We start from the raw sequence: 273459 nt of genomic DNA, 5'->3' as shown, positions 1-273459 counted from the left end.
AATAAACAGATCACAATACAGAAGACTCCAGAAACAGTTCTGAGTACAATATGGACATCTTCTGTAAGAATGGGGAAATTGGAAAAAATAATCCCCAACCAATCTACTGTCAGAATGCCCTTCAGATTATAGAAAACAACTACCCTGATACAAGCAACTGGTCTGTGTCCAACCACACACATTCGAAGAATTACACAATGTTTGGCAGAGGCCACAATTATCACTCCTGCTTCAAACTGAAGATGTCCAAGGAACGAAATGTAGGGGGGAGGGACCTCAGGAGATTGCACCACCAGGTGGAAGTTGTGCTGTACAAAAATCTAAACATGGTTGGCTATACCCCAGTGTAATTTACAGTCCTAAAACTTTGGGGTTTTGACTGTGTTTATTGGCAATACTCAGGGAACACAAAGTGTTTACTGCTTCATGGAACATATGAAAGACTGTTGAGATCCAGTACTACAGGATGTAGAGATTGGTGAGTTGACAAGAAAGGAAGAGCAGCATCATAAATATCTAAAGAAGGCATAGACAGATGTGGACCACCTCCCCCCGCCCCAGCAAGTGCCAAAGACAAATCTAGAGTTTCAACAGATAGCTATTACTACAGAAATTTCTCCTCTGTCAAGAAGGGGAATGAGTATTACTATTATCTTTGGTTTTTAAGTTTCCTAGAAGCATCATTGTTGCTAACAGAATCCTGGTTGGCCATTGTTGGAAACAGAATGCTGAAAGATTCAGATCCAGAAAGGTAATTATTTTGATAATATCCCACATATATTCAGTCCAAGGGTAAAAAAAATATACATTTTTGGAACAGCTGCAAAATGGCAGAGATGGGACAGGCCATTGCATGGAGAAAAAATAAGCAGAAATAAGGTTAAGCAGCCCACCCGCCCACCAACTCCACCATCTCTCTGCTTGAAATCATATTCTTCCCTTGAACTACACTTCAGGCATCTAGAGGAAGTCAAAGTTTCAAAACCTCGAATTTTGCCAAAACACGTGCTTGTCCTAAGGTGTATCTCACTGGCCCTACACCACTTGGTAGGAGCACATGAATAGTCCTGTATGGCAATCCCATCTGGGAGAGTGGGGTTATAATGTGTGGCACCGCTTAATTCCATGAATGCCCAGTGCGATGTCAGGCTACCATCACCTAATGATGCACGATATCCAGCTGGTAGCAGTGATGGAGTTCACAGCCCCCAAAACAAAGCAGCCCCATATAAAAAGACCCTTGAAGGACTGTCACACTAAGAGCCATCTTGTATAGACCAACCTCATTTAAAAGTTTTGTCCATCCCCCAAACCAGGCACCATCGCAGAAATGGTTACCATCTTGAGCCTGATAATAAAAGCTTCTTTCCCACACTTATTTAGGTTGAAGATGAAGAATGTGACTGATCAGAATGGAACGTATCAAAAGCTTCTGACAGCGCATTGTCATTTGGTTGGTCCTCGAAAAGGCATTACACTGGCTTTTCCTTTAGGCGTCTGCATTGGACCGATGTGTCTGCAACCTCTTTCCAAACTCCCAAATGTTGTTGAGTTTCTAAATATGTTACTTAGCATTGTTAGTTAGATGGAAGGAGCTGTTGGAGACTCAATGAAGACCAACAACAGTATTCATGCCTAGTATTTGGAACATAGCTGGTTGTTAGGCTGAGTTAAAGCATGACACGCAGAAAGTTACAATCTGCTGAGCAGAGCTCTTTCTAAGTTAGAAATTGCTTTTGGTAGGGAATGAAAGAACATCACAGCTATTCACCATTATAAAACTGCAACATAGGTGGCACGGTAGATTTTATGATAAACAATTGATTTGGGGGTACTCCGTGACCTTCTGTACCCTGATTTTTTTTATTCCAATTCATCAAGGAACATAGAAAACTTCTTGAGGAAAAGTAGTCTGGAGAAATTTGGTTCAGCAGCTCGATTAAACTTCTAGCAGACGTGACAACTGCTCTTCAGCATATTATATTCTAACTCTTTGAAAGAGCAGACACAATTTTATTGGTTTCCTTTTTTTTTGCTTAAGACTTTGATGCACAAGCTTACCAGGCACCTGGGGCATGCTATCATCTGTGCTTACCATTTTAGAATACCGTACAGAAGTCAGTCATGCGTCAATCCAGCTACCTGCCGTTAAGACAGGAGCATCTCTCATGCTGGATGCAGGGAGCGGGAGAAGGACGATTTTGGGCCATTGTGTCGCATGCTGATCTTACCTGAACATCTTGTGCTGTCATCTTTGGCCCCACCCCGGTTTTGGAGGCAGTGGGATCTTGTTAGTACGGGGCCGGGGTTTTTTCCTTTGGTCGATTAAAGGGAATAATTGAAATCATTTTGGCATCTTTGATGGCGGTTTCACCCCTCCCTTTTGGATTTATTATTCTGATTCTAACGTTTTTGCTATGGCCTCAGGGCAAATGTTGGCTGATAGGATCAAGAGGGAATTTGACCCAGGACGGCAACTGGCCAAATGGTTTTTGCTTTCCTTTTAGTGAGGGGTGCTGTGACCACTTCTGGGGCTGGCAAGCCAACCAAGAGGTGGGTAATAGGCATTAAATAGCGACTTCTGCTGCTTCATACCTCATAACTGGTCCTCTTTCCCAACTTATTCTCAACAGGGAGGCTGGGGAGCTCACTGCCAGACTGTTGGCTGTCAATGACACCGGTTTCCCACCCACGCCACACCAAGACCTGAAGTATATGTAATTAAATTTGTAGCCTGATTTGCCCCCACTCTGGTGTGTCCATGTTGTCCTTGCCCTCGCGGTTATTCTCCATTCTTGATGCATATTCACCTTTATGTGAATGTAACTAGTTCTAAAAGGAGAAAGAGATTGCTTTTGAAGACAACTGACTGAACAACTCCATACCAGAAAAAAAATGGAATACCATCGTAGTGCATGAACATGCAAGTTGTTCAAATGTATTACATAGATATTCCCAAAATGTCTTTTAACCTCTGAATTCCAGACAGCACACCTCCCTTTTTTTTCCTTTCAAATATGCAAAGGATGACAAATGTCAGTACTTCATACAACTAGATTTAATAAGTTATTACAGAAAAAAAATTTAAGTCCAAACTACAAAGTTGAAGCAGTTGTAAGCAATAGCAGCATTGAGCTCCATGTTTAGTCACAGTACTGCAGTTCCATACAAAGCATTAGTTTAAGCCAAAAAAGAAAAAGAAAAAAAAAGGTAAAAGCCTTTAGGGTTACTAGCAAAACCAGTCTAAGAGAACATGTAGTAAAAGATATGGAACATTTAAAATTAGTTAGTTGAAAAAACAAGTACAGAGATCTTATAGCTGTGAACACTCTAAAAGTTATGTCCATTATCTTGACAGCAAAATTACAAATACCTAATACTTTATACCCCAACAGAACCACATCCAGAAAAAAAAAACACAGCAGAAATTATTATCCCATATTAGCACCCTGAATATCTATTTGTTGCTAAAAGTTATAATTGGGTAAATTTAAAATGTGCAGAATGACATAACATAGCTCCTGATCCGTTATTCATTTGGGGTATAGAGCAAATCAACAGCATGGATATAAAATACTCTGTGGTAAGACGGAAACACGACGACAGCAGAGATTCAGAAGAAAAGTTTTCTGGTTAAAAAAAAGGCTAAGCCAACATCATACAAACTGGTGTAAAAAGCAACTACATACAAGCCAGGTTTAACAAAAAGACGTTTTTATTTTATTTTTTTTACAAATCTGTGACTAATCTTTCAGTCATACCTTGCAAGTAGAGATGTCACAATACTGAAATATTAACATGGGGTATTTCCCCAGTAAAGCACTATTTTTTTTGTCCACTATCCTAACGAATATAATGGAATTAGCAAAGTTATTTTGCTAACTGCATATTTGTAATACATTTTTTTAGCCACTGCCTTCCCAAGAAGGCAAGTGTGGAGGCAGAAATCTAAGCACGTTACTGTACCACTTTGCAGGAATTCCAAAAGTTTCTTCTTCACTTTTACTAAGTGTTTATAATGTGTGTACATTCCAATCAGTTGTACCTAAGTGGAGTCTAAATTTTACTGTTTGGTTTTGCCTATACGTTACTTACAAAGAGGACACAATGAGCCTACACTAGACATTTCCACAAGAGGTTGATAAATTGCCTCCTGGAAGTCAGTTTAAAACTAGATCTAAACTGACAACAGATGCATCCAGAGAAGGCCATCGTATTTCTATTTTTGTAAAACCAGTTTGGTTTGTAGGATCTTAAGGGATAGATAACAGTATCTCTAGATTCAGCCCATGAATTCTGTGAGGAAACAGCAAAGAGGGCGGGGGGGGGGGGGTAGCTAGACTAAGATGATGAACTACATAAAGTGAAACAGTGTTTTGATAGCAGCAAAGGGGTGGTGCACCTGCGATGAAAACCGCTAACACAAAGAGGGGAAAATATACAAGAAGCCGGCAAAAAGTGCTCTGATACAGTAATAAGAGTTGCTACACATGCATTATTTAGCACTAACTATGCAGTAAACTACACTGTATTGTAATTGCACAGTAATATTATGCAGATACTATACAACTTCCTCCATTTGTTCTGGGTTACCACTTAAAGAAGTGCATGGAAATGCAGCATGAAGGGGTGCGTTAAATAAATAGCATCATGATACATCACGCTGAAGCTACTTGGGAGAGATTTTTAAGATATTGGTACAAGCCAGGCTTGCAAAGGACAGTTAAGCAGGGAAAGAACTGACCAATCATTAATGCTGTGTAGTCTCCTTTTATTCTTTTGGCAACTGCACCCCACTATCTAGCAGTAGTGCTGACTGTGCCTGATTGGGGTGGGAGGCGGGGGGAGGGAGCCACAAATATAATGCTGAACAGGCAGGGTCATAACCCTGCTCTTTCTATAGATTGGAGTTCATTACAACAGCAATAGTGTTTATCAGCACTGGTGTTGTATAAATCTAGACAGAGAACCGGTACTGTGACATCCCTATTATATTCCTAAATCATTTTGATAAAGGAAAAAGGCTTTTCAAAAATATCACATCATTTTCCTGCTTCATTCTGTAATTTTATTGCCCAATTATTCATTACAGTTGTTCCAATCTTTTTTACATATCCAACCATTTTCACACCATTGTAAACCACATCAGCGAGTTAATACATAAAGCTTTGCATTTCAAAAAACTAGACACTTTAGTAACAATATTACAAAGGTTTTTTTAGCTTCAAAAATAACTGAAAATGAAAAAAATAAACTTTTAAAGAATTAGCATCATAAAATTAATTTATTCCAAGTAAAAATACAAAATAATATTAATGACATTGACCAGATATGAAAGTCTCTCCCAGAAACAACTATATTAATGGTTGAGAAAGCACTCCTTAAAGAAAATCTGAAATAAAAATGAAAAATATGTCAATGTTTAAATTTCTCTTAGCAAAAAATCTTTCTAAAAATAACAATGAAAATTTGTCTCAGTACAAAGGCTACATTACTATTGAAAAAATACCAGCATGAAGAAAAGGTACATATTTGACAGTAGAAAAATGATCTTAGTGAATCACAATGTCTAAAGTTTGCAATGAAAATAAATCTGCAATAAAGATTTATGCCTTTTTTCTTTTCTTTTTTTCTTTTTTTTATACAAACAGTACAAACAGTATTGCACATAACAACAAATAGTCGAGGTTAAGTTGCCTTCAAAAAAAAATATCGACTAGTTCAAGTCTCGCATCAAGAGAAGGCCACACGAGGACCTGTTGTACCCAGGGGCTTCTTAGTCAAGTTGCAGCTCAGAACACCTTAGTTTAAAAAATAACTTCTTTTCTTGAAGGACCCTCTTATAATAATATAACATATTAACAACTTAGGGGGCACATTCATTTACAAAACAAAAAGGGACCATGTTATAATTTAATAAACTAAAAAATTATCTTTAAAAAAATACAAACAGAAGAACTCTCACAATTCTGGTCAGTCGTGCATAATTGCTTGATTATAAATATACAAATTAAGGGGAAAATATTTTTTCACCTCTCTATTCACAACTTCCAGCACCAAATGGAGATTTATTTTTACACCTTTCCTTTATGTCAACCTGGCTGTGTTAATTTTAGTCTTATTATGTATATAACTTCCAGGATGTTTCTCTCTTTTCCCCTCCTTCCTTTTCCAGGGGTTTTTTTTGTACATGAAAGAGGGACATTTCTTCAAAAATGTATTCTTGTTTCACATAATTAGGTAGACTTCTGTAGGTTAGCTATGATCTTCAATATTACAGTTATAAAGCTCTAACTTCTTCATTTTTCAAAAACGCAAATAAGCATGAAAAAAATAAAGTTACCCATCTGTTAAATCATTTTCTCGCAGAATTAAATTAATATATATTTTTTCTGAATAAACTTACTTAGAAAATATTTTCTTTCCTATATTTCAAAATTGAGGTATTGCAAAAGATCATGTCAGTCAGAAAGCATGCCTTTTCTTTTAAAAAAGAATAATCTGCCAACTATTGAAAACTGTCTAGATACAAAAAGTAGTGCATAACAAATCTTGTATAGATGAAAAAAAATAAAAATAAACCCAAACAGAAGAAAGACACCTGGGCTGGAAAAAGCAATATCACAAAAGTGCCCAGAAGAAACCATGAAAGGGATAAGAATGATTTTTTAAACCAGTAAAAAACTATTTTTTTAAACACAGAAAGTTTCTTTCAGAGCCAGTAATTGCAACTAAACAGAGTTAGACATTAACAAGGCCATCACAATACACAAAAACCAGAACATTTAAATTTACTATGCGGTGTCAATATCCAGTCCCCCAGAACGGCAAAAACGGGGGAGAACGAAAGAAAAAACCCAGAAAAATAGTGTACACATTCTCACATTCTCATAGTTAGCACACTGATGTGTGCTTAAGTGTTAGCCTTGCAGCCCCAGAGTACATGCTAAAAAAATGTCCACCGTTATATAGTAGATCTCAATTGTATTCAAGCTTCACAGGATACATCCAGGGTTTCAAGAAATTAACATCACATCCGAGAGGAGACAAGTTAACTTTTATAGGTAGACATTTCTTTAGCACCACTTTTTTCCCTTCACCTGCCATATGATGTGCCTAGTTTATCAGCCTGCTATCTACGTTGGTAGTGTACAAATGCGGTTATGAGCTCTTTGGTTTTCCGGAGAAGGGCTGCAACTACATATATGGTACAAGCATTTACGTGAGATATTGGAACAAAGAGCTCAACTTGTCCTTTTTTTAAAAAATAAGCATGGTTGCCTTTTTTGTGAACCATCAGAAGTGTGTGAATGTTAGACATAGAGGCTTAAACAGTTAAAGTCTGATCACAGTACTAGACAAAATCACTTTACTATACAAAATAAATTGCACAATATATAACAGAGCACCGCAAAGTACTTCGTCTATCATTCACGAATTCATCGTGAGGATATTCTACAACTAGGTTTTTTTAAAAAATATTTGTTGTAATATAGGTTGTACTGCAATGGGTTGATCCTAATTTCAGAAGCATTTACATTTAGTCAGACATGCCTTCCTCCAGTCAGTAATCTATGTGTGCTGTGTACGTGAGCACGTGTTTGTGTGTGTGTGTGTTTTCTTTTCCTTAATTTCTTTTGCCAAGTACTTTGTAGCCTACATAAATTCTTAATTTGTGCATTGTGGGCAGATTTTCATATCAGATATATGTATATAAAATTTTATTACATGCAGCAACCTGATTAAGTAAACATGCAGTCAAAACTATTGACCTTCCTTGGAAGCTTTCTGAAAGCAATTCTGATCTTTCTTCAGCAGTCATCACGGTTTTAAATCACACAATGATCTTTTCAGATTGATACCCTAAGCTTGAATACAGTATTGTGGTATTAGTAATACCATCTTAATAGCAGCAAAAGCTATTGCAGCATACATTTACATAACACTAAAAGACCTAACCAAATAGGAAACCCTCAGCAAAAAAAAAAAGGGGGGGGGAGAGGTTGGAAGGGGGAAAATGTGATCCAGCTTATGAGGTATCATCCTTACCAGTCAAAAGGGAGAGCAACAATAAAGACTTTTTAAAGGGTTGTTCCTACTCTAAGTGACCCAAACTAATGATTGCTGAATATCCATTTGAAGTTTTTGCTACATCTGCAACCTACTCGTGAGTGTTACCTTTGGTAAATCATCTGCTAGGGGCAAGTCTACATTTCTGAAAATAAGTGCATGCTCCAGTCTTAAAATAAAATTATAATCTTAAAAAAAAATTTCATTGCATACACATCAACCCTCTGGAGGCCAATGAGAATGGCAGTTTACTTATCGTCACACGTGACAAGTCTCGTGTAAGAAATTAAGGTACCAAGCAGATGTTTGTGTGAATCAAAGTGCAAAAATCAGTACAGTTACGCTCTGCTAGGCTTATATTATACTGGAGCCAGAGTTCAGTAATGTGACTGTAAATAATAATAATCATAATCATAATAAAAGACCCATCTCTTCATTATAGTCAAGGATGAATGCACAGATTTCCAGAACACTAGAGCCCTGAGGCAGCACTCTGTGTTCCTTAAATTTCATCGGCTCCAGTACTTGCTGCTGGATTTAGGCCTGGGCTTCAGCTCCAACGGAAAGGAACGTGGCGTGGCCGATCCCCTCCCTCCTTCACCAGTGGTTTGTGGAACTCTCGCCCAGCACGAGAGTGAATGCTCGCCCAGCAGTATTCACAGTAATACTGCAAGCAGGTAACGTTGGCACAGAAGAACGGAGCAAATTTTCCACCACAGCGAGTGCCCTGGCATTCATCACACATCTGATCATCAAGCACATATGGCTTCACTTCCACCTGCAAAAGAGGGGGGAAAAGGTACAGAATTAACACAGGAAATGACAGAAAATTCTGTGAGTGGTTTCCACTCACTCAAGAGTTTCCACTCAAGAGTTTCCACAGCTGGAGAGATCCCTATATCAAATAAGCATGCCAGAAGCTTCAAGGCAGAGATGGGCAGTCCCTCGCCATTAGCAGCTCCTGCATTGTATGGAAACGGCAGTTCTGGCTGGTACAACCTGCCATGTTACGATGCTGCAAAGATGTCCAGAAAACCATGTCTACCAAAACATGTTATGGAGCCATAAAGCTGAAAAGGGTTGGCCAGCTCAACTTTAGAGGCCTAAGTAGGCAAATGGAGGTGGTGAAGGAGAGATACGGTTATTGTAAGGTAAATATTAACATGCGGTTGTTGCCAGGCAAATGAAGGAACAGCAGGATGGACATGCAGCCTGGGTTTGTTAAGCAGGCTGTAAGCTGACCAACTCTAGGTGAGTGATCCTTCCCCTCCAGCTAATGAAGCCAAGAGAGAGAGTGCAGGAAGCAGCCAGGCGTCACTCCACTGTGCCAGTAGCCAGCTAAGCGGAGCATCAACTTCCCCAAGGAGCACCTGCATTTAATTGTAATTTAACTATAAAATTTAACTATAAATAAAATTTAACTGAAATTTATGCCAGAGAACCACTTCAGTATTTAACTTCAGCTGGAAAAACAAACAGAAAGTAAATAGGAACATTTCCTTTGTTTGGAGAGGGATATTTGGGCATAATTACACTTAAAATGGATGGAGGGAATGCTGGGAACAGTTGAAATGTCAATCAGCACACAGTCACCATGTTTTTGCACCTTTCTCACAAATGTCATTTTGTGTCATGAGAGTCACAACAAACCTTCTTTACGTGAAGAAAGATGCTATTCAGGCAGTTCCAAGATCTCATTATGTTATTCTTCAAAAAGTATGGTTAATATTTTAAGATCGCAACTATTACAATGTTTCATATTTGGGACCTCTTTTATATAAGGATCAAGTTAACTTCTCGAGATAATGCCAGTGAGGCAATTTGGAGCTGCAATTTTACTAAACTCCTTAGCAATTTAAAAGAACATTTTTAATGTGGAGTAAATTTGGCACCACTCAAACATGCCATTAGAGAACAAAAATACAAAGCACACCATTAAAAAAAGCACACCATATTTCTGGTAATGTCCCATGTTTCCTTCTCAAAAATTAGAAGTTATTTTCAAAATAAGTATACATAATCAAACAATATTTTGAACTTGGCTTTGGAGACAAAACAGCAGCCTGACTTAACAATAACTTTTCCAGGTATAGATGAATTAACGGCTTCAAAAATGAAGTGTTACTTCTCACACTTTTATGCTTTGTTTTAAAAGCTGCTAAAGAGGTAAAGAACATGATCCTAGCCATGGGTAAGAAGTGCCCCTTCCCCCAAATTTCAATAGGAAAGGTAAGCACATCTCAGTATCTTACACTGAAATCAATGGGATTTAAATGCACTGTTATAGGTTATAACTTTTAATACCATTTCTGTGAATTTTAGCTGTAGTGACATCACAAGGAGAATCTATTGCATACAAAAAGTTCTGCAATGTCCTCTAGGATGTTGGGGAAAAGCTCTATGAACATAGAGAAAAATGTTCCTGGTTATACATTATATAGTATTCAATATGTATGATAATGCTCCTGAGCTTTGGATCACAGCTCAGATTTCATGCAACCTACCCATGCGCTCATGTACTTTTTACCCACCAGGCCTATCTGGAGCCTACATAATGAGAAGAAACCTCAAAGCATTTTTCGCTTTGATATGTACCGGCATGGATAAATCAATGAATTGGAATATGTTATATTTATTTTAATATAGCACCTTGATTTCCTAATTTTAAATCCCCATTCTTTTCAGAAATTGAATGGGAAATTTGCCCAAGAAACGCTAAATGGTCATCAGACTGATATTAAAACAGCAATTTGGTATAGACTATTTTATCCAGGTTATGAATAGAGGATCCTTCCTTCTTCATATGAAAAGAAAGCATTTTGATTTGAGTAGCATGTATGAAATCAAGATTCTATGTGCTTTAACCTGCCGTGTCTACTAGCAAGTATTCTTTCTATTTATATTATTTAATTCAAAAACTTGGGGTGGCATAAGTAAAGCTTGGAGGATCTGTTCACTCCCGGGGGTGGGGTGGGTGGGGGACAGTACAGTACACGGTAATATTCAATTAGAACAGAGAGAAAAACTCTTATCATTTTTGTTTGTTCAGAGCTCAACATTCTCAATTTACTTTGGAAAATGAGTTGTTTGGCAATAAAGAGTACATACAAAAATAACAGTAATTCCTATTCAAATTAGTCTGTCTAAGCAAATATTTTGATGTGGGGTGAATTAAAACTGTAAAAAGGAAAAGGAACTATTGTTTTGACTTCATATAACTTTGAATCTTTCCTAGTCCCCTCCCCTGCATTTAACATCAGCACATGAAAACCTTTAACCAATGATCACTTTCTTGGTTAACTTTTCATTATTGCTATTCAAAAGGTATTCAATAAAATTGAAGTTCTCCAGTAAAGAGTCTCATGGAAATTTTAGTAGATCTTCGCCTTAACACACATTTTAAAAACATATTTTTACATTTCCCATAGTTAAGGTTTGAATAAATGATCTAAACTTTGGGCATTAAGCAAGTCCATAAATAAATACATTCTTTATAAGCAAATAAATGGGTGTGGGTGTGGGTGTGTGTACTGATGCACTACATATGCAGCAACCCAACTAAACAAATAATGTCCCTGCTGCCATTTCATGTTGGGAGAACAGCACTGGGAGGTGGAAAGCTGAAGCGCCTTCTCACCCGCTGCCTTTTATTTATTTTATTATATTTATACCCAGCCCTCCCTGGACAAAGCCAGGCTTAGGGCAGCCTATAAACAAGGTGAAAACATTAAGCAATTCCAGTAATACAACATAACCTTAACATTACAACTCAACATTAAAACCTAATATCCCCAGATGGTGATCTATCAGGTATCCAAGGACCCCAAGCCTACAATATAGCTTCATCCCAATATACTCCTTTTATCAAAAATTGTTGGGGGGGGGGGGGGGAAGGGGGGGCACAAATTAAAAATGTGCATGATGGAAATTGGGACTCATGGGTTGCTTCAACTGAACGCCCAGTGGAACATCTGTCTTGGAACTGATTAAGGTCCCATAGGGCCCAGGTGTCAGGCCCTGGCTCTAGTTGAGGCTAACCTAATGTCCTTGGGGCCAGGGACCACCAAGAAGTTACTACTGGAGGGCTGCAGCGCCCTCCGTGGTCAGTAGAGGGAGATGCAGCTCTAAAAATACGAGGGCCTCAGACCGCTCAAGGCCTTAAAGGTCAAAACCAAAACCTGGCTGATGGGAATTGTAGTCCATGAACATCTGGAGAGCTGCAGGTTGCAGACCCCTGGACTAGGCCAAGGTCACCCAGCAGGCTTCTTACAACTACTAAACCATACTGGCTTTCCAACAGTAGATAATGGGTAAATATCTCAGCCTTAAAACAGCTGTCAGGAAATAATGCTGGGTTAGATAACCCAACAATCTGACACGGTATACAGAATCACCATATGATCCAATACTGCCACATTTACGTAAGCAGAGACTCGTTCGTTATGAGATGTTCTACTTACCCGTTTATCAATGTCATTATGTTGGAGCTGGACAAAGCGTGCACTAATAGCAGCAATATAGCTTTGCTGATTGGAGAAAGCAACTCGACCAGCACCTTTCGGGTACTTCAGCTCAGGGTCTGTATCAATGCCAGCATAGCAGACTCCTCCATACAAACGATCCATAATCATTGCTAGTTCAACTGTAAGGTAATATTACAACACCACATATTCATTTAATCACTACAGAAGCTCTTATACACGGCTTGCAAATATAAAAAGGACAACATTATTAAAGCACACAAAAACCTCATAGAATTTAAACTTAAATAATAGACATACGCTAAAAAAATTAGAATCAATATCAACCAAGGCAAGGATAACACAAGACAAAGCCCTCACCAACTGCATTTCTAGGACTATTAACTGATAAATCTTACAAACCCATTGTTCCGCTGATTTCTAGTTCATTAATATGCATTAAAGTATGTCTACACAGGTGGCACATCAAGGATTATTTAATGAAGGTAACTCTTGAAGCTTATTGAAAATAAGGATTCAAAGAAGCTATTATCCAGCATCTTAAAAAAAAAAAACACCTGGTGTCAAACGATGAGCCGAGATACTGCTGAATGCTGATGGTTGATCAGATTAAAAATCAAAAGAAGTGCCGGAGTCAGGTAGTACACTCCCTTGTTTTGTTAAACATTCTGTAATGGATCTATGAAAATGCATTGTCTGCTAATGAATTTACCAAGCACAGGTGGCAGGCAATTTGAAAAAATGCAAAGAAATCAAATGAAAATTAATTATACATTATTCCTTCCTCTGGAGAATGTCTGAATTAGAGGTAAAGGCCTAGAAAAACTAGGTAAACTTTGTGGAGAAAATTTTTTCTCTCTGGTCTGGAAATTTTGTGGGACTCTGGAAAAAAAGATCAAATGAACTTGGAGAGGGTGAAATGCCCTTAAGTATCTAGGCTTGGATCCTTTGACAGCGTTGCCCTTCTGCTTCACTCCAGGTTTCCTCTGGAGACTTTCCTTTGCTGCTTTGCACTTAAGGGCTCTTTGAAAAACCCCGATATTGTGCAAGCTGAAGTGGTATCAGCTGACAAAGCAAGTTCCACAGCAGAGGAAAGCCGTCGCAGCAGCTGGGGAAAAGGGAGAGGGTAAAAATGTCATAGGATCCATGCCAACGTATTACTCATTCAGGTCAGTTAACAGACAGGTTGTCTGCAACAGTTTGGAGGCTATTAGGAAGCAAGTCCTACCCTCCTCGATAGCATCAGAGCCTGCACCTCCCAAATTTTCTCCTTCTTTCCTATGGTGTTTTCCAGCAAAGTTGGGGTCACACCCACATTATAATAATATATCAGCTGCTAGGAAGGAAGGGAGCAAGGAAGGTCCTCCATTAGTACAAGGGGGAAATAGCCACTGTGGGGCTTGTGGCTGGACAAATGCAGGGAAGCCTGTCAATGTGGAACCCGCACTGCCACTGGGCTGTATCGGTAGCCATGGCAGCATTTGGAATATCGTCCAAGCCAGTCACCCTGTGGAAGATACCTTAGAATGCTTAATATGAACATTTATGCAAGGGTCTCCCAGCATTTATGAAAATAATTCCTGTATATAGTATAGACATATTAACTTTATGCTGGAAACTAATTTTGTCCGTAATAATATGCTACAATGATAGGCTGACCAGACGTCCTGCTTTTGGCGGGACAGTCCCGCATTGAAACGACCTGTCCCGCGTCATGTGGGTTTTTTCCAATGTCCCAGGTTTTGGAAGGCTGCCGCACTGCCTTCTGGGGCGCAAGGCAGTGCGGCAGCCTCCCGCGAGGCCGCAGGAGCGCATGGCCTTCTGGGGCGCTGCCGTTTCCCGCCCTGTCACAGGGAGCGCCCCAAAAGGCAGTGCGCTCCTGCGGCTGCGCGCCCGCGCGTATGACCGCAACCACCCGCCCGCCTGTCCCGGTTTGCGAAGGTGACCATCTGGTCACCTTATACAATGATAACTTATTGAAGATAATATCTTACAGTTAAACTCAATGGCAAATATGGTGCTAGGCCTAGTTTCATTTGTTTAGTTTCATTTGTTTAGTAAAATGTTGGTTTCTATTTTCAAGTTCTGTTTTTGCTACCTCTTTTCAAATATCTGGTGCCTGTCTGGACTCCTCTTCAATGAATAAGCTCTATACATACCTAGGTTAGTCATGATGATGATGCTCACCTTCTGCTATGCATTTTCGCGAGTGGTTTGTTCATTTGATTGCAGTGTGGTTTAGCTAGATGCTTTGGAGCTAGATGCCTGATGGTTTATAATGGTTGTGACCATAGTGGCTGAGGAAAGCTACTAAGTTGATCAACATCCATTGATCAACATCCATAAATGCCTGTATCATAATCATGACTAACTGTGCTTCCACCTAGGTATGTATGGAGCTTTTTCATTGAAGAGGAGTCCAGACAGGCACCAGATATTTGAAATCCTTCCTATGTCAACGCTGGACTTGGAAGGAAGTGACCTCTTTTCATGCAGAGACTTGCAGTCCTAGTACTGTTTGTGGGATCCATTGTTTGCGTTTTTATGTATTATATTGTGCTTGTGTCATCCAAGCTATATATGGTGTTGATGTTTAGAAGTTTGAGTGTATTTTACAAACTTTTTAATTATTTTCATTAAAGATAGATATTTTAATGCTGTTTATTAGAAGCCAGACAGAATTTTGTTCTTTTTGTGGCCTTGATACTGCACCTGGCTCACCCTGTTTTCTTGGTAGTCTTCCCTGACCTCCAGTTTCTCCTGGGGAATTGCTAGCTGCAGCTCCTGCAGATTCTAACATTTTTTAAATTAAATTGTCTGGGTCAGATACAGATCAGGCTCACGGCTTGTGCATAGAGGTGGTTTAAGTCATTCCCCACCTCAGTGTTCCCAACCTGGAATAGGCCCTGGGAGCCTGCCCATCTGATGCTAGAGAAATGCTGTGACCAGTAGAATGTTCATCTGGTTAGGTCCTCTTTTGGGATTCAAAACAAGAGGAACAAACGGTGAAACACATTTTTTGGACTGCATTGTTGATCAGGGGGGAAAAAAGATACACGTAGAAGAGAGATACGATCAATGCAGAAAATCCCTCTAAGAAGCCATTAGAGTATTGAAATACAAGAAGGCATTAATAAAACTATCTTAAAATGTTTACCCACCAGCTCGGAGAGGTCGCGGAACTCCTCCAACAAAAATAGTTTTTCTGGGATCTAAAGGCTGAGAACCATCCATTACGAAGTCACTGTCACTTAGGTTCCATGGTCGAATTTGTACCTAAACAAACAAGCAAGCTTTATTTTAAACTTGATTTTTGAATAACAGAAAATGTTGACATTTCCATACCTTTTTTAAAAAAACTCCCAAATTACTGGTTCCTAATGCTATTACCTGTTAGGCTGCCTTCTGAACCACCAAAGCAGGATTACCACGTGTACTGTGTTAATCCTACCAGCCTTCACATGGGGCTAACTGCCTTCACATCCAGGTTGTCCTGTATGAGGCAGTCATACTGGCAATTAGTAAACCACCTCAGTGGGCCAATGCGCTGTTCATTCTGTTCCCAAGCCCAAGCCTCTATGACTTGCTAAACATGCAGGACAACCAAAACATTTGCCTAAGGCTAGAGGGGAAGTAGTTTGTCACTCCCTCAGATTATGAAGGACCTATAATGCAAAATAAATGGCTCACGTATCATTTTTGGTAATGCTGCAGAACCTCTTAAACTTGACATAGTTTGTAGACTTAGCATGTCTTAAGGTGGACCTATTGCGAGGTTTAAGGCAGAGGAAAGTATTTCTGGACACCTGCTACTGGTAACGCCAGAGCTTAAATTTGGGTTTGTCTGTATGCAAAGCACATGCTTTACCTCTGAAAGACCCCCCCCCCCTAGTTCTTTGTTTATGAGCGCTGTGATTATAGGTAGATCATACAGAGAAGTCGGTCAGGTAGATCTCATGACAGTGGAAACCAGCCTTTAGAATTTTGGGGCATCTTAAAGAGATGCCCAGTTTTATATTCCACAAGTCATAGAGGCTGAAAAAAGCGGCCTCTTCACAGTTCAGGGGAAAAACTGCCTGACGAATCCGATAGTTTATCTAACTTGTTCATAAATAGATAAACGATAGTTTATCTAACTTGTTCATAAATCTAGCTTTGCCCTTGAAAATGACTGTCAGAGCAGGCAGGATGACGAGACAGAATTAGACAGACTGATAGTTTGATTTTGTAAGAGGAGGTTTCATATGTTCATAAACTGGTTAAGCACTGATGCCTCTCTCATACATTCACCCACTCTGATTTGAAACTGGTCGCTCAGTTTTACAGAGGACAAAATGGCTATATACGGATTCTCTGCAAGCTGCAGCGATGATTTCCTTGTAGCAGAATGAGTTCTGCTCCGTCCTCTTCCCTACCTCTGTCTCTTCATCAATACATGTTCACATCCACACTGAATCTGGATTTCTCCTTTCCCCCTCCTAGCATTCTACAGTATGCTGTCTACCTTTAAAAACACCTCTTTTGTCACCAGTCGCAAGTTTACTGGCTTAAAAATGGATTCTACATCTTATCTTCTTTGAAACTAAACTATGCAACTTCATAGAAGCTGGAAAACTGCTTCAGGAGAAGAAGATGGAAGTGCAGGCGTGATGTCAGAGCAGTGTGCATCTGCTGGAAACCAGCAGAGCAGGCTTCTCAGGTTGTTATTTCCAAGTAGTTTGCATATTTGAACAAAATAGGTGTAGTCCCATAGTGGCTTGACTGCTCTACATCTGTACGCAGCTGTTTCGTAGATTTTCCCACCTACAGTCCTGAGACGCTCAGGAGAAAGGCGAGAACATAAATCAACTGCCATATGGGTTCAGAGCAAAGTGAACCAATAGGCACATGCAGTCATGGCTAGAAGTCACTTTTCACAAATAAACGCTTGGCTTGCAGAAGACAGGAAGAGTAAACAAATGCAGCAATTCAAAGAGCCAGTATCTTATTTGCTCACATAACTTCACAAACAAAAATGAAGGTTTTTCCAGTGGCGGAGCGCCAAGGGGGCGGGGGGGCGTTGTGCACCGAGCACATGCCTGGGGGGCGGAAAATGGCCTCCGGCCCTCCCCCTTTTCCCCACGCCCCCCCCCCTGGCGGCACACACACACACCGCTACTCCTTTCCACACTTACCTATGTTCCTTTTCTTTTTTTAGTACTTTTTGAGGCTGAAAAAAGCGGCCTATTTACAGTTCAGGCTAAAAACTGCCTGAGGAACTACAGTTCCCAGGAGATCTTGGTGCTCACAAGGTCTCCTGGGATGTATAGTTCGTCAGGCAGTTTTTTCAGCCTCAGAAAGTACTAGAAATAGAAAAGGAACGTAGGTAAGTGTGGGAAGGGGGCAGGGGGGAGCGCTGCGATGGAGCGGAAAAAACACACTGCACGCCTGGTGCAGTTTGGCCCAGCTACACCTCTGGGTTTTTCTTATATCATCAGTATAGGGGCTGGTGGTTCTTCTGTGCGGATAGCTGTGTTGGATTTTTATGGCTGTGATTTTACGGCTGTATGGTTTTTACTGTAAGACATCCTGAAATCATGGTAAAGGGTGGCGAATAAATGTAAATAAATAGAAAAACAGAAATAAATATATGCAATGGGCTCAGGCCTTGATCATCATGCAGTGTTCTGCAAAACCAAGGAAGTCTTCATGTTTGCAACAAAGTATCATTTAAAATGTCCCTCAAAAGGTAAAAAGGGTGTCTGCACACGTGCAAACTTGTATTTCAAGCACCATTTTGGGTTGCTACGGCAACATGCGTTTTTCTACCTTGCGCTCTAAGGCTGTACACCTAAACAAGAATAATTTTTCAAATATCCTTTTCCTACCTGTTTCCCTTGTCATGGTAATATAACATTTTATTCAGTGGTTCAAGATTTTCTCACAAATCCAGCAATAATATTTACACCCCCCCCCCCCCAATGCTCTATTTACAACATGGAACAAAGGTCAGGACCCAAAAATTGCACAATTAGCTCTCCAAGCCCAAGGGAGGGGTGTTTTTTAATAGCAGCTCCACTGTGCTACATAGCAAAGCCTGTTTTGAGACTTTCAGTTAGTAATATGTCACAATCTGAAATTCAAGTTTTAAAACTCAAAACTTGCTGTCACCTGACAACATAACGTAAGCATTCCATACATTTTCAAAACTTAAGGTGGGTGGATGTTGGCAGAGGAGGAATTAAGCCCTTTACTTAGGCTAAGAGGATTGCCTAAACAGAAAGCATTTACTCTGTCCAGCTGAAGGAACCAGATGGCTGACATTTGGGACAGAGTCTGTAGATTGTTTTCATCTAAGAAATCCACTCAAAAGTCATATATATATTATAAACCTATAAACCGTGCAAACGAAGAAAAAGCGTACACAAAATCCTAAGGTCACCATTTATCTTTGATTCGTATTTTTAAAGGCCTGCTACATGGAGTGATCTACTATTGCTGATTTGTTGGGGACACAGTGTCAAAACACTCACACATACAACGGTGATGAGGTTTGTAGAATTTTTCTTCTCTTTTAAGGAAGAAAAATACTCAAGCAAGCTCTCCTGGAAACTGTGCTCCAGCTTCAAGCTTAGGCTAAAAGTTTACTTATTTCAATTGGATGAAACCATAACATATTTTTAAATAATCAAAGAAAGGGGAAAAACTGTTCAAGTGTTCCGGTAATTGAAATGGCAGTTCACACATCTGAATGAAATTGAGCCCCAGATCTTTTACATATATACTGCTTTACACCAAGAAATTCCATTTACTTTAGACAGGCACATTTTAAAGTATTGTTGGTTTAACATCTAGTTAATTCACTATTCCCTTTATTATGTGTGGAACAATCCAGGAACTAGGGAAAGAAACCCTGAAATTACTGTAAAACTCACAAAACCGACTCATATGCCAACCCATAGAACTATTTGTGCTTGTGCACACATAATCTCTTAGACAGCAACATGCATTCATTTCAACTGAGGAAGGAAACCCATGCATGCAACGAATACATAAAGGTTAATTATATTAAAATGTACAAGACAGCTGCCTGAAGCAGACAATATGCGTGTACCTGGCACCTGGATCATTCTGTTGGATCAGAACGTTACTCTCTTATAGAATGGCAAAGAAAGAGCCAGCTTGAATATTAAAGTGTTTTGACATTTACTCTGACGGGGCTCCCCCAGTCTTTGCATGCTAAGGCAATAAGATGTCTCCCATTCAAATAAAAAAAGACAGAATGTTGGTGCATTTACCGGTTTGTCCTTTATGGTGGGACTTGATACACACAGGTAAAGTTTCCCATCTTCTTCCAGACAGGCATCGATCAGAGCTTGCACAGAGCTTTCTTCCTGGAATAGCAGAAAGGCATACCCTTGGTAGGGGAAAAAAATAAAAAACACAAAGTTAGGGAAATGCAAATTCTTGGGAGAAAATACTCAACACATTTCATATTTCATATATAGTAAAAATGCATATTATTATTGTTGTTGTTATTGTTGTTTAAACTTTTATACCGCGCACCCGGAGGGCTCTGAGCGGTGTACAACATAAACAACATAACATAACTGAACAAGTAGAGCACTCTCATAATTTCTGAAAATATAAAATGAATTTAGCAACATTAGAACATGTGTTAGTGATGCGTTGGCTCACATCATGAAAAGCACTGGGGAAACTGACAGTAAACTATGTCAGACAAAAAAACTCCAGATAAATTTTTACCACTTCCTATGGATGCTAAAATATTATTTGCATGCTTAAATAAAGAGGCACCAGGATGAATCCTTAAACACAGATTTTTAACCTGGAGCAATAACTTGAAGGATTCCTGTTATATAGCTACGAGAAGCAAAAAGAATGTAGTGCTAACAGAGCAAAAAGAACATAGTGCTAACGTGGTAAGTGTGGCAATTGGACATCAGCAGAAAACTGCTAACAAGAGCTGTGCTGGGAGTATCCAGTTTATAGCTCTGCTATGCATTTTACCATGGTACGGTTGCCAAATTCCGACTTGCCATTGGTGGGGGAGTAGGATTGCCAGCTCCAGGCTGGGAAACTCCTGAAGATTTGGGAGTGGAGCTGGGGGAGGTCAGAGACCTCAGTGGGGTACACTGTCAAAGAGTCCACCTTCCAAAGCATTCATTTTCTCCAGCGGAATTGTAGTTTGGAGGTGACCTGTAATTCTGGGTCCCACCTGGAGGCTGGCATCCCTGATACAGTACTTAGCTTTGTTTCAGCAATACAACCCTGGCCTCACCAGCGCAAAGATCAATAACAGTAGAAAAGGATCAAGATGTTGCAAACACTATACTGAAACAGGGCATTTCCAGTTCTAGCAAATCAGAAAGATCAGGCTAAAATTATATAAACACAATTCTGCCATCATCTCATGTCTCCCTGCCTTATAAATTAATCACTTTTGTATGGCCTTGGTACAAGAGTTGTAATTGTAAAGGCTATATTAACGTCATTCTTTCTCATCTTGGCACAGCAAAAGTGATATGCAACATGGCACATCTTTAATAGTTTTCCACGATTTAAAGGACTTTGCCGCTCATGCAGCAAACAAAGGCTTTACAGTGTTTTACAGATTGCAATGGGGACATGCATGCAGAACCACTCTCCTCACAGAAAGGATCACTTTGCAAGCCCACCCTCCCATTTCACACAGTGCTGAAGGTTCTGCGCTGTGTGTCTTTCTCAGCAATATCCTTAATCTCCATTGATTTTAGCATTCCCAGGCGGTTCCTGGGAACTAAGGGAAGATCGAGGGTGGGGGCATGGAAGGGTGCTGGTATTGCGTACAGCGTTGTGTCACTTCTGGAAAAAATCAGCACTGATGACATGATGCCCTAGGAATTGCCAGAAACTCTATGGTAAACTTGAGGGTTTTTCTTGAAACTGATTTCATGCTGCACGTAACATTGGTATTTTCTAACTTTTTTCACTGCAACTCAGGGCAGCGGTGGGCAACCAGGGGTGGTGCCTTGTTGATTTGTTAAAAATGGTAAACGTCCTTCTATTTCAAGATTGTGATAAAATATAATTGTCCTCCAATATACTAACAACACTTAATTTTAAAGTTCAGCAGCTGCAGTGTGTGACACTGCAGGCTGTCCGCTACATTAGTGTATTCATATTCATGCATGTGCATTTATCTCTACATAAATATTACTGACAAGATGATCTACCCACCCAGAAACATAACTTCTAGAGATTCAGGGGAGGGATCTGAAAAATGGGAATACGAGCAGCTTCCATTAACAAATACAACCAAGGCATCCCTCAAAAAGGCAAAAGCAGGTGAATTACCAGAGACGGATACCAGAAAAGAAGGGTCATCTCTGGTAATTAACATGGGAACAAATGTTATACTTTCCTAGAAACCATACCCCATCTCCTTTCCCTGAAATATTTATTTGCAACCATGTGACACTGCAGTTTTAGCTTTACTTGTGAGAAGCTTGATATATGAAGAAAATACATGGAAGCTACATGAGCTATGGGGTAATGGGGGACTATAACTGGAGGAAGTATCCTTAGAACTAGGGAACCCCACCACTACCTGCTATTTGTACCCAAGTCATTTAATGCAAACTGGCCCAAACAGATAAAGAAAAGATAAAGCAAAATAAAATTATTTTTCTACTAGAGGATTTAAATACGGAGAAGGCAAATTGAGTTTAGTAATTCAGGAAAATTTTTTAACTCTGTAAGAGCATTTCAGCAACAGAACAAGATGCTTACAGTTAGAGTATTCGATCCATGAACAGGCACCATTCAGAAACATTTCAGTTATAGTGTTTGTTGCCTTAGAACGGTTGCTATATTTGATCAGGCTGAGGGGGGGAAAAGCTGTCCAATTCTATGGCTCTAGCTCCTCAGGCTAGATATATCAAAGTGACAGGTGAGCAGAGATACTAAATCTCTTCTCAACCTTCAGTGTACTTTTGGGGTGGCTGTTTCCCCAGTTCCAATGCCAGAAGACTGATTTTTTCAGAAATGGCACGTGCATTCTCTTTTTTAAAAAAAATATTCAGAAAAGGAACATATAAAACATTATGGCAACTATTTAGATAGTTATGACTAGCACAAATGATCATTGCTCATTGCTCAGACATATTTGGAAACCTTATAATTGTGTGCTTTTTAAGCCAAATAAATTTGTTCTTCTGTTTTGCAGTTTCCTTAATACTGTTCAGCTTTTTGGGTCTGCTTCCAGGGTGGGTGTATTACGTTTTATGAAATTTGTCGGATGCCGCTGTAATTTTATTTAACTCGCTGTTTTAACTGGGATTTTAATGTTATTTCTGTTATGATTATGTTGTTCACCGCCCAGAGCCCTTCGGGGGAAGGGCGGTATATAAAATTGATTATAAATAAATAAATAAATAAATAAATAAATAAATCCAATGATGAAAAGAAAAGTCAAAGAAACTGATTTTTAAAATAAGAACCAGTAGTAGTTTAAAACAAAATCTGCAAAGTTTAATTTAAAATATTGCTGTGCTTGATTTTCCAAAAGACATCAAAGGCTTCAGTATTAAGGAAACTGCAAAACAGAAGAGACTTATCTTATTGTAGCTACTGCGGCAGAGCGATATTGCTTATTAGGCTGTGAAGTTGAATTTCTCCAGACAGGCTAATTTTAATGTGAGTGGAAATGTGCTGCAGTGCCAACTGATTCATTTAATCAAGAAAATGTGCATAAACAATTTCAGATGAAGGAAACAAATACTTTAACATCCCCGAGCTTTTTTTCCTACGCGTGCCCTTCTACCACAAAACCACAGGACAACGTTCACATAAAAGACATTTCCTCTTCATATTACTATGGGGCTTCTTTGTATTCAGGCTTTACGCTAAATACTTTCATCGCCTTCATCATAGAAGCTCAAATAATACAGAAGTGCTTCAGGTCCTAAAGAATTAAAAAGTTAATCTATAAAGGGGGAAAGGATATGAGCAGCATGCATAATTCTTGCTGGGAACAAAATAGCAAATATTCTGCCATTTAATAAGAGTATGTGCTGGGCAAATTTTGGTGTCTTATTGAACCCCTGGTATAAACACAAAAGAAAGGGTCTAGAAAAATATAGAAAAGTATTACTGGTAATGCTACTACATTTTTGTTCCGTCTGACAAGGAAAAAATGGGCGACTGGTTAAAAAGTTTTTCTAAAAGCTGGTTATTTGTGGCATATACCATTGTGTATTCAAATTCAGTTTTAATTGCTAAGTATTTAACACAAAGATGTTGACAAATAAATACAGGAACAATGCCTACTTAGTACTTAAGCAGGTATGGAGTACCTGTTCTTTAAATCAAGATTAGATGCTGTTGGACATCACTACAATGACTGCTAAAACTATGTTTGGTGGTGGTAGAAAGTGCCATCCAGTCAGAGCTGACTTGCAACCTTGTAAGGTTTCCAAATCAAGAGACCTTCAGGGGTGGTTTGCCATCGCCTGTCTCTGTGCGGGCTGAGAGAGTTCTGAAAGAACTGTGACTGGCCCAAGGTCACCCTGTAGGCATCATGCAGACGTGTGGGGAATTGAACCAATTCTCCAGATTAGAGTCTGCCACTTCACTAGAAATAACTGTGGCTTAATATTTTTTTTACTATTGTGAAATCACAGCTGCTTTATGGCAACCCAGTAGGAAGATGTTCAGAGGTAGTTTGCAATTGAATGTTGCCGTATCACACTCCTGGCACCCCTTGCAGATCTCCCATCCAAACATTTGTCAGGGTTTTGGGGTGAGAGCAGGGCCGGAGCGAGGGAGAACTGCTCCCGGGGCATGTGTGCACCCTACACACCTGCCACGCTCCCGGAACGCACCCGCCACACCCAGTACATTGCACGCACCCCTGCTCTCTTGGCACTATGCCACTGGGTGACAGTCTACAGATTGCCCAAGGTCTCCCAGCTATTTTTCATGGCAGAGTAGAAATTCAAACTTGGGTTTCCCAGATCTTAATTACATGAGAGATTGCTTGGAAGCCTTGAGAATTAAAACTCTCTTCTTAAGTCGCAACTGTATTCGACTTACGCAGTTAAGGGAAGAAATAGTGGTAGGTCATAGATGGCTTTTGCTAGGGTTGTACATGACAGCTGACTGGCATCGCAGTGACAAAGAGCTTGCACAACCGTGGCAACATTTCTCTTTTCCAAACATACAGTGTTCAGATCTATTGTCTGTTACACCACAGAGAATATAGATCACCTCGTATACCACACACTGAACAAAAGCAGAAGGTTGTTCATCTGCTGCTTAGTGTGAGTATCAGATGATTGTGCTCTCAACTTGGACAAAAGGCTAGTCTCTGCTTCCCTTTCTCCTTCCACCCAAACAGGTTTTCTGTGAATCTGCCTGCGGATCAGGCAGAAATGTGCGTCTGCTTGCAGATTTGTCTTGCTGAGTTGTGACAACAGTAAAAGTTCGGGATCCAAAGTCACTGTGAAACAATGGCGCACTGAGCTCCTGGCTCACAGCTCTATGAACACAAGCAACAAAGGCTCTGAATAAGGTTACAGATAAAACCTGAACAATATGCATTAGCTTTACATTTAAATGCTTTTAAAGACAGAGCTAGCAGTAAAACTACAAAGCAAGTGATGGCCGGAGCTTTTCCACAGTACTGGATAGTCACAAGCTATTCTCTTTATGAAGGGCGGAGGTTTTAGACATATCTGCTTGGCACAATGAGCTCTTGAATTTCAGGGAATAAGTTTGTTTCTCTGAGGTCACGGCTGCTGACCTTGAGAAGCTGAGAGAGGAGGAGGAAGGTTCCCTACTTCAAGGTGGTATCTGGAGTTCTCCCAGAATAACAGCTGCTCTCCAGATGTCAGAGACCAGCTCCCTTGGAGAAACTGGCTGCTTTAGACTTTATAGCATTATAACTGGCAGGGGTTCCTCTTTTCCCCAAATCCTGCTCTCTCCAAGCTTCACCTCCAAATCTTTAGGAAGTTTCCTACCCAGAGTTGGCAACCCATTTAATTCTCAGGATTTGTTGAGATGAACCAGCATTGATGGAAACAGCCAGGCTGGGAAAAACCCATCACTTCTGGATCGGCATGTTTTCAGACCTCCTGAGGAGAACATAATGAATTCCTCTGATGTCAGTAGGACCTGACCAACAGCCGGTGCTTTCTGATAAGAGTCAGGATTTCAGAATCCAAATTGGCCCAGGATCTTCTGCACATTTGGGGAAGGCACTGAAAACATGCTGCTACCTTTCTGAATGTGACCGTGTTAGCGTGTGACAGCTGGGAACCTTCATCTATGCATAAATGCATTTGCCTCAGCCTAATGTGGGGGAAGAAATGCCAGGCACCTGTAGTTTTCTGCGTTAGGTTAGAAATATTTCTCTGTTTTTATTATCTTTTAGAATGTGTACTACCATTTCAGTAACCTGCATAACTTCTAGAGATGCTGTTGGTAGAATAAAGCTTTTTATTGTTTCAGAGTTAAAGAGACTGCCTTGAATTCCCATGAACCACGCCATGCCCATGTTAGTAAACAGTGCTGTCTGAAGGCCTACCCAACATCAAACTGGCGAGAGCAGCAAGTTTAAGGAGGTGACAGCAGCTACCAAAGAGGACTCCCTCCACTCCCAGCAGCTACCAAAGAGGACTCGGCCACTTCTTAAACTGGTTGGAAAGCAGTGAGGGATTCCCTACTGTGAAGATTGAGCTCCTATGGATGGAACTCACATACTCACCCCAATCTCTACATGGGGTTTCATCTGCTTACTGGCTTGTTGTACAATCCAGCAGAAAAGGTAATCTGACAGACACCATAGTGCAGGGGTCTGCAACCTGTGGCTCTCCAGATTTTCATGGACTACAATTCCCATCAGCCCCTGCCAATTGGCCATGCTGGCAGGGGCTGATGGGAATTGTAGTCCATGAAAATCTGGAGAGCCACAGGTTGCAGACCCCTGCCATAGTGGGAAATGTTATAGCGAACACCTTATATTTCTGTTTGCTAAAGTATATGGTTTTCTCCTACTTGCATTATAAAATTTTCAAGCTTTATAATAAGTTAGTTTTTTAAAAAATGACCTGTTCAGACATTGCTAGATTCATAACTAGGCAACCATAGAAGTAGAACAACTTTCAAGAGAAAAATTATATTTCTGCCCTCTTGTCGTGAACTGCTGATGGCTTACAAATTGTATATTTGCACTACGGCAGGAATGGAATCAGTCTTCAAATTTAAAAGAGCGTTTTAATTTCTGCACAGCTTGTTTGAACAGTGCCTGCCCCGTTGCAGGCAATGTCAAAGCACACTTCTCTGAAAAGGTATAGATGGCTTTCCTTGCCATCATTTTATCATACACACAAACATACATGCTGCTTGAAACCAAAGCACAATACATCCAGTGCTGTTAGCTTTTTGTTTATACTGAGGGGTACTGGTTTCTTCAAAACCCAGTTTACCAATTTTCTATTTATTTTTTATCTTTAAAAAATAGATGATTTTCCTCAACCGACCCATCTGTGATTATCTAGAGACACGGCTATCAGAGTAACAGGCACTTCATGGAGTGGACAGCGTGACTAAAAGATGCCATCTTCAGCAGTTCTGAAGAGGTAGTATAGCAATTTTCAAAATAAATGAAGATTCATCGCAAGTTTGAAAGTTTCAGTTACATGTTAAGCAATTTTGGAAGGGGGGTTTCTGCAGCAACCATTTTCGTTGTGCCCATGACGATTTACCGTGTTGTGGGAATAGAAACAATCCCAGAGACACTAGTACTTAACCAAGAAATATTAAAAACACACCACACACACATTTGAAAGTCCCAGGCAAGCTATGAACTGATTCAATATGAAAGCCTGATTATACTTTTCATATTTTCTTGCAGAGGTAGCTCATTCTTGTGACCTTCAAAAATAAGGAAGCAACTAGATACTAAAACTGGGTGTGAATATTATTGGAAACCAAATGATTTAAAGCTGCCTGAAAACTGCTAAATCTCTGCTTGCATAAAGTATTTCAGTCCGCTTTGTTCCAGCCATTTCACCACAGTCTCCAGATATATGGCCAATATGTCCAGATTGGTATCTGCAGGCCACCCATCAGCAGATATAGCTAAGTGTAATCAGTGTAGTAAGGATGACCTAGCCTGAAACTTCAGACTAACTGGGCAAGAGAGGACGCATATAGGTATAAAACTGGGTAGCGGATTGGCCCCTGTGGGACTCCACACAGCAGTGAGTGATGTGGAGACATTCTCTCCCCTTGTGCTATTCTCTATTTCCCACCATGGAGACATGAGATCAACCACAGCAAGGCTATCTCACTTATACCAGTGTCAGCTAGGCAATGAGTCAAAAGACTGTAAAAACTGTGCTATCAAATCAAGTAATACTTGCAGTGCTGACCCACCCTGGTCCAGTTGCCTCCAGAGATAGTATATGAGGGCAACCAAAGCCATCTCTGCCCTGTGGCTAGGTAAGAAGTTGAACTGAAATGGATCCAGAGCCAATGTGTCCTCTAGGAATGCCTACAGCTGTTCTGCAGCAGTTCTCTCAACTACCTCGCCCGGAAACAGAAAAAGTGACACTGGGCAGTAGTTGGACTTATCAGATGGATGCCATGATATGTTCTTCAAGAGCAGCCCTAACACCGCCTCTTTCAACCCAGCTGGAATGACCCCAGAACCCAGGGAAAGATTAATAATGTCCGCCAGGGGCCGCACACATGGTCACTGCTGGCTTTCACCAGACATGATATCTAAGGGGCAAGTGGTAAGCTTCAAAGCCACCAGGATCTTGTTGACTTCAGACAGGGAACGACAGCTGAACTAGTCCAACCTAGGACTTGAAGATGTCAAGGGATCTCCAATTCACTAACTGAATCAACATTGGTGAGAAGGTTCTGGCACTGTGACAAGATCAACAAAAAAGCTTGCAAAAATCACACAATTAATTGCTGAATCTCTAATATTTGAAGGTAGCTCAGTAAGGGCAGTTAAAATCTAATCACTTTAAACAACTGTGCTGGGCAAGAGCTAGCAGATGCGATGGAGGCCATATAATATTCCTTTTTAGTAGCCTTCACATCCAACTCATAGGATCTCATAGATGTCCTATAAGATGATCTTAGAGCTTCACCACAAGTCTCCCACCAAACCTGCTCTAGTCATCTAAGTTCCCTTTTCCTCTATGCCGCTCCTAGGAATACCAAGGAGCCAGTTTGGAAGGGGGGCAAAGAGGATGTTGGGGAGTGATCTTGTCAATGGCTTCAGAGAGACTGTTGTGCCAGTCCTCTACCAGCATTTCTAATGAATTCAGATAAGAAGCAAGCCTTTACTGGCATAGAACTTCTAATGAGTTGTGGGGAGGCATCAGATTCCACAGAACAATCTGAAGAACAACTGGATCCGTAAGTCTCTGCAGGCAACCATAATTCAGCTCACCATCAATACAGGGAGGAGTTGGGATGCCCAACTGGACCTTCAGGGCAAAATCGCCCAACCATGGCACTCCACCAGTAAAGATCAGGCTCACATCCACCCCCACGCCAAAGATCAAATCCAGTGCGTGGTCTGGTTGATGTGTGGGACCTGATACAAATTGAGAGTCCTAGCGCTGCCATGGAAAACACCAGGTCCATAGCCTATGAGAAGGCAACCATATCAGCATGGATGTTGAAGTTTCCTAGAACTATCAGCCTAGGGAACTCCAAGGCCCAGCCCAATACTGCCTCCAACATAGTGGCTGGTGGGTTTGGCTGTCAGCACACCAACCAAATTGCCAAACTCTCTTCTGTGTCCCACACTAGACAAGTGAAAAACAGATCTATTATTCTTTACATCCTCCTTCCCTCCACTGCAGATGAAAGAAAGAGAAGCCAGCTTCATTTCATTGACTATACTTGTTCCCGCCTTTAAGTGGAGTGAAGTGACAAATGACCACCATGGTGGTTAGAATGGATAGGAACTCCTTAGTGATGATTTATGGGGAAAAAGCAAAATTCATACCAATCGCATAAGAGAACCTGATAAAAGAAGTCCAGACTGAGGAGAAAGGGAAAGTAGAATGGTTTCCAGATAATCTAGTACTATCCAGGTAATAGGAACTCAGAGCAAATGAATAAGATGTGGGAGGCTTGACTGATAGTAAATAGAAGCAAGTGATCTTGTTATTCTCTTTCTAAATACTGTAGTGCAGGTGGGCTAAGATTTAGCTTTGGATCCAGTTTCAATAAGCTCTGCCAAAGTAGGCTGAGAAAGAGGGCCTTGGTGGTAGGGGCTGATGGGAATTCTAGTCCACGAACATCTGGAGAGACGCAGGTGGCAGACCCCTGTCCTAGACACTTTAGAATGTGATTCTTTGCAGTGGCACAGACTTACCTGCAGAGGCAGGTTGCCACTCAGGTGGAGCTAGGAAAGGGGAGGCAGTTGCTGAGCCAGCCACACGTTGCCCTGTGGACAAAATGGTTGAGGAGCCCCATTCTGATGTGGCTACCACGTCAGCTGCAGGGGCCGGGTGTGTGACCACCATGAAAGGAGCTCATGCAGCCCTCGGCCTTTTCTGTCACTCCCTTCCCCAATAATGGGTGGACTGAGGCATAGAAGGGTAAGTTTAGCTGCTGGATGATATGTAGAAGCTCAGAGGGTGCAACTTCTTGCAAACCTCACTGTAGTCCATAGCAGAAGCTGCATCTGGGAACTGTCTTTCACAGAAGTGCCCCTGCTTTTATATAAGGACCATGACAATTATCAACTTGTTGAAAGAATGGATGAGAAGCGACTTGGAGTATACAGAACATAGGTGGAAAAATCAGCATAGCATGTTATACAGCCGAGTATCCTTTTTAAAAATGGGCATAAACTACAAGAAAAGAAGAGCTTATGTTCAACTTTGCTGTTTTCAACTAATTGGTGTAGCAGTTAAACTTCAGAAACTTAGGCAAGGTTATATTTTAAACAGGCAAGGAAGAGAGAGAAGAAAAAGGGCAGGGTATACCAATAAAAACACTATTTCCACAGGATTTCATGATGGTTTACATGTCTGTATATCCTCAAGGGAGCAAGCTGGTTTTTGTCTGTTAGCTACCTATTGCAAACTACCTCTTGCAAGGTTACTTGATCAACAAGTTTCAGGATAATCGTGCTGCAAGGTTTACACTGAAAGCCCTGACAGATAGCTCAGAAGCCAGATATAAATAATCTGGAACAGTTGCGACTGAGAGTTGTTTAGCACTTTCAGACAGACATTTAGGGCATCTGGCAGGGGCTTTGAAAGCTGTTTCCCATATTAGAACGATGATAAAAATAGGGACTGTTCCCTTGTCTTCTGCTAAAATATATCTTACTCAAGAACATGTTTACAAGCATGACTGTGCTGGTTTAGTGTCTCCAAATGTAGGACACTTCCGAGCGTAACAGTTAAGGCCTTTCATAAATCAGCAACATATAGGGATTTATTACAGGAACAGCAAAAACAAACCTGGTTAAAGCAGAAGCTAGTTTTACTCCTAGATTTCCTACACAAATAAAATAACTCTGTAAACTCATTCATGACTTCATCCACATGGAAATATGCATTTTCTTTGTGCTTCATCAACATGTTCATGCTATATATCCACTGTATCATTCTTTGATGAAAGTTAAAAATGTTATAGTGGCATTATTGGGAACAATGATCTTCACAAAAAAGCTATGTGTTGCACACTAAAATCCTTTGGAATAGATACAATCATTTTAAACACTAAATATTAAGAAATAGATTGTGTACTTGCAGTTTGTTTACTAGTTTGAAAGGCATTTGTACATTTTATTGGTTAGAGGACTCTGAGGTGGGGAATGTTACTGCAAGTGGGATCACTACACACACAGTATGCTGAGATCAAGTGGGTTGATCTTTAAGAATCAAACTATGGCCCATTATGCATGGAGCGCTCTCCTCCGGGCTCTTTGCTGCGCAGTGGGGTTGTAATGGGGGTCTCCTCATGTTTCTCTGTTTACATGCAAGGATGCATCCCACTGCCTGCTGGGCTGCCCTCACTTCCGGATCCCTCCTTGCGAGATAGCCAGCTTTGTTTTCGAAATCATCTAAATGTTATATCGATATAGCTGTTTATATTGATATTGTGTGCTTTTTCGAAAGGAGCCAGTAGATTTAGGGAGGAGGCAGTGAGGAGGCAGAGTGCTGGCGAGCTGCTTGCATCCCCACATGGGATCCATTTCTCTGCTCTGCCAGTGTTGCTCTGGATTACAGCGGCTCTGCTCAGCTCGGCCCAGCTCTTCGATCGCTGCTCCTGCCTCCCCACCTCCTCTGCCTCCCCACCTCCTCTCTCTCTCCCCCCCTCCCCTCTAAACAGTTCTCTCACAAACTGGAAAGAGCGGAAACCACAAAGCAAGGGGAAACATTGGGGTTTCCCCACTCTCACTAACCGTGGGGCTTGCCAGATCTGCGGCGCCATAACACAGAGCGTGTCAATACAGAAATCTCTGCTGTGAGGGAAATATTCACTTGCTGTGGACCAGAGCAACAGCATATAATCGGCCTACATTTACAACAAAAGAGATATTTCACAGTCACCTGCACAAAATATTCATTTCTAGCTTCCATACCTAGGACATTTTGGACTTCCAATTCAGTCCATCCACTTGCCTTTCAAGTATGTACGCACTAAAAAGTTATCAAGACCAAGTTGCAATAGAGACAGTGAAAGGCAGAGCCTCTCACACAGGCTGAATACCTTACCAGGGTAGAAAAGAAAGAATAAGTCAAATTGACAGAATTAACACCAGATAGTTTCAAAGAACATCTTTTCAATGTTCCTTAAGCTGTAGGTTTTATCTACATTCAGTAGCAACTAAAAGGAAACAGGTTTCATGCATTTTGGGTTGTGGTTCACACACACTGAAATTTCTGATCCAGAAGATGTAAGCTAATTACCTTTAGGTGGAAAGTACGATTTACTTTCAGCTTTATGAGGCCAGTCCACTACAAGAGGTCCAAACCTACGAAAGCTGGCAGTGATTTCATCTACAAAAAAAAAATACTTCAAAATTAAAATCAAAAGGAAAACATTAAAACAAGCAAGCAAACAGCCTTTCTTCAGATACTGCCAATTTTTAAAAAATATCTGCATGTCAGTCGCTTTTCTACTTTTCAGATTTAGGACATAACTTTAATCCTACTTTACAATAAGTGACCTACTTTTTCTGTAAATGTTCACATATGTTCCATATTTCATATTCCATAATGGTGAGTATAACAATCTTTACGTTAATTTACCCTGCATACAATTATAGCTCATTGAATATGAATTCCTTTCTAGTGTCAGCTAAATTACCTCACGTAATGGAAGCTATGCAACCATAGCTCTTAGTATTTTCTTTAACATTGAAAGAGAAGCCACAAGAGGCCTTTATTTTGACTGCATTCATACCAAGATCTTCTCCTGGATGGGTAGTGAAATGCCCACAGAGTAAGCTGGACAAAGCCCATACTGTTGTGTCTAAATTGTGTTTGGCCACAACCACCACCACCCACCTCCCCATGAGCCTCCTATTCTGCTGCTCACCCTGCAGGCAGGGTGGCTGCAAGTGAGCATTCATAGAAGTGATCCACTTGTAGCCAGAGGTCAGAGCTAAGCTAAGCTTTGCTTGCAAAATGGTGCAGGACAGTGTTGCTGCAGTGTGCTGTTCTTTCCAACAATCTGTTCAGTCTTTTAAAGACTGTCCCTCCTTCCCCTGTTTTTACACTCCCATGTAGGTATAGCCTTGGCTTGGATTCATGACTCCAGAGACTACAGTTTTCAATCTCTTATCTCCTCCTCCAGTTTCATTTCCTCAAGAGCTAATTTTAAGTCCGGTAGAAGCATTCCCATTTGACATACTAGTGGTAGAAAGTTGTGTACTTTCTGCACTCATTTTGCCCTATTATGACTATTAGCAGCTGTGAGGAGAAATTTATTTGTGCAAACAGCATGGGGGGGGGGAGGAGCTAAGAATTTATCCTGAGCACCACAGTCCCAATCCAAAGCAGAAGATTCTGTAGCTGCTTAAATGTCAAATGCTCTGATCGTGGGCAACCCATACATGGTCTAGTTAGGTCGTTTAATGTTTGCTACAAGGGAAATTAATTTGGGTTAAATGATCTAGAATGGTATGTTTAAGTGAACCATCAGATACCTATCGTCAGAAAGGCCTTTGTTTCCCCAGTATACAATTATGTTCAAAATGAAGAAATCTTGTGACTAAAATGTCCTCCGTATGAAAAAAAAATCCCTGCTCATTCAGTTTTCAATCTGCAAGATAACATTTTGTATGGAAGAACATCCAGCCAAGAAAACAGCCTAGAATACAAGCTTATCACCGTAAGTATGAAACCTATGAGCAATAATACCTTATTGGCTATCCACTGTCTTCCAGACATGGTTGAAGATGCTGGTTATAAACCTATAAAGCTAAAAATGTTGAGTGCAGAATACCTTTAAACACAGTACCAGTATATGAAGCTCACTTTTTTCCTGCCTCCTTCTCCCCTCCCCCAGCAGCCACCTAGGAGCTTCGAAAACGAGGCAGAAGGACAGGCGACCCACCTGCATAAAAAGCTGCCTAATGCTGGCACCTGCACAGTACAGAAAGCAAGCAAAATTGCCTCTCTTTGCCTCTTCTGCTAGTCTACTCGCTGCTTTGAGAAGATAATTCCCTCTTCCCACCAACTGTCAGCATCATCGTTTCACAGTACCTTCATCAATGTCCGGAGGCAGGCCCCCAACAAACACCTTTCTAGAATAGCGTTCCACTCTTTCACCATTCTGACAACGGGTTGGAGAGCTGAGACCTGAAGATAAAGACTGGTCACCATGACTGTCATCTAAGAAGCCATCTTCAAAAGGGAAAAGCGAAGAGCGACCTGCAACAGATTTTTGCAGCAACTTAGAAACCACAACATTTTATTGTTCTGGAATGACACTTTCAGTTCGCAACTCAAAATTGTTTCAGGGACTAGGATTCAAGTGTTCCATTCAGTATGTTTTTTAGAATCTTTGTTTTTCTTGAACCAATGTTAGTCAGTTCAATGAGTCAATCAGAGCATATTTAGCAATGCTTTCCAAAGTCTCTTTTGCAACAAATTCAAAAAGCTCTCAACATCTGATTTCCAGTCCCTGGAGGAATAATGTTCCAAACCGAAGTACTATTAATCAAACCAATTGCCTAATCACTCTAACTTGGAAGAATGTTCAATCACACTAATAGCTCATTTGTAAAGCGAAAAGTGGGAACTCGAGAAAATGTAAGTTTTTAATTTTATGGAGCTGCTTTCAGTGTTCTGGAAAAGCTAATACTGTAAATCTCTATGGTACTGTCACTTAAACTGGGTATTTTAACTCAGTTTGGACATGATGCAAAACTATGGTTTATTTTTATTTTTTATGAAACCAGGATTCACCTTACTGATTATTAGTCAAATCCCGCTTTCCCCTTGACCAGCAAGGGTTTCATTGCCTTCCTTCTGTAGCCAGAGAGGATGGTGCTAAGAAATAAGCCGAGGATACCTGCATCTACGCATTATGCAAAACCACGCTGAAGACTGGCAACTTCAAACCAAGATTTCAGATCCTAGTTTGACAGATCCTAACCAAGCATTGCGATTGGAATGGAAAGCATCCAGACAATACACTTAACACATTTAAATTAAACCACAGTTTCGCATTATGTCTGAACTGTACAATTGCACAAGTATATACTAGTTACATAAGAAAGGCATGAAAATAAGAACATAAGAAAGAGCCTGCTGGAACAGACCAGAGTCCATCTAGTCCAGCACTCGGTTATCTTTTTGTAATAAAAAATGAAATTAAAATCTATGTTATACATAAAAGCTAAATATTTTATTAAGATTTTATATTACAAATAGAAAAGAAGGAAAATAAAGGTACACAGAGAAGGAGTCAAGCATGCATAAATCTGTTTGATCCCCTCCTACACACATACAACATCTGAAATTCTCTGGTTACAGTAACTGTAAGAATTTTGTACAGATTATGAGAAAAAAATTAAAATGAAGTTGTGATCCTGAACAATAGTAAGAATGCTACGTGAGAAAATTATTGAACTACTAATCTGTAACATATACACGGCAGGTGACATTTCTCAGGCTTGGATAAACTATTCGCTCAAGAACACCGTTTGTAAAATATCAGCCATATTTTTAGATAATAATTACAGGCAGGGTCATTTTCACAAGCCTAAAGTCTGGTTACTAATGAGTCTGTTGAAGAAAGAGGCATGATTTGTGTATGCTTTTAGCACTCGTTTCGTGCTTTTGACTTGTAAATGTCCTGTAAAACTACATACCACAGAAGTGGTTAATTAGGAGGGCAAAACCTACAGCAGCACAGTCTGTTAGTTGTACATACCTACTGTAAGAGAGATGTCCCTCCTCACTACAAGTAATAATTATGTAGGTTTTAAACAAGACACATCCATAAACAACCTAAGTGCATCCTGATCCAGCAGTCACGACGGAAAAGCATTATAAGGTTGCGTCTGCGCTCAGTTCTCTGTAGGTCAGTGCCATATACACCAACATAACCATACTGCACTAGGTCTTGTCCTTTCCCCACATTGGCAGGCACAAGGCCAAAGATGCAACATCCAAATTGTTAAACTGGGCTACGTTTTGAAAAAATTAGAAGAAAGGTCAATCCTGCCATGAATACATTTCTGAAGACATGTGGGCACACCAATATATGCAATTCTTAATGTAGCCATATCTCTGGGTATGTAAATCCAGAGACTGGAGCCATGATCATACAGACAAGATAGATCTTTCTACAAACTTGAGAAAAGTCCCAGGTTTGCTGAAAATCCAGGGGGAAAAACACGGTTAAAATAACAAAACAAAATAATGGCAACAGCTCCTGAAGCTTATTAAAACAAATGCCTTCAGTGGCCATTGCTATAACAGTACAACAGCTCTGACAGTAAAAGGCAGAGGGGAGGGGGCAAGGCCCTTTCCAGGATAACTTTGGCCTTTCAGGGGGAATCAGGACCAGGTCCTGCAGGAATCACCAAACTCATACCATGCATGTTCCATGACTCACCCAGGCCTGGCTGCCCACTCCTGCCCATGAAAGCCAGTGTGATGCAGTGGTTAGAGTTTCAGACTAGAATCTGGGAAATCCAGCTTCAAATCTCCACTCTGCCATGGTATCTTGGGTCAACTGTATATATATTCTCAGCCTAACCTAACTCACAGGTTGTTGTGAAAATAAAATGGAAGAGAATGATGTAAGCAAGCTCTTTTGGGTCCACATTGTGGGAAAAGGTGATGTATAAATGAAGGAAATAAATAGTAAACACAGGCAACAGTAGTAGGGAGGGAGGGAGGGAGGGAGGAAGGGAGGGGATATGGGGGTTGCCAGATGAAGGGAAAGAGGAAACACTGGGGGGAGAGTGATACATGGAATGTGATGTACTCCTTGCCATACAACTGGGCCTGGTAGCTAGCATCATGCAACTTGACCGTAGTTGTCCTAGGCAGAGGACACTGGAGGAAGGAAAGGACTAAAAAGGGAAGACAAAGACGGGCAGATGAAGGTAGGCTGGCGGGTGGCTGGGAAAGGGAGAAAAAACAGGGAAAAGGAAGATGCTCTGGGGGCTTCTAAGAAGGGGAAAGAGAAAATAGTGGGATTGGGGAAAATAATAAGTCCCCCACTTCTCCATATCTGTTTTCCAGTAATTAATTAGTCGGTTTACATTTTTCCAAATTCTCTTTATTAGGTACTATTCCCTTGACAGCAATGATGGGGCTACAATTAGCCTGCTTTCACAGCTCTGAATAAATATGTAATATGTTAATTTTTAAACAAATGATTAGAATGAGAAAGGGACAGAGAAACAGCAGAGATATAATGGAACCCAACTGTTCCAGAAAGGACCAGAGCTGTAGCCTTGGCCCAAAATTGATCCCGTACTGCTGGATCATCACCTAAAATTGATTAGCAGCTCCCTTGGCTATCTGCCTCCTAGACAAGGATGTAGGTAAGAGTGGGTTCTTAGGTTCAAACCCCCCATTACATGTCCGAAGCTCCACCCTGTTTGTGTTTTTTGTACTTTTGGTATTTTTCAGTTTTTGGCCTGTAGGGCGCGCAGCTTTTAGGTTAGCAGCACCAAAAATTCAGGGATTTGTTGGGAGACTCTCCTGATGATACCACCCAGGTTTGGTGAGGTCTGGTTCAAGGGGTCCAAAATTATGGACTCCCAAAGGGGGTGCCCCATCTCCCATTGTTTCCAATGGGAGTTAATAGAAGATGGGGGCTACACCTTTGAGGGTCCATAACTTTGGACCCCCTGAACCAAACCTCACCTGGTTGCACCTCTGACAGCAGGCACCCCCCAAATTTCCCCAGATTCCCCAGATTCTCCTTTTAAATCCACCCCCTTCAGCATGGATTTTAAGGGAGAATCTTAGGTCCCACGTTTAAATATTGAAAGTGATGCTGTTTCAGGGTGGGGGAGAAGCCACCCCAAAACAACATCACTTTCAATGTTGTTTTAACTGGGGACCCCAGATTCTCCCTTTAAGGTGGATTTAAAAGGAGAATCTGGGCTCCCTAGTTTAAACACCATTGAAAGTGATGCTGTTTGGGGGTGGATTCCAGCATCACAGCGGCCGCCCATGGGGGCAGGGGTGCAAAACTCAGATTTTGCATGGGGCTCCATTTCCCCTAGCTACGGCTCTGCCCGGAAGGGAGGGCAAAAAGGGCTGCTGGCTGCCAACTGGGAGCCCCGTTGGTGGGGGGGGGAGGCAGGGGAGTCTGCCGTTCCCGGCCTTGGAGAGCTACTTTTATAAGCACTGAGGCTGGGAGGCAGGGCTTGGAGAGGCATGGCCATGCCCCAAGGGGTGGGTGGGGGCATGACCCCCCCAAACCCACCCCATAAAAAATCTATACCTACGTCACTGCTCCTAGAGGTTCCTTTTCAGCATGCAAGGTGGCCAATGACGGTTTCTTCCCCTAAACTGTGATTATAGGACATCCAAAAGAGAGAGAGAGAGAATGAGAAATCTACAGCCTTCAGACTTTGAGAAAAGACCAGCCAATTAGGAAAAAATTCTTATTTGGGTTGATTCACCAATTAACTCTGTCCACCGAATGTCTACTCAAATTGCACCAACCACTAATGCGCTCACTACTCTTAACAGATATTTGCTGCGCTTGCATTCCAGAAGCAGATGGTCTTGTGATTTTTTAAAGAAGAATTTAACACAATAGCCCTAGATGCAACTTTCTTCCTTGATCCCTTATTAACTTTTACACCCCCTTAATAAGGCATGGGCAACAGCTGTCAAACCTCTACATGCCTATAACATGGATTTGAACAGTCAAGTCAACTGAGCCTTGGAAACTTCAGTGTGATCTCCTTCAATCATAACCACAGCTTGAAGGCACTATTCTAAGCAGTTGATGATAACCCACTATAAAACTTTGGATAACTTCTGTCAGTGGTCTGTCCTATTTTGCTTCATTTGTATCCTACTTGACTCATTCCAGTGAGACCCAAAAACACCCAAGAGAGACCCAAAAACAGCTTGCAACATTCTCTTATTCTACATTTTATCCTCACAATAATCCTGAGGGGAACATAAGGCTGAGAATATATGACTAGAGTAGGTCAACCAGGAAGCCTCCATAGCAAGTGAAGATTCAAACCTGGGTCTTTCGGATCCAATTTCAACCTCTTAACCACTGGCTCTCAGTGGACAAATTATATGGCTTTTTATGTAGAAGTTCTACAACACTGGCAACCACAGTACACACAACACAGTCCACACTCCACACAACAGCTCCCTTGCCATAGATTGTGAAACCCAAACAACCATTTTCTGCATATGACAACATAGGCAACTATTTAAACGCCATGCCTCCAATATCAAAGCAATATTCCATCTGTCTCAAAAGAACTATATGATGAACCATATCAGAACTAGCTGATACACCTAAGAAGAGAGCAGTGTCATAGGGTATTTGAAGACAAAGATAATCCTCCAGATAAACCAAAGCCATTTCTAAACCATAACCAGGATTTAAACCAGATTAAAAAAGGTCAAAGACAGATGTGTTATCCAGAAAACTCCAGATAAACAGGAAAGGAATCCATATTTGTTAGTTTCAGATAATTTACGGTATACCCTTTTCAACAAAAATAATGTAGAACTTTATCTGTTGCCTGCTGGACTGTCTTTGTTTTAGAACGCTCTGCTTGGGTCCTACAGTAGGCACTAGGTCCCAAATGGAACATTTTTTAAAAACAAAGACAATCCGGCACATTGTGGATGAAGTTACAATTATACTTAGTCCTTTTTATTGAAAAAGGTATAGTATTAGTTATAATTATGGCTGACATGAAAGACCTGGAGCTAGAGAGGGGAAGTGTTCACATAATCTTATGATCCATCACTGCTCTTCCAATTATATTAAAGGAACAACCATTACAGACATAGGGCTAGACTTTATTATGCAGTGGTTCTGAAGAGAGTGGGGTAGCGGTCAAGAGTGGCAGATTCCAATCTTGTGAACCAGGTTCGAGTCCCTGCTCCTCCACATGAAGCCTGCTAGATGATTCTGGACTAGTAACAGTTCTCTCAGAATTCTCTCAGTCCCATTTATCTCACAAAATGCTTGTTGTGGCAGAAGAAGGGAATGTGATTGTAAGATGATTTGAGACCCCTTAAAAGTAGAAAAAAGTGGGGTATAAAAAACAACTATTCTGTAAATTCTAGGTGTGTACGTAGGCTGGTTGAAGGCAGAGGAGTTGGATGCCAAAGTATTCTTTATAAGAGATTTGGAGATGGAGCCACTGCTTTTGCTTCCTGAAATACTTCTACACTAGTACCATGTACAAAACATAGGCATAACATTAATGGAACATCTAGGCCTTTCTGGGGACCAATTAACATAACTAACTAATATGGCCGTGGGCTGCAGGACTGTACAGTCACTCCCTAATCCCTCCTTTCTGGAGCACAGAAAAGGTTGTGGAACTAATTCTGCTTGTATCACAACATGCAGACTTTCCTGCTTAATCCAGAATATGAAGACACTGGTTTCAAACACACAGAACTTGTCGCCATATCACAAAAACGACATTACAGAGCAGCCTCAAGGTAGCAATGCCAAAACAGCACCCACAAAACTAACTCCCAGACATTATATTGATCATAGCCTTTCTCTCAAAAAGGATGCCACATTCTGTATCTTCCTGTAATTTAAAAAGAAGAGGGTTTTTTTAATGGTTAAGGTCATACTTTGTTTTGAAGCCCCAACATAGTATTAGCCTAGAACTACTAATGTAACACCGAAATGAAAACATTACATCATTGCAAAACATACAGGAATTGACTGAGTGTTGAATTCTACTGATTGAAGATAGTCACTTATGTTTGGGTAGAATCTTATTTTTAAAGTAGCAAATTACTATCATTTGAGGTCTTTGCAGTAAATCTACCACAGAAGTATGAAAACTATATTGCATCAATATTTTAAAAAATCAGTGAAGTTAATGCAGAGTACAAGCGACAGTCTTTTAAAAGCTTGAAGGTGGCCCATATACATTATTGAGCCTCACTATAGACTAATCAAAATGGAACGTTGGAGAGGTAACATAAAGATTTACACTTCCCCTGGCATGGCCGGGAAAATTTGGAAGGCATTCAATTTTTCAAATGCAGCCTCTCTTTTTAAAGATACATGATATGCTATGTTTATTAACATGAATACTCACGTAATGCTTTAAACAGAATACAGCGAGATCACCCAATTAATTCCACGTCATATTGCTATGCTATTTCAAGGAATATTTGCTTTTTAAAGTAAAAATTATTTTTTCCTTGGATTGTATATGCCCGTGGTGGCGAACCTTTGGCACTCCAGATGTTATGGACTACAATTCCCATCAGCCCCTGCCAGCATGGCCAATTGGCCATGCTGGCAGGGACTGATGGGAATTGTAGTCCATAACATCTGGAGTGCCAAAGGTTCGCCACCACTGGTAAGCTATCTCTTTCCATCACTATTTTGTTTCTGTAAGACAAACAAACTACTCTCATTCCCATTTCCACTGTGTTGATATGATCATTAAGCTATTAAAGATTAGGGTTAGTACCACGGTAGTAATAACAGGGGAAATCATTCTGTTGAAGTCACAGAAATAATCAAGCTGTATGCAGACTCCCTCTGCTGTCCCCATGATCATAATTGATAGATATTTAAAAGACATTTTACCTCTTCTTCGCCCATAGCTCCTGGCTGCATGTAAATACAGAAAAATAAAGTGGATATTGGCACAATAGTAACTGGTATATTTACAGATTGACAGTTCAGACAATTCAAACAGTTCTAGAAAAATAGCCAAATACAAAAAAAACCCCTATTTGAACACCCACTGAGTAAAAAAAAATTACTGATACCGGTGGTGAAGAATGTACAATAGGAATCTAGAAGTAAGCAGGGCAGCTAAGACCAGATTGTGAATTTCCTGCAAATTAGGAGTGGAACCTTAGTGGGCTATAATGCCATACAGTCCACTTTCCAATGCAGCTATTTTCCCACGGGAGCTAATCACTGCAGTTTGTAACTCTGGGAGATCTCCAAGCATGATGTGGAAGATGGAAACCCCAGGTGGTAGCGAGCCATCTACATAAAAAGACTACCATAAGTAATACCTAGAATGAAAGCATTGTAGTTCCTCTAGGAATGTTAAGAAAGCAGAGTTAAATATATATTCAATACACGCTAACATCAACAGATTTAATATAATGTCAAGATTTACTAATATGGTTGGATGTTATTCCTGTTTCTTCTAAGATCAGCAATGTCCAGCTATTATAATAAGCCCAGTCATCTGGAACCAGTCCAAAAGTTTCATCCTTTTCATCTCATTGATTTACACTGTGTAAAGCACCTTGACGCTCTGTGATAAAGATGGACTATAAACGAATTATAATAAATAGATAGTCAATATGCCTGTAAAAATAAAGGGGGGGGGGGGACTGGCAAGGATTTGTGGAACTCCCGTTCTCTTCCTTCATTCTTCCTGCCTCTCTGCTTTGCCTTCCCCCCATTCTCATCCAACAATCCACCACCACCCTCATTCCTCATCCAACAATCCATCCTTTCTATTTGCATTGCTTGCTGGGTGCCATTTTGGGTTGTTTTGGCTCCCAAAAACGCCATCCAATGTTATTTTTTGCGATGTCTGTGGATGTGCAGCTGTTACCACAATTACTGAGGGAGGGGTACCACCTCAGTTTCTTTCTTTTCTTTCTTTTTTTGTGGCAAACTTGGAACTAGTGTTTGCAGAGACATATGCCTAGTCTTGGGCTGCCCTGTTGTAAGGATTTTTTGATTGACAAGAGAGGACTATTAAATGATTGTATGGCCAATTGGCCATGCTGGTAGGGGCTGATGGGAATTGTAGTTCCTGAACATCTGGAGAGCCGCAGGTTCCCTACCCCTGGTATAGACCTATTTCAGGCACACCCCACCAAACTGACTTAGTCAAAAGACTTGCTGACATGAAATAAAACAATGTTCTGCCAAACATGTTGTATCTTTGTTAACACAAGTTGAAGAAACTGATGCAAAGAAATACAACATTCATAATATGTGAATTATCTAATTAAATCACACAGAGAATTCAATAAAATTATGCAGATGTGTAAATCTGATCACAGGCCAGTGGTCTACTAAAATGCTTCCTATGGGTAAGGAATTTATAATAAAAGTAGCAAAGTAGCATAATGAAAATTAATGGAAATCAATGTTAATTGGCTAGAATTTCAAACTATCTCTCCTGTTCCATCAGAAAGGAAGCGACACACACTAGAACTGCTTAAAACACGCATAAATTTTACTATACTTTTATTGCAAAAGGAATAATGTTTGGCATGTGATCTTTAGACACAACATAATGCTATTTATTTATGGCTCATTAGGCTACAGTCAAGAACTTTATGTCCACTGAAACCAGTAGCTTAAATAGGTTTATTAAAAACCCTAAATTATGAAGTGCTCATTTAGTCATCACAATAGCCATGCTTTTATTAAGTAAGAATGAATCAAAGCATAATAATCAAATGCAACTTTTTCAATCCTGAAAATGCATCGCAGTCTAAAGGTTCAGATGCCTAATGTTTCAAATGTATATTTCATGGTGGACAATTGATATAAAATATTCCCTTTCAAAGCTGAATTTCTCATAGCCATAACTTAATACCTTCAGTGAGACGAATCTTTACAAACATTAAAATCCTAATGTACACAACCAAATAACAGTTTTTGCAATGGGTTACTAAAATAAATGTGAATGAGGTAACCAACTTTAACAGGACAGTTCCCGAGTTAGCTTTCTGTGAGTACATTCAGGAGTCCAATGTCAACACACTGCAACCTACTCATGGAGCAGTCTATAGCTCTCCCAGAATTCTGACTGATCTCCAGACTACAAAGATGTGTTTCCCTGGAGAAAATGCTATTTTGGAGGGTGGATGTGATGGCATAGAGATCCCTCTCTTTCCCTAACCCAACTCAATTCACAACACAGCCCCAACTACAGATACTTAAACCTGTGGATCAGGGTCATGTAGAGAGAGATGGAAGATATTTTCTAAAAACCTGGGGGGGAGGGAGACACCCAGGTTTGAAGAAAAACTCAGAGGTAGAAAAGAAGGGGCTTGGGGGGGGGGGGGAGATGAAAAATAGAATTGAATCCGGCGGTGAATCCCTTTGACAATACAGAAAAATAGAATAGTTGCAAGTACACACAACTATTGTTCAGAGGCAGGAGGAGTGCAAGCACAAAAAGGGCAGTAGGGACATCAATGCTCTGTGTCCCTCCCATCTGTTAAGGTGACAAAATTGGAGAGGATAGGGAGGAGGCCTGCCCAGCTGTTGAGGTAGGTATGCTGTCCCCCCCCCCCCCATTGCAGCCCCAAAAGTGGAGGTGGGCAGCGGAAGAAGTATGGGACCCAGCAGTCCTACCCTCCCAGCCAAGGTGACAACACATGGGATGGGCAGGAGAGGAGACACAGGATTCCTCACCCATCACTGTTGCTGAGCCAATGACTGTCCTTCCCCATGTGCCAAGGCAGCCACAGTGGAAGTGGGCAGGGGGAAAAACACTGGAGTCATCCCTCCCACCCAACCACCTGTGCTGAGGCAACAGCCCAGGAGGTAAACAGGGCAGGGGCATGAGAGTCATTTGTCTTCCCCAAGACTGTAATGCTGGAAGTGGGTGGGGGAGAAGCCTGAGTCATGGGAACAGCCCAGTAAACAGGGCTAGGGAGAGAAAGATGGGAAGAATGTCAGAGAAGAAGGGAGAGAGGAAAGGATGACACAGAAGGGGAAGCAGGGGACAGGGCATGAATGACAGGTAAATGGTGGGGATGAAAGAAGCAGAAAAGAAAGGAGTGGCAGAGAATGGGTGGGGGAGAAGGCGCAAAAGCAGAGGGGAGGTATGCCTCTCCCTCCCGACAAATTCTTGTGGGTCCCCTCATATTTTCAACAAATCAAGACGCTTTGTTTAGCCAAGCATCTGAAGACTTTATTCTACCCATACAACTCACAGAAACATATTTCAGCATTAGAGGTGCCATACAATAATCTGATCAGCAGCCTCTAGTACCTAAAAATGTATGCGACAGTAATTCTATTGATTTCTAAGATGTCACATACCTCTATGGTTTTCAAAGGTTAGGAAGAAAGTAGCAAAGGTAGCCACGACAAGTAGTGTTAGGTAATGTGTTAGGTATTTCTTTAAAATGTTTTTTCTCCTCGAAATCTAACACTGAATTACAGCAGATACGAAAAACTCAGCATCTGTTTATCACATATTTTGGATGCAAACTGATTAGTTTCATTGTCTCCCAACATGCCTCCTGAGTTAATTCCAAATTGGCAGCCAGCCTGTGTAAACAAGATGCCATGTACACATCTACCTCTTTCCCTAATCCTTATAATTAATTTTCCACTAGAATTAGAATATTTAAGCAATTTTTCATTAAGGACAATGGCTGCATTCTAAAGAATCTCATGTGTGCTCCAAGTTCTTTCACTCATTCTGAAAGGGTGGCCAATTTTTTTCTTTGAACATCAGTCTTCTTAATCTCACGGAATGCTATGAACCTTTGTCTTGACCAACAACCTCCATCAAGGGAGACACAGAAGTCTGATTTTCAATACCACTGATTACAGTACCTTTTGGCGTAAACTGATTATACCCAATTATTTCACTTTTTCTCTAACTTAAGTGATACAGTCAAAGTCTTAAACAAAATATATGAGAGAAATAATTGGCTAGATGATGACTAATACTTTGAAACTCAGGCCAAAGATAACTTGGGTACTGTTAGCAACTGAAGGATTACGAAGTCAGTCTGTTTAGCAGAGGCGTAGCTCCAAGGGGACGGGGGGATGCACCGGGTGCACGCCCCTGTGTGGGTGTGGCGAGGGCATTTCGGGGGCGTTCCAGGTTGGGATGGGGGTGTTCCGGGGCGGGACTGAGGCGGAGGACGCACCAGTGTACCAGGCGCTTTCCCCCCTTGCTACACCTCTGCTGTTTAGTACAGGTCTGCTTTCCCCTAGAAGTGTTGTTTGAGAATGCTTTCAGATTTTGGATCCCAGATATCGTCTCAAGTCTTCCTTTGACTTTCAGTACATTTGTGAGCCTGTAGCAACCTTCTTCAACAAAGCTCGACCCCAGTTAACTATATGTTTATCAGCTCCAGACAGCACTCGCTGCAATAAGTTTTAGATAGCGCTACGCTTGAAGACTGTTCACAATCTTTAAGATTTAAGGAGCAAACATCACTGCCTTCCATTTACATTTATTGAAGAGATTCAAGATTGTGCAGAAATGTAGCTAGAACAGCGCTTTTATTTTCTTTAGTTGTGAACAGAATGCGTGCTATGTTTACTATAATCACTGAACAGAAGAATGCCTTCGAATGGAAGTCATTTACAGATATATTTATCGGGATGTTAAATGACAGAAGGAAGAATGCTAATTTTCTTAGCTGGGTTTCTTAAATTATGTGCCCCTTGGAAAACCTGTAATACTGCAATTTGTAAAAGCTTTTTCAAACACGAGACAGTGTGAATCTGTAATATCACATTGCTCAAGCATATATTACAGCACTTCCCATATGAAAACAGGAACACATGGGCAGCAGTTTATAAGTACACCTGTCCTCTCCATTATAAAATGCTGAAGTTGCCACCTGACATACAGTAGATATTAATTTATTCTGCAATACCTTGGCCTCTGACAAGGTATGATTAGCAATCTAAAACAGCTTCCTTTAAAACATCACACAGATTTAATTTGCAATGGCCCCAATCCTTCCTGGAAGATAAAATCCAGAATGTGGTGCTAAGAAACTGCTGTGCTTCCAAGACTTTTGGTCCGTAAGGATCCATCTTTAACGTTCACTTGAAACCTCTAGATCAGGATGTTTGAGATGCAGAGTTACAACTATGATGCACACCTCTACCTTTTCCCATCAGATTCTAAATGTGGCTTATAAGCCATTGTTTGATCAAACCTGAGTTAATTATGATACATAAAGGTTTTATCCTGACTTGACCCTGTTGGAAAAATCCCAGATATCTTCTACAACCCCTTAAAAATAGGACACAAGAAACAGGGATCAAACCTGGTTCTAATAAGTTGACTGGTGGGACTCATGTAATGTTTGCCCAAGATCTGTATACCATATGCATTAATCATGAATACACTTTATAGAGTTGCCTGGTCCAGGTGGGCACCCAAAGATGTCCTGGAATTACTACTGATCACCAAGCTACACAGATCAGTTGCCCTGCAGAAAAAGGACTCTATGCTCTATGCCCATTATACTCTGCTGAGTAGTTAGGTAACCCTAACCCTCTCCCAAAACCTCGCTGTCCCCAAGCTATACCCCAAAAATTTCCAGAAATTTCCCAGTCTAGAGTTGGCAACCATAGTTATGCTGACTTTATACCTCCCCCCCCCCCCAAAAAAAAGGCATTATGAGCTTGGAAACTCCCAAAGTCCTCCTTTATGCTGTCCACTGGACACAGGTGGGGCCCATTCCAGCATTATGGAATATCCTTGCTTAGGAAGTGGGGATGGCCCCTACACTCTCCTCCTTCCATCAACAATGCAAGGCCATTCTTTTCAGTGTTCAGTTAGTATTATTTTAATTGTATGTTACGCTACCTTTGAATCACCATGGGCAGTAGGAAAGGCAGCATAAATAAGTAATGAGTAATTTGATGACAATGTCACATACTTGGGGAACAACAGTGGATTAAATGTTACTTTTATTTATCTAAAACATTTATATCCCACTTTATCTCTTTCCGTTCAAAGCACCAGTTAAGAAACCACTAGAGTGGAACCATGTTCCAGAAAACCCCTTTCTATGTTCACATTGAGGCCTCCTCCCTGGCATGGCTCTGCTTCAAAACTTCTTCAACACTAACTTTGCCAGATAACCCTTTGTTTTGTGATGAGACTAATATACACCTGTTTTACGAGCTGTGTGTGCAACACATTATGGTATGTAAAAATCTTACATTTTAAAGCTTTCAGGAGGGATTATGCAGCAGTGACATTTATTCTTGGTTTCATTAAAAAAATAAAAAAGATGTTTTCAAAATAGCAGCTTGTCACTTTAAAAATAATGTTATAAACTACTCCGATATGTTAACATACACTTGCTTCAAATGAATTAAGGGCTGTTAAAGAATGTAGACAAGAAAACTGGTTGTTTTGCAGCCATATTTTGAATTAACAAGGCAGATGCCAAATTCCCTCATGGCAGTTTAAAAATTATACGGCAAACCATTTTTCATTTGAAATGCTACATGTTTAAGAAATATAGAGAAGTTACAAGGTAGTTAGAACTGAAACTGAGGTGATTTACCTGGAGAGACAGTTATCTAATATCACAGAATATATGAAACAGACAGTACATCTTGGATCTGAATGTATTAAAAAGCTTTGGGTTGCAGAAAGTTCACACTGATTGCCATAAAGAGGCACAGATAAGTGCCTACTTATCTCAGTACCAAGATGAGTATTGGCAAAAATTCATTTTCCAACAAGAACTTGGATGGGAAGGGCATTTGGGTTGTAGAGAATGGATGTTAAGGAAATAATTTATGCTGTCTTTATTCATGATATTATATTATGGCTGACTCATTAAATCAAAGGCCAAATTATCCAAAAAGTGTTGCTAATTCTCCCATGGTAGTTTAAAGTTACTGCAACAGCATGGGTATTAGTGTTACCTTGTTTTGTTTCCTTGTCAAACTCATTTATTGAATTTGAATTAAAATTATCATGCAATATCCCTCAAGACATACATGGCCACTGCAATAATCTGAAATAATGATGCCAAAGGAAGCATATTCAACATTGTAGCCATTTACATTTTGTTACCAGTTCAGCCTTCCTCCAACTATTGCTTAGAAAAAGAAATTACGTAGCAATATCTAAATAACTAAGCCACCACACAAGGGACCGAAGTTTACTGAAAAAATAGTGAAAGTTAATACTTCTGTTGTCTTCCACCAGAACCTGGTGCTTTCTTCAACTAGGTTCATGGTCTGTTTTAAGAGTATGCTTCCTGCTCGCTCTGTGTGTGTGTGTGTGTACACATTTATTTTACTTTTTATAGATGACATTGATATATTGATGTAATGTTTTGAACTTAAGTAATAAAATAAAAATTATTTTTAAAAAAGAGAGTAAGCTTCCTGCTCTAGCTCTGAAAGAAGGCATCTGTTTTAACTCCACCAGTTCAAGGCATACAGATATTCAGTAGCTAAATCTTTCATGGCTAAAATTGCCCAGGCAATCCAAGAAAGCCATCAAGAGAATTTTGCCATGGATCCAAAGCAGAGCAGGCACAGGGCTATTCCTTGGATCTCCTACATGAAAATTAAAAAAAAGAATAGCTGTTCTGACAGATCCAACTAAGCTAATGAGAGAGGATTATGTAGATTCAGGAGTAGAACAGTGTTTAACATACAAACTAATTGGCTCCTTGCTTTGGTTTCTGTTAAATTATTTACATTTCATATAATTTGTACAAAGTAATCAACAATTTGGCATGCACTGTTAGCTGGGTGAATTTTACTTCTCACATAATTTGGTTACAGTGTACTTCACATGTACATGCTTATTACAAACAGACGTTTACACTTATGAAGCAAAATGAATTAGTAGCCATTTGTGATGCTTTTTCAAACTGTTTAACCCAGACCCTTTCCCCAAGGTCAGTTTTGAGGCTCATAAATGCAATATGTGTATTAAGACAGGGCAATAGCTGAATTCTCTCAGCTTTCTCTTTTCTGAGGGAAAAAGAACCCAATGAGCACTGGCTGCCATTTTGTTTTGAGTCAGCCACCTGAAAAGCAAGGACCAAGGCAGCTTCTTCATCCTCTCACACAGGAAGTGGGTTTGTTTTCTAAAGATACACCTTCCGAGAACAGAGAACTTCTTTACTGGGTTCTGCCCAAGGGACCCACCCAAAACAGCGAGTGTTTGCTACCAGACCTGTTCATAACAAGTTATTGCAGCTCCAAGGTCGCACCTAGATTTTTATTTTAATTTCAAGAGCTGGCAACCCTATATTCCGTCGTGGTAACAGTCATTTTTACATTCAAAGCACTTTCCACCTATTCCTGTTCGTGAAGTTTTAGTATGACCTCAATAAAGAAAGTAGTATGCCTGTGCAGGACTTTTCAGAACAGTATTCTGACCTCACAATCTAGACTGGGTGTGGTGGCTTGCTACACAAGACACAGTGACACTCTGTAATTGTGGGGTGAGGTTACTTTCAAGAATTTAAAAAGTACAGTAGCGTATGTTTCAGGTCCAGATTAGTGTTCTCTTGGGTGCAAGGATTTCCACTCAAGTTTCCTGGGTGCAAGGATTTCCACTCAAGCCCACCTATGCTTTCCCACTGCAGCCCAAAATGCTTCCTAACCTTTTGTCTCAGGAAGACAGTGGATATAGGAACAGGATATGGGAGGCATTGCAGGAGGCTGTGGATTTGGGGAGGAAAAGAAATACCCCACAGGAGAAACTGCTACTCTGGATCCAAGCATGTTGCTGGTGCTGGAGAGGAGGAAGCACAGACTAAGATTTTTTTTTTGCTTAAGAATTAAAGAAAGCTTAGAAAATAGTGTAACAAATTCTATGGAGAAAGATATAGTATACTCCAAGGAGGAGGTTACAGTTCAGCACCTGCTGTATACGGAAGTACTCTGCTAAAAACAAGATTTTAAAATGGCAAAGGCTCAGGCTTCATGTGCCCGTTTCACACACGTAACGCAAAAATCACAAACTTATATAGGGGGACTTGTTCTGTCCTCTCACTGATCACTGGATGAGAACCACACTTTCCCAGCACAACATACTAATCTAGAAAATGTTTCTATTGAACTAACAGGGAAACAGTACATTCCTATGACTATAATCCATATTAATGTAAACACACACCAGACTATGGGGCTTAAAAATAAATGGTTCTGTCATTCATTTGCAAATAAAATGCTGCAGTGGGTTTAATTAACAGTGTGATTTTCCACTTTACTACATATTATGTACATTCTATTAAATGAAAATTCAAAACTGGAAGAACAACAACTTTATAAGCCTTTGAGCAGCTAGTCCTAAGAATCATATTTAGCCTTAAGCATGTACTACAATCAACTGTACCAAAATATGTTATTCACTTGTAACATTTGCATTCCAAATGAAATCTCAATAGTCATTGGAACCCATTTAATCCTTCTAGTGGACAAGTTTCATTATGCAAATAGAATTCCATTTTCACAGAAAAACATATTCATGGAACGGTCCCATCCATTGAAGTCAATGGGGAGAACGCACACTGTTAATTAGCATGACAAAACTCGCATCTCTCTGAAGCCCATGGTACATTTCTACTTATTTTTCACCTAACACTCTTATCCATTCAATTTAAAAATCAGAATATTTCAGCAACTGCTTTCAGAAAAAACACTAATCTATATTTTGCTTTTGGATAGAAAGCACAATGAGTTTTTGTGCGGAGGGGAAAGGAAAGGCGCTTGTAAGCCACCTTGAATCTCCTTATAGGAGAGGAAGAGTCAAAATAAACTAAAAGGAAACTTAACAAATGTTGGGAGGAAAAATTATTGGTCTACATACGTCGACCATCCTGCCACTCTTGCTGTGCATACATATGTAACAACATATATTCCAAAATATCACAAGTCCTTTGGACCATCCTATTACCAAGCAAACTGCACCTGGTAAAAGTTGCCATAAGCTTCTTACTGTTCAGGGAAAAGGGTATGAGGAACCATAACAACAGATCCCTAAACTAAAACAGTAGAGTTCTTATAAGTGCACTAAAAACTAAAACCACATTTCTCTCAGAAAAGTGAGACTGCTGTCATACTTTCAAATTCTGTTAAATGCCATGATTGTACTATACACATTCATTGTTTAATGTCACGAAATAATTAACCAAAATCTGTAGTTGCCTAACGAGGACAACTACAGACAAACAATGAATTTACATCATTAAGGGAAAAATCACCCAAAACAAGTTTCCTCCAATGTACAAAATATATTATGAGCATCTGAACTAAGCCATTTAATTGCTATAACAAAGTTTACATAGTTTATGGTAACAGGATAACATGGAGATTGATCAGTTGATTAAATGCAGAAAGACAAGTTTTCTGTATTAGCACTTATTTTTCTTATTGCCCCAAATACAGGAAGTATTGGATACATACCACTTATATAAAATATATATTAATGAAAGATAACTGTGAACTTACTATTAAGAGCCATAATGTTATCTGTTCCCGGATGGTGAAAATTTATACCCATACGACCTGAACAGAAACATAAAGAGAGAGAATATTTTACTGCTGTGTTTTAGATATATTCGGTTATTTGTCAATATCAGATTTTGTAATTAAGGTAAAATGATTATAGCAACAATGAAACTAATTGGGAAAATTCACACTATTAAAATTTAACTTTTTTAGATAAAAGTATTTAGCACAATATGAGAAGACTGTTCAAGATACAAGTCACCACAAAACAGAAAAAATGGTACAATGTTGCAAGTACTTTGCCAATCTCATATTTTTCAAAATAGTATTTAATATCATTCTACAAATTGGTATTTTAGATCAATGCAGATGACAGATAATTCTCCCAGATCCCTATAGGAAACTAATCCCTGTAGCAAAAATAAGATTCTGAAAGAAAAGTATGGTATTGCCTCCTTTGCTAGTTCTGCAGTGAGAACTGGGGGGCGGGGTGGGGGCGGAATCTCTTCCAACTAAATTCTCAAACCGAGTTTTCACTTTCTTGTCTAAGTCCATCTGTATTCTTCTGGTACTATAATCTTTTCCACCAAAAGATCTAAATACAATTGTAAATTAACCCGCCACTGCTTCCTAGACCTTATTTTTAGTAGAATTATCTGTGGGGTTCTAGTACATACCTTGTTCTGTCCCCCCTCCTGCCCCATTAAAATTAAAAATTAAAAAATTGTCCTTACCACTTTGTAGGAGATTGAGGATTAGGCCAGGGCAAACTTAAGTTTCATTTTTTTTTCATTTCTTCCCCTCCCTCACCTCACCTTAGCATTCCTATTTTAAAAACTTTCCTTTTTGTTGCACCCGCCATTTTGTGTCAACTTCAGGAACCTCCATGCTGCTACGCCTGCCATTTACAGAATGTTTCCAGGAGTTTCCTCTGCTTGCAGCTCATCCAATGGCCATTTCCATGTATAAAGTAGATTAACAAAGTTTGTTTCTCCTGGAAATTTTGCACACATGTTGTTTTGAGGGAGGCATCTTTGTAGCTAAGAAGAGGCCAAGTCTACCCATTGCTTCTTAATGGAGGAAGACATGCCCTCTACCATTGTTAGATGTTAGAAATGGCCATCAGATGAACGGCAAATGGAGGAAACTTCCTGGAAGATTTGAAAAGCCCGCTCCTGCTCCATTGACCATTATTTCAACAGAAGGGAATGTCTCCGTTTGAAAAAGGCATAATTTGATATAAGAAAAATATAATACATTATAATACTGGCAATGTTGTTTATTTTTTTAAGTTCCTGAAGCCCCTCCCCCCAATTCTTCCCAGATAAGCTGCTAAAAAAGAAGCTTGTTCAAGGTGTGCAGCAGGGAACCCGGCTTCTGCAAAGTATTGTGCCCTCTTCACACCACAGAATGGCAAAAAGGCTACATTCCACAGAGGTCAGAAGGCAAATGGCAATTTTTGGATTAAATCAATAACAAATCTCCAAATGTTTAAAGATAGCCATTTATTTTACATGCAGTTTAAAATTGAACCCAATATGACCCATTGTTATGCTATAATGGTACAGAACTGACCATGAGGCAACTGCTTATTTCACAGTGTGCTGAAATACCTTTTCGTTCTTATCTCTTAAGGAAAATCATGTCACACTAATGAACGTTTTCAAATTAGGGTGGCTAACTTCTTCAGCTGGGAGGTGAAAATCTCAAGTCTCCCAGGGACAAACTTCTCTGGTAATGATATTTCACCAACCATATTTAGCAGGCTAGGAGTGAGGAGTTCAGTCCCCAGGTCTAAGAAAGCTGCACTGTATTCCTTCATCTAAGGCTGTTTTTCCACTTTCGAAAACCTCCATGATATATCCAGGAGAGCAGCTGCCGCGGCGCTCTTTATCTTGCTGTTGACTTCACATTGCTACCCGGCTCTCCTCCACTTGTACCAGGAGATCTTTGGCAATGTCTTCCCCCTCCCCTGCTCCCCCCACACATTTCCACCAATTTAGTTGACTTGGCACTGAACAGGCGCTGCACTCCTCGCCCCCTGTCTAAAATCCCTGCATGTACTCCAACCCCCCCCCCCCGTCTGAACTTCTTGCGTTTGCAAGGGAATCGCCACCCTCCCATTCGCAGCACCTTCACACGCTGCTCCTCTGCAAAGTTTCTCATGTTTTTGCAAGGTTTCTCTCTTCATGTTTTTAATTCCACTGCAAAGGGGGGTTGGCACCCATTCATTGGAGGGGCGGGCCAGAGTGGGGAGAAAGGAAAAATGGTGTTGTTCTGCTACTGAGGAGGTGTCTCAGCAGTGGAAGCCACCAGAGCAATGGAGGGGCATTCCAAAAGGTCCCCAACCTTTGCGGTTCTGGAAAGTCCCGTAGCAAAGCCACTGCTGCAGGGCAGCACTGGGGCAACAGCATGCCAGACACGCTGCAGTGCCAGGTACTGTAGCATTCCCCGTGCCAACAACGGGGCTTTTTAAACCTGCAAAATCAGCCTAGCAGACCTCCCTCCGAGGAGCAAATGTTAAGACTGTCTCACCAGCTCCTATATCACCACACAGGCCACAGGGAAAAAATATTTTATTCTCAATGGGAAGAGCGGCCACTGGCTGAATGAGATACATTTAGGTGAATCCTTAATTTTAGACATAGCCACATAAGAATCGTATACGGCACACAACGGCCTGCCAAAATACTTATCAGCACAAACGCTGCAATAAGATGTTACCTAGACCAGCTGACTTGTTTTACAGTTCCATACGAGTGAATAAACAGGCTTGCTACAAGCTGCAGCTCTGATGCATATTTAATCTTTTTCCTACTTTCCTTTGCCTAAGTTGGAATTGTGCTATTTAATCAGACACAAAAATAGAATCGAGTATGTGACATCTGGTGAGGTTTTGTGTGTGCGCGTGTGTGTGCTCGTTCAGTAACTGTGCCAGGTGCTGCCTGCGTGACATTTTGTCACCTGCCCTTGGTCTTCTATTTTTGTTGCTCTTGACAGCTACCTTCCCAGAAAAGGAAAAATGTCAAATTACATGTGTAGAAACAGATTTTTTTAAATAAAATTAAGTCCTACATGGCAAGAAGTTTCTATACTAACCTCATTCAGTGAGGTAACTAAAATGGAAATGATAATGCTTGATAGTAATTTTTTGATTTAGGAAGCTGTGTTTACCAGCAGAGTTACTAGTCATTGCCACAGTTGCAAAATATATTTAAAATGTGTAAGATCAGATTGAGTTCTGCACTTTATTTTAGAGGTGCCCAAAATCTTAGTACATAATGAATACATTGTAATTAGTAATAAGACAGCAATTGACTGAAGCTAATACTAGGGTGTTTTTTAAGATGGTATTTTTTGCTTCAAGTTTAGTCAAAGTTTAGTCATTTTGTTTCAAGATTCTGAAAACAGCCTCAAATATACAGGTTTAATTTTTATCAGCATTTTCCCCACAGCCAAAACATCAGCGTTTTCCCCACGGCCAAAACATCCCAGGGGGGAAAACTGAGATCATACATACCAGGATGTTTCCATCTCGGTTCCTCCCTCCGCACGGCAGCCCGTCAGCGCGTTCAGGCCGGGAGGAACAACTCCAGGTGATTATTCATGGCCCCCAGTTTACTTTCATTTTCCTCACCGGCGATGCCGTGCATGTGCAAACTGTCCCGTTTTTCCGGTGTTCTGATTGGCTGCAGCCGGTGAGGCGGGAAAAATAAACTGGCCTGTCTCCCTCAGTGCTTGCATGGGAGCGGGAGCGGCACAGTTTTTTTTTAAAACAACCGCCAATTTTATTGTTTTTTTTAAAGGAACGGGATAAGGGGAAACTAGCGGGGCAAGGCCGAGTTAGACCCGGAAGCCATGCGGAAGTCATGGCCAAACTGGGATGGTTCACTTCCTTATCCCAGGATATATTGGACATGGGGAAAATGCCATAACCTGCTTGAAAGTTTGAGAGTCATCACTTCTGACCCTGATGCTCAATTTCTGCTTCCTTCCCAAGCACCATCATTCCTATTGTAGATGGTTTTCGAAACTATAGTTTGAGGTTCAGAAATAAATTTTATTAAAAATTTTATATACCCATCCTCAAATGATGGGTCAAGGCAGTTAAAAAAAATGTAGCTGTCAGCTATACTGCCCGAGCATATACATGTTGTAAATACTGTACATCTTAAAACATTATAAGCATAAGAACTATAGAGAGACAGAAAGAAGCACTCTCCTACATATGCTGAACTACATAAATATCAATTATTCAACTGCCCTCAAAAACTTTACAATGCCTCCAAAACCATGCTATGGTGGGGATTCTACTGATCTTCCTTGGAAAGTGGCTCCAAAGGAGCAGCAGTGCACTCTAATCTGGAGGAACTGGGTTTGATTTCCCACTCAGCCGCTTGAGCTGTGGAGGCTTATCTGGGGAATTCAGATTAGCCTGTGCATTCCAACACATGGCAGCTAGGTGACCTTGGGCTAGTCACAGTTCTTCTGAGCTCTCTCAGCCCCACCTACCTCACAGGGTGTTTGTTGGGGAAGGGGAAGGGGAAGGGAAAGGAGTTTGTAAGCCCCTTTGAATATCCTTACAGGAGAGAAAGAGGGAATATAAATCCAACTCTTCTTCTTCAAAGGGAGGTGCTATGGCTGAGTAGATTTATGATTGATCTTATAGATCTCAGAGATGACAGACTCTAAAGAAACCCTTGAGAAGATCTAAGCTGCAAATTCTTACATTCTATATTTCAATCTCTTCCCCAAAACTTGGCCAACTACTTATTTACAATATTTTTGCCCCACATTCTTGAACAAAAGCGCCCAAGGCACCTCGCAAAAACATCAAAAGGAGTCAATGGCCATGGAAAAGTGTCACCTGCTTAAGCTATGATTGGATTTTAACTTTCTACCTCCTCAAAGGCAGTAAGCCGGTTAACGATAACCCATGTTTGGAGATTTTGAAATGCAACCGGATTCATAAATGCTCCACAGGGAATAAAAACAGCAGCTCTTGATCTCTGCAGCCTGGAATAAAGAGCTGTTGGGGGCAACAGAGACCTGGACCTTCGTCTTTGGGGGTTATCGGCTTGCTAGTATATACAGAGCTGATGATAGGAAAAGGGAACCTGTTGGCAATTACAATAAAACTGATAAGAACAGACTGACTCACATAGAGAATGCTTTCTAAGTCAAAATACTACAGCTGAATAAGATCCAGCATGCCATCATACAATCTATTTCAAGATCTTCGATGTAATGAAATTGTAGCAAAGTAATCTAGTAGATGCTCTTCAAAGCAGTTTTGTCTTTGCAATCTAAATCCTACCCCCAGGAAGAGGAAATGCTAATGGGGCACTACAACATGTATGCCCAGTTCTCATTAGGTGGCATCATGAGGTGGCATGAGGTGGTTGTCTCTGCTCCAACTTATGGGAACTTAGACACAGATTCCTTACCATCACAGGTGATTAAACACTGTCAGAAGTCCAGTGAACCTTTGGCCAATACTCAACATCTCTTTGCTAGAAGGTAATTTCTTTCAGACACTTAAGAAGGCAATGGCTTTATTCACTATTGAAGGGGAAAACTTTCCTTGGATAAAAACTTAACTAGTTGCTGACCTATTAAACTTCCTTTCTTTTTGAGCAACATGACTAGGTGGTAACAGAACAACTTCTGGTATATCTGAATTATCTATATTTGGTTTGTTTCGACTTAACTTTAGGTCTGGTTGTGGGATGGCTTTGGCCACATCTACAGTTGTATGCTCACAGATAAATATGAATAATTCTTCCCTATTAATTATATTGAAATCTTTAACGGACTTTGATATGGTTGACCGTGATTGATATCTTTTTAGATCATTTGGAGCAAGTGGCTGACATCCCAGGGAGAGTCTTCTCTGATCATTTCAGCTTTTCCTCCTCAATGGGACAGAAAGGGTCATAACTGATAAAACCCAGTCATCCTCCCCAGGCTGAAGCATGTGGGCTTTGAAATAAACTGATGACATCCATCCTTGTATTTCAATAACTGATCAAATAGAAGTGGCCATATATCCTAAATTACTACCTGAATGCAGTGGTTGGGCATGAGGGAGAGTAAATTAAAACTGAGTGAAGACAAAAACAAAGGTGATGCTGGCAGGAAACACTGACCTTCTAGAAAAGGCCAACCTGCCTATAACAACGATAGTTCATGCAACCCTTTCTGAAGCATTGCTGGAATGAGATTTGGTGTTTTTTAGAAAAGGTATATTGCTGAGTTCTCCTTCCCTCCACGCACAAGTCCAGGTGACACATTTTATGTAGGGACGCCCTCAAAGAGGATCCAGACATTTAATCAGAAGAAAAACTACCTTCTAGGCTTTTGGCTGGTGTTGGGTGGCACACACAAACACATGCAACCTATTTTTAGATGGTTCCATTAGATCCAATTTGTTTCCAGACTTATTTTAAGGAGACAGTTTTTACTCATGAAGCTTTTCATGACCTACATACTTGAAGGACTGCCTCTCCCCATATGAGCCCACATGCCAACAAAGGTCTGCTCAGCAGGCCACACTGACAACGTCCTCTGTCAGGTTTGTGCAGCAATAAGCAGAATGTATGTGATGGCTCTCATTCTCGGAACAGACTGCCACAGGACATACACATGGAAGCCCTCGTTCTCATTTATGAGAATTGGGAAAGCTTGCCCATTTTGCATGGTTTTTTGTTGCTCAGAACTGCAGATTTATACTAGACTTTCTGTACTATATTTGTTCAGCAGTCTTATGATAAACTGCCTGAAGTTTTATTGATGTTTTGACTGGTTGTAAGCCAACCTGACCTGTGAAAAGGTGGGACACATTTTTAATAGTTAAAAGCTAAGGGAAAACCAGGAAAACTTCAGGTTAAAAAATTACCACAATAAATTATTGTTAGTTGTTTCTCTTTAACCTACAGTAGTGGCGAACCTATGGCACTCCAGATGTTCATGGACTACAATTCCAGTTGGCCATGCTGGTAGGGGCTGATGGGAATTGTAGTTCATGAACATCTGGAGTGCCATAGGTTTGCCACCACGGACCTAGAATAAGAAACCCACTTGAAACCATAGTTTCAGAGTTTGACTTAGAAGGGAAACCATAACCATAAATGACTGATCGGGGTATCACTGCAAACTATGAATCTCCTTAAAGGAAAATGAAAGGAAGGCTGTGAAGGAGAGATTGTGAGCAGATGTTAGAAAGTCTTGATATCTGAACTGACCCACTGTAACATGTTTAGGAAATATACCTGTCCAACTGAAAAGAATTTGATTTAACAGTCAATACTTATAATAAAGTATTGCTTCTAAGTACATTCTAAATACCTGGAGTGCTTAATATTACACCTTTAAAAATCATGTACAAATCAAGAATTCAACACAAATATTAAAGCAAAATCTATCTGGTTACCTATATGAACCCTACTTATTATGCCTAGTAAATTCAGTGGCCTCAGCTAGATCATCAGGCTTATTTGAAAAACACCTAAAGCACAAAACTTAGCAGATATCCAATTTCACTTGGACTGAGGTATTCAAATGAGCAAGAATTCTTATGGTGAAAAAAAGCTACTCAGCATAATAATGAACATTTACATTACAAAATAGCACAGTATTAATATTATATCCCACAGAATATAATATTGTACATTTGTTGAGACATTAAAGGTATATTTCATGTATGTCAAGATACTTACTATTTTAATGTTAAAGAGAAAAATTTTCTCAGATTTGAAAAATTTACTCTCTTTTCAACCTTATTTGAAAATGTAAAGTTCCTCAGAGTCTAACGGGAAAAAAGTAATTTCCACTGATTTATTTATTTCACAAAATAATTATTCTAGAAGAATGGTGGTGGGGGTCCTATATTTGACGAATCATCCACATAATGGCTCAAGAAATCTTCATTGCTGAGAGCTGTTCTAGATGTGACAGAGACTTCATGGCCGCCGTGAGGATGTCATCACCATTTTAAACTGAGCAGGACGGGCTGAGGTGCTCTTGCTCTCTCTCCCGCACTGTATAAAGTGCCAATGTGACCACATGTACATAAACACTTGTGGCTGTTTTGGCATGTGAAAAGTCATGGTGCGGGGAACTAAGATGCCACACAGAACACCCCTCAGCATTTTACAATCACTTCAGAAGAAGGGTAGGTTTTTATACTCTTCTTTCGTCTACCTTAAAGAGTCTCAAAGTGGCTTACAATCACATTCCCTTTCTCTCCACATAACCTTGTGAGGTAGATGGGGTAGAGAGAATTCTGAGAGAACTGTGACTGGCCCAAGGTCAGCCAGCAGACTTCACATGGAGGAATGGAGAAACAAATCTCCATTTTAGACTCTTAATCACTACATGCACTAGTTCTTCTGGTGGCCTAAACACACTACCTAGGGGAGCAATCACTTGCCAATTAACCAGGATGCCTGCAACTAGTTGACAAGCAGAAACCAGCCAGCTAAAGGGGAAAATAATCTGCAAACACAGTGCAATGATATTGCTTCTGGGGTATCACAACAGGGCATCACAATAGGGACACCTCCCACCAAAAATTCTAGGGTTTCCACAGAGTTTTTGAAGGACAGTGCTTGAGTGTCCCAGTACAATGCTGGCACTTCCAAGGTAAATCCAGAAGTGATGACATCATGCTGCACATGAGGACTGCTGATGCCTCCAGCACCTCCTCCATGAAGTTCTTGCTGATGTCCGGGGAGGGGAGGGAACCTAGCTGACCAACAGCATCACATCTAGTTTGGCCCTGAGAATTACCACATGAGATGTGTACAGCTACAAAGGAGCTCATAGTGGACTATAGAAGGAATAGCTCAGAAATTCAGCCCTTGACTATAAATGGAGATCAAGTGGAGCGGGTGGCTAGTTTTAAATTTCTGGGCGTTATGATTAAAGAGGATTTGACCTGGGGAGTACAGACTGCCGCGGTGGTTAAGAAAGCCCAGCAAAGACTGTACTATCTGAGACTTTTAAGGAAGCAGCAACTGGATGGAAAACTCCTGGTGTCCTTTTACCGCTGTGCTATAGAGAGTGTCCTAACCTACTGCATCTGTGTATGGTTCTCCAGTTGCACAGTGGCGAATAGGAAGGCGCTCCAAAGGGTGATCACCACTGCACAAAGGATTATCGGCTGCCCTCTCCCCTCCTTGGAAGAAATCTATAATGCCCGAAGCCTAAATAAAGCCCAAAATATTCTGAGGGACCCGTCTCATCCAGCACACTCTCTTTTTAAACTGCTACCATCTGGCAGACGATACAGGGCCCTCAGAACTAGGACAAAGAGGTTTAGAGACAGCTTCTACTCTAGAGCTGTGGCTATGCTAAACTCCGCTGCTTCATATTGATGTATTTGGGGCTGTGTAGGGATGGGTGGAGGATGATGATGTATGAGTCTGAAATTGTGTGCATCGAGGAATGCTGCTGTAAATTTCGTTGTGCGTGCACAATGACAATAAAATGCTTATGCTTATGCTTATGCTTACAGCCTACCTAGCAGTTACAATTTATAGGATTGCCAGCTGTCTGGTTTTGAACTGGACAGTCTAGAATCTGAGCTTTCTGTCTAAATTTGGAAAAGTACCAGACAGAACCCCAAGCCTGAGAGATTTCATTCAGCAACAGTGAGAGATGAAGGCTGCTGCCCAGGCTGATGTTGGCTCAGCTATTCCTACCATCCCCCCCTCTTGGCAGCTGCTGCGGGCTATGCCTCTGATGCTGGCAACAGCAAGGGGTGGAGATGGCTGGTTCTCAGATTGTGAGAGGGAGTTGGCTTACAGTTGTTCTGCCTGCCTTTGTTCCACACCTGCACAGCCAGCCAGAAGCCATCCATCTCTTGTACACAAGGCAGACTGCACCCAGGGAAGATAAACATGCTCCTCTTTCTCATCACTTCTCCATTTGGTGGTAGCCGCTCTCCCATCAGCGCTTATTGCCTTCGTAGGCTCTCCTCTTTCTAGGCCCGTGGGGGCGAACCTTTGGCACTCCAGATGTTATGGACTACAATTCCCAGCAGCCCCTGCCAGCATGGCCAATTGGCAGGGGCTGCTGGGAATTGTAGTCCATAACATCTGGAGTGCCAAAGGTTCACCACCACTGTCCTAGGCTGTAGCACAAGATTTGGATCCCCCCCCCCCCAGTCTGCAATTACTTTTGGACTGTCTTGCACTCAACTTCCCTTTTCTCTACGCCAGGGGTCTGCAACCTGCAGCGCTCCAGATGTTCATGGACTACAATTCCCATCAGCACATGCTGGCAGGGGCTGATGGGATTTCTAGTCCATGAACATCTGGAGAGCCGCAGGTTGCAGACCCCTGCTCTACGCCCACATGCCTTCACTATTTTGAAAGGTTCAATAGATATGATTCACAGATGGTTAGAACGAATGTTGCTCAGGCTTTGGATCCTGAAATCTGAGAAAGCAGAGCTCTGTAGAGCAGCTTCTGCAAGCTTGCTTCACTGCGACAGCTTGCACACACGTGTAGCAATTGCTACCCAGAAGATCCTGCTGCTGTATTAATGTGCCAGCAGCAGTAGCAACAATTTTTTTACAGGCTATAGAGGTGGCCTATATTTATCCATAAAGTTCTGAAGATTTAGTTTAGGAGGAGGGGGTGGTGATTTCTGTCAGTCTCCCCTCCCGCTGCAGTCATGAGCCCTGACAAAATTGAAAAGTTGAAATGGTTGGTTGTGATCTATGATTGATTAATAATGAAAAAAATAATAATGTTGAAGTAAACATCCCACAGGACTCATGTAAATTGTGTATGTACATGGTGTATGTTGCGTAATTCTCTAGCAACCCTAGTTAAGAAACCTTCGAAGTGGAAGCTGAAGCGTCAGCGTTTTTTTGAAATTCATTTAACAGAACATTTATGGAAACAGTTTATATCATTTAAAAGATGGATCTCAAAATTCCAACAAATAGAAAGCACTTCAAAAACAAAATGTGTCCTTACAAAACTTTTTTAAAAAATCAAGTAAAGTTTTCATAAGAGATCACATAGAAAAAGGTACAAGCAAAGAGGCTTCAAAACACAGTGAACATTATGCTTATGTGCACAATTATCAAGTTTTGCCTTTCCAGCCACAGCTCCGGTGACACTGAGCCAAAAAGGGTTAGCAACCAACTGTATTATTCTAGACACGTGATCTCAGCTGACCGGATTTGGGTTAAGAGACTTTGTACATTCCAACAGGGCCTGAAGTTTTAACTCTTATCACAGTGTATTTCAATTGTTGAATAATAAAGGTTTGCTGGAATTTTCCATAGTTCCCATTCTAAAAATTATTTCCTACAACATTTAATAATAATAATAATAATAATAATAATAATAATAATAATAATAATAATAATAATAATAATAATAATAATAATAATAATAGAAGGCAGCTCTGCTGGGATCTGCACGAATACTATGCCGATACATTACAACTTCCTAGGTTTCTGGGTGAGGCTTGAATTTTAATGAAGGCCAACAACCAGCTAAAGATCTGGCAGCTGTGAAATCTACAATAATAATAATAATAATAATAATAATAATAATAATAATAATAATAATAATAATAATAATAATAATAATAATAATAATAATAATAATAATAATATCATCATCATCATCATCCTCCAGTATGGACAATCAAATGAGGAAAGATAATGGCTGCCAGCATTGAAAATTGTGCCCAAAAAAGACCTGGCAACCATAACGAGGGATGTAAACATGGCATTGATGACAACTGAAACAACATCCATCAAACAAACTAATCAGCTCACTAGTGGTCACAAGAGAACTGGGCATTGAAATACCTAAACCCAGGATAAATCAACCATCAAAGCCAAAGTGGAAGATTAGACTGGAACAGAAGATCAGAAAACTAAGATCAGATGGCAGTAACCTGAAAAATATGAAAGAACAAAGATTAAAGAATGGCAAGATCGTGAAAGAATTAATTAGAAGGTACTGGCTAGACACTAGAACAATTGAAGAAGCACTGGAGATCACCAAACAACAAACAACAGCCACAGCGAGAAAAATTGAAAGATATGAAGCAAGAAACATCCAGTACAGACAAAATCAGCAATTTCGTTCAGACCAAAGGCATTTCTACCAAAGCCTCAACACAAAGATCAACGTTGAAAGCAAAAAACCAGAGAAAAATGCAACACTTCAGTTTTGGAAAGATCTGTGGGAAAACGAGAAAGATTACAACAGTAAGGCGCAGTGGATAAAAGATTTTCAGAAAGATGTTGGCCAAAAACAAATGCAGGAGCTGGAAATAACAACTGATATAACAAATCGAAGCAAGAAAGTGAAAAATTCGGACAGCACCAGGACATGGTCAATTGCATGGCTTCTGGCTCAAATACCTAACCAGTTTGCAACCGGCAATGGCCAAGCAGTTCAATGAAGCTATGCAAAATGGTGAAATCGATCAATGGATAACAACCAGGAAGACATACTTGATTCAGAAAGATCCAGCCAAAGGAGCAACACCTGGAAACTACAGGCCAATAACATGTTTACCCACGTTGCTCAAACTGCTCACTGGCATAATAGCAGATTACATCATGGACTACTTGGAAGCAAATAGCATCCTGCCAGTGGAGCAAAAAGGGAACAAAAGGAGGAGCAGGGGTACAAAAGATCAACTCCTGATAGATAAAATGATAATGGAGAACTGCAAGAATCGAAGAACAAATTTGCATATGCATACAAGAAGGCATTTGACTCACTGCCCCATAGTTGGATCATGAAATGCTTGGAAACAATTGGCATCAGCAAAAACATTCGAATATTCACTGAAAAAGCGATGAGACAGTGGAAAACTGAGCTGACAGTCGGAAATGAAAACTTTGGAACAGTCAACATTAAGCAAGGAATTTTCCAAGGTGATTCACTATCACCTTTACTGTTTATCATTGCCATGATCCCACTAACAGTAATTTTAAAGAAAACAAAGTTGGGCTATCAAATGGCCAAAGACTCAGAAAAATTCTCACATTTGCTGTACATGGATGATTTGAAGCTGTATGGGAAATCAGACACAGAAATCCAGTCACTAGTAAACACAGTCCGAATATTCAGCACAGACATTTCGATGGAGTTTGGCCTGGAAAAGTGCGCTACTGTGGCAATAAAGAGGGGCAAGATCACCGAGAGTGATGGGATTGAAATGCCTGATGGCCAACTCATCAAGTGCAACCAAAAGGCCGCTTATAAATACCTGGGCATTTTGCAGCTGGATAACATCAAGCATGGGCAAGTGAAGACTGTTGTCAGCAGAGAGTACACCCAGAGGGTCAGGAAAATTTTGAAATCTAAATTAAACGGTGGGAATACCATCAAGGCCATCAACACCTGGGCCATACCCATCATCAGGTACACTGCGGGAATCATCAACTGGACACAGGCTGAGTTGGAAGCATTGGATAGAAAAACTCGGAAGCTTATGACAATGCACCATGCCTTACACCCACGCAGTGATACTGATAGATTATACCTTCCCCGGAGATCTGGAGGCAGGGGCTTACTGCAAGTACAGCAAACAGTGGAAGAGGAGAAGCATGCACTGGCCGATTATGTGAAGGAAAGTCAAGAACAGGCATTGATTGAAGTGAAGAACAGACATTTGCTGCAAACCCAGAAAACCAAACAAGAATACAGAAAAAATGTGATTAAAATGAGGACTGAAAGCTGGCACAACAAAGCACTGCATGGCCAATTTCTGGAGAAAATCAAAGACAAGGTGGGTAACGAAAAGACCTGGCTGTAGTTAACAACTGGAACTCTGAGAAAGGAAATTGAATCCCTGATTTTAGCAACCCAAGAGCAAGCCATTAGAACAAATTCAATCAAGGCCAAAATCGAAAAATCCTCAGATGATGCAAAATGCAGATTGTGCAAAGAAGCTGATGAAACTGTAGATCAGATCCTCAGCTGGAGCAAAAAGATTGCCCAGACTGAGTACAAACAGAGACACAACTCAGTGGCCAAGATGATCCACTGGAATTCATGCAAGAATTACAACATAAGAACAGCTAAGAACTGGTGAGAACACTGTCCAGAGAAAGTAATGGAAAATGAAACGGTCAAGATCCTGTGGGACTTTCGAATCCACACGGACAAAGTGTTGAAACACACTACACCAGACATCACCGTGATCGAGGACAAGAAAGTGACCATCATCGACATAGCAGTCCCCTGTGACAGCAGGGTCACTGAAAAAGAACAGGGTCACTAGATACCGCGATTTGAAAATCAAGCTTCAGCGTCTATGGCACAAACCAGCTGAGGTCGTCCCAGTGGTAATCGGCACTCTGGGCGCCATCCCAAAAACACTAGGGCAGCACTTGAAACATCTTCGAATTGACAAAATTAACATCTGTCAAATTCAGAAGGCAGCCCTGCTGGGATCTGCACGAATACTACGCCGATACATTACAACTTCCTAGGCCTCTGGGTGAGGCTCGAATTGTAATGAAGGCCAACAACCAGCTAAAGATCTGGCAGCTGTGAAATCTACAACAACAACAACAATAACAACAACAACAATATAGTGCATACAATAAGGTCCTATCTCACCATTCTCCCTTCTACAAACACCTGTGAAGTGGAAGACCCTTTTGGCTACTCCGCTGATTAGAACCGATCTGGGAGCTTTACTACCTCTAGAATTTATGTTTCTCTCAAACTAAAAATGTCTAAGCTAATGAACAGCCCTAATGTAGAAATTTCTGAAGCAGTTGCTACATTTTTAATCCATGTTCTACATGATATATAACAATGATCCTGTTTTTGTATTTGGAATGTATGGTACTTCTGGTTTATGCCTAATAAAGGTTTTTGGATTAGATTGGCTACTCTTCTGTATCTTTTGAGAATGCCAGATATAGTATAGTGGTTAAGAGCAGGTGGACTCTAATCTGGAGAACTGGGTTTGATTCCCCACTCCTCCACATGAGCAGCAGAGTCTTATCTGGTGAACCAGATTTATTCCCCCATTCCTACACATTCCTGCTGGGTGACCTTGGGCTAGTCACAGTTCTCTCTGAACTCTCAATCTCACCTACCTCACAAGGTGTCTGTTGTGGGGAAAGGAGTTTGTAAGCCCCTATGAGTCTTCTTTCAGGAGAGAAAGGGGGATATAAATTCAAACTCTTCATCTTCTTCAATAGAATTGTAATCACTGATGGTGATTACCAGGGACAGCCAAAGTTTGTGGACATTTTTGTAGTGCATTACAGAATGATGTAACTGAGGCACTTTGTTTTGGAAGTATGAATGAACAGGGTCAGCTAACATACTCAATTTAAGCAGCAACACTACAATTCAGAAGATAGACAAGTACAGCACACAGCACAGAGACAATGTTCTCCACTTATACATGTATCTGTTGCCCTTTCAAAAAGGAACAAACAAGAAGGCACTCCTGAATTCTGTTATCAGCAGAATCTCTACTCAGATATTTATACTGCCCATACAGCTTTTGTTTTGTAAAAACAAAAAAATCACCATGTCTGATCTTCTTGTCCACCTAACCTAGATTTCCTGTTTCTTGTCTGTACATTCTGGATGTATTTGGCATTAAGAAACTAACAGCAGGACAATGTATGGCCTGCAAAAACCTCCTCTTCCTCTGCCTCTCTGTTAACATCCAGTGAAATAAACATGTGAAATCATGCTATGAAGCACAAATAGGAAATGAGAAATCCAAGACAGATCTTACCCAAGTGGTCGGCTGAATGTTGCCTATGACGGCATACGTGATATTAAAAATTCAAGAAAAAGAAGAATTTGGAGAGGACATAATACTCAGTTCACAACACAGTTAACAATTTATATTTTGAACTGGTTAATTACAAAGGCCTAGATGTTCACTAATGGTAAGAGGGTTGCAATGTTTCTAATTTCCCCTCTCCCAGCAGAGCCCCAGTTCACCCCTTGTGCTGTTCCTGAAGGCCCAAAGATAAGAACCTAATTCTTCCCATTTCGAGATACATACAATAATAGCAATTGGCCCATGGGAGAAACTTGGTTAGGGTAGTACATGGACCTCTGACTTTTGCAGGGTTCAGGGAAACAGTTCTTACTCTGCCTTACTAAGTCCTTTTCTGCATGAGTAGTTTACAACTAATCTTGCCGCCAAATACTATTTTTTCTTTGAATTTTCTCCAATGTTTTCCCGACCACTTTAACTGCAATGTTTCCTTTTCTGATCCATTTTCCTGTCAGTTTCCTTTGATCATGTTGAAATAGACTTTATTTCTCCACTCCACCAAACACCCGGTCCTTATCCACACCAGTGTGGTTGCTCAACCTCCCATGCAGTCATTTTCTTTTCCCCCTCTCCCTCCATTTTCAAAGGGAAATTTAAAAAATTCTGTCATATTGGACTATTGATGTAACGTTGAGGCAGACTAGCCCAGCTGATTGGTTCAGCTTTGTCAATTTCACATAGAGCTTGTAATATTAACATTCAGGCAGAAATACAAAGAAGAAAGGGGACATATTGAATCAGCTTCTATTGGATCAGCTTTGTCATTTTCATACTGACTTACTGATGTAAGAGAATTTTGAAGCTGGGGGTGAGTGCATCAGCAATAGAACACTGAGATGCTGGGGAGATTAATATGAGCACTAGGAGTAATCGCTTCATGTAATCGAGGGCTGCTGCACTAACAATTGTGTGTTACTGGAGATCAAATATGACCAAAAATGTGCTTCTTTGTGGACAGGGAAGCTATATGTTGTTTTGGTTTCCATTTTGGGTTGGTAGTTCTCAATGGTAGAAATTGAGACTGAGACATTTTTGAATTGCCACTTCAAAATGTAATTGCACAGCAAGGCTAGAGTCCTGTGCAAAAGGAAGAAAAGGGGGAAGGTTGTTCTTCCGCATCACAGATAATGAAGAAGAACAGTTTGGATTGGTACCCCACTTTTTCTCCTAAAAGGTGTTTCAAAGCAGCTTACAAACTCCTTCTCTTCCTCTTCCCACAAAAGACACCTTGTGAGGTAGACGAGGCTGAGAGAATTCTGAGATAACTGTGACTAGCCCAAGGTCACCCAACAGGCTTCATGTGTAGAAATGGTGGAAAAATCCAGTTCACCAGATAAGAGTCATGAGGAAGAGTGGGGAGTCAAACCCAGTTCTCTAGATTAGAGTCCACCACTCTTAAACACTACACCGCAATGACATCTCACTGCCATCAGGAATAATATGTAGCTTGTGGAATAAATGCAATGGAAGAGACAAAGGGGGGGTATCCCAAAACAACCTGGGGGCGGGGGCGGGGAGAGAGAGATGGAGGTGTGCAGAATGATTTCACAGAAAATGCTTCCAAGATACGAGGTTTGGCCATTATAAATATCTGTGGTAAGCCGAGCATGCAGAAAAAGCCTAACTGATAATGCTGTAATGAAATAAAGCTAGCTGCCCCTACATGGAAGCATCATTGGCTTTAAGGAATATTTGACTTTTTTAAAAAAGGATTCTTTGCTGTAGACAATCAACAACATTTTATCAGGCAATTTACTAGTGCAAGCCCTAGTTGAAGACTTGTGATCCAAGCATAGGTCTCAATTGTAAAATAGCATCTGTTTCAAAAAATTACATTAATAGAAGTCATGACACGATCACATGGATCATGAACAAACAACTGGTTTTAACGTGACAAGACTGTGGTTCTTGGGAAGAAAGAACTAATACTAATGTGCTAGTTTAGAAAATTAAGCAAGCCAGCTGAAGTCACAGTCAGGAGCACCCCATCATCACTTCTTTTAATAAAAGTTTCAAATCATTTTTCCTAATGAAAAAGTAGGACCAATAGGGTTTTCTATTGCTTTGGCAGGAAGGACAGTTGTAGCATCTGCCCCAGTAAACAGAGCTCTCTCTAAAGACTCAAACTGGAGTCCATTTATTCTAATACAGCATGGGGTAGTGGTTAGATAAGAGTGGAAGACTCTTATCTGGAGAACTGGGTTTGTTTCCCCTCTCCTACACATGAAGCCTCCTAGATAACCTTGGACCAAGCACAGTTTTCTCTGAACTCTTTCAGTCCCACCTACCTCACAAGGGGTCTATTGCGAGGAAAGGAAAGTAAGGAATTTGTTATTCACTACAAGACTCCTTACGGTCGAGAACAGTGGGATATAAATCCAAACTCTTTTTCTTAAGACATATTGTGATTAGTGAATTATTATTGGCTAAACTACCACTTTTGTCCTAACCTGTAAAACCTGGAGAAAATTTTAATTACTCATGTTTAGGCTTTTGAGATTAGAAAAATACACAAGATTCTTGAAGTGTGCTATGCCAAGCTGCTGGAGATGAATGAACAACTTCACAAAGATCAGAGACAATAAAAGCTAAGACATTAAAATATTTTGACATTCAGAGTTGCTTCTGTGACCTCCTTAAATCTTTATTTAGAGCAGGTTAAGAGACTAGAACTATTCATTTAACACAAGCTTCAGGGGAGATTCTGGCTATGCCCGAATTAGATTGGAGTGGGCTGAATGTTCTCCTGTACATTCATCCTTAGGCACAATTGCACAGAGAAACAGAACTAGCAAAAATCGGCCAGCGGCCACTTCAAGAAAGAACAGGTGCTTTGAACTTTTCACACTGTCCCCTGACAAAAAGACATTTGATCTAAGCAATCCTATTCGTTCTTCAGGAGAAACCTTCCAAGATTGTATAATTGGCAGAATTAAGTCTTATGATGGCTGATTCTTGTGCTTGCTATTCAAATGCCCTGCTTTTCAAGTTTCATTCTTCTACCAAAAAACCCCAAAAAAACTAATAAGCCTAAAATACCTGCATCCTAGCAAAAATCAGATAACTTAAATTACCAAGACAGCGCTGCTGATGAAAATTGATAATCACAGGAAAACAATACAAAACTTTTCCAAATACCCTCACATTTCAACAGGGCTAGGTGTTCTCACTACAGAATGACTACAGAATCCCTAATACAGCTTAAGCTTCATTTAGCAGGTTAACAGTCTTGCCATTACTTGGCCCTCCAAAATATCATAGCAAGTCTGAACTCTAAAAAGTTAATTTCTAAAAAAGCCAGAGACCAGGAAAATACCATGCAACCAAGTAATACAGGAAGGCCTCGTGTGTATGCTTGCAATAAGAGCATTAATTGATTGTGTTGTAATCCTTCGCGTGCAGAATCAAACATGCACTTCAAATGGGTATTCCTGTGCTAGTGAGGAACACTACAAATACAAACACTGCTGCCTTTGATCCTGTAACTGTGCATTAAAAGTTGCTATTAATGCTCCTAAGATTACATGTAAATGTATGCCCATCTGTTCGTTTTAGACTGATGGCTCATCTGGCCCTTGGAAACGTTTAAAGGAACAGATCATAATTTTATATTTAGGATAATATTGTAGTGCAACTCAAGCCAGATTTATCAGGAATAGTTCTGTTATTACTTCTCTCTATTCCTATCTTTAAGAGGATATCTAGACAGGAGGGAATTCTACAGCTCAGCAATTTCTAGACCATGTTAAAACCATATGTGGGTTAGGGTTGCCAAATTCCAAGAGGTAGTTGGAGAACTCCTGCTATTACAACATTTCTCTAGGTGACAGAGATCAGTTCACCTGGAGAAAGTGGGTGTTTTTGAAGGTGACTCTTATTGCATTATACCCCATTGACATCTCTCCCCTCTCCAAACCCCACCCCCAAAATCTCCAGTTATTTTTCCAAACTGGAGCTGGTAACCCTAACATGACTAAATGCCTTGTCAAGAAGCAGCTTCTAAAGTCCAGACCGTGCTGAGTCAAGAGATGTGCCAATTCAGACTGCAGGTGGGGGCTCACATAGCTGAATGCTTCTCTCTCCAAAAACATTATTGGTATATGGAAAACAAATACTGGTTTCTAGCCTAGCCTTCTCCTGCACATTCTAGTTTTCTATTCTGGTCGTTTTGGTTTTTTTGCCTAAAAGAACTTAACACCATGTGAGTCTGGACTGCAGACTGAAGGCATACTCAAGGTTACAGATTCACCTCAGTGAAAACAAGGCCTAAATTGCCATTCAATGCATTAATATTTACTTCTGCAATCAAGTTCCATTAAGTTCCAAAGTCTTCAAAAGAAGATAGCTAGACAATTGTTTTCTAAAACGTGAAGAAAACACATGAATCACTATCTAAATGTCAACCTATCCAAAAGGTTTAGATAAAGTTGCTGAGTGGTAAGAAAGCAGAGCAAAAGTTGCAGACAGGCCTTTCTAGCTTGTTAATAGCACAACCTGACTTCTCAAACCTGATTTGCCAGTTGCTTTTGTTAGATTTGCTAGCCTATGATCTTTTCACCAGGCAAAGACAAGAATTTAAATTAAGTTCCTCTAAATGTCACAAAAGCTTGCTGTTCCATATCCCCACAAGCTAATTTTTAATTTCTTTAACTAGTCAGCAATGAGGTAGTCAAAGCAGCTTGACAGTCAGCATTCTTATCCCAAGCCATCTTCTTGTGTCCCCATTAGCCAAAGAAAGTTACAATGACATACAACCCCCTGCAAGGTCACACCACATTTCTGAATGGCCTCATAGCTTGTGGCCACAGCTTGGAGCAGCAGCAGATTCTACAGGTGTGAAAAGAGATGGCTACATGATGTATGTGAACATGCAAGGCTTTGTATGAGAGGACAGCAGCCATCTTAGACTGTTTAAGACCGTACAGAGCTAACACATGCCCATAATAGAATCAAGTTAGAAGCTAGCAAATGCCTCCATGTCTTATTTACATTATTTAAAGTTCAAAGCTAGACAGACTTAGCCAGTCCTCCACCTGCATTTGCAGGAGCACCTTTAATGCTGCTTGTACAACTTTAAGTCTTTTGAAAAACAGCATACAACTGACATTTCCCAAAAGAATTACTATATTTCACAGCCACAGCATTTCAGACTGTGGCGTTTTCATTGTGATAAACAACTTAAATCAAGGTATGGGGTTTGTTTTGGGGGTTTTTTTTAGCAAAAAACTGTAGTTTAGATCAAGGACTGGATTACCCCCTCTAAACCAGTCACTCCAAAGTAATGAGCTATTTCAAATGGTGTTTTTATTCAGGTGATGCGCCAAGTGCTAATTCTTCAGGACTACAGGGAGATAACAAACAGATCAATGCCACTGTTCTTAGCTCCGGGTCCCACTCATCCTTTGCCCAGTGCTCAATCTCCTACAAACCATCTCTTTGATTTGACTACAACAGATTTTATTTAATTCTGAGTCAGAGATGGTGATGGATTAGATCTCTCTGTGGGGCTCTAGGTAATCAGATCCCAAATATTCCTACACCAAAGACCTCTGACCCCCTGCCAAACTGTAACCAGACTTGATTCCCAAATTTGATAAGCAACTATGATGATTGTCTCCATGTTTATAGAATATTTGTGGTAATATTTGTTGAAACAATTTTACCGTTCTCTGTCCTCAACGTTAAATGATTCCTAGAGACTACATAGCAATACTCAAGTTTAACTAAAGATTTAAGAGACTTATGTGATAATAGACATTAGTTTGAATTACTAAACTAACAGCTGCCCAAAGCACTCATTCATAAGGTTTATGAGTACTTGAAGTAGTTTAATTTATCACTGAAGCTGAAAGAACAGCCTGGACTACTCAGCTGAAGAAATCATCAATATTTCATTACATCTATCAAGCAGATCATTTTGTTAAAAATGCAAACCTTTTCTATTCCTGTTCTCAATCATTCCAGATCTTTATCTGACACTCATATAGGAAGCATTATAATTACAGGCATTTAAAACAAGAATATGAAAATATACTAAAAATAATCACCCATTCCACATAACAATTAAATCTTCAATTTTGTATGCTTTTAAAATACAACTTAAAACTGAAGGCCTGATATGTTGTAAGAGCAAAACCAACTCTACAGAAACCATGATTACTTAACATTTTGCTGTATCATTAACCACACTGCATACTTACTTTTCTCCTTGGATAACCGAGGTTATGAAATCAAAGAGTAGCATTAAACATTTAGCAAGTGGTTTACTAACAAAAAGTATAATGTTAACAGTATATCAGCAAAAAAGCTGCTTTTCTTTAAAGTGAGTATGAACGTATGAATATTCCTAACCTGTAAAATGATTCCTCCACATAATATCAGCGAAACTCATTGGTGGGCCACTGGGAGGGTAGTGTTTACCTTTAAGAGGCTCATGATCAGTCCTTATCATATCCATTAATGAGTTTTCCAAAGAGTGCAAGTTAAAAGTATCATAGGGCCGATTCCGGTCCTAGGAAAAAACAACGAAAAAGGACTGTTACAAAGTCATCAATAAATAACGCAAGCACACTTCTTCACCACAAGTTAGTGTTTAAATGAGAAATGTAATAGCATCAGAACACAGACAGAGAACCATCCAGATTTACATCCTTTTCGCTAAACAATTTATTTTGGTACAATCCGACTGTTACAATAGATAATGGACACGATCTTAGCATGGCTGTTTCTCTGAGCAGAACATTCCCATATATACACAGAAAACTAGCATCAGATTGGAATAAAACACTTAGAAATGTTCCTTCCTATCATACAGTTACACATCTGGAAAGGATCAGAATATCACCAAAACAAAATCCATACCTAAGGAATTCCTGTCCCCCTCAGATATTAACTGAGAAACTGAAACATTCTGTGAGCAAAAGAGAAGATGCGCTACAATGAAATACACAAACTGGAACCCACATTACTGTGTCGTACCTGTCTTCCATACCACTAAACTAGAATGGGCAAAGCAGACTATTAAGGCACATGAATAAATCCAAAATAAGAGCCCTTTTGTTTTCCTTTAATCCCTCTACTGATCTCACATTAAGATTACTGAAAATACAGTACAGAAACCTACCTTCAGTAAAGGTGAATTTATATCGCTAAATGTCTTTGTAAAATAAACAGGTGTAAAGTAATAGGGGGGGAAAGGTTCTCCCACAAACAATGTTCCCTCAAAACTACTGTTTGTATCTTTGGGATGCATATGAACTGCATACCTGCAAAATAGGCAAGAACTCGCACACAGTGAGACTGCACAAACAACTCTGGATAAAAGGAGAAGTGCAGCAAAAGAATAGGCTGCATGCAGCAACTCCTTGAAAATCGTCACCAGATTCATCCAGTTTATTTCAGTACTAGTGTGTGCTGCATATAAAATCAATTATTAATCCTCAAGAGCCTATAAAACTGTTTAGCAGATATTCTAAATTTAACATTCTAAATAATTTTATTGAAATTCTAAACCATTTACATATTGATTCAAGTTACTGCTTTGCCAAGAGTTAAATAAGGGCAGACCTTGTTTATCTATACAGAGCTGAAGGAAAAACATGACGATCAGCTTGACTGGTATCATACTCATGAACCCATCTGTGAGATAATCTTATTGATCAACAGGAATGTGATCCCACTTCAGTGAATAACACAGTAACCTGACAGTTGGATTAAATGGTACTCCACTTTCAGGGTTAGGTGCCATCTCTCTTGCATGGGCAAAGTGGCACATTTATATGCCATCAGTGAACACAGGAGATTTTGTTCTGCACACAGGGCCTAGAAGATGCTCTGTGAAATTCTTGCATTCTAGAGAGAGTGCACCAGCACTATACAAGGACTAATCAGAAGGGCAGTAAGGAAAGGGTTACAGAAGCAGCACAATTGTAAAAGAGTTCCGTGCAAAGCAGCCTAGGGAATTTTCAGCCCAAGTACTTGCTGAATCCCTCCTTCCCCAAGCACATGAGTCTGGACCGACATTAATCATCATTATGATCTTTCACTAAGGAGCTCAGGGGAGCACTCATTTGAGTCCTCAACCCTTCGGTGAGGCAGGTTAGTAAATAACTTGCTCAATGACGAACTGCTCCCTGGTTCAAGGGGGATTTGATTCCAGGTCTCTCCAGCCTAAGTCCCTAAGACATTAAAAGGGTGAGGACAAAAACCATACCCAAACTACTATCCTCTCTCCTCTAACGTAGTTAACACACAATATACATCTTCTGAAGTTTGTCAGTTAAAATGGTAATAGCTTATGCATATTGCATATAGCTCATGCATATTGCATATTTTCAAATGACCAACCCTAACTCTGACACTAACGGCCTACCAAAACCTGGCTTTGAATCTGGGCAAGACCACTGCTGACTTCATATCTTCATCAGGTGACACTAAATTATAAAGTCTATGCCGGGAGCAAGTGACAGTTCCCCTTCCTTTGGGTATATCCAGATGCAAAGAAAGGATTTTAAGCACCCTAGTTCAAAGTCAGTTGAAAACATTTGAACCTGAAACTATTAACCAACTGGATACCTGGTATTCTAGCAGATCTATAATATATATGTGCTGCACACATGCAATAGTCCATTAATCAATATTAATGTTTAACTCGGCTAGCAATTTAAAAGAGAAAGAAGGGAAAGGGGTAACATTTCCATCATGCCATAAACTGACAACATCTAAGGTTCTCTCAGCTATGGGCTTCCTCTCCTGCAGAGTTTAATATGGAAGAAGGAAGATCTTGTCAGTTGCCACGATATCCAACTAGAGATCAGGAAAAGGAGGCTGAGACCTACATATAATTATTTTGTTTGTTTGTTTGTTTGACATTGTTTTGTCTGGGGCCATGGTGCTAAAACCAACTGTAACTGATGTCCAGCAGACTTCATTTTTGTTGTAAAATTTTCCAAATATTCAGTGTTTCCCCTAATGTTCCTTTTACATAGTTTTGTAATATGCTTGCTGACCTACTTTGAAAACTCTTCCTATTTCCCAGTTGCACTGTACATCACTCCCAAAACATGCAGCTGAAAAAATATACCGTAGTTCACCTGACCCAGCACTTCAGAGTTGAAGAGCCCTTATTTCTGCCACAGACATTAGAACACAAATATTGCAAACTGCTTTTCTTTAGTGTCTGACGAAAAATTTAAAGCCATCATTTTTTCTTTATGACTTCACTTTGCAAGTTATCTGCAGACATTTTTGTAACTGACTGAGCACTTAGCAGCGGCATTTAGGTTTATGGTTGCCCGGCGCTAAACAAAATGCTTTAGATAAAATCTACTCAAGTTCTCTTGGAATTACAGCTGCTCTCCAAGCTACAGAGACTGGTCCCACTAGCGGAAATGGCAACTTCAGAAGGCAGGCTGTATGGCAGCGTTTCTCAACATGGGGGTCGCAACCCCTTTGGGGGTCGAACGACCCTTTCACAGGGGTCGCCTAACACTCTCTGCATCAGTGTTCTCCATCTGTAAAATGGGTTGGGGGTCACCACAACATGAGAACTGTTTTAAAGGGTCGTGGCATTAGGAAGGTTGAGAACCACTGCTGTATGGCATCACATCCCCGCTGGGCTCCCTCCCCAAATTCTGCCCTCTATGGGTACCACTCCCAAATTGCCAGGAATTTCCCAGTTAGGTGTTGGCAGCCCTTTATACAAGGCAGAAGCAAAAAGCACATCATCTGCATGTGTCCCCCTGATTCTAAACAGGGGAAAACAGGACAACAAGCAAGCGGGCCCCATGAGCCAAAGTTTTGAAGCATCATGCCCAACACAAAAGGGGGGCTCCCATTTAAAAAGCAAAAGGGGTGTGTAGATAAAGACTGCAGAATCGTACTCCTATGAGCTGCTGACCTTGTATAGCCCCTTTCTGTCAAGCACTTTTCTTTCAACTAGTCACCTGCAATATCTGGGTTCACCCGAGGGAAAACAGACATTGGAGGACAAACTAGATGAAAGTAAACCAGTTGTGGAATCCTCACACATTAAAAGTGAATATGCACACACATTCCACGTCATTATCCCAAGCGAACGAACCCACCAGCACGCCTAATTTATCCAAGCAAACAAACCCACCAGGAGGCCTAACTGATGTGGTGAGCTAATCCGATCACATGCTTTCTGATATGGCTCTAGCACTTCAGACTGTGGCCCATTCTCTTAGTGCTCCAAGATCTTTCAGCACTGTGTCAAACACTGAGCTGCAGACAGCTGAGCAAAATAAAAACCGGAAAGTTGACAAGTTTCTTCTTTTTCTGCCTATCACAGAGAGACAGCACCTATCTCTGCTAGCACTCCTGAAACTGCACTAAAGCAAAACCATCACTTAATAACTGTTTAAGGCAAAGTCACCAAAGAAAAACTGTCATATTTGTTCAGTTCTGTGATCTAAGAAATGACTTTTTTCTCTTTAGCTCAGCTACACAAAATCCTTGGGAATCACTGGGTGAAGGACATCATGGAAGTTACCACCTCCAATACGACAGGACAACTAGTACTGTGTAAAAATCAGTTTGACACTTCTAAAATTTGACACTTCTAAAATTTGACACTTCTAAAATTAACTAACAGGTTAGCAGCTTACCACTTCTGTTTCAGCTGTATTCGTCTAAAAGCACTCCCAAGTAAGCCAATTTTAGATCACTCAGGAGTAATTCAAACCATCCTCCTTTAGAAGAAGTCCTCATAAGAATACAGCCATTTCTTGAGAGCCTTTATTTAAATAGACTATGCTAATTAAGAATTTTTTTCTCAACCTCAGATATAAAAATATACACTGTCCTGGCATCTGTGCATATGCTTTGATGTTTTACTATCAGAAGGCAATTTATTCTGCTCATGTTTTAATTACAACAATAAGCTACAGAAAAAAATATTCTGGAAGAAAAATCCTTGAATGAAGCTTAGTTAAAAAATTGCGCCAAGCACTTGTCTTGCTGTAATGAGCTGAACATATATTCACGCTGTTAACATGAGTATAGGTGAGTGAACACAATTATATAACACTTTCTTCTTTGGCTGATTCCAGTGGTGGGATTCAAATAATTAACAACCAGTTCCGGTGGAGGGATTCAAATAATTTAACAACTGGTTGTTTACAAGCACCATTTTAACAACTGGTTCTGCCGAAGTGGTGCGAACCTGCTGAATCCCACCACTGGCTGATACCCTAATTTATCTCACCTTCTCAAGATTTCTCTCAAGATCGTTAAATTATGGAATTCATTACTGCAAGATGTGAAGATCACCACCAGTTTAGATAGTTTTTTGAAAAAGAACACAAACGAAAGAAGATCTAATTAGTTAATTCAGGACAATCAATGAACTGATATTAGTTATAGCAGCTAATTGAGCTTTCCTTTAAACAGACATCATTCCTGCTTGTGAATGAGTACCCAGAGGCAGCTGCTGCTGAAAGCAGAACGCTATACATAGATGGATTTTGGTCTGACCAAGCAAGGCAATTCTTATATTCTTCATGGCTAGATGGAAAAAGAAATCCAAAGTGTTTGACAAGACACAACACAATAAAACATTTCTAGTTGTGTTAACTGCTGTCTGTCAAATTTCTAAAGCTACAACAGCTAATTTAATGGTGACTTAAAAAATTAAAATGGCATATGGTTGAGAAGAATATTACTGCAGGAAAGAATGCAATGGAAAGAACAAAGGTGAGTGATGTGCAAATAATTCTAATGAAGCAGGATGACAACAATGACTTTATCAGAGCAGATTTTCCCTATGAAAGCCTTATTCATAAAACTCTGTTCAGCAGGGTGCAACAACCTTTTTAATTTTAAGTTAAGTTGGAGGTTAACCAATTTTATAGTATCTCATAATATGTTATCATTCAACGTTCATGAATCACATTAATTCGTTAGTGTTTTATAAAATGTGAAGTACATGAAGAACCAGAAATGGATTTTCTTCAACAGATCTACACTGGTGACAACAGCCCTTCCCTATTTCCTATATCATGGGCTTAACCTTACTCGTGGTTGCTTGCCAGAGTTTATTTCGCTGCAGTAGAATTTTACATTAATTCCAAGAAGGAATTAACTCTTAACTCTATTTCCCAAAGATTTAAGGATATCATGGACTGCCAAAAAGACAAACCAGTGGGTTCGACATCAAATCAAGTCTAAACTTTCCCTAGAAGCTAAAATGTCTAAACTGAGGCTGTTGTACTTTGGTCACATTATGATAAGACAAGAGTCTTCTGGAAAAGACAATAATGCTAGGAAAGGGTGAGGGCAGCAGGAAAACACAACATGAGATGGATCGACTGTAAAGGAAGTCACGGCCCTCAGTCTGAAAGACCTGAGCAAGGCTAACAACAGGACATTTGGGAGGACATTCATTCATAGGGTCACTGAAGGCAGAACTAAAATGACAGCCCTTAACGTACACACACTTCCCAATCACACACAACTGAGCTCCTATCCAGGGAGTATTAAGCAGGTTTACTTGGAAGTAAAGCCCATTTTATTTAGTGCAGCTTCCTCCCAGGAACGACATGTCTTTAGGATTGCTCTTGTGGTTTCTGCCTTAACAACTGTAAAAGTATGTTGCATTTTGTTTTTAAAATATAAGACAGTTATTATCAGCGGAATAACTTCAAAAGTCACATAGCGACCTACATTGTATGGTCTCCAATTATTTGCTCTTGGCTTCAACACTAATGTACAAGTCACATTTCTATCCTTCAACATCTCAAGAGAGCTTCTCTCTTTTCCTCAGAACACAGTTCAATGGAAGCAGTATCATTACTGTAAATGTAAAAATCCCATATTTCAACTTAAACCAAATGTGACAGCTTAGAACTAAAAAGGTGATTCACGTGCTACAATTACAGTACATTTTCAGACACCAGACATTTATTCAACTAAAGCTTATTTTCCAGTGGAAGAATCACTCCAAAGAGCTAAATAGTTTTCCAGATCTATATTTATAAATGGTCAACAACGGGCATGTAGTCAGAAAAAATGGTATTCACTGCTTATTTTTAAAACATTAAGTATAAGGCAAAGAACCAAGGAAGCCTTTTTATACTTTGATTAATTTGTAAGAATTTAAGATCAAGTTTAAATACAAGGGTTTTCAACATCCAATTATAGTAACCTATTATTTTAAAAGTGCTTATAAAACAGCAGAGTAATATACACCATTTAATTATAGACAACTATTTTAAATATATTAAATGACCTGGTATAATTATTCTCTTGATTTAGCAGTGTTTACAACTTGCATGTCAGCAGCTGAACAGAAGAGGGTGCGGGTGAAACACAACCCTAAATATTGTGGAACTGTCATGGAAAAGCACACAAAGGTTGTTATAGCTGACTATCATTGTCGACTGGTGTTCTAGTGGGAAAAAGTTGTATGATCCACATCTGCTCCAATGGATTCATATTAACACTATCCAAAACACTTCCCCCCCCCCACAAAGGTCGTGACTGAATCCTCTATCGTTTTGAATTAAAGTTAGATGATTTAATCATCAATTTTAACTATTTTAAATAGTTACTGAATCCATTGATTAATATACTACTTTGAACAACAACAAATGAACTGTAGCAAATTTGCAGGGAATTAATTTTATGTTGGAGTTTAAGCGACATGAAAAATTATTCAGCCAGCATTCTTAGTGCAACCTATTCATCAGTTTTCTGGTATGCTGACCTGTTTTAGCAGCATCTGGTACTTCATTACTAAGCCGAAACACAGCTATTGTACCATGTCATAGGAGTTAAAGTCATAATTCTTAACATTTGACTTGTGCTCTTGTTTTCCAACTACAGTATTTTAATTAGCAATAATCAACCACAGCTTGAAAGCAGCTAGAACAGTACTTTGTATCCATAGAATGAATGGATAAAATATCAATAAAGCTGTTACTTCTGAAAGCCAAGCTTTTACAATATTTAAAATATAGCTGTTGAATACTGGACCATCTTACCGGTAGCCCTTTTAAACGCTAGTCAACAACGCACAGGAAGAAATGTTCTTGGAGCCAAGACAGAGAGTCTGATGGCTTGCTCTTATTTCTGCTTGGGTAGCATAATTATTCTTTTAGAGCAGCATATGGCAGAACACTTGCATCTACCAGTATGGGATTAAAGAACATCATACCTTAAGAACTTAACATATTTTAAAATATATACTGTACATTAAAGGTCAGTCATTATTCAGATCTAAGCTTTTGCTCACAACTGATGTTATGTCCCTAATTTGCAGTAACATTTTCGAATTGCTCCCTTGTGGCATTCATCCAAAGGGCACAATGAGCACATAAACCAGAAAAGAATTTACAGCTTACTGTACTACATGAAAAGCTGACATATGGAAAAGTCTTCAGCAACACACAGAGTAAATAAGAAACAAACACTTCTCCCAACAGCAACACTAATCTAAAAGTCCACACATCCAAGTAACAACTGAGAGCAGGATTCTTCCAGAAGTAATTAGAACAATAGATTGAACATTGTCCTATAAGACAACCTTTACACCAAATGAAATGCTTGACGATGTGAATGCTGTAATATTTAACTAGGAAACATAAACACGGTTTTTAAAAAGGAATAATTATGAACAAGAGCTTAACATTCATTCAGAAAGAAGGAGTTGTGTCACACTGATTAAATAGAAAAGAGAGGTTTCTTCTTAAGTCTGACAAGTGTAACTATCAATGTTCTGTACACATTCAGACTGTAATTTTATCTTTATTTCCTTCATTTAAACCCTGACTTTCTCCCCAGTGGGAACCCAAGGCAGCTTACATAGTTCACCTCTCCTCCATATGACTGGCCCAAGGTCACTCAACAAAAATTTATGGCAGAGGGCTCAAACCTGGCTTCTCAGATCCAAGTCTGACACTCTTGACACTCTTACACCAAATTCATATAAATGTCCATACAAAAATGATTCAAGACCTTTTCCCTGTCAGTACTACTTGGCTTGCTTATGTAAAACAAGGCCATTGGATACTGAATCCAAACCAGAGACTGGGCCACATCCATTTCTGTGGTATGCTGATCAAATGACGTGACAGAAGTGCAAAGCCTCTTAGTATTTTACCATTCACCCACGCATCCTTCTTATAGTCATATGCAAGGATGGCAGTGATTATTAAAGAGTAATCATTTCTTGAATATCACCACTCAGGCCTAAATATTGAAAACAAGTCATTTTTCCCCACAGTTCATACACAAAGAAGCAAACAACATTCAGCACTAAATGGCCTAACATGTTTATTTCATGAGCATATCAAGCAGCAATGTAAAAACAAGGACTGAGCTATGGGTTGTTCCTAACACTAGAACTAATTAATCCGGTCAAGCAGCTCACTGTTAAAACTTCTATAATTTTTTTCTGCGTTATGAATGTCCATTAATTTTATTCATATAGGTCATCAGGGCTTACCTTCAGTGAACCCTAGAATTAGAATTTGATAAGCATGCCAATAATTTTGTAAGGGATCCCTAACCCTCACCTTCAGAATTACACAGTTTCTTGGACCTTTACAGTTTTTAACCTGACATCTATCTACGCTACAATCTACCACTCTGGCAGTCCATATATTGCCAGAGGCGAATGCAATAATACAGCAAAATCAGCAGAGCTGTAATGGCTCAAGAGAAGTCTGTCTCTGATATCCACCCATCCCCCTTGGCTTTTAGGCTGCAGAGACTGACTGACAGATGAGTAAACCCTGCTCCTCCTACTGCCCAGAAGAACCAATAGGAAATTAGCAACTCTCCCTTTAAACAGAATGAAGCAGCAAAATTAGGTTTGAAGGTACAGCCTAACCCTCTTGATTGAACAGCATTCTGAATACCTGAGAAAGGTTTACACTACACTACAAAAGCATAATTTATAATAAAAACATGATCTATATTATTGATTGCACATATTTAATACGATGCGACAGCTTCTACTTTGGACTGTGTTTCCTTAAAATCAGAAAATACAGGTAATTTCATTGCACTTTGAAAAGTATTCTCATTTATATATTTGGAAGCAGTGATCATTACAGCATCCAAACCAAAAAATGATGTTTTTCACAGATCCCAATGATATAGAATACAAGGTAAAGTGCACCCAACAATTTATTCAACCAAGTAGGCATTTCGCACCAAGACATGTTCCACTCTACATTAAAATTTCAGAGACTCTATTTTCCCTGTTTCGGTCATTGCAACTGATCTGCCCTGACATCTTAGATAACAAAACCAGCGAAGGACACTGCAGCTTTAAATATTTCAGGGCTTATGTAGTTAGTAAATAGGTTCCATTGCAATATGGCTGTGAAGGTCGTGTCCTGTTGTATCCTCCCTCTAATGTACAAAACAGAAGTGGGTATTTTTTTCTCCACAAAATACCTTCTCTGCATTCCTTAATCTTGTTGCTGTCATAAATTTCCTTATTGAAAGAGACTGATACTAAAGGCTTTCAACACACACACACCCAAAACTCCTGAATGTATTCACACCCACACCCTAAACAGAGACTGTATCATGATTACACTTTGGCATTTTATTTGCATTCATGTGCCTGATTTTGCAAACACAATCCTGTTCAACAATCCTGTTGAACTTCATTTCTTGGCATTAATAAGAAGGGCTCTTTAAAGAAAAAAGGTTTAGCCCTTTAATGCGGAAAAGGTAATTAACTGGATTCCTCAAGTGTCCATGGCTTTAGTCAGTCATTTAGTTCAAGATTTTCAGCCATCTATTTTAATGGATCTATAACGCTGCCATATTATCAAATATTCTAGGAATTCTGTATCAATCAAAATGCATCATACATAAAGCATACAAGCAGGGGAGAGGAATGATAAGAGAGCAGGGCGTCACCCAGCAGCAATTCTTCCTTCAACACCAGATTTAAAGGGGAACAAGAATTAAGTCTGCAAATACCATTGGACATAACGTATGTGACTTAGACGTTTGCCAAGACCAATATGAATGATTTCAGGTAAGATGGGTAACTGACACAGGTATTAACTGGAGTGGCAAGGTGGTATTTGGGTTCAGCCAGAACTGAAGGACAAACAGACACTGAAATATGTGCCCATCCCTCCCCCTCAACCTTTTGCATTCAATAAAAAGACTTTACCTGAAAGGGCAACAGATTGTTGCCATTATCTGTCCTAAATGCGCTGTCTTCCACCCAGGATTTGGGAGTTAGGGGAGCAGCCCTTGGGAACTTCGGTGGAGCAATGACATTGCTGGAGAAGGGCTTTTTCAGAGGTGAAATGGGATTGAGTGGGGACGGCACCCCAACCCCGACCCCGACCCCAACTCCCACACCGACTGCCCTTCGAGGGTCCCTGCCAGCTTGTAGCCCACCCCAAGGATTTGAAGGTGTACTCCAGGCTGCATTTTGGTGGTTATTCCAACTGGAAGGGGAAGAGGTGGAGGCTGAGGAGGAGGAAGGTTTGCTGGTCATGATGGGTTGATGGCTATAGGCTGCGTTTCGCTGAGCAAATGGTGCCTGGTTAGGGCTAACCGGGGATCTCCTTTGCTGCTGCTGGGCTTGCTGCTGTTGCTGCTGTTGGTGGTGCTGAGTCTGAGCTAGGCCGATCTGGGGGGAGAAAGTGCCTCCAAAAACAGGATTGACATGATGAGGGAAATTCTGGAAAAGCATTGTCCCATTAACTGGGGTAATCCCTTGGAAAAAGCTATCATCCACTGCATTTGTGGTTCCAGTGGACCAGGTGCTTCCGAAGGAGGGAGACAAGGAGGTGCCCGCTGTAGGTTCCTGCTGAGGCTGGTGGAAACTTAAGCCTGGCAAGATGGGGGACTCCATCTGCATCTTTTCCTTGCTATTTTGGGCAGGACCTGATGAGCCGATGCTAGTCACTGGGTTGCTGTCCTCTGGTTTGGGTGTCTCCGAAGCGATGGGCGTAGAAGGGGCTTCTGCTGCGGTTGGATCTTGCTGCTGCTGCTGCCGCTGCTGCTGGGGCTGGGCTTTGCTTTTGTCCATCAGTAAATCATCCTGCATGGTTTGCGCAGCTGAAACGAGAGGGAAGGGGGGAAATCCCACAAAGACAGACTGTTAGCATTCATACAGCTGCTTTCGCCTTCTGCCGCTCGCCACTGCTAGAATAAGGCTGCCGCAAGTTGCAAGGCAAGGCAAATACGTAATCCCACCCCCCCTCCCGAGTAAGCCGTTTCAATCAGCGTGATCGCTCCACGCCGCCTCTAAAAATACATTCGGAGACGCTTCACCCTTTTGGATGCCTCGGTCCCCTTCAGTGCAAAAGAAAGATGCGCTTGTAGGGCAGAGATATGCAGCAATTTCGCCACGTCTCTTTCTTTTACACCGGAACTCAGAGCTCTCGCCCTTCAATGAGAAACTGATTCTGGTTCCTGTTTTTCCGGGCACCCTCCTCCTCCTCCTCCTCGCCGCCTCCTCCTCCCCTGTTATTTGCATACGTCAATAAATACTGCTGCGTCCTTCAGCAAGGTTAAAAAGACAGCAGCCTTTAACTCTTCCCCACCCCCTTGCCTATGAATAGGCTTTTAAAGGAGCCGGCCGCCTGTTTTGCTTAATCAACAAACCGGTTCGGTCGGACAGCTGAAAACAGCTCCGAAGGACGCTCCCAAAACCTCGGTCACACGCGCTTGCTCCGAAGCGACTCCGGGGAGGAGGAGGGGGGGGGGAGCCTGCCCTTTCCAAACCACAATGGGCAGTTTTGCTCGACTAACCAGCCTCAAGCTTTCCCCTTCTTGCCATTCTTTCGGCCAAAGCAGCTGTTTCACGCAAACCTTTTCCCCTTGTTTATTCCAGAGTAATATACATGCAATGTAATCATTCAGGGAAGGGGAGGGAAAGGAAGGGGGGATGCACCGGCATCCTGAGCCCCGCATAACACTGGCACTGGTACGTATTCAGAGACGAACGATTCCCTCTAGGCAGCCCAAGGCAGCTTTTTCCACGCGTAGCCATAGGCGACCAATTAACATGGAACTGGCAAGATCATCACGAGGCAGCAGACAAAAATAGGGCGAGATGAAAATATGAGGATCCACCCGCTCCCGACCAGCACGGAAGCTATCGGAGGAAGGAGACCGACCACATACACACTTCAATAGGCCAAACAAAAGGCAGTCCGTCCCGATGAGACGCCAAGCAGAGGCACAAGGGATCCAGGTTTATTTCAACAAAAGGTTTTCCCCCGATATTTGGAACCCTACATCAAATATCCCTTACACACACACACGCGCGCGCGCGTACGTACGTAGTCCTTCAATGCACTTTTCCTTGCTTTGCTAGGCGATTGCATCCACTAAAGAACCAAGATATTAAAACAGCAGCTGCTTTAACAGTATTGAGGATTTTGAAGGGGGCAAATTTCCTTTCTCCCGTGTACTAAATTTAGAAGATTCCTGAATTCAAAACCTTTCTCAATAATAAAAATGATAATAAAACGGGTTGGTGTATGCCCACCACGGCGTTGATTGATAGCGACAATATATCCAGGCAAGGAAGTTTGCTAGGTATTTTCTCTGTGCACACGATCTCAAAAGGGATGGACTTTGGACAGTGCATAGACAGACAGCATAACGCTAAATTCCTAATCCCAAAAAGGAGTAAACTAGCGCATCTGTGGCACGCAGCTCTGCTGGTGAGTGAGGGAGGGAGGGAGGGAGGGAGGGGAGCCCTCTGAAAGCTGTTTAAAGCAGCACTGCAGTAAACCACGATAGTACAGGGCTTTGTGTAGTTTTCCATTAGATGCACTCCCAGCCACAGTGGGGGAAGACTTCACAAATACAAGAGATACACTATAAGGAACAACCAGGCAAATCGTTGTCTCTTTTAACAACCCCGTTTAGGTTTAGACACGCCAATGCGAACATTGAAACTGCTCCTCAGATGTCTTCGGTAATCACGAATTGATCGGGCAATCGAGGTCAGTTTCGATACGTTTGGGAACTTCATTGTGAGACAGTATCTGGATTCATATTATTATAATTCTTATTTTACATTGCTACTTGATACGTAAGATTTCACTACGAATGCCACCCTTTCTGTCAAGGTCAAACTCTACGGAACAAAACTGAGCTTTTATTTGACAATCTAGACAGCCATGTATTTACTACCGGGCTGGTATGCGATGCCTCTTGATTCCCTCCCCCCCTCCGGTGTATGTATTTGTTCCAGTCTAAAGTAATATCCCGGTACCGACAATACTTCATTTGCATGCAGTAACCCACGCAACCAAGGCAGAATTGCTAAGAACAGTTACCTTTTGAGTATTCTGTGTTTAAAGATCAACAAAAGGAAGGGACAGTGTGTCTATTTCCTTCTTTCGGGTTTGGTAATATGACAAATAGAGATTGCTCTGACAAGAGCACTTTGACAACTGTAAGCTCAAGGCGCATGTGCATTCACGGAATTGTGGGCATTGTAGTCTTTTCTTGAGCAAAGGCAGGCTGGGAAACCAGTGCTTACAGCGCAAATACAAGCTAACAAGACTGCAGCTAAGAGATACATGCAGATAAAAGTCGCTGGCTAGCTCTTCAGGAAAGGAAACTAATCTAGCAGGTAGCTTTGGAAGCAAGAGTTATGTGAGTGAGTCTGTTTGATCTTACTTTACCAATAAGTTCTTGACTTTTTTTAGCGATTTTACTCGTGTTTAAGATTAAATAGTCAGGCAAAATATGTAATTGTGTAATGCCAGCCCTGAAATGATGATTTTTTTTTCATTTAAAAGAGTGGGCATACATACTTGATTGCCTGGGAGAATTAATCTAACACCAACCTGTGTCACCAACACTGGCCAACAATATGCCCCCAGGGAATTTTACAAGCTGTGTATCTATTTCCAACCTTCTAATATCAACAAAGATATTTTGTCTTTGCGTGTAAGCTTTTAAAAATTGTCTTGGCTTACAGTAATTTTTTAGACCTGTTTTCCATCTAAGCAGACTTGTGAAGTCACAAAAATTGAGGCAATTCAGATAGAAAACAGCAGCACAACACTGGAGTCTCTACATGTCGGGTGGTATGCCGAATCATATGGCTTCATAAAGTCACCAAAAGAAAAAAGAAGCAAACCTCAAAACATAGCTTTATTGAGGCCTCAATATGCTCCTGAACACTGAGGGAAACTGAGTGCCAGTTGAAGGGGAAGGGAGAGTAATGAAAATTAGCTTCTTCATGCCCCAATACAGGAGGGAGAAATTTTGGAAAGACGAGTAGGATTTTCAAATTGTTTCCCCTTCCTGTGATTCCTCTTGGGGACCCAGCTTGTTTGAGTCTTGTTTTCACACAAGTGAGAACATGTTCTACATGTATTTGATCAGAGTATGTTACAGTAAAAATGATAAAGCCATCCATTTATTAAAAAATTTACAGCATCTATCAAAATGCCTTAGATAGCAACCTGGCAAAGATGAATTTGGGTAATACAATGTAATAAAACCTTTTAAGTACAAAATAAGCATTGCTTCTCAAAATGCCACAAGAAAGTCAAAGTTCATTTTCTGCCTCATAAGAACTCCCCTTCTAACACCCACAGACCAAACATTATAAACTTAGTCTGAGTAACCAATGCACATCTTTACTAGAAATCACTTTCATTAGCTATCTTCCTGTGTTATGATCAGTAATGGAACTGAATGACTTTAATAAGCCAAGTTACATGAACCTCTATATATTTTCCCAAATTAAATTTAGTTATGTAAAGAAGGGGGGGGGGGACTAATGGCTTTTAAAAAAATATTGAAGGAACCAATAAGTATTGTGCTTCTGAGAATCTTTGGGGATAACAAGGCTTTGAGAGTTTTATGCTTAAGTAACACAAAGTGTACAATTCTGTTAATAATATGCAAGGAGTTATTATGTAAACAAGTAAGTTAGGGTTTCGCTACAGCCTAACCCACATGTGTTTATGCAGATACAAGTCCTTTGAGTTCAGTAGGAGTTTCTTTCAAGTAAACATACACAGGATTGTATCCTGTTTTGCCAGAGGATGCAAGGCCAAAGATTAAGCTATAAAAAAAGAAATGGTAGTTAATGCATACATTAGTAGCAATTAACATAAAGTCATCCAAAAGGAAACAGGTTTAACTTATATAATTATGTTAAACAAGATTTCTTAGCAATACAAAAAGAGGTCACAAGCATTGGGGTCAGTATATAGTAAGTATGAGGAAGTAATCACAGGTAAGTTAGACATGTCCCAAATACCAAATGAATAGCTTGCATGTGTTTCTAATAATGGGGAAGGCCTGATATAAAAGGGAAATATGTGTAGTATTTACCATACACATTATTTAAAATGTGTAGTATTTACCATACACGTTATGAACTGGCTGATTAGAGCAACAGAATGTGATGGTTTTTGTAGTTAAGAGTATAGTTGTATATTTGGGATCTAAAAGATTCTTTTTGAAATAGTGGAGTTTATAATTTCTAAAAATGTTAGTATTTGTGAAAAAGGAGAAGAACCAGCCAACAGCCGCTCTTACTCATTTCTTCCCTCATCTTTTCATTCATCCTCCTCCCCATTCTGCCACAGCAACAAAACTGCTGCAGATAGATAGATATGGCTGGGTTAGGCAACAACTAGCAAAGGGCTAATTACCTCAACATTCTCACTTTACACAGAGCACCCAAGGAAGTACGAGGAAATGTGAAGAAATTCTCAGTTTTCATGCCCCACTTCTGTCAGCTTAAAAAAACTGATTATATCTTGGATGAACACACCCCTAAAGCCTGGAGCCAGCACTGCAGGAAGAGAACAACAAAATAAATAAATAAAAAGGGTGGGAGGAACAAGGTGGATTAGCCATGGCTACCTTGTGTTTTACTCAGTTGACCTTGGTATTAAAGGTCTACACGAGATCTCTCTGTCGTAGCGTAACACCCATAAATATGAATACACATAAAATATGATTACCGGTAATGAGAAAACAGATCAGCAAGCTTGAAAACTGAAAATCACCTCTTATATATTAGAATATTATTCTAATACAGCATGTTTTTACCAGTTAGAATAATATTAGAATATTATTCTAATACAGCATGTTTTTACCAGTTATGTGATTCCCAGAGCTATTCCAGTCTACAACAAGGAATTTTTTTCCACAAGAGTTCTAATACTTGTCGGTTCACTAAAAGCGCTATACAAATTATAAATGCTACTGCTTTTGCTGTTACATAGTACTGTTTCCCAATATTTTAATAGCAATGGAAACTCTATTATAAATTATTTTTTTAAATGGGTGAAGGAACTATTGCTTATCAATGAGAACTAGAAGGTTAGATCACTATCATAATGCTGTAAGCCCTTTTTTAGATATGGAAGATAGATGACCTAGTTCTTTTGCTGAGTTCTCTAAAAGATGCTTACTTGAATTAGCACTGTCAATCACCATGAAGCAATGGGAAAACCTCTCTAGCTTGATTAGGGGTTAAAGTGAAATAGCCAACTGATAAAATATTTATTTAGCAAGCTATACCCTGCCTTTGTCCACAGTGAGGACTAAAAGCTGCTAACAACAATGTTCTCCCCTCCTACACTTCATCCTCATAACAATCCTGTGAGGCAGATTAGCAAGATGTGAATAAATAAATATAAATCTCTCTATATAAGTATCTTCCACTGCTAGTATGCTCTCCTCACAGGAGAAAAGTAACCCTTCAAAAGGCTGCCCTCCTGGAATTTCCCATCGCTTGGGAAACGGGAGGTATAAAACTCGGCCACAGTCAAATGCCAGCTTCAACACAGCCACAGTTCCTTAGATGAGACAGGGGTGAGGGAGAAAAAGGACAGAGCCACAAGTCCACTTGAGCCAAAACACTTTAACTCCCCGTCGGTACCTAAAGTGCCTGTGCCAGATGTGACGTAATTGTAACTTGGTCTGCCAGACCATGTTGTTACCATATCGCCCTGGCATAGTGGGGGGGGGGGGAGTGCTTATTCGCAGGTGCCAGCCTAAAGGTTAATGCTAGTGTTGCCGAGATGGGGAGCCCATTCTCTGACAATGGCTAGGTCTACCTACAGGAAACTTACAGGAATTGTTTTCTGGTTCTCATGCTCTCAGCTCATTTGCCATATCAGCACATTTTCAACTCCACAGCCAAGGAAGAATGTGCCTTCAACATGATACAGTAGCCCTGCTGAATGGATACTTATTTCCAGCCACAAGAAGACTCCTCATGTCTCCCCTGATTGTCTTTACTCCCCTCTGTAACTAACTTCTTCTGACCCCCTTACAATATTCTATTGTTTCTCAAACAGTCCATCCAGACACCTCCCAGAGGTTGTCCTAACATTCCCCCAAAGGTTGTCCTGACACCCCAGAGGTAGTCCTTCACCCTATAAATATCCTACTCCCCACAGAGCTAATTGCTCAGTGCTACTGACACCTTGTCACTGAGTCCAACACGTTGACCTCTGGAACCGAACTCTGGTCGTTTAGCTCTGCCCCCTGGATCTTCACGTCACAATCAGGTTGTATTACCCATATATCCCATACCCCTTTCTATTCCAAATCTATTTGCCAACCTATCTATATCTTAGGAACTCAGTGTGCACACGTTTGCTGAATTGAATCAAATGCTTGTAAACTCCTTATCCCTACAATAAAAGATTGTCAAATTTGCATCATATCCTTCTCTGTGGATTTTCTTCTGAGAGCTGATCTTCGTATATACTGGTATTAAGAATTCCTTACCCAGCCTCTTGCAACATTAATAAGCAGTCTATTCTACGCTAATATTCCCCATATATTGAGAGACTGTTTCTCTACCTTGGGTAACAATGTGTACCATAAAATGTAATGCCAAGTACTGGAGATACAAACTTTGCCACTTTTTAAAATTAAAGACAGGTAGAAGTCCATTATATTGCATGGGGCTGAAATACTCTTTAAGTTAACAGCAATCTTTAGAAAGATATCCATAATAGCCACAAGGATATTTTCCCTTAGACGAGGAAGATGGAAAGGGGACTCTCTTGCAAAGGGGGGGGGGGCACAAAATGAAAAGGTAAGAGGGAACGGGGGTCGTCTTGATGAACAGCTTTCCCCACTAGAAACAGGGGGGGGGGGGAGAACATGGAAGTGCGGCACTAATAGCATCACACACCAATACAGGACATTGTCCTTCCCCACCAATAAAAAGGGGAAGAATAACGAGGAAAATGGGGGTGACAACGCCCCCCCACCCACAGACGTCGCCAGGGGCAAGGTGCTGACCTTTCCCGCAGCGGACGCAGCCATCTCAGCCGAAGACCAAACCCCACCCGGCCCGCGCGTAGACACCGCCGCGGGTAAGGCAACCACTGTAAGAAGAAGGAAGGGACGGGAAGGGGATTGGGTGGTGGGGGGGGGGGCACTTTAAATCCCCTCAGAATCGGGAAAGGGAGGAACTACATCTCCCATGGTGCCTCGGGTGATTTCGGCAGTCTCGGTTTGGAGAGGTTGAGGAGGGAATCCTGGCGCAGTAGCGGGTTCTTCTGTGAGGTAAGAGCGCCGCGCGTGCGCAGAGGGTCGCTCCTCCCCTCTCGGTGGCTGCGGCCTGGTTCTCTCCCCTCCCCCTCCCTTTCTTCGGCTCCGCGGGCAGGCCTGGCCTGAGACGCCCCGTGTCGCTGCGCGTCGCCTTGGACGAGGGGACTCCCTGCCGCCGTCTCCTTCGGGCAGGCTGTGGGCCTGGCTTACCAGGCCGTCTCCTGGCGCCCGTGGTAGCTGAGCCCCCGGGCTCCCCGCACCCGGAGAGGATGTCTGAACAGACGGGCTTGGTGATGCCGCAGAGCCTGGACAGGTACGGAGAAAGGGCAGGCGGAAGCGGGTTGGGTGCAGGTGGTGTCCAGGCGGCTCGTTTGGGGTGAGTAAAAGCGGTGAGGTCTGAAGAAGCGTCTGACGCATTGCTTGCAGGAGGGCCTTTAACGCGCAGCTGGCAGGACCACAGGTGGTGTAAAAGTAACTGTCCGGACAGGTGAGCCTCCAGAGGAGGAAGGAAGGAAGGAATGAGCAGAAAAGCTGATCGGGAGGAATCAAAAGGTTTCGGGATTAAGGAGCTTGTTGTGTGGTTTGTATTGAAAGCGAAGGCGGTGTTGGGCCCACACTGGCCCACAGTCTCCCCTCCCTCGAAATCACTTTCATGTTCTCCTCATAAGATTATTAGGGGATATTCCAAGGTTGTGTTTAATATGCTGTGTAAAGGGACCCAAACTCATTTGTTGCTATGTGACATAAATGACACTTGGTTGGCCAGGCCATGTGTACCATAAAATATAGTGCCAGGCACTGGAGATGCAAACTTTATAGAAGGCACAGGCAAAGCCAGTTGATGATATTATTTTTACTTAAAATGCAAACACACTTAAAACAATAACACTCTTGCAGTATTTTGTTTAACAGTCTTGGATGATTGATAGCTCTTGCTCTCAAGTGCTGCATCAGTGTATGGGAAGGGGAGCTGTACTGTGTGTGCCTGCATAATTATTTTTCCTTTGCAACTGGTCTTCATCAGTGACTACTGAACAGGCTCCAGGCCCTTTTTCCCAAAAAAAGATCTTTTAGTTCAGAATAGCAAGAGTTTTGGTGTTCTGGTTTGCTGCTTAAGTCACATAGGAAGAGATGCAGAAGAAAGTGTGAACTTTTGGTTAGTAGTGTTGAAACTGAAGTGGTGATAAGGTTAACGGAAAAGGGAGAGAGAAAGCTGCTTCTGGAGTATTTGGTTGCTGGACAATCTCAGAGAGGATTACTGTTGGCTTAGGATATGATCCTGGGCATTGCTCTGCTTAGGAAAAAAGTCACTGCAGAGGTTAAAGTGTCGCACTGAGACAAGGAGACGTGAGTTCAAATTCCTCTCTTGTGCATTGAATCCTGTATAAATAGCTCAACACTCCAACCTGCTACACAACATTATTTTAAGACAGGGAAAGGATAACCACATTCTCTATCTTTCCTTTATCAGACAAAGGTTAGGGCAGTGATTGAACACAATTAAAAACATGGAAACTGTTGTTGTGCAAACCGTATGTTCGAAAGTATGGCTATCATCATGCAAGTAATTAAAGCAACTGCTCTCTCTCCATTCCAGAAATTCCAATCCAGTAATCAACCAAGTCTTCAAAATCAATACTGTTACCTCCGTTGGTTTCCCTCTCACTTTTGGTCAGATTGCTTGAAGTATTATAGCTAACAACTCAAGAGAAAAGTACATGTAGTGCACTTCAGTAGAACAGGAGCTCTGTGTCAGAGTTCTTAATTTTAAAAGGCTTAGCAACATGTTGATTTGTCTGTAACTTTACAAGTCATTAAAAGTGTAGTGTAGAACCAGTGAAGTTTGAAATACCTTTTTAAAAAAAATTAAAGGTGTATCCTGCCTTAACAACTAAAGTTGACATCTAAGGCTGCTTATAATATTATAAAATCACACAACTTGAAAACTACTGACACAAAAACCAAATGTAAAACAGTAAAGAAGTGGTTCATCATAAGTATACAGCCTGCTGAAATTTGAGATTACTTGGTGAAGAAGATCATTTCACTCAGTATCTGAAATATGTTAGTGAAGGTCTCCTTGGTAATGCTGTCCACAAACAGAAAGACAAAACAGATGTCTCTGCAAGACACCCACCTCAACTCAGCAGAGGAAGGTAACTGGAGCAGAGCTCCTGAAAATGGTCTTGGCAAACTGGTAGTTTCCTGCAGGAGGAAATGGTACTTCACATTCTTGATCTCAGGCAATTTAGGGCTTCCTGGCTCAAAACCAGTGCTTTGAATTGCACCGAGAATTGAGATTGGAGAAGATCTTTTAACATCAATAAAAATGATCAGCCCAAATATGATCAGCAATTGAACAACCATGTTCTGTATCAGTTGCAGTTTCCATATACTTTTCATAGGGCAGTACTCTAATGCGCTAACGTAGAATAGGTTTTAACTATGGAATTAATGGATACATGAGATTTTGGAAGTAAAATAAATACTATTCACTGATTACACTTCGAAAGAAGAGACTAAATGCAATCATGTGCTTTTATCCTGTATGAGACCTTAGAAAACAATTAGTTTAGGCTGGAGCAACTGCATGGAATTATGTTTAATGTTAGCATTCAAGATGTCTTTTCTGTTCTAATAATTTGAGCTCATGGTTTTATTACTTGTAGCTATTGCATAGTACTTTGTACATAATACTTTGTACATGTTAAACTACTTCAGATATATTGTTCTTATGTTAAGTTAGTATTTCTAGCAGAAGACTAATTTCTTAGATGTTGTATTTCTTCTTTAGTAATTATTTGCCTCCATTTCTCCTTTTAGATTTCAAATCTTTCTCTATCTGAAACTAGCATACCTTTCTGGTATGCTAATTTGAACCTCCTATGTAATCGAAGACGTATGCAACATGAGTTACCCTAATAAACATGTTAATTTCAAGTTTCCTCCTTAACTGCTCACTCTTGCTGTTTTAATTAAGCTTATGTGGGTTGTACTAGACTCAGAATTATTGCTGGAGAAGCAAGTTAATTCATCTGTAAAAAAAAGATTTGTTCTGTTTTCACTCACCCCTAAGGATGACTGACTCTCTACCTTGACACAATAACTCGGTTAGACTGTAATACACACCCTATGTGGGTCTTCCCTTGAAGACAACTCAGAAACTCCATCTGCTGTACAGTTTGTTTCCGATTAGGATCAAGGCAGAGTATATATATTACAACTATTCCATATTCAGTCCATTAGTTACAGATTAGTTTCTGGGTTCGATTCAAGATGCTGGTTATTACCTATGAAGAAACCATTTATATACAGGACCACTTCTCTCAATATGCTGTGCTGTGACAGCTTCATTCATCTGAGGAAAGCTGTCTGAAGTTGCCACCTAGCAAAAAGGTAATAGCAACAGCTGATGGTACCTGAGCATTTTCTGTTGTGACCCCCACCTGGTGGAAGGATTTGTCTCACAGCGTCAAAAGTCTACCACATACCTGTCATTTCACAGAATTTGTAAAATAGAAATGTACAGGAAAGCATTTTCATAAAGGGTGCAGGAATCTGAAAAAATGAAATTGTGTGAGATGGCACATTCTAGAAAGTAATTATGACATGCTTGAAAATGCTTGGAAGCTCTTCTTCTTCCAGCTATACGTTGCTGGTTTATTGGTCATATTACAGTATTTTTATAGTACAGTACAGTATATTACAGTATTACAGTATTTTTTTCTAATTGTTCTCTAATTTTGAAATTTAGCTAATTGAGTCTTATAACTTATGAAATCCAGGCTATTGTATATATCAACCTGTCTTGAGTCTTAGTAAGAAATGAATAAAGGCAGTGAATAAATGAATCACATACATTATAGCAAATTAAGTATGAACAAAATTAGTCACATTTCTGCAACAAACATCTTTAAGAATTGTGTGTATAGATATATAGTATACATAGGAATTATAATTAACTAATGCTGTCAGTTATCTTAGAAATCTTCATATTATGCATTTTGAGGAACACCTTTTCTTCCATAGCATTTTTAGTTGTTCCAAAAGAGATAAAATGTGATAGGAATTTTTTGAGAATTCTGCAAATTTTCAGTTTTCCATTGAAAAAACTGAAGAAAAGTCTCTTGAAGAACTTTTTTTCAGCTCCTCCCCAGCAGTAATATCTCTAGTAACACACACAAAAATAGACATAATGATAGAACCATTATAACCAAGATAATCTCTTTCCAAGATGGCGCCGATGAGGGCTGCCTCGGTGGAATGCTCTCAAATGGCTTCTACATTTTCTACTATTTCCTGCAATTTACAACGAATTTCATACTCCAGAGACCTTCTGCTAAGAATTAGGGAACGTTTCCTTAAGGAGTGGCTCTCTGCAACTTTACCCCTATCTGTCTTTACAACCACGGAGGAAATTTCAGCACAGGAGGCAGCCATTTCCCGGCAACAACAGATCAGCAAAAACAAGCACAGGCGGCAGAGACGAAGAGGTAAAAGGGCGGGAATTTTAAATAGACTAAGGAATAAGGGAATTAAAAAAACCCCGCTCCCTTCAATCTTTCTTACCAATTTATGCTCACTTGCCAACAAGATAGATGAAATACTTCTTTTAAACAGATGCAATTCTGATTTTTACAACGCATCTGCCCTATGCTTTACTGAAACCTGGCTAAATGAGAGCATTGATGATAATAGCATGTGCATACCGGGGTTTCAGATATTTCGTTCAGACAGGATTGCAGAATTATCAGGGAAGAAAAAAGGAGTAGGATTATGTATATACATCAACAAAAGCTGGTGTCAGGACATAACAATAATTCAAAAATTCTGTGATGAAAACTTGGAGTCCTTACTTATTAATTGCAAACCCTTTTATTCCCCTCGAGAGATAAATTCAGTACTGTTCTTTTTGGTTTATGTTCATCCACAAGCGTCTGTAAAAAAGGCATTAAGAACTCTAACCGATCAGATTATGGAGGCTGAAGCCAAATACCCTGATTCACTGGTTATTATTTTGGGAGATTTAAACAAAGCAAACTTAAGGGAAGACCTACCAAAATACTTTCAGCATGTCAACTGTCCCACCAGAGGCAAGAATATCTTAGACCACTGCTATACAACACTGAAAGATGCTTATCGGTCTTTACCACGAGCAGCTGTAGGCCATTCTGATCATTGCATGATTCACCTTGTACCTGCTTACAAACAAAGATTTAAAGCCACAAAACCAATAACTAAATCAGTGAGAACTTGGACTGAAGAGGCAAAGTTAAAGCTGCAGGCTTGCCTTGACTGTACAGACTGGAATATTTTTAAAGACACCTCTGCAGATTTGGATGAACTCACAGATACTGTAACATCATATGTCAGCTTCTGTGAAGATCTTTGTATACCAACCAGGAACTTCATGTATATATAGTAACAACAAACCTTGGTTCACAGCTAAACTTAAGCAGTTACGTCGTTCCAAAGAAGAGGCCTACAGAAAGGGTGATAGAATGCTGTATAATCAGGCCAGAAATGTATTAACAAAGGAGATCAGAGCAGCAAAAAGAAACTACTCTGAAAAGCTAAAAATCAGTTTTCACCAAACGAAACAGCAAACATGTGGAAAACTCTTAAAAATATCACCGGTTACAGCAAACCACCTTCCCAAGCTGAAGGAAATCAGCAATTGGCAGACGACCTGAATGTGTTCTACTGTAGGTTTGAAAACAATCTACAGTCACCTTTCTCCACAACCTCTATCTCAGATGCACCAACAATAGCCAAACTTCCTACAATTGAACCCATTTCATTGGGTTTACAACCCCTGGTGATCTCAGAAAAGGAAGTGCAAGATCTATTTCACAGACAGAAGCCTGGAAAAGCACCAGGCCCAGACAAGATAACACCTTCTTGCTTAAAAGTCTGTGCTGTCCAATTGGCCCCCATTTTCACCCAAATCTTCAACAAATCACTAGAGATGTGCTATGTTCCTTCCTGCTTCAAACACTCCACTATCGTCCCAGTGCCGAAGAAGCCTTCCATCAAGGAACTGAACGACTACAGACCAGTTGCTCTAACATCTGTAGTTATGAAAACTTTTGAAAGGCTAGTGATGTACCATTTGAAAACCATCACGGATCCACTGTTGGACCCCTTGCAATTTGCATACCGAGCAAATAGATCGACAGATGATGCTGTTAATATGGCTTTGCACTATATCCTACAGCATCTTGAATCACCAAAGACCTATGCAAGGGTCCTCTTTGTTGACTTTAGTTCAGCATTCAATACTATCAGACCGGACATTCTTCTAACCAAACTAAATCAGCTAGCAGTACCTGAGCATATTTGTAAGTGGATCACAAGCTTCCTAACAGATAGGAAACAGCAGGTGAAGCTAGGAAAAATTACATCAGACACCTGTAAAATGAGCACAGGGGCCCCCCAAGGCTGTGTACTTTCACCACTTCTCTTCTCTCTGTATACCAACGACTGCATCTCAAACGATCCATCTGTTAAAATACTGAAATTTGCAGATGATACAACAGTGATTGGTCTCATTCGAGACAACGATGAAACTGCATACAGACAGGAGGTTGAACAACTAGCCTCGTGGTGCCACTGGAACAGTCTAGAACTGAACACACTTAAAACCGTAGAAATGGTGGTAGATTTCAGGAGAAACCCTCCCATCCTACCTCCTCTCACAATACTAGACAACACAGTATCAACAGTAGAGACCTTTAAATTTCTAGGCTCCATCATATCTCATGACCTAAAATGGTCACCTAATATCAAAAATGTCATCAAAAAAGCACAACAAAGAATGTTCTTTCTGCGCCAACTCAGGAAGCTCAAACTGCCCAAGGAGCTGCTGATACAGTTCTACAGAGGAATCATTGAGTCTGTCATCTGCACCTCTATAACTGTGTGGTTTGGTTCTGCAACCCAACAAGATCGACACAGACTTCAGAGAATAATCAGAACTGCAGAAAAAACAATTGCTGCTAACCTGCCTTCCATTGAGGACCTGTATACTGCACGGGTCAAAAAAAGGGCTGTGAAAATATTTACTGACCCCTCGCATCCTGGACATAAACTGTTCCAACTCTTACCCTCTAAACGTCGCTACAGAGCACTGCACACCAAGACAACTAGACATAAGAACAGTTTTTCCCGAATGCCATCACTCTGTTAAACAAATAATTCCCTCGATAATGTCAAACTATTTATTATATAATTACTGCACTACTTTTTTCATCATTCCTATTACCCATCTCCTCCCACTTATGACTGTATGACTATAGCCTGTGCTGACTTTTTATTTTATTTTAAGATTTTACATTTTATGTTTTCATTACTATTGATTGTTTCCTGATTGCTTACTAGACCTATATGACAATCATTAAGTGCTGTACCTTATGATTCTTGACAAATGTATTTTTCTTTTATGTACACTGAGAGCATATGCACCGGAGACAAATTCCTTGTGTGTCCAATCACACTTGGCCAATAAAGATTCTATTCTATTCTATTCTATTCTATTCTATTCTATTCTATTCTATTCTATTCTATTCAATTGAAGGAAATATTTCCACTGGGGAAATAAAACTCTGTACTTCAAATTCTAGATTACTTTCCTTCCTGTGATCTTCAGGGGGAGTGTTGGACTACAAACACTTTTTATTGATTGGTCTGTAATGAACCAGTAAGCCATTCATACTCAATGAATGACCATGATAATGTTAGATATGCAACATTTAAATAGTGATGCTTTCTTTTTTAAAAGGCAGATTAGTCTAAATATGTTGTTTAGGAATAATACTGGGGAAATGACAGCTATAGCTGTTTCAGGATCAATGTTATTTCATGCTAAGGGTTTTTTGATATAGTAGTATGAATATCAGCATGGTGTAGTGATTAAGAGCATCAAACACTGATCTAGAGTCTGGATTTGATTCCCCATGATTTATGTTTGAAGGGTGAATAAGGAACTATGGTGGGGGTGACTAGGTTTGAGAGGCAGAAAATGGATATAGAAAAGGTGTGTATGGCTGGAAAAGGTGTGCATGGCTGGAATGGTACAGTACTGCAGTCAATGTTCTGTTTATGCCTGGAGTTTGATCTCGACAGAAGTCAGTTTCAGGTTGCCGCCTCAAGGCTGACTCAGCCTTTCACCCTTCTGAGGTTGGTAAAACTAGTACCCAGTTTATTGGGGGTAAAGTCTAGATGACTGGGGAAGGAAATGGCAAACCACCCTATAAACTCAAGTCTGCCTAGTAAACATGATCTGACATCACCCACAAGTCAGCAATGAGTCAGTAATTTACATGGCTGGGAGTTATGTCAACACTGAGTAGAGTGTGAATACCTGTGACATGCTAGGTTGTGTCCCTACAGTATCAGATGTGTGAATTCAAGATACTAGTTATCCCCTACAAAGCCCTTCATAGCCTGGTACCCTCTGCAGGACTACCTCTTTTATTCTCTGTCATGATAGCTTTTCTAATTGTATTAAGGTGTTCTGAAGGTATCATTTTGCAAATGGGTAAGATCAATAGCTCCCTGTACACGTGCTTTCAGAGTCCCACTTTGTGGAATGACCTAACTGGGAAGAGCACGAAGGCCCTCATACTTCTGTTACAATGCAAAATGTTAAAACAGAATTCTTCAGGAGGGCATTTCTATAAAGACATTAAGGCTGTAGTATAATGGAACAGAAGGTACTTTTATAAAGAAAAAAGGTTTGTTGTATATATTATTTTGCTGTTACTACTCGTATTATCTACTTTCATAATTCCATGTTGAACTGTTTATGACATACAATGTCTGATTCTTTTCTAACGACAGCCTAGTGCTAGTGCGTTCTTTGTTGGATGTTTCATACCAATTGAATTGCACTGTGTAATCTGCCTTGAGTCAGCGAGAAAGATGCACAATAAAAGTAAACGAATAAATAAAACATCAGTCATTACTGTTTGCTATTTTAAGTTGCTCAAATTGATGCAACTTCATTTTTTCCCCTTCATGCCAAAGGTTTTTCCTGCCTCTCCTGACTCATGTAAATATGGAATTTCTTTCAGTCTGACATTCCCAGTTGCAATTTAGGATTCTTTTAGTGTTACTCATTATTTCTTGTTGGTGGTGGTCTTGGGGGCATTTATGATTTTAGGCAGCCTCTTTTCCCAACAGCAAGCAAAGGAGAATTGTATTATGCTGCTTATCTTACATGCAGGGTAAAATCCCAGATCTTCTATAAGCCCCTTACAAAGTGATATAGCAAACAAAAATTCTGTGCAAGGATGTAATTAAATATACTTGCCAAAGGTGTCCTGTCTAGAGGGCTTCTTATTTTTCTTGTCATGAACCTGATGAGTCTGTCTGATTGAGCCTTTGGTCACAGCGTGGCCCTGGTCTCTTGGTGGCAGCTCCAGAATTATGAAACCCTCTCCCCAAGGAGGTATAAAGGACCTCTAGTCTGCTTGCCTTCTGTCAGAGATGTATGTTCATTCTTTTTGTAGGTATTGACTTTTCATAAAGAGGGTATTATTTTGATGCAAGTTATGCAGCTATGTTGATTATTTTTTTGTTGTCTTCTCATCAAATTTTTTGTAAGCCACCTGATGTGGCTGTGGTTGGGAGAGAAGACAAATATTTAAATAAATAAACTGGGTGGATTTGGTATTTTTAAAAATTTATTATTATTTTTTGTGAAAACAAAAAAAGAACAATGTATTGTCGAAGGCTTTCACGGTCGGATTCAACTGGTTCTGGTGGGTTTTCCGGGCTGTGTGGCCGTGGTCTGGTGGATCTTGTTCCTAAAAAAAGAGCAAGCACCCCAAAAAAGAAAAAAGAGAAATAACATGCTATAAGTAATCTTAAAAGTAATATTCGTTACACATATAAGTCTATATTTAGTCATTATCCAGAGTACCAGTCTATGGAGAAGAGAGAGAAAAATGTAAAAGTATAGAAGATAATACAATAGAGAAAAAGCAAGCGAGAACAAAGGAAGACTATGTGAAAGAAAAAAGAAAAGCAGAAGAAAGAGAAAAAAGGATTCGGTGTTGTTTACAGGTTAAAGGCCTAAAAAACACTTTACGTGGTTTAAGTGATGTGTTAAATGAGTAAGTGTACAACCTAATCCACTGTGTGTGGGGAAGTAGTTTCACTGCGGCTGGGCACAGGGCAGCCCCGCCACCTCCAGAGGTTCCCCACAGCACACACTGAAAGGAAATGGAAAATCCTTCAATCAGGCTGCAAGCCCCCTATTCATCTTAATGGGCTGTTCCTCACTTTTAGCTGGCATAAGTTGCCAGAAGTAAAAATGAGTGGCCCCAGGCTAAAAGCCCTCAGGAAACTGACTAAAATTGGCTCCATCCTTGGAACCACCCCCATCAGCACCAGCTCAGTGGCAGCATATGTGCCTGTGTGCCACGGAGCTTCATGGCACCCTGGCACCAGTATGAGTGTCCCTCTCACCAGCACAGGTGGTGCTCATGCTGTCTAGCCTGGCAATGATGCTGACTCTATAGCCCTTTTCCTCCTCCCCCTCCACTCGCTGAATAGCACTGAAAGTGTGCTAGCAGAAAACTTAGTTTGTTGCAGCAATGTTAGGTTAGGTTGTTGCAACAATGTAGGATTTACAGCTGTTGGCTTTGAGCCAAATAATTTCCTGAGGACTTCCCCAGGTCCACCATGCTGTCATGATGCCATTGTTGGGAGGGGGGAATTACTGGGGATTGCTTTAGTTTTGCAGATGCAGCTTTATCTACTTGTTCTGGCCTTTGAAGGTCTGCGGCTGGGTTGGGCCTCCAGGTTGGACTCTTCTGACTGTCTTGTTTCACATGTGGGGGTGGGGATCTGCTACAACATATTATCAACTGCTTGGCACCTTTTTTGCCAGAACTGTCTTCCTATGTTCCTTTCATGTCTTCAATAAAATCCTTGAAACCAGCAAGTGATTTATTGCCTGATACGGGAGACTGACACATGGGGACTTTTGAGCAGACGTGAGTTGTATGTTCCATGCTCAGAACTCAGTTCTCAGGTTGTGTGGAGTTCTGTTTAGATTGGGATTGGGCGCACAGTTAGTAGGGGCTTAAAGATTTCTGTTTTCTGCCTTCTTAAATGCAGTGTGTATCTTCCGGGGGGTGGTTTCTTTTGCAAATGGTATTTGTACCACCTGGAGGTACATTTGTACCTCTAGAGTTTCTCACTGTGCCTACCTGTGTGGAGTCCACAAAAACATAACTTGATACCTGCCAGGTGCACTCTGTAACCACTGAAGCTAGCAAAGCATAATGGCAAATATCATGGCCTAAAAGGTCTCCCACACCTTGGCCACTTTTGTGTTAAGCTGACGAGTTCTGCAGAATTCAAAACTTTATTTGCTGTATTATGTTATTTTGGTTAGTCTGAAAAAAAACAGTATTACATTCCAGATGTATCAGTTATACTTTGAGTTTGGATCCTTGTTTGGGTCATGAGAGAGGCAAGCTGGAAATGTAGGAATTTGAACCAGAACACACTTATCTAACACCTATTAAAAGCTCTGTTTAAAAACAATGTAAAAGAATGTCTTAAGCTCCCAGTAGACTAATTAGAGCTTGTATTCTGTCAGGGGGGTTGTATCTAGTTGATTGAGATGCATTCCTAGCTCAATGTAATTGCTTCAAGATATAGGTAACCAGCCTGCTATATGTTATCACTGCCGTCCTGGGACATTCTTTCCTTGATCTTTGCTTTATGGCTTCACACACCGAGTAGATAACTAGGTTTTCCCCTGACATTTTGGTCTCATGGGAAATGGGATTGTTTCTGTTGTTGTGTGGGGGCAGGATGCCCCGGTAGATTTAACTTTATCTATCGCCGGCCTTGGGGTGCCTTAGCTCCAAACTGACTCTTTCTCACATTCCTTGGGAAAATGGGAAGGAGGGTTAATGTCGGAATAAAGGCGGTAGCAAAAACCACGTTCGCTAGAACTGGGTTTGACAAGCTGGGTGATTTGATTCCTATCAATAAACACTGCTGATCAACAATACAGAGTCCGTTTACTGGTTCAAGGTTCGTGCCTAGGCTTTGTGCCTAGCATAAGAGGGGAAGTGTAGCCCACTATCTGGTACCTCCAGTTACCAATGTGACCACATAGAGCATAATTGTTAGATTATCAGTTTTTCAATTAGAAAAATTGTTGTCACTTAGAGAAGAACAAAATAAATGCCTTGAGCTTTTTTACATAACCAGTAGAAGCTAAATCTTACAAGTAGCATTTGGAGTCTTTGTCAACATACAGTCTGACAGCTGTTAGCCAGAGGCAGAATTTATTTTAAAATGTTTTTAAAATGTCATTCTGCCCCCCCCTCCCAACTTTCTGCTTTTCTTTGAAGATTTTCGATCTAATGAGCAAGCAGTATGATGTATCCAGACGAAGAGCAGTGGCTGATTCGTGAGATTGTGATAGCAGTAGAGGATGAGGATGACTAGGCACAAAGTCCTGGTCTGGTGGTGCAATATGATAAGGAACTTTTGTACAGTCTTGGAATAGAACCAAGATGAAGCATTTAAACTACTGCTTTAAGGCACTTTTGCATACATAAGGTTGTCAGCAATAACATTAAGGGTGTACTACAATATATCTAATTCTAAACATGGCAAAATTTGTAGATACTTAAATTCAGTGATTAGAGCTAAGAACAGACAGGAGTAATCTTTATAGAAACCTGATACAAGTCCCAGGTTTGTCAGAAATCTACAAAAAACAAAAACAAGCCCCCACACAGGGTTAAAACCCTGAAAATAATAGAAGCAGCACCTTTAGCTTTTACAAAACAAATGCCCGCAGTGGTCTTTACTAGACAGCAGCAACAGTATTGCCAGCCTTCCAGCCTTGGTTTCTGTCATTAAAAGGCAGGGGGAGGGACAGGTCCCTTTCTGTGGTTTTGGCCTTTGGTAAATGCAGGGGTTATGACCAGCAGCGGCAACCAGGTGACTTGTAGACTCCTGCAGATGCAGTTCAACAGCAGTCACCCCACAAATATCAGGGTAGTGTAATGGTTAGAGTTCTCCCTCTGAACGGAGGACATCTTGTGGATGTTTCATTCCATCCACTTTGGAAGGCATGAAATTATCTTTTTCTCCTGGTGAGACCACCCATCTTTCCTCAGTTCTTTTCCTATCTAACCAGGAGAGTGCAGCTCATGGAAGGCAAGGATAAGATCAAGGCCCTGCCACTTAATCTGAAACTCCAGGACAGATGTCCAAGTATGAATGCTTTCTTTCATTCCTACCATACCTTACAGAGTTTCTGAGCAGGACTACCACAAAGGCAACTGGAACAACAAAAGCCAGTTTGGGCGAGGATAATATGGAAGGAAGTTCACCCCAAGAAGTGACAGATATGAACAGGGCCACAAACCTAAACAGGCATGACTACCTTCTTTTTGATTCTGAGGAGATGACGGTCCCAGTGACAGGGCGGCTAAGTCACTTCAAGGAGGCCTGGATACAATCACGAGCATCATAGAAGTTGTCTTCATAGTGTACACCATCTAATTCTTTTGATGCTTCTGGAGTGTCTGATAATCACATCCCTATCTCAAAACCGGGAAAAAAGATCCAGGACCATGACGGCAACTCACCACCTATTTAGTCATCCAGGCGATCGAGCTGGTACCAGACTCCCAAAAAGACATAGGGGTCTACCTTATATTCTTCACTGTGCCCAAGAAAAATGGGGACAAGAGGGCCATCCTCAATTTGGAATTCCTTGATCAGTTTGTGAGGTTATGGCATTTTCATGTGGAGACCTTAAGATCCATTGCAGGGTCTCTTCAGACTAATGAGCACCAGAATTCGATAGATTCAACAGAGGTCTGTCTCCATATTCTCATCTTCCAGGGCACAGGAAGTTTCTATGCTTTTGCATGAACCAAGCTCATTACCAATTCAGGACCCTGCCTTTCACATTTCTCTCAATCCCAAGGGGTTTTTTCCCCCTCCAAACTACTGGTCAGCCTTGTAGTGAAACTCCAGGAAGAGAACATCCATCTGCATCTATATCTGGATGATCTTCTTTTGTGATTGCAATCTGTTCACCAAGCCCATGACACACACCCAGAGGGTTCTGTATTGCCTTTGGGAGCACAGATTCTTGGTGAACCTCAAGAAGAGCTCCCTGAACCCAGCTTGGGGGTCATCATAGAAACCAGGGTAAAAAAAAATTCATCACCAAACAAAAGGCCAAGAAGATCATAGAACCTTGGTGGCGAACCTATGGCGCTCCAGATGTTCATGTACTATAATTCCCATCAGCCCCTGCCAGCCTGGCCAGTTGGCCATTCTGGCAGGGGCTGATGGGAATTGTAGTCCATGAACATCTGGAGCACCATAGGTTCGTCACCACTGAACAATCGATGCTGGTCATTCAGTCAAAGTTCTCCCTGCTCATGAATCTATAGATGTCATCCTTCCCCTCCCATGTCATTGTTGATTATCGAAGGCAATCTTTTATCTGCTATATTCTATTATTATCTCCTTCGATTGTTGTTGTCAGTTCTCAAGTTAAGCATAGTTTACGGTTAGTTGATTAAGACTGCTATGTGGAGTAGCCAAACTGAGGAAAGATGGGCAGTCTCACCATAATCAGGAAGGAGAAAAAGATCATTTCCTGCCTCCCTGATTGGGTGGTGTGAAACACCCACAACATGTCCTCCTTGGCTCAGAGAAGAGGTATAATTCACAGTGAGTTTCCAGTGGCAATTTTAGACTGAGGTTTGGGAGACTTAGGTTCGAAACTCCTTTCTCCCATTGAGGTTCACTGGGCAACTTCAGGCCAATTACACTTCTCAGTCTAATCTGCTTCACAAGGTGGTTATGGGAATAAAATGGAGGAGAGGAAAATGATGTTAGCTGTTTTCAGTCCTCATTGTGGAGAAATGTGTGGTATAAATGAAATAAATAAGTAATAAACACAGCTGGGGTCGTAAAAGGGGGGGGGGAGAGAAGAGGAAGCAGGGAATGAAAAGGATATGGCAGTTGCCAGGAGGAGGAAAAAAATATCGTGGGGGGATTGGAATACCAAGGAAAGGGAGGTGCCTCCTGAAAGTCCTAGCAGGCTCCCCCTCAGAACAGTGTGGGATGTAGCTTAGGGGGTGGGGGAGCAGAAATCCGATCACTTTTTCACACTTCAGGAGCTCAGGCAAGTGTGGTGAGTGTGTAATTTCTGCTGAGTTGCCCCTTCTTGCTGCAGCCCTCTGTGCTGCACCTCACTCTGATTCAGCAGGCTTTTCAATCCTCGGGAGCTGCTTTGGGGTTGCAGGGGAAAGAGATCTGTGGACTGTTTATAGTTGATAGGATTCAACTTTATATCTCCACATAAAACTGCTTCAATAGAAATATAATTAGCAGTTTGTTAGTAATGTAATCTCACAGAAAGTACCCAAATGGAGAGTTTAAAACAATCTTGCATCCAAATGTTGAGCCTTGCTCAGACTTTGGGTTGCATAAGAATTGCTCCCTAGAAAAGAGCAAACCCAAATCACGCCTCTAGTGGAGTGCAGAGCTATGCATTTGAATCAGCTTTGAATTGAGAAAGAAGATTGTGATGCTTCTGACAGACTGCATTTGAAGACTGTGGCTCATACAACCTAATGGAGCCGTGCAGGAGAACTCCCTTCACACATTGTAACAGTCCTTGGATTTAAAGGAGAGCTTTCTAAAACAAGAAAGCCACGAACATATTTTAGTCCTGAGAATGTCCCTTTCATTTACTATCAACGCACCTATTTTGCTGGAAAATGTTTTATGACACACTCTTGATTTGCATCTCGGATTAAAAATGGGATCTTCTTTCCAAGCCTAAAGCCGCCTTTAAAGGCAAGAACGACCTGGAAAAACATAGGACTGCTCCTTGATCTGCTTTTGTGGAGGTTGCAAGTGATGAGACAAGGCTTGAGTTTTCGGCCACTGTGCTTTGTTTCACTGAGCCAGCTGTTTCTATTTTAAGTGGCTGTTTGTGTAGTGACCTGATTCTGTTCTAGAATCAAGGTAATGTTTTATTCAATACAAGAAAATGGAAAATCTGGCAAGAACCAAGATCCTTGTGTCAGTGGCTTTATTTAGCTTTTTCTGCTATAGCCACTGTCAATACCAAGATAAAGATGATGACAGAAAACAAGGGATTTGTTATTCATTATTCATAACTTGCTAAAGGCTTAAGAATATAAAGTATCTCATGGGATTCTTTTCATAGGTCATTCATTGTTGGTCTCTTTTAAAAAGGGGGGGGGTGGTTCGTTGCCATGTGAAGGGAATGCAAAAATCATTAAGAGCAGCATCCATTATTTCAAGTAACCCACATATTTAAAACTTCGGAATTAATCTTTAATGACTAATTCAAGAGTGGTATTTTGCAAGGTTACATTGTCACTTTATTCTTTTGTCATCTGAATGAACTTCAGACCTTTTCTGGGTGTCAGATTCCCGCAAGGCATTTCACAACTTCATATCACTGGTCCAGTTCTCCAGTTTTTCCTCATTAGCAGTTGTGAGGTGCCCATCAAACTTATTGGAACTCAGACAAGCTATGGAAGATGCCGTGAATGCATTGTTTGCTTTCTTGTAAAAACAGTTCAGCATCTCCACCTTGCTTTTAATGTCTATAAGTTTAAGGGTATTTTTGACTTCGATTGGGACACAGACACAGATATAGATGGTCAAATTATGGTCTTTTGGTTACGAATAAACCAAGCTGCTGTGTTCATGGATTTCAGAAGGCCCATGAAGCTATTGAGCATGTAACCTAAATAAGAAGACTATGACCTAACCTGCACTAACTTGTAGGTAGGTTACATTTAAATCATTTAAATTAATGTGCCTGAGAAGCTAGCCCCTCTCTGGTTTCTAAGTGCTAGCTATTCAGGCAGTGTATTGAAGGAATACATTCTACTTATTAATGCTCATGATAAGGAGATGATCAAAATTAGTATTTTCTCTTGAGCATAATAGAGAGGTATCTTGCTCAAGTTTTCATGCCAAAAACTACCCTTTTTACCTGAAAGGAAAACTAGGGGATTTTTTCCTATGTGTGTTACCAAGCAAAAGAGGTAACTGTCATAAATTTGGATACAAGTTCTAGTTACATTCAGTAATAACTTTAAAATAAGTTATGTATAATGATTTCAATGGGAATTATCTTTGATTCAGGGTTGGCTTCCTTTCACGTGAATATATGTGTTTGTCTTCTAACCAAACAATTTTGGTCAAATCTCTAGCTTTATCCTTCGTATCACAGTGAGCTTAGATGTACAAAATCAAAACTTTTTTTTTTTTACTGCCTTTTAAGGTGCAATATAGTTTTTTGATTTTCTGTCTTGGAATAAAATGGGCAATTTTTTTTCTCCTAAAGCTGTCGTTAAATTTTCAAAAGAATGCTTTTAAAAAGAGTAATAAAATCCAAGGTAGAATTTTATCTGGCATTTGATATTTGAATCCACAAAATAATAGTTTTGGAAAGCTCTTCCTTTGCGACCGTTCATTGTTTTTGTGAAAAGCCAAGTCACAGTTTTGGGCCCTGATTATGGGATAGTCGTTTATTGACATATTTTTGCAACCCTTTATGATTTAGAATTTGACAAAGCTGCCACTTGGAGTGAAGGATTTCAAGATAAAGATTGCAAATGAAACTGGTTGCACCTGTAGGTTTCAAGCATCTCCAAGAGAGATGCAAATATGACTCACAGTACTTGACTGCGATAGTACCATTTTACCAGCTGGTTCTGAAATCTTACTGCGACTGTGTATGATTTACAATTTCATCTAAGCTAGCAGTTGACAAATCCTAGAAAGTCGTTTCCCTTTCTTTTGCAACTTCATTGAAGATAGCTGTTGACAGGTCCTCCTACCTTTCCTTTTTAGAAGGGTTGGAAAGTGGCAGTTCTTTAGTTTAAGGTTGATCACATTCTGTTGTCTAGAGCAAGAATGTCTGATTTGTACAAGGACCGAATATGATGTAAATGTGACTTGGTTGGGCTGGGCCCTGAGTGGGGGCTACCTAGACTGGTGAGCCCCTAGCAGGCTCACTAGCCCAGATCAGCCCTGAAGGGGGGTGGGGGTGCCTCAGCTGACAAGCTTGCAGGATCCTTGCCAACCCAGATCAACACTGGGGGAGGAGATCGGCACTGGGGAAAGGGGTTTCTGCCACAGCTGGGAAGCCTGTAGCAGGTTCACCAGCCCAGATCAACACTGGAAGAGGTGGTCAGCACTGGGTGAGGTTGCTGCTTCAGCTGGTGAGTCCACAGCAGGCTCACCAGCCCAGATCATCACTGGGGAGGGGGAGTGACTGCCTCAACTGGTGTGCGCACAATGAGTTCAGCAGCTCAGATTGGCCCCGGGGGCGGGGGAGGAGATTGGACTGCCAGGACAGATTGGGAGTGGGGAGGACTGGATGCCTGAACTGGTAAGCCTGCTGTGGGCTCGCCATGCCAGATCTGGAGTGACAGGGGGCTTGCCTCAGCTGGCTCGCAGGCCTGATAGGCCCTCTCAAGGGGCCAGATGTGACCCCCTGGCTCCACCACAGACAGCACTATTTTCAGGGTGATTTGAACCCAATATAATGGTTTAAGGTTTCCAGATTTTTCCACAATCCCGGGGTGAGGTGGGGTGCCCTAAATTTGCACATGTATCTGATTTGTGTCAATGTAGCCCCAATCCAGGGATTTGGACTATTAGAAGAGTTTGGATTTATACCCCACCTTTGTCTCCTGTAAGGAGACTCAAGGTGGCTTACAATCTCCTTTCCCTTCCTCTCCCCACAACAGACACCTTGTGAGGTAGGTGGGGCTGAGAGAGTTCCGAAGAACTGTGACTACCCCAAGGTCACCCAGCAGGAATGTAGGAGTGCGGAAACACATCTGGTTCACCAGATAAGCCTCCGCCATTGAGGTGGAGGAGTGAGGAATCAAACCCAGTCCTCCAGATTAGAATCCACCTGCTCTTAACCACTGCACCACGCTGGCTCACTACGCTTATATTACATATAACACCTGAGTCAAAATTTGACTCTTTTCTGCTTCACTGGATATGAAGATAATTTGTTTAGTACTTGTAGAGGAGGAAGTGCAGGTTGGAGGGCTTGGCTAGAGGTAAAGTGCAATAGTTAGGACTTCAACACACATTTCCTGCCTTGCATCCATATAGTAGAGGCAACCAGTATTCACTGGTGCTGTTCTCAAATGTTCAAGCAAAAAAAAAATTAAACTCTTGAGTACAGGTAAAGGATGTAATGTATGAAATGGTTCTGCGCATCTGTTTTTCATTGAGGTGGGAGGACTGGTGGTTTTAGAGCAGGCTTGTGGCTGCTGCATTTATGTAACTGGGTGGAGGTCATCTTTCTTGTGCCACCACACAACTTTTATTTTTCCCGGCATAGAGAAGAATTATTTAAACTTTTCCCAATAATTGCTAGCTTTGTTGTGGAAATCTCTGAGTAAGTATGATTAGGCTGTGAAATTCATTTTGCCCAGGTGGGCTTACTTCAAAATAAATGGGTATGGGAGTGTAGACTCAGCTATTAAACTGGAATCTAGCATATCTGCAGAGTGAACTACACAAAAACTGACATGTTTCCATACTTTAAGGATGACATGAACAGCATGACTTAGTTTTAGATAATGTTCCTAAATTGTGTAATGACCCAGTTTAATGGCAAAATGTGCTTTAATTGTTCCGGCAACCAGTTGGTGTGTACTCTTTGAGACGGAACCCACCCTGAACACCCTGTGTCCTTTAGTTAAGACTAATCACCGCCTTTGGAAGAAAATCATACCTCTGTCGTCCTGAATTGGACTTCCTCTGAGGATCTGACGCTCAGAGAAAGATAGGTGTGGAGGCCTGCCCCACACCCCCAGAAGGGGTGAAACTGTAATTGGTGTTTGTCTTTTGTCCCTCCTTTCTATACTCAGGTAACCTTGATGGAACATCCAGATTTAGCCAAAGATGTACCTGAAACCAGTGGTGAAATTCAGCCGGTTCGCACCACTTCGGCAGAACCAGTTGTCAAAATGGTGCTTGTAAACAACCAGTTGTTAAATTATTTGAATCTCCCCACCGGAGCCAGTTGTTAAATTATTTGAATCCCACCACTGCCTGAAAGCCTCAATTTCCAGCAACCAAAGAAAATTGGGGAGGGGTAATACAGATCCAAAAAGAGTATAGTTTCCACCCACCAGATCTCCATATATGCATCTCTTGTAAGGTGAATGACTTTTCCACATGTTTTGATGCATAAAGGTTGACCAAACCACCCCCCCTTCTTTCTAGCTATTATTTTAGTGTTTTAGCAAGAGAAAGATGTGCTGAAAGTGGGATTTGGTATGCAGATGTCACCTCCAAGAATACCCTGCCATTGATCCTGGGCTGCCAAAATCAGATGAGTTTTTGCTCTCTACACTTTTGTAAAACATTTAAAAGTATTTTGAATATATTACATAAAAATATATTACATAGAAATATGAACACAGTAACACAACCAACATGAAATTTCATATAACTACAGAAAGAAACAGAAACAGTATTAGAATAACTCATAAAATGCATAAAGATGCACTTATTACTCTGAAACATTATAAATTATGCCCATCTATAAATAAATTAATCTGAATATTTAAAATTATTTATCTGGACCCTTGATAATACGTTAATTTTGTTTATACAGAAATATTCGGCACATGGGGGAAGCATCTGCTCTCAGACAAGTTGTAGCTTATTCCATCTTTTCTTTTCCCAGTTTAGTGACAGAAAGTAGGTTCTTTCTAGAGATACCTGTGAAGAGCATCTGACCACACTCCTGGGTGTTAAATTATGGAGCACTTATTTGGCAGAATCAACTCAGTGAAATGGAGTTTTGTTTGCTGAGAATTACTGTTCTTTACATTTAAAGCAGAGTAAAGGGGTACTTTCTAGTGACATACTTGTTCTGAGAACTTATTTGAAAATGGGGTACCTGAAAGAAATTCATTTACTTTCAATTAAAAATTCAGTTTTCATATCTTCCTAGTGATCATTTATGGTAGTTTTGGTCCCATGTCTAGTTATTTATGCCCGTATCTCTTTTTATTACCTCATTGGACATTCCATGCAGATGATAAATGTGCTGAAAATATAGAATGAGTTAAAACTGTCGTGTAGAAATATTGAAAATAATTTATGCTTTGTTACACAAATGTATTCAATTGGTTTGGGTACAGTCCTCCCAGAACCTCTTGCTGGGAACATGTTATTGAAATTAGCAAAGTGAATTGAGAAAAATTGAATTGTGTCAGCTGTGAATTCTTAGGAGGTTTACTCATTGTTCTGAACTCTGAGTCACTCCGATTGTTCTTGATTCTAATAAGTAAAATTGGTTGGCTTTGGAGCAAGAGGTCGTAAAACTGCAGAATTCTCAGCTGAAAAATGAATAGATAGAATCTGCTTAGCTGCAGCATAATAACTGCATGAAGTGACCATGATTAGAATACCAGATTTATTTTTCCCTTCTAATTGATATGAATTGTGACCACAGGCAGCATAGCAGTCCCAAATGACTATATCATAATCATCTAATAAAATGTAGTAATTAAAAGTAACATAGTATAAGAAGAGTTGAAGAGTTTTTCATTAACAAATTTGCAATTCGTAGATATGTTTAATATTTGAGTTTATAGCTATTGTGATCTAAGGCAAAATTGAAACTACCGTATATACTCGTGTATAAGTCGACCGGCATATAAGTTGAGGCACCTAATTTTACCACAAAAAACTAGGAAAACTTATTGACTCGCGTATAAGTCGAGGGTGGGAAATGCAGCAGCTACTGGTAAATTTCAAAAATAAAAATAGATACCAATAAAATTACATTAATTGAGGCATCAGTAGGTTAAATGTTTTTGAATATTTTTTTCAAAGAAAAACAGTAAACTGGCTCTGTAAGTGGAAAAGAGGGTCAACAAAAACAATATAGTCTCAACAATAACTTTAAAAGTACAAAAACCTTACCTCAACTAGCAACCAAGCTAAAACACAAGAGTTAAAATCCTTCAAAACTGGATTTTTGGTCAGGGGAGGAATGTTTATGTTAGCAGTACCAACATTTCAGAGTATCTTTAGGAGACCCTCCTGATGACACCACCCAGGTTTGGTGAAGTTTGGTTCAAGGGGTCCAAAGTTATTGGCTCTCAAAATGTAGCCCCATCTACTATTAGCTCCCATTGGAAACAATGGGGGATGGGGGCACCTCCTTTGTGGGTCCATAACTTTGGACCCCCTGAACCAAACTTTACCAAACTTGGGTGGTATCATCAGGAGAGTCTTGAAAAATCCCTGAAATTTTGGTGCCGCTAGCCTAAAAACTGCGCCCCCTGGCAGCTGACAAAGTAAAAACCCAAAAATATTTTTTAAAATACACCTGACTCACGTAGAAGTCAAGGGGGGCTTTTTCAGCACAAAAAATGTGCTGAAAAATTCGACTTATATGCGAGCATATACGGTAATAATCAGAATCTTACTGTGGGTCTAGAGCAGGGGTAGGGAACCTGCGGCTCTCCAGATGTTCAGGAACTACAATTCCCATCAGCCTCTGTCAGCATGGCCATTGGCCATGCTGGTAGGGGCTGATGGGAATTGTAGTTCCTGAACATCTGGAGAGCCGCAGGTTCCCTACCCCTGGTCTAGAGAGTAACTTCTTACTTGGCAAAATGTAGAAAATGCAGAATAAGTGAGAATTCTTTAATTTTCACATAAGTGCTGTATTTAAACATGATTATCCTTGTGAGGAATAGCTTACCTTAAAATAAATTTATCGGATAATGTTAGAATTACTTATATATAAGAAACTGTTTTTATATACGATACTGCATTTTGTCCGCTTGTCTTACTGAACAATAGGCATATAGTCTTTTTTTGTCTACTTTCTCACTGTTTTCTATGACATTTAGTATATAAGAGATTGATATTTCGTCTCTTAATGTATCAATATTAAAAGTGAATTAAAAATTATATTTCCTATTGCTACCCTCTGTTGGGATATGTACAGAGTTGGGGCTAGAGAACTATGATTAATTCACATTTCTTTTTGTCTTTACTCAGTCTGTTATGTTTACATATGCTGTGTTTACTTTTTCTTTTCTTATTTAAGCTTTTCATTTTTGACAAGAGAACAAGAAGAACATTTTATCTGGTTTCTGTGCTCAAAACAGTCGATTAAAAATTATTACAAAGGCATCATCATCAATAAAACTAATTAAGAAAAGTTTGATTCTAGGGTGTTGTATGGTTTCCGGGCTGTATGGTTGTGTCCTAGTAGCATTTTCTCCTGACGTTTCGCCTGCATCTGTGGCTGGCAACTTCAGACGATCTTCTGAAGATGCCAGCCACAGATGCAGGTGAAATGTCAGGAGAAAATGCTACTAGAACATGGTCATACAGCCTGGAAACCACACAACCCCCCCCCCCCCCCCCCCCCCCCAGTGATTCCGGCCATGCAAGTCTTCGACAATACAAAGTTTGGTTCAATTAAAAAAAAAGTATATAGCTTTGCTGGCCCAAAGAAGCAAAGATCAGCAAAGCTAACTATATCTTTGTATTATTTTATTTAAAAAACCCACTTCATAAGATGTGTGTGTGTTTGTTTGTGTGTGTGTGTGTGTGTGTGTGTGTAAAAAACTTCAGGATGCACAAGTTAACTTAAGCAATAGTTCTTTAAGCATAATTGCCCTTTCTGAATAGACAAACTGATAATAAATGTGGGTGGGAATGTTTTGCTTTTCCTGTATTGGCAGATACTGTATTTTACTGTATTGGCAGATACGTCTTTCTGATATGAGACTTCCACTTAATTTGCAGGAGTTGCTGGGTGTGTTTTGCCACAGATGAAGATGACAGAACAGCGGAGTGGGTGAGGCCATGCAGGTGCAGAGGCTCTACAAAATGGGTTCACCAGACTTGTCTGCAGCGATGGGTGGATGAGAAACAGAGAGGGAACAGTACGGCTCGAGTAGCTTGTCCTCAGTGCAATGCCGAATACTTAATAGTCTTTCCAAAGCTAGGTAAGGAAAGAACCTTCTTTTGATACTTTAGACTTGGCTGGTCACCTTTTGTGAGGATTTCGTAGATATGTCTTTGGCTCTGAATAAAACATGCAAGAAGGATTAGAAAAACATTCTTTGTTAAGCATTAACAGAACACAGCATAACTGGGCAAAGGAAGCCATAATGGGCTATATTTTAAAGCTCCGTGGGTGTGTTCATATCATCTCCCTCCGCTGTTTTGAGGAAAAGGATTGCATAAATCAGCCCTTCACACATCTGGCTGTGTATAAAATGTATAGAGCATCCACGTTACATCTTCCTTTGCGTGGTTGGAGTGCTCCTGCTTTCTGACACGTACATATCAGTCTCTGCTTTAGTGAATGTGAATTGAGTTATATTCACTGGAAAAATGAAAAATGGTTGAAGAACCAAAGTGTTGCAACAATAGAGTGTTGACACAAAGCTTGCATGATGGAACTTCTCTCCCTCTCCATTCCATCTGCAACCTACTGAACCCTCTGGAAAATCTGCTTGGCTGGGTCAGGGAACCTTTATAAAATTAGGGGAGAAGTATGGGTCTGTAATGGGAGGGAAGAATTGGCAGTGTTCCCCACCACTAATGGAAGGCTGTCCACTGATACAAGTGCTGTTATGCTGATGAAAGAGTACCTTTGGAACCAGCCCAGTATGTAATTATGTGTGTTCCTGTGCACATGTGTGCATACAGCATAGCTAATCCCTAACTCTTTTGGTGACGGCTGTGTAAAATTCACATTAATTTTATGCTGCTGCCAAAGCCAGGATTGGAAGTGATTTGAACATGTGCCACACAGCTGCGCAGGTGGGAAAGTGATAGCAAGTGCAAACTGAAATAGAAAAACTGAACCATAGGAAGTCTCACACTGGTTTTAATTTTCCAACTCAGGACCCCAAGACAGTTACGTTGTGACTTGCTGTTTTTATTCAGTTTCTTCATATTTAGAAGTCACTTCAAATTCTAAAGCTTAGCTGTATGCCGGCCATAAATTATGAGGGACATTTTTTCTTTAGGCAAGCAGTTAGTCAATTGAAGTACATCAATCAATCAATCAATCTTTATTACGGTCATAGACCAAAAGTTGTCAAGTATAAAATATAGGATCCACATTATACATTTCCATACTAAAATTGCAAAATAAAATGGAGGTAACAAAATTTCCAGTAGCCTGTTATTTAAAACCCTAATGTAAGCTCAAATTGAAAGCTGGAATAATATTTACAGTTGGAGTACATACCTGAGTTGCCTTCCAGGAAGGCACTCATTACAGTGACTTCGTGGACATTTTAACATTGTCCCTTCATAATGATCACTGCGATTTAACCGTGAAATTCGGGTGCACAATTTGAACCTGCTAAACACTCAGTGACAGTTGCCTTGTTCAGTTTTTGTTTTCCAGTTTTAAACTTGGAACTGCTGAAGCATTACTGCTATACAAGCTTTCAATCCACATCCGCATTTCCAAATTGTGTTTCCTCTTTATATTACAGGTCCGGTCGTTTATGTCCTGGACCTAGCAGATCGCCTTATCTCAAAAGCCTGTCCGTTTGCTGCAGCTGGAATAATGGTGGGCTCTATCTACTGGACTGCTGTCACTTACGGAGCTGTAACAGTGATGCAGGTTCAGATAAAATTTCTAAATGTTAAATTATTATAATCAACATGGAAACTGCTAGAGCTTTGCTGAAGAAGCCCTTTTTTGGTAAGGAGGAGGGCTCAGAGAGAGGACTGGAAAACAGTTTGCTGGGTCTGGCTGCAAGCAATATTTTTTCTTCTTTCAGTCCCTTGCTTTTTTTTACACACGTACTTACATAGATTATAATGAATCCTAACCAAAAAAGATATTTGTCTTGAATTTGTTTTTTTTTCACGAACAGTGGGAAACCAAATGTTTAGCATCTGTGCACATTTCTATCCATTTGCATTCCACTGCATCTGAGGAGAACTGTGCAGAAAGTTGTTCATGGAAGAAAGTGTTGCCACGTAGAAGAGGGGCAGATTCTTCTTCCCCTTGAATTCTTCTCATGTTGCTTTTGAATAAGATCCCAGGTTTCTCTTCTGCTTTCTTCTACTCTTACCATGCATCTCTTATAGCTGTTGTCAGTTTCTCCTACTTTGGTTCCATCTCTGCATTGGAGCCGTCGCTACATGCACATTAGGAGAAGGTTCAAGTGGTCAAATCAGTGATCTTAGTGTATCAATACTGGTACTCTTTGCAGCTGCAGAACTGAACTTATCTGGTTTACCTTTCCCCCAATCTTATAAATCTGGACAGTGGTCTATTAGGGATATTCTGGTTCTAGGCATGTGTATTCACACTGCAGTACTACAGATGTGCATATCTGCGTGGGTTCAAACAAGATTTTGATGACACTGGCAGAGAACAAAAACTTCCAGTATTCTTTTGTAGAGATCCAGCTGTCCTTGGCTTTAGAAAACATGCCTGTGTGTTGTTGTCTAAGTGACTGACTGATAGTGCTTGAAGTAAATTTGTCTATTTCAGGGGTCTGCAACCTGCGGCTCTCCAGTTGTTCATAGACTACAATTCCCATCAGCCCCTGCCAGCATGGGAATTGTAGTCCATGAACATCTGGAGAGCCGCAGGTTGCAGACTCCTGGTCTACTATGATAGGAAGGATCTTTTTTATTGTTATTAGTCTGACATAACAGGCCACAAGTCAGCATAGTCCAGCACTTCATGTCTAACTAGAGAAAGCCATATGCTGTGGCTAATTCACAGGCAAATGTGATGCCATAGTATATCCACTTTGGCCTCCTACACCCATTTTCTTGAAATCCTTACTTTGGAGTCTTTGATGGCAGACATGTTCCTGACTGTCTTATGATCGTGCAAGTATCTTGCATACAAAAGTCCCTTTATGTTAAGAATGGTTAGTTGTGTGTTGTTAACTCTGGCCGTTTCTGCACGGGCCAAAACAGCTGGTAAAAGGGCGGTCAAAACAGCATTATAGGCGGAGACTTTGCACGGCCACTGCTGCAGAAACGACACTGCAGCAATGCAGCTGCAACACTCCAGTGGGCCCACAACGATTTATTTGAAAATCGCTCACCATGTCTTTTCAAAACGGCGCTCCGCAGTCAGTGTTGTGTGAAGGAATCAGTGCCACAGAGCCCGCCCCTCACAATGGTGGCCCACACTGGCCAATCCTGGCGCCGAACGCCTGTGAAGTCTATCTTGAGGAAAAAAGAACACCATTTGCAAAGCGCAGCTGTGCGAAGCACCAGGGGTCAGCCGATGCATTACCTGTCTACGGAGCGCCCGCCCATGCGAATGCTCTGTTGCTGCAGCATTTCCAATAACACTGATTGGCACTACACTGTAATTGACTGTGCAGAAACAGCCTCTGATAAAACTCTGTCTAGCTGTATTGTTATAGCCCTAGTTAAGTTAACTCCTTGGATATAATGCAAATCAGCGTTTTCATTTAAAGAACAGCTATAAACAGTCTACATACTTAATAGTTTTGTTATGTAGCACTTCTGAATGTTGAAAGTGCTTCATGTGTAATCCTTTTAACAAGTTGCGAACATTTTCAAAGGCAGTCAGCATTATTATTTGCATAATAACCACTGAGGGGAAACAGTGGCTTGCTTGAGGTTACCTGTTGAATTTACCACATAAATTTTAGCTAGGGACTTCCCAGTTTATAAATCATGATTGTTCTTCTGCAGCAGCTCCTTCAATGCCTGTGTTTCCTATTCAGTTCCTGTATCAGACATTTACTGTTCTAATGAATGTTACAGTACTGTATCATACGTCTGGTTCCACTTTCTCTTCAGACTGAGGTACATGGTGATGTTATGCAGTTGTATCCTCACAGCACCACTGTGAGATAGGTGAAGCTGTGAGACCGTGATTTACCCAAGGTTACCCAGTAGTAGCACAGCTGATATAGGGGGCGGGGGAAGGGAAAGGAGATTGTAAGCCCCTTTGAGTCTCCTACAGGAGAGAAAGGGGGGATATAACTCCAAACTCTTCTTCCTTTTCTTCTTCCTCCTCCTCCTCCTCCTCCTCCTCCTCTTCTACTACTACTACTACTACTACTACTACTAGTAGTAGTAGTAGTAGTAGGCCTTAGAAACTTAACCAAAGACTCATTATCTGTTACGCAACTTCCTCATGGAGTAATCATGCTAATAAACAGGGATGCTCCAAAGAGGGGTGACAGGGTACAAACATAGTAAAGGAAACACTAAGTAAGAGCTGAGGGAAGAGCTCAAAGCAAGCCCTCGCTCCAACAGTGGACTTCTGATAGACCTCAGTCTAGCTCGCCTTCCTCTTCTTGACTAGCCCAGGAGGAGCGGCATGAGGGAGGAGGGGACCTGCCAAGCGATACTTGAAACATAAATACATCTCCAATTTTGATCTCCTTCCCTGTTCCATCTGCTTACTTTGTGTGCAGTCTGTCATAAAGTCTTGTCTCAGCTGCACCAGTGCACTGTTAATGTCATTGCAGTTTTCAGTTATTTAACGGTGGTGATTATTCATCAGTGCAAACACAAACTATGGATATCTGTGTTAGAAAAAGGGGTTCTCTTTGTTTCCCAGTACATGTCATATTTCTTAAGAAATGATATATTGTATTGTAAACCTCTACACTGAACATCATTTCAAGGTGCTTAGTAGAGCAGAACTAAACTGATACTGTAAATGACCTTTTCAGACTTTATTTCTTACTGTTTACAGCTCCAGTCAATTTCAGATTGGTCTGTATTTTGTAATCGTGAAGATGATTTGCCTAGGTCCGATTGCAAGATTTTTTTCTTTGCTTTAAATGAGCTAGTTAAGTGCAGGGATTACTTCAAGTAGGGAACAGAGACGATTATTTGGTGACATGGCTGTCTATTGCATATATTTTATTTTTTACTACATTTTTATCCCACGCTTCCTCCAAAGAACTCATAGCTAAAGATGCATAAACAATGGTTTAATCCTATAAATTGCTGCACAAAGTCAGAAAGTTAGCTCAGAAAGGCTTGTATTGGGTTGGTGCAAGAAAGACTGGCAGTGCCACTACAATTCTCAGTACAGCAGCACTTGGGAACTGAAGGAAGGTAGGGCAGGATCCTGTCTAGTCTTCTTCTGCAGTATCCTAAGCTGCTTGTGTCTGTTGAAGCTTTTGTTACATCGTAAAGCAGGGGTCCCCAACCTTGCTGCGCCTTTGGGTAGTTTTGGAATGTTAAGAAAGGTTATGGGTGCCCCCAGAAATAGCTGTGGGATCACAGAATGGCTACAGGGGGCAAGACCAGTCACAAAATGGCCACAATTGGGACAGTTACAAAAAGATGGGAGGCCTCAATTCAAGAACCCTCCTATGGTAGGGGCAACTATTTCAAAGGGCATTCCTTGCAGACTTGCCTTCTGGGTTCTTCTGAAGCACCACCTGCTCCACTGAGTTGGAGAAAAGTCAGGATTGGCTCCATGCTCGGGGGGGTGGGGAGGGTGGCTCATGAAATACATAGATCGGTATCAATCATGATGTCCACAAGCACCATGTTGGTGATCACTAATGAAGAGCAGATGATTGCTGGAACTGGACTGGACTTTAGCTGTAACACCTAAAGCCGATCTATAGGTTTGGGTTTCCTGGTGCTACCAGTGACGTTTCCTTTTTAGTGTTTGACTATAATTGTTTGTTCAAGAAAACAGTTATTAAGCCAAACCAAAGTACTTGAAAGCAAAACGTCGCCTACCTGACAAATTGGCAACTCTGCACTAATTATTTTTGCACCAGTAGAGAGTTATCAGCACTGGTTTTAATGTGTTTGGACTAACGCAGTTCTAATTGCAAGTGCTTTTAAAGGTCAGCTAGATCTGCATGTATAGCTATTTTGTTTTATTTACAACACGTGCCACATCAATAATGTTTGTGAGTAGAATATCTCACTAATGTAAGGAAACACCCCCAAACTGTTGTACTTTTTGCAGTTGATTCATCTGTTAAATAGTCACATCTTGTTACACCTCTAGATGTCTTGCTCAGTGCAGTAATGTGTCTTTCCTGCTTGCCAGGTTGTGGGTCACAAAGAAGGCCTTGACGTAATGGAAAGAGCCGATCCCTTATTCCTTTTAATTGGACTTCCGACCATCCCAGTCATGCTGATATTGGGAAAGATGATTCGCTGGGAAGACTATGTGCTTAGACTGTGGCGCAAATATTCTAACAAGCTGCAGATACTGAACAGCATATTTCCAGGTGATGTCATAAAGAATCAGAACGGCAGGCTTTGATATCTGAAATGTGGGCATTTCCCTTTGGTGTCTTTCAGCTGAAGCGAAAAGGTGCTGTCCAACAAAAAGGGGACCGTGTATGTTAGAAAATGCTCCAGCTCCCGAATGAGGCCTGCCAGAAATATTGCCGTGTAAAAAAAAATCATAATAATAAAGTGGTATTAATCCAAACAGTGTTGTCCAGTGTGTGAAACTAGATGTAAATGGCCATAAATAGTTTTCATGGTATTTGTTGCAGAAGGGTTTTATGAATACAATCAAACTGTTAAACTGAAAAAGCTAATTGGAACTGAAAGGTTAAATTTGTATTACCAGCGCAAGTTAGTGTGCTCTAATTTCTCAGTTAGTGACGGTATTTTTCTTTAGGGATTGGATGTCCTGTTCCTCGTATTCCAGCTGAGGCCAACCCTCTGGCAGATCACGTCTCTGCCACTCGCATTCTGTGTGGAGCTCTTGTCTTTCCCACTATTGCTACGATAGTTGGCAAGTTGATGTTCAGCAGTGTTAACTCGAATCTTCAAAGGACAATTTTGGTAAGGCGGCATAACGTTTCTGTACAGCAGTGAAGCTTCAGAGATTTTGTTTCAGGTTAGGGTCTGAGAGCAGCCATGCTGGTCTGCAGTACCACAGCTAGATTCAAGACCAGTAGACCTTAGAGACAAACACAATTTTCTGGCTTTTGAGATTTACAGCTCCCTTTGTCAGAGACTGTCTCGCTGTTTTATTTCAGGAGAAAATGTAAAAGTAACTGTGTTTATATAGAAGTTTATATATGTAGTTAGAAAGCTGGTATCCTTACAACATCTTTGTCAAGTGTTCTCCCCTTGTTAGGGTCAGGGGGTAAGAAGGTCAGTGAAAGGCGATTGCCTTCAGGCTGTGGCTCAGTCAACCAGACTTTTCTGTATGCAAAACTGCTGTAGTTCTAGTGAAATTTGGAGATGCCGTTTTCATATAATTTTAGATTTGGTGCCAGTCTAGGAACTCAACCATTGTTAAGTGACCACAACCACCTGAACCTTGTACTCCTGGAAAAACCTGATTGGGAATGATTTTTCCCCCCAAGTAGGTTTCAGAGCCTGTTTTAGTAAAAGTCCTAGTCCTAAGCACAATCTTAATTGTGTGCTTGGTTGAGTACCCCTGTAAAACATGTCAAGCTCGTGGTGTGCAAAATTGCCTTCTGTGCTTGCGACCGACTTCATACATAATTAGTTTCTCGCAAGCACCCTTTTAGAGGCTAGACAGAAAACAAGTTTGGCTACTGTGAACAAGGTGGTCATGTGAATTGACTCATCATGCAGATATGGCAGCGAATGAGAATTTTCATAGTGCTGCTGCGAGACAGGAATAAGAGACAGGTTTAGATGGTGAGTTCATTGAGATGGGTGATGAGGACAAACAGTGTGGAGTTTCTCAGATACTGACTGAGATTATGAGAGCCTGTAAAGGTCACATCCCCATTGGGCTATCCCATCCTTCCACATCTCCGGCATAGAGCAACCAACAACCAGGAATTGCAGTAAGGTCACTTTCATTTCTTTCTCACTTATAACAGTCAGGCTGCAGCCAGGAGGCCAATTCTGTAATATCACTTCTACCTGCTTCATCCCAGGCTCCAGTCCAGGTTCAGCCATGGTTCTTTCCATTGGTCCTTTGGTCACAGCTTCAGATTGCTGCACCATTCGTGGAATGTTGGTTGAGCCTATCAGTGTCCCAGCAGGTGCTACTTGCTGTAATCCTGGGCAGCCATTGTGCCTCCCAGGTCTCAGTGGGGTGTGATTTCTCCAAAAGTCAGTAACTGCAGGCCTTACCAGCTATTCTGCTTTTCAGCTTCCTGCCTGTGCCGGTCAGCTGCTTCCTCTTGCTGGGGTCTTTTATCCCCCTTGTCCTGGCCAGTCACAGTTCCTACCTCCTTGATTTAACCCAGTGGTTCTCAACCTTCCTAATGCCACAACCCTTTAATACAGTTCCTCATGTTGTGGTGACCCCCAACCCTAACATTTATCCATTTTACAGATGGAAAACACTGATGCAGAGAGTCTTAGGTGACCCCTAAGGGTGAAAGGGTTGTTCGACCCCCAAAGGGGTCCCAATCCCCAGATTGAGAACCACTGACCCTAAGGAAGCCCTGTGTCCCAAGGAGACCTCTACACCAGAGGAGGCCATCAGTCCACAGAGAGCTAGCGCTGGCTTCAGCCGTTCTGTCCAATCCTTAGCTACCGCTTCATACTTGCCTTGCTCTGCCTTCTGTCCTGCATTTGTGGCACTGCCTCCCTCCCTTCAGACTGCTCTCTTCTTTGGGGTCACGACACTCGTGGTGGGTCAGACCAAGGTGGGGATGCTGACTTTTCACCATTTACTCATGCCAGCATTGTGCCATGGGGACCTTCTCTTTTCTCCCCACTTCTAATTCCTCTCTATATCGGTACACAGTTTTAATACACTGAAATCATCACATACAGCCTTAAAGTCATGTAGTCTCCGGCATTTCTCAGTTTGTATCTTAGATTTCTAGGTCATCTTGAGACATTCAGGTAGAGCAAGCATTAGTGATGCTAGGACTAAAATTGGCATTCTTGCTCCTCAAGACATAAATCCCAATTACTGTGTTGGCTTTCAAATTAATTTTCATTACTTTGTGTCTTTAAACTGGATCTGTCTTCAAGGCACCCTACTGGGTTAAGGCAAATACAACCATTAACATAAATTAGAAATCCAGAAACAAGAATGCCAATAATGCAGTAACATGCATTAAAAAACATTTTTAAGTATGTCGTATCTACCTCAAAAATATTTTGAAAAAAACACATTTTTACAGTTTTTTAAATGTGAAAAGTAGGGTCATAACTTCAAAAAGAATGTATAAACCAAGCATGGAATATTTTTTGTAATATTTTTATGTAAGAGTAACATTCACGTATTGCACTGTGACAAGGAACTATGTGCTTCAGAGGTTTATACAGAATTTCTCTAATTAGCTTAACTTCAAGGAAATGATGCGTGACAAGTTGTGTGTGCAGGCATAGTTCAGTGGGGTTTTTTAGGATGTTGAGCTTGTATTGTACGTTCTGAACAATTGTTTCACTTTTATTTCAGGGTGGAATTGCATTTGTTGCTATAAAAGGAGCTTTCAAGGTTTATTTCAAACAGCAGCAATATTTGCGACAAGCGCACCGGAAAATTTTGAACTATCCCGAGCAGGAAGGAGCATAAAAGTCTGTCAGTGTGTGATTCTCACAGTCTCATCTGCTGTGTCTGGCAGCATTAGACCAACTCTGTTGTTTGCCTGCAGAAGTGGAGTTTGGACAATATGCTGCTGATATGTGTTCTCTCTTTGTGTCTGTTTTTTCCACATAGAATAATAAAGGACGTGGCCAGGTAAAAACCTCCTTAGTTGTTGAGCCTGAAGAATGTGATCTGTGTTTTCCTTGGTGCGTTTTCTTTGAGGCAGAAGACATCTAAAACATTTCTCATGGACAAACGTTGCCTTCTTTCCAGACAGAAGGCGAAACAGTTGTAAAGTTAATAAGTTATGTGGAGAATATATTGCATTTTTGTATGCTTATTACAGTTAGATGTACAGTACTTTGCTATGTGGCCCAATATTGTAGGATTTTAAAAATATGCATTTGATGGTTTATTGCCAAGTGGAACTGTGAAATGTCAGTTAATAGGAGTCCCTTATTCATAGAAGTAGTTAAACAATGAAGTGGAAGTTAAGTCAAATTAATGATAACGGGCACATGTCCATTTCTAGCTAGTTCATGTAGCCCATCAGAACAACCCAGCCTGCTAAAAAGGTTTAAATTAACAAACTATGTTTTGCTAAGCACTAGGGATTCCCACAAATTCCTTCTTTTTCTGTTAAAAAACTTTCTTTTGGCTTTTTGGTTGTAATGCAAGTAGTTCTATATACAACTGACTCAGTTTGCCACTTGTGAAATTGAAAAACTGAATTACAGCCCCCTTTTAAAGAGTTGCAATATTAATGCTATGCTGTGGAATCTCAGCCAAATAGCGGAATTGTTACCTCAAGCTAAATTTAGAAGCAAAACCAGTATCGGCAGTAGACAGCCATATCTAAAAGAATGTATAAATGTTTGGATATAAACATTGAAAACACTGATTTCCCAGGTACAGATGTTAAAGATTGGACCAAGCAGTAATTTCTGTAGATGGGTTTTCTGTCAGTGGAATGGGACATTCTTCCCCCCCCCTCCCCCGCCACTGTAGCCCCACAATATTCCCTGAAATGTTCCCCGTTGGTGGAAATGAAACACTACATAGCATAGTTTCTGAGCTGTAAAATGTTTGTTATTCAATTTGCACAGATTTTCAATTTGTCTCTTTTGAAAGTGTGTCCCATTGATTTTGTGTGAGCTCTAGATAAGGCAGCTTAGGGTAAGGGTTTTTTTGCGGGGGGGGGGGGGAACAGGCGCTTACACGGTCCCTTACAACCAGGGAGAGACTCAAATTCATGTCTGAGTTGAGGTGCATAAATGATACACTGAGATTGCACTTTTTTTTTTCTTGACCACAGAAATGTAAGTACATAACGTGAAATGTCAAGTTTGTTAGAGTGGTTCAGACTGTAGCCACACAATAAGCAGCAATCATCTTGGCTTTAAGGTGGTATTTATTTTGGTGAATTCATTAAAGAACCATTAGGTGTCTTTCAGGCTCTCAAAATTATGTTCAAACAGTATATCTGATGCATGGAGAAAAGTAATAAGCTCTCCTTCATGAGTAAATAAGAGTTTTTCACCAGAATGAAGCAAAGGAGGAAAGAGGCTTCATGTTTGATTGCAATAATGTATGCAAAAGAACTATTATGGTGATTTTTCCATAGTAAGCATTACTTTTAATACTGAAATGTAATTAGAGTGTATAAAAAAACGTGTATATAATGACCAACTAGTATTCCAACACTGGGTTATGTGAAAAATATAAAGCACAAGACGACAATTTAGTTTCTTCTTGTAATTATGGAACAAAATTGCTATTAAGTGTAAGTTGCAATTGGACTTTTGAGATGTATTTATATGCAGCAAGATCATACAAGATGCTGGCTTTCTATAAAATAGATTTTCAGTGCTGTGAAACATTTTTTGCAGAAATCTTCATGGCTAGGAGGACCCTTCTGAGCAGTCTTCACTGTATCTACACCAGCCCTTTGTATCTGCTGGTTTTTAAAATTCTCTTACAGAATCTAACAGTGAAAATTAATGGGTTTGAAATTTGTTCTAATGTCATCTTTGAAAATTGCTGAAAATATTGTACATCTTATGATTACTATACTGTGAAGAGTATGGAATTTTAATTTCAGTATCAAAACACATTACGTTGGTTATTGTGCAGTTAAAATGTTTTAATGGTGAAATTTATGATTGCATACTAGAATAGATTGAATAAATTTTTTTACATTCTTTAAGCGTGTGCTGTCCATTCAACAATTGTCGAACAGTATGTTTTAATTCCATAATCTAATGGGACAATACATTACTGTAAAGCTATACCATATGGGGCCTCAGTTATTATCCAAAACAATAGCTACAGTTATATTTAGTAGGAGAATGAACTTCAGCCCTTATCGAATGATTTTGCAATTTATCAGCTCAGGTTTTGCACCTCAGCTTTCGGCTGACATTCTTAACTGTTCTGTACTGATTCTAAATCTAGCCATTTGTATCTTCAGTAGTCTACTTCAGATCCTTGGAGCAGTAACTGTTTTCTGTGCTTTGTTGTGAAAAATGGCAGAGCCATCCATTTTTCTCTTACTCTCACTATGTTTATTTGTTTTATTTCCCCCTGCAATATCATTTATTTGTTATTTGTTACAATATTTCCAAGCCCATCTTTCTTGCAAAGGCTCAAGACAGGTTACAGAAGATAAAATACAACAATAAAAGCTAGTAATAAGTTCACTGTCGTGTCTTCAGTGGAGTCCTGCATGGGGACTGCATAGGCGCAGGCTGCAAAGAACTGACTAGAAGGCTTCTAGAAGCTTTTGAGCCATTGGAGCATTTTTTCACCCTTCACTCTGAAGCTAATAGGCTGGTTTCCTGCCCAAACAATCATGTGAAAGGAGGCAGGAAGAGCATTCCTCCCTTAGTTCTCCCTTCACCACCATGGAGGGAGGACATGCTTCAGCTGAGCGCTTTAATTTTACCACAGCATCTTTTTCTTCTCACTGATGATGGCATTATTCAAAAATGGTTCCAAATGTAGAACTAAGATGGCTCAGAATAATGAGCAGGGTAAATGTCTCTTCTGTCTTGGCAAGACTCATGTCTCTCGAATTTGCCCATCTTGCCACCTTGTCACAACAAAGACCAGACATGAATGGGCTTCAAGGCTTAAGGGCACTTTGTGGGGAACGTTACTCTTACTTCAGTGGATACTCCCTCTAGTAAGTTTCCAAAGAAGACTTGCATGCCTTCAGCCTCCTTAGTCCCTCTGATGCTGCCTGGGCTGTCTTCTAACTTGGCTTTGGCGGCGACACAGGCTCCTTCTGAACCTCCTGTTAATAAGGCCATAAAGAAGGTTAAAAATGCTACTCAGGCCAAACCACTCAGGCCAATCCCCTATCCTGGAGCTTATTGCCAACACATCCACACTCGCATTCCCCAGATCGTTCACCAGAGGTCTCAGCATCAATCACCACTGCCTCCTCAACACTAAGACTTATAGCTGATGCATCAGTCTGACATTGTCAGCTCTCAGTGTCCATCTCCATCATTATGTCAATGCCAGGATCCTCCAGTTCCATGTTCTTCACCCCATCAACTTAGTCTGTCACAATCTCCTTGTTATAGTCTCCGTCTTAGTTGTGGTCAGTGTCTGGGAGTCCCTGATCAAGGCTTCTGCTCGCTTCACTGCCATTGCTTTCACATCCTGCATGTGAGCTCCCAAAGGCACCTGGTGGCCACTGCAAGTAGCAGAGAGCTGGACTAGATGGACTCTGGTCTGATCCAGCTGGCTTGTCCTTATGTTAATTATCATTGCTCACTGTCAAAAACTCTGCTATCCCTGCTAGTCCACAGCTCCTCCATTGTTCAAGGACACCTTCTCCTATGTTTAGCAGATGGTCATCTCCCTCACTGGGAGATGTTTCTAAAGTCCCTTTGCCTCTCTTAGAAACATATTGGGAAACTCATAGATACTAAAATTGACTTTTTAGCCTGTTAAATGTGTAATGTCTGAGCAATCTGATTTCAATGGCCTGCAGCTTCGTGCTTTCAAATGTATAGTATAAAATGACCTATTAAGGCCCATCTTGACTCCTTAAGGGTTACAATCTAGACTTGTGTTGGAGCTGACCAGCAGAGCAGATACTAGTTCATTGATAGTCTCCCAACTCCTGTAAATTCCCTGGTGAAAGGGATGCATCATTAACCCTGGAACATTTCTCATGTGTGTTACCAGACTTTGCCTGCTGCTGTATTTGAGCCTATACTTGTTTCAATTCAGCTCCTCTAGCAATAATGGAGAGCAGTTAAACAATATTCACCCTGGCCATATTTAGAGAAGGTACTGCCTAAAGGCCAAGAAAGCAGCTTCACTGCTGAGTACTAATAATCATTCAGGCAGCACAGTCCCATGAAACCATGCTATGGGAAGCCTCCTCGTTGCTGCATCGAAACCTTTGTCTGAAGCTAAATGTACAGCAATCCCATAAAAGGCTGCCTGGAAAGTAGTGGCTTCTCTGTGGATTGTTTTGCTATCGCTTTTTCAGAATTCTCTGCTTCCACCCCCACAACCAAGTCTGAACTGCCTACTAGCTACCAAGCCATGAGAAGGTGACGGAGGAAGGAGAATCCCCACTGGTTTCCTCCCCACCTTTCCGCCTCCCCTTCCTTCTCACTGGTGTCACTGCTAATGCTCTGCCAGCCCAATCACATCCCCTTCCCTACTGCTTCCTACTTTTTGCTCCTTCAGCCACTCAGTTCAACAGCCACCACCCACCATCTCCTACCCCCTCCACTGCTTGTTGAACCAACAGGGGTCTGCAACCTGCGGCTCTCCAGATGTTCATGGACTACAATTTCCATCAGCCCCTGCCAGCATGGCCAACTGGCCCTGAACTAGGCTCACTGAACTAGGCTCACTGGCCGGCCTGTCTGGCTGCCCACACGGCCATCACGACATCCATGGTTTATGCAGTCCAGGACCCTGGGGACTGTGGTACAAATCCAGTGTGCCCCCACAGTTTAGGCTTGTTTTTCTCATAAGGTCAACTACTTATCACATGGTAAATTCCTTTTGAAGCAGTGACTTGTGATATTGCAAGTGGAAAGCCTAGGGCCTAGGCTTTGTTCTGAAGCCCTGTTCTGGATCTGTTTGGGCCAGGCAGCACTGCGTTTTCTTCTTTGTGTCAGGTAGGGATGATACTTTAGTGGTGCCAACGTATTTTCTTTTTGTAATTTGATTTGGAGATGGGCCCTTAATTGTTACATAGCCCTACGTTACAACTGGGATCTCAAAGTTGCTTTGCTTTCTGTTGCAGTTCCCACTGCTCAGAGGAACAGTATTCCATGAGGGACATATTGCTACCCGTAGTAGAAAGACATAGCCAGAATAACCCACAAACCATATGTACAAAGCTACACTTTGCAGAGATCACAAATGCAGGCTTATATGGGTCTTGGTCTCTATAATTACAACATTTAGTTTTCAATTTACTGCACTTAGTGTTCAATGATTTTCTCAAAAGTCCAAACCATTTGAACATTACTTGTAGCTAGAATTATAACTAGTTAAAGTGATAGTAAAAGGCAGTCAGCACCTAAAGTAAAATTATTCACCAAATAATAGTCTGCATTTCTAGAGTCTGCTATTGTGTTCCCTGCAGTGTTGTTGGCCTTTAGTTCTTTCCTTTCGTGTTCTTACATTTGAGTTTTTTCTTGGAACTTTGGTAGAAATTACATAGTATGTTCATAACAGCTAATTGTTTTCCCTCCTCTTGCCCTCCATTGTAGGGATTGTTTACAGCAGGAGCAATCCAAAGTCCATCTAGGCCAGCGTTGTCTTTTTGGCAGTGATGGACTGGTAGAGGCCTTTGAGAAGCTTACAAGCCAAGCTCAATGGGAACTGCTCTGCCCTGCTGGCACATCCACATTTCTTGGCACTTCGGGCTTTATTATACTGGCCCTGTCCACACAATGTTTAAAAAACATGTTGAGGCAGGAAACAAAACGTTTCCTCGATGGAGTTCTGTGTTGTTTTTCTCCCTTATGTCCCAAAAACGTTTTATTTCCAACCTCAAAACGTTTTAAATGAATCCCCTTTTAAAACGATTCTTTAGTCTGAAATGCTTTCAACACATCTTCACTTGCTGTGCAATCTATTTACTACATTGTCCATGCCACGAATTTCCTCCTCAGAGCCATTTTATCTTGTCGCTGACCTCACTTTGTTCCCCCTTGCCTGTTTATGGCTATAATGTATTTTGGGGGGGAGCAAACTTTTTGAAGCATTCAGTATATGAGCTACAGAGAACTGCAGCAAGAAGCATTGGAGCATCAGTTCAACAAATAGCCAAAAAAGAGGGGAAAATTTATGGAGGCCATGAATCCTTTCGAGGGGGTGAATGCAGACAGATATTGTGGTAAGGGGAGGGGGACTGAAAATGTTTCACATTTAGGTAATTTGTGTGGAAAGGACCAGTGTCTCCTTGCCACAGTTCTGCCTTGATGGGATGCTGCTGCTTCTCTTGTCATTGGTCCTTCTTTTAACGACAATTGCAAGATATCCAGGAAGGAGGTGGATAATACTGTTGCTGTGGGGAAATAACTGTGGCACTGCTTATGTTCCTTAAACCCAATCTCCTTCAAGATACATTTGTGATCAGAAGCTTGGACACAGAGTACAGAGTTTTCTGTTTGTTGGGGGGTTGGGGGGGTTGGGGGGGTTGGGATCCTCCTTTGTATTAAAGACTAAATTAAATCACATAATTACAGCAAACAGGTAACGTGTACATGAGCACCTGAATACACATGTGAACAACCCTATGAGTAGGGTTACCAACCTCCAGATGTTGTCTGGAGACCTCCTGCTATTACAACTGATCTCTAAGCAACAGAGATCAGTTTCCCTGGAGAAAATGGCTGCTTTGGAGGGTGGCCTCCATGGCATTATGCTCCCCTGAGATCTCTCCCCAAACCCTTTCTCAGGCTCCACCCCCACAGTGGCGTAGGGCCCATGACTCCCATATCTCCATGTCAAAGGTTCATCCCCGGCCTTTGGAGTAGCCAACGTGGGCTCCGAACCAGAAATTCCCAAGATATAAAGGTTAAAGATCTATTGAAATAAACTTGTTAAAATAGAAATAAAATCTCAGTGGAACACATGAAAGCTGCAGGCAACATACACGAGAAATATACACGAGAAAACAACAAAGGCCAGCTTCTACACACCATATATTACAAGCAGAGGGTACTAGATGTTTCGAGTACATGGGAAAAGTCCCAGTATTGTTGCGTATCAAGTGGAGGGGACGGAGAAAAAATGGATAAGGAAGGGGTTCTAGCTAACACTGTAGGTATTAATTTATGAGTTTTGCTGACCATAACCGGTGATCATTGAAGGATCACTGAGGGCACACTTTAAACAGAACTTTCTAGTCTGGTTTAGCTATGAGCAAACTCCCCGCCCCCCATCCCCATACAAAACGAAAATTTCTCCAGCATTCTCAGCAACTAGTTTCAGCTGGATCCCAATTAGCAAAGATGACACCATCAGGGTCAAAGAATACACAGTAACCGTGAATAGAAAAGGACTCACGTAACAAACTAACACCTGCTTTTTTGACCTCAAGAAACCACCTGAGAGGAGACTTGAGGTTTTTTTTAAGGCTTTCAGTTTTCAAAATGAACTCTCTCTTGATAGTCCAGGAATTTCCCATCCCGGAACTGGCAACTCAAAGTCTGTAAATTGATAAAATAAAATAAAATAAAAAAGCAAATTGAGGACTGAGCAGTTCATAGGAGTCATGGAACATGAACAGTGACATTTCACTTAAAGACAGAAGGGACAGGGAAACTGACCTGCCTAAACTCCCTAAAGTCTTATAGCATTCTAGAGTGAGGAATGGGGGCAGAGGGAGAGATTCCATGCAATCCCCCTCTATGGCTCCTTTAAAAAGTCCTTTCTAACAGCCCCAAAGGTTCATATGTTTGGATGCAATGGTCTTGGCAGCGTAGTGAAAGGACTAATTTGTTTGTGCTGGCAAAAGGAGCTCTACCGTGTAATAGTCACAGCTGCAGCAGCAAATGTTATTGCACCAGTGTTGCCCCTGTGACCTGGAGACAGACCACCAACCACACAAGAGGCTTGTGATACTCAGGGGGCAAGATGGGTGTAGGCTGGCCCAAGTCTTGAATTCACAACCTGAGCACCTCAGCACGCAGCTTTAATTCAAATATGCATTGGGAATGTCATGGCAAGTGGGACCAGCCCTCCATTGTTCTAACCAGCACACTCTAAAGCAGGTGTTTCGGACTGGCAATCCATGACCTGGACTTAGCCAAGACAAAGGAAGCAGACAGGGCCTAATAGAAAGGGGGGAGAGGCAGGAGAAGTGGTCATCTGTGATCATGATATGTGTAAATGCTAACACAGGTACTGACCTGACCTGGACAGCTCCTGGATCACCTGATCTTGTCAGATCTCAGAAGCTAATCACGGCTCTAGTTAGAATTTGGGTAGGAGACCTCCAAGGAATACCAGCACTGCGATGTGGAGGCTGGTAAAAGCAAACCAACTCTGAATGTCTCTTGCTTTGAAAACCTTACAGGGTCACTCTAAGTCAGGGGTTGGCAACCTTTACCACCCAAAGAGCCATTTGGACCTGTTTTTCACGGCCCTGAAGATCTACCGAACCGGAGGGGCGGCTCCACACAGAGTCGCCTCCGGTTCGGCCCCTCCACTCACCTTTCCTTCCAGCGCTGGGAGGCAGCAGCGCCAGGCAGGGAAACCCCCTCTGCCCGACAGAGCAGGCAGCTGCCTGCTCCGTGGGGCAGAGGGGGGATGGTGCCTGCAGCCTGCCCGGTGCAGCTGTCTCTCGTGCTGCGGGAGGCAGTGGTGCCGGGCAGGGAAATCCCCCCTGTCCAATGGAGCAGGCAGCCGCTTGCTTCATGGGCAGAGGGGTGGTGGTGGCTGCTCTGGAGGGACATGCCCACGCTACTCTCTGACCCCCAGGGGTTGGAGGGCAGCGTGGGCGTGTCCCTCCAGCTCTCCAGGGCAGCGCTGGAAGGAGAGGTGAGTGGAGGGGATGCCTCCAGTTCGACCCCTTCACTCACCTTTCCTTCCAGCGCTGCTCTGGAGAACTGGAGGGACACGCCCACACTACCCTCCAACCTCCAGGCCACGTGGAGCCGCAGCATAAGGCTGAAAGAGCTGCATGTGGCTCTGGAGCCGCAGGTTGCAGACCCCTGCTCTAAGTCAACTGTGACTTGATGGCACGCACGCACGCACGCACGCACGCACGCACGCAAACACACACACACACACACACCATAGATACCTGGATCTGGCAGTCAAACTGCAGTTATGAACTTAAAGCATTAGGAAACGGCTCTTAGCGTCTTGGCCTGATGGACTCTTGCGGCTACAACTCCATCTTTTACCTACAGTTAGTATAAAAGATCTGTTGGCTGGGGAGGACAGAAAGCAGGTGTTTATCACCTTGGTTTGCAGATCAGTTCCACCTGCAGAGCTATAGCTGTTGCAGTGACACCCACACCTTAGGGGCTGCGGAGAAATATTTCCCGGTATCTGAAGTTCCAGTTGCTCCAACTCCACTTTCTGTCTAGAGATATATAAGGGACTGGAAAAGGAGAGGCTATTTACCATCTTGGTCTGCAGATAGACTGCTGCTCTAACTCCACCTTCAGAGCTCTGATGGGACAGTATAAAAGACCTGCTGGTGGGACTGGAAGCAGAGGGGCTGCTAAGTTCCAACTGTTTTAATGGCATCTGTAGAACTGCAATTGTTCCACCAGAGGTGGGAGTATTCCCTGCAAAACCTGATACCTGTACTGGATATTTTTCCCTGCAGCAGTGTCATTCAATGATGTCCTAGAATTGAAAGTCAGGAGTACCAGTTACTTGGAATAATCTTTCTCAGTTCTTTGAATTGCTGTTACCTCCCAAAACTGCTTCTTAGCTTGGCCTGAGGAGCTCCTTCCCCATCCCATATTACATTGCTGGACTTTGGCTTTGTAGGTACTGGTGGAGGGAGGTGTAGAGTATTTTCCCCAAAACTGATTGCTGGCCTTACATTTTTTGGGGTGGGGTGTGGTGGGGTGTAATTATTCAAGTGAGACTGTCGGAGATGAATGATAGCTATATTCTTCTCCTCCAAAATATCTAAGTGTAACTTCATTCACCACATGTTGGACTGTCTTTGTTTTGGATGGTCCAAAGATGGTTCAGCATGTGATGGATGAAGTTACAATTCTACCTACGGGTAGATCTTTTGGTGGAAAAGAGTATAGAAAGGAATCTCTCAGTGTTTATGATGAGTTATCTGACATGTTGACATATAGTTGGATTTTGGTTGTTATTTTAAGTCTGTTTTGGGTCCCATAATGCAAAACAAAAATGGCAGGTTAATATTTTAAATAAATGTCTGAGACTGTTATGTATGCCATCCACAGCTCTTCCACACCTTCTTTGCTCACAACCATATCTTTCCTCCCCCTCTCAAAATGTTGCTTTAAAAAGGCTGAATGATAAATGAGGGAAAGGGAGGGCTTTAAAACTTTCCCCTGTCCAGATTTCTCTTTTTTTCTCCTTTGGGATTGCAAACAAGTATTTTATGTTTACAGAGGACTTAGCTGTTTGTAACAGGAACAATAAAGTACATCTTGAAGTCTTTTAAAGACAGGTACGAGCTACTGTGGAGCAGACCCCATTTCCTCAGTTGCATGAAGTTACAACTATATTGCAAGGAGTCAAAAGGCTCCTCTTCGTTCACTCTGATGAGTTTTTAACATGAGTTTTACTTCACATGGATTTTTTAAAAATACACACATTGAGATTGCAAAGATGTTGCTACGGTAGTCATGAGTCAATCTTAAAGCCACTCAGTATTTTCGACAAAGTGCAATGGGGAAGAAACTGAATGCATGCATGCTCAGTTTTAACTGACAAATAGATTATGCAAAGGCTCAAAAACGTTTTCTTATGTATTGTCGAAGGCTTTCACGGCTGGAATCAGTGAGGTGCTGTGTGGTTTCCGGGCTGTATGGCCGTGTTCGAGCTGTATGGTCGTGTTCTTCAGAGGATCAGAGGCCAGCCACAGATGCAGGCAAAACGTCAGGAGAGAATGCTGCTAGAACACGGCCATACAGCCCAGAAACCACACAGCACCTCAGTTTTCTTATGTGTTTGGGAGGGCCGTTCTGGGATCAACAGAAGAAAATCGTACGAATGGCTTGATCAGAAACACTTGTGCTGGCTGTAAGATGGTACATTGAGACGGTCTACTTTGTTAGCCTTCTTGGTTCAGGTGTGGTACCCCAAAGCAGGAGTCCCCAACATTTTTGAGCCTGCGGAATTCTGACACAGTGTGGTGGCACAACCCCAAAATGGCTGCTGAAGGTGCAGCCGGCCAGAAAATGGCTTCTGCAGTCTATCTTGACTCACACAGTAAATATCCTTGTGTTGTGGTGGCAGTTGCTGCCAAAGCAATGTGTTTTTTAAAAAATTGCACAGCCAATCAAAACTCCAGTGACCAATTATAAGTCTGGTCAAAAGCCCTATCTAGCCTCGTCCACTTCCTAAGAACGCTTAGTGGGCATAGGGAAAGTTTCCAGTAGGCTCCATGTTGGCACACCCTGTCCTAAAGCTTAGCATTTGCTAGTCCTAACTTCCCCTCCAACACACATTCCCAACAAATAAGGGAAGATAATGTCTTTCATTGGCCAAGCACTACAGAGTGATATGCTAGAACAACTCAATTCCAAGGGCTTAGAAGTACTTCAAAATGTCCAAGGCAAACAAGCACAAAGGCAGTTGGCAGTTTTTCCCCCCACAGGCCCATAATTAAATGCTGGCTAGCTAAGGCAAAGCGAAGCAATCTGCCACTGCAGTTAAGGAGCCTTTGAACATAAAGCACCCAAAAGTCACTTTTTTAAACAAATCAGGCCTTTAGCGGTCTTACAATTTCTGACTACAGCGACACACAGCATTTCCATGGAATTGGCGCAGTCCTCTAAAGAAAAGTACCTCTTTTCCTCTCTTACGCTTCTCGCATGGCAGAGCAGCTATGCTGTAGTTAGAAGGGCTGCATTCAAAAACCTTTCTTTTTTTGAACCTCAGGAAGCAGAAATGGCAAAGCTTTTCGTGCTCTTGCAAAGCAGGAAGGTAGAGCTAGAAAGGTCAGGCCAGGCACTTTGAATCAATTTGCACAACCATTTAAACTTAATTTGTCGTTTTCGACAAAAAAAGGCTTTCGTTTAGAGAAAAGACATAATAGAGGTTTATAAAATTATGTATACGGTGGAGAAATGCCTCCCCCTCCCCATTTTTGGATTGTTGCTCCATTTAGGAGCAGTGGAAGAGAAAGGAGTACAAGCAAGAGGTTCCTCATTAGCAGTGGATAAGTGGAAATCGTAAGTGGCAATTCAATGTATTTGGGTTGGGCTGGCTGTGAGGTAATATTCACTTCGCAGTTGTCCAATAGATGTTAAACTGCAGCTCAAAGGCATATTCTAGAAACTATCAAGAGCAAGCATCTTATCTTGCAAAATACTTTCACCTGCTGAGTTTGTTGATTGAGCAGCATGGGTCTTGACAACAAATAATAGAATTTGGTATTTACTTAAAATCTGGGCCTTGTTTATTACCTGACTGCCATGGATGGTGATCTTTGAGATACTAATGAATGAGTTAGATCAGCGGTCTCCAGTCCTTTTGAGCCTGTGGGCACCTTTGAAATGTTGAAGCTGGGTCACAAGGGCCACTACAAATGGCTATCCTAGGAGGCAGAGGAAATGACAAATAAACACATCAGAAAAAGTGGGATAGGGAATATGGACAGACAGAGAAAGAGAAAGAAGCGAAGGGGAGATATTATGCACATAGCATTTCTCACAGTAGACAAAGAATGGTGCTGGGCCACAGAAAAAATTCTACAGTTGTTCATATAACCCCCGAGAACTAACTGGTTTTGCCTAGATAGAAGTAATCGAGTTACTGCTTGGAGGTTGGCCCTGAATAAGATTTTTTGAGCTCTTATCATTTAATTGAAAACTATGGATGTGAAAAGTTAATTTGTTAGAAGGATGGATTAAATTTAATGTAACTGGTTTCATTGCTGTGCTTACTTTGGTATTGTTCATAGTGTAGGTTGCATCCTGGAAAATGCGTTGTCTTATTTGTTGGAACTGAATTCCTCTTAAAAGAGGAGTCAATTAGTAGAATTCAACACCTTGAGAGACATTGGACTTAAGTGACAACAAAGGTTTTGCCATCAAGAAAATGTTATTCAGTTGAACAAATTATTTATTGGGAGGGTTTTAATTGGGGTTTATCGCTGACGCCATCTTTGTTAATTACTGCTGTGTTTTAATCTAATTTAATCTATTTTAATGGGGTTTTGTTGTATATGCTGTATGAGGAAATTATGTTGTGCACCGCCCAGAGCCCTCCGGGGGTAGGGCGGTATACAAAACCCATAAATAAAATAAGTAAATAAAAAGTTTTTGTTTGCTGCTATTCTTGTGTGTTTTTGCACAAACCTTTGTTCTGTATAGTGGGGAGTTTTGAATTCCCAATGTTCTATTTTAAATTATTTTGCATTCCAAATTCTGTTCCGGATTCATCTCCATAGCATTCATCCTGGCAGAGGTTATACTTGCACTTCTTCATTGTTTTGTTCTGTGTGTGGGAACGGATCAGAATGTGTATAAAAATGGTATTTAATCAAGAAACATGAAAGTCATAGAACCAAAGAATTGCAAAGAATCAAAATGGGAGCTTCTGTGTAAGTGACCAAAAGCCTGCATGTTTTGCAACAGGTCAAAGGAATGTTACCAGCAGCTTGCTAGTGACTATGCAAGCAAGCAAGATAACATCTTTGACATCTTGGCACTGAGGCCTACGTGACAGCAGACAGATGCATTTTATAACTTTGGTTTTTGGGTTAGAAATGAATGTGATTAGTTAAATCAACAAAGTGTTTTTCTGTATAGTTAAATGAGCACAGAGAAATGATAATGAGAGTAATTCACATGTATTAGTATTTTACTATAATTCTATTGTTTTAGAATCATTGTACCGTATAATTGTTAGAATCAGTGTATGCGTAACTCTTGTAAACCATGTTTTAACATTTCAAACTGGGGAATTGTTAGAAACATTTCATGCTGGTAAAGGGAAGTTTTATTATCTAAAAGTATGTAGAGTCAGAACTGCATTGCCTAAGGACATCTCTCTCTGGGAGCCAAACTAGCAAAACGGGTTTTTCTTGAAGACAACAAGCTACCTTTATTACTGTCCTTTGCATATGCGTAGAGGGCATAAGCTAACAGCATGTAGCGTTTGAATTACAGAAAGAATGTGAAAATACGTAGAGTAAGGGGCTGTCTTCATGTGACCAGATCGATCCAATTAGATTTTAGGGTATATGAATCATAATACGTGAGTAAGGGGATGGACTATGTGACGTTTTTGCATCTACAAAAACTAAGGCTCTTCCTCTACTGGCCGTGACTCTTTTGAGAGCCACCCAGGAGAGGTCAACCTCCTGTAACGATCTAAATTCTGTGTTTATCACTCGAGGGCACCGGGGCGTGTCTCTCCCTCGGGAGAGTTCACATTCTGTAATCTTATCTAAATTCTGCTAAGTAAAAACTGTTTGTTTGTTTTCTAATGTCAGATGTCTTTTGCTCTTATTTCTAACTTAGTTTTTCTTAAAACTAACTCAGCTGTGTAGGACCAGAGAGCGGCCCTGGCCCCACATGTGATATTTTGATTGGTTCAAATAAATAGATATTACAGTATCACGTTGTTCCATGACTTGAGATCTTGATTGCAGGCATGCTTCGTATTTGCATACGTCCTCTATCACTACTAGACTTGTTTCCAGTGGAGAAGACCAGCAGTTTCTATTGGTGACAAGTTCTTTTATAGCAAGGGTTTACTTCCTGGTGCAACAACATTTTCAGCATGCTGTAATGAAACTGGGTGGTTTTTTCCTCCACTTCCTTATAGTAGAAGGATGCAACAGCAAATGATGGGTCCTGGGAAGCAATTGATGTAGGGCAACTGCTGAAACTAGCAAACTCTGAAATGCTCATTACCATGTACTCAGAATGCAAAAAAGACTTTTTAAAAAATTCTGAACTGAGTACAGAAACTCAGAATTGCTGACAGCGCTGCGATGCTGGCAGAATCATGGCATAAAGTTAGGCTTACGTAGGACATACACAAAGCCAAAAGATCAACAGTTCCTCTTCCATAGTTTGTAAACTCCGTTCAAATTAGACTACTGTGAGTTAAACTGCATGGTCACATTATTCAAATCACCACAACTCAGCAGTGTTAAACACGCATAACCCCATTGAACATACTCCATTGAACATACAAAGTGAAGAAATCCAATGAATTAAATTCCTTATTTGTTTGAATTATTTTTATAGTGCCTCATAGCCATAAGGCCCTCAAAGCAATATATGGAAATAAAATACATAAACCACCAGTAATTGTTAAAAACTAATCAATCAACGTAGGTAAAAAAACTATTTAAAAAAACAATAGTAAAAGAGTTGTTTGAAATACCTAAAGGAGCAGCAGTGGCGTAGGAGGTTAAGAGCTCATGTATCTAATCTGGAGGAACCGGGTTTGATTCCCAGCTCTGCCGCCTGAGCTGTGGAGGCTTATCTGGGGAATTTAGATTAGCCTGTACACTCCCACACACGCCAGCTGGGTGATCTTGGGCTAGTCACAGCTTCTTGGAGCTCTCTCAGCCCCACCTACCTCACAGGGTGTTTGTTGTGAGGGGGGAAGGGCAAGGAGATTGTCAGCCCCTTTGAGTCTCCTGCAGGAGAGAAAGGGGGGATATAAATCCAAACTCTTCTTCTTCTTCTAAACTATCCTACTTCAACAAGCTCATGGCAAATTGAATCTTCAATCTCATTTTCAACCTAATGCTATGAAGTAGGCCAGACAGAATTGAGGTGACTGACCCACAGTCACCGAGGGGGCTTTATGAGAGCTTTGTATCCCTGGGTAAAATTTCTTGAAAGCAATTAAGCTGTTCTTTAAGTTCAGAAAAAGAATGTGTGGTGCAGACCTCCACAACATTGTATCACTTCAGAGGTAGGATGGGGGTAGAGGTACATATTTGAATAATTAAGAAAAAAAGCCTGCATGCTTTTCCCTGATGCCACTAACCAACTTTAATTGCCTCCCAGCCTTAGAAATTTCAATTCTCTACCAACGAAGTACAGCGCTCTCCAGCCTGACCAATGACAGGCCAGCCAAGTATTGATCAATCTTCTTTCCTCCAATCTTGGTAAAAGCAAAAGCTTTCTCTCTATTCTGTGACAGCTTAACTAAATGTCGTGTGGACAAATACTTAATTAGCAGAGTTAATGCAATAATGAGGCAGAGACCAGTATTTGTCCGCACGACAAAGGTTATAAACCTAACAAAGGATCTACCCTTCTGTGGCTTAAGAATATAGTGAATCACTTTGAGACCCTGTCTACTGCAACACTGCAACACTGAAGGTGGGATCTGGGCAACTCAGTTTCAGATTTTCAGCTGCACACTGGTGAACACTGGGAGGTTTGGGGAGAGGTGGCTGGGAATGATGGAGTTTCAGGAGTTATGACAAAACGATGCATAGTGCTCTAGAAATGTCCTAGTCTCTATGGTAAAAACCAAAGAAAGTGTAGGGATTTCTAAAGCATCATCCATAAGTAACAACACATTCTCCAAGCCTTCATAGAGACTGTAGGGATTCCTAGAATGTCACCTGGTAGTGTCATCACTTCCAGGTGACACCCTAGAAATTGCTACAGTCGCTATGGTCTTTAACACAGCGATCAGAGGAAATCACTACAGTGTTACTATCTATGCCATTTACCTTCACCCATGTTTCTTTTGCTTCTCAAATAATCCAGGGTGAGGGATTTGTGCAAAGAGCAGACGTTTGCCTGTTGTGAGTGGGAAAATGGCACACCTAGTTCAAATCCTCACCCTCCCATGAAGTTTGTTGAGGAACCTTGGTCTCTGTCAGCTTGACCCAACTCACAGGGCTATTGTGAGATTAAAAAAACACACATGTATTTACTTAATTCATTTACAAAAAACAGAAGATAATATACCTCACCTTGAGCTCCTCAGAGGCAAAGCAGGAAAAATGTACTAAATAAATACAGTATCAATAGTCAATATAAATGGTAGGTATTAATGATCATTATTGTAATATAGGAATTCCTTTATAAGCAATGGATGTGCCAGAAATAATGAACACTCAGAAGGAAAGCAGTCACCATTAAATTAACATGGTGTTAAAATCAATGGCAGCTGTCAAACCGCTGAATGGGATTGCAGACTTCTTACAGTGACTCAAGTCATTACTTGCTCAAGAAAGGAAGAAACGAGCCCAGTATTTGCTCCATTAACCCAAATGTGCGCAGTCTTTTCCATATGCCACATACTGTTTTCCACAGCGAACAGCTGCTGGGTTAGTAATGCATGACATGATGGCAAACATCAAACTGGTGTAAGACTCTGCAGTGGAAAATTTAGCTTAAGAAGATCATAAGAACATAAGAAACATAATGACAACCTCCTAGATTTCGGGCCAGCTGAACGGCTTGTAGGAATGAGAAAGATGCAAAACTAATGAAGTGACTAACTGAGATACATTAAGGAGTGATGTACCATTTTTGTTTTGCTCTGTTTCCCTAGACTGTGCCACTTCAGAATACAGATATGGGATCACATGAATCTTACAGTTCCTACCTGTTTAACCTATCAATGATAGGCAGGCCAGCCAGCCAGTCTCTGAATCAATAGGGCAAAAGAAATATAACACCTCAAGGAATGTATTACAAGTTATTTTATAAGTAATAGAATTATTCATGTTGGGTTTGCTCCTGTGGATCTATTCCATTTATAGCAATGTTTCCACCTTGCCTCTAAGCACTGGTATTCAGAAGCTTACAAGGGATCAAAGAACTGTGACTCAGCATCATTTTCAACAGCCCATTTTCAACAACCTAATTTTTCAGAAAGGGAGGGAGAACATTCACAATTTCAGATGAATCCTTGGTCAAAGGTTTGAATTAACACAGGACACCATTTGGCATGCACAGGGTTGAGTGCAAATGAGAAAGTTCCACAACAGAGAATCTCTTACCTTCTCTATGGGCCTTTCCCCACTTACCTTAAGCCCCGCGCTACTCTCCTCAAGTAGCGCGGGGTCCCCCGGCACTCCCCATGACAGGGGCGGTGACAGCGCAGCCGCCCCGACGCTGCTGCTGTCGCGTCCCCTCAGCGTGCGGCATCCCTGGCGCTCTTGTAAACGGCGCCTTTTGATGACCCCACGCAGAGCGCGGCGTCATGGGGACGTCCAGGCTCGCGGCATAGGGGGGATCGTGGTGAGTGGGGAAACACCCTATGTCTTTCGTGAAAGACCTAAAAAACATATTTTGCCTGTCTTCTTGAACAGATACATTTTAACAGTAGAACACTTTAAATCCTACTTTGGAAAAGAACATAAAATAAACTATCAGATGAATCTTTGAAACACAGATGAGATTACGATAGTAAACGCACCAGGGCTGGTGCAAGGTATTTTATAGTCATGAGCAATGTACACCCATTGCCGCATTCTGCAAAGACCCTGACTGGATCTGAGTCAAGCAGCAGAGGCTCATCTTGAGTCCAACAGGCAGTGTGACACAGGTCAAGAAAGTTATGCCCATGGCCAAAAGGGAGCCGTTTACGCTCTCTTCATTTTGCGATTCAAGCTATTGCCAGAGAACAGCCCCATACACTGTGCATCTGTAAATATATCCTCTGACCCACCATTTAGGGGATGGATTCATTCCCATCACCTCTCCAAACAGGTGACATAGAAATGCCAGCCATTTGTCAGGCTTGTGATCACCTTGCAAACTATCTAGCCTAGTTGAAGGAGATAAGATACTCAGCCATAAGAATTGACACCCAACCATTCCGCTTCTACGAGGTGTCCCACTTGCTGGATCAGGGAAAGTAACACTAACCAGGAGGCATCTAGAAGAAAGCAATGTAACAAAACCACATACTGGATCATCAGTCTCCCAACATTGTTAATTTATAGTAAATATCATTCGAACTGTTTCTGGTGGGTTTTCTCAGCTGTGTGGCCATGGTCTGGTGGATCTTGTTCCTAATGTTCCACCTGCATCTGTGGCTGGCATCTTCAGAGGTGTATCACAGAGGGAAGTCTGTACCGGTACACTGTACCTCCCTCTGTGATACACCTCTGAAGATGCCTCTGAAGATGCCAGCTACAGATGCAGGTGAAACATTGGGAACAAGATCCACACAGCCCGGAAAACCCACCAGAACCAGTTGTATCCGGCTGTGAAAGCCTTCGACAATACATCATTCAAACTGTTTCAAAACTCAGAGAGCAATTCTGCCCTTGAAAGCTCTAGAATAGTTCAAATTTGCCTCCATACATATGACAGTTTCTTCCAGCCAAGGAAGTACACATAAGGTTGTTTCTCTACTTCAGGATAAGATCAAAACATTTTTAGTACAGTGGAGTTATTTTGCGAAAGGTCATTACTGTACTGAACACAGAAACGGCCCTTCCTCTGTTAGGCTGTTTTATGGGAAACTGGCTCTATGTGTTTGCAGCAAGCTATGTTGTAAAGGGCACTGACAGTTTAGTAGTCATTACCAACCTATTATGTGCCCATCAATCCCACGGACAATTCTACAGTTGCTTAAATAAAAGTTTTAGGTTGGTTCTGCCACACAGTCTGAGTTCATTCTACAATTCTGATAAGCAAAAAAAAAAAGGTCAACACGTTATGTAACACATTATGTAGCTCTGGGTGCACACGTGTGCCCCTGCGTATATGTAAAATTTACATATAAACATTAGATTTGCTGAGTAAGAGCTATGCAGACATATACTTCATTTTGTTAAATGAACAAAAAGTCTCCCAAGATGCCACAAGATTCACACTGGAAAGATAACCGGTCATTTTAAAATGAACATTGATGACCATGGGTTTCACAACCTTTGGGAAACAATGCAAAAGAATGTTAAAAGTTGTGGAAACATATAGAAAAGACAAAAAAAAATTAAAATGCAGGTTATGTTTTATGCTTCTATTTTTATTTTATTTGTCATTACATAGGTATGGCATTAAGGGGGGAAAACCCATGGTCCATAAGAAAACATATTACTTGAATATAAGAAACATGAATTTTGTAAAGCAATAATTTAGTACAAAAAATACAGATGGAATACAGATGAAAGAGTTTAAAAATTCACCTGGCAAATCCAAATGAAAAATTCACACTCTTGAAAGCCATTTTGACGATTAATGGCATATGAAACGTAATCTATTTATTAAACTTTTAAAACTTAAACATCCATTTACACAATTGTCTCAGTATACAAACATAGTCATAAACCAGAATTTCCCCCTCCAAAATACAGGTCATGCACAAAACATCAGACACTGGCAAACATCACACTTTTTATATGGAAGTACAGCACACTTTTGTTTTTTGTCATAGTACTAAGAAACATAATCATTCTTAACTATGGAAGAGGAAAAACTGTCTCACTTTTCAGATTGCTGATTTTTAAAAATCTTTTCCCCATCAAGTATTATTATTTCTAATACAGTAAATGGTTTTAAAAGGCTAAGATGTTTGACGTGGCATGCAAAAAACAAAAGCCTTAAATAGTTTTTGCATAGCATAATTTAATCACTACAAGTTCTAAGTCAATCACTCCAATCTAGAACCCTATGCTCTCCAGTGTGTGTGCACAGGGCCAGGAGAACACTCTTATCTGGAAGGGGCGGGGGGGCACAGAACTCTGAAGAAGAAAAGGGTTTGGATTTAAACCTGGCTTTTCTCTACTGCAAGGAGACTCAGAGTGGCTAACAATCACCTCTCCTTCCTCTCCCCACAACTGGCACCTTGTGAGATAGGTAGGCCTGAGAGAGTTCTGAAAGAACTGTGACTGGCCCAAGGTCACCCAGCAGGCTTCACGCATAGAGGCAGGGAAACCAGTTCACCAGGTAAGAGTTCGCCACTGATGTCAAGGAGAGCAGAATCAAACCTGGTTCTTCAGGTTAGACACCACCTGCTCTTCACTATACCACACTGGCTTCTCTGCATCTCCGTTGCTTTGCATGTGGGGAACTGCCATTACCAAATACAGTACTCTTCATTATGAAAGTCAGTTAGTCAATCTTTATTACCACCATAGACCAGTATAAGGTAAATGAAATACAACCTATTAAAAATACATTAAAACAATAAATAAATAAATATCTAAGAGAATCTGCTGGTCAAAAAAAGGAGAACACAAGAAAGGTATAAGAATAAGAACATAAAGGAAAGGGATTAGAACATAAATATTAAAAGGAAACAAAAAGGTTAAAAAGAAGGGTAGGCATAAGGGAGCAATGAAACTAGACTCTGTGAAAGACAGCTTTCCCATATCAGTGCCTGAAGTATGGAACAGGACCAGCAACCTATCTGCTCATTAACATCTGGGACAAGCCATCAGGAATGTATTTGTCTTTACATACAACAAGAACTTATATGGGCCGCAGTTCATCTATATTCATCGTCATGGTTTCACTCTCAATGGACACACCTACTTCAAACAGCAATCTTCAGGGTTGTGTACCTATCAATCGAACAGCAAGACGGGAGTGGCTCCACAAGAGGGGTTGGATAGGGCAAGACTGCCTTCTCAGGCGTAGAAGAATGCCAGTTTGCAAATTTGAAAAGAACCCTCACCCAATAGCCTGATAAAGACAGAGTACTGGGGGCAGCTGAGGATCAGTTGCAGTAAGGAAATAAAGAAATTCGCTTGCTCAAATCCCTCAGACAGTGATCCCCTTTTATACAATGCCCCTTTTATATGTTTCCTAGTGCCAACCTGCTTCTTCCCCAGAGCACATCTGGCCAATTATTAAGAACCAGTCTTGGCTTTCTCCCACCTTGTTAGAGCAGAAGGTGCTTCATAGAAGTGATCTCAGTTGGCTCTTCAGGGAGCACTTGTTTAGAAACAGATGCCCTCCTCATATGAGGATGTTCAGCACCTCCAGACGTTTTTGGATTGCCCTTCCACGGCAGCCATTTTGCAGTGGCACTCGTTACCATTTCTAAAACTTCTGAGAGTGCCCACATGCTGGACTTATAGTAGTATCCTATTTGGGTAATGGAGATTTGGGTAATGGGAAATATCCCAGATTATTCCCCTGGGTTCCTTCATGGGACTCATCTTATTAGTCTGCTCTTTTATGGAATCTGAAATATGGCATAGCAAAGTGTTCTTTGTAGACGAGACAACAGGTCCTAGTCTTTGATTTTCAGGAAGGGTGAGCTTTCCCAGTTCATGCTATTTAGAGCACACTGGGCTAACTAATGCAGCTGCTTGCATGAGTCTGGGTTAGTATAATATTGCTCAAGCATCATGGCAACAGAATCAGCCCTAAGCAGGGCTGCTTAAGGTCAGTCACATGCTGCAGACACTTTGCAAACTGTCATCAAGGTGACATGGGTGATGCGTGCTCTCAGTTTCGTGAGGGTGACACAGACTGCACATCTCATTATTTCCATCTGGCTATAACATTTACTGAATACGATCAACATAAATCTGTCTGGAATGACTTGCTTGGAATGACTTAAAGTCATTGTAGCCTAGACCCTGATCTTGCAAAGTGCCTTTCAGTCCATGCCATGTTGCATATTTATCTATCAAAAAGCTCCTCCCCTGATGTGCTGCAAAGATAGGGAGTTCTTTAAACACCTGGCAGTTTGGAGTTGGCAGGAATTTCAAAGACCTATTTTAACATATCCAGAAATTTCATGTGCAGACAAATCTTGGCTAAAATATGCATCTTCTGTGACACTATTTTTAGTTGACTCACAGCATGCGACAAATCACCTTTTAAGCTGGTAGCAACGGGGTTTCCGCCAAAAGAATACAAACTGTCTTTAGGTAGCTGAAAAACAGTACAAGTTACTTTTTTTACTGGATGAGAGCAACCCTGAAAGTAGGACAGATGGTATTGTTTGGCTAGACAATGAACATTTTCTTGTTTCAAGAAGCCACGTGTGGCCTCAAGTGAATATAATACAAAGTAATTCAACTTATGTAGTGACATTGTGACAGAGCAAGGTTTTTGGGGACATATGATTCTAAGACTATTAACAGTAGCTTTTTAACATAATGTAGATAAAACAGTTGAATTTGCTCTAGTCAATTGTATAGTTATTATCCCTGAACAGTATTGAGTTACGGCCTTATATTTACTGACAGTGGCAAGGTTGCCTACTAACAAACTGTGGGGCCAGGATCGCTTTTCTGGTCCTACACAGCTGAGTTAGTTTTAAGAAAAACTTAAAGTTAGAAATAAAGCAAAAGACATCCGACATTAGAAACAAACAGACAGTTTTTACTTAGCAGAATATAGACAAGTTACAGAATGTGACCTCTCCCGAGGGAGAGACACGCCCCAGTGCTCTCAATTGAGAGGCACGGCATTTAGAAGATTACAGGAGGTTGACCTCTCCTGGGTGGCTCTCGAAAGAGGCACAGAATTTAGAATTCTACAGGAGGTTGCCCCTCCCGGGTGGCTCTCTAAAGAGGCACAGCCAGTAGAGGAAGAGCCTTAATTTTTGTAGATGCAAAGACATCACACAATCCATCCCCTTACTCACGTATTATCATCCATACCCCTTTCACGTGCTACAAGCATGTATGGTCAAATCCCATTGGTCAGATCTGTCTCCTGGTCACATGAAGGCAACCTCTTATTCTACTACGTCAAATGCTACATGCTGTTAGTGCGTGGCCTCTATGCATATACAAAGGACAGCCATAAAACTAGCTTGCTGTCTTCAAGAAAAACCCGTTTTGCTAAGTTTCTCCCAGAGAGAGAGAGCTATACCTCCAGGGCATGCAGGATTCCTTTGGATCATAAAACTTTTCTGTTCCCCAGCATGAAATGTTTCTAACAATTCCCCAGTTTGAAATGTTAAAACATGATTTACAAATATTGATTCTAAAACAATAGAATTATAGTGAAATACTAATACATGTGAATTTCTCATTATCATTTATGTGTTCATTTAACTATATAGAAAAACACTTGTTGATTTAACTAATCACATTCATTTCTAACCCAAAAACCAAAGTTATAAAATGCATTTGTCTTCTGTCACGTAGTAACCTGTAGTTACAAGATGCTAAAGATGTTATCTTGCTTGTTTGCATAGTCACTGACAAGCTGGTAACATGCCTTTTTGACCTATTGCAAAAATGCAGGCTTTTGGTCACTTACACAGAAGCTCCCATTTTGATTCTTAGCTTCTTTGGTTCATTTGGATTTTCCATATTTCTTGATTAAATACAATTTATACACATTCTGGCCTGCCCCACAAAACGGAAAAAGCAATTCATCTCTGCAAAAGTACGGAAGCTGAAACTTAGACCATCAAAAACACAGTGGTTAAACAAAGTAAAATAAAAATTTTAATTATTGATGTTCACTTTATTATAAAAAATACCAAAATATTGAGGGGGCAACAGGATTGTGGAACAGCATGATTCTAAGAATTAGAAAAACTGTTACAGAAAGTTGCAAGAAATAGTAGGATGAATATTTAGTTAAATGGGCAGCCCCACCCCAGAGGCTGTGAGCCCAGCAGTAGTGGGCCATCCCCTCCAGAGGCTTCCTGATGGCACTGGGAGGCTGGAAAAGCCTCCCTGCCACTGAGAAGCCCCCACTGGCCATGGTAGACTTATGCCATCATAAGTGCCATAAGTCTGAGGCCTCACCGCCGGCATAATGTGATGAATGGCTGGGGGGAAGTGACTAATGTTGACTCCTCCCCCGGCTATGCCCCTGCTATGCAGGCAACACCATGGGGTGCTGAGATGCTGATGCCAGTTTCTGGCACTGTTTCCCAGTGTTGGGGAGGGCTATGGAGGCTGCACACCATCATCCTTTCGCCGGAATAAGTGTCCTGGGGAGGGCAGATCCACTGGCGCAGCAGTGCACTGCTCCAACAGGCAGATGCAGACCCTCCCTTGGGTGGGGTTCTTTGTTTGTTAAATATGCATTTGATAGCTAGTAAAAAAATTATATTTTTGCATTTGTTCATTTGCTTGGGTTTGTCGTTTGTTATTGTCTACCAACAAAAGGAAAAAGCAATTCATCTTAAATAGGACCACAACAGGTTTAGGGGATCTGAAACTCCATATTTATTTATAACCTGCCATTCTCCCCAATGGGGGCTTAACAACATCATTTCTCCCTCCTCCATTGTATCCTCAAGGCACCCTCATGTGGTAGGTTAGGCTGGCAGCATTTGAATGTCCCAAGGTCACCAGTGAGCATCAAAGCAGAGTGGGGATCTGAAATGGGTGCAGTTCTGAACCCAAATTATAACATTCTGACTACTGAAACATGTTGGCTGGTATATGAACATGTGCTTTGAGGGAAATGACACTAATTAACTGGGCCTTTTTTCAAAGCAAATTTATGCAAGAGGTCCACCTGTGAGGGAGTCAGTTCTAACCCTTCCTTACACCAGTTTTATTGTCTTGTTCTGGAAATCCAATATGTAAATTAATTATATTTATATCCCATCTTTCTCATGTCCTGGAACCTAAGGAAACACAGATAGGATTCCAATTCTAGTTTGCGACCAGACCCAAACCATTTCCAAGGTTCCTATATCACATGCCTTCCAACCATACCCTGGGACATTATTGTCAGCGCAATATCTTATACATGAAAAGCATTAAAACATGCTTTTCAACCCATGTGAACTTACAGTTTATTCTTGGAAGTAAATCAATATTTTAGGCCAGCCAAAAATTTCCGGGTGCAACCCTCTTGCAATGAATGACAGCTGGGGAACTTCCATAGCCGCTGTACCCTTAATCATTGCTTCTTGGCCACAAGTAATTATGAGTGGCTCTACTCAGCCACAGTAAAAACAGAACTGAAGATTTGCAACCAAAGGATATGATGATTACTATTTTCCTCTCAAACCCTTTTCTTATTATAGTCCTGCACATTTGCGACTATTTCATGTAACTATTCCCCCCCCCCCCCTCACCCCATGCATTCTAAGGACTAACTGGTTCTATACAATTTCCATATTTTGGAACAATCCATCTGGTCACATTTACAGTGCATTCCTAAAGAGAGTTACTTCACTCTAAGCCTATTCACTGGACTAACTCCAGGTTGAACTAATAGGGACTAATAGGGTTGTGCTATTATGGAAATTTTATGAACAAGGCGATAATAATTTCTATATAATGACCAACAGATATAAGCAATTATTTCTTCCAGCGATGAAGAATGTAATTGACAAACCAGTTAAACTGGATTACTTGGATTAAACAGATTTGTACTCCACCAAGGCATCCATAAACCAGTAGGTATGGTGAGACTTGCAGTTTAACTGCTTCATGTTAAATGTACTTAAGTCTGACTTATTTGGTCTGACTGATAGTGCAGTCCTAAAAGAAGTTACACCCTTAATAAATCCATTGAAGTCAATGTACTTAAAGGGTGTAACTCAGTTTAGAAGCGCACTGCAAGTCTCAGTGAACTGAGCTAGGACGTAAATCATGGTGAAATATCCAGAATGTTGTCTTACTGGGAAACATGTTTCATTTCTGTTGGTCTATTTTGCTTCTTCAACCTGCAACTTTGCATCTTCAGATTTGTTTTGGGTTCAGAGGGCAATGAAAAGGCCAGCAACGGGTCATGATGCAGGATGGAATTGAACACACAACTACAGAAAACAAACCGTGTTGCGATGAATCGGGCACATAACTGTGTGTATTCAAAAACAGTTTACCATGTGTGTGTTTTTTAAATCTAAAGCAGACCAGAATCCATTCTGGATTGCCAAAATAAAAATTCCAATATCTCTTTGGTATAAATTAAGACAAGAAAAATATTGCATTTTTCTAGATTTTAAATGATGTATCCGATTTTATATCGAAATAAACTAAACTGAACACAGCCAAACAAATCTTTTCTAACAGAAAATTACATTTAAATAAAATTCCAAAAGCAAATGTTTTAGATTCAATTAAAAATTCAATCAAAAACTATTTTGACAGATACACCTGCTACTAATTCCTGATGGTGTAAACTAGTCAGTTGGCTTAGTATCTTTAATTGTTTTTTTAAAGGTTGTTTAGACATCCCAAGGTAAAAAGATAAATGTTTTAGTACTATTAAAACCTGTATTCCTAAAAGTGGTACCTTGGAGATGAGTGAAATCTGCCACTGACAAACAAATTAATGTGTTTTTGTGACACGTTAAAAAACAAAATCATTTAGGAAGTCCAGAGGTCATATTGAGATTCTTTATTGTCAGGAGTATGACAAAGCACTCTGCCATACTATGTCAACATGCACCCAATTCCACATCAACTGCTCAGAACAGCACTTGCAAAAATTACAGTCATCTAGTCATAATTTATGGTTTGTTACATAAATGGTTGTTAACGAGCACTAAAACTGAATTACAGTGTAGTCTAGGTAGTTGGTTATTGCTTGTCGACACTGCAGCTTTGGATCTGCTAGGGAAAATCCACCAATATGCCTGAGTTCTCAAACGGCATTGTACTCTCAAACTATAAAATGCTGGAGAACACTTAAAAAGAAATGTAATAATTGCTTGCTTGTGGATGAATTGAGTTTATGGCAAGGAAACAGACTAAGTCTGTATGTTCAAATAAGCGTAGATAGACAAGGGTTGGAGGGAAGATGCATGGAAACTGCACACACAGAGAATCTTTTCAGCCTTCCTCATTTAGTAGCAGCTCAGTGGAGGATTTCGACCCTGCAGCCCAAAATGCCCCTTGAAATGCTATTCCTGGGCAGCAGAATTTTGCGAGCATTTTGGGCTGTGGTACGAGCAAGGAGGCATAAACATTGCACTGTGGGCCGAAATCCTTTTCGCCTATGGAAAAAGTTCCTTTGAAGCAAAAGGATGGAGATCTGTTACACGTGAATAAACTTGTGCACGTGGAGAAGTTCTTCTGGAGTCCAATTCAAAATCTTTAATCTATTCAGATGCTTGTTGCACATGCAACACCAATGACCTATTTACAGAACGTTACCATCCTGTCCATAACCCTGGCACAATTTTTAAATGCCAAAGAGAAGAAGGCAGGGATTTCAGTAGTTCTACAATAGCGGAGATGGCTGAACTGATTTCGATGAAGCCAGCCAATCTCCCAGTTGGGTCATAATATATAATGTGGAACAATGGGAAGGATTTAAATTATTAAATAAATTACAATATAAATCCCATTAAAAAAATCTTGTTTACAATAGGAATTATTTATTTTAAAATTCTTTTTCTACACAAAACTCGGTGACATTTATTCACCAATATGCAAACTTAAACACAAACACCCCCTTTATAGTGTAATTTTCTCTTTTAAAAAAAGTATACAAATAGTCTAATTAAAAGGAAAAAAAGTTGAATACAAAAATTGAGTGTTGGCAAAGAAAAATTTAAACCTATTAGACATTTATGGGGAAATGTAGTAAGAATAACCAAAGTAATTTGGGAATGAAGAGATGCTAACTATTATTGTTGACAGTTCTATCATTGCACAGTAGCACATTTTTCACCTTTCACCTCCCGTCAATCCTTTCACCTTCAGTATGCCTTTTTGATGCATTTTTCTGTTCAATGGAAGGCAGGTCAAAAGAGTGACTATGATCTCTATTGTGCAGTAATTATTTCAGGATATAGCCCACATTTTCTTATGCCAAAGCTACTACAACTTAAGAACCCCAACCCCTCTCAACAGCTTCCTTCATCTACCTCCAGAGAAAGACTCACCATCACAGAGAATGAAGAGAAACTGGGATGACCTTTGGAAATAAAAGCATTCGTAAGGATTAGGGAGAAAGTATATTGCCACCACAGGGATGTCAAGTGTGCCTGTACCACACTGAGGAGAGAGCTATTTGTACGGCCAGTTCTTTTAATAATAAAATAATTTATTGGCCAAACAACCCACCCGAATTTTACAAAGCTCCTGAGTTTCGTCTTCTTAACACAACAGCTGTCCTGGTGTCATTGGGTCAACAGCTATCCTGGTGTCATCCCACAATGGATCTCATCCTCAACACTAATCCTTTAAATCACAGGTGTCAAACTCGCGGTCCTCCAGATGTTATGGACTACAGTTCCTATCATTCCCTGCCAGCATCATGATGGGAACTGTAGTCCATAACATCTGGAGGGCCGCGAGTTTGACAACTATGCTTTAATCCTTGTACTCTCAACAATACCTGCATTATCAAACTCTACTAAAGCTGCTGCCATAACTCCGGTCTTGTTAACGAAGCTCCATCAAGGTATATTGCTGTGACCACAGATTTGAACATACATGGTCAAGTTTAACATGTTACAATACACTGGGTGGTAAGTCATCAGATTGCTCATACATACAACCAGGTCAATTTTCACTATGGGAGGAGATGAATAAAAAAAAGCTACTGTCTTCACTATATGATCGGGGTGGGGGGGAGACTTATTGTATAACAAAACAGACTCATTTAGCTTTAGTGCACAGTGAACTTGGGAGGCACTAAGGATTGACCTTCAGAATGCCAACACAACCTGGGAGATTTCAATTTTAGCTCTCTCTGTAAACTCGCTGCTCTGCCTACAAGAGGTGGGACGGTTTTTGTCAATCTTACCTCAGCAGTGATGCAACAAAACACCTGAACAAGATACAGAAGAGAGGTTCACTCAGTGGCCCAAGGTTAACAGTTTATTTACTAGTTTATTAATGTAAACAACATATTATTATATTCTTTGTTTCCAGGTAGATGTGACATATGTAATTTCACTCTGGCAGTCAACCAGACAATCAACGTCAGATGGCATCAGTCGTAAGAAACAACATGGAGGATGGAATGACCAAAGCACCCAGATGGCAAACCTGGGCCACCAATGCTCTGAATAAGAGAGTAGCATATAGTGGCTCAGGTTGCTCAGTTAAAAGGCACCATTTCTCTTTGACAGTAAAATAAAATAATAATTATTTTTTGCATTTTCACGTATCTAGCATTGGGTTCTTTTACAGAAGAAACCAAAGAAGTCGCATTCTTTTAAGTCCATCGCAGTCAATGTGCTTGGAATGATGTAATTTTGCTTAGGATTTTAATCGTAGTGTCTGAACTCTCCACTTTAAATATTCAGCACTTTCCATCTGTCCCCATAGGAAAACAAAAATAATTGAAAGGCATGCCTATTTAATATACATAACTATATGAGTGCCTTTCACTTCAAGACATCCAATAAAATACACTTTCGTGTTTGTCTTCAAACACCCGGTTCCTCTCTCTATGTGCTTTTAGTGGCAGAAGCCCATTAAAATCAATACGCTGAAGACGAAATGGATTAATCCAATGTATAAGTATTCTACATTTTCTGCCTTTTTATTATGCATATAGTTGCCTCTCTTTTGTGCTGTCTTTCCTAGAAATCAGTAGGTGTAAGTTAGTTGCATTTCATCCTGAATGGGTAATTCATTGTGCTATTGCAGCGTGTCAAATACCTGAAAATGTGGAATACAATGTTACAGGATAGATATGTAAAGGACAAGCATTTAGTCAGTGTTCGAAATGCTGCATGCAAACGTTGCAAGCATACAGAATTCTGCCCTGGCCACACCTGATCTGATGTTTAAATGCAAAACGGTTGAGTAAACCTTACATTTGACTGAACCATGATGCTAGGAAGACAAAAGCCTTCTCCTGTGGAACTCCCGGGTATCGTGTAGTTTTGTGTGGGTAATAGCCCATTTTAAATGAGATGAAGCGCAAGTGCAAAGATGCTCAAGAGTGTGCTTCTGTCTCACAGCATCCCATTTTAATCCAGTCTCAGTTTTAAAGTGCAGCATCAAGTGTCATTTCCCCCCCCCTTCCCACTTTAAAATCTAAACCTTGAGGAAGAACTCTGAAATTCGGCATTGAGCAATTTAAACACTAGTAAGGGCTGGTTAACACAGCTGCTGAGACTGATGATGTTGGCTACACCATCCAGTCTTGGACCTTCAAATGGTGTGTTAAATAGATAAAACCCAACATGCAGTTGTGTTAAAAGAGATGAAATCCAAAACATACTTGCTTGAATGTCTCACTTGAACTCAGAAACACTTAGTTTTCAGCAAATATATGCAGGGAACTGGGCTGTCCAATTCAAGTTTCATTTGACTATACTTGGGACGTCTTTTAGTAGTCACCAATAGTCTTTTGTAAAGTCACAACAGAAACAAATTTGATGGACCATCTAAAACAGTACATGAACAACTGGAGGAAATGGAAAAGTGTCAAAACTATTTAATTTATGCAGATGAAAGGAAACATTTTCAGAGCAACCCTGAGAAAATGAAAGGTTTATAAATCGTCAAACTAACACTCTTGATGAGAAAAAGATGACTGCTCAAGTGTTTCCAGCATTTTGCTAGTCTGAATGTAAAATGTCTTCAAATGTGTACAAAGATTAAAACCATCCCAATATACCTAACAAACTCTTCTTCTCTCAAGCACATTTGTTGCCAAATTCTTTTGTTTCCACTGATCTACCCAAAACCCAGATGGCTGGTTTCACTGACAATCAATTTTTTGACGGTATCATTCAATAGTCTTCCTGCAAAAAGGTCCACATGTTCCTTTTAATAATGTTTCGTTCATCCACATCAAATAAAACATCTACCCAAGGGCTTAATCTTAATTACCTTTCATAAGAAAAACATTTTAAGTAGCGCCAGTTTGTTCAGAAAGCTTCTTCATATTCCATTATGCAAAACAAAACCTTTAAAAAGGACACACTATTGTAAAATATACCATACCTACAAGGACCTTTGAATATACCACTTTGATTCTGATTTCCAAGAGTGGCTCTATAATAAAAATGATGCATGTCTACAGCCTATTTGCCTAATTGCTGTATCCCTATCATACCATTAATGTTGAATGAACCTAGAAGGAATCAGGGACCCTCATAATGGATGTGTCTGTCTGTCCTTGTAAGATGTTCGTTCATTTCAAAACCCAATGAAGTCACACAAGTACTGATCCACTTCTAGTTCTTCACCCAAGAGTCTTCACAGTTTTGCAGCCATGAAATTGATATGTGGCTTCACCAGAGGAAAGAGCGGCAGGCTGCGCTTGAACTCAGTCATATTTTGAATCACGTCTGGCTGCAAATAAGCATTGTAGAAAAAGAGACACTGAGAATCTTGCACATATGCAAATATTTACACGCTGTGGTAAAGTCACGGTTAAATTACAAATTGAAGGAGGACAGATTCCTCCGTCTAGGTTACAAAACAGATCCCAGATCCTGACCTTAGAGCTCTGATACAAATTTTCTTGGAAGATGGAGGTAATGCGGATTGAAAAGGCTGATATACTAAAAGAGACTGATCTTCTGACCTTGATGGGGGTGAGTTTATCTTTACCAGATGATGTAAAGAGTTTGGGAATATTTTTGGACATGGCCCTTAATCAGGCCAGTGCCATTGCTAAGAGCACCTTCTGTGATTTGCTTCCTCTGACTTGCATGGACCTGCTTTTCAAGACTCATCAGACACCTCACTTTTTACAGAATGCCAGTGTTTTTTATCTGCTTTTATCAGCTTTACTCTGCTTCTAAATGGTCTGTGTGCCATAATAAAGACTAAATGACTGTAGTTCTTTGGAATGGCCATTTCGGGCAGAATACAAATGGTATGCCCTAATAAAGACTAAATCACTGAATGAAATGACAGCTTCCTGAAGACTGTTTCTTCCAAAGCTATGTCTCAAATAGATGGGGACAATGATTAGAAAGCCATTTTCTGCTATAGGAATTTACATTAATGAATCCACAGAAGGCATTGGGGGGGGGGGGGGGCATCGTCGTCAAGCTGATTTATAGTAACCCTGTAGGCTTTTCCAGGCAAGATATGTTCACAGGTGGTTTGCCACTGCCTGCCGTGGCATAGCAACCCTGGACTTCCTTGGTGATCCCCCATCCAAATACCGACCAGGGCTGACCCTGCTTAGCTTCAGAGATCTGACAAGATCTGGCTAGCCTGGCCCATCTAGGTTACAGCAGGAACACATAGTACTAAATCATCCCCAAATATCACACTGGAAGCCACGATTAGAGTCTGAGAACATGGCTTTTATCTGAGCACGCTGCAGCCTCAGAGCTGCTTTCCAATGTCCAGCAGTTGCTCTAAAGCATATTAAAGAAGACTATGTTTAAATATATGCAGATTTCCCCCCTTGCCACTGACCAACAGCTGCCACACTCTACATACCTACACACAAGTAGAACTTCCAAGCTGACTTTACATCATAGCACACCTTGAATGAGAAAATATTAACTAAAATATGTGGGTTGGCTGCTGGGATGACAATTTGAGGGGAACACAGACAAACTCAAAAACTGATGCCAGGGTAGAGGGTGGAATCTCTGAGTGGTAACTAAATGGTGATATTCAGGCTGGGGCTTGAATATAAAAACCAATAACCTCACAGTGAGTCAGACCATTTTTGTTCTATCCAGCTCAGAACTGCCAACACTGAGTGGCGGCAGCTTGCCAGTTAGGAAAAAGTCTTTCTGAATACCCCTGCTACCTAAGATCATTCAACAGGTGTTGCCAGCGATTATACCTGGGACCTTGCGTATGCATGCTCGGGACAATGCAGCCGAACTAAGAAGGCTAGTTCAGATATTGTAATACTGGCCAAAACACAACTGAGAAGCCCCAGGCCCATTTGTTTTCTAGCAGTGATCTGTAGGGGTATGGTGGCTGGAAAAGGTACTAATGCATACACATTGCTATAATGAAGCAGTACCATCCATGGGATGGTAGCCCATAGCAGATGCAGGCCTGATTTATGCAGAGCAATTCCTTCAGCATCTGAAACAGTCTGTAAAATTTCAATTATCTGTACATAATTCAAAAGACCAACGAAGCAATATCAAAATATTCTGAAAGGGGCAGTTAAAATGCAACCTGCAGACCCTGTTCCTAGCTTTAGACTTGTCTCTCACAGGCAACTGTGACCCAATGTGGTAATGATGTTGGATGGTGTCACAGGCACTCTCTGTTCTTTCATAAGTGGCTATGAAAAGTAAGTGTTTTGTTTGTTCTTTACCTGTGGCAGTGGTGGTGCTGGGGCCAGATTGACATCATTTTGGCATGGAAATTCTCCCACAGCTGGGCCTGTTAAATTTGAAACAAACAAACATTTGTTAAAAAATCCCGTTACGTACATAAAGCTCCAAAGAGATCGTTCCAAGCCAAGAACTAAGATTCACAATTAAAATGCCAGGTTGTTTTTCGTACTACCTAGAAACCTACCAGTTCCCTACCTTTTCACACTTTATTTTCTGAATACAAATACTCCCACCCATCCACCAGAGATCATAATAATCTTTTCAGAACTGAGATTTGCAGGACAAGTATCTACAATGCAAACTGTTTCACTGTGCTCACTTGGATTTTTTTGGGGAGAAATAAATACACTTAATACTTACATGAGTCCATTTCCCTTGCTAGTACATGTACTGATACTTTATGTCTTCTTTGGGCTTCTACAGCCAACATTCTCTACAGAAGAAAAATTCAAAGCCAGTTATTCAGGCAGAGACCAATGGAATGTTTTACTGTGGACTTCAAGGTATGAAGAAATCAGCAATCCTCAATTGACGAGAACAAGCCATATCATCTACCAAGTACAGTATCATCTACCAAGTACAGATCTACCACTAGGAATACGTAGCCTATGTCCTATATATTATGCAGGTATTGCTAACTCTCCAGTATCACAAAAACCCTTCCAAATGAACTGCCTCTCAAATATAGCAAGGCTGTATTCTCATATACAGGAAAGCTGCTGGTCAGGTCCTCCCTAACCCTTGGTTATTTAATGTGTTATTTTAATGGAAACTGATTCTATTCGCCATCTGGGTTTTAACTTGTTAACTATGGTTTTATGGTTTGATTGCATTCTGATATGTTGGAAGCCGCCCTGAACCTGCAAAGGGAAGGGTGACATATAAACAAGCAAACAAGTAAATAAATGCTTCACTGCACCATTGGACCCATTGCCCCTACTTCAAGCCAGCTGTTATATAATGGGTGTGGCCAGGCAGAGAAAACTGCAGATTCTCCCCAAAGCCCCTTATAAAGTATCATGAGAAATGGAACTGCAATGCAGGGAGTTAAAAGTATGTAATGTGATAAACTGAAATGATCAGAACGAAAATTCAACTTAAAATGTTAATACAAAAACATGAGCAATATTTAAGACCATACTAACTATATTAAATCAGTAAATACATTAACGTAAATCTAGAATTAGCAGCCTGCATTTCAATTACAGGTTTCATTAACTGAATCATCTGGGTAGGGAACAAATCAGAGCCTTCTGCCACTGGAACAGACAGTTTAACCACCACACATTTATATCAGTAATTGACATTTTCTGGATCTGCTGTAATGAGAGGTCTACTAAAACAAATGCAATACGTTATCAAATTCTGTTAGCGCTGCCATGAAAGCAATGAGTTTTCCTAAACAATCTTAGAGCAGTTGTTGCAAAATTGCCTCCAAAGGTACCAAGAAAGTTAATTACAAGTACCTACTGCAGCTATTTTTATATGCATTCCAGTACTGAATTATCTTTATTTTGCTTTAGATACTACAACAAGGCAATTGCCTTTCTAACAGTGCACATTTAAACAATTATTCAATGGAGCCAATTAGTTACAGGTGATCCATGAAAGGAAGACAATTAACGTTTGATTCTCAGAATCAGGCTATAAATGAACCATTATTAAAGTGTAACACAAAACAATATTTGTTTACAGCTATAATTCTGCATTTTCAGAGGGGAAGTGCTATAGAAAGATGGATAAACCAAAGAACAACTGCTTTTGTTATGATTATTTTAATCATATGATGTTACTAAGTAAAATAATTTTCTGCGTGTCTAAGATTTAAACCATGTGTCACTGAAAATAGGTGAGGATCTCTCTGTGAAACTCTGCTAGTAGAAGAACATCAAGTCCAGCATTGGTCCATCAAGGCCATTGCTTTCACATCCTGCATGTGAGATCCCAAAGGCACCTGGTGGGCCACTGCAAGTAGCAGAGAGCTGGACTAAATGGACTGGTCCAGCTGGCTTGTTCTTATGTTCTTAACACAGACTAGATCTGGAAAGTCTGCTTTAAATAATTGGGGGTGGTGGTGGTGGCTCCGACTCAGTGGGAGGGCATCTATTTGGCATGCAGAAAGTCCCCAGCAAAATATCCAGAATCTCCAATATCCAGAATCTCCAAAATATCCAGAATCTCCACCTAGGCCAGTTACTAGGTGATGTGAAAGACTAGTCTGAGATCCTGGTGAGCTGCGGCCAACCAGAGTAGATAAGTAGATAGATAATAGATAATACAAAGTAGATAATACCGCCTGGGGAGGGCGGTATACGAGTTTAATAATAAATAAATAATAATGGACCAATTCAGCACAGGTCAACTTCATGAATATGAGTAATTTGCCCGAAATTCCTTTTCCTAGTGTTGAATTCATCATTTTAAAATGCTGTTTGCTAGTTAGGCAACTGTGTGTTCCCTGCAGATTATGAGCTTAATTTTTCGAGGAAGTTAGTTTTTATTTCTGTGAGCAATGGCCGTTTCTGATTCCAAGCAGCACGGGCCATCTGCCTGAATACAGCCTGATGCAACGTCAATATTTGCCAAATATCTTTATTATGTGAAATGCAAGAGCCACTCACTGTTCAGTATAGAATTCACAAAAGCCTACTACAGTGGTGCCCTAGCAAATGTAAGCAGAAAATGCATGAAAGGACTCAGAAGGCCTCTGGCATGTTTCTATTCAGCAGAGTTTAGTGTATATATAATATAGAAACTGACTCTAAATTAACGGGTTTCAAGAATCTGAGTTCACTTCAGTGGTCAGCAAGGCAATGGTAGAAAACAAAATTCTATTCAAAGTATCTATAAGCAATAATTTATGGCCAACCCTGGGGGATAAAGAGGAGGGTGTAAACACAGATTGGTTTTATTGGTATCTAGAACGTTTGTAATACTTAAATCGGAGAAATCAAGTTTTAAGCTAATAGTCATTCTGCAAAATTCATGAAGATGGATCCCATGTGTCTGTTTCACTGATGGTGACACCTTCTCATGGTGCAAACTGCCTTCCCATGAGAAGGGACTCCACAACTTGTTGAGTCTAAGGGCATACTTGGAATTTTGAGAATGGGAAGTTGGCATACCACAAAATGACTGTAGTAGGGAACTCGGACAACCACAAAATGGCTGCCATAAGGTGCTGGGCTTATCGCAAAGAGTTAGGAGGTCGCAAGTCAAGCACCCTCCTGTGAAGGATGCAGCTGTTTCTGAATAGGTGCTGACCCTATATTGCCTCCTGGATTGTTCTGAAACATCTGCTCCAATTAGGTGGAGGTAAGGCTGGACTGGTTATTTTGTTTTGGGGAAAAAGCAAATGGGCACCAGTTACTATGTTGGGGATCAATGCCCTACGAGAGTGGTTCCCAGCTTGGGGTACACATACCCCCAGGGGTATGCGCCAGAGCATTTGGAAGTACTTCATCCTCAGCATGAGGCCAGCACCCCAGGAAACCTTGCAGCTATCTATTGCTCTGCCAGTGGCAGTTTTAAGGGAAGAGTCACCTTTCAAACACAAGCCTTACCAGGCAACAGCCTTGCCTACATTCTTGAAATGTGAACTAGGTGCCATATTGGGGAACAGCGCTTGGAAGAGCCGCAGTTGACATACTCAAGATCCACATGTGGCTCCTGAGTCACTGACTATCTCTGCTCAAGAATTTATGTGAAATAATCAGGGAACAGTACTTTTATCCTGGCTCCCCCTCCAAAAATATATATCAAAGTTAAAAAAGGGAGGGAATGACTGAGAATACCTGCGGGAATGCTGTCAGTCAGGGAATTATGAAAATAAGTGTTTACAATTGGTCTATCAGAGCTCTAACTTTACAACCTTTTCAAATATAAATAATCACACTGTCTACCCCAAAACATTAGCTAAAGAATAAATATTACGATCAACTTACCTTGTAAAAGCACATGATATCATCCTTAGTGAGAGTTTTAAGATACGCCACTTCAATGTTATCTGGATAGCAATGTATATAATTAAAGTCAGGAAATAATACTTATTTTAAACTTTAACATCAATATGTTAGCTTCTGAAGTTACTGATAGTCGAAGAAATTAGAGCATTTCTCTGACTCTGTGCATACAAACCAAACCAAATCCTTAAGTAAGATGAAGGTTAAGAAACTGGAAATCAACCTTCCTTTTTTTCTTAGCCAGATAGAAAGGAAGAGGTAAGGAATTTATTCCAACACAGAGGTTTCCAGAATGCACACCTCTTCTTTGACAGACACAAAATGTTGAGTTATAGCATCCAATTACTAAGTAACAGATTATAAAAATCCATTGCAGGCATTTTTCAGCCACAGAGAAAATCCCAAACTAGTGCAAAAAAAACAAAACAAAAAAACTGAAACAATTATGCTTGATATTCCAGAGCTGAGATTGGTATCAAATAATCGGATGGGTATGTTATAGAATTAAATATGCTGGCACTTTAGGTGGTTTGAATTGTATTTTTCAGACTGTCAACCACTAGTGTTTCTATTTTTAGTTTTGGAAAGGTTTCAGCTTTTCTTACCTCTGTCAAAGTTGTATTGTTGAGAAATTATTTCTCCCCAGTATTTTTCACACTCAGCAGATAGCTTCTTTGGTTTGTCAAGGCGTCGAATGGCTAGTGCCTGGATGTGCTTCTGGAAGGCTTCCTCTGACATTTCTTCTACAGATTTTTCCATACTTTTCAAGAAAGCTTCAACCCTGCTCTCCAAGTAGTGTGGAGGTTTTTCTGACTGGATGATAAATCGCAGTCCTTGAATACCATTTGCCCTGCGTGGACCACTGAACACAATGTAGCCTTGAAAAAAAGAAAGAAAAACCAAATTTAACCAACCAGAGACTGCAATTTCATAACTACATCCCTCCTCTTCTAAAGGACAAAGGTCTGTATTACTTTTGTTAAATTCTAGCTTTCCATATTAATAACATGACCACTAGTCCCTTAGTGGTGTCACATCAATTGAATAGAGATCACAACTGTTATAACTTTCAGGCTACTGGAGGGATTTTACATTATGCACTTTGACTATGGAAGAAAAGATTACAGTTTTTAAAAACCTATATAATTTCATCCACATTTCTTTGAAACAGTTGCTACTAAAACGATTTGATTCCCCACTATTTGTGAAGGAATACAAAAAGTGAATCATAGCCACCATGATTACATTTACGAGGCTTATCCAAACCATAATGTCAGTAGCTTCTACTACCCAATGGCTGAAAAATACAAGAAGCAATGGGAAAAGACTGTATAAATTGCCCAATTCATACAGTCTTTTCCCATTGCTTCTGGTATTTTTTATCACATTATCACTGTAGTACACACTTGTGTAATTGTTCTTCTAAAACTTTATTACACAGAGACATCACCAGTGCTGAGGAATACAAATCAGGAGCGGGCATTCGGTAAATCCAATCAGAAAACCAAAAAATACCTTGTCAGTATCTTGGGGTTTTTTTTTCTCCCCCCAAAAAGGCAGCAATATAAGCTGAACCAAAAAGGCCCATTGCCTTTAAAGAAAAATATTTCCCACTTTCCTGCTACTGACAGTTGAATGGTAGACCTGGCCAGGCCAAGCCTAGTATTCAACTGAGCTCAGCTGGATCCAGCATTTAACTGCAGAGGCAGAGTAAGGGGGAACTGAACCCGGGGCACGTGCGTGCCCTGCCGTGACTCCATCTGCCCCCCCTGGAACGCCCTGCCCCCTCTGCTGCTCCGCCTCGGGGCATCACACCCCACCTGGCCCTGTTGACACTACGCCACTATTTAATTGTGTGCCCCATCCCCAAACTCCATGTGGCTATTGAGGCAGGGCATACAATTAAAAGCTGGGCAGTTGAATGCTGGGCTCAGCCTGGTTGGGCCCAGGGTTCAATTCTGTGCTGCCGCCTCCGAGCTACATGTGGGTCTGGGAGGCAGCAGGCAATTCAGGTTCAGCAGCATACCAGCTGCTGTCTCCCAGACCCACGTGGAGTTCAGAGGCAGGTGGAGCTTTGGGTTCAGTTTTAATAACCAGAAAATTTTCCAAAAAAAATCCAAAAAGGCTAATAAGAAATAACAGCTTTTTTCAATTTTTTTTTAAAAAATCCAGGTTTATTAAACCTGAACCCAAAAATTAACAATTTTTTTAGCCCAAACCTACTGATTTTAGGTGCACAGAGTGACTTGGAGCTCTTCATCTGCTGAGCAACTTTGAAAGTATGTCCAACAATGCAAACCCTAAACAGAGTCACATTTTCCCAAGTCCATTTAAGTCAGTGGAGTCAGAAGGGTACATCTTACTTAAAACTGAATTACAAAATACCGATTAATAATTTGAGCAAGCTGCCTTAAGTTCCTATAAGGTAGAAAGGCAGCTATTGAGTGACAGCCAACAGACAAGCAATCATAATGCAGCTTATCATTTGTCACACGTCTATGAACCATATAAATGGGATTCTTTGTAAAAATCAGGAATGAGAAGCCCACTTATTCCAATGACCTGAGGTTACATATTGTTCTGTAGAAGTGTGGGGAGGGGGGAGTCAACAGACAGCTCACCTAGCTGTTCCTTAGTGCGCAGGGTGTTGAAGCACGGCTCTGAGATAATTTGACAGAAGAGCTCCAGAAACATGTTCTCTGAGGTGCTTTGCATATCCGTTTGATAATATATTTCTATGCCGCAATTATTATGAACTTCATTCCTCCGTTGATAGACAAACCAACCCCCTGCAAATCAAGGACAAGCAAATGGCGATTTTGAAAGGCAGCAAACGAGCAGTCTTCTATCACAAACACAAGTTGTATTGAAAGAGGAACCCACATAGTCTGACCAAAGCAGAAAGCTAAGCAGCCAACTCCATTTTTTGTGTACATAGAGAACCAAGTGAAAAGCCGGTGGGGGTGGTGCAGCCAGGGTGTTGCAACAGGAATGGGCAGATCTAGGGCTAGATCCCCACTCAGTCATGAAGCTCCCTAGGTAATCTTGGGCCAATCACAAACACTCAGCCTAACCGACTTCATGGGAATTTGGTGAGGATGATAGAAAAGCGCTACCCTAAACTTTTTGGGGTACAAATAGGATGAAAAAAATGAAACGCTACGAATCCCATGGACAAGGATGATGTGAGGAGCAGGGTTTTACAAATTAAAAAACGGTCGCCAGTGCTATGTTACTTCTAAAGCTGCATATTTATGTATTACTACCAATGTTACTGTTTGGCACTGCAGAACCTTTAGTGTTTCAAATGAATCCTGGACATGCATTTTAAAGGAAAATACTGGAAATTACAAGGTTTCACTTATGTAGCTACTCTGTACTGTATTAAATGAGGCAAAGTACTGCACACACAGAACCTCATCACAGATTTACATAAAAGATTCCTCTTGCAAGAAAAATCACTTATCCATTTTATTTTGCAAGACCTGTGATATGAAATGGAAACCAAATCAGTGTCAGTAAAAACAACTTACCGAGAATAGAACAAATGACAAATTTTAAACTGAATTTACACTAAATGTCAGATCAAATCATGGATTTTAAATGAGTGGCTTTTATGTATTTCATTGTGGTTTGTTGTGTTTACATTGTAAACTGCCTTGAGTTCCCATAAAGTAGAAAGGTCACTAATAAATGTTTAAAATAAGGAGATAAATAATAAGGCCAAGGCCACTGGTGCAAAATAAGGTAAAATGTATTTTATTACTCAGTTATAATTCCCTATAATTTCCCTATAAAATTCCCTATAAAATTCCCTATTAGTTAAAATTCCCTAAAATTTCACCCAAGGGGCTTCTTTGGGGAAATCTGTTAGCCTTTGAATTGGTTTTCCAAAGAAGAGTATAAGATCAGTGGCCTTATTATTTATCTCCTATGATTGGTGAGCCCTTAAATAAAACAAACAAAACCCCTTTCTGAGTCCAACTCTTGTACACTATGAATCTCAGCTTTCAATGAGCAGTTTTACAGCTTCCACCACGCAGAAGGATAACTTACTGTCAGGCAGCTGTACTTCTCTGTATCTCACTAGCTGGCTGGGAAGCAGAGGCTTTGTATGAGCATGCTCAATGAGAGTGTCTTCCACCATCTGCATAATTCCTAATGCAGCCTGGGAGAGAAGAAATCCATTACAGATGCCACAACAATTCTCCACTTGGTAGTACACAGACAGATAACAGGTATTAAGGGAATGGCAAATAAGAAATGAACGGGAGATGATTGATTGAAACAGATTAACTGTGGGTGTGAACAACAAAGAAGCTGAGATATATTTCATGCAACCACTATGTAGAGTAACAAAACTGAAGACAGAATTCCCTGATTGTCCCTCAGCATAGCCTGTGTAACAGGGTTGTTGCAAGATAAAAAGAAGGGGGGGATTTCATATACCACCCTAGACTCCTTGGAGGATTGGCAGGATAAACAGACACAAAATGTAAATAAACAAATATTTTGCATCTGCCAGGCATGGGGAGGCCCCAACAGTTTCACCAGTCCTTAAGCACTCAGAAGCCTCCCTTTATGGTTGCCCTTTAGTTAAACTACTTAGGTCACTGAAGACACTGAGAACTGTAAGTATTGTTGGAGGCTCAGAAGAAACAAGTTGCGTTTTTTAAATTCACTGCTGTGAATTAAAAGTTGCACCATGCAGAAATGCAGGCACAGATATGCCTAACGCTCACAAGACCTGGAGATTTTTCTATGCTCATTGCATTTGAGTTCTTACACTTCCATCTGGAGTGCCTCCGCTCCCCAAGTGTGCTCAGCAAAGATTTCAGCAAATAGAGCTAACCTAATTTCACAGGTTGGATAAGGAAGCAAACCAGTTCTGTCATGGCATCAATATTACAGTTATCTTCACTGCATTAAAATAGCATGGCCAAGTTAATATTCAAATCTCACACAAAGCTGCCTCATGACTACTACCACCAAATCTTCTTATGCTATAAAAAGAAAGTCAAGTCTATTATTCCCAGCTCATACACTGCCATTTTAATTTTGGACACATACTTCACTGCCAACTATTCTTGGTTCTTGTTCTCTGCTCAAGTCATATACTTGTGAACTTAAGTGAATGCCCTGGCACACAGTTATTTTTACGGACTTGTTTTGCAATTGCAACAGTGCACATAAAATATTATACAGCATAAAATGGCCTCCAAGGGAATTAACACAGCCAAATAATTCTAAGGTGTGAAAAGAATATGTAAAATGGAACACAGAAATGGCTGAGGGTCCATTTTTGCCCAAATGCACACACATGTATATAAGGAATCAGAGACCCTGAAATACACTTCTGCTGATTTTACTTCAAATTAAATATGATTTTCAATACATGCACCTGACATTATGTATTATATATATATATCCAGGTAGAGATATTCATACACAAATACCAAAAAACATTGACAATAAAGCTGATGAAAAATTACCTGGATTTTAAAAACATAAAATCCTTATTGCTAAAACCTTTGGTTTCAAATACAGTTATCAATATAAATCTGCCTCAGATGGAAAACATATCAAACCAACCTGTTTTGTTATATTGCCATGGAGAAGCGCTTCAATGTGCAACCGTGATAACAGCTGAGATATAAAGGCTTTGAGGCGGGGAAGAGTGACATCTGCAAGAGATATTCAGACGTTTAAAATCAACAGCATGCTTTTTTTTCTTTTAGGAAAAAACAGCAATTACAGTAAGAGCACAGTGCATTTCTTTGAAGAAAATTACGACTATCAACAAAAGGCACCGAGGTTCTTTTTTGCTTCAGAAATATTCGTTTGGGAAAGTTTGGATGTCTAAATTGCTGTGCTCACTGCACAGTTTGCCTTGCTTAGAATTCACATGCCGTTTGACCCAGATTCCAATATGGGCGGCGGTGGGGGGGCTCTACTCTGCGCTGCAATCAAACTGAATACACATCCACCCTCAAAAACAGTGACAGTCATTCAGGTGCTGCTTGAAGATCAAGCTAAAGCTTTTAAGCACACAAAGAACATATGCTTTATAGTTCATCTAAATCTACCTTAATGATGTTAACTGCATTTTTTCTGAATAGCAGTTAAAAAAAGATGGTAATTCTGATCTCCATTCACTTCTAAAGTAAACACGTGCATTGTTGATTGCCACCAACAGTGTGGGTGCATTGATTTCCGTGACATATTAATTCAAGTGCAATACAGGAATGAGGATTTGTATTCTAGTCACATGCAAATATCTTTCTAAATACATCGAAAGTGAACCAGGGCCACCAAAGATAGACATGGGGTTGGATCCCAAGTACCATCAGTGGAACTGTGACTTAAACTAAGCTTTTCTCCTTCCTGCAGCCCCCTAAGCACCTTGAAATGCTGCTCCTGGCGGAATCCTGAGAAATGGCGTAAGAGATTAATTAGGGACGCTGTGGGAGAAGGAACTCAATAAAAGTCTTGCTTCCTCCGTTCTGTTTGACTGAAGGGCCCTCTGCTAGTGGAAAATGACCTCAGCCCACGACCCAAGTTTATGCATCTGACTCCATACTTGGGGTGGGGAGGATGCAGAGAATAGGAGATCACAGGAGCAAATGCAAGAAAGGAAAACACACAAACACTTGAAAGGAAAGGGACTGGCTAATGCAGCAAATTACTATTGCCCTTTTGCCTGTCAACCATGCTGATCAATAGCAGGAGCGCTCTCTTGAAAGGGGAGCATTTTGATGCAATGATGGTCTCTTGTCTAGACATTCATAAAAACATAGTTAAAAGAAACCGAGAAATTCACAGAGCAGGGACCCCCAGCGTGGCACCCTTGAACCCTTGGTACCCACTAATACTTTTCTTGGTACCTGCCAGCTGCTTTTAGACAATGGGTGGGGCCAGATGGAGTTTCTGCCTAGCGATGCTTCTGATTGGTTGTACTGATACTTGTAAATTTGTTAATATTAGCAATAATTGCCATCACAGCACAAGGATTTTCACAGTGTGACTGCAGGTAAGCTATGGTAGCCATTTTATGACAGGCTGAACTTCATGCAGCAGCCATTTTGTGGCTGCACTTACTACGCTGTGCCAGAACTCCAAAGGTTGGAAAAGGCTGGGGAGGCCTGACACAGAGGATAGGTCTATGAACAGTTATCAGCCATGATAACCAAACTGAACCTCAATATTCAAAGACCACATACTTCTGAATAGAAGAAGGATCAGATAGAGCAGGACTGCTGCTCCCTTCATGCCTTGCCTGTAACCTTTCCAGATGCAACTGATTGGCTACAGTGCCCAAATCCATACAATCATATGGCTCAGGATGTCAGGAGATGCTTTTTCTCACTTCACTGTGATCTCAGTTGGCGGGGGACCTACGTACACTATCACAGAGCTTATGTGATTCTGCTCTGGTTGAGAGACTCAGAAAGAGCAGAGCTGAGTGGGGAAAAATAAACCATATACCCCTCCTGTTCTGGTATCGCTTAATAAGTGTAGACATAATAAGAACTAGGTGTAAAGACATAATAAGAAGAGCATGCCTAGTCTTACAGAAGGAGCCATGACATGCTAGAACAAGGACCCCCAATGTGGTGTCCATGGGCACCGAGGCACCAGTCAATATCTTTCCTGATGCCAAGGGTTTTTACAAAGCGGGTGGGGACAGAAGTCCAGCAGGGCTTCTGCTTATCTGTACAGATTTCGATAAGTGTTGCTTCGGCAACAGCTACCCTCACAGCATAGAGATGTTCACTGAGGCAGCCATTTTGTGGGCAGCTCCATCTCCTGTGGCAAATGCTTAGTGGCTGAACCCACCACGCTGTGTTAGAATGCCAAAGAAGCCCTCAGGCTCCAAATGCTTGGGGTCCACTGCGTTAGGTCAAGATAAGATATCAAATTGGATGGAGGAAAGGGTCAACTGGTGAACACTTACCATCTAAAGCTTCTTTTAATTCATCTTTGGTCCAGGCAACTTCTGTCATTAATAGTCGGAGGTAATACATGGCGTGCTGGTGGGGCTGTTCAGCCCGAAAGTTGTTCAGTGATCGCATGTACTATTAAAATTAAAACAAATTGGTGGTGTAATAGTTACGTGAAGTCTTTGCTGCGCAATTAATTTTTTTCCATTTCAGTATTCAACTCAATAACACTAATAATTTTTAAAATATCTTCAAGATTGGAACTACTTTTTTGTGACCTTGGCCAACTGTATCTCTCAACAATGAATTATTTGATCAAAATATATTCTCCAGGTTATGTGTATGACCAGTATTGCTTATATCTAAAAGTTAAGTAATTAAGTAATTAAATTAAATTAAGTCTGAGGAAGCTTACAATGAACGCAAAATGAAAACCATCATGAAATCAATATTGGTATAAACCAGGATTCTCCATCGTAGTGTCCTGTTGCCTGACACGATTCTCAGAAAGTGGCAGAAACATTGTATGGGCAGGACTTGTTACTGACTGTCTTCATTCAAATGTAAGGGCTTTTCAAATCTGCCGTAGCAACCACAGACACTGGATGATCGGAAGACTGGTAAGCACCTACACTTTCCTTAGTAAGTGATGGTTCCATGCCCCCTCCAGCCTCTCTTTCATTTTATTACCCTTTCTCGTTCTTCCCTGTGTTTCTTTTTATTCTCCATTCTGTTTTTCCCTTCCCACTCAGGCTTGTGTTCATTTCTTTTTATTCTGTAGTTCTTTTGCAAAGTGATGAGGGGAGGTATTGTGTTTGGCTCAGCCTTTTGCGACAGACATTTCAGGGTTGCGCTAACGGTCTCTTCCCAAACTTTCAAAGTGCCCCACAGGTTCCACAGGTTGGTGACTTCTGATATAAACAGAAGTTAAGGCCAAACACAATGTAATGTATTTATCTACTGTTTCTGTCAACAGACTTGTGAGGGCCAAACACAAAACAGCCCTATAAATCACAAAGCACTTTACTACATGTCTTGCACAGTCTGCAAAACGATTTCAGGCTGCACAGAGATGGCTTTTGTGGAGCCAGTGGACCAACAATGCTAATTTTCTAATAATGGTTAAGTAATCAGGAGAGGCCCCCAGGACTGGAATCCCCCTCCCCACATGAAAATTTCTACATGCCTAGGCAATGACTAATACATTGCCACCAACAGCCATCATTTTCTTCTTCAAACAGGATGTGAAATTAGGAGCTGGTGAGAAAATTCTGGTTAAAAGGGAACCCAGGTTGGCATTAATTACAATTAAAATTGGTGCTGATTCAACTATTGTGATTATAGAGAAATGTATTGCTGAGGAAGGAACAGCATGATACTGCACACCTGCTTCTAATCTCTGGTGAAGGATTAGGAAACAGTACACAAAGCTTACTGTGCTGGAGAGATATCAGATTGAAGTTTCCCCCCTCCTATTTGATGCTAATTAAAAAAAACACCTCAACTGCTTTTAAAATATTATATATTTTAACATATTTCTCACATAGACCAATGGTTTACACTAAACCTTTTAGACCCCAGTGTTGGAAAAAATGTATCAATTATCTGTGAAGTTGTTTATATGTGTAGGGAAAAGACAGTAGTTGCACTTGGCAAGACAAATTCCATACAGTGTGTATGTGTGTATGAGATACTGACACTGTTTTGAGCACAGGAATACAGGACTGAAAGAAGACTGCTTTAAAAATGACAGCACAAAAGAGTAGTAGTTTTGCTTTCTATGACACACTTAGGAATGTGACTGCAATGTATATTTATATATTTGTTTTGTTTGTTTATTTCATGTGCCGCCCTTCCCCTGGTGGGCTCACAGCAGCTTCCCACAATACTGATTTCAGTAAAATTTCAGAGTTAAAAACAATTAACTACCCTAACTCTAAATCCAGATGGCAGCTAAAATTTCATACTAAACAACAGAAGGTTATTATCCTCTATAACACAGCAAGGGAAGAAGGGTGGGAGAGAGGAAGGCCATTTGGTGGTAAACCATTGCTGAGTCAACCCACAGCTCCATCTTACAGGCGCTATGGAACTGCATCAGGGCCTGGGTCTCATCTGACAGAGTGTTGAGGTTGGCTGGACACCTTTCGGGCCACAGATCACCAGTAGCTCATTATTCCCTGAATGAAGTGCTCTTTGAATATAAATTTGTGCTACCAAGTTTATGATCCCAAAAGACACTCTATGAGCAGGGCCAGAGGGAGAACAAAGGCACTGATGGGAGTGTTTATCCTTTTCAGTCTCAGAACGACCAGGCTCCTAATTCTAACGTTAAGCAATCGCTACTCTACAAGAGAAGGCTCTTCTTCTACCTTTCACCCATGACGTGAGCCCATCCCAACTCAACCACACACGTGCTTTTGGGGTGAAGCAAAGGATCTCCATTGCTGTGCATTAATAGTAGGGTGGTAGTTGAGTTTCTGAGCTTCTACTGTGCTGAGCTTCTACCATGTCGCTATTGCCTACCCAGATTTAACCCTTTTGTATCTAACTCCATCTTAAGAAATAAATAGCCGCAATCAACTTCAATATAAAGTTGGAGCTACTCATCACACCTACAGACCTGAATACATTTTCAGCACCTTTTTCATTTACATGTTTGAAATCATTTCCACAGAATGGTCTTTCTCATCTTGAAAATGTTTATAGGTCTGATTTACAAAGATCTGGGTCACATCCATTCCCAATGCCTTACCGCTTCCTTGATAATTTCAAATCTTTTCTCATCAATCTCAAAGGTGGCCATTTTCTCAATAATCTTCTTTAGCAAGATATGCTGCTTGTCATTGTAACCTTTTACAGAAAGCTACATGGAAATGATAGATAAGGTGTTTTAAAAATGCGCGTACACAATTGTTTTAAACTTATAACATCCTTCACAAAATCTAAAAACACACTAGCATGCTTCATACCGATCTTAAATCCAATTCACCCATTAGTTTAAGAGGTTTCAGATATAAAAAAGAAACAGCAACACCCTATAATGTGATTTGGTACAACTGCTTAAAGACTGCTAGATTCTAACACTGTGGAGCTTAAAACACTTCTTCAGTTAAATTCAAGATTTCCCAGCTGGGCAGTCAAGAGCAATTTTGAAACACAGGAGAAACAGTCTCCTCTTTTCAATAGAACTCCTGATACAGCAGCAAAAAGAGAGGGCCGTGTAGGATTTAAATATTTACTAAGAAGTAAGACAGAACTGGGGGACATAAGGCACAATGTAATATTTTTCCATATAGCCACACAAGAGAGGAAAGGTTGGCTACAAATGTAGACGGTGAAAAAAAGCCTGCAGAACCTCATTATGGTTTTCTGGGTTTCCCATAGAAATATAGTGTAATCATCTGGGGAGGTGAGGTGGTAGTTTTGTTTCTAAAAAACCCCCCAGAAGTATTCTGGAAAACCAAAACAATTAGAGCCAATCTGGCAGACATGGCTCCTTCTTTGCAAAATATAAAAGATTACCGTATTCTTGTTTTAAAAAGTAGGAAAATCAAACTGGATCCAGTCAGGTTCATAAAACTATTCCAAAACTGGCTGATCATACATTATCATAAGCACTTATATTATCCAAGTGCTTTAGCTATACTTTTCCTATACTATCCTGATCTGCATCATTATTCACTACACTCACTGCCCGTATGTTGGTTATCCAATGATATTCTATGTAACAGCATGAAGCTGGAATCCCTGGAAAACTAACACAACAGGTTTTCACAGTAACTAACTGTTAATAAAGGTAACCAAAATAGAAATGTTCATGTTTCATAATCAGAAAGATTAGAAAAGACTTTGACCTAGGTGTTTAAAAAAGGAAACAAGATTTCAATATTAAAATTGTGCTTGTATTTCCAGACAATTTTGGCCCGTCATCCTGTACCACAAATACCATCAAACATTCATCTAGGCACTACAATTTCATAAATGAAGGCATGCTTTACTAAAAGACTATTAGGGCCTTAATCAGAAAGCTATCAAATAATTTCTATCTACAACAGAATGTCTAAGATAGAAGAGCCACATAGCAGAGGATAAGACCCACATATGCATATTTAAGTACAGAAAGAGCAATTCATAAACATTATCTCTTCTTCACATGCCATATTTTCATAGTCAATCATGAAAAGTTAGAAGTGTGCAGTTAATTTTTCATCTGATGGTGCAGGGCTACAAAAATTCACACCTCAACAAAACGTTAGCTTAAGATGCTAGTGGATAATGCTGGTTTTAGTACACTAAAGGAATTTAAATGACTAATAAAATGTTTTAAAATGAACTTGGGTCTCTCAAGATTACCTGACAGATGAGTGAGAAATGCAGATTAGAAATGCAGCATAACACACAACATAGTCACAAAAACATACCCATCATAGCCAAACCATCTACTCGTGGTTATAAAGCCGCATGGTTTTCCCCCATTATTATATGGATGCAAGGAAATGAAAAGATAGTAACTATTTTGCTTAGAATGGAAAAAGCCACAATTTTTCAAGCTGCAGTAAACTCTCAAGCCAACTCAATTCTTTCTGTATTTTCCCATCTTACTTACAAGAATTGCATTCATTCCTGATGCAATGGCATAGACCAAACCTGAGAGGCGTGCTGCATATGTATACTCTTTTAAATCATCCTTCAATAACCTGATTAATAGGTATGTCATGTTGCAATGGAGAGGGTCAGCATAAAGGTAGCGACTAACAAAAAGAAAAAAAAGGATGCTTTTGATACTTCAAGCAGCGACATGGTAACTGATGAAGAAACATGACTGAAGAGTATGTATATGCAGCCTCATAGTATTGGGAATGAAACACTGAATGCATTTTTTTCTGCATTAGAAAGTGAGAGAATAGAGGAAAATCTTTATTCCAACCAAGATTTATTTATTTGGAAGAAAGATAATCCTGCAACTAATTTCATGAATGATGTAAAAATGAAGAGTAAAATTTGCAGAATGTGAGTGGAAATGCTGACGGCTGGGATAACAGATTTAACTTAAATTTCAAATTATAAGGAAGTATAGTTAGAAATCAAGATTTTTAAAAGGAACAAAAATAAATTAGACCCTCAGTGGGAAAAGCCGTTCAAAAATGCTTCCAACCAATCAAAAACATTTTTTTGATTAGTGGAAGAAAATTCAAGGCTTTTGAGATTCTCCTTGATTTGGGTACTTACATACATCCCATAGATGGTATTTTGGAGATCATAGTTCAAGCCAGCTAGTTCTGCTGCATATGCATACTCGTTGAGGGAGTCTTTGAGTAGCTCAAGGTACAAATAGGCCATGTTACAATGCAAGGGATCCACGTAAGCAAATGGGCTGGAAGAAAATGTTGAAAGTAAAAACGCTGATATAATTTTTTCCAATTTTGTTAGGTCCGCCAAGGTTGGCTCTCAAGAACGCACTTAAATATACCGATTTGATGATTCCTGCTACAAGTATATTAAGAAAGTGAACAACACGAGTGCACGCACACATACATACACAAAGATGAAGGAAAAGTTAAATTAAGTTATTCCAGACAATGACAAATATTATGCTTAGGCCTAAAGTTAAGATTTTTTAAATCTATATTCTGGGTTTGGTGATTATAATGTTTAAAAATTATTAAAAAAACAGGTCCGAAGAGTCAAGGCAGCCAGGGTTGTAGGAGGACATCTTTGCAGCTTGGAGTGGTGTTGGAGTCTGAACTACAGATGGAAATGCATCTCTCTTTTGGGATGTACAGCCCCTTAAAGCAGTTTGGGCTTATCCACCGGTTGTAGCCCTTCCTTGCATGATTTGGTCAGATTTATTCATGCACAGATCACAACACCCAGGTTAGACTACTGTAATGTTTTGCATGAGGGGCTGCCTATCTAATTTGGAAGCTTCAGTCGGCATAAAACACAGCAGAAGCAGTGCTATACACTGGTACAGGTAACAAGATCAGTTTTTGCCAGTTTTAAGAGAGCTGCACTGGCTGCAGATCCACCTTCAGCCATCATATCTGGTAAAAAACACACATTTATTTCTACCAGAATTACTCTTGATTGGCACCCAGCTGCAATAGCTTTGTTAGGTTTTCTTGCCGTTTTACTTCACTGGTGTTATTGACCCTCATTAGGATTCCAGACTGCCTGTTGTTGAATTATACTAGTTGCTTTTAATTCCATTGATCTGGCTGCTATTTTTCTGTGCTCTTAAGTGGTCTTACATTGCTCATTGCTTAAGGTGATTAAAATTATTTACTCTATGGTGCTACTTTGATAAATGGCAATGCTTTAAAACAGAAATACATCATTAAGAAGAAAACTGTGGCACAGAAATCAGCCCTTGGTCACATTACTGGTGGAATGCATACAGAGGTAGCATAACAACTTGATTTACTAATATGCAGGTGACTGTGTCCTAAATAGACTATATTCCCCAAATACTGGCACTTACAATTTTCCTTTTGTAAACAGCAAGACATCTGGGGCATGAGAAAACTCTTCAATAAAACTAATTTTGACTTATAGTTGAAGATTAGTGCAAACAATTGCCTTCACTGGAGAATGTTTACCTCAGTATATATATGATTGGGGAAGATAGCTAATCTCCCTCCAAAATACTTGAAGTGCTAGTGATTTAGAATAAAATATGTCTGAAATAGTCACTGGGTGTTGTGAAATATGCTGACCTGTACCACCAATAACCCAGGGTTGGAGCTGACTAACATTTCCACATGTGCACAGGAGAAGCAATGTACAGAATTCTTCCCCTTCACAGACTGCTGAAACCCCCCCCCCCCAAAAAAAACAAAACAAAAAAAACCCCCAACAACACCCAAACACCTATTCTGGGAGATCCCTCAACCTACGCAGCAGCATTTCAGGAGCATTTTGGGTTGTAACAATAGCGTGGAGACTGAGAAGTTGTGCTTCTGAAGACAGAAATCCTTCCATTGGCGGAAACTGTAGGTGACATCCAAGCCATGTTGTTTGGGTGTCATTTTACTTTCTCAAAACACACTGGAATTTGACTAGGATTAATAATTGCACCATTTTTCACATTCACTGGCAATTGTACTGCTAAGTTGCTAGCCGTCATGTGGATTTTCAGATCGAAAAGCGCAGCTCAAAATATTTTAAATAAATAAATTCCATTCAATATGAAATGTGTATTAAAACATAAAAATATTAAAATGAGTTAAAATAACTACATTCTAGGATTAGAGCAAGCTGCTAAGGCAAGATGATCTCCAAACAAGATGATCTCTCACTTAATCTCTCTCCCATCAAGATGAAACTTCATTAAATACAGCTGCTGGTTTCACAGGGTCAGAAAACAGTGCAGCTGTTGGTTTTATTTTGTTATTTCCTAAACTCAAGAGCCCAAAAATATCAAGTCAAGTTTCATACTTCATATGATGTTAGCTGTTGCACATTACACAATAACCCACAGAAATACAGATTTTTAAAAACATAGACAACTCAAAGACTCAAGCCATGTTTCAACAATACTGCTTAATACTAGTACAATCAAGAAAGACAAACCAGGTAAAAATTTAAAACAACGTATGTACAGCATTGGTCCAGCATCTGTTAAAAGAATATGAGATTATTGCAAACGCAGCTGATGGAAATATTTGTTTTTCCTCCAGTAGTCCCCTGTCACCAGTAAATAAAAGGTACATTTATCACATTCAAGCAGGGGAAAAAACATTATACTGAGTACATATTGGACAGCACAAATGTTATAAATGTGTTTTTATAACCTCTGTGGAAAGAGATGTGTTTTAAGTTCTAGAAAAAATCAGAGCAGTGAGAAAAACAAGGCAGGACAACCAGCAGCGGCTATTCACACTATGATATCCGATTTAGCAAATTTTTTACTACCCAACAGACGACGTTGCGATGTCATTTCATTTAGCTCTTTACTGTTTTCATGAGTTTAAACCTACAGTGAGAGATAAATTTCACCTATGCATCTCCTGGAGTCATCCTGTAGAAACGGATCCATTTGTTTTACAAGGTTGATTGTTTTATGTACGTATGGATTGTCAATTTGTTTTTAATAATTATTTTAAATAACAAAAGAAATTAATCCAGTTTGATATTAGTTCCTTGGCAGCTAGAATCATGTACGCTGACTATTTACATGTGATAACAAAGTATCCTCCCTGCCTAAGCTCTTCCCTGACCTTGTAGCTCTGTGAAGCTGTGCTGCATGGTGGCTCATTCACTGGCCGTGTGTACGTGTGTTCCAAGGGAAAAGAGTCCATCACAGCCTTGCACAAGTGACTGATTCTAAATTGCCAAAATATACCAACCATGATATGCCTCTTACTGAAATCAAGCCTCTTCTCCACTTTCAGGTCCCACACACAGAGAACAAGATATGGAAGTACCAGCAAGGGGCACTACAAAAATGGGTAAATCTGTATCCAGCCCCTGTGGCAGTATGTGCATGGAGCTTCCCACCTATGCCACAGTTACCTTATATCTATTTATCTACTTATCTATGTGGCAGGCCTCCATATATCCCCGTATATCATATATCAACTGGAATACCCTGTAATGTCTACAGCTTTCTCTATTTTAGCCACTATTGTTTTGCAAGCACAAGTGGAGAACAAATGGAAGCTGAAAGCAATAAGCAGAGACCCAGAATAGGAAGAGATGCTGTTTCTAGAATATTGTCTGTTTCAAAATATGCCAAACCAGTGAGCCATGAAATTACCTGCATTTTTCTTAATACAGGATTGATCATTAGCGAACTTTCAGCTATTAATTTTTTCCCCTATGCGTTTCTTCAAAATGAACACAATAAAATAAGGAAAAAAAACAAAAGCAAATGTTCCTTGTTTATGTACATACCTTTTTATAGTAAACATGTACACCAATATAAAGTATTCTGTCTACGAGGGGATATTGGTATTAAAGGCACATACCTAAGTCAGCTATTTTCTGCTGATGTTCACCTTTAAAGCTGTACATTTAAGAAATAGAAGCACACGTAACATGCATTTTGTCTATAGGGCAGTCTACTTCTGTGAAACTAAGGTAGTGATTACTACCTTCTTTGCTACAGTGGCACTAGCATTAATTCTGCTTCAGCGGCCTGATAATCATATGAATGTAATAAAGCTGGGGTGTGTGTGTGTGTGTGTATATTCTAGGGGGAAAACAACATTCTGTAAAGAGGAGGAAAAAAAACTTATCTTTTCTGTAAAAAACCCACACAAAATGAAGCATGTTTGTTCTTGTGTTGGAAGTAGGGACTGAATGGTCCAAAGAAAAATAGGTTAAGAAAAAGAAATGGTTCTACAATGGCAAATGGGGAAAACAGGTAACCAGGTACTTAAAAAATAGAATTAGGAGAAGGTGGACCAATGTTTCCTAAACTTCCAGAAACTGAGGCATATTCTGTTCTGAGTTAAAATCGGACGCATGCTTGTTATTCCAATAACTGCGCGTCCTTATGCATTTCCACCTGAGCCACTGTTTCAAAATGGGCCTTCTAACTCATGCAAAGATGTAGCATCCTGGGAGAGGGGGCATAATTCTGCTGGATCTCTGCATCAGGAGTGACTGATGATCTAACTGTGCTCAATGTGGACACACAATAGAAATCACCCACTGCTAGCAGAGCAGAAAGCTGATGCAGTGGGAAGCTGGCTTGGTGGGTGGGTGCTTTTGAATTCATGAAAATACATCATTTAAAATATTTAAATTTCTCTGGGAACATGACAGACCCTAAAACACTTTAGGATTTCAAAATCTGTCACGACACAAAAAAGGCCATGTGTGCAGCTCACAATGCTGGATCTCCAATACTCCCACAGCCTTCTGAAAATCTATTTATGCAATCAGAAAGGAAGAAGCTGGTTTTTGACCTGATAATTATAATTGCAAGTGCATTCCCCCCGGCCCCTCCCCAAATGGAAAAGTCCTCAATTCTACCAACTGGTGAGCCTTCACTGAAAAATCCTTATAAAGAGATGCATTCAACCCATAAATAATGTCAGCATTTAAAAGAGGATAATGACCCCACTGCACATGCCAAGCTCTATTGCACCAATGACGTGCTATGTTAAGTTTCAGCTATGAGGACTACACCTGAATCCAAGCAGATCCGTCTAAAGTCAAGGCGGGCGTTCATTGAGATCACATAGTCTGACTGAAGAGTCTAAAAGCTTTGAGGATGGAAAACCCCCAGGATAAAAACCTCAGGGGTTGCGTCAACCAGAGATGCAAAAGCTGCCCATGAATAAGTAATACCCACATGAACACACACGAAGCTGCCTTATACTGAATTAGAGCCATTAACGTCCATCAAGTTGCATAATGTCTAATGGCAGTGGCTCTCCAGGCTCTCAGCATGAGGTCTTTCCCTTCACCTACTACCACACTGTTTAACTGGAGATGCCAGGGATTGAACATTCTGCATGCCACACAAAGGCTCTGTCATGAAGCCAAGCTCCTGCCCTTGGGTCGAATGATGGCCAAGCGTGTACAGAAGGCAGCCTATGCAGTCATATTCTTCCAGCTGAATAGTCCTGGTGCTAAAAGTGAAAGGAGTGCACAATTCAGCCCCCTTCTATGCATGCTTTGTTTCTTTTTGCTGTCAAGTCACAGGTTCCTTGTGGAGATCTTGTAGGAGTTTCAAGGTCGGAGATATTCAGAGGTGCTTTGCTATTGCCTGCCTCCATTTCATGCCCCTGGTATTCCCTGGAGGTCTCTCATCCAAATACTTGCCAGGGTCAGGGCTGAGAGTGTGTGACCGGCCCAAGATCCCCCAGCAAGTTTCCACGGCAGAGTGGGAATCACACTTGGGTTTCCCAGATCCTAGTCCAACATCTTAACATCTTAACCACTACACAACACTGCCTCTTTTTATACAATCTTGATATATATTACGCATACACACGGATATTGATAAAACGTTTCCTTAACTTAAAAACAAAAACTTGCCATATTCAGTACGATACATTTTGGAGGCAAAAATAGTTGCATACCTGAAAAATTCAAAGTTGAGACAAGCTTTAGGAAGGAAAAATTTGTCGTCTTGCTTGAACCACAGCTTGCTCATGGCAGTGTCCTGCGTTTAAGAAAACACATCTTCTATTACATTAGAGTACTGACTATTATCATGTTGTCAATTTTCCGTGAAGCTGTTGTGCTTGATCCAGTTGAACTGGACAGTTCCTACACTGGCGGAGGACTCATTGCAAATCTGTCTTCCCACGTGTTCCACTGTAAGCACATGGTTGCATGTGTGGGGAGTACTAGACAACAATGAAGGAAATAAGCCACTTATGAACAACTCCTGTATCCCAATTCAGCTCCCCATATCCTGGAGAAGAGAGGGGGGATGAGATGGGCATGCACACGGACCTCCCATTCCCTGCATTTCCCTTGATGCTTTCCCTACAAGCTTTCTTAGGCAATGACTCTTATGGCGTGTGTTTAAACCTACAGAGAGCCCTGAGGGGTGTGTCGCTGTGCACAAACACTGCCCTGTGCTCAACTGGATCATGCCTCAAATACTGTATACTAAGACAATATTTATGTCACATACAATAAATATTAATGAATTATAACAATCTTTCTGCAAATGAAAAACACATCAGTGAGTATTTAAGTATTACAATTAAAGGTTTATGTAATTTGAATACAGGTAAAAATCAGGAGTTAATCATTTTTAAAAAAATGCTACTTAGATGCATAATTTAATTCATTTTTATTACCTAAAAATGCTGCTCCAGCAGTGTGATAAACCAAAGTTAGTAAAAAGCTTTATCTTTCAAAAAGAACTTCAGGAAATAATGGGAACAGATTCTGGAAATTCCACCCACTATTATTGAACAGAGATGACATTTACTTACCTTAATAAGAGTAGGGTACTGTGGTGAATCCTTTTCTAGAGGTACAATCTCAAAGTTCGTAGGAATAAATTCATTCTTCATTGGGAGCTTGAATTTCCCATTAAGGTCAGCATTTTGCCATTTCTACATGAACAGTGTAAACAAGAGGGATGCCTGTGTTATTATCTGGAGCATGGACTTTCAAAGAAACACTGCAATGCCTTGCTAAGGACATCTATCTCAACTGAGCAAAAAGCAAAGCCGTATTTCTCCAAAATTCATGTCAAAACTGCCAGGGGCATTTCAAACCTGGAAGGAGATTCCCATGTGTGTAATTCTGGCTAGATGGAAAACTTCTTGTGCAACCAGATGTTTGTGCCTGGCTTATCTAACTCATCAGAATGAGCTGCACATGTAGAGTCTTTCATTGAAAAACTAAAATCACTGATAACTTCTGCTTGGGTCAGGAACTGGGCACAGAACTGAGTTGCTCCTGCTCCCTTTTCCTGGTCAAACAGTCAATATGCGGGTTTTTAAAAATAATAATTGATTTTCAAAAGCCCAAACAAATATTCTAAATCAAGGCTCAAATCACAGAGAGAACAGCCATGCAAATTTTATCTTGGTATAATTTTGACAGCCAGTGTTTTGCACAGGATTTTGTCAGATCCAGAGAGATGTTTCTATCTTACTTCACAATTTAAAATACTCTCGTGTGTTTGGCAGACCAGTTTTACAGACTTCAGTAGCTTGGATCCAGGACACAATCTGGATAATTGATCACTGCTGATTCCCTCTGGCCCTGCAGCCTCCTACACCTTATGAGATGTATAGGAAGAAGTGGGTGGAGTGTACCATGAAGGGAGAGTTGGCAGAAATGGCCTGTCCTCTCGCATTAGCTGTCACATAAACACGAGCAAGGGGGTTAAACAAGGAGGACACGAAAATCTGAAAATGCCACCTTTCCAGTGCAGCCTCTTCCCCATTCATGAAGGTTTCTTGGAAACAAGAGTGGCTGTGGGGGGGGCGGAGGGCGGCGGCGCACACAGTGGGAATTGTCAAACATCTAATATATGGGTCATTCGACTCAAGTAACTATTTTTGAAGGACATGAGACCTCCTCAACTTTTAAGCAGAATAAACTTGAACAGCTATTTAAAAGAGCAGTTCAAACATGTATAAATACTGGGTTTCCCTGAAAATAAGACAGGGTCTTATATTAATTTTTGCTCCAAAAGATGCGTTAGGGCTTATTTTCAGGGGATGTCTTATTTTTTCCCCCCACGTGACCAGATCAGCTGCGTTGGGGAATCTGTAACGAGGGCTTATTTTTGGACTAGGGCTTATATTTCAAGCATCCTCCAGAAATCCTGAAAGATCATGCTAGGGCTTATTTTTGGGGTAGGTCTTATTTTTGGGGAAACAGGGTATGGTGAGCCCACTGCAATAAAGCAATCCACAATAGCACTGGTGCAGAGGATCCTACTTTATACCACCAGCTAACTTTCACTGATGCAAAGTAATTGTACGAGCTACATTCAGTGGAAGTTAATGGGGCAAAAAAATCTTCCTTTGCAGCAGCGTGAAAATAAAGGCCACGTATTTGGGATTGCTTTCAAGATCAAGACTTTCCAATTAGCACACCTTAACGACTTCGTCAGAAAGTGCTTCTTGCTTGTACTGGGTTCCGTACCATTGTTCTGTCTTATCGGTTTTTCCTTCAAAAGTTTTAGAAACTACTGCAACCCTAAAAATAAAAACAAAAATAATAAGCAACCATGTTTTTCCTCACGCTGTATAAATCATTTTATTTGGTCACATTGATAGGGTACATTGTCATTAGTGTTATAACTGTTCAGTGTCCTAATATATTCAGATACTCCTTTTAGTGCTCTCGACTGAAACAGCAACCCAACCGACATTTGGCTATGCTAAAAGCCTCCCGTAAAAGGGCATGACTGTGATAGAGATTGTACTGCAATGAAAAAATTAAATGGAATGTTCTGGCAACAACAGTAAGGTAGTATCTTACAATATAGTTCATTAGCCTCTTGTTCTTGCAAGTATGGTATTCTCGCTTTCAGCAAAATACACAATTTCTAGCTCTCATACTAAGGCGCTTGAACGTCTATCCTGTACTCAGAAAACCTTAGAAACAGAAAACCGGTGATTCTGTTTACAAAGAAAAAGGGGGGCAGGTGAGAATATTTGCCTCAGTTCAAGATACGCTTCTCTTGCTTCATATTAGCTTCTTGGCAACCGACAAGAAACCTGAGCAGTTCAATGTGGTCGGGATGCTTTGTCTGGAATACTAAGAAGCAACAATAGCAGCAAGGCCTTCTCAGCTGCTTGAGAGTGTCCTTGTCACACTTCTCAACTAGCTGGCAGATGTCCACTGAATGTGAAATGCCGCACAGAGAACTGCCTGCCTGCTTTGTCTCATATCATTTCCTTCGGAAACCTCAAACCAAAATTCTGCTTCAAACATTGCGCAACCTTCATTTCCAACAACGCTCAACACAAAGGATTAAGAACGTGGCAGGAGAGAAGGTTCAAAAATTCTGCATAACTATCCCCTGCATCAATTGTTATTACCTGATTTTAGCAAAATTTTGCTAGTTGGCGATATTTTTAAAAACAAGAGAACTAATACAGCTAGACAGCACAGAGATCGAGAACTGCTGTTACTTCTTATCTATTCAGTTCATCTTGTCGATTTGCCCTTCGGGTCCTAAATAATTAACAGTGCAATTCTGAGAGAGGGGCGAAACTGCCGAGGAGGCAGTGGGGCCCCAGTGCTGATATAAGTGCCACTTACGCCAGCATAAGGGGCATTTACGTTGGTGCTGAGGAACTGCACGGCAGCCTAAGGCCTGGGTTTCAGCACAGCCATGGAGAAGCTGTTCGGCTTGCTGGCATCAGTCAGCAAGTCTCTTAGGAGACAGAATGGCTGTGCTGTGGCTGAGCAGCCTCCAGTCGTGGCACAGGCATTCTCACCCGCTGCCCAGGACTGAACTGCCCAAGTTCTCCACTCCTGCCTTTGCTTCTGGAACAAATGCAGCAAATTCATTTCATGTAATGCCTGCTGTCTGAAGAATGCTTTGCAGTACTGTTGCTTCTGAGTATGTGCAGGCTCTCAGCCTTTCTTTCCTCCAGCAGAGAGACACACATGCCAGTGGCATGCTTGCATGCATGGCGCAACCATAGAAGTTTGCTTCATTTCCCTCTCTCAGAGAAAAATGCTAAGAAGGGCTATTGTTCCACCACATATATGTGGTAAAAGAGAGAACACTCAGTGACTTCAGAGGTGAACGGAGACCAAAAGAGGGAAGGACAGCCAATCCCCTTCCTCGTTAAAACATGCAAGAATCATTTCCTTTATCTACTAGTTTAAGGGAATAGAGTAAGCCCTGGGGGAGTAAGAGCTAGCACATACTGATGGGAAAAGGCTAAATATTGTTTGACAATTCATTTATTTTCATAGTTCTGAATCGCCTTCTCAGCACTTATGCAATATATTTAAGCCGTTCCTGAATCCACTTTCCAGCATTTCTGAAGATATTCAAAAAGACACGTCAAGCCAGATAATTTTTCTTCTGCAACCAAAAATACAACGTGATTTGCTGTCCATGCTATCTGCTGTGTTCTCGTGCTAGGGTTCCAATTAACATTCAGAGTTTCAAAGACAGCAATTTTAAATTAAATCCCTTTAATAAAGGGTGGCTTATTTTTTTGGTAGGGTGGTGGGGAGAAAGAGATACTGTAAAATAGAAGGAGTAATTAAGAGCCTCCACAACCAATTACAGGCGAGAGAAAATATTTACTATCAACACTGCTCTGCATCTCGGAGCCAACTGGTAGTTAATTAGAAGAATATAGGACAGTTAGATCCATGGAACATTTAATCAATTTCAATATTTAGTACCAACAAATCCTTAAAAACAGTGAATAGAGCTGAACCAGAGACATAAATAAGTAGCAATTTTTCATTTTAACCTTGGCTGCCAAGAAATACCACAAGATGGAAGATTCTGTGCTATAAATGAAGCACCCCACATAGCCTTCGTTCGCATTATGTATGAATACAAGCACAATACAGTGGTCTGGGAGAAGCTTATTTCCCTTTGAAATTAGTTGCTATGGCAACTGTTCTGTCATCGGCATTGAGAGAACACTGCTTATCTAAGTGTTTCTAGTATACATGCCAGTAAAACCCTGGTTTCAGCAAAAAAATAAAATAAAAAACCCTGTTTTATGTACATACAAGCTTGAAGTCTATCATTACAGTATTAACTGGGGTGAGGGAGGCTAAAATGACTATAATATCTACCCTAATGGGAAGGGGTTAAGATAATATGAAGCTTGATTTTGTAAAAATAATTCAATTACCACTAATTAAAAATGAAGACCTCTCTGCTGCCACTGAACAATTGGATTTTTCTCTGCACCAAGCAGGTAATACAAATCCCAGAACAGATACAGAATATGCCATTACATCAGTAATGACAGCTTGAATGAGCATCCTCATACAAGTCTTGGTTATTATGCATTGGCTGGGTGCAAAGTGGGAGGTGAAATTATAAGCCAGGCTGGAAATCATCACCAATGATAGGGAGTAACTGTAAAGAAGAGCAAGACAGGCAAGAACAAATTCATAGCACTCAAACTTTCTGCTCCTCCAGAATTGCTAGGTTAAATTCAGATGGTTTTCCAAACCACTGTCTTGGAGGTCATGAAGGAGTTGTAAACTCTACATCCCCTTATTTGCTTTCATGATACTCGAATCAGAAATAGTTCTCGAAACAATCACATCAAATTCCTAGTGTGGCTCCACCGTGCAAATTAAAAAAATGCACAATGGGGTCACCCATCACTAGGTTCAATATTTATGCAAACTAGGAAACCCTCAGGTTTGCAATAAATAAATAAAATTACAGGCAGGGGAATAAAACACAGAAGTTTTAAAAGTGCTGAGTTTCACAAGACTATCTTTGGAGGGTGTCTATACAACCTAAAATGGCTCCTGAGATCTCAGTTGTTTCATTTTGACACTTAAGGAAGTGTATGAGGTTGAATAAGTTTCATTTTGAAACTTAAGCTGGTATATGTTGGGGCGGGAGGGGGGGGAGACTGATCAGACAGGAAGATGGAGATAGAGGGAAGCAGAGCTGGACTGAAGGGAGGGAAAATGTAGCAAAAAGGGAAAGAAATGCCACTCCTCTGCAAGTCCCCCATTTGTAATTCAAACCAGGATTACACAAGACAAGAGCTAACTACAGCTTGACCAATTCAAATGTCAAGGCTAAGTATAGTTAACATTAAAGAAAAAGAGAAGGACCATGTGTTGGGGGAGCAGGGGAGAAGAATACAAGAATGTGTGCAGATTTGTGGTTCATCTCTAGATGGGAGCTGGAGGTTCTTCTAAGTAAGTCCAAGGGAAAAGTACAGAAAATAATCTGTTGCTCCTTGTCAGCATTGATTATTCCTTGAGTGAAAAATCTGTATTCTCAATTTTTATAAAGCCTTCTAATGTGAACTCCTATGAAATTACTAGCCAGTGAAGTTAAATCTAAAACCTGTTCTGTTCTTCATCCCTTTCCTCAAACCCACTTTATGCTAAGTATTTTTCTCCTGATAAACTAAGGAAAAATTAAATGCCTTCTGCAAATGTGTGCAGTTCTGTGTTATTTTTAAAGCATTTAGTTCAATATTGGTATTAGATCCCACAGAATATTTCTGTGGATAAAGGAGGGGGAACTTTTCACTGATTACTTCCTCCTACCCATAGCTGATCTCCAATCTCCACTTCCTGCTTTTTCTGGGAAAGTCCCCTGCAGTAAGAGGAGGAGGTAAGGAAATCATGCTCGATATTTTCAGCAGGATGTATCTATTAATATTATTAAGCATTAATTAATACAGAATATCAGAATCTGGCAATATAACTTACCGGACATTTTCAGATCTCAGTTTATCCAGCACCATTTCAATTAAATCAGGCCTAAACTCTTCTAGTAAATATTCAGCAGCAAGAACTTCTTCTATAGGATAGTACTAAAATAAATTACAGTGTTGTGGGGGGGGGGGGGGAAGGGGGAGAAGAAATCAATACCGAATAATATTAAAGAAACAAATAGCAGTCACTAAAAATTGTATAAAAGAAACCCCAGACATTCAGTCCTCTGGCAGTATAGCATAACATTTGAGAACAAAAGGCCATCCATTCCAAAAATACTCTATATTAACGGAAAGAATTTAAAAAATAGTAAATGCTGACCCCTGGAGGATATTTCTGCAGTATATATAGTAAGCACTTAGTAAATGTGCTCATAAAATCTCTTCTTAAAAAACAAAAACAGTTACAGGGATACACAAGAATTTAGACCAAACCAGCGTTATGAAGGAGCAGGATGGATTTCTTAGAGGTTCCCTAACCTGCAAGCCACGGTTTGCAGCAATCTTTATCTGTACAATGTATTGTCAAAGGCTTTCACAGCCGGATTCAACTGGTTCTGGTGGGTTTTCTGGGCTGTGTGGCTTGCTCCTAACGTTTTGCCTGCAGCTTCAGAACAAGATCCACCAGACCACGGCCACACAGCCCAGAAAACCCACCAGAACCAGTTTATCTGTACAGACCATAGCAGCCAAGGCTGCTATAAAATACTGAAACTTCAGACATGAGTTGCAAAGTCCCCCACAGATGGATAATGTTCCTTTTAGTAAGACTACAGCAGAATAATAGCAACCTCTTCATTGGGTCAGGTCCCAAGTAAGTACTGTAAAGGACAACTTATTAAAAATAAGCATAAAACATATGTTTTAAGTTATATTTATATTTTAATTATTGTTGGACGTTGTTCTGAGCTGGCAGGAAATAATGAGGTACAAATTGAACAAGATCAATCAATCCATAAATCTCAGCACACTGATTATATGTTTATCTGAACTGACTGATCAGAAATGCTAGGAAATAGGAAACTGTGTAAATTCTTCAGGCACACCCAGCATTAATCAGGGTTCCAGCCTTGACTTGACAACTGCCCACCTTGTTTCACTGTCTGTACATGGAGTCATTAGTTTGAAAACACGGATACCATGACTTTTTCACAGCAGTAACTACATGGTAAATTAGTATTCCACTAGTCCTCTTCTAGATCACTCTGCCCATTCAATGAAAGTTGTCAAATGAAGGCAAAGAAATATGATCTCACTGCTAGTCTCCCCACCCAAACGCTTAATTAATGCCAACTTTTCTGCGTACGGCATCCGTCATCCTACTCAGTCTTGCATACTACATATCCCAATGTTGTCACTCACGTGCAGCATCCCTGCAAGTTTTGATGTGTAATCTCGGGGTCTTTCCTTATCTTTAAATCGGAAGGCTACAGCATTTAGATCCTAAAAAGAAAGAACAGACAAAACAGCAATGCATGTTTCCGTGCTATAGATAATTGTCAAGACTATTTTGTTCATCTAATAAGGGAAATAGAGCTTGGAGATTAACTTCATTCACTTTCTGAAAATGACAATCAATTGAATATGCTGCAGTATAATTAATACTGCCAAACACAAAGAAATAGGGTGGGATGACTCCAACTGTCCGCCCCTCCCACACTGCAGTCCCATGTGATTTCTGGGGGTCCTCTCATATCCAGTAGCTATTTTTTTAGAGGGGCAGGAGGTCATAATAATAAGGAAGAAGCAGCAAGCTCCACCAATGCTTTCTGGCTGCAGCTGAGTCCCCTGCAGTTGTACAGATCCAAGCATATAGATATAATAACATAGCTGGAAGATACTACTGTCTAGGGAAACAAGTAAGAAAAGTGTGCAATTAACTAACTTAATTATAATGATGAGCAACAGCAAGCTACAAGCTCCAGATCTCACAAAACAGCAATGTAAATGAGGACACAATCTTCCAACTGAACCTGGAGAAGCTATTGACTGAGGAAGAAATTTAAAAATTTCAACCCAAATGTAGGAGATATTGATAAGCTTGCTGAATTTATAAATTACTATATTCGAAATTAGTCATTTCAGATATTTACATGTTTGTTGTTTGAACTTTTTTTTAATTCAAGAAGGAATACTTTTATCAGAGAAAATCTTGTTTTTAGTCATAGAGTTCATAAGGCAAGAAAACCCAGAGTGGGCAATTTATAAAAATGCCTGAAAATGAAAATGAACATCATACCTTACATTCCTGAAAGACCCACTCTTGGGGTCCTTCTGTTCTCAACTTCTGAATATACTGGAACATGTGCAGAATAATATCATCCACATGTACTGAAAAAAAAAGATCACATGCATATGCAATTTTTTCCCCAAACAAATTTCACAGTTTTTTGAGTTTCTTATACTCCTATCACTTCAGGATTCTGAAACAGAATAAACTAATGCAAAGACGATTTGATGTTACTGAAAGTATCAATTACTTTGTTTTAATAGACATTCAGTATTTTAAAAGGAACTTTACATATAAAAGAACGCTTTACGTATACATTTATATTTACGTATAAAAGAACAAATAGATACAAAGTCTGTACTTTAAAAGATACAGAAGAATTTCTGACAATAAAAACTAATTGGACACTTATGGGATTGGTTCCTACTATGATCCATAAGGAAAGCTTCCTATCTCCCTCCACAATCTGTAGGTCCAAGGGATACACCAAGTTTAAAAGATACCCCAAAATTCATTATCAGTGTTTTTCAAGAATATTCAGGATTTCCCAAATACACCTGGGATTTATTTGGGGAAAGTCTTGGAAAATCCCTGAAATATTTGGGATTTTCTGGAACGTATTTACAGACTACTGGGGATCCCCCCCCCCTTCTTTCCTTCACTTTTGTGTGTTGGGCATGCTTTATGGGCTTGCCAGGCTGCTTCTGTCTGTCTCCGATTTCCTTGTCAGCTGCTTTGTTTTCCCTTCCCAGTTTTTACAAAGTTACTCACTGCTGAGTGCTTGGATTTGACTTTCCCAGTTTGACAATAGTCCTGTTGAGCTTGCACTGCCATGGTGCCACCAGGTCCTGCTGGGCATTGTGTACAACACCATTTGTTCTGTCGGGCTTGCAAAATCCACCCCCCACCCCGAACTTATTCCGCTATCTGTGATTCTCTTCATGCACATTAGTCCTGTTGATCCTGCACTGTTAACAATGGCATTCAGGGTTTCTGGGCATTTTGCACAACACCATTTGTCCTGCTGGGCTTGTAACACCCCCAACAAAACCCTTGATTGGATCTGCTCTACTGCGACCCTCTGGTTTGACATTAGTCCCACTGAGCCTCCGCTGCCAGAGTGCCCCCAGGTTCTGTGCAGGCATTCTGTACACTGCCATTTGTTCTTCTGGGTCTGCAGTGCCACAGTTGCCCTGGATTCTGCTGGGTGTCAGTACACTGTCATTAGTTTTTCTGGGCTTTCAGAAGTGCCTTCTGCATCTGGGAGTTTCCACTGCAGAGATTCTCTGGTTTGATTTTGGTTTCATGGCATATTGGCTTATGGTTCTGCTGGGATTCTTAAGGCAAGGTTCTGGAATGGTTCTGTTGGACTCAATGTGTTGGTTCTTCCATGGTAGGCATAATTTGGCCAACACCTGCAGGCAGGGTGTTTGTCCGGAAGCAGCTTAGAGGGTTGTTGTTTCCCCCTCCCCTTCATAGGAAATAATGGTGGATGGCTGAGGGCACCCTGTTCATGGGCCCAAGAACTGGACCTCTTGGTCCACTCTGCTTCAAATCTGAGCGTTATTTAAAGGACAGGCACTAGTAGCTCTGTTGAAATGTTGGTATATGTATTCTCAAAAACATCCTCCTGTCATCCATAAAAGTTTCCCCACAGGGAACAATAACCTGAAAAAAATTGGATTCCTGGGGGGAAAAAACTCAAATCCAATTACCCTGTCAAGTACTGGAATTGGGAAAAACTGATATTTTTCAAGGCCAATACCAATTTTTTGCACACCTCAGAGGCTCCCCCATACCCCCAAAATGTTGGCACAAATAACAATTCAACTGCCAACACGTTTTGTTTTCAAAATGATTAATTTTGAAAAAATTAGCCTGATGCCGGTTATGTCCATCCCAGCAAATTTCATATGGCTGTTCCAGGAAAGATACATTATTCTTTCCCAGATAGACAGAACAAGCCTGGATAGAACAGGGCCTTCGGGGAGGGCGGTATACAAATATAATAAATAAATAAATAAATAAATAAATAAACAGCCCATGATGTGAAGGTGACCTAAATGCACAAGCATCTGAAGAAAAGGAACAGGTTCACTCACAAAGTCCTTCTTCAGTGAGGTCAACATTGATGATGAAAAACATGAAGCCTCGGGCACCTTCTTTTTGTCCTCCAACCAGTGTGTTCACCCAGCCTATGAAATAAAGAAATTATACATAAATATTTTTTCTGGGTTACAATTTTTTTTGCTCGGACACGGCCCACTATTAGAATATATGTCTGCGTTCTGCTACCACCTAATGCTATCAAGGCAGAACAGATGTAGTGACAAAATCAGATTACATGTACAACCCCCCCCCCAAAAAAAAGTGCAATAGCAGGAAGCATTATGTCCTTAGATCAGGGGTGTCCAACTATGGTGCCCCAGAAGTTCATGAACTATGATTCCCATCAGTCCCTGCTAGCATGGCCAATGCTGGCAGGGACTGATGGGAATCATAGTCCATGAACATCTGGGGCACCAGAGCTGGACTACCCTGCCTTAGATAAAGGACTCTGAACCTACATCCTGCAGTCCAACCCCAGATGTTCTGTTTGCTGCCTTTCCCCACTAGGAAAGGAGTAGGGTAATATGTTCTGACACAAGATAAACACTAGATAATTGTGGGGTTTAATTCACACAACTCTCTGAGCATCAGAGGACTGTGAATATGTCTCCCCACGTCTTCCCCCTCACTCATGACTGTTCAAAAATTAATAATGGCTTCAACTGAGCTTCTGATTCTGGTTGGGAGGTAAAGTGTTAACTGAAGGCTTGGATCCCACCTGAAGTTTCTGGATGGAAGTATTTCTATCCATCCATGGAAGTGTGACTTCCCTACTCTTGCAACAGCCTAAAAATGTCCCCTGGAAATGGCTGCTCTTGGAAAACTTTCAGAAACACATGAAGGGTGGGGGGAGTTGGGAGGGCTGGCACAAGAGAGGGACAATCAGTAAAAGCATCACACACACACTAGCTTGCACATGCAGAAGGATCAGGCAGGGTTCCATTCATAATGTGCTGAGGCACATGACACAGCAAACTATGTTTAGGTGACAGGATAGGTGTCAAACTCATGGCCCTCCAGAGCCCTTCAGGGGTGGGCGGTTTAGAAATTTGATATATAAATAAATAAATAAAATACAGTTCCCGTCATCCCCTGCCAGCATGATGTCCATAACATCTGGAGGGCCGCGAGTTTGACACGTGTGAGGAAGCACATGAATCTGCTCCAAATGGTTTGGAAAGTTGCTTGAAGTGAACCTCAGTCTGATCCAATGTTCCCTGAGCACTCTAGCTAGCCTTCCTACCCTCGTGCCCCCTCCCCCTCTTTCCCTCTCTCATTGTTCTCTCCATTAGTATTAGTTTTATAGGGGCACTGTTTTAAGTTTTAATGTCTGGTAAAAAAAAAAGTAAATTGGGTGTTGGTCTAACTTTATATTTTACTGCTTGTTAGCTACTCTGAACATGACTGTGGTTGGGAAAGGGCCTTGTACAAATCAAACAGATGAACAAATAAACCCTGGCACACACACACAGCTCTTGCCCAAGCGGCCTCACCTACTTCCTGGCTATACTGATGACAAATCAATTTGCATAATAATGGGAACATTGGCACAAAACTATCCCTCCTGTTAAAGTTGATGAGAAAGTTCACGGATGCAGATAAAGTTCTTCTCCATGCAAGCTGACCCTGAATCATGCTGGATGAGTGTCTGTCTTGTTTGGGCATGATTCTACTGTCATCCCTGCCTGACAGCAGCATTTAATTTGGCACCTACTTACTTTAAATGTATCTGTCAAAGCAAGAACCTGACTCACCAGCCACGTCGAGGGTTGGTAATTTGAAAAGGCAAGGTAACAGCTCGGATAATTTGTAGAAAATAAATGACAGAAAGGAAGCAAATCCTTGATGTAATTTTTGGGGAAAACATTTCACCATCCTCGGCACAGTAGAATGCCCGTAAAAACACCATTCCAGGGGTGCTGTTTGCACGGCTGCCGCCTCTGCATCAAGTCAGCGCAGTGCTTCCCCCCCCAACTGGGGCAGAAATGCTGTTTTCCTGCCTCACTCAATTAGCAACGCTTTTGGGGGGTTGGAGGGCATTGTGGGCATGCCTCCCTGTCCCTGTGGAGCTCCACAGGGAGAGAAGAGAAGGTAAGTGTGGGGAAAGAAAACGGAGGAACCTCCGTGGGCGGCGGCCGCTTTTGGGGTCGCTCGGACCTCAGAGTGCATCATATATGGGGAGCCGGTGTAGTGGCCCGTGCAGAATCCACCGATACAAATAGAAAATCTAGGCTGTTGTTTTGCTCACACGCATGGCTGGCATCTTTTGAAGAAGACAGTTACAGATGTGGGCTAAACGTTAGGAGGAAGACCGACCAGACCACGGCCACGTAGTCCAGAAAACCCACAACAGCCAACTATTCCAGCCATGAAAGCCGTCAGGAAATCTAGGATTGTGTGTTTAGATATAATGCAAATAAACATGATGCCAACAAGCGGGGAGTAGAGAACTGAAGGAATTTTTAAAATAGGGCGAACCAAACAGGTTCTAACTGGATGGGGGAATAGGTGGCACAGGATAAAGGGATGATCTTACTGATGTGTGGTAGCTTATGCGGAGCAGAAGATTTTGGAGGAAATGATACACAGCATCAGCATCATCCAAATGGAACCCATTTTCTAATCTGCATGATGCCAACCTATATGTCAGTTGCTCACCACAGTTAGCCTGAGATGTGAATGGCTCTTCTTTAGGATTTAGTTTAATAATCATGAACTAGTTTAAGCAACATGTCACATTAAAAACTGGGGTGCTAGGGCTTTTTCTAGTGGACTTCACTTATGACACAACACTGTGCACTCTTAACGTCATTTCTGCACAGCATAATAATAACGGGTTACATCCATTATTTTTGAATCCAGGTCTATTTTATTTCGTTTTTCTCCTTCACATCTGTTTTCTTTTCGCCCCTTCACATGAACCCACTTTTTTTTACAATGCAAACACGCAGGTGCAAACATTCCATTTTCCTGCGTTCTGATTGGCTGTCCCATCACCACAGTTGCCCTTCTGCCTGCTCCCACCCTCTGCTAAGGGAACGCTTCCGACTGGTGGAGAATCTACAGCAACCCCGGGAACCCAAGAAGGACCTCCCCCTCCCATTTCTCCAGCATGGGAAAAAAGCTTAGGGCTTTGAAACCACGACACATGTAAATGCAACCCACCCACCCACAATATTGTGATATACAAAATAATAAAAACTTTCCAAAAAGGGAGCAAAGCAATACATTCCGTCCACATCCCAAGCTGTGCATGTGCCTAGCTACGTGCTCTGAGCACCCAAAAAATAAAAAGGAAAGGAAATGGGGCCATTGCTCACAACGGCCCCGTTTGTTGTGAATCCACTGCCATTCACACTTGGGTGAAATGACACTTGGTCACTGCCATGGTCAGAAAATGTGCTTGGGGAACATTTCGAAAAGGGCAGGTTGCCACACCGGTCAACTACTCAGCAGAAACGAAACTGACATGACGTAAGGTGGGGAGAACAGGTGACAGGGCAGGAAAAATAAAGTGGTTGAGCACCTGTGCCATTCCCACAGATGCGGGTTCAACATGAGATTTTTGAAGGATATATATCACAGGAAAAATCATGGGATAATCCTGCTTTAGGGACAGGACCCATGCAAAGTTCATGCTTAAATGGGGATATTTCCCTTTGTCAACCCATTATATTTGTACTATGTGGAATCGGACTAAATAAACGTATTTTCCAGTAGCTAATTCAATTAAAGGTAATATTATCCACTTGTAATACAAAGCTGTTCATACAAGATCCTAGCATTCTTCCATGCTCCTCCCTGACAATTCTAGGAATGGTACTGTCGGTTTCAGTGGAATATTACCCAATAATTAGTCTATGTAAGAATGTATAAGTAGAGTAAGCATGAGTGGGTACATAAATTTGTCACCTTGTCATATTTCTCTGACATTTATGTCAATTCATTCATAACCTACTTACATGTTCACAGTAATCACCAAGAACACCCAAAATTCAAAAAGCGTCAGAACAAAACAGGCTTCAATTCACATGAGAATTTTGCCCTGAGTTGCCACCAAGTTGCTTACATCTATGTTCTGAGAACAGAACTGAAGTACAATGTGTGGTTAAGGCTCACACAGAAATAACACCAAACCACAGTTTGGCAAACATGAGCACTCTCCTAGGTTCATGTCCCCCTATTCCCAATTCTTTCACATAGAAGGTTCCTCCTTAACTTCCTGTTTGTTACTAACTACATATTGCATTAATGTATAAACTAGAATACGATGCTTCACACCTAGCCTCCAAAGCCACCATTTGTGGACCAATTCCAAGCAATGGTTTCAAGTAATGTGTTACAGGCAAGGTGCTAAACACATCTGGGCATCACTTTGGCTAGGAAACCAGGAAGTGGATGTGGAAACCTATAAGTCTGCAGGACTGTTCTCGGTTGCCAAAAGATTGTTAGATATTACATCTGAATTAAGCCAATAAGTAGCAGGTTGTGTAAGTTTCATAATTAGTAACTTACAACATATAAGTCATTGTTATGAAAGCACTTGTAGAAAAGACAAACAATATTCATGATTTTCTAATCAAAGTAAGGAACAGTATGCTGATCATAAGAGCAAAGATAAAAAGGCCTCAGACAGAATACCTTACACTTTTTCAGATATGCAGAACACTGAAATCTTGATTTAAGAATAAACTAGTTGCGCATTACAACAATAAGGGAACTCAAACAGAATGCACAACAACTGAAACTTAGGATTTTTAAAAACTCCACTTACCAATATAATGAAGCATTCAATGGCTTCATAGTATGTTTACAGTCTATACATATTTCAATAGGTTGAGACTGAAGTAACTTTGTATAAAAGTGTGCCATTAATACCTTAATGACATTTCATTGCTAAACTTACCTTTAGCTTTGAGTTCCGATAAAAGACTTCCTGGACCTTCATGCCCAATAAGGTGACCGAGATAATGACCGGGGTTTGACTTATAGTACTTCTGAAGGTCTGGTATGGGAAACGTGACATAAAGGTTCCTGATGTCTTTAATAGGCACCACTTTGTAAAGTTGCTGTGAATTAAAAAAAAATTAAAATAGCATTTTGCCTTTATGCTTTATGTTTACAACATACCTGCACATGCACCAGATGTTATTACTTCATGCATATTTATTTCATAGACAGAATATAATGCTGCATAAATATTGCTCAACTGCATTTTCCATCAGAACAATTATTAATATTTCACAAAGTTACTAGTTATACCTGCACTGCCTCCACCCAAATGAATAAGAAACACACCATGCTTCCTGAGCATGCCACTAGTTCTAATCTCCTACCATCACACTGCCCAAATTCTCTCTAATCCTGATCACACTTAAAACCCTACCCATATTTAATCGAGGAATGAATATAAAACTAAAATATATTTCCAATTTAAGTCTGCAGTTCTACAATGAAAATGTGACATTAAGATTGCAAAACCTACCCGAAGATGTTCTTCCTGAAAGGGATGTTCAGGGAATTCTGGTAATGGAACGTTTTTGTTTTCTACTTCAGAGAACAGCTTTACTATTAAGTTGGTCAACTCATCTAGTGATTCTACATAGAAACAGTTTAAGACACAACATGGTAACTTGTGTTAGAGAGTTTTTCTTGGGGGTGTCCCTTCTAATGCAAAAAGATTGTTTAAGATTTGTGAAGGCATCATTTGATCACATACTCTTTTCCTTGCACTTGTAAATTCATCCTCCATTTCTATGGTTTGGTGTACTGGAATTTGAATGCCTTTTACAATACTTTTTTCAACAAAAAGATGACAATAAATTTGTATGTTGATCTGCCATTTCCTGAACCTTCTTTGTAGATGAATGCTTTGTAGGGGTCCTAGTGCCTGCCTAGTTCTTCTAGGTAGCCATTATGACCTCCAGGGAGCATTCTACTATGAAGAAGGTCCAGGAAATGGCAGATCCATATACAAATTTACTGTCATCTTTTTGTTGAAAAAGAGTATAGAATTTGCAGTAGTCAACCTAGAACTGAACCACAGTACAGGAAAATAGTGTGTAAGAAAGGACGGACCCATTATACTATGGTCCCATTACATACTAAGGACCCATTATACTATGGACTTGCATTATATGTCTGCATTGCTATTTGGATTCTCCCCCATACACTTCTACCTCAGTGAAATGAGCAAACAAGTACATTCATTAGCACACAACCCCTTTCCACAGTTAGAGATAATAACTGCAATAAAATTCACATTAAACAAACAAGACCTTAATTATACCCAAAAAGTAAAATTGTTGAAAATGTTTACTGTCGAAAATTATGTATTAGCTTAGTACACTACCGCATTTACTCCTGCAGAGTTGCAAAAATAAAACAATAAAAGACTTGCATAGTCACTAAATAGACTTTAACCCCCCCCCCCCCCCATAATATGGTTTAAGGATAAGAGAAATTCCAGAGCAGCTGTCAGAAAAGAGTTCATTCATCACCTGGAATACACTGGATTGTTTCTACGTGTGCATAGGTAAGGCAGTTGCCATTTTTTTTCTTTCAAGGCAAGGTGCTCATGCCTTGTGTGGTATCATGGGGCAGAGAATCCCCTGGAGCAGGGGTAGGGAACCTGCGGCTCTCCAGATGTTCAGGAACTACAATTCCCATCAGCCTCTGTCAGCATGGCCAATTGGCCATGCTGGTAGGGGCTGATGGGAATTGTAGTTCCTGAACATCTGGAGAGCCGAAGGTTCCCTACCCCTGCCCTGGAGGAAGAAGCTTTGTGAGGCATGCATGACGGCTACTGGAAGGGAAAGACCTGAAAAGCACCTGCGAAGAACAATACTTGCAGATCTCAGTTTTTCCATTTTAATATGTTCTTAAACCAGGTGAAAGTACTCATGAAAGCATGTTTGCTCAGTTATCCTTCTCATGACTTACAAATTTGTGGTTGAATCTTTGAGAATCCTGAACTAATAACTTCCTTTATTCAAGTCACCGCAAAATATGTTCCAATAGATTTTTATTCATAAAGCTACCTCACATAAACACTTTGGCGTTCTTACCTCGTCCTAGAACACACACAGACATTAAATTTGACGAATAGTACGTAGAGTGAAACTTCAATAGCTCTTGTCTGACATCTATTCCTTCTTGGTTTGGTCTTGTTTCCAAAGTAAATTTGTTTCCTAGAAAGTAAGGCAGCCAGTCAAGTCTAAGGCTTTAAGTCACATGATCATAATAAAAGAGAGAGAAGGCAGAACTAGCCTTTCCTAAAGGGCATTAATCCCTGCAATCACAACAGTGGCCTGGATCCAATTTGTGGTCTTGCAACAGGGTTTAGGCAAGGGAATCCCCTGGATTCAGCTGCAACTTGCCATATCTCCCCCCAAGTCCTGCCTTCTTAAGGGTGAACAAACCCCTGTAAACAGCATGGGGGAACAGTGAGAGTGGGGAACCTGTGCAAATTGGCCCCTCCATCCCACCCCATGGTTTCAATTAGTGGAAAACATAGACTGAATCCAAGCTAGAGGCTAGTCTTTGGTCAGATCACAGAATGAAGACTAGCAATATTGCCAGGTAGATTGCAACGTACATGCTGTTCTTATTAGTGTTCCTCTCAAATGAAGCTGTGCTTCTGTCATTGACATATTTATTCAAGTGGCCCTATTATAACTTTGGCAAGACTAGCTGTGGCTCAGCTGAGGTACTTGGAGACTGCTGATATCTGGAAGTGTGCAAAACACTGGTTCTCAAAGGACTGCCTGCACAAGCAAGCCTATTTTGAGCCTTCCGGAGAATGCCCATATTATGAACAGCAGGAGTTAGACAAGCTGTAGGCAGGAGTTCCCACTGACAAAACAAACACACTGCAGCAGATCTGGAAGGTGTGGAAAAGGACTGTGCAGAAACAGATGGTGGGGAGGGAATAGAGGGGGAACAGGAGATTACCCTGTTGCACTATCAGACTGGGGCCAAGGGAAAGGAAGCTCCCACAATTCATAAGATCTAACATTTTTATATGAATACACTGACAGCAATTTCTAGGATTTTTACTCTTCAAGGCTTAAAACATGCCATAAGATACTAAAGCAATTCACACTGCAATCCTAAAACTTACTTCTAAGGTGCAGCAGGACTTACTGCTGAGAAAACATTACAGGATGGCATGGCACATGAGCAAGCTGATCAGAGTTCGAGTCTTGTCATGATTACTAGTGGTGACAATACTTTGTGATCTTCTAGCAATGAAAAAGCAAATCAAGGCTAGAATTTCTAGTTTCACAATGCTGACTGGAAACACCAGTGCCATGCAAAAAGTTCCAAGCCAACAGAACGATCACTGAGTTGGCTTCAGGCAAGAAACCATAATATGTGTGAGGGGATGGGCGGATGATGACCCGAAAGGATGAGAACAGAAGTGGCACAGAATGATCAACTCACTTCACAAACAGTAGCAATAAGAACTGGTAAGCACAAAACAACAATGATTAAGAACATATCAGCTTCTCTTTGATTTTCTGCCTCTACTCTAATTCTCATAGCTATGCTGCTTCCATTTGGAAAACATAATTGGGCGGTTCGACAGGGTGTGGGTTGCTGTAGTGAAGAGAGGCAGAAGAAAGTATATCAAGGGCATGCAAACAACTGCTACTACATACCTGAGGGACACACTGAAATGCAAACTTTTCTGTTGTCCTGCTCCCTGTTATTCAGGGCTAAAACCACCAACATCAATGGCTCTGACTACATGTTGCCACTGCCCACTCTAAAGTGATGCCCAGCCATTTTCCATTAGGAACCATCCTAAGCAGTTCTACACAGAAGTCAGTCTAATATTATTCAATAGGGTTTACTCCCACCGAAGTGGCTATAGGACTGCAGCGACGAAAGAGCGACAAATCTAAACACTGGCTATGAAAACTGAAAGGCAATTTCTGCTGAATTAATTCTACCAAAATCTTGGAGAACTTGAAATGGTTTTAAATGAAGAGCAGTTTAGACAGTTATTAAGCAAATAAAAAAAATAGGCTTCTAATATCCAGTGTTAACTATCCAATGTTATATCCCTGTATTTTGGCTTAATTACGGCTTTTACTTGCCTTAATTGATTTAAACAGCTTAGCTTGCATTCCTAACAAATGGTAAACTAACGTTTCTTCTAAATTGAATAAAATGAATGTCATCTCCTTTAAATTTATGCAACACACTCCATTACTTTCAAAGGGGAATCATGTGCAGTAATTATCATAGCAGTAAAGGCTGTACCAAATAAATGCCACACTCCCCACTACAGTTCATTCCTTATTTTGACAAGTTCCCTTTTTTGTTTATTTGATATAAACAGTGTGCTGAAGCATCACAATTCAAAGGTTTGGAGGCAAAATAAATATGTTCAGTTTCTTCCCTCCTCTTTCAAGACGGAGCATGAGGAGATAGGTAGAAAACTATGTTCTCTCTCACACACCTGTTCCAAATTTGCTGAAGGGGTGATTGGGGTTACCAGTAGCCTTCTCCAATTGAAAGAGTCTCCATGAATCATTCATTAAGTTCTTCTCATGCTCAGAATCCACAGCATTTACTTCTCGGTCTTTGCAGCTTTCATCAAACAGAGGGCACAGGAAAAACTGGGCAAACCTACATGAAAGGTAATGTATTTTCTGTTATTAGCACACTGAACCCATAATTACAGTTTTTAGAATTTAACAGTGCGGAAGAGTGCATCTCTTTTTGTTACTCAGTTGGGCTGAACCTTTAGGAATTGGGCGGGATATAAATCCAATGAAATAAATAAATGCATGAATGCTCTGGGAGGATAGCCAATTTTATATTAGGCTCCTGCTTGCCCTGAGCCCCAGGACTATGTGGTACAGCAGCTGGTCCAGTCCAGTGGATGCACTGGGCTTTCAACAAGGCAGCTATATGCAACCACACACTGAGTGGGTGTTTTACTAGTAGATTCTTGTTACCCCAGCTCTTCTTCTTTCCTGTTCCTATGCAGATATCCCTTAGGAATCATGGTTTGTGAAATATCAACTTCTGGGAGACCTCCTACAGATATGACTTTGGAACTCTCCCAGAAGCTAATTTTAATCTGTTAAGGGATCCTTGTACTTTCACTGGACTTGGCCCTGGTTCAACAAGTCCAGTCCTGAGCCTTGATCTTAAAAGGCCTTTTTATTGAACTTCCCATTGACTCTTAGGTTTTTACCTTCTCTTTTGATTTTTAAATGGCTAGATCAGTCTTATAAACTGGCTGCACTCTTAACCAAGGCCAAGAGATTGTTCAGTAAATCACTTGTAGCCAATACAGTTACTCAGAAGTTCAGTAGGACTTATTTAATGTTAAATAGCTTTAGCATGAATATGCCCCTCTGTCACCAAAATACAATGTAAAGAAGAGCCTTTTCAGAGCCAGCTGATAAATATGAAGTACATAAAAACATAAGCAGAATATATTTATGCAACAAGTTCTTATGTATAACATTTTTACAGATTGGTAAGCAAACAGTAGAATATTTAATAAAACATGAAAAATATGAACACTATACGATGGAAAAACAAAAATATGAACACTGAAAATATATTTCTTATGATGAGGCTAATCTCATAAAAATCTTTCATTTTACTAGTTTCATAAATAAGATGTTAAGGCTTATTTCAGGCATAGTCTCCACTACTTGATTAATTTCAATATTATGAGCAAAATATACTATGAAACAGTGCTGATGTGTTTTGTACAACTTGATGTCATTGGTGAGTGCCAAAAGCCAACAAGAGTATTTCCTGGAATAATTTTTAGATATGCCTACCTGTCCAGAGCACCTTCCAGATGTTCATGCGAAACATCAAAATAATAGTTGGTATGTTCTCCACTGGTAAAAGCGTTTGAGCTCCCGGCATGTTCGCTAAGAAACTGGCTGTACTCATTTTCTTTGGGATATTTTTTTGTTCCCAAGAATAACATGTGTTCACAAAAGTGACTTAATCCCGCAATATTAGGTGGATCTGAAAGTGACCCTTATGGAGGAAAAAATAGAACAGGTCATCATTATACAACGTTAAATTTTTAGACAATTCGGTTTCTGCACATTTAGTGAAACCAGGTTACATGCACTGAATGTAAGAGCGGATAGCAAAATTCAGCAGTATAATGCAGTCGAACCAATTTTGGATATTTAAAATCTGCCAGTATTTAGGAAAGCTCTCTCTTCCTTTGCAGTTGGGCTATGCTGGTATTGTTTGTATGCCACTGTTTCTACATAAATTTAATAGTTTTAAGTTATTTTTATGCAGTTTTACATTTGATGTTTTAGTATACTATTGTGCACAGCCCAGAGCCCTTCAGGGGAGGGCGGTATAGTAAATGAAACAAATAAATAAATCTGTACTAGTAGGTCATAAATAAAGATCATAAATAGAGGTGGGTGGTTTGTTGCTTTTGGAGGCAGAGTTAATCCAAAGGAAACACGTCTAATTCAGCAGGATCCACATATTGAGCATAGCTTTAGAAAGGAATTCCATACATAATTTTACTATGCAAATGAGCGAACTTCAGACTTGCTCTTGGTCTACCACAAAATTAGACGTTTGCCCCTCCTAATTTTCATGTGGTATTGCAAATTCCATCAATAGTTCTTCTTGCATTATACTGTTTTCTTGCATATCAATATTAAAAAAGAACAGTGAAACACCAAGGCTGCAATCCTGCATTCAGGATTAAATCATTCCCCAAACTTTTGGAGCCTGCAAGCATCTTTGGCATTCTGACATAGGGGAGTGAGCACAACAGCCAAATGGCCACCACTGGCGGCAGAGCCAACCACAAAATGTCAGGGAGCATGTCTATACATAAATCCAACAGTAACTCATCAACATTTCAGGCAGAAGTGATGTTTAACAGGTTGCCCTTTAATCTGCACTGCCAATCAGATCTTCAGCAGCCAGTCATAAACTCTGCTGAACAGAAGCCCCACCTAGCTCTAAAAACACTTGGCAAACATCAGGAAAGGTGTTGGCAGCACCTCATGGGGGGACCCTTTACTTAAGGTATATACTTAATATGACTTAAGTAATCACCACAGAGCATCAGGTTGTAGATCAATCATCCATTCCTAACCAGATCCTGCTCTTTCCTTAAAAGTAAATTCCACTGTGAGGCCTTAGTATAGCCTATGTCCAATATAGAGAAAGATGGTAACCTTTTGAAAATGATTTCTGAATGTTAGTACATTTTGTGCTATATGATTTCTCCAGTTTAATGAGCTTGAGTACTGGGATTTCTACAAAAAAAAGGCATTAAGGTTTGTCTCCTTCCTTTATTGAACTTCGCTGCAGCAATAACTTGAAATGCACAATGAAGATAATTGTCCACAGTTTGTGGAAAGGAATTCAACAATCAAGGCCAGCTGGAAAAGATATACTAAACATCTGTTTTCCCACCCTCACCTATTTAAAAATCTCAGAGGCAGAGATGAGCCACAGGGCTCTTGATCTGACTCTTGGCCTGGTTTAAGCTGTGTCATTGTATCAGAAGGAATCTGGACTCTGTCAATGAGACTCCTGACTACTTTGGCTACAGCATTAACAAAGGAGCAAAGTATGGTTGTGTGGGCACACCTGAAGTAAACCACCACCATCAGAAAGCTGAGTTATGAGTCACTTCCAAGAGCACACCAAAATTTAAGGTGGAGGGTGGCAGTGAGTAGTTTATTCTTCTCCACCCTTTTCATTGTGTTTCCTAACAACTGCAGTGTTGGTTTTATGGTTGTGTTATTGTTTTGAGTTATATTGGTATGGTTTCCACTCCCACATGGGTGTGGGAGAAAGACAGAATACAAATACTTAAAACAAACGCAAAATGTTTGATCAAATACCTATGTGCACATCAAGTGCAGCTGAAGACTTGTCTGTTGTGGGATCACTGATAAGTATTGCCTTGATGCCATTTGCAAGTTCTAGCCCACGATACTCTCGTTTATCCTCAGGTGATTTGATAATATCAACTGCTATTCTTTTGAGAGCTGGATCATTCATTTTGTTTTGCATCTGTTGCTGAAATCTAGAAGAAAAAGAAGTCAACATTAAAACCCAGACAGGGCTATTTATCTGCTATACACCTAGTTAGACCCAGAGCCCTCCGGGGGTAGGGCGGTATATAAATCTCAACAAACAATAAATAAATATTACAATAAAGTGTTCAGTTACTGTTAGATCCTAGTCCTGACTGTTCACATTAATATAGACCACAGGAACAAAATATCCTGCACAGGACAAATTCTAAATGTGGCCTTGCCCAAAATCTCTTCCTCCTCAGTTACTTTTATGTAAAAACTTGATTTTCTCTTACATACACTTCCTCTGGAATCACAGTATGCCTTATCCAAATGACCAATTAAAAATGCTCCAATGGACTTCCCTTCTGTTTTCCTAGACTATTCTAGCCTCTTTCTTCCAAATTTCTTGTATTTTGTTGTAAACTAAAGTGCTGGATGACTTGCTTCCAGTGCCCATTTACTTCCTGGCAGTAGAAAAGACTACAACAAAATCAAGGGGAACAGAACAGCATTACATTGTATGACTGGTCCATGTATTTCAAAATAAAATACGCCACCAAAGTTCTAGTAACACCTAGTAATGATAATGATATAGTAAAGCAACAATAGAAGGTCAGGAATATCAAGATACAACAGCGAGTCATTCTGTGATATCTACTCAAAAAGAACAGGGAACAGAAAAGACAAGCAAAACAAGGATGTAGAAGAAGCAATAAGTATCAGGAAACTGGGTGTGTTCCTGGCTTGTTAGGTTTCTGGGCTAAAATCAGGAGCATTATCAAATTAGAACCATACATTTAACATTATATTCCACCTCTGCAAATCCACACCCCACATCGCTAATAATTGTTTGTTTGCAACAAGTGAAAAATACTTTTTGACCTGTACCTCCTATATAGTGCCCCAATCTAAACTTATAAATGTCACAACAACAGTCAATTGACGCACAGGATCAGCCCTCTGTGGAACTGAGTCCTGCGCAGTGATCTTGCTGCCCTGCTGGCCATGCCACCACCCTCCCCATTCTCCCACCCTCCCCAGTCCCCTGCTTGCCCTCCCCCCTCCTCCCAAGAATGAGCCAGGCCTGGCAGGGCATGTTTAACAAGCTGCCCTGCAGCTGACCTGGCAGGACCTCCCGAGACCGTTTCTCCCCCATCAACAAACCTTGCTCCAGAGGGGCCTCCGCAGCCAGAGGCAAACCGTGGCCTGAAGGAGAATGCCACCAGGCCACCCCCACCACCCCCAGCTACCAAAAAGGTTTGTTAATTTTTATGTGTGTGTGTGGGGGGGGGGGGGCAGCAATGAGAAGGTCAGTGGTCAAGCAAGTGGGCCAGTGGGGGTAGGTAGAGCCCCATCTAGGGGGACAGAGTTGCTCACCCCACCCCTCTTTTCTAGAGCCCATACAAAATTCATGAAACCATGATCAAGAGAAAACAATTCAAAATTCAGCACAAAGCACTTAAACCATAGACATCTCTGTCTGAATTCTGAAGATGTGCCGAGTGTTTTAAACCAGTCTGAAAGGCTGAAAAAACTTTAAACTTTCAGATTAAAAATAAGGAAATTACAACCGGAGTTATTGGGGGGGGGGGGGAGGAAAAAAACCCTGTCACTGGTCCCAGACAATCTAGCCCCAATTGTGGTAGTTCAACTATGAAATCACCCTATATGGACCTCAGAATAGTTGACATGGATGGAGGTGGTCCTTTAGATATCCTGGACCCAAACCGTTCAGGACTTTTAAAGGCTAACACCAGCATCTTAAAGTGAGCTCAGAAACCAATGAAGCTTCATTCATATTGATTTCCCTTATCCACTCTTCCACCACGTTCAGGCACCAGCTTTTTACTTCTACCATCTCCCTAGACGTTTCTGGAAAGGAGAGTGTATGGTTAGCATATTGGTGACAGTGTACCCCAAATTCCTGGATTAAAAGCATGGAGAACGTGTTCAAACCCTGGATTATCCTATAAGCCAACTGCCACTGGGTCCAATCACCACCTTCTGGAACTTGAGCATCAAGTTCAAATACGGAGCAGCTGGATGCCATTTATATTTATTATTGTATTTTTATTGTATTATATTTATTATTGTATTTTTATTGTATTTTATTGTATTGTATTTATAAGATTTAGCTTTTACTGTTTTATCACAGCTTTTAAAGATTTTGCCATTTTATTATGTTTATTGTTGTACACCGCCCGGAGCCCCTTGGGGACAGGGCAGTATAAAAATCTAATTAAAAAAAAAAAAGGCAGAAGTGAAACACAAACAAGCCTGCTTTGCCCAAGTTGTCCAAATGTATACTGTGGTTGTTGACATCAAAGCAACAGAAGGATACAGGAAGAAAGAAGAGGGACACTCTCCTCCTTTCAGCTGATTGGCAAAGAAAATCTGATAGGTTGACCAAAGAAGGTTCTGTTCCCTGACTACACCTGAATCTACATGGAAAAGGATGCAGATACTCCACATCATTGAACAATGCCTGCCTCTGTATTATTTAAAACTTTTGAGGAAAATGGCACTAGTTAAATTAATTTGCACGTCCAATTTTTTCCCCAGGAAATATTCAACTATAACATCCTTCAGGACTGCTGGAATTACCACTTCTCTGGGAATATCAGATGCAACAGACACTTTGAGTCTCCTTTAGTCTAAAATCTACATGTTTATCAGACCACTGCATTAATCTCCTTCCACTTTTAGATCAAATTACAGCCCTGCGCAGTTCTTCAATAACAAAATACCAAATCAAGGGAATGGTCAGTTACACTTGTGGGATCAGATGTTGAGACAATAATGAGAAACAGTTGTTGCAATAGCCGTTTCTGAGTTGCTTCCAATAATGGGGCTTCAGCGTGGATGTTCAAAGTTCTCCAGCTCCATTAGTTTTGGGATTTCTAAAACCAGCTAACTCAGGTTGGAAGTCCAAGATGGGAATTCTTTTGGTGAACTAATCTTTCCGGAAAATTCTGGGATTGTTGAACAGGATGCTTGGTAGGAAAGATGGTAATACAACAGATGAAGGTCAGTTTGCCCCCCACTCCTGGTCACTATTTCCAGTCTGTGGTTTCATGGAGAAACCTGGCACGCAAAGTTGCTAACTCCTATTCCCCTATCAAGCCAGTTTTCAGCAATGTAGGCTGCTCTTTCAGGATCAATCTGCAGATTATAATTGTTCTGTGGGTTACCAATCTGGCATTCAACAGGTGCATGCCTTTGTTTTGTGAACTAGGGATCAAATGGGAATCTTGTAGGTGTGTCAACTGCCCAGCAAGTTTTCTGGCTAAATTGATGCAGATGATCTTGCAATGTTTGTTGCAAACTCCCAAATTCATAGTGGAGAAAGACGTCACTTAGGCAAGCATACTCAAAACTTCATGGTCTGATTTTTTTGGGAACACAAGTAAAGGGTCATACATGAGAGTTCCTCTGCACAGGCCAGAGTATTCATGATCTGATCACTGGAGACATTGAAATGAGACTGTTGACATAATCTGATCAATGTACATAAATATGGCTGACCAGGTCTGCAGTTGTCAAGATGGGTAAGTACAACAGCCAGCTCATGAAATCTGAATGCCTTCGAGGATTTATTCAGTGAATTCAGAGATGGTTCTGTTGATATCCTGCCTGGAACTGGCAGCTCTTAAGCAACAGCATTCTATAGCGCCATCTTCCCCTGGTCTTGGAGAATTCCAGTTGGGTAAATGAAGTAGGTCTGGAGATAAGTTATGTGGCAGAAAACTCATGTGATGGTGGCAACAAAGAAATCTTTTTACTGTGCAAGCACTTCATCCAGTGTAGTTATTCCTGCATGTGACCTAAAATAGAGGCATTGGAGATTAATTCCTCAATAACTCATAATTCTTCACTGTAGAAAATGCTTGGTTTCAATCCAGCTTGGACAGCACAGCTAACATAGCTACTATGCCAGAATTGTTGGAGTCAGCCATTTGCCACAGATGGATCGATTCAGATTTTATTTGAGGATGTTAGTAAAATAATTGAAACTAGTGCATGGATACGGTGCCTGTGCTTATCATGGCTGGTTATATCCAGCAGACTGAGATTTGCTGGATTTTGGTTGGGGCCGGGGGGGGGGGGGGGCAATACTTCACCGGATGTGCAAAGCATTCTGATGGTGATGACAAGAAGGTGGTGTTCTGGTTCTCTAAAACAATACCACCAATAACAAACCACATTCCAAAAATGAACTGGCCAATTATAGACCAGGGACATTAAGTAAACATGCAGTACCAAAGGAACTTATGCTTCTTGAATGACACAAACAACCTTGGCTACATGGCTGACCATCTTATAGGTTCCTGGTGTTTAATAGTTTAATACGACCAAAGGCCAGTAAAAAAAAGGGAAAAAAGGAAAAAGGTAGATTATCAATATTTCTGTTGGAAAACTTAGCAATCAGGCATTATAGATTTTAGGCAAGCATCAGGTTGTGGCATCTGGGAAAGTTCTCCAACAGTTTAAATGTTTTCTATCTGAATGAATTCAGAATGTTATAATTGGGAAGACTAGCTCAGTGCCACAGAACTGACGAGATCTCCCACAAGGTTCTGTGCTACCACAAATTCTGTTTAACATTTATGTGAAGCCAGTAAGAGAAAACATCAAGAACTTGGCATTAACCTTCCCTATCTCTCTTTCTCTCCTCTCCCCTTTTCTTCTCTGTATAGAGATAATACATTTTTGTAATGCAATAACAGAATGTTGATGAATTTATTTATCTCATATTTCTTTTCTGTATCCCCTTCTTAAAATTTTTAAAAATAAAGTATATTTTAAAAAAAGAACTTCGAGTTAGCTACCATCGGTGTGATGACATCATTCAGTTCTATGTATAATTAAGTCTCCAGTAATACTGTCATAGACCTGAACCAGTATCTGGAAGCTATGGGTGAGTAGATGAAGTTAAAAAAAAATGGATGGATCGGACATAATAAAGGGGTAATTCATATCAATAAGGCTCCTAAGGGAGTTGTTATATTTGTTTTTACTCCGTTGAACGAGTAGGCTCCATGATCTTAACTCACTCCAGATGATTATCTATAAAGCTTTCCTTGGCTTGCAACCAACTTATCTTACAAACCACCTCTCTCTGTCTGAGTGGTGTGGTTATCAGTTCCAAATATCCTCAATAAAAAAAGTGGAATCATTATGCATAAATTTGGGAGTTATGTGTCCCTGATGGTATTCTAGAACAGGGGTAGGGAACCTGCGGCTCTCCAGATGTTCAGGAACTACAATTCCCATCAGCCCCTACCAGCATGGCCAATTGGCCATGCTGACAGAGGCTGATGGGAATTGTAGTTCCTGAACATCTGGAGAGCCGCAGGTTCCCTACCCCTGTTCTAGAAGAACTCCACATCTTAGTTTATGTGGCCTTTGGCAGCTAAGATGAATACAAAGAACTTAAGCTGTAGCTTTTATTGGCAAACTGAAGGGTTTTTTTTACAATTTTAGTTGAATTGAATTATTATTTAAGTCATTTAAATAGTGAGTGCTGTTGAGTAAGTTCCTTTGAGCTCAGAAAAAGTGATCCAAAAATGTGATACACACTAGCATAGAAACTGAACTGGAAGACAAAAAAGGTAGGGAAGGATCCAAGTAGGGAAAAAAATAGCAGCATGATGTAGTGATTAAGAGCAATGCACTCGAATCTGGAGAACCAAGTTTGATTCTCTACTCCACATGTGTAGCCAACTCTATCAGGTGAACTGGATTTGTTTCCCCACTCTTACACATGAAACCTGCTGAATGACCTTGAGTTAGTCACAGATCTTCAGAACTCTCTCAGCCCCACCTATTCCACAACGTGTCTGTTATGGAGAAAGAAAGGGAAGGCGTTTGTAAGCGACTCTGAGACTCCTTACAGGATAGAAAAGTAGGGTATAAATCCAAACTCTTCTTCCTTTCAATCAGCAGAGGATAGTATTTCCCTAGTAGCTTGAGATCATCTAAAAATAAAACTGTGGGCTTTCTCCAATCATGCTGCAGCTAAAAGTCTGTGTAACAAATACTGCATTGGCCGAATGACCTCTGAATGCTGACATTAAAAAGGCTGCACTGAACCTGTTGCTATTTGCCTCTCAACCTATATTAAATATAAATCCTAAACACAAAGTATCACATACTAATGAAATGCAGTAAATACCATATTGTTCTGATGATTGAAGAAGTCAAACTGATTGTCAGATTTCTGTACTTAATGAAATCCTTTGTTTCCAGTGGGAAACCACCAATTCTGTGCTTCCCATCAAGACAGCAGTCAGAACTTTGAAGAATTTATGAAAAGCTGGTAAAAGTGTGAGATCAGGCCCAATTCTATTCCCTAACACATGGGTTCATATCAATGGGAACTGTAGTCCATAACATCTGGAGGGCTGCAAGTTTGACACCGGTGCTTTTGTTCTATCCTTTCCTGTTCACTTTCTCTTTCCCTTTCCCTTTCTCCTATGCTTATGGACAAAGTGAAGAAGAGGGTTGAGAATGTGACATCTTGCATAAACAGCAGCAACAGCAGCTGTCAGCCAATAAGAGTTAGTTTCCTTTCACTATTGAGATTGATCTATAAAGTATATTCTTATTTGTACATCTGTTAAAGCAACACAAATATATTCAATCACATTTCATTCATTTGTTCATTCCATTTCTGCCCTCCAAGGAGCTCAAGGTGATGTACTTCAATGATGTTATCCCAACACAACAACACTATGAAACAGTTTTGGCCAAGAGAATGTGTGTGACTGGCCCAAATGAGCTTAGAGCCCAGGTGGGGGTTACAAACGCAGGGATAAGCCCAACACTCTAGTCCAGTGGTGGCGAACCTTTGGCACTCCAGATGTTATGGACTACAATTCCCATCAGCCCCTGCCAATTGGCCATGCTGGCAGGGGCTGATAGGAATTGTAGTCCATAACATCTGGAGTGCCAAAGGTTCGCCACCACTGCTCTAGTCACTACAACCACACTGGCTCTCATTTAAATATTATTAACAAAGATATGACACAGAGGTTCTCTGTACTCAAAAACATTTCACTCACAAAGTCAGACTTTGCCAGAGGCTGCAACATCACTCATGTCTTCTAACATTTAAGACTCTCTGTAATTTGGGAATTAGGTTTGTCCAGTGTATTAAACTGAGTGCTTGAAAGTCATACAATACACCTAGTAATCAATATCATCTCATAGACTGAAATGAACAGTCTTACTATAAATTACGAACTGGAACTGCTGGAAACCTTTCACTTTTGCTAGCTTTCTTTAAGTATACAAAATAAAGAATCAACAAACTAAACTGTAAAAATCACCTGTATAATTCATGAACCCCAGTCAGAAATATAAAACAACTGGAATTACCCATTAGAACTGTCTTCCAAAACTTCCAAATGAGGACTATATTATTTTTATTTTAGTAATAAAGCTTTTTATGTTAAACCCATATTCTTAGCAGTAATTCACATATTACAAAGTGAGGAAAACCTCACTGGAGGTAAATCTGTGTCTGCTTTTGAACGCTGCAGAAAAAGCACGACTTACCTACACTTCTGTCTTCCCTGCTTGTACATAACTTATGAACAGACTTTCAGAGTGATATGGTTTTCCTGGCAGAGGCTTTGTCTTTTATAATTTGGGTGACAGGCGGAAATTAAACAAGTGCATACTTTCTCATTGAGTGATAATTTGAAAGGGGTAGTCTGGTCACAGAAAAAACAAACAGATTTCTTGTGGCACCTTCAAGACTACTGTAGGGTGTGCTTAGAGTGTCAGATTAGGATTTGCAAGAACAGGTTCAAACACTCACTCTGCCATGGAACCTTGCTGGGTGGCCCTGTGTTAGTCACTCTCCCACAGCCATTACCGGGACATTGTGAGGAGAAGATGAGAACAGTGTGAACCACATTCGGTCCCCATTGATGAGAAAGGTGAGGTATAAAGGAAGTAAATATCTGTTTATTCTATTACAAGCTTTCATGATCTAGAACCCATTTCACTAGATGCACACAGTGAGCCTTCATTTATGTATGAATATGAAGAAACACTGTAGACAGTGCGATCAGGGGACCATGAAATTCAAGGAGTACGGTTATGTCATAATTATGTAAAATTCAAATATAGTTAAGGAAAGGACAGAGTAACTGGTGATAACCAGCTTAACAAAACAAAGAAAATTACACTGACTGTTGCAACGACTACTGAATCCCAGGCTCTCATTAAGTCCTTAGAAGACGGTATCAAGGTGTCCAATGAATTCTCATTCAGCAATTTCATACTAGAGTCTTCATTTTAAGCTCTTTTGCTGCAGAATGAAAGATCAGCAAGTGTGTAAAATGGGAAAGAAAAATGTCTTCCCAGTGGTTTCCAAATATTGCAAATAATGTCAGATTTGTGTGCATATGTTGTTTTGTGTAGGAGCTTACCTAGCTGTCCAATGAAGGTAGCAGAACAGTATTGCTGAGACATGATGACAAACATCACACTGAAAGATGAACACGCTGAGCCCAAGATTATATGGATAATGTTATTAGATCCTGGCTGAAATGCCAATCTTGCTGCCATAGCTAGATAACTATATAACTACTGTGAACAAGCACAGTCTTGTTTAAACCAATATAGATTTGCTGTTGCATAAAAGCCAATTGAGGTTCAGTGAAGACTCAGCCCATGTAACACAAAGGTTGGATGAGTAGAACAAAACAACTTTTCTGGATTGAGATCTTGGTTTCTCAAACTAGAGCTATATTTGGATCTGATTTTCAAATAACTATTATCTGGACATGTTCAACCTGATCCCAGAAACCAAGCTAGGTTTTCATGTTTAATCTGAACGGAGCCCATAAGCCCATCAGTGCATGTCCCAAATGAAATCTAAGTCAATTCAAATAAAGTACACACCTAAGTATCTCAGTATAAACACACACCTTGTTTAGGGTGGCATATAATTCATCTGAAAACATACAGAATACTGCATGCAAAACTCTGAGTGATCTTATATTTATAAATATTTAAACACTCACTGGCAATGATCATCATAATAAGGTCAGCCAATTTACTGTACAGAGAAAACAAGCACCTTCTAGTGCACTAATCATTTGGAATTGTGATTTTTTTCTGCAATCCATGTCTCTAACCACTTATATAGTGAGAAGGGCTACTTACATTCCAGATATTCATAATAACATGCATCACAAATATCACAGAGAAGAAATTATTTTCAAAATTAATTCCCATGCCTTTTTTTCTTGCATCTGCTCAGTTTCTTTCTGTTCCTGTCACAGTGCCCCTTACACGTTTCCTCTTTCAATCATGCTAATCCATGACTTTACCACTTGTTTTGGAGAGAATTAGCATTTAATTTTATCTTGAGTTGCTTTATGATCTGCTGCTAGCCAGAGGACTGTTTCATGGATTTTTTTAGGTTGTTCAGTCATGATCTTATTCTGTCGTTTTATGCCTCAGGCTCGCTTTTAATATTGATAATTTTATGTTGTTTATGCATTTATAGTATTGTTTTTACTTGTTAGCTGCCTCAAGCATTTCTCTGGACATCTGGAATATAAATTCTATAAATAAATAATAGTACTGTTATTGATAGGCTTCAGGAAGTATCAACACCTCTCTTCAGGTTGCATCTTGCTGTGCTGCCCTACCAGAAAGGGTGCTCTTCATTAACGGGACCTAGTTTCTTCCAGGCAAACTTTGGGAGTAATTGGCAAAAGCCAATTTCTTACTATGTACAAGTATGTTGATGTAACAATGGAGAGGATTTACACTGCCCCAAATCACTTCTGGGAGCAGGACTGAAAGCTTCCCTTTACTGCCGCATATACACAGTGCTTATTTGCACCATGAAGATTCAGAGATCACTCTCACATTAACACAAACAGAAACTAGATTTAGTTATATCTTTTTCTATGAAAAGATAACAGCGCGGTTGTGTGTTGTGTGGTGGAAGTGAAAGGATCCTGTTTCCGCCAGGGAAAATAGTGCAGATTCCCTTTTAGAGTTAGAGAGACTTATTTAAGAGCCGCTTTCATCAAAACCATTATTCCCTGCACTGTTCAACATCAAACTTTGAAAAAAGATCATTTATACTGCCCCAGACAGTGATTAGCAAGGCTTGCCTTTTTGTAAAGTTACGCTCACCATTTTGTTTCCCATTCCTGTCATGGAACCCACCCTCACCCTCGGGTGGGTGAGCCACGACCGGATCATGGGCCCTTCCGCCCAGAGTAGGTGGGCCATGACCAAATGACGGGCCCCTTCCCCCCAGGGTGGGTGGCCATAATCAGATGGCGGGCCACCTCCCTCTTTCTAATCCCCAAAGAGAATCAGAAGGGGGGAAGCAGGCAATAGGACTCCAGGTTCGGGAAGATGGGACTGTTTAATTCACAAATCTCCTGTCATCTTTCCATGGAAAAATCTCATGGGACTGTTTAATTCACAAATCTCCTGTCATCTTTCCATGGAAAAATCTCATGGGACTGTTTAATTCACAAATCTCCTGTCATCTTTCCTTTACGGACAGTGTTCTTACATTTCTCTTTGGCATTGTGAATCAGACACAAAAACAACTACAAAATAGACACTGCATCCTTTTGGGATGAATAAACAGTGGGATGAATTTCTGATCTTGCTAGAGGCCACTGATTATTTTTTAAATCACTTTAAGATTTATCCCAAAAATATAATTGAAACAGAGCCTGCAGATTCACAGATTGCTATCTTAGGATACCAAGACACAAATTAAAACTCCATCTTGGTTTACAATACTAGTTTCCCCCAACAACAACATGTTCCTTCTTGCAGCTACTAAAACTATTTTCTTCTTAAGAACAGGCATATGGAGAGAAGACAGAATCACGTAGCTCGATCTCTTCAGATCTCAGTAGCTAAGCATGGTACTTAAAGGAAAACCTCCAAGTAAGGCTCTGCAGAGGAAGGCAATGGCAAACCACTTTGGCTTAATCAATCACCTTGAAATCCCCTTGCTGGGGTTGCCATAAATTGGTTCTGACTTGACAACACTTCACACACACAAGCATAGGTGCAGCTTTTACTTTCTTCTACACGTCTTAATATTTCCCTATATATTTCTCCCCAATCTCTGTTCATCCTATCTTAGACGTCTTTAGGTTCTGCCACTGAATTTATCTCCCATTTGTTTCCCACAGTCTCTCTATCTAACCTAACATCCCAGTGACACAAGGTGGCAACAGATGGCCACTAACCATTGAGTCACCAATAAAGAAGTGTCCACATGACAGAACTGTGTGAAGAAATGGTCATCTGTAGGTGATAAACAGAACATTTTAAAAAAGATATGTGATGTTGTTTTCTGGATGGAAACAACATGTTTCAAAAGATGATAAAACTACACAAAAATATGAGTTACAGATGTCTACTTTTCACCCAACTTGATACAACGTTTATTTTTAGGTATTTCAGCTGTTCCTTGTTTTCTTAGAACAACTTCAACAGATATCTTATAAATGTGAAAGAAAATTATACGTCTTTTCCTTTCTGTTTTCTTATAAGAAAAAAGGTTTTAGTTAGTACTCTGGAGTTTTCTAGCAAAAATTAATTATTTCAATACCGTTTACAACTGAAACATACAGTTCAGGTCCAACCATATATCACATGTTATTATATTATGAAAAAGACAATTCAAGCACAATTAATAACAGCAACAGCATATTGGGAAGGGGCACTGATTTCATCTGTGCTCTTCATAGACTTTAGGACCAAATCACCAACGGGGTAGGGCACCATGACAAACCAGAAGCATCCTCTCAATCAGCTGCACTGAAAACTTAAAACTACAGTAATCTAAGGGGCCACACAGCTGAGGCTCTATTATTATTTCTATTACTTTCCTTATGGACACAAACTTGGTGCATTTCTAGTTCTGTACCTACGTACAATGGTCAGGAAAGGGCAGGATGAAATCTAAGAAAATAAAAATAACATGTTCCTAAAAGGTAACACATTATTCTACTACACTACTACTTTAAAAACATTTAAACGTCTCTAGCTACTGCCGCCTCATGCAGAAAAAAAGCCCCTTGCAATATGAAAGCAAAATTATGAATAATCATAGACTAGAAGCTCTGAAAAATCTAAACTGTTCCATTGATTATAAGAATATTAACTTCCAAATCCACAGAGAACCATTTTAACTATTAGTGAATATTAGCTATTAATTTCCTTTTAAACCCAGTTTCTATGACTGATATGTCATTTGAATGCATAATAAATGGGTTACACCAAACAAAAAATAATTCATTTTGTAAAGCCACATTAGGAGTCAAGCAAAGTGAAGAGACCTAGACCGAGGAACCCTTAAAATTATACTATTTAATGAGACCCAGAAACAGAGGGGATAAGAGAGTGAGGGAACATTATACATACAGTATCTTTGACATGTCAATGGAGATACACTGTCAACATACTCTGGTAATTCACAGCTTTAATTATTTGGGTGGGTTGGGAAGAAAAAGAAAGGAGTCAACCTCTTTCTTGGCAGTAACAGCACTTCCTATGAATAAGAAAAAAGGGAGTGAAGGGATCAAAGACATACCATCACAGGGTGGGAGGTGGATGGATGACCTTTTTCTTTTTTATTGTATTAGGACTGGCTATACCTGGACATCCATGCTGAAGTGGAAACCTGCCTTGTAATATACATTGATTGAGAAAAGAATAACAAATGCTGAAAATACATTCAAAGTGTTACTAGTACTTTTTTGGGGAGGGGTATTTTTAATTTCCTTTTTGTGGACAGAACTTTCAAAAGCCCAATCATATGCTGAACATTCAAATCATGCAAGCCATGGCATACCACAGAGAAGAATTGCTGCTCTTCCTACTTCCTACCTAATCTTGCTCCAAATTTAACATGATCTTCAAGTTCTTCACTCCAGCTAAAAGAGTGTAAATACTGCCATTCCTTTGGCCTTCTGACTCACCCCCACCCTTGCATTTCTATTTACGCACTGCCAAGTTTTTTGCATTCAGCTGTGCAGATGCTAGTCATTATCGTTGGGGCCCAAGCCATCAGGAAAGATTCTGGTGCGGCTGACAAAGAACAAAAATTAAAAGCACTTGAGTTCCTTCTCTTGCAGCCCTAGTAGTGCCATCCTAGGAATGCTCTTCCTCGGGTTAAGCCCCACTGAATAAACCAGAGCAGATGAGTTGGAAATGATTTGACAATGTTTACACACACTATGCAAAAATCAGCAGACACACCTAACTTAAAGGATGCAGGTGTTAATTTACCTGTAGTGAATCCTATTACATATTCCAAATAATATCCTGGCCATCACACCTGAATTTTTTTTACCACTCACTAGTGATATATGAATGTTTAAAACTCTACTACTACACCATGTGAGAGTGCTCTTTTGTTAAGTTATGTTATGTTGTACACTTCTCAGAGCCCTTTGGGGGTGAGTGGTATAAAAGTCTAAATAATAATAGTAATAGTAATAGTAATAGTAATAGTAATAGTAATAGTAATAGTAATAGTAATAGTAATAGTAATAATAATAATAATAATAATAATAATAATAATAATAATAATAATAATAATAATAATAATAAACTTGACAGGGAGTTCCATGTCCTGTTGTACTAGGATCTGACAGGTCTGAGTTCAAATCCCTACTCTGACATGAAAGCCTGCTGGGTGACCCTGGGTCAGTTGCATATCCTCAACCTAACCTATTTCGCAGGTTCGCTGTGAGGATAAAATATAAGACAGGAGAAAGTTGTAAGCTGCTTTGGAACCCTAGATGGGAGAAAGTCAGACCATAAAAGCAGTAAACAAACAACTCGTTATGTGTGCAGCCTATTCTTGCATGTACTTACCTGGAAGTAAACCCAACTCAGTGGGGCATGCTTTCCAATAAGCACACAAAGGATTGTATCCTTAAGTCCCTCCCTAACCTTTGGCTACATTAAGCTAAGCTTCCTCATTTTCTGAGCACAGGCCAATCTTATTACATTTAACTGTAGTGTACATCCAGATTCTACATATACAATTATTACATCACACCACAACTTTAAAAACATCATGAGGGTACTGAAGTGTCATTCATTGTTCCGAAGAGAAGCAGAAAGCACCTCTCTTAATTTCCTTGGAAAGTTTTCTAACACAATATTTCCTAACACACAATATTAGTGTAGCTGCTGTCCCATTTTTTCTTCTTGTTAAAGTTGTCTGAACTGGGCATTTAAGCCTACAAGATAGACACATGAGCACCAGAAGCTAATTTCCTATGACATCCAGTGTCTGATAAGCTTATTATGCAGTACGAGGAAGCAGTTTCATGAACCCTGCCAATGAAGCAACTACTATTGCCAACTCATACAAAGTCATCATACTCCAGTTTGAGCAAGTTAACCCAAATAATGGGTCGATAACCCAGATAAAAAGTTAACCCAAATAAAGTACGCACACACTACACCAACATGCAACTATTATATGGAAAGCTGTATAAAACCTTTTATCTTATGATCCACTTTGGAGGAGGGGAGAGGGAAACGCTGCTTGCTTGTTTAGCAGTTGTGCGAAAATCTTGCTAGGACCAAGGTGATGTTAACTCCCCCACTCAAATATGCCACACGACAGAATACTTATTAACAGCGCAATCCTAAAGAGAGTTACTCCAGTCTCAGCTCATTCGTTTTAGTGGGTTTAGACCGGAATAACTCTGCACAGAACTGCACTACTAGTGAACAGAGTTACGCCAGCTGTTTATTTCTCGCTTACTTCTATCTGCACGCTTGTAACTTATTCGGCCATGGTGTAACTACAGGAAATGTTCACGCTTAATGTGCAGCTCCCCCACCCCCGTCTACATTTCATGGGTGGAGGAAAAGACCCCAAACTCCCTTTGAAAACACCTCGGTGCCAGCAGCAAGCACTGGCCTTCCCTTCCCCCACCGTGATAAACACTCATTAACGCTGATTCACCAGTTCCCAACAAGGCTCAAATCTCTCAAACACATTTGCCGCCTGCAACATAAGCAGGGAGACTGGAAGGGGAGAGGAGCAGAGAAGAAAACCCTACAACCTCCCTTAACCTCGTTACACAACAAAAAGAGGGGGTGCGTTCTCACGCTCTCTCTCTCTCACACACACACGCCAATCGCCACACGCAGCCACCACCGCCGCCCCCATTTTGGGCATCGCCGCCGGGCCGCATGGCGATGGGCACCGCGAAACTATACCGGGGAAGGAAGAGCCGCCACGGCCGTCCCCGCAGACTCGTCGGAGGAGGAGGCCAGAAAACACACTCAAGCGGCACAGTCCTGCTGAGAGGAATAAGCCGGGGCAGCAGCTGCCGCATATCCCGGCCCTGCCTGCTGCCGCCGGTGCCAGAGCCCGGCCTACCTCTCGCCGCCCCTCCCTCGCTCCTTCCTTCCCTCAGCGGCGGTTGCCCAGCACCCCTTTGGCCGGCGGAGGCGCCATTTTCTCTGCCCTCGCTATCGGGGCCCTTCCTCCGTGGGCGCCGCGCTCCGTACCTTGAGAAGAGCCCGACGCGGTTGCTGCAGGGAGGAACCCGCTTGAGGCGGAGGCAGGCAGGCAGGCGCGCGCTGCAGCAAAACAGGGAAGCGCCTGTTGCTGCAGCGGCGGGAGAGGAGCAAAGGGCGGCTCGGCTGCACTCGGTGCCGCCGCTCCCCTCCGCTGCGAGTGTGAGTCAGGTCGATAACAACCTGTAGTAGTAACGCCGCGGTCCTGTACTTGGCAGCAAAGCCCACGGGCCCAGTGGAGCTGACTTTCCAGTAAATGCACTGGCCAGGAACTGGGCTTAAAGAAGACACTCGCGTACACAAGCGGTATGACCGCCACTCGACTTGATGTCTCCTAAACACCCTTACCTGGAAGAAAGTCTCATAAACAGCTAACGGCCCTAGCTCCGGTTTAGGCGGTTGGGGAACGGGGATGCCCGTCATGTCCCTCAAGTCCCGCATTCTTGAAGCATAGACTAGTCTGCCCGACAGTGTCGGCTTTTGACTTTGAAAGCATCTGTCACAAAATAACAGGCCGTCTGGCAACAACGATTGTCTGCCATATTGATTAACTGGGACACTCTTAGGCAGAAATGGGTCCCCGCTTGGTTCCGTGGTGCCTACACCCAGATAAGTACATATAGAATTACAGCCCTACACCTTTAGCGTAGGATTCTATGCAAACTTTAGCCTATTGAGTTCAATGAGCTTAGGCAGGTCCGGTGATCTCAAACAGAAAAATCATCAGCAACAACAACCTTAAATTGACTGAATCAAAGGCCTGTTTTTCAACATCAGGATTGGATAGAGAATCTCTCACCTTGAGAATTATTATTAGTAAATATCTAACCTTTAAGTGTACCAAACATTAATCAAAAAGGAGGGGGGACCCTGAAGATGTGCATCTGATGAGGTTTCAATAGAGGAACAGGATATTTTTTCTAGGGGACAAAGCATGGGGTGCCTCTTCCCTTGCCTATTAGAGACAGACTAAATTATGCAACATCTAATAATTTAAATTTATGTATTACTCACATTAAATAGAGCTCTCCTGGCTCAGACAAGAAGGCCATTTAGGGCAGCACTCTGGGGCCATTCAAAAGTTTCTGAAAAACTTATAACCAGAGTATGTAGGCAAAACCCTCCTGTGCTATTGGCCTCAATAACTAATAGCAGAATTCACATGACAGAATCCAGGTTTTTGAACAAAATTTAAGAGTTAAAGATTTGCTTAATACAGATTAAACACACTCAGTGTGCAAGCAACATGTTTATGGAAAACTATGGGTATCTGCAAGGCCAGAAGAATTAGAGTTCTATAAAAGTAATTTAAAAGCTCCCATTAATTTTAATTACAGCTGACACACTATTCGGTGACCTGTTGTGCTTTTCAACTAGACGTTATTAAGGATTTCCAAAAGAATGTAATTAGGGATGCTTATGCCCTACATTACAGTCAAAATAAATCAGTACTGAAGGTGACTATCAAATTCTTTGTAATAAAAGCATAATACCAATAATGAACAATATAACTGCTTACTATTACACTGTGAAACTCATAATTAGCAATTACCGAAAAAGTTGGTAAGCCGCATCAGCATCACAAAATCAGAACAACAGTTGAGAACTGTAACCATTCATTATCAGATGGTACCACAAGATCAGCTATCAACAGAAAAAATTAATTAACCTCAATGTTTTATAAAATAAAAACATCCTGCAGTGCAATCATATGTTTATTCAGAAGTAAATTGTATTTTGCTCAGTGGGACATTCTCTAGCAAGTGTTTTTAGGATTGCAGTCTTCATGAGACACGCAGAGTTGAGACCAGAGGTGCCAAATGAACATCATGTGGGGTGCACAGTCTCAGTGCAAGGACAGGGGATGCCTTACTTCCATCTGTGAAAGCACGGAAAGCAGCACTTAAACAGAAGGTCTAAGAGCACAGATAGGGGTTTATGAGAGAAGACTGTCATTCATAAGCCCTTTTCCTAAGCCGTATGTTGGAGGAGCCCTGTAGCCTAGAGTGGTAATCTGCAGTATTGCAGTCAAAGCCTTGCTCACAACCTGAGTTCAATCCCAATGAAAGTTGGTTTCAGGTACTTGGCTCAAGGCTGAATCAGCCTTCCATCCTTCCAAGGTCAGTAAAACCTTTACCCAGTTTACTGGGGGTAAAGTGTAGATGACCGGGAAAGGCAATGGCAAACTACCCCCCATAAACAGTCTGCCTAATGAGCATGTCACCCCATGGGTCAGTAATGATCGAGTGCTTTCACAGGGGGACTACCTTTACCTTTAAGCCATATGTTATAGTGCAGTGGTGGCGAACCTTTGGCACTCCAGATGTTATGGGCTACAATTCCCATCAGCCCCTGCCAGCATGGCCAATTGGCCATGCTGGAAGGGGCTGATGGGAAGTGTAGTCTATAACATCTGGAGTGCCAAAGGTTTGCCACCACGGTTATAGTGCAATACACCTTCCAGCGAGTAGATCCATTTAGTAGACTTCACTGGCATTCTTAGTTGAACTGCTTAGGACAGTGGTGGCGAACCTTTGGCACTCCAGATGTTGTGGACTACAATTCCCATCAGCCACTGCCAATTGGCCATGCTTGCAGGGGCTGATGGTAATTGTAGTCCATAACATCTGGAGTGCCAAAGGTTTGCCACCACAGGCTTAGGATTACACTGTCAGTGCTTTAAAGGTCATCTAGAAGTTGATAGCCAGTGGAGCTCATGCAATATTGTCATTTTATGTTTCTTCTGGTGAATCTCCATTTTGAATCTTTTTACTAGGGTAAAATACTATCAAGTCCCCAACCCCATTTTTGATTGAGCAAAATGTTTTGAGACAAGATTTTACTCATGCAAACGCTTTGAATATTGTCATGTAACACAGTCTACAGCAGTGGAGAATAATTCCTGGGTGTACTGTAGACACATACAACACTCAAATCTAATTTAGGATTTTGTACCAATGAAGATGCTGCCACCTTTATGAGAGCAGAAGACAGGGACTTAATTGTGTACTGCTGCTTGCCCGCCTTTGATGATTTTGACCTAAGTGGTGACAGTAGAAGTCTGCACCCTGAATCTTCTCTTCTCTTGGCATGGCCTACTGTGGCCATCCGTTGTACTCTCTCCTTGAAGGAGCACGAACAGAGGCCATCTATACTTGTATTGTCCTGAAGGACATCCACAGGTTTGCTTACATCCATAGGTTCCCTACCCCTGCTCTAGAGCCATCATAAAACAGTATTCTCTGTTTTTGCCCTGGCTCAGTGATCTGGCTCAGTGATCTGTCAATAGTACTGAAAACTACAATGATGACAAAATGTAAACTTTCTTTGGCACAAAGATCACATGAGTTCATATAATGCTGCCAAGGTTAGTTTTATTTACTATGACTGGCAGCAGTCTCAGGAAGAGATATGTTATATCAGCTACTACTGCTTTTTTATTCCCCAGAGACTAAACATGCTTACTTGTCAAAAAAGGTGCTTAGGGACTACTTGTGTCTATAGATCCTATCTTTCCACAGGGTGACTGGAGTTTCTAAAGGACCCTCAATCACACCAGTTGTAAATCCCTCAAAGCTGTGAGGAAATTATGTGGATCCAGTGTTCTCCCAGAGTAGACCTTCTTAATATGTTACCTAGCCTGGTCAATGGTCCATTAATCTAAACCTGGGGTGGCCAACCTATGGTGCTCCAGATGTTCATGGACTACAATTCTCATCAGCCCCTGAACATCTGGAGCACCATAGATTGGCCACCCCTGATCTAAACTCTATTATGTAATGATCTATCCATGACAACCGAGTAATTAAAAACTCACCCACTAATAATTTTCCTCTCATCCAGAATAGAAACTCAAATAGAGAACATGGCCTGTAATGAATGTCAAGCCAGATGTCAATTAAGACAGTGCTATGGTTGTCTTGGCAGCCATGAAAATTTTTCCTGGTCTCCTCTTTCACTCTGATGTATGCATTTTTGAAACAGGAGTACCTGTTTTATCTTGTAAAACTGTATTTGGATTACTTAGCTCTGCTATGTTTTAATGCCTAATAAAGGTCTTTGAACTTGAACTTGAACTTGAAAATTGAACTGATCTGCATAGGGAAATGTTAGATTCCTCCACAGTCCAGGGACCTTCAGTGTAAATGCCATGACCTACCCTGTCAGCTTAGATTTTTTCAAACCAGGATTTAGTGATACTTGCCAGATTGGTAGGCTCGCCCAGGATTAAATCTTGAGTAGCATCACTAAACTATGAAAATAATCACATATATCTTTCCACCCTTATATAATTTCGGTCCTTCCCTCCTGTTTACCAAGCCAGTTTCACTGTCTAGTTACTGAGTAAAGTTGTGGCCTGTTTTCTTCACAGCTCCGTGTATTCGCTGTTGCAACTGAAAATAGACTCAATTATTTTAAAAATAACTTTCTTTTTACGAAATACTGTAGAATAAAACCATTTTTAAAAAAAATTAAATAGTATATAAAGTACTACATTTCAGCAGGAAAGTACCTTGTATATAAAATACCTAGTATACAAATACTACCTAGCATATAAAGTACTACATTTCAGCCACCAGATAGTCAACCTATATATTATAAATAGTGCTATGATTTAAGTAGTTCATAGGTACTTTGAGGTAGATTGAGTAAGTCTGTTTAGACCTTTTCTTGAGCCAAGGACAGAACTCTTCATCAGGCCAGAGGTTACAGAATTTTTTTTAAAAAACAATTTTTTCAGGTCATGGTGTTAAGTTCACCATGCTGTTGTTATTCATTTACCTGTTCAAAATTCCTTCCCTCCCAGCCACTTCATGCAAGTACTACTTTGTGTAAGAGAACATAGAAAACCAATTACAGAACTATATATAAAGTGTTGCTTTATCCAATATCTCAGAGATATCTGTCCTCTTTGGACAAGGAGGATCAGAACTATTTATGGGAAAGTCCTAAAAAGGGCAAGTGTAGTTTGGATTCCTCTATAAAAGTCAGTAGACACAGAGGATCACATGGTAGTGATTCAAACATACAGGACCCATGCTTAGAGCTTTAAAGATGGCAAACAGCACTTATATCTGTAACCCAAAACAGATTACTAGCACATTTGTACATGCTCGTCTTTACAAAAGTACGGTATCCTCGTTATAGCAAACAATAGGATGAAGAGTTAGAGTGGCTGGATTTTTAGCCTTAATGGGGTGATACATTGGGGCCCTTGGAAAACCATCAGGATCTTACAGCAAATTCTGTCAGCATAACATATTTTGTTTTCCCTTATCCCTTTTACATATGTAATTTACTACAATATAAAATAAAAATCTACTAAAACTTGTACCTGTTAATGTTTTTGTTTCCATGCTGTTTTTCTCTTGTGTTGAAATATGCTCCTAGTAACACTAAAATTAATTTCAGCATGGAAGTGTAGGTATAAATGCGAGCTGAACTTTAAAAGATAAAATGCAATCAGCGTGGCTCCTGGTTCTTATGTTTTAACTGTTTATATTACATTGTATAGAGCACAGAGAGGAAACTGAAGCAGTACAGGGCTCCCAGGGGTAAATAGGGGGCAAGAAGAGGGAACGTATGCTACCAGTAGCCTACTCTGAGGTAAAGGGCTGCTCAGGAATAAAGTAAAAGCCAGGAAGAGCTGAAAAATCAGAAGTTGGAAGAAGAAACAGCAAAGGTAAGGTAGTAAGACATAAGTCCTCGCAGAGGTATGGCAGGGTGTATTCTTTGCCAGGGAAAAGGGAGAACTATAGGCTAATACAGAAGGGATATCGGTGGTATAGCTTCCTGAATCTGTAGTAAGTGTAAAATAATAAGATAAAGCACTTTAGACAGACTTGAAGCAAAGGTCTGAGACAAGTAAGAAGGAAGATGTATGCCAAGTGGGGCTCTTTGTTTTACGGTGGCATTTTAGCCCTGGAGTACGTGTGTGTTGAAGTGACTGATGCAATCAGAGGAAGGATCTTGTATTTGATCATTATTGGTGAGGCTGGAGGAAGATGAGATACTCCTTAGAGAAGGCCCTGACTTTTTGGGAGGGAGGGTATTACATATTGATGTAGCCACTTCCTGTTGTTTTACCTAATTAAATTATTAGTATGTCTTTCAGATGGAATATATTTTAAAGACACCAGCCTGTCTGACAGACAGAAACTTTTCAACGGTTCTGGTATGGTTGCTCGCCTCCTACATGGAAATTATCTGAAATACAAAAGGAGTCTGTAAAGAAAGTGGTGACTAGCCACTTCACAAAACGTGGGTCAGGATTTGGGGTGCACACAAAAACTCAGAAGCAAAAAGGTTGAATAAAATATTTTTTAAGGTTTAGTGATTACAACTTTTACTCAATAAACAAGATAACAGGAAAAATAGCTAAATGTTAAAATGACAACATAAAACAACGTAGCATAGCTTTCTAAAGCAAACAGCAAGCAAAGAGCAAAGCGAAAAGTATTGCTGACCTAACTGGCCAGCAGAGTTTAACAGCTTCAAAATAGCTCAGATCAGGCAGGAGGAGAAAGATATGCTCAGACTAATACAGAATAACAGAAAAGATAGATAGTTGTGAGAGTGTTGAAGGGCAGTTATATGAAAATTACTGGTCAAATGGCATAAACAGACCAATCATACTCTCACACTAATTAGCTAAGTCAGCATAGTGTAAATACATTGTTGCTACAGGTGTAAATGTTTGAAAGGGATTGTTAAAGTCCTAATTGGAAAGAAAATAATCTACAGCTGGGGTCTGACCTCTAGCTCAAGCAGCTACTAACAAGTTGGGAGAAAATTAAAGCCAAAAGTTACAATTTCTCCACAGAGTCAATAGAAAGAACATTGCTAGTCACAAACCAAATGACTTTCCTGTCTCAGAAGTCTAAATCATCTTGGCAGTGACCCATCTTGCAAATAATGAGATTGCTTTTAGTTGATATGAAGCTCCTGAACTTCCAAGATTTCTATTCTGCATTTTTAGAACACATTTGAAATTATAAAGCTGAAGTTAGTTCCCATTGTTTCAGTTTGTAAATCCCGGTTCCTCCTTCTCCAATCCAACCAGAAATATCAACTGTATTTTAGCAGTTGTGCATCCTAAAACAAGCCTTTGACTACCCCAGCCTTTATTCTACTGGAAAAGGGAAACTGTGCCAGATAGTAATGCCTGGCCTAAGGTTTCTTTTCTTTTCTAAAGTGTTCCAAATTAGCGTGCCCTCAGGAATCCCTTGGAATATGATGGAAGGGTTTTTTGCAGTTCAGTGATACTACCTGGTAACACCTCTTTGGGTACCATCTATGCTAAAAAGATCTTTTCTCATACCTTCTGCCATTCTTGCTGTGTTTATTTCTTTCCTCTTTTTTCTCACATAAAAACAGCCCGACTGTTTTCAGACCATCTAGTCCAGTAGTCCAACCAGTTCCTCTGGGGATTCAACAATAGGGCCTAGAGACCAAGGCCTTCCCCTGATGTTGCCTTCTGGCACTGGGATTCAAGGGTAACTGTCTCTGAATGTGGAGGTTCCCTTTAGTCATCATGACTAGCAGCCACTGAGTGAATGGAGCCATCCTCCATTAATGTGTCTAATTTTATTTTAAAATTGCCTGCATCTGTGGTCATCACTACATCCTCTGGCAGTGAATTCCACATCATAATTACTCATTGTATAAAGATTTTTTTTTGCTCACCCTGAAGCTACTTTTCATCAGCTTCGTTGGATGGCCTTCAGTTCCAACCCATGAATTATTTAATTTAATAATTTAATCTGGAGGAACCAGGTTTGATTCCCTGCTCTGCCACTTGAACTGTGGAGGCTTATCAGGGGATTTCAGATTAGCCTGTGCACTCCAACACACGCCAGCCCCACCCACCTCAGAGGGTGTTTGTTGTGAGGGGGGAAGGGCAAGGAGATTGTAAGCCCCTTTAGAGTCTCCTACAGGAGAGAAAGGGGGGATATAAATCCAAACTCTTCTTCTTCTCTAATATGGTCACATACACCATTTAGTTGTCTCTTTTCTAAACCAAAAAAAATCTCCAATCCCTCAAATTTAACTAATAGGGAAGGTTATCTAACCACCTCTGCTTGATGCCTGGGGATATGCAAAGATAGGGTAGATATTTTCATTAAATGTGACTTATAGTTGTGTCTATAAATGTGTCTATAATTGTTTATTCATTTATATCCCACTTTTTTCTTCAATGGGGACCAAAGTGGCTTACACTATTCTCCTGTTTTCCATTTTATCCTCACAGTTACCTTGAGGTAGCTAAGTTGATATTATATGACTGGCCCAATGTCACCCAGCAAGAATTTATAGCAGAGTGGGAATCTGACCCTTGATCTACCAGATCCTAGTCTGACACTCTTAACTACTGCATTATGTTGGCTTGCACTATGTTATAATACAGTACACCAGTGGCGAAGGGAGGAGGAACTGCGCCTGGGGCATGAGCAGCCCGCGCGCCCCCTCCCACCCCTGCTCCGCCCCACCCCCGAAATGTCCCTCGACACATGAAAGCAATGGCGACGCCCGGGACAAGCTGTCCCGCATGTCCCCATTGTCGCTACGCGTCTGCAGTACACACTCCTGAATTGTTTTCAGTGATATGAAGTTTACATCAACATCAAAATATGTATGATACTGTAAACAATAGTTACCGGTACTTTCATTTACAACAAAATTATGTATTTTTGATTTTTAGCTTTTATTTTTTCCTGGGTTCTCAGATGACGAAGACTACAATTCATGTACTTAGGTAGCATAGGATGTGTAAGTGTACAACCCTCTTTTTATTTTATCAATTTTGCTTATAGACAAGGCATTTACACTTTCAAAGTTGATAAACACACAAAATATAAGCTGAGTTAATACAAATTAAACTCTGATTCAACGAAGGTACATAACTTCCATTTTTGTAAGAGTACAGTCTTGTAAGAAGGTTCCATATTAATAAGTAGATGTTTTCCACCCAGCAATTTCTTATAGATGGTTAAATACCTTGCAACATGGTCAGTGAGTATTTGGGTGCAGTAGGGTTCAATTTGGTTTACTAACTAGCCAAAATAAGCAGTTACACAACCTGCACCTGTATGTGTGTACACTTAAAAGTAAATCTCACTGACATCAGTAGAACTTGCTCCCAAGCAATAGCGCAGCATCAGTATCTAAATTGCAACATCAGTATCTAAATCATCAGCCATGGGTGGATTCAACCTGTAGGCTTTCCAGGTGGTGTTTTGGAGTTGAAATACTGAGATCCAGTGAAGCCTCTGGTTTTCCAGATAAATCAAGTAGCTGTACCAGCTTTATGTTTCTCCAACCCTGCCTTCTGTGATTGATTACTGGATTTTCTTGCCCATATACACATCTCTTTCTTATTAGACTTGATGCAACAGAGGTAATATATTTCAGTTGTCCTCATAATATACCAACTTTTGAACTCACTGTACTACTTGGGATCTACTTGCAAAACAAGTCTGTGCTATTTTTCTCATCATGAAATATAGAAATCTCTACCAAGTCAGTTCTGAAATTTATAATTAGGTACTGGCTTAGTTGACTAACTAGTCTTTCCCTAACTCCTTGTACCACCAAACAATCCTACCTGATTTCTCTTCTCACCTCTTTGGCTGCTTTCTAATTTCAGTTGCCCCTTTGATATCTGATTATGCCTTGCCTTGTAAAGCATCTTGTTCTGCTAATCTTATTGAAAAAAGTCTGGCCCAACCTTTCAGAGACTGAGATCCTTCTTCTCTTCTACAGAGTGCCCTGATCATGCATTGGTGAACAGGAATCATTTGAGTGTCTGATTCATGCATACACGAGAATGAGGTGATAGTGAGGTAATACAATGGACTGAACCATTTCAGATTGGAGTCAGGAGATAATATTATAAAATGTTTCCTCACATTGAAACAGAAAGGAAATGCAGCAGGCAAAAATATGTGTCAGAATACCCCACCCACCTAAGCAAACTGGTAAAAGTTTTCTAAGCTGGCATCGACCATCTGCATTCTGAAGAGCATTCACTAGTTTATCCATTCTAAACTTTCATTCTCCTGCATTTGCAATAGGGACTTTAACTGTTCACCCTGTCAAAATGTATGTTTATTTAATTTTGCAAATACAAGGTTTGTGCTGGGCTGTATAGGTGGTATACAGATATTCTGTCCTGTTTTTCATCATTTGTTCAGATATATGGATGACTCAGTTTCTCATGTTACATGATCAGGTGAAAGTTAAGCAGTAAAAATGTGAATCATGTATTAGCTCATGCCATTTAAATACACACACCCTTATTTCATTAAACCCTACACTGATATCCTAGGAAAATACCTATCTGACATCAGTGATTTTTGCAACAGGCTGTGGATTAACTTGGAAATCTTTCAGTAATTTATATGATAGGTGCCTTGTCCTCAAACTTGTGTAGCAACTCAGACACTGACTCCAAGGAGCCAGGATCAGTAAATTGCACTATCATCAAAGGGAAATGTTAGCTCTATCTGCAGAGAAAACCTGCTTCATGGCCTAAATGCAGTAATGTAGCTTATCTGAATGAGCAGCTGACACCTTCTGAGGAGTCCACTTACTATTTGTGTTGTTACATCCTGTAAATCATTGCCGGAGGCACCAAGAGACTCAGCCAGAAACTTGCCACCAAATCCAATAATAGTGCATGTTTGAGCAAAGTCACATTAGAGTCTGATACACTCCACAGAATTTGGAACTGCCACCAGGGTCTATGCTTAAGAATTCCAGCTGGAAACAGATTTCTCCCACCCCAGATAGTTTAAGAAGGTTCAACAGATCACACATTCATTGTTAACAAATGTTTTGCAGGCCTTGTGCTTGTTTTACAAGCCTTTTGAGCCGGTGTGACCAGAGATGGTAGAGGGACCAAACAAATGTTGACATGCGCCAGGTGAACCTTGGTGCAAGTGAGAGGAAGTGGTGTGTAGTGGTTAAGAGCAGATGGACTCTAATCTAGAGATCCAAATTTGATTCCCTGTCCCTCCCCCTTAGTGGCAACTGGATTTGTTTCCCCCCTTCTACACATGAAGCCTGCTGGGTGACCTTGGGCTAGTCACAGTTCTTAGGAACTCTTTCAGCCCCACCTACCTCACAGAATGTCTGTTGTGGGGAGATGAAGGGAAAGGAGTTTGTAAGTCCCTTGGACTCCTTACAGGAGAAAAAGGCGGGATATAAATCCGAATAAAAATCCGAGTCCATCTTTCATTTCAATCAATGCATGTAATCCTACGTTGCATCCTTTTTCATTTGCTCCCCGAGGTTGCTTTTTAAAGCTCCTCCAATGGACAAAATGATTGTTTGAAGCATTTTGACCGATCTTTTTAAAAAACATAGAATAGTTTTTTCCTGGTCCATAGTTAAGTGGCCAGGTAAAGGGCGTCAGGGAGCGTTCTCATGACAACAGCGTACGTAACTGGTGACGTCATGTATGAAGAAAGCCACTTATAACAACAACAGATACTAAAATTAAAAAATCCTACACGCATATACACGCAAAAGTTACCTTCGGAGCTCCAGCACAGCTGTAGCATGTCACAATTCGGACGATCTTTTCGCTCTCTGACCGACCTCCTGACACGTTCAAAGAAGAGGCCAGGAAACAACTACAATTCCCAGCATGCCGTTCAGTATTGTGACGTACAGCTAGTCCTACGCCAGCGTCGCTGAATTTTAACGTCATCCCTTGGTTTGAACGAATAAAAAAGACGAATCCCATGTTGCCTTGCTTGTGCTTTTGCCCACCGCTGATTGGCTGAGATGCGGCAGAGCGCGCCGTTCAAAGTATCGACAACCAAGGCGGGCAGTTGAAAATCCGGCGCGTTTTTGTCGTTATCATTATTGTTTAGAAAGAAGGGGCGTTAGTGGGGGGTGAGCTCCAGTGAGGGGTTCTTGCTTCGTCTCGAGATCAACCGCGAGACGGGGCTGCGGGGGGCAAGTCGGAGGTCCCTGGTGGTGGTGCGCGGAGTAGCCGTTGGGCGGACGCAGAGCGCTGCTGTCCTTCCGAGCTGCTCTCGTTTCTTTCGGGACTTGACTCTAGTGGCCGGACCATGAGTTCGATGTGCGGCAATAATGTTAAGAAGGAGGAGAAGGGCAAGAACATCCAAGTGGTGGTGAGGAGCAGGTAAGCCGTCGCGGGGTTGGAGTGGGGGCAGAGTCGTACGGGGCCAAATGGCGCCCAGAGGGAAAAAACCCTCCGGGGGCTTCCCCCCGCTGCGGAGCCCTGCTTACTCGCGAGCTGGGCTCCAGCCCCTCTTCGCTGCCTAGAACCCGGGGCGCGAGTTTCCCTTATCCCCGGCTTCTAGGCAGGGAGGAGGAGCCGGCAGCAGCCCCTCTTGGCTGCCTGGGAGTTCCTTTGGTGGCTCCGTTTGGTACCCCATGTCCCTAAGGCCGTACTCCACCGTGGGGGGTTTGCAAGAGAGACTCGCCCTTTTGCAGGGGGCGCGCAGAGATCGCAGTCTTTTACATCACTGCCAACCGAGTGCATTGTGTTGTAGGTTAGGCTTTCTGGATTTTTGTTTGTTTCTTTAATGCATTTTGATCTTGGGTGGTGTTCATCGTTCTGCCCCTTAACGATTGCACCCTACTGGCATCCCATGCTGACAATACTTGTGAAGATCAAGTAATGGTTGTCTAAATGAAAAATCCCTTATGACTTACACAAGAGACTTTGCGGTTATGGCTGACCTCTGGTTGACTTCCAGTGGACCATCCTGCTTATTTCTGGGGTTCTTGCAAACGGTTATTGATGTAGTATTCTAATAAAAAGTTATATTTAAGTGTCTTATTTTTGCATAAGAAGTTAGATCTTCGCTAACAGGATGAGATGTTATCTTGTTCCAAAGCACAAAGTGCATTTTCAGAATCACTTATTATTAATTTGTTTTTCTTTACGTGGGGATCCTAAGTATGAACTTAGCTTTTAGTATGTGCTGGTGAACTGCAGAAATGTCAGTTCATGTCATTATATCTCACTTTATCAATCCTATTCCTTTAAGAAAAATATTTGCATTGATGTTTCCTGGATCTTCTAATGTATGTTTTTCTGAAACTCTGCATCTTTTGCTGTCTTTTTAAAGGCCGTTTAGTATTGCTGAGCGCAAAGCTAATTCCTATTCTGTAGTGGAGTGTGAAAATGCAAGGAAAGAAGTTGTTGTTCGCGCTGGAGGGATTACAGATAAGACGGCAAGAAAGACTTACACGTTTGACATGGTAATAGTAGTCATGTGGAACACCATAAAGAACAAAAAGTACAAAACATTAGCATTTCCTTTCTTCCCCCAAGTTACTAGCCTTTTGAGGAAGAGGAAGAGTTTGGTTTGAATCTTATCAGCCATGTCTATTTAAATGATAACTTTATAGAGAATGGCAGATCTCCAGAAAATGGGTTTTTATTTTATAAATGGGAGGGAAGCTCCCTAGCATTTTCTTAGAAGAATCAAATTCTCTTCAGAAAAATGTAATCTGGCATTTCCGGAGGGGTATCTGTGTCAGTCTTTAATCAGGGCAAATTTCTTTTGAAAGCAATGGGATCTACCATCAGTGCTGTTCTTGGGCAGTACTTAAAATAATTATTCCCTTCAAAAACAATATAATAGCAAGCCTTTATTGGCATAGACCCTTCAAAAACAATAGAGTTTCTCAGTACTGGAAGGAGCATAAGGGTGTTGTGTGGACTAACACAGACAAAAGAATTTGAATTTGAATACTAACAGTAGGACTGTTTAGAAGATTATTAGTAGCAATTCATCCTAGCCCAGAGGCAATGCTATTGCAAATAGTTGGGGCTTCTGCTTCATTCACACTGAGGTGTTTTTTCCCTGTTGTAACAGGTTTTTGGAGCTCAAACTAAACAAATTGATGTGTACCGGAGTGTTATGTGCCCCATTTTGGATGAAGTACTTATGGGCTATAACTGTACGGTTTTTGCGTAAGTGTAATATTAAATTTTCTTCCATCTTTAAAACGTGTTCTTGGTGCTAACAACTTATATGTATTTGTATAGATATGGCCAAACTGGTACAGGAAAGACCTTCACTATGGAAGGGGAAAGATCACCTAATGAAGAATATACTTGGGAAGAGGTAAAATATATTCTGTGTTCCTAGGAAAAAGTTATGGAATCATTAATCATTGGGGTTTCTTTAGAATTCTAACAGTAAAACAATATTGTGAATTTGTTGAAAAATACATAGCTTAAACCTGTGTACTTATCATACATAGATGTTGCAAGTAATGACATCATCATGTAAACTTACCTTGTCCAAAATATCTAGCATTCTATATTTTAGATGGACCTGTCTTTGGATTTCTTCAAAAGCCAATGACTGCTAATCATGTATGCTTGTTCATTATGCTATGGACCATGACCCAAAATGTATTTTAAAAGCAGCTAAACTAGGCTGCATATACTGCTTTGCCCCTGCACCACTGGCAGGATTTCCTCTTCTTATAACAGCCAACAATTGTTGTTGTTCTTGTTGGGATGTGCAGCTCTGCAGCTAAGAAACCCTTGCACAATTTCATTTCAAGTTCCTTGTTTCAGAGTTGCAATTCTATACAAGCCTATATATTCAGTTCTCCTTAGGGTACTGAGAATAAAATTGACCAAGATTTTCTTAGCTGTGGATGAACCATCTATCTGTGAGAGAAACAGAACACCAACAAAAAAGTTCCTGACTAAAGAGCTTATCCCTCATGGGGAAAACTGTCTAAACTGATTTCTCTCCTGTTGCCTGGCAGGAAATGGTTTTCTTTGCTTTGGTATTTTTGGTAGCTTGTCATGAATGGAGTAGGAGTATCGGCACATGTAGTAAACTACTGTCAGCACTCAACTACTAAACTTTTTTGGACTGTTGGCTGATTGTTTTATTTACTTCATTTGTAGTCTTCCTTTCCTGCTGAGACTCAAGGTGTATTATAGATTTTTTAAAAATACAATAAAATAGTATTTTAATACTATCATACCAATTCAGTTACAAAATCAGAGAAGATAAAAATAACTGTATATACCAAACAATGCAAAAGATTACAAAACTGGAGAACATTGTAATGAAAAATTGTCATATAGAATCACAATACGCTTTAGTACTTGTATATGTAGGGCTAGCCTTAAATTCCTACACTTAAACAAAAATCCTAGCATAATGTGCTTCTTCGCTATTACAGGATCCACTAGCTGGCATAATTCCCCGTACACTGCACCAAATATTTGAAAAGCTTGGAGAAAGTGGAACAGAATTTTCTCTGAAAGTGTCTTTGTTGGAAATTTACAATGAGGAGCTCTTTGATCTGTTGAATCCATCTCCAGATGTTGGTGAAAAGCTACAAATGTTTGATGATCCACGTAACAAGGTAAAAATCTGAAGTGGTTTGTCCATAAGATGGTTTAATTCTGGATGCCGTAGCTCACCTAGTATTGTATTTTGACAGAGAGGTGTAATAATCAAGGGTTTGGAAGAAATAACTGTGCACAACAAAGATGAGGTCTATCAGATCTTAGAAAGGGGAGCAGCTAAAAGAACCACAGCAGCTACTAATATGAATCAGTATTCTAGGTAAGAAATATGACTACTTCTTCATAAGATCAATTGTGTACTTTGATGTTACTGGTAAATAACTTGAATAAACTACAGCGTACAATATTTCCCTGAGTCCATAAGAGGCTGGTTGAGTTTATAAAGTTAGGGAAGTGAAGCTGCATTATGACTGGAAAAGGTGTAAAATATGGCAACTGGAGTGCTAAGGTCAAGTCTTGGCTGTTGTTCTTGGAAGCAGTCCGTGTTTGCAAATCCCAGCTGCATTCTTCAAGATGTATCTTGTTTCGAATTTGGTGAGCTAGGAACTCCATTAACATTTTTTGGTGAAATTGGACCAATTGTTACATATCTTGATCACAGTTCTTACCTAATTAGCTCTTTATGCAATACAATACAAAACCAAGATTTCAAGAATCTGCCACTAAAATGAAGAAAAATATTTCTGTAAAGCAGATGATCTGAGTTGATTCCTGCTGTGTTCGTATAAATGAGCACTAATTGGGTTTTTCAAGGTCAATCAGAATACTTATCTTGAAACTGTTTGCCTCCTTTTATAGCCGGTCCCATTCAGTATTTTCAGTCACCTTGCATATGAAAGAAACAACAATAGATGGAGAAGAGCTTGTTAAAATTGGGAAGCTAAATTTGGTGAGTAAGAATATCCACAAATGGTATTATATAGGTAGAGATTATACATAGGAATAATTAGGGTAGTTAAGGGGGGAGAAGACATGGTGTCCTTGTGGCACCATCAGAATGATTATTGAGTTGTTAAAACTGAAGTAGTGTCTTATTTCACATTTGATGTATGCAACAATAGCAGCCTTAGTTCTGTGGTGTACATCTCTGCTGGTTTATTGGAAAGATTTTATTTCTGAATAGCTAGAACAACTTATTGACTAGGCAAGTCTTTGCTTATAGGTTGACCTGGCAGGTAGTGAAAACATAGGCCGTTCTGGAGCAGTTGACAAAAGAGCTCGTGAAGCTGGAAATATCAACCAGTCCTTGTTGACCCTGGGGAGAGTAATAACTGCTCTTGTTGAAAGAACCCCACATATTCCATACAGGGAGTCAAAGCTCACTAGAATCCTGCAGGACTCCCTTGGAGGACGCACAAAAACTTGCATAATTGCTACAGTTTCTCCAGCTTCAGCAAATCTTGAGGTATGTTTTTTGTCTTAAGGGTTCTTGCATTAATTATTGTACAGCAAATTCTTAAAGGCCTGCATTGTACACCTGGTGGGGGTGTACAGGGGGTGGTCGTTGGTGATAGTCTGCTTAACTGAAATTCGCAGAATGTCCTACAGGACTGAGGCCTCCATTTCCTTTTTTTAAAAAAAGGGAGAAGGGAATGCACAAGAGAACTAAAAAAAAGTAAAGTACTGAAATAGAAAACATTTACTTGATCCTGTGTCTGTTTCTTGTACAATAGGAAACACTGAGTACTCTTGAATATGCTCATAGAGCAAAGAATATCATGAATAAGCCTGAAGTGAACCAGAAGCTCACAAAACGGGCACTTATTAAGGTTTGTGTGCTTTTATTAAACATTAATGGCTTTCTGGCTGCTCTTGGGGAGTTTCCTGTAGGGGTTGGTGCTCCTGTCAGTGCCCTGACTGACCTCTGGAATGAGGAAATGACTCCCAGGCATCCTCTCTTAGCTCCTTCATTTACTATGGGGCTGTACTCCATTGTAGTGATATCAGCAAAGAAGCAATACGAGAGGGGGTGGTCACTCCAGCCTTGATAAAGACTGTGGTTGTCAATTTCTAAGGAAGCCTACCCCAGACCCAGGAGATCTTGCTGACTATCAGCCAGTCTCAAATATTCCATTCTTGAGCAAGTTGATTGAACAGGAGGTAGCTAGGCAACTCCTGCATTCTGCATGAACCAAGGCCTGGTTGTGGTACTGAAGCAGCCTTGGTTTCTCTGGTGGATGACTTGTGCCAGGACATGGACAGGAATGTGACTATTGATTCCCTTGGATCTCTCAGTGCCATCAATCATGGTATCTTTCTGGATGAGCTTTCTGGATTGGAAGGCACTGTTTTGTAGTTGTTCCATTCTGACCTGGGGTGTTGGTTTCAGAAGATTGTGCTCAAGGACTTCTGCACAACCCTTTGGTCAGTGTGTCCCACAAGGCTCCATCTTACCCCCTATGCTCTTCACCTGGGTGAGATCAGTAGGAGATTTGGACTGGGTTGGCACCAATAGGCTCTTCTGGCTGATCTCTTGGCTCTTCTGGCTGATCTCATAGAGGCTGTAGAAACCTTCAAATGGTGTGTGAAGGCAGGTTTTGAATGAGTGCGGAAAGCGTGACCTGGGACTTAAGGTTGCTATCCAAGAGATAGTATTTTCAGTCTTGGCACCAAAATTCTTATCCTCTGTCTCCAAAGAGACTTACCTGTCCTGTTGCAATCTTCTACCAGCTGGTGAAGACTTTTGTTTCATCTGATGTGCTCCTAATTATCCCCCCTCCTGCTGCCCTTAATCATTGTTTTAATGATGTGTTCCTTTGGTTTTAATGGTTTTTCAAGACCTGTTTTATTATTACGTTTTTCTGTGTTAGCTGTTTTGATGGTCCTGTGAGGTCAGAGAGGCTGGATACACACTTTGTATATCAATAAATGAATTAGTTAAAAACTTTTGCTTGTTGTGCTGTAGCTCATTTCAGTTGGTTGCAACATGAAGGCAGTCACTTATTAGATTATGAGTTTTGCAGAGAGTGCATTCCAACCCTTCATACTGATGTTTTAACAGGAGTACACAGAAGAGATTGAGCGCTTAAAACGAGACCTTGCCGCTGCACGAGAGAAAAATGGAGTCTACATTTCTCTGGAAAACTACGAGTGAGTATCTATTTACTATACAATTCTGGTAGCTTGGCATCAGTCTTTCATCTTTCTTTAATGTTTTTACCAGGAATCAATGCTATGTGCACAAAGAAAGTAGTATGGTGGTCACTGTCTTTCAACCTAACCAACCTCAGCGGGTTTTGGTTGTTCTGTGCTCTTCCATTTTATCTTCAAAATGTTGTAAGCTTCTTTGGGCCCCTATTGAGGGAACTTGTTTCTTTTGGAATCTCTAGGTAATTTGTAGACAATTTATGCTTAATACCATTGTCTTTCCTCAAAAGGGTGCATCTGTATAGATAAACAGTAAATCACATGACTAATAATATGAAAAATCTCTTAATTTCAAAATGAAGTTAAGTCTGCAGCGATGAAAAAGGCAAGCTCTGTGTTGGAGATTATTAGAAAAGAGATTGAAACTAAAATGGCCAATATTATCGTGCCCCCATATAGATATGATGCAGGCATACTGTGTGCAGTCCTGGTCACTGTAGCTCAAGAAGAATGTTACATAGCTGAAAAAAGTGCAGAAGCAGGGAACCAAGGTAATTAAGCGGTTGGAGCAGCTTCCCTATAAGGAAAGGCTGGAGGATCTTGTGTTTTTCAGTTTAGAAAAGAGACAATTAAGAGGGGAGGTTTATAAAATTATGCACAAGGTGGAGAGAGTTGTCAAAGACCTCTTTCTTCCTCTCCCAAACTAGTCAAACTCGAGCGCATTCAATGAAGTGGCAAGTAGATTCAGGCTGAATAAAAGGAAATATTTATTTACACAAGTGATTGAAATGAAGTGGAATTCAGTGGCACAGGATGTAGTGATGGCCACAGCCATAGTCAGTTTTAAAAGAAGATTGAATAGATTCATGAAGGAAAGGTCTACCAGTGGCTACTAGCCATGGTGATTAAAAGAAATCTCCAAATTCAGAGACAGTAAACCTCTGAACACTACTTCCAGGAAGGCCTCAGCCCCTATGCCGTATTCATGGTCCTCCAGAGGAACTTGTTGACCATTGCGTGAGACAAGATGCTAGACTAGATGGACCCCTGGTCTGATCTGGCAGGCCTCTTACGTTCAAAGTATGAAAGCTTTTTGCTAGCTATGAGTAAGAATGCTAATCTTTGTCTTGTCCATATTCATTTGCAAAGAAAACACTAATTTGTTCAATGGTGATCCTATTGTAGCGCTCTTCATGGGAAGCTGACTGTCCAAGAAGAACAAATTGCAGAGTATATTGTGAAAATTGCAGCCGTAGAAGAAGAACTGAAAAAAGTAAGTTAACTTGTTTTTGGGCCTGCTTTTGCAAAAAACGTGGATGCCCTAAGGTCTGTCATTTTTAGAAGCATCAGTTTTCTTGATTGCAAACGGAACTTTTTAAAAGCGACTCTTCCCTATCTAATTGCTTCATTCAGCCTCTGCCAACCTCGGCAGTAACTGGATAAAATGTATTTTATTCTGTCAATGGGAGCTCTCGTTCAAAAACATTTGTATGCCACCTACCGTTGCATGGGTTTTCAGGAGGCTCGCAACTCCATAATGATGAATTGCTAACTGCAATAACCCATAAAATAGCCCAAGTCAACAGACTTGCAGCTGCATCTGAACTAATAGTTTCTTCTGTGAAGTCTTCAAGAACAGCTCCACCTGAAAGAGATTACGGTTATTCATCTTGAATGTGACTAAAGTGTTACTAGTCAGGACATGCTTTTACAGGGAAGGCTTAGCTGGCAAATAAAACAAAGTTGATCAACAGTGCTTTTTGCAAGGGGTGCCACAAGGAGGTCCATCTACAGCAGTGATGGCGAACCTATGGCACGGGTGCCAGAGCTGGCACTCGGAGCCCTCTCTGTTGGCACACGCCCACAGAGTTCATCATGTGGGGGGCGGAAAATCACACACACACACACACATCTAGACTGACCTGGGTCACTGAGTACAATGTGCGCGCACTGCAGTGAGCAGGGAGGACACAGCTGGTGGGCCTGGTGCCTGTGCTTCAGGTGGCTTCTGCCCGAGGGGGAAGGCGCAGAGGAGGCAGAGATGCTAGAGAGGCACAGAGCGGTGCGTGCGGGACTTGCTGGAGGCTAGAGCAGGCTGGCCCCTGCTCGAGCGGGTGGGGCAGAAAAAGAAGGAGCCAACCGGTTTTTTCTAAACTAAAACCTCAGCATTCAGGTTAAATTGCCGGGTTGGCACTTTGGGATAAATAAGTGGGGTTTGGGTTGCAATTTGGGCACTCAGTCTTGAAAAGGTTCGCCATCACTGATCTACAGGGCTCAATTGAACAGTGTCTTCAGATTGTGAACCTGATCCTAGATGGAGCTGCAGTTCCCTAAAGAACAGGCACAATCCTCCGTCTTAATATTATTAGCCTCTTTGTATTTCTCTCCCAACTCTGGTATCAATTTGAAACATCCAGAGCCTTGCACAGATCCAGGAATCAGAGTCCTGGTTGTTAGTAACGTGCTGACATGTCAAGTCTCCGAATTACACCCTCCAGTGGACTGTGGAAGGCTTTGCTGGAATCAACTGACTGTTGTGGGTTTTCCAGGCAGCGTGGCATGGTCTGGTAGCTTTCACTGCTAACGTTTCGCCCACATCTATTGCTGACACTCCGCTCTGCCATGGAGAAAAGCACATCTCACGGTGACATTGCCTCTGAAGATGCCAGCCATAGATGCAGGCAAAACAATAGGAGCAAAAACTACCACAGCCGCACAGCTTGGAAAACCCACAACAGCCAATCCTCCAATGGCTTCACATACACGCTAAGCAGTATGGGTGACAAGATGAAGTCCTATGGGCCCCGTAATATAAATGTGATAGAACAGAGTAGCATCATCTGGCATCATTTTTGGTGTTAAGACTGGAACTATCAGAACATGGAGCCCTTCATTCCAATTTTAGATGACAAGTAGAGACCAGTAATCTGGTTAATGCTGGTCTAAGCTGCTCCTCAGGAGGTTGCAGTGGGCTGATTCTGGAGACTTTGTGGGTATGGTTCAGAGACCTCTTTAGTACCTTGGTCAGAGACAGCCAATGCCCCACTGTAGAAAAGCTGAGGTGGGGGAGGCCCTCCCAGTCCCAGTCTCCCTTTGAGTTCCCTGCAAAGTGGAACTCAATGTGTATAAAAAGTTCTGCTTTTGTAGCTTGTGTAGACTCCAAACAATGGAACAGGCTCAACTGCTTGTTGTAGATTGTCTTCACACACAATCCTGCCAAGACACACTCATCCACACTTTTATGCCTTTAGCCTGGCATTCCAGAAAATAAAGACGAGCTAAGAAAAACGAACATTGCACGTTGGTTAAAAGAAAGCTTAACTGAGTATGGATAATATCACAAAGGCCATTCGGTAAGCCATCAGTTTGAAACTCCTAGTTCCTCGCAGATATGAATATCGTGTAGAGCAGTGGTTCTCAACCTGGGGGGTGGAACCCCTTTGGGGGTCAAACAACCCTTTCACAGGGGTCACCTAAGACTCTGCATCAATGTTCTCCATCTGTAAAATGGATAAATGTTAGAGTTGGGGGTCACCACAACATGAGGAACTGTATTAAAGGGTCGTGGCATTAGGAAGGTTGAGAACCACTAGTGTAGAGACTAATTTAACTTCTGATGCCTTAATAAAATGAAGCATTCTGGCTGTTTACTCAGGTTCTAATAGAAGACTCATACAAATAAAGGAAACTGTTCGTATGGCTGTCTGGGTGGGAGACTTTTCCCCTGGTTTACCAGCCAGCCTTTATTTTTGGTCTTTGCTGACCCTCCGACTAGCTTTTCAAGCCAGCGCTGTGTAAAACAAAAAGACCTGGCTTGCCTCTCTTCCAGCTCTTCCTCTTTTAGCCTCCCTTTTTACAGAACTCTTCAGTAAGCCGTGCTTATATTGCCATCTAGTGGTGGCACTGGGAAAGAGGTAAGCTATGCTAGTGTCCTTTTTTCCTTCTGTACAGTCCTGGCCCAATGCTTTATTCTGCCAAGAGAATGCAATCCATCTCTCACCTGCACTCTTTAGAATCCCTGTGGAGCTCTGAGAGAGGCATTCACCATTGGAAGTCTTACTAAAGGGATTTCTGGAACTCCACGTGCAGGCTTTTGGGAATGTACATTCTCTGGCTTTGCAGCATGCGCCTTGAATGCAGGAGAACTTTGCGCAGTTAAGAAACCAGTTCAGAGGGGAAAAATCACTCCAGTGCCGCCCTCGCTTTATTTGCATCTTTGAATGAAAGTTCAAAGGTTAATGTGTGTGATATGGGTTGATTAACCCAAAGTAGGTAATTGTATGAACTTTGCCTTATTTGGTTTCTAGTGTTCAAGTTACTCCACTAGTGTAAGGCGTTTTCCCCACGGCCAAAATATCCCAGCCAAAATATTGCTGAAACAATTGACTCCATTTCTTGAAATATAATAATCTCTGCATTTGAGGGTAAAGATCTTTAGAATGAATGATATGCTTATGTTGGTCACTTCTGATTTATGCCTTTTCACTTTTAATCAAGATGGATTTCTTGATATTCCTTGCGACTTTAATATAGCTTTTAAAAATGTTTCTTCCAATACAGGTCACTGATTTATTCATAGTTCACAAACATGAGCTTGAGCAGTACAAAACAGAGCTACAAGTCAAGGAACAAGAACTTGAAGACACTCAGAAGCACCTGGAGGTGACCAAGACTCTTCTTACTGAAGAAGAGTATGTGACATCAGTTCTGGAAGTCACAGAAGAAAAGCTTCACGGAACAGCCAATAAGGTGGCACAGTTCATCATTCCAGATTTTTGCAGAATTGTTCATAGTTGATTCACTATGGACATGGTCCTGTTTGAAGGGTCACAGTTGCTCTCTTAGAGGGAAGGAAGCATCCATTATAGAAAGGAGGCTTGTAAAAGCCCTGTATCCTCCAGATGGTTATCATCTCCTTAGTCTTGCCTAGAGAACTAGTAGGATGTCTCAGGTCTATGGATAACCTCTATGCATAAGGTCTCTTTACTGAAAAATTTCCCCTTCCATCACTGGTATAGCTTGGTCAAGGTGCTGAAGGGCCTTTTGGAATTGTGTCCCTGTTTTTCCTTTATGAGCAGGCAAGGACTCAATGAAACTCCCTACCTCATGGGGCTGCTGGCTGGGAAGGCTGTTGAGGCCGTTTCTAAAGAGAAACACCCCCCCTTTTTTTTAATGTTGCTATATTGATAAAAATACAATCTGTCAAAGGTTTTAAAAGGAGGAAATCCTCCCTGGTCACTACATGGAGCTTGATTATGAAAACAGATAAGTCTCTACCATAACCCCCATGAAGGAACCTGCTATCCTATAAAGGCATTCATTTTAGAAAATAATCTTGGATACGATTCAGTTTTGTGTGACCAGTTGTTTCATTCTGATGCATAGTGAAAGTGATGGCAATGCAAAACATGACAAAATCCTTTGGGGGAGGGTGGGTTATAAATACAAATAAATAAATATCTTTCTTATTTTAGCTGCTTAGGACAGTGCAAGAAACTACCAAAGATGTGTCAGGTCTTCATGCAAAATTAGATCGTAAAAAAGCTGTTGATCAACATAATACCGAGGTACAAACTGAATTTACAGACCACATGAGTGCTCTCTTCAACAAAATGCAGAACTCAGTTAGTGAGAACTACTGGAAACAGCAGCAGATGCTGGACTATTATAGTATCTCAGTTGGTAAGTCTTATTTTTCTTATGTCCACCAAACCTTTGAAATGGAGCTATTCTTTCAATTAGCATTCATTTGGTGATGAAGTGGCTCGGACCAAAGTGATTACCTACATCTTCCTTGTTTGTTAAAATCTTCTTTTGAATAGGTGACTTTCTCTCTACCAATTCGTCAGCCTTTGGAGTTACTGCTGCAGCTATTGTTGAAGCGTTCAGTTCCGTGAAAGAGAGAGTTGCTGCAGAAGTGTCTCTGGTTTCTGAAAAGATCCTGAAGCAGGCCTCTCTGACATGTGAAATGAAAAATGATCTGCAGAAACTGATAGTAAGTATGGTTGTAGACAGTTACTGCACTATTAAAGATTGCCGGACCATCTTTTTGAGAGAAAAAACTCTTGTGTTTTTTTTTTCTAGAAAAGTAAGCATGTGCAATATGCCTGATAATTTTCAGAGGGGGAGCAGTGTTGGTCTGTGGCAACGGCAAGAACAGAACCGTGTGTCAATAAGATCAACCCTGAAATGCTGTTTCTTAAAAGTGGGGCCTGAGGGAGGGGCTGTCTGCAGTGTGATGGGCAAGTTGCTGAAAATTGCTCTTTCCCTTTCTGTGGTGGTAAATAGCCTTTGGATTCAACCTTTGGGAAAATAAGACTCTGATTCTTTCATTGGTGGGAACTCTTACACTTGCCACAATCGTCAGTTTCCTGGCCAAACCTGTAGTGCTATCTTACATCTCTCCTTGCTTTCAGGAAGAGCTGACATCTGGAATATACAGAGAGTTAAGTAGTCTTGATCCTGTTGTAAAACTTGTGCTGAATATTAATTTTCAACTGCAAAATAACTTGAAGGAATATTCATCATTGGCTGAAAAGGTGATTATTTTAATAGCCCTTATATCAATTATTGTACTCAGTCCTTTTTTTCTCCAGACTTCTGCAAAAGGCAGAGAATGTCACTCATGGCTGGTTTCACCACTTAGTGGCATACAATTGTGCAGTTAATTTAGAAAAAGCCACTAAAATGTATTGTGTTTGACTCTTCGTGTGTTATCTTTTTTTGATGTGGAGGTGAAAAGCTTTAAAGAGGAAACTACTATCTTCTTTGAAAACCATACTCGTGATTTAAGTAAACTGCAGGATGACAGCTGTCAGATGTTGGCTGAACTTTATCATAATTCTGAAAAGTTGGAGAAGGAGATGGAACTGGCAAGGCAGGCCCATGAAGAGGTATTTTCTCTTCTTTTTTTCAATATCCCAAGAAGTAAAAAAATGTTAGGCCAATATCTGCAGCATAACATGTGCAGCCATTCTGGGAAGCTGATGCTTTGAGGTAGACCAGTGACTTATTAGTCCTATCTAGTGCTTTAATCTTTGTGTGTATATGTGTACATATCCTATAGAGAAGATGAATGCCATTGTATATCTGACAGAAGAATTGTGAAGGATATCTGGTTGATTTGCACAGAGTGTCTCAGACCACATGACTCGGATGTACCACCCAAAATTGCCCCCCATCCCGCGCAGACAAGCTGGGTCAGCGTGGAGGACACACCCAAAGATAGGGCTGTGGTCCCCGTCTGAGTTGCCTCCTTCCCTCCCCAGGCCCTTGGAGCACGGGGGCAGCTTGGATGGGCACTGCAGCAGCAGACCGGCTCCTGGGCTGCCCGCCGTGGTGCCCTGCAGGCCGGCTTCTACCCTTCCCTGAGCCTGGCAAGGGCAAGAAGTGGCCTGCAGGCAGGTGGTTTGGACGGCCCAGGAGCCGGCCTGCTGCTGCGGTGCCCATTCGACCAGCCCCCTAGTGCGGGGGAAGGGTGCACCCCAAGGAGGTGTTGTTCCCAGGTGCCATTTCCCCTCTGATATGGCTAAATTTGATTGGGAATAAGACTAGATGCAGTTTCATTGACTTATCCCTTGAGGTTAAGGGATGTTGCAAAAGTGGAGAGAAGTCAGTTTCTGTGATGATATCTCATACTCCCCATGGAACTTGTACAGAAAGTCACTGTTACTGTGTACGCAGGGGCTGGGGGTTCTGTTTGGCTTACTTGTAAAACTGGCAAGTACTCCGGTTTCCTACACTGCTCCTGCTACTGCCAGTATCTGACCTCCCTGCAAGTGATTTGCCCCCAACAATAACTTGTTTCAAGCATGTTTGAGTGGTGGTGCATTTATACAGAGAGTGACTCCACTGAGAGTGGGCATGTGCATGTATTATTTATAGTGTGTAGATGTTGGTTTGTTGTTGCACATATGGATCATTACTCATATAAATAAATTTGGTATTTTCCCCAAAGGTTGGAAATTAAGTATAGTGATTCCAATTCATAAAAAAGGTGACAAAACCGATCCCAATAACTACCGACCAGTAAGTTTATTAAATACAGCCTCAAAAATCTACAGTAAATTTCTATATCAGAAACTTGAAGACTGGTTTATAGACAACCATATATCCACATCAAGCAGGCTTGAGGACAATCTACCACTGATCATTGTGGAAGCCTTTACAATCTGGCATTTTCGGGTATAGAAGGGCCTACCAGAGCCTTATACGTGGCTTTTATAGATCCAGCCACGGCTTTTGATTCAATTAATAGAAACAGACTCTGGTAAAATTAGCAAAGCTAAAAATTGACCAGCGATTGTTATTCCTTTTTTGGGAATTACATACGGACATATGGATCTCCCCAGTGAATGACACACATGATATAACTGGTAACTGACTATTTTCCATTGGTTCTGGTTGTGAATTTCTGGGGTTCTTCTAAAAGGTAGATTATACAAATCTACAGTCCTTCTGCCTTGCACTAGATTGCTGAAAGCCCGGCTCTGTTGCCACCCATGTTGGATATCTAATCTATCCCACTAAAAGATATCAACAAAGTTGTACAAAAACCTTGCAAAGTAATGCAAAAATATACTTGGAAGTAAATTTGAATTAATTTCGGTAACTAGCTGTGCTTTTAAGACCAGAGGTTCTAAAACTTAAAAAATAATTTTACGTTTTCTTAATACTTCTGTGGTTTTTTTTTTACATTTTATACTAGGGTATAGCCCAGCTTGTGGCTTCTCTGCAACAGACCCAGGAGAATATCCAAGGGCTGCAAGAGAAAGGAAGTCATTTGAAGCGAAATATTTCTGCTGTGCAGGAAAACCTAACTGTGTAAGAATCTCTTGCTGCTGATCTCTGAAATATCGTTTTCAAAGCTTATGCAAACATCTTGCAGTTTTTGTCAGATCACTGACAGGCTTTCCACCTTGACAAGAAAAAACAATTGGAACAGTCTAAACCAGTGGTGGCGAACCTATGGCACAGGTGCCAGAGGTGGCACTCAGAGCCCTCTCTGTGGGCACGTGCAGAGTCCCCCCCACCCCCACATCTAGGCTGGCCTGGGTCGCTGGGCTCGATTATTAGCATTAAACCTAACACCTAGTTTTGGGGAAGCAGTGTAGGTAACCCTGTTAAGCGCTGTTAGACCCCACTGATTTTCATGCGAAGAACTAAAGCGTGATCCTTCACCTGGAAGTAAGCTCGGTTGCTGGCAATGGGGCTTGCTTCTGAGTAAACCCTCTTAGGGTCGTGGTTCACCCGTTGGAAGAGTTGCATGGTTGTTTCAAAGCAAAGCCACCAACTACCACCAAGCTTACTCCTGAGTAACACACGCCTCGGAGCCAACCGTTTTTTCTAAACTAAAACCTCAGTATTCAGGTTAAATTGCCGGGTTGGCACTTTGCGATAAATAAGTGGGTTTTGGGTTACAATTTGGGCACTCGGTCTCGAAAAGGTTCGCCATCACTGGTCTAAACGTAAAAATCTAATTTTTGAAGTGGGAGAGTGTAGTATCTAATGCTAATTTATGATGTTTTCATACTAATTTTTGGGACTTCATCCTTTAGTTGTATTTTCTACAATAACAAACAACTATGGGGGACTATATATATTGGAAGTTGAGATGTTTTTAAAACTGATATTTAAAGGCATACTATAAAGGGATTCTTTCTGGCCCAGTGGCCAGAAATTAGTCATCTTTGTAATAGAATAAAGAATAGACAATAAATTATGGTAGCAGTTGTGAATAGTAAATAGCATTGTAACTATGAGCTATAAATGATGATTATCATAATAACCTTAGCATAAATCATAGGACACCCTATACAGTATTTGATAGTGATGTCCACGCCTCCTGGCATGGACACCCTTCTGTTTTAAATTTGGTCACAGTTATTGTGTATATATCATGTATCTAAACAATTATTCCAATTTTTTTGAATATTTATTGGCAAAATGCCTAATAGCATACTCTTGGCTTCCATTTGACACCTATGTACTAAACAATATTCGGGGCAGATCACCACAATTGATGGAGTAGTGTGAGTTGTGATAGAATTGCCACATGCACGAAACAGTTAAAAAATGCTAAGTAGTAATCTTACTCCTGTATTAACATTCTTAACTTGTGCAGAACAGTCCCATGATAGCTAACCAAATTCATTCCTGCCTTATTGCTAATTTTTCAATACTGCTACCTCAGTTTTAGTCATTTGCTGCTAAATCTATTTTTACAGGCAAACTGCAGGACTTGCCAACACCGTTGCTTCCCAGCAGAACAAGCTAACTCGGCCTCTGAGCAGCTTTCCGCAGGAGATTGAACAACTGAATGAAAAAAACATAAAAATATTGTTAAATTCAGTTGGTCACTGTGAATGTCTGAGCAGCAGCCTAAAAAGTGTGTGCCAGGAAGCCAGCAACCAGGGTGAAAACACAGCAACAAAGATAGGCTTCATTATCGATCAACAGACCGACTTCCTCAAAAGCAGGAAGGAACACCTGCAAAGGTTCTGCAAGGTAAGACAGCCTTGTCTTATTTTGCAATTCACAAACTACCTTAAAGTAACTTTTTTAAGTGGATAAGACGACGATGACAAGCATATGTAACGCTTCCTACGCTGTCATACTGAGTGGTGAAAATTACTTGGCTGACAACAGCATTTTGTTCTGTAGGCTAAAATCCTAGGATGTGTTAATGTGGAAATAAGCTCCACTAAGGACCTTGGAGCTTCCTTTTGTGATTAAAAATGACCTTAATATTCCAAGCAACCTATTAAGGTCCAGAATAAATTATCTGTTGGTGCCATATGTTCTTTATACACAAAACACCACTTGTTGGAAAAGTTGGACCAGAAGCCAGCTGATGCCAGTAAAAGCTTGATCTTCAAGTCCTATAGCAGTGGTGGCGAACCTATGGCACGTGTGCCAGAGTTGGCACTCAGAGCCCTCTCTGTGGGCATGCACGCAGAGTTCATCATGTGGGGGGCAGAAAATGCCACACACACCCCCACACACATCCAGGCTTGTCTGGGCCGCTGAGCACGACATGCGCGCACTGCGGCGAGCAGGGAGTACTCGACTGGTGGGCCTGGTGCCTGTGCTCTGGGTGGCTGCTGCCCGAAGTGGGGGCAGAGGAGACGGAGATGCTAGAGAGGTGCAGAGCGGAGCCAACCGTTTTTTCTAAACTGAAACCTCAGTATTCAGGTTAAATTGCCGTGTTGGCACTTCGCGATAAAGAAGTGGGTTTTGGGTTGCAGTTGGGGCACTCGGTCTCAAGAAGGTTTGCTATCACTGTCCTATAGTATGGTTTCCATTTCCAGTACCTGCTTAATCAATTGGGTTCCTTAATCTTTTTTCTTGTGGTTTGTTTATTTGTCTGGCTGAGAGAGTTGGTGAGTCCTAAAGTGATATGTGTAGCCTTCTAACAGTAGTTGGCGGAAAAGAGTCAGGGGTCATGGAAAGACTACAACCGTTCTCCCTGTTCTGAAAATGGCTCCCGGCTTCTCCATGGATCCCAAGCTGCACTTGTCTCTACCAAGTGCCTTCCAGTATCCCAGAGAACACACATTCTTTACAACTTCACAAGGAAATTAAAGGAGATTCTCATTGAGCTATTGTCTTCAGTGATCCCTGGCTTTCTAATGGGCGATTGTAAAAGCAAAATGAAACACAATAAAGGAGGCAATTGGAATGAAGACCTGTTTTGCTATCTATAAAATCATTGGTTCTTTGAACGTGGAATCTCATGTTCTTAATCTGCACTGGGGACTCTAGCAATACACTGAAAATTTTTGCTTTCTCCCTAGACTCTTGATGACAGCTGTGATGTATCAGTTGCTAAAATCACACACTGCCTTGATAGACAGAAGGGTGCTTCAGACATAGCCCTGCAGAGGCTTCTTGACCAGTTGCGGAAAGATTATGACGTGCTTTTGAAACAAAAAGAGGCACTCCTGGAGGAAGCAGAAGATGGGTGGACACGGGTTCATAGCTTCATGAGCACGGAACTCCAAGTGGACGTCCCAACAGGTATTTAGAGAAGAGGGAGGGACACAGGCTTTTCTTAGACAGCTTCCTACAAAGAAAAGAAAAGAAAAGGCTTATGCGATACTTACACCTGGTTTATTTTTGAAGGGGCCACCCCACAAAGAAAAGATTACCATTACCCTGTAGCAATTAGGAAAGCAGAACCCCGTGACCTGTTGCTTCAGACATTAAGGAAACGGCAGCTGGAGCTTGCCACTGTTCAGGAGGCTGCGGAGTCCATGACTGAAGAGGCCTTGGATAAGGTATGCATGGAAACTCTTATGGGGTGAGGGAATGGACCTACCACAAACGGCTTCCCTGAAGATATAATGCTTTATTTCTTGTCACAACTGGTGACAAGCTGTGCGGCCTGCTTGTTGTGTGTGAAGTGTACTCCTGTCATACTCCGGTCAAAATGACCCATCTCTGTGTCTTTACTAATAGCACAGGTAACTCTTGTGTGTCCCCAGGAGACTTTGGAGGATGAAGAGCAAACCAGAGACACCAATGACAGCCTGTCGAGTGAAAAATCCTTTTTGGAGACCAATTTGCTCATTCATACCAATAGCGGTGTGCCATTCTTCCAGGTAGCTGATGCATTTTCTGTCCCTTCTGTAGATTTCAGGAAAAGGCAAAGCTAAGTGTCAATTGCTTCGGCACAATTAAATTGTTGGCTCCAAGTACCAGGCATGCTGCAAATGTGTCAAAAGCTAAAAGTACCAGCTTTTTAATACAGTTGGATCTATTCTTGGCTCCGGCTTTGGTAAAGCAATGAAAAGTGTTTGCGTGCAAATGTAAAAAAATAGAAAACGATCCCAATCCATTCCTATCTTCAAAATATATTTCCAAAAACAAGGGCTACATTCTGGCAGGATTCCAAAAATAATCTGTGGGCTAACACAAATGAGTAAACACATTTAGAATGGACTGGGTAGTGTGCCCACACGTGCAAACTGGGGAGAAGACGACCTATGCTGAGAGATCTTGGCTTTCATTTTAAAAAACAAGTCGTAAGTATGTATGGCTGCAAAGAAAGGCTTGAAAATCCACTATAGTCTCAGAAGTGATACTCTATTTCCTTGGCTGTCCCCAGCATGTGTTCTCTTGTTTCTCGTATAGAATACAGTCAAGGGTTTTAGGATAGAGTATGCTCAACTGTGTGATGTTAATTTTTTTAATGGTTGTTAGTTTATTCCTTTCAGTTTTTCTAATGTGTTGACTGAAACTTTAACCCCATGCAAAATAATATTCACGTGGTGTTTTAATCTCCAGCAATGCTAAACACAGCAGAAGGGCTTCTGTGGTCTCTTCCCATATTTGCAATCCAAGGGCTTTTTATTTATTTATTTTATACTTCGATTAACAGCCTGCCCACCCACCCCCACCCCCTGTGCATCAGTGCTCAAGGCTGGTAATTTAAAATACACTGAATAAATACATAGATTAAAAACTAAATTAAAAAGTACAATATAGGTGGTGCTAAAAAACAGTACTGTGCAAACTCTAGTAGCACTCCTGGCCTAAATACAGCTACCAACCCAGACATCAGGAGATATCTGGTCATTGACTGTAAATAAAGTCTTCTTCTTCTTCAGACATCAGGAGCAAGTGCACTAACCAGGCTGCTATGGAGTTGGTAAAGAAGACTGTATAATCAAATTACACATAATAGCATAATACCCCCCCCCCCCCCCGTATCTGCACTCATAAAACATCTTCCAAAAAAAAGGTTTTGCCTGTGTTCTAGTTAGTATCTCTTCTATGTTTATTATAAATTTAGGGTGATTGTATCTGGTTTTTTTTTAGGATTCTGCCTTCCTGTAAAAATTGGGCATTAAATACTATATTCAAAATCCAAATTTTAGAAGGCAGAATGGAAACAGATCCCGTTTCTTATAGTATATTAATCACTCTTTTCAGAATTACTAGGTCATATCATTTCTGCCTGAACTGTGACTGGGTGCGAATTCAAAAGATTAGCTGGAATGTGCTACCAGGGACCTTATGGATGGAATGTTTAGCTGAAAGTTGGGTGTGAGGGGCTAGAGAAGAGAGTTAAGCATGCCCGGGAAATGTCTGCATTTAACACTGTATGAAGTGGAATGAATGATCAGCTGATCTTTTTAACTTTGCAGCATAAGAAGAGCGTTAAAAAGGAGAAAGAGAACAGGTTGGCAGGCTTATGCGACAAGGATGCAGACCAGTTTCAGAAGAGGTCAAAATGTCCATTAAAGGATCAGAATTAAGGATATGCAACATCCCCGCTTTTTTGTCACCTGTTGTATCACTTCTCAGCTTGTACATAGTGCCCTGGGGTCACAGATTATCAGGCATGTCAGTTGTATATATGCTGCCACTTAGGGTTTTATATGCAATTTAAAACTTTTTCATATGGTTAAAATATTGTAAGAAATTTAAAACTTCTTTTTATAAAGTTAAAATGCTAATGTGAATAACTATCTCCCCTATAAGGGAAACAAACACAAATGACTGGAGTAGAGCATATGCTTAGCCTGAATTGTCAGAAGTTGTTCCTCAGTTTATTAATTGTATGTATTTTGTACAGAACCAGTGTCTTAATCTGGAGAGGAATTCCCTTCGTGTTAGAAAAAAAATCCTTACCTGCCAGAGATAGAATTGAACTTCTCAAGATATTAAACATCTGAAGAACAATTGTAAACTAGTGAAGCTAAATTATTATTGACTGTATTGGGGGTATGGGAACTTATTTTGAGGTCTCATGTAGGGTATCTTTAACCCACTGAATGGAAATTGGCTTAGACACTAGCACTTAAGAAGCGGAAATCCATTCTGGAAAAATTTAAATGATCCCTCTTATTTCCCTCTTGTGACAAAACACTCCACATATATTGGTCAGGGGTGCAAGTTTAGGCAAGACTGTTCAGAACAGAAATTAAGTTGTGCTGTCGAAGACTTTCACAGCCAGAATCACTAGGGTGTTGTGGGTTTTCCGGATTGTATGGCTGTGTTCCACTAGCATTTTCTCCTGGCTTTTCACCTGCATCTGGCTGGCATCTACAGAGGATCCTCGGAAGATGCCAGCCACAGATGCAGGCGAAACGTCAGGAGAAAATGCTACTGGAACATGGCCATACAACCTGGAAAACCCACAACACCCTCGAAATTAAGTTTCCACCAAGGACTACTAATGTTTTGAAACGTCTGTAATTTATCTGCGTACAGTGTTTATTCACAGTCTTGTAATGAAAATGTGCTTCTTAGCTTAGCTTAAGGTGCTATCAAATTTAGATGTAGTTCTATTAACTATCAAGCAAAGTCCCATGACTAGTCAGTGGAAGATCCTCTTCTAGTCCTTTTGGGTAGATAAATTTAGTATTTTCAAAACAAACTGCACATGAGTCCATTATTAGGATAATACTAATAAAAATGTTGCAGTTCACTGACACAATAATTAATAAGTTTTAATTAGGGTGGTTTTTAAAACATATTCATTTATTTTTGCTGCCAAGTGACAGCTGACTTGTGGCAACCCCATAGGGTTTTCAAAGGATTTAGTTTGCCATTGCCTGCTGGCAGTGTCATGGCTTTGGAGTTCCTTGAAGGTCTGACATCCAAATGCTAGCCGGCGATTGGAATGCCAAAATAGGTGGTCATGAAGGTTCTTTCCAGTCTTTGTTTGGTTTACAGATGGGCACTTTGCCTTGGCATTTTGCACTCGCTAGGCGTTCAAGGGAACTTCAGTTAACACCACTGGTGCCTTCCTTGCAAAATTATGTTTACAGTCTAATCTAATAAATTTAAATGGGCTAACTAGATTTGCACATGCCAGTGATTATACCTTTCTGTCTCCTACAGGCGATAATGCTCCTGATCACCTGTTGGTTTCTCATTCGCCGTTTGACTCAGTTAAAAAACTTTCAAATAGGTTTCCAGATTTGGTGACCATATGTCCCTTGAGTTGCATATTAACACAGACAAAATTGTCTTGATCAATAAACTCCAGGTTATTCTGGAAGTGGTCATTAGCTATTTCAGATCTTACTGACCTCAAGGATCTTTGTTTATCTTCAACCACTCCATCTGGATTTTTTTTCCCACAGTTACGAGAATTTAATTGATACAATTATTGGTTTTGCCGTTAAACAACTTTCAACTTGCCCTGTACGAGTGAAAACTGCAGTTAACTCTGCATTTGACCCTAAGTGTAGAATAATCAACGCTTGTCTCAGGAAAATGTATTCTGTTTACCTTAGTAACAGCACATTTAAGCTCCCTAGCACATATTTTACTTTAAGGAACTCTCTGTTCTGCCAAATCCGAAATATTCAACAGAGATCGATTCAACCAGACTGGGAGTCTCTTATAATGGCAGCCAGGGAACAACATTCTAGGGAATTTTGGTCTATTATCGCGAAGGGAGTTCATGCATCAGCTCCAATTTGCATCAATCCCCAGTTGTGGTATGGTCACTTTTGTAAACTTTTTCAAGGTCCAGTGGACAGTTCTAAATCTGTTGAGTTGCTTTACACTCCTCCTTCACTTCCAGTTTTGGAGTCTGAAGTCAGATTGCTTATTGAGCAATTAAAAACTAACAAGTCTCCTGGTCCTGATCAGGCTCCACCTGAGCTGTATAAAGTATTTGCAGATTGGTGGTCTCCAGTTTTGGCCAAGCGTAGTTCTTGGACCAATGCAATTATTACTCCAGTCTTCAAGAAAGGAGACCCCCTACTCGCCATCTAATTGCAGGCCTATCAGTTTGTTGTCAATTTCTGGAAAGCTTTACTCAAAATATTTGCTAAACAGGTTCCTCGGGTGGTTAGAAACCAACAAGATTCTGGGTCCCGAGCAAATAGGATTTAGGAAAGGCTATTCGACTCTTGAACATTGTATGCTCATAAACCTCTTACTTTCAACATATAAAACAAGAGGGCACACCGAATTGTACTTTGCTTTTCTTGATTTAAAAGAGGCATTCGATTCTATCAACCAAGATAGGTTATGGTTCAAACTTGATTCCTAGGGACTGGACAAAAGACTCCTCTTTCTTATAAAGAGGTTAAATCATGAAACAACTTGCCAAATAAAATGCCCAATGTTCAGCACGCTTACTCCCAAAATTTCCATCACTGAAAGAGTAAAACAGGGCTGTGTCTTAGCACTAACCCTATTTAATCTATTCTTGAACGACTTGGCCCCAACTCTCAAGGATATCAACTCACATTCTCCAGTTGTTGGCAAATTACCTGTGCTGATTCTGCTTTATGCAGACGATGTGGTACTTTTGTGTTGAACCAGAACTGGACTCAACCGTTTGCTTGCTAAATGTTGGGAATACTGTTTAGACAATGCACTAATTTTAAACCCCCCAAAACCAAAAATTATGGTGCATCTGATGCCTTTAGACCCTTTAGGTGGGCACTGCTGGGTACTCCCATTGAACAAGTTAAAATGTTTAAATATTTGGGAATCTATTTTCACTCTAATGCCCAATGGACAGCACATAGAAATGCTGCAGTGAAGGGTTGTCACTCACTCTGGCGGTAGTTGTCCAGTATTTCTATTCTAAAGGGCATGTCTTTATTCCCACGGCGTTAAAGGTGTACAAAGCAAAGATGGTCCAACAACTATTATACGGAGTCCCACTCTGGATTAATGCCTGGAACAACTCTGTTGAGAGGGTTCAATCAACTTTATAGGATCTTAGGGGTCCCACATTCAATCCCTTATGCAGTTTTGTGTTTAGAATCTGGTCTGTATCGTCTTGAAACTACAGCGTGGCTAGTCACCTTTACATGTTGGATATGACTCTGCTTCAACTCTGTCCCTGATAGTCTAGCCAATATTATGCTCTCTGAACTTTCAGTAACAGAGTGGTGGGGGCTGGTAATTGCAAAGTTAGTCTGTTTTGGTCTTTCTTTGGAGGCTGTTGTGATGCTCACCCCCAAAGAAATCATGAGGGAAATTAAATCATGAGGGAAATTAAAACCAGGAACAACAATATCTTCTAAGCTGTGCTATGTCATCATGTTCCCCACTTCATGTTGGTATTATTCCAAAACCAGGACAGATTGCTAAATAATTGTGCCATCTAACCTAGCCCAGACAAATGTGGATTCTGACAAGGGCCAGATGTAATGTTTTCCCATTAGCTCTGAAAGCGGGACGTTTTTGTAATATACCCAGTCGGACAGAGTCTGTAGAAACTGTTTGACTTCTGTTGAAACTCTTGAACATATTCTGTTTGTTTGCCCGAAATATTCTCTGCTTAAAGATGGCTGTTCTCCCTTATCCAAGACTAACAATAGTTTAAGCCGAACTATCATGCGGTTTCTGAACAGTGATGACTCTTTCACCCTGGAGAAGATTGCTCAGGTTTTTTTTTACAAGTCCTGGCCCTATGAGACATACTTTAAGTGTTTATTGTATGATCACTCTATGCTAATAAAGGTGTTGTTTGTTGTTATATCTACAAAGTTTTAATGTTATTTCCTATTTTCCCAAGATATTTTCACATTTCTAGCCAGCATCAGACTGTGACTTGCCCAGTCATCCATCAAGCTTCCATGGTGTGAATTAAGATTTGAACCAGGTCCTTGAGTGGTACCTCAATCACTACACCATGCTGGTTCTCACTTACCCAATGTATACTTATTCAGCTAAATGTGGCTGGGGCATCATTTGATGACCCAAATTTGGACTGTAGAACTTTCAGTAAGGTACACCCAGTTCCTTTATAGTTGAGACTGATGAGTAATTACTTAACTGAGAGTTACTTTTAGATATTGTTAGATAATCTCATAGTTGCTAGCAGATAATCTCTGTACGTTATCTGTCTTCCTGCATAACTTGCCACAGCATTTCATACACTTTGACAAGCATCTTCAGTCCCATTTTGTGACAGCCACAGGCTACCGTACTGAAGAGGCTTTTCACTATAACATTATACTACAGGATCAGGGTTTCTTGTTACTAACAGTCTGTCAGCTTCACTGGCTTGGTTGCAGACATGGTTGAACTTGGAAGATAAGCCTCAAAGCTATGGCTACCAATCTTGATCCTCCTTGATCTGAGATTGCAAATGCCTTAGCAGACCAGGTGCACAGGAGCAGCAGCAGCAGCAGCAGAAGGCCATTGCTTTCACATCCTGCATGTGAGCTCCCAAAGGCATCTGGTGGGCCACTGTGAGTAGCAGAGTGCTGGACTAGATGGACTGTGGTCTGATCCAGCAGGCTTGTTCTTATGTTCTTAAAGCTGCAGCCAACCATTATTTTCTAAAAGTGCCTCATAAATTCCAGCATGGCCATATGCTATCACTTGTAAAAAGATCCTTTTTAGCTGAACTTGGCCTTGTATTCTAAATACAATTTTAGAAACTTGATTGCGGCAAACAGGAGTTTGGACTCACTGCATACAGTTGGAAGCATCGGGACAAACTACGAAAACAATTATAGTCTGCTCAGCGTCTCAGATGTGTATTTCTATAGTAAAACAAATACAAGATTATCACTTTATGTGAAAACAAGAAAATTACAAATATAAATGTATAGTATTTGTCCTTGTTATAAAAAGCATGCACTTGTTGTTAAAAGTGCTAGTATACAGCTTAGTAAAAACAAAAAAATCATGTCCAGCTTAGTTTCATTTTAAAATTTTATCGGGGTGAATGGTGTTTTCCAAGCCATGGGAGTTCTGGCATAAAAGTTTGTAGACCAGAGTCCATTTTTTCAGATAGGTTTTCCAGGTAAGAAGATGAAACATAATAGTGGAGCATGTGCTTTGGAAGAAGGAGACCCAGACACTGGCATCTCCCGTTGAAATAAACTCAAGGAATAGGACTGGGAATCCTTTTTGATTAATGCTCACTTGCAGCGTAGTCTGTGCTGAGCTTGGTGTTCGAATGATCTGACTCCCTATAATGCTGTTCTGTGTCCTAGTAAGTTCCTTGGGAGCTGAGTGGGGTTTTTTATTTCTGTGTTAACATGCATAGAGTTGTGACATTGGGGAGGGGAGCTGTAGACAGATGGAGCCTCAATGAGGAGGAGGAGGATTATACACCATGAGGTGTGTTACCCTTTCTCTGCTAACCACTTTTTTTCTGCTGATCCAAGATGAATTTTAGCTTGTTTTCTGTCTTGTGCAAACTGGCTTTCAGGATGCTTTTTTATCTCAATGGCTGTCATACAACTTAATGAGAAATGTCTGATTTTTAAAAAAGAGTTCTTCCTACTGCAGTAAAGCAGAAGCCAGTGGTGCTGGTAGGGAATTTTACACTCTCCCCCTTTTGATATAGATGTTGATAGGGTTCCACTGTGAGCTCAGGACCTGAACTTTTGCCTTAAAGTCCAGCACTAACGCTCCCACCGGTCCAGATAGCACACCCACCCACAGTTCTTTGGAGCTTGGGCAGCTTCCGCACAGCCACGCTGGGGGGTGCATCGGTGTATAGACACCGACACACACACAACCCCAGGACCGTTTGCACGAACGGTCCCGGTAAAGGTAGGGGAAACGGAGCAGCGCTGCGCCGTCGCCTGATCGACATATCTTCTCTGTGACCTTCCGGCTAATCACCCAGGCCAGGGGACACGCCCCCTGCCCTGCGCGACCGCTCTGGTGTCGCAGGGCAGCGGGGGCATGTCCCCAGGCCCGGGTGACACGCCGGAAGGTCGCAGAGAAGGTACGTCGATCAGGAAAGGGGGGGGATGGCACCTTCCAGCTGCTGCCATTCGCACGGTTTTCCAAAAACCTTGCTCAGGAAGCGAGGTGGGAAAATGGCGGCTTCGTGCCGCTGGGGGGAGCAAGGGTGGTGCGGCTGCGGTGCAGCTGCGCCCCCCATGCAAACAGCTCCCTAAGGACGGCATTTTTGCTGTCCCTAGGGCGCTGTAAATGGCCTGTGCGGAAAGGGCCTTGGTCTGCTTCTGTCTGCATCTTCCTGCTGCCACCACAGTTCCTGGAATGGCTTAAGCAAATCCCAGCCACCCTCTTTCCACAACCAGCAGATCCTGAAAATAGCTGCTTTTTACTATATTAACTCCATTCACATCAATGTGCATAAGTGCTGCTGCTTCTCCCAGCTATAAACCTCACAATAATGTCACCTAGCCTGGACTTCCTTGCCAGAGTAAAGAACACCTTTGCTGTTGACAGCCAATCCTCATAACAACCCGTAGCTTTTGCTTGGTGAGCAATTTCTTTCTGGTTCTACAGTAATATCTGGAATCATTCAGGGTTTTGTCTCTACATGCAAACAGATGGAGCAGTTGTTCCTGTGGGTACTGTGGCGTAAGTGGCTTGTGGCTTACTGATTACAAGAAGTATATCACAAAATTGACACGCTTTCTATTTTAACAAATTTAATGTGGCTACCTTGCCTTGTTTGAATATTGCTGATACTGTATCACTGCCAGTTGGGTCATAAACTAAGGAAGGTGGGTAAATGTTCTTTCCTCTTCATTTTACAGTGATTATGATTGTGGCTCTCAGATTTCTTGAAGCAGTACCCTCTTCTAAACTTACTTGGCCTTTGAGGACGCACTTGTAAAATCTCTATGCTTCTCTCCCCCTCTCCAGTCTAAAATGCATGAACTGCACATCAGTTAATACTAAGCCAGTTTATTTCCCATCTTTTGCATTTAGCATGTCAATATGCGGTATTACAGAGTATTTCATAGCCATTTTGTACACTAGGTGGGGCAAACACATTGAAGCTGCCGGGGCTGCCTCTGCCAGCTGACCCCATTTTTCTTCTTAATCTTGCGGAGACCTTTGAGAGTGGTAAACAACTTTGCTTCCCAACCTCGTTTGAAAACCACTGGCTTATGATCTGACATTGGTTTTTTTCCAAGGGAATGGTTCTGATTCTGGATCGTTATGTATTATGCACTGTTATACCAACAGTGCTCACAAGATGACAGTGACTAACAGCTCTCAACATTGTAAAGAAGTATCACAACTTGCCTGCTGAACATAAAGTTAGTATGATTTATGTAAATTATTGCTAGACACTTTCTCTACTGCAAGGAGATTCAAAGGGGCTTACAAACTCCTTTCCCTTCATCTTCCCACAATAGACACCTTGTGAGGTAACGGGCAGAGAGAGTCCCAAAAAACTGTGACCAGCCCAAGGTCCCCCAGCAGGAATGTAGGAGTGGGGGAACATCTGGTTTGCCAGATAAGAGTCTGCTGAACATGTGGAGGAGTGTGTAATCAAAACCGGTACTCCAGATTAGTCTATTTGTTCTTAACCACAACACCACACTGGCTCTGTATTCAAGAAAAAGGCCAAACCACACCAGACTTTGTATCCTATGATTTAAATAATAATTGGAATCCTGTACTAGGATTATTGATTTGCCAAGAAGGTTGTCGGTTTGGCAATGGAGATGTATCTACAAATCAAATGAATGGGTCTGTTTCCCTTTTGTGTGCATTCCTGCAATTTTTATTAATTTGCACAAGTCATTCCAGTTTTTCTAGTCAGTGTGGGATGGAGGTTACATCTGGAAGGTACTGTTGTTCAATTTCTGAGATTTTGCAAAGCATCGCTTACACATTTTAAGCACACCTTCATTGTCCTGAAGGGCCAGAAACCCTTCTAAAGAGATGAATGATCAGAAAACTGAATTCTGTGTATTTTGGGGGTTCTACAGAAGTGTGGCACACACTGCTCTGAAGTCAACCTTCACCCAACTTGTTCTATTAAGTATTAAAATTAAAGTATTGTCAGGCAAAAAGAAGCAACCGATATAGGAACAGTTTCCATTCCTACATGTATCTTGTGACAATAGGGTCTGAATTGGTTGTATTCTGATGGTTGTGTAGAATCTGAGGCCTCAGCCCTTACACCTCAGGGCTTGATTTGGCTGAAGTGCCTTCCCTTCATCTTCAACAGGGAGAGACAGTGGTTGAATACCACCCTATTCTACCTCTTCTGTAGCTCTACTTCCTTCTGGGGTCTAGAACTCTTGTCTTCCCCATCTTCCCTATCAATGTCAAGACCCTAACCAGGCCTGAGAGCCAGTGTGATGCAGTGTTTAAGAGCAAACTCAAATCTAGAGAACCTGAAGCCTACTGGTGAACTGGGGCCAATCACAGTTCTTTCAGAACTCTCTCAGCTCACACTAAGGCAGGAAATAGTAACCACCTCCCAATATCTGCCTTGAAAACTATGGGCGACCATGAACCAGTTGTGACTTGACAGCTCTTTTGACCAGTAGCCAGGACTAGGGCAGGCACAGTGGCCTCCCTCTACCCAATAGCTGTATGGAGCCATAGCCAAGCCTGTAAGCGACCAATAGCATCACTTGAACAACTGCCTTGTCACCCCTGTTGCCTACCCTCAAAGAGGAGCTTCCAAACAGCTGATTGTCAAACAGCTGGTTATTGGAAGGAGAGCTGTCATTTATCAGCAAGTTGGTGTGAGAGCTGTACAGGATACAGCTGGGTCCATAGGCCTGGTGGATGCCAGACTTGACCAAGGGCAGAGGGGTGGGGGTTGACTCCACCCCACCCGGACATTCTGCAAACATAGAATTAATTTAATCTAAATAGGAAAACTAAACTTAATGCCAATGTTCTTTTCTAATTTCCAGAATCACTGCTGAACAAAAAATAGCATACATTTCCTTTAAAAAACATTTTAAAATATAGCCATACAGTGAATAATCAACGTAGCAAATACTAAACGTGATCTTGTGCATTCGTTTCTTTTCAGTTATTCAATCAGGCAGGCTGGATCCTGAATAGATGGCTTGAATGCACAGGAGGAAATTTCATTACATCTGTTAGCTAATTTGAAAACCAATCTTATTAATCGTAGATTTACAAAAGGACATTTTATTAGATGTTATCCATAGCTTATGTTGACAATTGATTTTTCATTATAGGACAATGACATTTATTATCTGCAATTTGATAAAGATAATTAAATTGACTTTATAAAGGTTGCTGTCATAAACGTTACTTGTGCCTGTGGAAAGCTTGTATAAAACTGCAGTTGTAGTGGAAATACAGAAAGGGATTGCTGCTTTCATTACATTTAATAGTCTCAGAGCTTTTCTGCCCTGACCTTGATTTCGTAGGCTTTATATAATGGTTGTTAAAACTTGCTTTCAAAATGGGTCCCCGTCCTCTTCTGGAAAGTAAGAAATGGTTTTATTTCTGATTTTTGCCACGTTGGCTGTACTGCGCAAAAGTACAGTGGTAAGTAATGATATAGTTATTGAAGGGACTTTCCTCTAGATCATTTTTCACTCTTTTTGGGGGGTGATAGGCTCAGTATACCTACTGGCATAGTGTTCCTCATATGAAATGAATCTGATGCTTGTGAAATTGAGGTGCACGGTTTACAGGGTTGGCAATCCCTTTGAAATCAAAATTGGCTCAGTTTTACATGGCTGACTTGTTAAACACTAACTGTTTTTATGTTATTAGACTGCCCTTATTGACTATTTTGTAGGGAGCAGAAAATTGCAAACGATGTTATTGGCAGAAACTTTCCGACACAAAATGATAGTGGTGATTTTAAGATCAAATGGAGAGAGACTCGCTAAGAATAGGAGCAAGCTGCACCGCTACTTCCCTTTGTTTGGTTATAATGTTTGGTTGCCCAGACTTACAAACAATAAAGGGAAGAGAGAGGTTGCTGGTAATCTGGTGCGTATGTAAGTAGAAGGGACGAGTCATCAGGTTGATGACAGCCTAAAATATACTTGGAGCAACAGGGGCAAGATGGGTCGGATGCTTCTCGTCACCCCCCACCCCCCACCCCCGCCTCTCTGATCCTACTGTCTCTTCCCTTCAGGTCCACAGGGAATACACTCATCAGCCCAAGAAAGAAGGGGAGATGTGCTAGGGCAGTGGTGGCGAACCTATGGCACTCCAGATGTTCATGGACTACAATTCCCATCAACCCCTGCCAGCATGGCCAATTGGCCATAGGTTCGCCACCACAGTGCTAGGGCATAAGCTCTATTCCATGGCGGCTCTCCCAATGAGGATTGCAAACTTTATAACAGGGTCTTTGTGTTACTAGATTGACGTCATCCCAGTGGAGAAGAGGGCTGTTGCAAAGGCCACCCAATTGGAAAGTTGGTGCATGGATCTCCAGCAATTAAATGCCTCCCGTCATATTGTTGATGCGGCTTTAAAACCGATGGCTTTGTTAGTGGTTCTCAGGTGATGCTGTTGGTTACGGGTCTCTGCGATGTCAAATGACACCGTGTCAAGGATTGAAGACCTTCCATTTGAGGAGCCAGTTTATTCCATGAGTCCATCCATGGATGCATTGAAGGGGAAAAAAGGACATTACAACTGCATAAAAAAGGATGTTTTTAATGTAAAAAAAAGAATAGTACAATTGCTAAGTCCTTGGGAATCACAGCTCAGCCCCACTCTTACAAGCAGAGGCGTTTTCCTCACCATGGGTACTCAAGACCATACAAGTAACCATATTTGGCTTCTGGTTATAAGGACCAAAACTGGTCTGGTTACACTCCTCAAACACAGTCAAGGAAGTCCCCCCCCCCGCCCTCAACAGAGGGGGAATAAGCAGATTTGTTCCCATCCAGAAAGTCAGGGGAAAGCTGGCCAGCCACCACAGTGGTTCTTTGCAGTTTCTTGATAGACTCTCCCATTTCAGTTCCAGTTGGAAGAGTTTTTACCAGAGATGGTTGGGTGTTAAAGATAATAAAGTCTGGTTATGTGTTTGAATTTAAATCCTCTCTGTCTTTTTCTGAGTCAACATTTTCTTCACTTACCCCACCCCCTGAACTCCAGCTGGAGTGGGCTGCTTTATTACAGGGAAAGGTGATCCAACAGGTGGCCCCTGATCAAATCAGACAGGGATTGTATTCCAGGTAGTTTATAGTGGACAAAAAGGATGGTGGAAAGAGACCCATCCTGAATCTCCATACAGTTTTCAAAATCCTTAGAGTCAGGAAGTTCTATATGCTATCGCTGGCTGATGTTCTGCCTCTGTTGCAACTGTACGATTGGTTTGTAGTGTTAGACTGAAAGGATGCAGATTTTTACATCGAAATGTGAAAATCGAAAATATGGGAAGATTGCAGGTGTTATTTACGCTTCCAATATGGTGAGGTTAGCTACAAACACACTGTTCTTCCATTTGGTCTCGCCACGGCACCCAGGGCCTTCACAAAATGCATGTTGGCAGTTAAATCTTATTTGAACCTTGAGGACTATTCCCTTATCTCTTCCCTTATCTGGTTGCAAGTGGTGGACTCCTGTTCCACATTGGAAGAACAGGTGCAGTTTGCTTTAGCCCCACTGGACTCCTTGGGCCTGGTGCTGAATATGCAGAAATCTAGTTTGTGCTCCACTCAGTAAGTTGACTTTATTGGTGCTTGACTGGATTCTAGAGCCCACAGGACTTTTTAACCAGGAAACAGAGCATACTCCTGAAGTCCACACTGTGCAGCTGTTCCAGAGAATCAGGTTCCAAACTGTGATTTGAATTCGAAGGTTACTATGCCTTACAGTTTCTACTAAATTGGTGCTTAGGCACACAAGAATGCGTATGCGGCCTTTACAGAATTGGTTTACCCATGTGTGTAATCCCTATTCCAATTCCATAGGCTTTCCATCCCTAGGTGATTGGGGAGAAAGATGGAATATAAATGATGTAAATAAATAACAAGCTGGTACTGCCTACCAGTAACAACCTGGCCAAAGTGGTACCTCTTATCTTCTGCTTTAATGGCCCATCCCTGAAACAGTTCTACTAAGATATTTCACTTGCTTTCACCCTAGTTGCAAAAAAAGAAACTGTTTTCATGCTGGGCTCAGGGATCTTCCCCGCCCAGTCCTAAAGCTGCCTTCTTGCTGCTGCTTGGCTGCATCTATGCCTTGCAAACAGACAGAAGGGCACTGTGGTTGCCACAGCCAGCAGTCCAGTGAAGTGCAACTATCTTGGATATAGGGGGCTCTTCCTGCTAGACATCTAGACTTCCCAGTGAAGTCAGCTGAGACTGTAGTTCCCATGGCCATTGTAGCACCTCAGCATTATCGGGGGGAGGGCGAGGGGAATTCCTTCCTTTCAGAGAGAGCTTCCCAGGGAGCTTCAGTGGGAGACGGAATTGGGTGTTTGACTCAGGTGCTGGGACTGCTGACTACCCAACATTCCTGGCTGTGGTCTACCTGCAAATGAGTTGTGACACACTTTGGGTTGGAGCTGGTTTTTATCCAGTTTAACAGTTAATGTTAGTGTATTCTTTGTAATAAGATTATACATTCATTTCATATTTAATTTTGATATAGATTATATTAGATTTTGATTATATAAGATCATGTGTTCATGATAATTACTTTTTCCAGTTGTGAAGACTGATATGACCGTTATCTTTACTTGTTTTTCAATTCTTAACTCTTTTACTTTTTCTGTATTTCTTTAGTTGGTAAAAATAAGGTTTTTTTAAAAAAATAAAATGCTAGTTTTGAACTTTGCCTATATTATGACCATCTTACATAACAGGGTATCCAGATTTTGCTTATGTGCTTGTAACTGTACTATAATGTTTATTTGTTTCTTTCTCATACTACATTGAGCACATGTCCAGAATTTAATAAATAAATGCAGATGGTTTATAGAATAGTAGGAAGAATAGGCACCGAACTGCCAAAAGAAGATTCTAGAGCAAGGCGATCAATTTCTCATTTATGAATAGCCAACATTTCTGCTTCCTAAATCTGAACAATTTTTACACAAAAAATGTACATCTGTGTTTTTGGGACCTTGTAGTTGAACCACTGTCATGAGGTCTATGTTTGGCTGCCCATGAAAACAACCTGAAAATGTCAGCTGTTTTGGAATGCAGCAGCCCAATTATTGCCTTGAACTAGCTGACAAGATCAGTTCTCAACTAAAGCAGCCACACTGGCTGCTAGTTTGTTTCTGAGGCCAGTTCAAGCAGTTGGGGTTACTTTTAAAGCCATCACGATGTTTGCATTACTGTTAAAAAGAGCAGGGTGGAATCAAAATAAAGCCATGTTTGAACTTCCAGGTTTGGAATCTAATTCAGTGTCTGGGGGATACCTCCACAACGCTGCTACATCCAACTGAAAGAAGCAAAATCACTATGCAACCAAAGTCAGAGTGGGGGAGCTACCCCAATTACGTGTTGTTTACGTGTCCAGTTATTTTGTCATCTTGGTCTGTTTACAGGATCAAATCCCTGGGCATTAACTTATTTTGATTTCCCTTCCAGGTAGATTTGGGGTGTTTTAGGAGGAAAGCTGATAAACCTGCAATTACCAGGAGAAAGTCAACAAGGTGAGGTGGCACCACCCAGTCAGGTGGACTGTTTGCTCTGGAGTGGAAGAGAGACAGTCTCTGGACAAGATAGCTCCCTAAGAGCAGAGATAAGAAGTTGCCTTTTGATATTGGTTCCTTCCCGACTGCAACACAAATGGTCAGGGAAGGTAAATGGAGACTCTGTTGGCTAAACCTGTGCAAAATGCACAGCCTTGAAGCATTTTGTTCTAACTGATTTTGTTCCCTAACCCAAGTCAAATTTTGTTCCTGATCTTTAGTCTACCCTCTTCTGAAGTTTCATAAAGGAAGATTGACTCCCATCCAGGAAATACGTAATTGGATGTTTAGATTATCAGGTTGTTAAAACAGGAGACACACTTTCATATTTTGTAAAATTCTGACATAAAAAGAACTAGTCTTTCTATTTTGCAGGTAGATAAATCGGGGAGGGAATATTAGAGTTTGCTTTTGAATTGTTGCCTTTTGAATTTACAGCAGTACAAAGATGTCACTCTCATACCCCTCAAGAACCAGAATGGTAGCGAAAGAGATTCAGTGCAGGTGCCGCTCCACTTTGATCTGTGCCCATGCTCGATTGGCACAAAGAGAAAAACATATAATTTTTGCAAATGTTAAATGAGTATATATTAAATGTTGAAACAAATATAACAACAATCCCCAACAGTATAGATATGTGATCCATTACAACTTAATAAAGTGAATAACAACTAATCAATTCTGGCTAATCAGCTAACCAAATAAATAAATACATCAAAACATGTTGGACTTCTGACTGTATTTCATAAGTTTTAAAATATGTTTCTATGTATTTATTTGGTCAGCTGATTAGCTGACATTGATTAGTTGTTATTCACGTTATTAAGTTGTATTGGATCACAGATCTATACTGTTGGAGACTGTTATATATGTTTCAACATTTAATATATGCTCATGTAAAATTTCCAAAAATTATATGTTTTTCTCTTTGTGCAAATTATGCAGATTCCAATCAGACGGATTGTTTTTTGTTGCTAGTGTTTTGTTTTGTTCTGATCTTTTTCCTTTTGGTTGATGTGTCCAGGCTGCCCAACCATAGAAATGCCTGAGTTTTTAAAAGAGATATTGGGACAGAATTCCTCAAATGCAATCACTCAGAACTTGGGTGATAAGATACCAACCCCCTGCCCTCAAGACAGGGAAGGCAGGCAAAAATTAAGAAAGGGCAGAGAAACAGGGCAGCAGAAAGGAGTGATGAAACAGCAGGAATGCACAGTGAGAAGAAGGCAGGAGAGACCCAACAAGTATTTTCGTGACAATAGAGCCTTTCTCAATGCGCATCAGTGGAACAAGTTGTACTCTGCTGACTTCTTCTGGAAGGGGCTGCAATTTGGGGATCCACTAATGGAAGGACACACTGAGTACCCCCATGCATTTCCATGGCTGTGTCTGACACTGCATAGCTTGTGAAACCCCTGGATTGACAACAAGAGTTTCCAGGCCAGAGGATGCGGATTCAGGCAACCTTCTGCCCAAGCAGCTGTCATTTTGTTGGGTTCTTCTTCACCTGTAACCATTCATCTTCCTAGGCTGAGCCCCAGCCCAGAAGTAATTCCAGAGAGGCAGCAATATGATTCCGTGGCAGCATAATCAAACCCAAATGGCCCCTTAAAGATTGAAATGTGTGAGCAAAAATGCTTTTCAAATAAATGCTGAGGTGTTGCTGGACTTCTGTCTGATCTATCCCCTGAAGACCCTTTTAAACTGTTGAAAAATGCCTATTTTAAAAAAACTTTGAGCTACGCAGGAGAATAAAAGAGACTGGTACTCTGTTCTTATTGAGTACCTTTTTATTTATTTTTGTAGTAACCCCAAAGCCCTCTGCTAACACTTTTGGAAACAGTGGGTGTTGCTGAAATATCTTTTTCCAGGGGTAGCTGCCAACTCAGGACACTCCTCTTTCATTAAGAAATGTCACAGTCACAGTTCCCCCCAGGGATCCTGGGAAATGTAGTTTTGAGTGAATGCTAAGCATTCCATTAGTGGCACCTGGACTTTTTTTGAAGAACAGTCTTTTCTTCCTTGTAGAATGAAGACTGCAGGCTGTGGAACAGACGATTCGATTCGTGGTTTACTGGAAGGCTGTTAGCTTGTTGCCAACCCTGCACTACAATGTGGATCAAAACAACTGGATTTTTAAAAAAATGTCATTCTGCTTGACTCTGGTGCATTTGTTTGGCACACAATACTCAAGTGCATGGTTTGTTTGGCACACAATTTGTTTGGCACACAATACTCAAGTGCAAAACTCAGTCCTCGATATACCATTAAAAAGATGCCACATTTGCATACAAGTGAATTACGCCCAGTAACAACTTGTGTGTGCATGTTTTGGAGGGAGCCATCTTACATTCAGGGTAACTATTGTACTTCGTATTCACATGCCCCTTTATGGCGTCCCCAGTGCTTCCTATACACGGGCTGACCCAGCTTTATTCTGTGAAACAGGTCCGCATTATCACCTCTGACT

At 40.8% G+C, this 273459-nt stretch overlaps 4 protein-coding genes across 12 annotated transcripts; 2 read left to right on the top strand and 2 right to left on the bottom strand.

Moving 5' to 3' along the window:
* Nucleotides 1-3036: 3036 nt before the first annotated feature.
* Nucleotides 3037-93742, bottom strand: CPEB3 (cytoplasmic polyadenylation element binding protein 3). 5 transcript variants are annotated; one of them, XM_048506659.1, is made up of 11 exons: nt 93504-93742; nt 85408-86306; nt 74598-74757; nt 52440-52496; nt 41838-41861; nt 34295-34462; nt 32495-32584; nt 19829-19947; nt 15713-15827; nt 12531-12712; nt 3037-8848 (listed from the first exon to the last, which is right to left on the bottom strand). In XM_048506659.1, the coding sequence occupies exons 2-11, from the start codon at nt 86293-86295 to the stop codon at nt 8621-8623; spliced, it is 2031 nt and encodes a 676-aa protein (XP_048362616.1). In that variant the 5' UTR covers nt 86296-86306; nt 93504-93742; the 3' UTR covers nt 3037-8620. The 5 variants fall into 5 exon arrangements, with proteins under 5 accessions (XP_048362616.1, XP_048362615.1, XP_048362618.1 ...); XM_048506658.1 differs by lacking the exon at nt 93504-93742 and adding an exon at nt 88544-88610; XM_048506661.1 differs by lacking the exon at nt 93504-93742 and adding an exon at nt 87003-87099 and having other exon boundaries at nt 74667-74757.
* On the top strand, nt 87827-129521 carry MARCHF5 (membrane associated ring-CH-type finger 5). The gene is made up of 7 exons (XM_048506878.1): nt 87827-87922; nt 93776-94068; nt 117624-117826; nt 119336-119466; nt 123880-124063; nt 124465-124631; nt 127192-129521. Exons 1-7 carry the CDS (start codon nt 87827-87829, stop codon nt 127306-127308), a joined length of 1191 nt encoding a protein of 396 aa, XP_048362835.1. The 3' UTR covers nt 127309-129521.
* Nucleotides 129522-157131: 27610 nt separating this feature from the next.
* Nucleotides 157132-235897, bottom strand: IDE (insulin degrading enzyme). Of its 5 annotated transcripts, none has more exons than XM_048505146.1 (25): nt 235787-235897; nt 208513-208697; nt 206449-206656; nt 205104-205273; nt 202702-202824; nt 201120-201232; nt 200541-200703; nt 195628-195720; nt 193535-193626; nt 192658-192738; nt 191291-191394; nt 186988-187090; nt 185365-185487; nt 184495-184577; nt 178688-178832; nt 176211-176321; nt 173470-173590; nt 171108-171199; nt 169572-169683; nt 168137-168304; nt 166121-166393; nt 165498-165559; nt 161914-161986; nt 161532-161599; nt 157132-159580 (listed from the first exon to the last, which is right to left on the bottom strand). In XM_048505146.1, exons 2-25 carry the CDS (start codon nt 208682-208684, stop codon nt 159485-159487), a joined length of 2949 nt encoding a protein of 982 aa, XP_048361103.1. In that variant the 5' UTR covers nt 208685-208697; nt 235787-235897; the 3' UTR covers nt 157132-159484. The 5 variants fall into 5 exon arrangements, with proteins under 5 accessions (XP_048361103.1, XP_048361102.1, XP_048361104.1 ...); XM_048505145.1 differs by lacking the exon at nt 235787-235897 and adding an exon at nt 224599-224622; XM_048505147.1 differs by lacking the exon at nt 235787-235897 and adding an exon at nt 224242-224372.
* Nucleotides 235898-236020: 123 nt separating this feature from the next.
* On the top strand, nt 236021-257360 carry KIF11 (kinesin family member 11). The gene is made up of 22 exons (XM_048506529.1): nt 236021-236404; nt 237360-237492; nt 238113-238210; nt 238286-238364; nt 239449-239634; nt 239713-239837; nt 240377-240467; nt 240741-240983; nt 241252-241347; nt 242580-242668; nt 243851-243938; nt 247226-247414; nt 248140-248347; nt 248488-248660; nt 249082-249204; nt 249400-249558; nt 251373-251488; nt 252892-253171; nt 254461-254683; nt 254789-254943; nt 255151-255267; nt 256816-257360. Exons 1-22 carry the CDS (start codon nt 236331-236333, stop codon nt 256924-256926), a joined length of 3156 nt encoding a protein of 1051 aa, XP_048362486.1. The 5' UTR covers nt 236021-236330; the 3' UTR covers nt 256927-257360.
* Nucleotides 257361-273459: the final 16099 nt, after the last annotated feature.

The sequence above is a fragment of the Sphaerodactylus townsendi genome, linkage group LG08 (genome assembly GCF_021028975.2).
Source record: "Sphaerodactylus townsendi isolate TG3544 linkage group LG08, MPM_Stown_v2.3, whole genome shotgun sequence".
NCBI lineage: Eukaryota > Metazoa > Chordata > Lepidosauria > Squamata > Sphaerodactylidae > Sphaerodactylus > Sphaerodactylus townsendi.
This window is presented reverse-complemented; position numbering and strand designations above follow the sequence as displayed.

Coding starts and splice junctions, on each gene's coding strand:
- CPEB3 (XM_048506659.1), bottom strand. CDS start 86,295: ATGCAGGATGATTTACTGATGGACAAAAGCAAAGCCCAGCCCCAGCAG. Junction 12,713..15,712: donor TCCGCGACCTCTCCGAGCTG/GTGGGTAAACAT, acceptor ATTACCTTACAG/TTGAACTAGCAATGATTATG. Junction 8,849..12,530: donor ATAATGACATTGATAAACGG/GTAAGTAGAACA, acceptor CCTCTTTTGCAG/GTGGAAGTGAAGCCATATGT.
- MARCHF5 (XM_048506878.1), top strand. CDS start 87,827: ATGGACTTTGGACAGTGCATAGACAGACAGCATAACGCTAAATTCCTA. Junction 94,069..117,623: donor ATGCCGCAGAGCCTGGACAG/GTACGGAGAAAG, acceptor CTTAATTTGCAG/GAGTTGCTGGGTGTGTTTTG. Junction 124,064..124,464: donor ACTGAACAGCATATTTCCAG/GTGATGTCATAA, acceptor ATTTTTCTTTAG/GGATTGGATGTCCTGTTCCT.
- IDE (XM_048505142.1), bottom strand. CDS start 224,066: ATGCGGCAGCTGCTGCCCCGGCTTATTCCTCTCAGCAGGACTGTGCCG. Junction 205,274..206,448: donor CTGGAAGGTGCTCTGGACAG/GTAGGCATATCT, acceptor CCTTTCATGTAG/GTTTGCCCAGTTTTTCCTGT. Junction 166,394..168,136: donor GCGCACTAAGGAACAGCTAG/GTGAGCTGTCTG, acceptor CTTTTTTTCAAG/GCTACATTGTGTTCAGTGGT.
- KIF11 (XM_048506529.1), top strand. CDS start 236,331: ATGAGTTCGATGTGCGGCAATAATGTTAAGAAGGAGGAGAAGGGCAAG. Junction 238,211..238,285: donor TATAACTGTACGGTTTTTGC/GTAAGTGTAATA, acceptor GTATTTGTATAG/ATATGGCCAAACTGGTACAG. Junction 255,268..256,815: donor GCGGTGTGCCATTCTTCCAG/GTAGCTGATGCA, acceptor TTAACTTTGCAG/CATAAGAAGAGCGTTAAAAA.